General features: G+C 40.3%; 2 protein-coding genes across 5 annotated transcripts; one reads left to right on the top strand and one right to left on the bottom strand.

Moving 5' to 3' along the window:
• Nucleotides 1-105,522: 105,522 nt before the first annotated feature.
• cdc14b (cell division cycle 14B) lies at nucleotides 105,523-198,901 on the top strand. Of its 3 annotated transcripts, none has more exons than XM_060838481.1 (15): nucleotides 105,523-105,896; nucleotides 124,189-124,279; nucleotides 124,708-124,783; nucleotides 137,944-138,036; nucleotides 150,563-150,639; nucleotides 158,920-158,986; nucleotides 159,722-159,784; nucleotides 159,898-159,985; nucleotides 161,648-161,878; nucleotides 162,403-162,541; nucleotides 164,319-164,484; nucleotides 170,338-170,450; nucleotides 183,774-183,821; nucleotides 192,171-192,287; nucleotides 197,374-198,901. In XM_060838481.1, the coding sequence occupies exons 1-15, from the start codon at nucleotides 105,782-105,784 to the stop codon at nucleotides 197,411-197,413; spliced, it is 1,524 nt and encodes a 507-aa protein (XP_060694464.1). In that variant the 5' UTR covers nucleotides 105,523-105,781; the 3' UTR covers nucleotides 197,414-198,901. The 3 variants fall into 3 exon arrangements, with proteins under 3 accessions (XP_060694464.1, XP_060694473.1, XP_060694482.1); XM_060838490.1 differs by lacking the exon at nucleotides 105,523-105,896 and adding an exon at nucleotides 123,551-123,910; XM_060838499.1 differs by lacking the exons at nucleotides 105,523-105,896; nucleotides 183,774-183,821; nucleotides 192,171-192,287; nucleotides 197,374-198,901 and adding an exon at nucleotides 123,551-123,910 and having other exon boundaries at nucleotides 170,338-170,454.
• Nucleotides 198,902-201,125: 2,224 nt separating this feature from the next.
• zgc:103482 (intracellular hyaluronan-binding protein 4) lies at nucleotides 201,126-259,347 on the bottom strand. Of its 2 annotated transcripts, XM_060838511.1 has the most exons (8): nucleotides 258,811-259,347; nucleotides 251,454-251,604; nucleotides 241,547-241,693; nucleotides 233,441-233,512; nucleotides 208,673-208,753; nucleotides 206,542-206,719; nucleotides 205,952-206,140; nucleotides 201,126-201,508 (listed from the first exon to the last, which is right to left on the bottom strand). In XM_060838511.1, the coding sequence occupies exons 1-8, from the start codon at nucleotides 259,202-259,204 to the stop codon at nucleotides 201,452-201,454; spliced, it is 1,269 nt and encodes a 422-aa protein (XP_060694494.1). In that variant the 5' UTR covers nucleotides 259,205-259,347; the 3' UTR covers nucleotides 201,126-201,451. The 2 variants fall into 2 exon arrangements, with proteins under 2 accessions (XP_060694494.1, XP_060694502.1); XM_060838519.1 differs by lacking the exon at nucleotides 233,441-233,512.
• Nucleotides 259,348-270,419: the final 11,072 nt, after the last annotated feature.

Raw genomic sequence — 270,419 nt, 5'->3', positions numbered from 1 at the left:
TTGGAGTGCTGCTCCTGCATCAGATGGTTGTGGAATATAAGATTGTAAGACACAGAATTTATAGCAAAAGTTTACATTGTGATGTAACTGAAATTATACATTGAAAAAGAGCTGGATTGTTTAAGTCTCATCTTTTAGGATGACCATGTTGGTTTCAGTTCTTTCATATGTAAATCCCAGAACTTTTTAAAGTTACATTCTCAAGTGAACTTAAACAATTGGTGTCATGTCGGCCCAGATAATTCATTTAAGGTGTAAAGTGCCCTGTGTGAGGCTGTCTGTGGCCCAATGTACTTAGTTTAAAGCAATCTTGCATCTGTCAATATGTGCAGTTATTACACAAATGTGTAACCAAGAGACATGAATTTCTTGCAAACGTACCAAGTTTCAGAGCCTCTTGTTAAAAACAATAGTTATAAGACAAATGATTTTATTAATTCCACTTAGGTTACTGGAGCTTCTCAAGAAATCAAAAGAGGAATTTTAGGTCTTATTGTTCTATTATTTTGGTTCTTCCTTTGGAAATAAGAATTATATATCAGGTGGACAAATAGTACCACCATTTGGCTCGCATTGGGCCATTCCAATTACCACTCTGTACCTGATTTACTGACACCTGCACCTTGTCATCCTTGGAGAAGTAGATTAGATTAGATTAGACTTACAGTGTGGAAACAGGCCCTTCGGCCCAACAAGTCCACACCGACCCGCCGAAGCGCAACCCACCCATACCCCTACATTTACCCCTTACCTAACACTACGGGCAATTTAGCATGGCCAATTCACCTGACCCGCACATCTTTGGATTGTGGGAGGAAACCGGAGCACCCGGAGGAAACCCACGCAGACACGGGGAGAACGTGCAAACTCCACACAGTCAGTCGCCTGAGTCGGGAATTGAACCCGGGTCTCAGGCGCTGTGAGGCAGCAGTGCTAACCACTGTGCCACCGTGCCGCCCACGAACATAACTTTCAGATTCCAGTTAGGAACATGTTTATTCCCTAGTAGTGGAAGCCTTGATAGAATATCTGCATTGCTATGCATCTCTACCTATTGGTATTTGATCTCGTATGAGTAGGCTGACAGAGCCAGTGTCCATCCTTGCAGTTAGGCTGCCATCATTGATGTTATCCCCCATTTATGGGCCAAAATGGAGGAAATGGGTGAACTTCTTCACACCAAACTTGATCCCAATCCTTTCCTTCCAACCTGACCCTAATTCTCCTCCATATTCATTAGTGACTTTGATGCAAATGTGATGAGCTTTTCCTTTCCATTTGGTAAGATGTTCTAGAACAGAGGCACCTAGAGGTTCAGGTACATAATTCTTTCAAATTTCAGTCATACGTAGACAGGATGGTCAAAAAGGCATTTGGGATGCTTGTCTTCATTGCTCAGTCCTTTGAGTATAGGAACTAGGAAGTCATGTTGAGGTTGTACAGATCGCCTCCTAGCAGAGCACATCAAGGAACATCTCCGGGACACCCGCACCAATCAATCACACCGCCCTGTGGCCCAACATTTCAACTCCCCCTCCCACTCTGCCGAGGACATGGAGGTCCTGGGCCTCCTTCACCGCCGCTCCCTCACCACCAGACGCCTGGAGGAAGAACACCTCATCTTCCGCCTCGGAACACTTCAACCCCAGGGCATCAATGTGGACTGCAACAGTTTCCTCATTTCCCCTTCCCCCACCTCACCCTAGTTCCAAACTTCCAGCTCAGCACTGTCCCCATGACTTGTCTGGACTTGTCCTACCTGCCTATCTCCTTTTCCACCTATCCACTCCACCCTCTCCTCCCTGACCTATCACCTTCATCCCCTCCCCCACTCACCCATTGTACTCTATGATACTTTCTCCCCATCCCCACCATCCTCTAGCTTATCTCTCCACGCTTCAGGCTCACTGCCTTTATTCCTGATGAAGGGCTTTTGCCCGAAACGTTGATTTCACTGCACTTTGGATGCTGCCTGAACTGCTGTACTCTTTCAGCACTACTGATCCAGGACATAGGTTAGGCCTCTTATGGAATGCTGTGTTCAGTTCTGGTTGTAGTTATGGTAAGGATATTATTAAGCTGGAGTGGGTTCAGAAGAGATTTACCAGAATATTGCCAGATATGGAAGGTTTGAATGATAAAGTAAGGCTGGATAAACTGGGACTTCTTTCATTGGAGCATGAGAAGTTGAGAGGCGATTTTACAGAAGTTTATCAAATTTCTGTAGTGTAAGGGTATAGACAGAGTTAATGGTAATTGTCATTTCCCTAGGATGGGGGAGTTCAAGACCAGGGGACACATTTTTAAGGTGAGAGGAGAGAGATTTAGAATAGATATGAGGAGTAAATATTTTACACAGAGGGTGGTTCTTGTGTATCATAGAGTCATAGAGACGTATAACATGGAAACAGACCCTTTGGTCCAACTTGTCCATGCTGGCCAGAATCCTAAACTAACCTCGTCCCATTTGCCAGCACTTGGTCCATATCCCTCTAAACCTTTCCTGTTCATATACCCATCCAGACGACTTTTAATTGTTGTAATTAGGGAATGAACTTCCTGAGGAAGTGGTGGATGCGAGTACAATGACAACGTTTAAGGACTTTTGGATAAGTGTATGAATAAGAAAGGTGTGGAGGCATCTGAATCAGGAGCAGGCAGATGGGACAAGTTTAGTTTACGATTATGGGCGGCATGGACTGGTTGGACTGAGAGATCTGTTTCTGTGCTGTATGATTCAATAATTCTATGTGCGACAGAACTGCAGCAATTCTATTAGGTGAAACATAACACATTAACTGTGGCAACTGTAGGCCAAAATGCATTAACATTTTTGACATTTTTTAAGGCCTCCTCACATTCCTTGGCCCATTTCATGGCTACCCTTTTCCCAGCAACCAATGCAGGGGTCTGAGCACAATTGCCAGATAAGACAGGAACTTGCCATTGTAATTTAATCCCAAGAATGATCTCAGTTGAGACACATTCTCTGGTCTAAGGTGCTTCCTTGATCGCCTCCATCTCCTGGTGACCTGAGTAGTTCCTCACCATCTTCACCATGGCCCAAGCATTCTATGGAGTCTTTAAGAAACTCACATTACCTCTTTTTTTATTTGCAGGCCATGCTCCTGCAATCTTTTTAAAGTTCCTTCAAAGGTTTTCAAATGCTCCTCTTTAGAGGATCCAGTCATCAAAAACATCGTCTAGGTGGCACTGATCCCCTGGCAACCCACTTACTATTTGATGCATGGCCCTCTGGAACAGAGCCAGTGCCAACTTAACATCAAAAGGAAATTGCTTGTAACAGAAAATTCCCCTTTGTGTTACTATTGTCAGCACCATCTGTAAGTAGGCCTGTGACAGACCCATTTTTGAAAATTTATTTTCCCCTTCCAGTCCGCTGAACGAATAAGTCTTCTATGAGTTGAAGTAGATACTGCTCCATATTCAGGGCTGGATGATCTGTGACCTAAATCCTCATCATGCCACCTGTTTTTAAGACCAGAATGATTGGAGTGGCACATTCACTGGGGGTTACTGGTTCCAGTGCTCCCAGGTTCACTACCTTTCCAGTCCCCTCATGACTGCCATTCCCGGCTGATTCCCCAGTGAGTACCTTCTTTCCTGCCATTGACCATGGCTGGAGTTCCTTTGTGACCACGTTTCTTATTTTAGACCATGGTGCTCTGTAATGTTGATTGGATGAATTCAATGCCATACTGACTGAGATAGTTGTTGAGGTCTGCTTCTTCAACTTCCACGATGGATCTCATGGTATTATTGTGCCATGATTGATAATACTTCAACAATGAACTTGCTTCATGATAATACTTTAACAAAATACTTCAATAAAACCTCTAATATTTATATCCCATCTCAAACATGCTCCATAACGTCCAAATAGATGTAGTTCAGGGCTACTAGATGTTAAACTGGGACATCTAGTGGTGCAGTTGGTAGTGTCCCTGACTCTAAGCCAGAAGATTCACTTCAGGACTTGATAGCCAATAAAGGTGCATTCATAACATGAGCAAATTGGCTATCAAACAAGATGCAAACCCTTTCAGTACTGTAGTCATTGTAATGATGTCAGCCAGCTGGACCTCAATGAGTTGAGTTCCCTGGTTGGGACTGTTAATCTTGACCAATCAGAGAGCCCTGGCTGACAAATAAAAATGGTGAGTGGGGATTTGAGGTTTGTCCTCATTTCTCTGAAAACTGGTTGAACGGTAGGGTTTGGGGCCTGGCTTTGCCATTCCTCTCCCTTGTAAAATTGCTATTTCTCTGTATACAGCTGTTAATGTTAATTGTTTTGTAAACTGTGTATTGTTTAATAAAATAAAAATAAGGGTGAGTGTCAGAGATACTGATACCCCAAACCTGCTCTGAATGAGGTGGTAATATCGAGGGAAGCAAAGGAGCTCGGGATGTAGTCATAAGCAGGAAACACGGCACTTACTGGGGAGTGGGTCAGGAGTAACAGTCATGAGGGGACTGGAATGGGTAGTGAATCCAGGAAAGTTAGAACCAGTAACTGCCAATGAATGGGCCACTCCAATCATTCCGATATTAACAGTACGATAGTCAAGGGCTGTTCATGTGTAAATAAAGGGTGACTTGGTGACGGGATACTGGCCTCTGTGGAGTTATTACAAATACATGTCAATGGCAGGTAGTAAGAGCAAGTGATATTTCTGGTCAGCCATCCAATATCATAATTCCAAAGTATAACATGACTGCAGAACTTGGCCTCCCTGACTGATTCATGACACACCACTACCATCGCCAGATACTAAGATAACATTGAAGTAAGATTAAAGGACTTAGAATGAATATTCATTCCAAAACCTTAATGTAATTTGTAATCACCTTTCATTTTCCCTTTGGTGGCATTTACACTCTTGTGAGCCTCTGTGAGTTTCTGTTATTGGTCTAGAGCCAATGGACAGTACAGTGGCACAGTGATTAGCATTAATGCCTCACAGTACCAGGTAGCTGAATTTGATTCCAGCCTCAGGCGACTTGTCTGTGTGAAGTTTCCCTGTGTTTTATGGGTTTCCTCCCACATTCCAAAGATGTGCAGGCTAGGTGGATTGGCTATGTGAAATGCAAGGATAGGGTAGTGGGATGGGTCTTGATGGGATGCTTTTCGGAGGGTCAGTGTGGACTCAATGGGTTGAACAACTATTATTGTTTTATAATAGAACCCTCCACCTGAAGAACTTCAAAGAGTAAGAGAAAAAATATTAGATATTGGAATTCAGAAATCAAACAGAAATTGCTAAAGAGACACAACAGATCTGGCAGCATTTGCTGCGAAAGAAAAAGTTTCAAGTCTAATATGGTTTTTCTTTGAAACTAAAGGGCTTGTAAAATGATGCTTATGATGTTTATGACAATGTGGGTGGAGAAACTAAAGGGCCAGGTAATGAGGGTAGGCAGAATAAAAGGCAAAAAGAGTGCTAATCATAGTAGAGTAAAGATATAGATGCACGGTACACGTTAATTGTAGAGGTGAGTAGTAGAAAGTAGGTTGGTCATGCTCAAGAGCCAATCCATACAAGCAAGCTATTTGGGTAGGGGTAGGGATAGGGATGGTGGTGGGGAGGGATTGTAATTGATTGTGCCCATTGCCTAAAGTTGTGGAACTCAATGTTGCGTCCTGAAGGTTGTAAAGTACCTAGATAGAAAATGAGTTGCTGTTCAACAATAAGTCCAACAACTCAGAGCTGTGCATGCCTGTCTGAAACCTTCCTGTGTTACCCCTCCTTTGGACTCCATTCCCTCTCCTAACCCCACCTCCTATATTGTATTTACAATCCCTCCTGACTTTCCACTATTTAATGCTGAACATTCTGTACTCAGCAGAAGTTTAACTTTTAGCCCTTTGCGGTCTACCTTAATAAAGTTTGGGCACGATATGATGGTGAACTCTTCTACTATTGCCTTCACCTCCATGCCCATTTCTTTGGACAAGGCTCCTCTTCCTATCCCACAGACCGCTTTGCCCACCTCCAACACTCTCCCTCCACCTGGATCCCTCTGACTCTTTATGTGCAGTCACTTAACCTGTTCATTGAGAACTGTCAATGCGATATTGGTTACCTCAATTCCTCTGCCCCCCTCACCCATTCTAATCTATCTCCTCTGAACTGACTATACTCTGGGCTCTCCACTCTAACCCTAACTTTGTAATTTTACCTGCTGACAAGGATGGTGCTGTTGTTGTCTGGCAGAGGCTGAGCACTAGCTCTTAATACTTCCTCCTATCTCCCTCTGGACCATGATCCCACCATGGGAACATCAGGCCATTGTGTTCACAATAGTCACCAATCTTATTTCATTTGGTGAGCTTGTCTCCACTATGTTTAAGCTTATAGTCTCCCAACCTGGCCAAGCCCACTCCTGTCTTCTTCCCAAAACCTACAAACAGGACTGCCTGTCAGATTATTGTTTCTGCCTGCTCCTGCCCCCAAAGAACTTATCTCTTCCTATCTCAACTCAATTTTTTTCTCCCCTTGTCCAGTCCCTTTTCACTTACATCTATGATTCCACTGATGCTTTATGTCAGTTTCAGAATTTCCAGTTTGCAGGTTCCAGCTGCCTGCTTTTCACCATGAACATACAATCCCTTTACATGTCCATCCCCCATTAGGAGGGTCTCAGGGCTCTCCGCTTCTTCCTGGAACCAAAACCTGAACCATCCCAACCACCACTATCCTCCTCTGCCTAGCCGAGCTCATCCTTTTAACTCGTCTCATTTTGTTTAGGTCTAATAGGTGGCAATGTGTACACACGTGAAATGACGTATGTCTGTCTTTTTGAGGGATATGTGGAATCTCCCATGTTCCAGTCCTACTCTGGCCCCCACCCACAACTCTTTCTCCTGTACATTGATGACATCATCGATATTGCTTCCCGCTCTCATCCAGAACTGGGAAAGTTTATCTAGTTCATTTCCAATTTCCATCCTATTCTCACCTTCACTCAGTCCATCCCTGACTCTTCCCTTCCCTTCCTCCACATCTCTGTTTGCATTTCTGAGAATAGGCTGGCCACCAATATCCACTACAAATCCACTGACGCCCACAGTTACCTTGACCATACATCCTCATACCCCGCTTCCATTAAAGACTTTATTCCTTTCTCCCAGTTCCTTTGTCTCCATTGCATCTGTTATGATGATGCCAATTTTAATGAGGGAGCCCCCTTGGTTTTTCCACAACCAAGGATTTGCAATTACTGTGGTTGACAGGGCCCTCAGCTGGGTCCACCCCATCTGCCACACTTTGGCCCTTTCGCAAATCTCTTCCCTCCCAAAACAACGATATGATCCTCCTTGTCCTCACATATCATCCCACCAGCATCCACATCCAGAGGATCATTAGACGCCATTTCCATCAACTCCAGAGGGATATCACCACCAGACACGTTCCGCTTGTCCCCCTTGTAGGCCTTCCACAGTGACTTTTCACTTTGGGACACCCTGGTCAACTCCTTCTCCACTTCCAGAAACCTGCCCTAGCCCCACAGTACCTTCCCCTCCTCGGTATCTCTCAAGAGTAGATTTGGTGACCATTTTGCAGAAAGATCCTGAGCTTCCAATTGACTGCCACTTTAACACACCACCTTGTTCCCTCGCCAAAATTTATGTCTTAGATTTGCTCCAGGTAAACTCTGCGCAAGCTGAAAGAAGTGCACCTCATTTTCTGCTTCAGAACTCTACAACTTTCTGGACTCAGCATCGAATTCAACAATTTTAGGCCTTGAAGTACCTTCTCCCAAGTCCTTACTCCAACCCCTACATACCAGATCTTGTTATCACATGATATGCTCTTACACTCAACCTATTGTTAGCTACTAATAGTCCCCATTTATTCTTCTAGTCTGATCATTACCCACTTCTTTGCCTGTCTAACTGTCCTTCTCACTCTCTGGGCTCTATTTTCAATGATCATTTATTCCTTAATCCCTCCCCAACCTATCTTTTGCATTAAAAAAACTTTTTTCCTGGCTGCCAGCAGTTCTAAAGAAGGGTCACTGGCCCTAAAACATTACTTCGATTTCTCTTCACAGATGCTGCCAGATTTGCTGAGGTCTGTTTTGGTTTGCTATTCCTTCAGCTTGCATTAGTCTGCATTGGAATATTATAAAAACTCAAGACAGAAATGTTATCATGAAAGCAAGGTCATAGATAGAAATGATAAGCAACTGGAAGGTCAAGGTCTTATGGACAGAGTGAAGGTGTTAAAATCATAATTTGTAGGAACAAAGGTAGGCCATTCCACTTCACCATTCAATGATCCACCATAGCCAATCAGATAATTCTCAAATCCACTATCCTACCTTTTCTGCATAACTCTTAATTCAATTACTGATTAAAAATCAGTTCTATCTCAGCCTTGAATATATTTAATGATCCAACCTCAACAGCTCTCTGTGGTAAAGAATTCCACAGATTTACAACTTTCTAAGAGAGGAAATTTCTGAAAAAGCCTATTGAAATTATGCCTTCTGATCACAGATTCTCCGGCATCTATCCTGTCAAGTCCCCTAATAACCTTATATGTTTCAATAAGGTGGCCTTTTATTTTTTAATATTCCAATGAGTGTATGCCCAATTTACTCAAACTCTCCTCATGACAATCCTTCCATACCTGGTATTAACTGAGGGAATCTTCTTTGGATTGCCTCCAGTGCCACAATATCTTTTCTTAGGTAAGTGGCCCCAAATCCTTTCATAGTATTTCAGCTGTGGTCCGACTAATCTTTTGTATAGATTTAGGAAACGCTTCTTATTTTTACATTCTATTTCCTTTGAAATAAAGGCCAACATTCCATTTGCCTCTTATCCACTGAATTTGAATGCAAACTTTGCATGTTTAATGAATAAGGTCTCCAAAGTCCCTTTGCTCTGTAGCTTTCTACAGTCTTTCTCCATTTAAATAATATTCAGCTCTTCTATTCTGTCTGCCAAAGTGCATAAACTCATATTTCCCAAATTATATTCCATCTGCAAAGTTTTTACCCACTTGTTTTATTAGTTTATATCCCTCTGCAAACATTTGCATCATCCGCACCACTTACCTTCCCACTTATTTTTGTGTCATTCGCAAACTTGGTACATTTAATTTCCTCATTCATCCAACCCATTTATACGTGTTATAAATAATTGTGTTCCCAGCATTGATCCTTTTGACAATCATCCAGTTTACATATGGTTTTGCCAATGTAGAGGAGTCTCACAGTATTGTGGTGAGTGATTGCAGTTAACTAGAATGAAAAAGTATAAGTAAATTGTTGCTTCATCTGGAATTGTATTTGTGGCCTTCCCTTCCTTATTGGCACTCCACAAAGACTGTTCCCTCAGTGACATTTTCTCCACTCCTATGCCATTTCCAACACCTCTTCACCCTTCAATGACATTTGCTCAAGCAGTTACTGAAGGTGTAACACTTGGCATTTTTCCTCCCTCCTCCTCACTTTCCAGCACTCCAAACATTCCTCCTAAATTAGATATTAAGTCAGAAGCTGAATAAGTAAATACACTTCTTTGCACACTGAGAGCATAACAAAATATGTTATTGCTTGCCAAGGATAAAATAAGCCACTGAGGGGAATTGGTGGTGTAGTGTAATGTCATTGGGCTAGTAGTGCAGAGATCCAAGGTAATGTTCTGGGGCATGGTTTCAAATTCCATCAAGCAGATGGTGATCTTTGATTTCAATAAAAAAAGAGTCTGGAATAAAAAGCTACAAAAATGGTGATCATATAACCACTATTGACTGCTGTAAAAAAAAATCCATCTGGTTTGGTAATATCCTCCAGGAAAAGAAATCTGCCATCTGACTCCAGACCAACAGCACTGTGGTTGACTCTTAACCACTCTCTGATTAAGGACGTTCAATAAATGCTAGTCAGCAATGCCTGGATCCCATCTCTGATTTTTTAAAAACACAGCTATATTTGAAGAGACACTGAAAACTTTTGACAGTTATTTCAACCTCAGAACTAATAAGATTCTTTAAAGAGCAATATTTAACAGCAGAATACAGTGTTCTAGAGATTCCATGGGCAACTTCTTTAATAATCCCTACAAACTCTTGGGGAAATGCAACTGTAGTGACTTAAGGTCAGAATGCATCAGACATCGAATCATTATTGGCTTTGTTGATGAGTTTTTGTCAGATTTATTAGATCCAAAGAAGACCTTAAAGCTATTTAGATGCTGAGTGAAGCAGAGGTATGGAAGCACAGATCAATCCTAAGGGGACAGCTGGTCACAGGAGATCTTTGGAATCCAGTCAATACTTAAATTATAGGAGCACCAAACAGACCTTATGATAAATCAATCCAGTGAATAGTTCAAATACCAGACACTAAAACGTTGTGGAGCAATAGTCTCACGCAAGGGTGAGCAATGCCTAACTATCAAAATGATATGTTTTTACAGTAAAACAATGATCACTTTCAGAAAATGTGCCAATGCATGATATAGCCACAGAAAACAAAAAAAAAACAAAGGATTATCTACACAGAGAGGTGAATAAGAAAGCAATCTCCAAGAAAAGATAAATATAAACTTTTCCTGGGGAAATTGGTGGCCTAGAACAAAGGTTTTGTCCAGCTAATACATACTTATGGGCATTTCACAAGTTAGTCATGGGAGCAAGTTGAACAATATTATCATATGGTGAGCCTTGGTTGACAAAATACTTAATACAGCTGATTGATGTTCATGTACATCTTGCAGGGGCATCATATCTAATGCTAGAAGTATGGTCCAAGCAACTCTCCAACTTAGGAGTCACAGAATTCCAAGAAAAATGCAAGTTCCTCATAAAACTAGGAATTCTCACTCCTGAGCAGAAAGGCATGAATTGATCTCAATCACATTTAAAAGCAGGATGGGGTTAAACAACAAAAGGTCATAGAAGTCAGCTAAGCACTATTGATCAAGGCACACCAGTAAAATAACAGATCATGGAAGATTTTACAGTGCCCTGTAAGTTCATGGCAGGACCCAAAGGAATGCAGAATTCCTTGAGATTAATTATTTTGGAATGAGAGATTTGCTTCATATTGTAAATGAAATGGAAAGTTGTGACCATGCTGGTTTGACTATTTTGGTGGAAATGTTTTCTACTAGACCTTGGAGTGCTAGTTCATAGTTCCTTGAAACCAGAGTCGCAGGTAGATTGGACAGTAAAGAAGGGTGTTTGGAATGCTTTCTTATTGGTCAGGGCATAGAAGTTGGGAGGTCATGTTGCAGCTGTATGGGACATTGGTTAGGCTACATTTGGAATATTGTGTGCAATTCTGGTGTCCCTCCTACAGAAAGAATGTTGTGAAACTTGAAGAGGTTCAGAAAATATTTACAAGGAGTTTGTTGGGAGGGTTTCAGCGATAGGGAGAGGCTGAATAGGCTGGGGCTGTTTTCCCTGGAACGTTGGAGGCTGAGAGATGACCTATAGAGGTTTATAAAATCATGAGGGTCACGGTTAGGGTAAATAGACAAGATCTTTTCCCTGGTGTTCAGAACTACACAGCATGCATTTAGGGTGATAGAGGAAAGATTTAAAAGAGACCAAAGGGACAGATATTGTGTAAACTCAAAGATTGTCCATCCTGTCCCAAAATGAATACCTAAAATAAAGTACTAACTTTTAAGGTGAATATTTCTGACATCATGAGCCTTCATGACAAAAACTGTACCATGATTCGTGTGAACTCCAGTGGTTAGAACTTCTGCTTGTTGTCCACTAGTACCCATCTGGTTCATTCTGCTGCCAATGGGCAATAGGAAGAATTGGCTTTGTTGTTTAAGTTCATAGCCAACAAATGGCACTGGGTCACAGTACAAATGAGCCAATGGTATCAATGAAACCAACCCCATCATGGATCCCGTGTTTTTTTTGGATTAGATTAGATTACTTACAGTGTGGAAACAGGCCCTTCGGCCCAACAAGTCCACACCAACCCTCCGAAGAGCAACCCACCCAGATCAATTCTCCTACATTTACCCCTGCACCTAACACTACGGGCAATTTAGCATGGCCAATTCACCTAACTTGCTCATCTTTAGACTATGGGAGGAAACCAGAGGAAACCCACACAGACATGGGGAGAATGTGCAAACTCCACACAGGCAGTTGCCCGAGGAGGGATTTGAGCCCGGATCTCTGGTGCTGTGAGGCAGCAGTGCTAACCACTGTGCCACCGTGCCTTTGCAAGTGAAACAAAGGAAAACTACTCAGGCTCAGTAATGTACAGCAAATTGTAGCTGTTTTTTGACAAAACATGAACAAACAATATTTTTTCAGTTATGTATTAGTCAAAAGTTTCATACTTGACCTTGTTTTATGATAGCATTTGGGTAAGCCCAATACTGTTAATAAGAACACCATGAAGTACTGCACGTCCCTTGGATGTGATGCATTTGCTGCAAAATTATTACTGATCATAAAATATCTTGTTGAAATTTTCATGATTTATATTGTCAAATTCAAAACTTGAAAAGATTATTGTTTAAAGCTTTAAAAATTACCCTTCCAAATTCTGCCTTTCATTTTTTTCCCTCACCTAGACCAAAAAATATGTAAAACTGACTATAAGCAAAGACAAGTCAAACTTGGTGATCAAAGTTGTTGGAGAGAAAAGTGTTCACAGAGCACAGCTCAATGTAGTGTTATGCAGATGTTTGGCATTAAAGCGACTCAGATAACGCCAGAGACCAACACCTCTACAACCCAAATAGCATTCTTCAATGATATAAATTAATTATGTCAACAATGAATAACAATATGTCATAGAACAGGACAAATTCCTCTTCAAGACTGTCTTGGATTATTTCAGGGACATGTAGTTGGTCCTGCCTGCCACTTTCCAAAGAAGAAAAAGCGGCTGTGAGAGGCCGCATACTCCAAGTTCAGTGAGTTGATCAAGTTTCTGACAACCCAAGGTCATCAAGCAAAGCTCACTGACTCACAAGGCATGATGCCAGAGTGACATAAGGAGAATTTTTAGAACACCAATTTGTTGGCCAAGAATATTTCTTACTACAGGATAGCAGAGGCCTACTCCTACACCTTAATTGAGGTTAGTGAGTTAGATACCAAGTCTAGAAGATTGGTGAGGGTGTGGCAAGATCATATCGGCCAAGGAGTGTTTTGGGAAATGCCTGAATGAGAAATGAAACCTAGTTAGCCCACTGAAAGGTAAACATGCAGAATTTACATGAAATTTATCTACCTGAAGCAGGTGTTTAACAGGCTCTCAAAGTCTGTTTTTTTACACAATGGCTTGTAAATCAATTATGATATCAATCATCATTAACCAAAGAAGAGACGTCAAAATGGAAAGTGTCTATACTGAGTACAATTTGTTCCATGAGCCTAACTGTTATTTAATACTGTAGTTACATTTACTTAACAACAGTATCTTATTGAATAGCAAAGAGAAATAACAATATAAATCTAATAATCAGAGTCACTTCAATCTAATTGTGAGTCAGAGTAAAATATGAAGTTCCTATATTACAACTTGTATATGAGTCTGGAAAGGTCTGAGAGTTAATTCTTGACTGAGTGTAATAAACACCAGTCACCATGACAATGTCAAAGGAACTTTGGGTAAAGAAGGAGCTTGCAGGAAATAGACCTGGGTCTGTGCACTCATAACAGTCTCTGCACAGTTGTAGATTATACAGCATTCATGTAACTCGTAAAAAGCTGTTGCTGTAAAACAAAACTCTTCATATTGTTTACTTAATAAGAATCCATTAGTTAGACCAGAAAGATAATCTAGTGCAATTTCAGAGGCAAATCGGAAAAGGTTATGAAGTGACATATATTGTAGCTATGGTATATTTATGGTAGAGAGGGTGACCATTTAGCTAAGTTGATAAGGTGAAAAACAACAGAGTTAAAAATCACACAACACCAGGTTATAGTCCAACAGTTTATTTGGAAGCACTAGCTTTTGGAGCGCTGCTCCTTCATCAGGTGGTTGTGGCTTATACTCCACAATCACTTGATGAAGGAGCAGTGATCGGAAAGCTAGTGCTTGCAAATAAACCTGTTGGACTATAACCTGGTGTTGTGTGATTTTTAACTTTATATACTCCAGTCCAACACTGGCACCTCCAAATCATGACTAAACAACAGACTGCTTTTACTTGGTTAATATCAAGCTTCTTGCATATTGCTCTAACTGCAGCCAAATGCTACATGTGACATTCCTGATCCATGGTTGAGATGACCTGTGGAGTCAAGAGATCAACGACCTGTCACAGAACACACAAACTCTGTCCTGTTTGAGTAACCACAATCTTTATAAATTTTCAGTGACTAATGACCAACCATAGGATGTCATTCCAATCAATGTCTTGGAAAGTTAGGTTAAATTTTATTGTAGCTTAATGATGAGTATTCATCATGAATTCATGAAAATTCTAATTGCAAGGAAACACATAGCTAACAGTGATTACAATATGATTGAATTCGATGCTAGGTTTGAAAAGGAATAGGATGAGTCATGAACTAAGGTTTTAATTTTAGTAAGGCTGACTTTGGAGAGATGAAGGAGGAATGATCGAAATTGACTAGAAAGCACTATTAACCATAAAAGGCCAAGAAGGGAAGAGAGAAATAACATAGAGACTAAAGGAAAATTTTGTAAAAAGACAAAGAGCAGTAGAGATCTTGCAAACTAAGGGAAATGTGAAAAAAAGCTAAGGAATACAACAAGTGTTGAGAGTAGCAGAAAAGGGAATACAATAGAAAGCTTGCAAGTGGTACCAAGATCAAAACGAAAGGTTTTTGGAAATTTACAAAGACGAGGGTAGGGAAGAATAAACTTGGTCCTTTAATGAGAGATACCAATAGAGATGTAATTGGAAATCCAGAAAAGACAGATTTAATAAATAATTATTTTGTATCAGAATACACAGCATTTGGACAAATATGAGATGATCACAGTAAGCAACATGAATTTATAAAGGTTAAGTCCTATTTAACAGATGTAGATAAATACTTTGAACAGGTATCAAATGTGGTGGCTAAGGGAGTGTTCTTTTTAACCAGAAGGTAACCAAGATTCCATTCAAGATGCTGTTTATAAAGTGTGAGTGCCTGGAAGAGGGGAATATAGAACTATGGGTCACTGTTTAAAAATAATAGTCTGCCTATTTAAGGCAGAAAAGGGAGAGTTTCTTTCTCATAGAAGATTGTGTGCTTTTGGAAGAGATGCCCAAAAGGTGATGAAAGCAGTCCTTGAATATTTTTAAGGTTGAAATAGATAAATTCTTGATCAGCAAGTCCCTGCAAGGTTATTGAGGGCCGGTAGGAAATGTGCAGTTGAGGTTACAATCAGATCATCCAGGATCTTACTGGACACACAGGCTCAAGGGCCAAGCGGCCTACTCCAGCTTTTAATTTGTATGCTTGTACGTTTGCTCATATGAGAATATACAATCAGGAATTTTGAGGCTGTTGAATAATTGTGTGTGTATTAGCAAAAAATAAGTCTACTTCCATTTTGGTCTGTTATCTTGCAGGTTACTGCAATTCAAATGTATATCCAAATGCTTTCAAATGCAATGCAATGCCCCTCCCACATTTCAGGCAATCGATTCCAGACTTCCACCACCATCCCTCTGGTTGCAAAGTAATTCAATTCCCCTTAATCTTCTAATTACTTTAAAACTACATCCCCTGGTTGTTGATCTCACTGTCAGTAGTAGGGTTAATGGATATATAGAGGTAAAAACAATGACTGCAGATGCTGGAAACCAGATTCTGGATTAGTGGTGCTGGAAGAGCACAGCAGTTCAGGCAGCATCCAAGGAGTAGTAAAATCGACGTTTCGAGCAAAAGCCCTTCATCAGGAATAAAGGCAGAGAGCCTGAAGCGTGGAGAGATAAGCTAGGGGAGGGTGGGGGTGGGGAGAAAGTAGCATAGAGTACAATAGGTAAGTGGTGGAGGGGATGAAGGTGATAGGTCAGGGAGGAGAGGGTGGAGTGGATAGGTGGAAAAGGAGATAGGCAGGTAGGACAAGTCTAGACAAGTCATGGGGACAGTGCTGAGCTGAACTTTGGCAAGTTTGTTTCACGACATGGTTGAAGAGCTTTAGGACAGAGGAAATGACCTGGGAGTTGCAGTGGGAGAAACTGGCAGGGATATAGAGGTATGGAAGTTATGTTACAGCTGCTGGCTTACTGAGCACCGGTCAGACCCTATTTACAGTACTGCACTTAGTTCTGGACACTGCACATCAGAAAGGATAAATTGGACTGAGAGAGGTGCAGTTAGACTGGGGCAATAAGTTATGTTTAGAGATCATATTGCACAAACTAGGCTTATATTCTTTGGATATTAAAATTAAAGAGTGATTTAATTGACATGATTTGGAGATGCCGGTGTTGGATTGGGCTATACAAAGTTAAAAATCACACAACACCAGGTTATTCTCCAAAGGTTTAATTGGAAACACTGGCTTTCGGAGCGGTGCTCCTTAATCAGGTGGTTGTTAATTGAAATTTTGAAGGTGATTCGGAGAAAGTGAAGACTGCAGATGCTGGAGAGTCAAAGTTAAAATGTGTGGCACTAGAAAAAACAAAGGAGGTCAGGGCAGCATCCGAGGAGTAGGAGAGCCGACATTTTGGGAATAAGCCCTTTATCGGGAATAAGACGATAAAGGGTTTATGCCTGAAACATTGACTCTCCTGCTCCTTGGATGCTGCCTGACCTACTGTGCTTTTTCCAGCACCACACTTTATGATACTAAAGGTGATCAAATGAGTTACTAGCATAGATAGTAAAAAAACTTTTATGGAGCAAAATTAAAAGTTTTAAAATTTAAACATTAAAATGTTTAGGCTGTCAGGAGTGATATCAGAAAGCATCATTATGAGGGATACTAGAAATCTGGAACTCTGTCTTAAAATAGCTAACTAGGCAAGGTGAAGTGAAATTTTCAAATCTGGAATCATTAGATTTAGTTCGGCATGGATGTAAGGCTTTACAGGACAATGACAGGTAGGTTGAATTCAGGCCAAAAATCAAACAACACCAAATTATAGTCCAACAGGTTTATTTGAAATTGCCAGTTGAATTAAGGTATAGATTAGCTGTGAACTAGTTGCATAACAAAATGGGCTTAATGGTCTGAATGACCTATTCCTGTTCAGCTTTCCTTATGTTTTATCGGTCAATGCCAGTTGTGTGGAATGCCAGATCTTTGTCAGTTTGTACATGGGTTCACTGCCGGTCTAGTGGACTGTTGTCCACACTCAACACTAATATCAGAGGATCTAAAGCCTAAATTTATCTCACTATTCTGTGAGTTGTTCTAATAAATGATTGCATTATTAATAGCTTGGTCTGATGGGATTTTCTGTGTCATTGATACAGCCTATGCTACACAGCCATCATTTTGTAAACAGGAATAAAGATCAAAGCAGGACTTGGTAAGCCTGGTATTTACACATTTCTGATCCTGGAGTGATAGCACCTCTGGAGAGAGTAGAAATTTATTAGCATCAAAATTCTTTTATTGCAAATCCAAAATCAAATTAGTAAACAGTCTGATATGTTGATATCAATGATATCATATCAGTTTCCACACATCAGACAGGAATAGTTCACCTTCAGAGACTCTATGGGGTTTCTTGCACCTGCTGCAAATCTCCGTGTTAAGTACAGGCTTTGACTTTCTCATTAATTAAAAAAGAGCAGCACTGCACTGTCACTATTGTAATGTCCTACATAAAGTTCATGACTCTTAGCTGAACTCTTAGAAAGATATCCCTTCTTTGAATCTGTGCCTGTAAGTGTACGTTTCTCAGTGCGTTTTCTTTTCAAGTGTTACTCTATTGCAGAAAAGATCAAAATTACTCCTTTATAATTCCCCATTTTTCAACTCTAACAATTGTTTGCAATTTAATTAAACAGAGGTCAGAAAAGTGATCTGATACTTGAAGGCAAAGTAAGTTCTATTATTGAACCAGCAACCAAGATGTTTTGAATTCAGATTCTACCAAAGGAAATTATGAAATCTGTAGGATAGAATCATCAAATTTCTCCAGTGCAGAAAGAGGCCATTTGGTCCATTGAGTCTCCTAGAACACTCCGAAGACCATTCCACCTAGACCCACCTCATTCTTGTGACCCTACATTTACCATGGCTAATCCACTTAGTCTGCATATCTCTGGACATTATGGGCAATTTAGCATGACCAATTCATCTAAGTTGCACATTTTTGAACTGTGACAGGAAACCAAATCACCTGGCAGAAACTCCAGACATGGCATCACTGTGAGATTGTTTTGAAACCTTACTGTATCACTGGCCTGCATGTGACTCCAATCCAAAACTTTGCTGTTGACTTTTAAAAGTTAAATTTAATAAATTTAAATAGAAATTTAAATAGTCAAGGTTACAAGGTTGGAGTTTGGGTTATGTGGATAAACCTGCTATGAATGAAACATGTTTCTGATAAATTACTTCCAGGCTTAACTGAGCTGCCTTTGTTCACCTGTGTATATTTGAATCAGAATTTTGAATGCGATTTTCATTGGCACTTAAGTTTCATTGGACATGTACAGGTTTTTGGGCTTCATTTATTGCAACTGTAGTAGACATGCCAACTTTTAGGGCATTTAAATAGTCATTTGACAAACATGTGAATGAAAATGGAATAGTGTAGGATACATAGGCTTCAGATTGGTTCCACAGGTTGGTGCAACATCAAGGACCGAACGGCCTGTACTGTGTGCAAGAGATCCAATAAAAGGTCAGTACTCACATCTGCTTTTATCCCTCACTAGAAAAGAATATAATGATAGTACTATCTTCAGATTTCAGCAATGGTTCAGGCAGTTACACATTCCCCTCTAGCTGAGGAGGTTTTGGCTTCATGCCTTATAGTACGGAGATGATGATAATGTCTATACTGACACTCCAATCTAGTTATGTGGGAGTACTACAGTTTTGGAAGATCTACCTTTTGGATGAGATGTTGAACATCTGCTTTCTCATGTGGATGAAAAAGATACTATTTTGAAAAGAGCGGGAGCATTCTTCTAGCTAATGTTGATTCTTCAACCAACATCACTGAAACCGATAATCTAGTCAATATCATATTACTGTGAAAATCGGGTGCTGTGTTTAAAACATTGTGATAAGAATGCTCTTCTGAAATATTTTATAGGATGTAAAGGTCCCCAAATTTCTAATAAGTGCTTCTAAAATGGAACACGTCTTCGATCTGAGACAGCAGACATGTTGACATTCAGAGTCTTCATGACCATGTTCAATTGACTCTTGATTACTGAGACTAACGTTGCACAGAGCAGGCAAATTTCTCAATGGAAGAAGGAGAAAGTGAGGTTTGCAGATGCTGGAGATCAGAGCTGAAAATGTGTTGCTGGAAAAGCACAGCAGGTCAGGCAGCATCCAAGGAACAGGAGATTCGACATTTTGGGCATAAGCCCTTCTTTTGAAGAAGTGCTTATGCCAGAAACGTCGAATCTCCTGTTCCTTGGATGCTGCCTGACCTGCTGCGCTTTTCCAGCAACACATTTTCAGCTCTCAATGGAAGAAGACAGGCCTGCAACATCAATTCAGTGAAGCCCTAGCTGGATCCCTCCATTCTCTCAGAAAACATTAATAATACATTTCCTTGGTTTGCTGGTGTCAAAACATTGATAGAACTTTGGGAAAGTATGGCATAGAAGCTGGCCATTTTTATCTAATAAAGACTGTAACAGCCCTATTGTGTTGCAAGTCAATTATTCCATTGCCCTACTTTTTCATAATAATTCAGCATTTCCTGGTACTACAGTGATTTATTAAATCCCTTCTGAATTTCCTTTTCACTTTTGAATCGATACCATCACCCATCAGCAATTCATTACATAAAGATATTTTTTACTTGTGACACCTTTGATTCTTTTGCTTATGACCTTAAATCTGTGCCATCTGTTTCAAACCCTTCATTCAATGGAAATAGCTTTTCTTTATTACCTCACCCATCATATCAAGATTAAAATACCTCTATTCCCTTATTCATATGTTTATCCAGTCTAAAGAGATCAAACCACTTGAATTTCCATGAAATCTCTGAAACCATTCGTATAAATGTTGTCTGTGCTCTACTCTGTCTAGTAGAAAGTTTCTACTATCCCTCAATGATTAATATTTTGATCAAAAACTTTGGGCTACAGCAGAGATGTGGACTGAGTGTGGAGAGCTTACCCTCCTTCATAGATTCTCCCATAATTTTCCTTACCACCTCTGTTTGTGAATTGTAAGTCACCATTTAATTAGCTAACCAGGGTGTGAGAGGACAAAGAGTCCTGTTGGTCCATAATTTGCTTGTGTTCTGGAATGATGCAGCAAGGCAAGATCTGGACAATATCCAGGCTTAGATGGATACATAGCAAGTAACACTCATGTCATCCAAGTATCCCAAGTATTAGGAAAAGACTTTCTTTTGTAATCGATAGTCTAATCATTGCCCACAATGTTCAATGAAATGAGAATTGCTGAATCTCCTCCTATCAACATCCATGGGGTTACTATTGATCAAAAATTGAACTGGACTAGCCATGTAAATTACAAGAACAGGTCAGAGGCTAGAAATTCTGTGCGGAGTAATTCACCTCTATCTCTCAATGTTTACTATTTACTAGGCACAAGTTAGGAGTGTGATAGAACATTCTCCATTTGCCTGAATGATTGCAGCTTCAACACCTCTTGAGAATCTTGACACTATCCAGGACCAAACAGCCGATTTAACTGGTACTAGTCACCTTCAACATTCATTTCCTTCACTATGGACACACAGTGACAGCAGTGCATACCATTTACAACATGCATTACAGTGTCTCACAAAGGATCCTTCGGCAGTACCTTCCAAAACCATGACCTCTCCCACTAAACGGCTAGAGCAGAAAATGCATGGGAACAGTACACCTACATGTTCCCGTTAAGTCACATTCCATACTGTCTTGGAGCCATATTGCAGTTCCTTTACTGTCGCTGGGTCAAAATTCTGCAACTCCCTTTCCTACACCCCAAGGACTTCAAGAGGCTGTTCATCACCACCTTCTTGAGGCCAATTAGAATGGACAATAAATTCTGGTCTAGCCAATGACGTCCAAATTTTATGAATTTTAAAAATACCTTTGGAAGGAATTTAGCTTTGTGGAATCATGGTGTAAGAAGTTCACTGACAACTGTTGAACACAGGAAGGCCTTCATGGACATAAAGGACATGAATTAATTCTAAAGGTGAAGAATCCTACAATGAATAATTTGATGGTCATCATATTTCATTTGCTGCTGTAATTTAGTCATGATGACTGAAAATCATATGAAATGAGAGACACAAAAATTTAGTTCAATCACCCAGATAGCTGGAGATTCTTCATCTCCAATGGTTAGAACAGCCACAATGCAATTGTTATCATTTCCTCCTATGTAGCTTGGAAATCTGTGGAGATCTACCATTGGATTTGTTCCTCTCTCTATTTTTCTATACTGGGCAAGAGACAAGAACTATGGTGAGTCTAACAACTTATGTTCACTTATTTTGGTAATTATCTATAGTCCATAGATAAGTCCCTCCGTTAAATGCAGAATAAGACCATAAGACCATAAGACGCAGGAGCTTGATGAAGGCCATTTATCCTATTGAGTCTGCTCTACCATTCAATGAGGTCATGGCTGGTCTAATCATCCTCAATGTCATATCCTGCCTTTTCCACAAAACCCTTAATTGTCTACCTTAGTCTGGGTATACTCAGTCTGGCCAACCTCGTCAGCCCTCCGCCATAAGAATTCTACAGATTCACCACCCTCTGAGAGAAGCAATTCCTCCTCATCTCCAAGATAAGCCTTCTGGTCCTCGGCTCTCCCACAAGGTGAATCGACCTTTCCACATGTAACCTGTCAAGTTGCCCAAGAGTCTTGTGTGTCTCAATAAGGTTGCTACTTACTCTTCTATATTCCAACAACTACAGGGCCAATTTGCTTAATCTGTCCTCATAAGACCTTCCATAGAATCATTGAATCCCTACAGTGTGGAAACAGGCCCTTTGACCCAACAAATCTACACCAACCCTCCAAAGAGTAACCCACCCAGACCCATTCCCCCACCTTATGTTTACCCCTGACTAATACACCCAACTTACACATCTATGAACACTATGGGCAATTTAGCTTGGCCAATTCACCTAACCTGCACATCTTTTCACTGTGGGAGAGAACTGGAGCACCTGGAGGAAACCAACGCAGACACAAGGAGAATGTGCAAACACCACACAGACAGTCGCCCGAGGCTGGAATCGAACCTGGGTCCCTGGCTGCTGTGAGGCAGCAGTGCTAACCACTGAGCCACTGCGCCACCAGAACTTCTTTAGTCATGGAGTTATAGATTCATATAACACAGAAACAGACCCTTCAGTCCAACTCATCCACACCGACCATACATCCCATTTGGACCTAGGCTCATTTGCCAGTTTTTGCCTTTTAAATGTTATACTTGTACCTGCCTCCACCACTTCTTCTGGCACCTTGTTCCATACACTACATGTAAAAATTACGCCTCAGGTGCTTTGAAAGTCTTTCCCCCTCACCTTAAACATATGTCCTCTACTTCTGGACTGCCCCACTTGAGGAAAAACACTTTGGCTTTTCACCCTATCCATCCCTCTCATGACTTTATAAATCTCTATGAGGTCACCCCTCAACCTCCAACGTTTCTGGACAAAAACTCCAGCCTATTTAGCTCTCCATATTTAACTCAAATCTTTCTATCCTGGCAACACTTTTCTGCATCCTCTCAAGTTGAGCAATATCCTTCCAAGAATTGTATGCAGCATTCTAACAGTGACCTCACCGATGTCCTGTACAGCCACAACATGGCATCCCAAGTCCAATACTCAATATTCTGCCCAATGAAGGCAAGCATCTTTGTCAGCACCCTGTCTATCATTCTGTTTTAAATAAAGGACGGCATCCTATTTGGGTTCTCTATTACCCACTCAACTTGGATGCTAACTTTTTATAATTCAAGATGAAGACTCCCAAATCCTCTATTCTATAATTTTCTGCAGACCAGTTAAATAATATTCAACCCACTATTCTTCCTGCTAAAGTGCATGTCCTCACATTATATTCCTTCTGCCCAGCTTTTGCTCACTTAACCTGCCTATCCTTCAGCAGATTCTTTCTTTCCCTACACTTGTCTTTCCATTTATTTTTGTGTCATTCGCAAACTCGATTTTAGTACATTCACTTTCCTCATCAATATCATGAATAATATTATAAATAATTGTGGACTCAGCACTGATCCTTGTGCTCAAAAGTTGCCAAAGAAATGAGACAGCAAACGTTACCTTACAAAAGGGCACTTTTGAGAAACCAACAAAAATTATATACTTTAAATACTGGATGTTTACTGTATTATCGCCATCTCCACAATATCTGAATAGTCAGTTGAGAGTATGAGTGAGAAAGCGGTAAATTTTATTTAGTGGCACGGTGGTTCAGTGGTTAGGGACCTGGGTTTGATTCTCTTCTTGGGCAACTATCTGTGTGGAGTTTGCACATTCTCCCCACGCTCCCCCCGCCCCCCACCCCCTCCATGAGTGGGTCTTACTGGGTTCTCTCGCACAGTCTAAAGATGTGCAAATTATAGAGCCATAGAGTCATAGAGATGTACGGCATGGAAAAAGACCCTTCGGTCCAACTCATCCATGCTGACCAGATATCCCAATGCAATCTAGTTCCAACTGGGCTGTATCCCTTTAAATCCTTTCTATTCATATGTCCATCCAGATGACTCTTAAATGTTGCAATTGTACTTGCCTCCACCACTTCCTCTGGCAGTTCACTCCATACATGTACCAACCTCTGAGTGAAAACATTGCCCCTTAGGTCTCTTTTGTATCTTTCCCCTCTCACCCTAAACCTATGCTCTCTAGTTCTGGACTCCTCACCCCAGGGAAAAGACTTTATCTATTTATCCTATCCATGCCCCTCATGATTTTTTAAAACTTCTATAAGGTCACCCCTCAGCCGCCAATGCTCCAGGGAAAACAGCCTTAACCTATTCAACCTCTCTGTACAGCTCAAATCCTCTAACCCTGACAACATCTTTGTAAACGTTTTCTGAACACTTTCAAGTTTCACAACAACTTTATGGATTGGTCATGCTAAATTGTCTATAGTATTCAGTAATGTGTAGGTTAGTTGTGTTGGCTGTGGGAAATGTAGGGTTACAGGGATAGGATAGGGGGTTGGGTCTGGGGTGGGATTCTCCTCAGAGGATTGGTGTGGACTCCATGGGCTGCATGGCCTGTGTCCACACTGTATGGATTCTACATCAAAGTTGGATTATTATTTGTGATTTCTGCTGTAAGTAAGGTATAACAGTGATATATACAATGTATGTCCTCTGTATTATGTTTGTATTACTTAGTGTGTGTTTTTACACTGATTCTGTGGACGTCTTGATTAACCCAAATATTTAACCAATTGGCACACTCCTGGTCCCATAGGTGCCAGTTAGCAGAAGGTTTGCTGTAAAAAGGAGCACTTCCAGCTCACAATGAGTGTTGCCATCATCATGAACAAATACCATATTTTTGGCTACAGTAGAAAAATTCAGGCCATTGGAATTAACTTTATCCAAGGTAACATTGATAACAATGCAAAGCCAGAATTAAGGTGACAAAGGGCAATTTAAAAGCCTTAATTGACAGTGTTTAACAGTAAAAGATAATAAGGAGACTTAGGAGACTGGGTTAATTTAAAGTACAGTTCAGGCAGGAAGAATTGATTATAGCTATAGCTATCAAACTTTATATGGTAAATTCATGGAAAATGAGAGGCATTGTTTATTAAGTCATGAAAAGCAGTGAATTATCCACTCTATTTGCGGAAAAGCAGAAAATCTCAAGTTTTGTCTGGAGAATATGACTAACTTTCATTTCAGCTACTTGGAGAGGGCAAAGTCAGGATGTTGTTCTCATCAGGAGTGAGAAGTCAAATGTCAGGCAGCCCACTTGACTCATTTTGTCCTGTTGTGGGCTTATTTTCTCCTGGAATGAGGCAGAAGCAGGTATTAATGAAAGTGGGTCACAGAGCTGTTATTTTTGGTACAGGTGCGGAGATGGCACATGTGAGTAAGTAGGCAGCGCAGAGGATGTGCAGAGTTAGTGGTGTTGGGGGTTGGAGTGGGTGACAGCGAGTGAAGGAAGATGTTATATGCAGTAGTGAGATTGGTAGATCACAACATTTGGTGGAGGTGAGTAGCAGAGATAGAGTGAGTGTGAAGCATCAGAAAAAAGACGGTGGCACTTATGCTGGTGGAGTGGCAAAGATCATTGACCTTCTTCCTACAGGGCCTCAAAGTGTCTGCTCATAAGATGGTGCACTAAATTTCCCTCATCTGCAACATCCAGGACAAATGTCAGAAACCAGGCAGACTAACAGTACTTGTTCAGATGAAGACCAGCCTTTTAAGATGATGTGGTGTAAGGAATTCCGGTCAATTCTAAGATATCCTGGCAGTGCGAATCCTTCCAGGAATTGTGGTGGTAAGATGGGGCTAGAAATACAGCAAGAGTGGCATCATCAAAGCAGTGCTGGTTGTTAATGAGGCAAGTTTGTTAAGTATTGACAAGAAATTTCAATAGACCTTGCGGTGAGAAAAGCTCCAGAAATCTTGATGAAACTGATACTTAGCGAAAACAAAAGTCAGACTCAGTCTAATGATTTTGTCACAATGCATTCTGATTGAAAAGTAAGTGCTTATTTTGTCAAAGTTGGTCGTCAGTTCCTGTTTTTCAATATGATGATAGATAATTTACATATATACTGACTTTAAACTGTTATAGAAATTACTATAAACAAAGTGCTCTGCACCAGAAACTTCATGTGATGGCTGCTTAATGACAGTTCAACAGCTGTGGGTGCATGTTAATGACTATAGTTAGAGCAGTCATTGGTGCCTAATGTGTTTTTAGGCTGTCTGGTTTCTGTTTAATCAAAGTCATAATGGGTGAGAACATCAATCTCATAGCATCACTTCTAACAGTGTCATTCAAATATACTTCCATGATAGTAGCATAGAGACACTGCTGTCTGCTTTTTATATGTGCCCAAAGAGTCTGAAAGGCTACAATTATGATGGCTGATGTAATGCATAAATAATAAAATCTGCAAATGAATTTGCAGGCAAAGTCTTTAATGTTCCCCATTCACCACAACAAGCATTAGTAAGCAAAATGTCTCATGCTCTAAAGCTATTTTTAAACACTCTATGTATTATTAATATTAGAAAGCTGTAACAGAGATACTTTTGGCTGAATTACCATCAGGCAAAGTTGGCCAAAGCATTGTGATGAGTTGTTGGAGGGATAGAAGGTTTCTATTGATCATAGTTTACTGTCCAGAGCAGTATCAGGAAAGTGATGTAGATGCTATCCTAGAGCTCCAGGCCTGAGGGAGAGTGCACACAACATTCAAACCAGCAGGAGCCATTTCTTTGGGTAACCCAGGCCCAATTTTTCCTTTTCTATATAACAAGTCTATGCATCATTAGTTAATTGATTGGCTAATAAATACAAAATTATTTCCTGTCATTTCTTCCTATTTCTTCAGCCCTTGATAGGAGAATGTGAGGAATAGAGCACTGTGCAGAGGGTGGGGAGCTGCACTTGATAAATGCTAGGTTTCAGCTTTTCATTACTTTGAAAGCATTGTCCATCATTCATACAATGTACGTGGGATTGATTGGCATGTTGCAAATATGCAAGAGTTCAATTTAGAAAGAGATCATATTTTATTCATTATGTTCCTATTCAAATTTATCACATATTTAGTGTTACAAAATATAAAGTACTGTTATATTCTTACAAGGCCCAGCATTTTGCAAGTAATTCAGAATTATAGAGTCATGGAGTTGTCCAGCAAATTAACAGACCCTTTGGTCCAACTCGTATGTGCTAAACTCTTCTAATCCATTTGCCAGCATTTGGCCCACATTCCTTTAAACCCTTCCTATTCATGTATCCAACCAGATAAATGTCTTCTAAATGTTGTAATTGTACTCACCTCCACCATCTCCTCTGGTAGTTCATTCCATACATAGAGTGATAGAATCACAGAGCACAGAAACAGATCCTTCATTCCAATCGGTCCATGCCGAACATAATCCCAAACTAAACTAGTCCCACTTGCTTGCTCTTGGCTCATAGCCCTGCAAACTTTTCCTATTCATGTACTTATCTAAATGTCTTTTGAATGTTGTAATTGTATCCACATCCATCACTTTCTCAGGAAGTTCATTCTACACGCAAACCACTCTGTGTAAAACATTTGTCGTTCATGTCTTTTTAAAATCTCTCTCCTTTCCCCATCTTGAAATCCCCATCCGGGGTAAATGACAACTACCAGTAACTCTATCTATACCACTCATTATTTTATAAACTTCTAGCAGGTCGCCTCTCAACCTCCTAGACTTTAGTGAAAAATGTCCCAGTTTATCTACCTTTATTTATAATTCAAACCTTCCAGATCCAGCATGCATCACCCTCTGCATGAAAAGGTTCCACTCTCACCTTAAACCTATGCTCTCTAGTTTTGGCTGCCCACCCTGGGAAAAATAACTTCACCCTATCCATACCCCTCATGATTTTATAAACCTCAATAAGGTCATCCCTCAGCCTCTGACACTTCCAGGAATAAAAGCCCCAGCCTATTCATCCTCTCCCTGTAACTTAAGCCTTCCAATCCTGGCAACATCCTTATAATTTTTTTCTGGATCCTTTCAAGTTTCATGACATCTTTCATATAGCATGGAGAAATATTACCCGACCTTAGACTATTCACTCTTAATGTACTTGTTGAAGATTAAGAACAAGAAATGTAGATATTTTAAAAAAACTTGAGAATACATTCTTGAATAACTTTAACTTCTGTTCCTATGAACACAGATCATGCCCATTTAATTGTTTTCCGATGAAATTACTCACCATAATGCCATTTGGAAACTAACCTCAAATGTTACAAATATGGTTAAACACATTGAGCCAATGCAAAAAGTTATTTTTAACAATATTCAAACTCCCTTCTAGACAAGCATAACACCCCAATTCAGTATCAAAATTCCTATGCAATCTGGGATGAACGATGTAGGATACTACAGAACATTTACCAATCTATTGCATTAATAAGCTTTATTTGCTGCCTTAATTGGACCATTGTGATGCCAACGTGAGGGAGAGGAAGGGACAAAAAGTGCCCCGATCCCACAGGGAAGGCACATGCTTTGGATTCCCCCTTCTCACTCAATTATATTTTGAGGTGATTGTTTTTGTCAAAGAAATATCAGTTGGATACTGTACAATGCATTTTCGGTAATTATAAATGCCCAGTTTTGGAGATAAATGCTGATTGTGATTGGATGCAAAATCTGCAACATTGAAAGCTCTCACAGGACCACTCCCAATTCTAAATAAAACCAGCTATTGTTTTAAAAGGAAGCAAATAAGTGACCTGGTCTATACTTTTATACATATGGAGGGTTAATGTTATGGGAGTGTTTGAGAGAACCCAAGCAGTAGAACGCAAGCCATAGAGGCATTGTTGCCAAGACTGTTACTGACCTCATTACCTCCGAGATTATAGTCTCACAATCCCAGATAACCCACTTCTACCTGCTTCCCCAATAGGCCCATTGTATCATCTTGCTCCTATCCCAGCAAGCTCATCTCCTCCTACCTTGACTCCATCCTCTCATCACTTTTCCAGATCCTGACCACCTACATCTGCAATTCCTCTGATGCCTTCCCCCATATTGACAATTTCCAATTCCCTGGCCATAATTTCTTCTAGTTCATCATGGATGTCCAATACCTTTACCATCACTCCCCAACAGAGTGGTCTGAGAGCTCTTGGCTTCTTCCTTGACCACAGACCTGAACACTCTCCATCCATCACCACGCTCCTCCGCTTGGCTGAACTTGTTCTCCCACCTAACAATTTGTCCTGTAATTGCTTAGTCAAAGGAGTGGCTATGGGCACCTGCATGGGTCCCAGTTATGTGCCTCTTTCTGGATTATGTGGGACAATCTTTGTTCCTGTCCCACACTGGCCCCCCTCACAACTCTTTTTCTTTATACATCAACGACTGTTTCAGTGCCACTTCATGCTCCTGCCAGGACCTTGAAAAATTTATTAATTTTGCCTCCAATTTCTACTCCTCGATAACTTTCAAATCATCCATTTCTAATACTTCCCTTCCTTTCCTGACCTTTCTGTCTTCATTTTGGGGAATAAACTGTCCACTGTCATCCATTAAAGCCACTGACTCCCATAGCTACCTTCAGTACAGCTCGTCACACCCCATATCCTGTAAGGATGCCATTCCATTCTCCCTGTTTGTTCATCAATGTCACACATCTGTTCGGGTAACACCACCTTCCGAAACAATGCAGTTGACATGGCTCACTTCTTCCATAACCGTGGTTTCCTGTTCACTGTGGTTGATAGGGCCCTTGATTACATCCGACCTATTGCCTGTGCTTCCACCCTTGCCCCTTCCCATCACTCACAACAGTGTGATTGGGTGCCCCTTATCCTCACTCTTCATTCCACTAGCCTTTACATTCAAAGGATCATTCTCTGCCATTTGCCATTTCTCAGCAAAATGCCACCACCAAACATATCTTCCCCTCTGCATTTCGTAGGGATCATTCCCTCCGGGACACCCTAGTCCATTCATCAACCACTAACACTACCCACTTCTCACAGCACTTTCCAACGTAACTTCCCTTCATCTCCTCCCTGCTCACTATCCAAGGACCTAAACAGTCTTTCCAGGTGAAGCAGCATTTCACCTGTACCTCCTCCAATCTTGAGTATTGTATTCTTTGCACCCAATGTGGCTCACTCTACATCGGAGAAGCCAAATGCAGACTAGATGACCATTTTGCAGAACACCTCTGAGCTGTGTGTAAGCATGAACTGAACATTTCTGTACCCAGTTATTTTAATGCAGCATCCAGCTCGCATGCCCACTTGTCTATCCTCGGCATGCTGGAGTGCTTCAGTGAATTATAATGCAAATTGGAGGAGCAACGTCTCATCTTCAGACTGGGCACTTTACAACCTTCTGGGCTCAATATTGAGTACAACACCTTCAAATTGTGAACCAATTCCAATTCCTCCCCTTTCAGCTTTATTTGTTCCATTCTCCATCACTGTGTCTCTCTCCCCTCCCCCAACTCTAATGGGACGGTCTGTTCTTTCCAGTTTGGCAGTTAGACCAGGCATTGTTCTGCCATTCTCACATTCTGATCACTATATCTGAATTATCAACATCCTTTCTACCCCAGCGCTCTATACTTTTCCCTGCCCCCAACTACAGTATAAATGCTGCCTCCTCCACCCTTCTCGTCAGCTCTGATGAAGAGTCATCTAGACTCATGTCATCTTGCGCTCTCTCTCCATGGATGCTGCCTGACTACTGTGATCTCCAGCATTTGTTGTTTTAAGTGCACAGCCTTGGTCTGCAAAGTTGTGATACAGTTAGTTAGAGGCCTCATAACTTAACCAATGCAGTACTCTACTTTTTGGATTCCACAGTCTGTAGCTGTCTGTGTGAAAGAATGCTTCTTGATTCCAAATTTCAAATGTTAAATTTTACAAACAACAGATGGACTACCATTCTTGTTCCTCTAATCAGAGAATATGAAATGACCCCTGAGTTCCAAGTGTAACAGTGAGACATTAAGTTCTCTAATGTTGCAGTGGAATATGAGACAATGACTAGCAGATCCTAAATTATGGATCAGTTTGACAGTGCTGTACTGAAGATTTCCATAGCTCTGTGTATGGTGGAGTGGAACTTCTTTGTGCTCCTGCTCAGTGACTTGATACAACTTGGCAGGTCTGTTAATACACCAAGCTTCTCAATAATGCTTGTTCATCAGTATTTTGCTGTAGTCTATCTCAATGAGACTTGCATCTCATTTCTGTGCAACAGAATTAGTATGTGATTTTACCACCCTGGGGAATTCACATATGGGCTGACCTGTCCCTCTGTCCTGGATACAGCCCAGTGAATCAGTGCAGGCCCCAACATTAAATTGCTCTTCAAGATACACAACATGCTGGTATCTGAGCTCTGGCTAAGTGCCAGACCAATGAAGTTGCTTTGTCTTCCAGGCTACCTCCCCCTCTTGCCACTCAGCTTACTTCTGGAGGAACTGAGCGGCTGGTAGTTTTTGGCTATCTGAATACAGAAAAGGATGAAGAGTAAATGGTTGTATCCTGAAATAGGAAGAAGAAAGTGTTGCCAACAAATAGCAGGAGCCTATCTTTTCTCTTGCCAATGTTGGCAAACTTGCTGCACTTCTCCAGTGGCTCCTGTTTTGATTTAAATTTTGCATCCACTATCATGAAAAGCCAGCTATGTATGACATATCCTTGGACAGCAATTCACTGGCAAAATCAGATGTGATTTCAGAAGCCCCACAGCAGACATCATCCTTCCAAACAAGGCATCAACAGAGATGTTTCTGCAGCAGTAAAAGGGTCAATTTCATGTGCATATATTGAAGTCAATAAATATGGTCTTAGTGTGATGTGGCTGCAGGATGAATTGTATTGGAGTCAGTAGTATGTAGAGGTAGAGAGGTAGCACTGTTAATCAAGGAGTGTTTTTGCAGTAGGGAGAGATGACTTTGGTTCAGGAGATCAAGATCTAGGTTGGAAACTAGGTCCACATCCCATTAAAGATGATCTTGAACTTCCATCTAATCACAGAGTCATAGAGTCAATCATCATGGAAACAGACACTTCAATCCAAACGGTCCATGCCAAACATAACCCCAAGCTAAACCAGTCCTGTGTTTGAAAGTGAGGACTGCAGATGCTGAAGATTAGAGTTGAGTGTATGGTGCTGAAATAGCACAGCAGTTCAGGCAGCATCCGAGGAAGAGGAAAATTGACGTTTTGGGCAAAAGCCCTTCATCAGACTAGTCCTGTCGCAGAGGTTGAAGCTTCCAATAGACACACGAAGAATGGAAAAGCTGCAGGAGTTGATGGGAAACAAAAACAGAGGTTGCTGGAAAAGCTCAACTGGCCTGGCAACATCTGTGAAGAGAAATCAGAGTTAATGGTTCAGGTCCGGTGACCCTTCCTCAGAACCCATCTCTAGACGGGAATCCAGTGGAGATTTTAAAACTTGAAGGTGCAGAGCTTTCTTGTCAATATCATCAACTGATCCTGAAAATCTGGGACAAAGAAGAAATCTCTGCCAATCTCATGGATACTGCCATTATCATCCCCTTCAAGAAATGAGACAAAATGGATTGTGGGAACTATCCAGCGATCTCCTTACTTTCCATTATTGGGAAGATCATTGCCTAAACATCACTTGTGATTTACAAAATAAAAACTGAAAGAACTGCAGATGCTGTAAATCAGAAACAAAAACAGAAGTTACTGGAAAAGCTCAACAGGTCTGGTAGCATATGTGAAGAGAAATCAGAATTGACATTTTGGGTCCGGGGACCCTTACTCAGAGAACCCGAAATGTCAACTCTGATTTCTCTGCCCAGGTGCTGCCAGACCTGCTGAGCTTTTTCAGCAACTTCTGTTTTTATCACTAGTGTTTTCACTCAGTGTCAGAGAAAATGCTTCCAGAAAATCAGTGTGTCAGTTGAGAATTGCTATGGAAGACCCTGTCAAAGGCAAGCTGTCTAGTGAAATTCTTTGACCTCCTCCATCTCTTCCACAATAAAATGTCAACCATGGTCCTCACCAAAAGTAATATGGCAGAATCCTTTGAGGTCAAAACATGTCATCGTGTCCCCTCTTTTCCCCATCTTCATCTTCCCATTCTTCATCTTTTCAAGTAGAAGCTTCATAATGATGTGGAAACTGTCTACAGGATGGAAGGAAACCTTTTCAACCTCAATTGGTTGAAATCTAAGAAGTAAACAACACTGACCTCACTTGTGGAACTTCAGTATTTGGATGACAATTCTCCTCACTCAGAAGAAAATCTTCAAGCTTCACTTCATGCTTTTGTGAAATTGGTCTCAGTATCAACCTCAAAAAGATGCCAATCTTTTACCAACACATCCCAGGTCAAGTTTCAGTCCATCTCTCCAGTAGAAAAATCCTCCTAAATGTGGAACACTTCTCCTAAGTAGAGAGCTGCGTCCCATCTAAGGCTGATATTGATGCAGAGATTCAATATCGCATCCAATCTGCAAGCATCATCTTCAGCCACTTAAAGATGAGAATCTTCGACAACTGTGCTCTCCATGCTGATACCAAGATCCTTGTAAGGTAGTCATCCCTGTGATTCTTCTATATGGCTCCAAAACTTGGGTTACATCTAGATACCACCTAAAGACCCTTGAGAAGCACCATCAATGTTGTTTGAGATAGATTCTCTGCATCAACCAAGAAGACAGGTGCACTAACATCAACATTCTTGAAGGAGTTAAAAGCACCAGCATTAACCATGTGATCACTCAAAACCAATTCTGCTGGGCTGGTCTCCTGCTTAAGATGTCTGAGTTCCGACTACCAAAGCAAATCTTCTTTGCCCATCTGAAGGAAGACACTCAAAATAAGAAGAGAACAAAGGAAGTGTTTCAAAGACTCCCTGAAGGCTTCCCTCAAGAAATGCAATATAGATGCCAATGCACAGGAGACCCTTGTTCAGAAGAAACTGACTTAGAGGAAACTGTTGTATGAATGGACAATTCTTCAAGAACACCTATCGGCAAGAGGAAGTATGGAAAAGGAATCAGAGAAAGGAATGCTAGTGATCCTAAGGCCAAGGATCAGTTCCATCTCCTATAGCTGCTTGCTAAATGTGTGGTCAGAGCGGTAAAAGGTGGAAGGGTAGCCTCCAATGGGATTGTACGATAGATGCCCCAACAGCCAGTGGGTGATAGAGGAACAGATATGTGGCCGGATTATGGAAAAAATGTAAATGCAACAGAGTTGTTGTGAGTCGTGATTTTAACTTTCCCTATATTGACTAGAACTTACTCAGTGCCAGGGTCATAGATATGGGAGCAAATTCATTAGATGTGTCCAGGACAATTTTTTGTAACGGCATATAAATAGTCTAACCATGGAAGAGGCTATACTAGAACAGGTATTGGGGAATAAACCTGACCAGGTGATGAAAGTCTTAGTAGGGGAACATTTCAGGAACAGTGACCATAATATTCCAAGTTTTAAGTTACTTATGGATAAGTAATCCTTGGATGAAAGTATTAAGATGGAAGAAGGCTAAGTACCATAATATTTGGCAGGAACTGGGGAACAAAGATTGGGGACGGTTTTTTGAGAGTTAATTTGCATCTGGCATGGGGGAGTTTTTTAAAGGTCAGTTGACTAGAATTCAAGACCAGCATTTTCCTGTGAAAATGAAGGATAAAGATGGTAAGATTCAGTAATCTTGGAAGATAAGAGAAATTGAGAACTCAGTCAAAAAGAAAAAAAGGCATACATAAGGTTTAGGAAACTGAAAATCAACAGACTCCTCAAAGAATACAAAAATAGCAGGCAAGAACTCAAACAAAGAATGAGGTGTGCTAAAGGAGGCCATGGAATATCTTTGACAAACAGGCTTAAGGAAAGTCCCAAGATGTTTTATACATATATAAGGAGGAAGGGGTTAGCTCGGGAAAGGATGGTTTCTTAATAAATACTTTGCATTGGTATTCACAAAAGAGAAGGACATGATGGCTGTTCAGTCTCAGGAGCTGTATGCGCATATTCTAATAAAGCAAATAAAAAAACGAGGAAGTGCCGAGTACTTTGAAAAGCATTAAGGTAGACAAGTCCCCAAAATGCTGAAGGAGGAAGGTGAGGAAATTGCTGAGCCTTGTATGAAATCTTTGCATCCTCTTCAGGCAAAGGAGAGGTTCTAGGGTACTGAAGAATAGCTGACATTATTCCTGAGTTTAAGAAGGGCAACAGAGATAATCCAGGAAATTACATGCTACTTTACATCCATAGTAGGGAAATTATTGGCAAATGGGGTTTAGTTCTTAGGGATAGGGCCTACTCAGATTTGGAAAAATGTGGAATTATTAATGAGGCAGCAAGGCTTTATGCAGGGAAAGTCATGTCTCACAAATTTGATTGAGTTTTTTGAGGGAGTAACGAAGATGATTGATAAAGGTAGGGTTGTAGACATTGTCGAAATAGACTTTAGCAAGGTCTTTGACAAAATCTCTCATGGCAGGCTTCACCTGATGAAGGAGCAGTGTTCTGAAAGCTTGTGATTTCAAATAAACCTTTTGGACTATAACCTGGTTTCATATGATTTCTGACTTAATCTTAAAAGACAGAGTGTAGCAGTGGCAGGGTGTTTTTCTGATTGAAGATCTGTGGCCAGTGTATTCCGCAGGGATCGATGCTGAGACCACTGTTGTGTGTAATATGTAGAAATGATTTAAAGAAGAATATAGGTGGCCTGATTAGTAAGCTTGCTGATGACACAAAGATTGGGGGAGCAATGGATACTGGATTGCCAGAGGATACAAAGGATATAGAAAAGCTGGAGGCTTGGGCAGAGGAGTAGCAAATGGGGTTTAGTCCGGGCAAATGTGAGGTGATGAATTTTGGAAGATGTAATGCAGGAGGGGAGTGTTGAATAAATGGCAAAACCCTTAGTAGCATCAACATTCAAATAGATCAAGGTGTACAGGGTCCACAATTCCCTGAAAGTGGGAGTACAAGTGGATATAGTGATCAAGAAGGCATGTGGCATGCTTGCTTTCATTGGTTGAGGCATAGAATGTAAAAAAAATTGGCAAGTCATGTTTTAGCTACATGGAGCTTTACTATGGCCACATTTGGAATATTGTGTACAGTTCTGGTCTCCACACTACCTGAAAGATGTGGAGGCTTTGAAGAGGGGACTGAAAAGGTTTATCAGGATAGTGCCTGGTTTGGAGGATATTTGTTATAAGGAGAATTTGGACAAGCTTACTTTGTTTCTACTTGAACTTTGAAAGATGAGAGGGTGACCTGATAGAAGATTACAAAATTATGAGAGGCATGGTTTTAATGGATAATGGGAATCTTTTTCCCCTGGGTAGAAAAATCAATTAATAGAGGATATACCTTCAAGCTAAAAGGAGGAAAGTTTAAAGGAGATATTGAAGGCAAGTGTTTTAGGTAGAGGGTAATAATTGCCTGGAATGTACTGTCAGAAGTGGTGGCAGAGTCAGATACAATAGAAACATTTAAGAAATATCTTGACAGGTAGGGAATAGAGGGATAGGGACAGCGTAGAGGCAAAGGCTTATTAGCTTAGAAAGGTATCATGTGTCAGTACGGTCTTGGGGGCGGCAGTGCGAAGGTTCTATTCCTGTACTGTACTGTTTTTTTGATTTTTAGCACGGTTAAGGAAGGATGGAATTTGTTCACTAGTTAGAGAAGACCTTGATTCAGGAGATCAAAATGCTGGTCTGAATCTTTCTATGCCCTGGTCAATGTGGAATGCAATTGAAGATCTAAACCCCTACAAAGAGGTCTCTTCGTTCGAGATCAGTCAAAAGAATCACTAGGAGTACTGTTTGTTTAAAGCAAGGTTACCAGTTTAATAAAATAAGGCAGCCTGGTGCAGATTTGTCCAGCAACACGAAAGTTAAATAAGGTGACATGATTTACAGCAGATTAATCCAATGATATTCCCCGGGAAAGGGTTCTTAATTCACGTAGAGCACCATCCTATGCAAGCAGTTCGAGGTTAGTTCGAATACCAAATCACTGTCTTATGATTCATATTATGAAAAATCCATTGTTCTCTCTTATCTCTAAGTACAACCAACTCAGCAAAACATCTGTTCAAGTTCTCGCAGTCAAATCATTAATTGCAGCCATTTTATTGTGTTAGTTTAAATTGAAAAGTCATTTTGTAGTTAATAAAAATCTACAGATAATTGTTGCTTCTGACAACAGCCTAAATTCAAATTTTAGATCCTCATTCCCCACTTTGGTCATTCTATGACCACATCATAAAGACATGGATCAAATTAATCCAATTCAATGACAGTGAAAGATGCCATACTTCCTCTTCCTCCGAAGGGGAACCAGGGGCAGGCAATGGTTCTTCCTCATCATCATCAAAGTGGAAAAGAAGTATTTTCTGGGTGGAACCAATGTTGTCAATAGAAGTTGATATTTTAGCAATAATACACTTAACAATAGCAATACCAACAAAAGGACCAACTAAAACAATTTCAGCATATATAGCCATATTAATTAGCCAGTTGTACCATGAGCCAAAACCCCAATCTCCCCATCCCACACCTTCGTTCATTTGGCTAACAAAACTTAATCAACAAAATATTATCAATATGTCTAGTAATGTTTTCGATAAGATCAGTGACCCCCATAATGCATTTTTCTTTAACTATAGCACAAACTCTACCTTCCTTTGCAAGTATGTTATCAAGGACGTATTGATTTTGTTGGACATATAGGCACAATTCTGAAAGCATGTCTCTGATTCCTACTAAGGCAGCACTTATCTCATTTCCCAGAATTATGAGTCCGCAAATAAAATAGTTACGACTTTGATGACTAATAATTCCTGAAGACCCTCCTAATGAAAGAACGTTAAGAGCTGCATACGCCAATGAGTGAGTTTTGCTTCTTGATATGGCCTTTGGATTCTTCCATTCTGCACGGAAGTCAGGAGAAACTGAACGTTTAATAGGGGAATTATGATCTTGTTGCCAGGTAATTGGACAGGGGACAGTAGTTGGAAAGAGTGTTCCTACAGCTATGGCACGAAGAGTACTTGCTTAATTTAGGACAAGATAGTTAGATGCTTTATTATAACTGAAAAAAATATATACTGGTTTAGTATAGATAATAGAGGGACCTTCCCAGTCAGAAGCAGGCCTATCTTTGTGACTTCCTGGGTATGTGGATAATCTATGATTACAGAATTTGGGCCTGGGTGCTGACGGTGAAAATCATCTAATCGAATAAAGTGAGTTTCCCGATAAGAAACATGGTCAACATCCCAAAATGGTTCGACCCATCGAATAATTGAGAAAATATTAGTGCCATTAGGGCTATCATAATGAAGGTGGGTGTTGTTACCCTCTCCACTTTGAGTTTGAATTCAAGTGGCAATAGGGATACATTTTTCGTTAAGGCATGAGGTGTGAGGTCCTTCAGAAAAGCAGTGACGACTAATACATTTAATCATAGCACAGGGAATAATTTTTGGCACTCTTACATAAGCGCATCCCCATCCCTGACCATTGTGATAATTTGAATAGGACATTGCGGATTTATTGGAAGAGGTCTATAAACATGCAGCAGGTGTGGATAGGTAATAACTAAAAGAGATATTACGTCCTGTAAATACTTTAGTACTGTTCCATATCCCCATATTAGGATTTGGCAGGATAAAAGGGGTGAAGGAATCTCTCGTTGAAGTAGGAGCATAACAAACTACCTCATCTTCTGCAAATATTTTATTATGGGTTCCTAGAAACAAATTGTTAGTGAAGGATAACATCCCCCCTTTGTCTCTTTTACTATGTGATCTATCTGAAAGGGGACAAGGCTTATTAGGGATATAGAACATAGAACATAGAAGGATACAGCGCAGTACAGGCCCTTCGGCCCTCGATGTTGCGCCGACCGAATCCTACCTAACCTATACTAGCCCAATAACTTCCAAATGCCTATCCAATGCCTGCTTAAATGACCATAAAGAAGGAGAGTTCACCACTGATACAGGCAGGGCATTCCATGAACTCACAACCCGCTGTGTGAAGAATCTACCCCTAACATCTGTCCTATACCTACCACCCCTTAATTTAAAGCTATGTCCCCTAGTAACACCTGACTCCATTAGCGGTAAAAGGTTCTTAGTATCTACCCTATCTAAACCCCTAATCATCTTATACACTTCTATCAGATCTCCCCTAAACCTTCTCTTCTCCAATGAGAACAGCCCCAAGTGCCTCAGCCTTTCCTCATAAGATTTTCCTACCATTCCAGGCAACATCCTGGTAAACCTCCTCTGCACTCGTTCTAAAGCTTCCACATCCTTCCTATAGTATGGCGACCAAAACTGCACACAATACTCCAGATGAGGCCTCACCAGAGTCCTATACAACTGCAACATGACCTCAGGACTCCGGAACTCAATTCCTCTGCCAATAAAGCCCAGTACACCATATGCCTTCCTCACAGCACTATTTACCTGGGTGGCAACTTTCAGAGATCTGTGTACATAGACACCAAGATCCCTCTGCTCATCCACACTACCAAGTAGCCTACCATTAGCCCAGTAATCCATCATCTTGTTATTCCTACCAAAGTGAACGACTTCGCACTTAGCTACATTGAATTCCATTTGCCACATTTCCGCCCAGCTCTGCAACTTATCTATATCCCGCTGTAACCTACCACTTCCTTCCTCACTATCCACAACTCCACTGACTTTTGTGTCATCTGCAAACTTGCTCACCCAGATTTCAAGTCCTTCCTCTAGATCATTTATAAAGATAACAAAAAGCAATGGTCCCAAAACAGATCCTTGTGGTACACCGCTAGTAACTGCGCTCCAAGATGAACATAATCCATCAACTACTACCCTCTGTCTCCTTCCAGCCAGCCAATTCCTAATCCAAACCTCTAATGTATCCTCAATGCCATACCTCCGAAGTTTTAGCATTAGCCTACCATGGGGAACCTTATCGAACGCCTTACTAAAATCCATATACACAACATCTACTGCTTTACCCTCATCCACTTCCTTAGTCACCTTCTCAAAGAACTCAATAAGGTTTGTGAGGCACGACCTGCCCTTCACAAAACCATGCTGGCTATCCCTGATCACGTTGTTCCTACACAGATGTTCATAAATCTTATCCCTTACCATTCTCTCTAAGACTTTGCCCACCACTGAAGTCAGACTTTGATTACATTTGCCCATAGTTCAAATGTAATCAAACTGGCACACAACACCTTTACAGGGTAAAGACCATTTAGACTTGGTCTGGAAATAAACTGTTCAGTCTTTTTGATGCAGTTGACCACTGCAATAGATAATCTTGGCAACATTCAGTCTTTCGGCACACAAGGACATCTTCCTCGTATAGTTGGTACACAAGTCTCTGTTTGCTGAGGATCACACAGGTAAACTGTCCCTTCTTGTGCACCAATGCTGGCAATGGCAAGTCCACACAGCAGGTCAAGTTCGATCGTTATCATCTCCCCTCTTGCAAGGTCGGAGGCTGCGGAATGTCCATTGTAATAAAGTATAAACCATTTCCTCCTTATATATATGTATTTACAATATACACATAATCAATAAAAATAGGCAGCAGCAAAGAAGTAACAAAAACTAATCTAGTAGGGGTCACCCATATTCTGGTTTGACTACACAGGAGTACCCTATTTGGGGCCATAATTTGTGTTTTTCAGCAGGCTAGAAGTCCTAAAGAGCAATTTTGAAATTAATGATTCTCAAATTAATCAAACACCAAATAGCCTACTGGAGTAAATATATTGCCCACACTGCCAAAATGGCTCGTTCATTTTAAACTCTGCACTAGAGATTCCCTTTCTATCATTATTTTATTACTTTGTATGGATGAGCCCATATAAAATTCAAATTTTAGATCCTCACGATTAGTAATTTAAGAAAATTAGACGAGATGTCCAGATAGACGTTTCATTTTCAAGTAGACAAGATTTTTGCTTACCAGCATCAAGAGGCCTATTAATAGGAATTATTGCTCATAATCACCATCATTATTGCTTGATCTCATCAACATTCAGTGTCCCATTCTACAACACCTTTCCCCACTCCCAACAGAAACTGGACATTGAGCATTCCTGACGTGAAAGTTTGGAAGTACCTGGTGAACTGAAACAAACGCAGAAGTTTCTGGAGAAACTCAACAGATCTGGCAATGCTGTGAAGAGAAAACAAAGTTAGTATTTCAGTATTTGGTGCCCCCAGCTCGCACTTAATCCTTTGGAATCTCCATCTTGGACATCTAGCACCAGCATCCCAAGGTACAATTCATGGGTAACAACCATGAATGTTGGCACCTGACATATATCAGCCTCTCTGTATCATCATTGCACATCTCTAATCAACATTTCAATGCTGCACTTTGGAGAACACGGGCATTTTTCATTACAATGCTGCGGCACAAACATTTCCCTCACAGGGCCAGGCTGCACCTCAGGAATACTCACTCGCTCTCTTAGTGCTCACTTACTTTGAGCCTATTTGGATGCACACAGCACCTCTTTGCCTTGCTTTCCTTTGTCTTCTTGCAGTATGTCACCTCAGTCAGGGTTAACAGGCTCACAGTACTTCTGTTTTGCCTTGCCTTTCAATGCAGAGACAAAGCCAACCTCGTCCACATCAAAGACATTGCACGATTCAAAAGCTAAAGGAAATAGTCCTCAGCCAAGTCCGGGGGACCACTTCTGTGTGGAGTTCCCTGCTGAGATTCTCCAGAACTTTCTATTTTTATGCCAATTTCCCCTGATCTGCAATGTCTAGGAATCTGTCATGAACTACGTAGAGCAGCTTTGACGCTAACACTTGATCGGGTGCACAACAGCCTTTTAAAGGGGACACTGGCAGCAAAGTTCCTGAGATATTCCAGCAGTGGGAATGTGAGAATGGGAATAGCATCTGAAGAGTGGTGTACCATCAAGGTGTGGTAGCTAACTGATGATGATTTGGTTGATAGCATAAGAAAGCTTATTTGGCTTTATGAAGAGCTGACCATCCCCTTCCTCTGCTCTGGACCTGATCAGCGATCACCTGTCAAAGCGATGCTGATCAACCTATTCCTATTTTGTTCATTCAGATATCCAGCACTTTATTATTATCCATACACACTTATGAAGGCCTTGAACTGCTAGCTGGGCAGGCTGCGAGCTGCTAGTTGGTCAGGCTGTGCTCCCTGTGCCATGACAGTTTAAATAAATGCACCTTTATTATCCACAGAAGTACGAGACCCTCATGAATTTGTCTTGTTTTACTTTGTTTGCTTGAGTATCCATAATCCATAAGTGCTGCAGACATCATTCCTGACTGCATAATTTGGGAAACTCTTTCTGCACATTATTGTCCGTCCATGACTCTTTAGTGGAGTAACTAAGCTCTGAGTTACTCGTGTCAATTCTTAGGAGAAAGTGAGGACAATGGATGCTGGAGATCAGAGTTGGGAATGTTGTGCTGGAAACGCACAGCAGGTCGGGAAGCATCTAAGGAGTAAGAGAATCAATATTACTTCAGGAATGAAGGGCTTATGCCTGAAACATTGATTCTCCTACTCCTCGGATACTGCCTGACCTGCTGTGCTTTTCCAGCACCACTCTCCCGACTCATATCAAGTCTTAGTCCATACTAATTTGTCTGTTTGGATCATTTGCTCCTTTTCCAGAACTTTCCTAAGTTGAGAACTTGAGTTCCGAATGTTTTGACCCACCATTGCCAAAATCAACCCAAATTACTCTTGATTCTCTATGTTAAATGTTGTGGTGACATCATTGACTGAATTGAATTTCAGTCAACATTGTTCTGAACTTGGAGGTGCTCTCCAACTTGAACCAAGCTATCTGTGTTGTCACTTCTTTTGACTAGAGTTGTATGCAGTGCTCAAGTCTGAACCGAACAACATTCAGGCAACCACTTTTTGGAGATGATTAAAACCATGGAAATCAGTCCATGGTGCACATTATCATGTAAAGGTATATCTTCCCTTACCAAAACTGGTCCATTTTCTAGTTCTGCGTTCAAAGCTTGATGAGTTGTGTCAATTATTTGTGCCTCAATGTCTTTTCCTATCTGGATACTTTTTGAATGGTGGATGGGGTCATAGATTGATGTACTCTCAGCCAAAACTGCCAATGCCTTAGTTCAGGATACTGAGATATGGCCCTAACATGAATCAATGGTTGGAGTGTGAGGCCTTTTTTTTTGTCTGGAAGCTCCTCTTTCTCAATGAAACTAGTTGAATCCCTCACTGCTAGCCACCATTCCCAAGGCCATCAGCATGGTGAAGAATATGCTGCAGGCTGTAAGCAAATGATCACCCAGAAATTACTAGTTGATTTTGATTAATTCTATAAAGCAAATCAGTTGATCACATGTTTCAACTGTGACTAATTCTTTCAATGACATTTTCCTTTTATGTCTACACAGATGCACATACCACTAATTATGATTACTACATAAGATCTTAACCATTTTGGCATGAATCCTAGTATCACCAGCACAATCTTTACCGTGACCTTGTGGTACACTAGCACCTCAGCTTGTTCCATACCTGCCTTTATTTCTGTGTCTTGCGTGCTCTTCTGATCCCTAACATTTTGTCAGTTCATGCCACTGATTGTGCAGTTTTCTTGTAAACCATTTAATTATCTTTCTCAAGGTTCCTATTTCCAGTCACAACAGAAGCCATTCAGAACATTCCCTGGCAATCTCATTGCCCCTCCTGTTATTAAAACATCAAAAGTTAATCCAGTTGATCTACTAGGTATGGCAAGATTCTCTCAATAGACACTCTTTGTTTCTTGTTAAATGGCTTGATAGTAGCTGAACTCACAACAGGTTGCGATCTTACCAAACTGGCCATACAAACTAGCCATCTGGGAAATTCAACTTGGAAACCACAGCAGGTCCTTGGTAGGTTCAACTCACCAGTTGCTCCTAAAGACCACCACGTTGGACACCAGGCAGCAATATCTTGGACATAATCCATTGCCACTGTCACAATCGCTCAATATCCATGTACAGTGGCATCTGACATGTAACGTTACGGTACATCTCTATTCCATTTACAGGACGCTTCTGCTCTTGGATCTGCACCAGAACCTGTCCTTATATTGCTTCAGCAAGGACGCTGTACATTTGGGGAATTGATGGATTGGATCATTCTGCATTTCAGGCTTTTCATTCTTTGTCATAGCGCTTACTCACTCACTTTGAACCTACCTCATATCATCCCTGCCTGCTTTGCCTTGCTCATTTGTAGAATCCACCCCCCCCCCCGCCCAAGCCGGAGATTCCAGGTCCATATCACAATGGCTTTGCTGTGTGATTTAGCTCAGACACAATGCCAGGAAGCTTGCTAGGATCGTCAACAGCCTCAGTCCAGTCAAGGGAGATTGTCTTTGTTCAGCGGATCCCAGCACAGTAAGTCAACAACTGATATTAGTCCAAGCCCTACTCAGGGCAGTCAGAATCAGGAACTTCTGCTGATATGGTTTGAGGAACCAAATAACCGTCATCACACCACATAAACTTTACTTCCTCTGACCTTTTGTGGACTGTTTTATTCCTGGAATGAGAGAGGTTAATGTATTACAAACATAAGGACAGTCAACATGCTGTAAGAAAACAGAGGGTTGTAGTTGATAAAACATGTTCATCTTGGTGTTCAGTTACTAGCGGCGTTCAGCAAGGGTCGGTGTTGGGTCCGTGATGTTCGTCATTTTTATAAATGACCTGGATGAGGGCTTAGAAGGGTGGGTTAGTAAATTTGCAGACGACACTAAGGTCGGTGGAGTTGTGGATAGTGATGAAGGATTTAGTAGGTTGCAGAGAGACATAGATAGGATGCAGAGCTGGGCTGAGAGGTGGCAAATGGAGTTTAATGTGGATAAATGTAAGGCGATACACTTTGGATGGAGTAATTCGGGATGTAAAGTACTGGGCTAATGGTAAGATTCTTGGGAATGCAGATGAGCAAAGAGATCTTGGTGTCAATGAACACAGATCCCTGAAAGTTGCCACCCAGATTGACAGAGTTATTAAGAAGGCATACAGTGTTTTGGCCTTTATTAATAGAGGGACTGAGTTCCAGAACCAGGTGGTTATGCTGCAGCTGTACAAAGCTCTGGTACGGCCAAACTTGGAGTATCGTGTATAGTTCTGGTCACCGTACTATAAGAAGGATGTGGAAGCTTTGGAAAGGGTGCAGAGGACATTTACTAGGATGTTGCCTGGGATGAAAGGAATGTCTTATGAGGAAAGGTTGAGGGCCTTGAGGCTGTTCTCTTTAGAGAGAAGAAGGTTGAGAGGTGACTTAATAGAGACATAAGATAATCAGAGGGTTAGATAGGATGGACAGAAAAAGCCTTTTTCCAAGTATGGGGACGGCAAATACAAGGGAACACAACTTTAAAGTGAGGGGAGATAGTTATAAGACAGATGTCAGAGGTAGTTTCTTTATTCAGAGAGTAGTAAGGGTATGGAATGCAATAGTAGTAGATTCGCCAAGTTGAAGCGCATTTAAGTCGTCATTGGACAGGCATATGGACGTACATGGAATAGTGTAAGTGGGATGGGCTTCAGATTAGTATGAAACGGCAGTGCAACATTGAGGGTTGAAGGGCCTGTATTGCGCTGTAATGTTCTATGTTCTATGTTCTAACATTAACAATTACAAGATCAACCCTGCCAAATTTCACACATCTTCATGTTTTTGTACATGTTAACTGACATATTGAATACCTTATTTAGTCAGTTCACACCATACATTGACTAGGAACCCAGATGTATTAGATACTCTTCCCACTAAATATAGCTGCATTATATTGTACTCAAAAGCTCATTTATCTCTTCTCTTAATTTAACAGTCTCTGCTTTCTGGCCTGCCCATCTGTACATTTTCATCATATATCCTGCCTCTGAACATCTGTAGCTCTTATTTACTTTTACAATTATTGACTAAAGGTTTAACTCTTAAAATCATAGGAGCTATTTGGCCCATTGACCCTGCTCTGCCATTCAGTCATAGCTGGTATGTTTCTCAACCCCATTCTTCTGCCTTCTCCCCATAAACCATGATACCTTTACTAATGCTTTCTTAAATACACTCAATGACTTAGTCTTCACAGCCTTCCGCGGTAATGAGCTCCATAAATAAACCACTTCCTGGCTGAAAAAGTCCTCCTCTTTCCATTCTAAAGGGTCATCCCTTCACTTTGAGACTGTTCCCCTGGGTTAGCATCTAATCTATATATAGAAGCATCGTCTGCACACTCACTTTTTTTCCAGGCCTCTCAGTATTCTGTAAGTTTCAATAAAATCCCTTGTCATCCTTCTAAACTCCATCGAGTCCTTAATCGCTCCTCATATGACAAGCCCTTGAATCATTCTTGTAAATCTCCTCCGGAACTCCTCCAATGCCAGCACATCCTTCCTTCGACACGAAGCCCAGAATTGCTCACAATATTCCAAATGTATTCTGACAGAGCCTTATACACCCTCAGCAGTACATTTCTAGCAGTACATCTTGTATTCTGGCCCTCTTGAAATTCTTAGTAGCATTGCATTTGCCTTCCTAACTGCCAACTGAACCTGCATGTTAACCTTAATAAAGGTCTGAATTAGGACCAAGGTCAAAGGCCTTCTGCAAACCCAAATAGATCATGTCTACTGGCTTTTCTTTGTCCCTTGCTAGTTACCTCCTCAAAGAATTCTCACAGATTTGTCAGGCATGAGCTCCTGTTGACAAAGCTGTGCTGACTCTGCCCTATTTTATCATGTAGATTAGATTAGATTAGATTACTTACAGTGTGGAAACAGGCTCTTCAGCCCAACAAGCCCACACTGACCCGCCGAAGTGCAACCCACCCATATCCCTACATTTACCCCTTGCCCAACACTACGGGCAATTTAGCATGGCCAATTCACCTGACCAGCACATCTTTGGACTTCCAAGTACACTGCAATCTCATCCTTAATAATGGATTCTAAAATCTTACCAACGACCGATGTCAGGCTCACTGGTCTATTGTTTCCTGTCTTCTGCCTTTCTCGCTTCATACACAACTGTGTTACTTTAGCCATTTCCCAGTTGTCTGGGACCCTCCCTGACTCCATTGATTCCTGAAAGATCACCACCAATCTCCTGAGCTATCTCCTTTGGAACTCTCAGGTGTAGTCCGTCTGGTCGAGGTGATTTATCTATTTTCAGACCTTCCAGCTTCCCGAGCACGTTCTCCTTAGTGATGGTCACTACACTCATTGCTGTCTCCTGACTATCTTGAAGTCTTAGTATTCTACTGGTGCCTTCCACTATCTATTCAGTTCCTCTACCATTTCTTTGTTCCCCATTACTACTTCTGCAGCCTCATTTTCCAACAGTCCACTCTTGCCTGTCTCTTACCTTTTATGTATCTTAAAAAAATCTCTTGCAATCTTTACTTACTTACAGTGTGGAATCAGGCCCTTCAGCCCAACAAGTCCACACTGACCCGCCGAAGCACAGCCCACCCAGACCTATTCCCCTACATTTACCCCTTCACCTAACACTGCGGGCAATTTAGCATGGCAAATTCACCTAACCTGTACATTTTTTGGACTGTGGGAGGAAACCGGAGCACCTGGAGGAAACCCACGCAGACACGGGGAGAATGTGCAAACTCCACACAGTCAGTCGCCTGAGGCAGGAATTGAATCTGGGTCTCTGGCGCTGTGAGACAGCAGTGCTAATCACTGTGCCACCGTGCCGAGTAGCTAGCATACTCTCATATTTCATCTTCTCCTACATTATTGCTTATCTGCTGGTTTTCAAAGGCTTCCCAAACCTCTGGCTTCCCACTAATATCCACCATGTTGTCTGCTTTGTCTTTTGCTTCCATGCTGTCCCTGACTTCTCGTCAGTTCTGGTTGCCGTGTCCTCCCCTTTGAATGTTTCTTTTTCTTTAGGATGAATTTCTGCTGTACCTCCCAAATTATCCCCAAAAACACCTGCCATTGCTGCTTCATCGTCTTCCCTGCTAGGCTTCCCATCTAATTAACTCTGGCCAGCTGCTCGCTCATGTTCTTTGTAGCCATCTTTACTCAGTTGTAATACCACATCTGATTTTGGCTTCTCTCACTCAAAATAGACAAGCAGGAGGCTGGAAGAACACAGCAAGACAGGCAGCATCAAGAGGTGAAGTCAATGTTTGGGGTGTAACCCTTCTTCAGGACTGGGGATGGGTGTAAGGGGAGCTGCAGATAAAGGGGGTGGTGGGGGCAGGATGGCGAAGTGGGACAGGAGAAGACAGGCAGAGGGTACGACTTCGTGGGGAGGAATGAATCCGGTAGGTGGCTGGGAGGGGTGGAAGAGAGGGGGAGGGTCTGGGAAGAGAGATTATTTGAAATTGGAAAACTCAATGTTGAATCCTCCGGGCTGTGGGCTGCCCCAATGGAAGATGAGGTGCTGTTCCTCCAACTTATGGTGTGCCTCATTGTGGCAATGGTGGAGGCCGAGGATGGTCGTGTCGGCAAGGGAGTGGTTGGGAGAATTGAAATGGACGGTGGCTGGGAGGTCTGGTCGGCCCCCTGCGGGCCTGGCTGGAAGGCTTGGTGAAGCATTCCCCGATGTAGAGAAAAGCACATAGGGAGCACTTGATGCAGTAAACTAGGTTGAAAGCAAGGCAAGTGAACTTTTGTCTCACCTGGAAAGATTGTTTGGGGCCTTGGATGGAGGTGAGTGGGGTGGTGTACTGGCAGGTTTTGCATCTTTTTCAGTTGCAGGGGAAGGTATCTGGGGTTCGGTGGTGGGCGGGGGGTGGGCGGGGGGTGGGGGGGGTTTGGTGGGGAGAATGGTGCAAACCAAGGACTGTCAAAGGATTGGTCATTGTGGAAGGCAGAGAGGGGTGGGAGGGGAAGATGTTCTTGGTGGTGGGGTCTTGTTGGAGTTGGTGGAAGTGTTTAAGCATGATGCATTGGATGTGGAAACTGGTGGGGTGGTAGGTGAGGACAAGGGGAACTCTGTCTTTATTGCATTTGCGAGCGGAATTTAGAGCAGTTGAACAAGGAATGGAGGTGGTGCGGTGAAGGGCTGTCTAGATGACAGAGGGAGGAAAAGCATGTTGTTCGAAATAGGTGGGCATCTGTGATGCTTGGGAGTGGAATGTCTCCTTGTCCAAGCAAATGCACCTACTCCTACCCAGTATCCTGCAAAAACTCCATTCCGTTCTCCCAATTCCTCCGGCTCTGCTGTATCTGCTTGGATGAGGAGACATTCCCAAGCATCCCCGATACCCACCTATTTCGAACAACTCCCATGTCATTCAGTCTCCCACACAAACTGCAGGGTAAATTTGATCACATTATGGTCAATGCATCCTATGGTTCCTTCACCTTAAGTTCATCGATCAAGTCTACCTTATTACACATCACCAAATCCAGAATTACCTGTTCGCTACTGGGCTCTACCACAAACTTGTCCAAAAAATATTGAGTGGACTTTCCACAAATTCCTTTTCTTGAGATCTGCTACCAACATGATTTGGAGAAAGTGAGGACAGCAGATGCCATAAGGCATCCAACACACCAAGGAAAAATGCCCCAGCCTATTCAGCTTCTCTCTATAGTTCAAACCTTCAATCCTGGCAATCTTTGTAAATTTTTTCTGAATCTTTTCAAGTTTAACAACATCTTTCCTATAGCAGGCAGTCCAGAATTGAACACAGCATTCTAAGAGTGGCCTCGTGTCCTCTACAGTCACAACATGACATCCCAAGTCCCAAACTCAATGCACTGACTAATGAAGCCAATCATGCCATCTGAACAGGTTGATTAAAATTAGCTTTGGCTTAAAAAGGTAATTCAGCAGATTTTAACCTGATGACCTAACAAGATTCACCAGTGTTTTGTATTACATCAGTTCAAGAAGGTGTCATATTACCATCTTCTAAAGGGCAATAAACACTGGTGCAGCCAATGAGACCCGCCTCCCATTAACAAATAAAAATAAGCGCATTTTTTAAAAGATGAAAAGAATCTACTGTCTACACCTTTTAATTCAAAGTTTGTTCATTCAAATTATTAGACAATTCAATTTTTTTTCGAATAAATAACCTGCGATCTCTGGAGAGTGTATTATGCAGGAAGATCTTCCGTGTCATTGCTCACAATAAATCAGATGATTGACAGTTTTCTAAGGACTGGGAGCATGACAGAAGTGTGAATGTTTGCCACGTTAAAACTATAAAGTTTAATTTAGGAACATCTCTGTCACTCTTTTGGCAACTGGCACTAGGGTATAAATAGTTATTTTATTAACTATTAAATAATAATAGTTAAATTCAATCGGTCCCATTTAGAAAGGGGCCAATATTAATTATAGGAGAAAGTAAGGACTGCAGATGCTGCCTGACTGGCTGTGTTTTTTCCAGCATCACACTTTTTGACGATATTAATTATAGTTCTGCAATGTTAGTTGAAGATGTAAACAGGTCAACATCCACAGTTGGAGCAGACGTTTATGATAGGTTCATCCTGGAATATCGATTGCAGTTCTTTGAGGTAAGGATGGCCATGTACTTCTGGAGCTTTTGGGAGGGACCTGGTGAGTATTTAGGTGTTTGCTAAAGTCTGAATGTTCTGCTGCATATAGGACAAGACACCGATACCATTCAGTTTTGGATGAGCTGCTGACTCCAGATTTCTCTTCCCTGTGTTTCCTCTCCCTTTGAGATGTGTTTTGCTTAAAGGAAGTTTCGCCATATTTCCATTTGGTTGCGTCAGATGCATTGATCATGTGTGAGATTCTCTCAGGACTTAAAACCAAAGTTAAAAATTCTCTTTGACGCTTTCAGGATGCCTTTGCAGTGCTTCCTTTGACTGTTATAATAGCATTGGTGTTTGCACAGTAAGCCTAACCTCCACCACTTGACTTCCAATGGAATTACCATCACTGAATTATTCCACTATCAAAATTCTTAAGGTTACCATTGACCAGAACTGAACAGGACAAACCATAAAAAATATAGTGGCTAAAAGAACAAGTGAGAGGCTAGGAATACTGTAGAGAGTAATTGCCAGTGTGATGGAAGGGCTTATGCCTGAAATGTCGACTCTCCTACTCCTTGGATGCTGCCTGACCTGCTGTACACACTTTCCAGCGCCACATTTTTTGACTCTGATCTCCAGCATCTGCCGTCCTCACTTTCTCCAATTCAGGTTGGTAGCAGATCTCAAGAAAAGGAATTTGTGGAAAGTCCACTCAATATTTTTTGGACTAGTTTGTGGTAGAGCCCAGTAGCGAAAAGGTAATTCTGGATTTGGTGATGTGTAATGGGCAGACTTGATCAATGAGCTTAAGGTGAAGGAACCACTAGGGTGCATTGACCATAATGTGATCAAATTTACTCTGCAGTTTGTGTGGGAGACTGAATGACATGGGAGTTATTCGAAATAGGTGGGTATCGGGGATGCTTGGGAATGTCTCCTCATCCAAGCAGATACAGTACAGCCGGAGGAATTGGGAGAACTGGATGGAGTTTTTGCAGGATACTGGGTAGGAGTAGGTGCATTTGCTTGGACAAGGAGACATTTCACTCCCAAGCATCACAGATGCCCATCTATTTCAAACAACGTGCTTTTCCTCCCTCTGTCATCTAGACAGCCCTTCACCGCACCACCTCCATTCCTTGTTCTACTGCTCTAAATTCCCCCAACAAATGCAATAAAGACAGAGTCCCCCTTGTCCTCAACTACCACCCCAACAGTTTCCACATCCAATGCATCATGCTTAAACACTTCCACCAACTTCAACAAGACCCCACCACCATGAACATCTTCCCCTCCCACCCCTCTCTGCCTTCCACAATTTACCACAAGACTCCTACTTTTTGTATTATTTTTATTTGGATTTTTGTAAAATGAATCAAACTTTCAATTTATACAACTTGATTTATAAATGAGTGTATGCCAAATTAAATATTGTGTTATTTTCAAGGGAGTATTGCTGACATTTCAGCATTCAGCAACTGTCTAACTTTTAACTTTTCATTTATTCATTAGTACAGATGCAAATGAGTAAATACTGTCAAATTCCTTGCATGTTACATAGGCATTTCACGCTGAAGAAAAAACGCACTGTTCTTTTGGCATTTTTTCTCTCCCAACCTAGTAGCCCTCTCAGTCCCCAGAAGCTTACCAATCACAGGAATCCTGCTGATTGTGGTTTTATCCGATGACTAACGAAAAACCAGGAAAAGGTCAGGAAAATCTCAAGTTCAAACACTCATGCCGAATTCATTAATTTCATCTGCCATTACATTGAATAACTTCAGCTCGAGTGGGAAAAATCAGTCCATGCTTCTTTGCTTAGCATATTACATGAGAACAGAATTCAGAAAAAAAGGAGTGGTACCCTTTAAATACAATAAAAAGTGGTAGTCAATCAATTTACTTCAAATAGTAAATATTTTTCTTTTTTTAATCTAATATTTATCAAAAAGCAAATTAATAAGACAGAAAATAATATTTGTATTTGAATCTGTACCACCCAATGTCACCCTAGGAAATAGTGTTAGCTTCCAAACTTGCATACCAACACTTAAATCCACAACTGAGTGACAACAATCTCTATTTATGAAATACTATCCATGACTTCTGCCATAGTGTTGATAGATGCTTTAGCTGTCTTGAACTGATGAACTAATCGACATCGTGTATGATCGCTGACACCTGTGAGCACCAATTCTGTCAGCAACTTGACAGACTGCAGCCATAATTGGGAAGTTCCGCTCATTAAATGAAGCTCCATAGACTAGTTGTTTTCACTCTGGGATTCCTACAAAGCTGGGCAGTCATTTTTCCTTCCCTGAGATCTGTGTAATGCAAATGGGAAGTTGCTTTAATGTACAATTTGTCATCATGATGTAAAGAGTCAGGTTGCAAAGTGTGAAGGTCAGAAATAATCTTATCCAGCATTACATCACTGGCTCATCTGGTTAAGACAGTGATAGCTGAGGTGTACAAACTAAGATGGTATCATGTTAAATTGCTACCCCATGCAGTTTTAAAGACATGCTAGATGAGTGGCTGTCTAATAACTCTAGTAGTTCAGGGCATTGATGGTTAATGTTGCTTATGCTTCTTGTTCATCTTCTCCTTCATCCATCTTGAATTCTTGTGACCCAGGTGGTGGGAAGGCCTGGTCTCTTATTATTATAACAGTATGTAGTATGCAAACGCAAATCTAGGGAAATGCGTAGGGCTGCACTGCAAAGCTCCAGCCAGATATCCAGGCAGCGGAAATGTTGCCTAGGCCTGCTGAAAATATGGTTGATTATACTTCTAATGGCTGTTTAGTTCTTGCTATGGACCAGCTCTGAGTCAATACCAAATTCCTGACAGCAATCATGTAGGAATTGAGCCAATAGATAGCCTGTGGCCTGATGATTCATTGGAACTATGGTGAGAGAGAAAACTGGCACAGGAAACAAACACAAACCTTCCAGATCATGGCCACCAGAAATCTACATAGTGTCACAGACTCATGGAGATGTACAGCATAGAAGCAGATCCTTCTGTCCAACTTGCCCATGCCGATCAGTTGTCGTAAATTAATCTAGTCCCATTTGCCAGCACTTGACCCATAAATCTCTAAACTCTTCCTATTCATATACCCATTCAGATACCTTTTAAATACTGTAATGATACCAGCCTCCACCGCTTCTGCAGGCAGCTCATTCCATACACGCACCACCCTTCATGTGAAAAAGTTACCTCTTAGGGTCCCTTTTAAATCTTTCCCCTCTCACTCCAAACCTATGCCCTCTAGTTCTTTTTCATTCCAGTTAAAAGACCTTGTCCATTTACCCATCTATGCCACTCATGATTTTATCAACCTCTACAAGGTCACCCCTCAGCCTCAGACACTCCAGGGAAAACAGCCCCAGGCTATTCAGCCTCTCCCTATAGCTCAAACCCCCCACCTTGGCAACATCCCAGTAAATCTCTTCTGAACTCTTTCAGGTTTCAAAACATCCTTCCTATAGGAGGGAGACCAGAATTGCAGACAATATTCCAAAAGTGGCCTAACCAATATCCTGTACAGCCGCAACATAACCTCCCAACTCCAAGAAAGAGAAGCATACCAAACATCTTCTTCACTATCCTTTCTACCTGTCAAGGAACTATCAACATGCACTCTGAGGTCTCTTTGTTCAGCAACACTTCCCAGGACCTTACCAGTAAGTTTATTGAAGGAGTTGAATTTTTTCCTATTGATAGAAATACTAGGCTGATAAAGGGGATCATGCAATGCAATGTGGGTGCTGTCTACAACCTTCTAGTTGAAAATTCCTAATATACAGGTGAAGTCAGTGCTGTTTCACCCACCTTTGCTCAGCCATTCAGAAAGAAATTCTAACTGTTCCTCATGGTGTACAGAAACTTGACCACCTCCTGAAATATTGAATGGCAAATTCAGAGATGTCACTAAGTTCATTTGCTGTAGACTAGAAAGACATTGTCACAAGAGAAAATGTGGCTTCTTCAATGGTGTTCTGGATATTTGTCAGAAAAATGTAGTGCCATGATAATGCATACGAAAGTATGCAAAAAAATCTTAATTTAAATTTAACTTGTAACTAAATGATTGGGCAGCTATAGGAACATAATATTGGGCTCCAAATTGAAGAATCAGGGCTAGAAGTCTAGTGTCATGTGCTGTACCAACTCAACTTCTCTTGGTGCCTGAACCTTAGTAAGTCTTCGGTTTGGATAACCATCAGATATATTGAGATTTACAGCATCTGTGTTATAGAACCTTTAAATTTGAAACTTAAGCTTAAGTTTCAAAGAGGTTGTTTGTGAACAGGCAATGTGCCAGATGATTGTAAAAAAAAAGCTTTCAGGCTTAGAGATCAGAAATCAAAGACCAGATGTAGTTGGTGCCGTTGCAAGCTTTAGTAAGATTCAGGGTGAATGGTAAAATAGCACAGCACACAGATTTAGCCATGGAGAAGGCTGCTAAAGTTGCTGAAAATTCTTTGGCATCCAGATCCTGGTTCCAAGAGGCTGAATCCTGGGTTTAAATCAAGACCAGATCAACAAAAGTGAAACAATTGTAATCCCTATGAATTTTAATTAGATCTGTTGACCCACTGTGTCATTAACATCTGGGGAGAGTCGCTGAATAATCAGTGGGATCTGTCTTGATCACATTGTTATTTGGTATTCACATTGGAGCGTTCACTCATGCTTATTACTCATGTTTACTACATATTAATTATAAGTGTTAGAAATAGGTTTTATAGATTGCATTATTGTTCTAACTTGTGTAGTAAAGTGTTGCTGTATGTTCAAAACCATGGAATCTGGGGGTTTTGTTCTCTTATTATGTCTCCTGGATGTCAACTTTTGTTGGCTTTAAAAATAAAAGGTTAATAATTGATAACTAGATCATAACATGAAATTGGAAATCTGATCTGAGATCATGACATAAAGTTGATTATCTGGTCTGGGACCATTACATCTCTACCATTAATTGTAAACCATTATCTGATCCCAACATTTCTGACAACCCGTAGCTTACAAACGAACTTCTCAAAATCTGATTAATTTTAGCATTTGCATGATTGGTGGAGATTTAGCATTTATTTACTTTCTATATCTACCAACCAAAATGAAATTCTCTTTCCATTCCACTTCAAAGAAATCAACATGTAGCTGTTGTATTTTCTCATGGTTGACCAGGAAATGAAAGGAACATTAGTTGAAGCAGTTCTGATTCTGAGGCTCACTGCATAACCTTTTGGCATCACCATCTATTTTTGGATACCAGAAATAGATTCTTGCTTTCATTTGGACTATTCCTGAACTCTTGTTGAAGTTCCTCTAGCAACGTTTTAAATTGGGGTAAAACAACAACTTTTAAGGCCAACAGAGACAGTCTTGATATATACTTAATTTATTTCTACACACGAAATATTCTTGTAATTTCTCAGGATCTCACTCTTTTAAGTCAGCCATTCACAGCATAATTAAGATCCACATAGTAGATCTAGATTGGAAGCAGGGACTTTAGCAATGTTGAAGGTTTATCTTGATAGACACATGCATGGGAAGCAATTGGAGGGATAGAAATGGTGCATGGGCAATAAGTAGCAGGTCTTTTAGGACTCTCAAAAGTAGAAAGTCTTCACAAGTTTCTCTGGCAGCACAGACATGTCATTGTTTTTGTAAAGTAATTCACGGATAACCCTAGGGCTAAAATTGAAACAGTCTTCATAGGATATCTCAAAAGAACACTTTCATTTGCATAAGTTTCAGTTTTACAACATTTGCTAATGGTTAATATTATCATTTGGTCCTCCTTGCTCAAAAATCAATATTTTCTTTGTACTTCCTCAATGATAGATGTATTCTTACTAATTCCTACAGTAAACAACTTAGCCAGGTTTCAGTGTATTTTCTAAAGACTTTGCTCTCTCCTATCACTGCCAATGTCAAGCAATAAGATGCATATTGTATTCCATTCTAACGCCAATTTCTTCTAATACCAGTATATTGTTATTGGAATAACTGCTCAATTTCACACCAAGTTTACATTAGGGCATGTAATTTAGGTTTTTTTGTTCTTTATTTCTGGGATGACACACTGCTGCAGTTCTATCAATGATGAAAATTATGAATCTCTGAATTTCATTTCTCTTTTGGACACTGGAATTATATCTTCAGCATTATCCTCCATGTACTGTTTTCTGTCTCTGATTGAGTACAGTTATTTTAATACTTCTGCTTAACTTCAGTTTCCATAACTATCATGCATGCATTCAAGGACTTTCAGACTCCCGAACAGTTTTAAATCTACCCGGACTTCAACCTTGTGTATTACTACAACCTGGACCATTACTGTTTCTTCTACTCTAGCATGCTGTTTGAATATGACAACCTTACCTACAGTCATCATACTTTGATTTCAAATGGGATGCTTATGTGTTAGTGGCTAAGATAGATCTAAATGCTAAATCTAAATTTATGACAATTACTCTGTATAGTTGACTTCTGTGGCTTGAATCTTAGTGAAATCTGGTGGACTATGTGCTGCTAGGCCTGGAAAAGAACTCACTAATAATTTGCAACTAATACAGTATTTTGTTTGGTACAAAGCTGCATAACAAAATATATTGTATTTCCTCCCACCGTTTCCATGACTACAGCCTCATCACAGGCTTCATTCCATTTTGACTTATTAGTTTGCCTTAAAAGCTTGGCATGCATTTTTGTTTTCAGATCTCCTAGAAACATATCTCTAAGGTTCATTCCCAGGTTTCTGCCTTGCCCATACAACAATGCAATACAGCACGGAAACAGGCCCTTCGGCTAACCAAGACTGCACAGATTCCTAATAGACCTGCTACTTATTGCCCATGAACCATTTCTATCCCTCTAGTTGCTTCATGTGCATGTGTCTATCAAGAAAAGCCTTAAACATTGCTAACATCCCTGTTTCCAATACTGCCAATGGCAATGCATTCCTGGCACCCACCACCCTCTATGTGAAAAATTTCCCTGCACTTCTCCCTTAAAATTTCACTCTCTCACCTTGAACTGTGGCCTCTTGTAGTTGATCTTTCCATGCTGGGAAAAAGCCTCTGACTATCAACCCTATCTATGCCTCTCATACTTTTGTAGACCTCTATCAGGTTGCCCTTCAGCCTATGTCTTTCGGTGAAAACAAATCCAAGTTAATCTAAATAAAAACCGAAAGAACTGCAGATGCAGTAAATCAGAAACAGAAACAGAAGTTACTGGAAAAGCTTAGGAGGTCTGGCAGCACCTTTGAAGAGACATCAGTTAACATTTCAGGTCTGGTGACCCTTCCTCAGAGTTCCAGACCTGAAATGTTAACTCTGATTTCTCTCCACATATGCTGCCAGACCTGCTGAGCTTTCCCAGTAACTTCTGTTATTGGTTCCAAGTTTATCTAACTTCTCTTCATAACTAAAACCCTCCAGACCAGGCAACATCTTGGTAAACCTTCTCTGCATCGTCTCCTAAACATCCACATCCTTCTGGGAGTGCGGTGATGAAATGACAAGAGAATTCTTTTTTTCATTTTGAGAATACAATTTACAATAGTCTCAATTAGCAACTATTTACTTTTGTAGAACACAACTGTCACAACTGTAGAATACAATTGTGCCACGAGTCCAGAATCTTATTATTTCTGGTCCGTTGTATTGGAAACTCATAGGCAGAATTAGCTCGGCACTACCTCAGAAGTATTTGTTTCCATCATTATAAGGCAAACAGTTATTTTATACTCATGTTCTATTTATTCACTTTCTGACAAATGTGCAACTTTTATTCATAAGTATGCTTAGTGTTCTTTGTTATCCCCACATATGAATTCAGAGCTATTTCTTTCACTTATATACCATACTGACTCACTGTGTACCTGAAAAGAATGTCTACATGACCTAATCTTGCAAGTTGCTCAGTGCCTACTTTAAGTAAGAAGTTGGAAAGTGCAAATGTACAAGGGGACTTAGATTACCATGTTGATAAATCACTGAAGGCTAATATTCAAGTGCCTCAAGCTATTAGGTTTGGGGAATGAAATGTTTGCCTTTATTGCAAGAGAATTTGGGTGCTTAAGTAATGAAGTATTCCTTCAATTGTGTGGGAGTTTGCTTAGACTGCATCTATGTGCAGTTTTGCTTGCCTTATTTCAGGGAAGATATTATTGCCATAGGAGTGCAATGCATGTTCTCCAAATATATTTCCTAAGTGTGTGACTGTGAACAGAGATTAGGCAATCTATATTTGTATTTTCAAGCTTCAAAGAATGAAATCTCATTGAAACTTACAAAATATTTCACTGTCGGTAAAAAGTGTTTCCCTAGTTGAGGAATTTAGAACCAGAAAACACAATTTGAAAATAAAGGAAATGCCACTTAAGTCAAAGAACAAGATACTTTTTTTTAATTAGAGGGTTGCGAATTTTTGGAATTCTCTCCCACAGGGGCTGTATAAGATTGTGTTTAATATTAAGGTTGACATATTTCTGATTGCCAATCACATGCAGGTTTATGTGGATGGAGTGGGTATTTGGCAATGAAGTATTTGATCACCTGTAATCATATTCACTGGTGTGACAGGCTCAATAAGCTGAATGAAAATGTAGCACCTCACATTTATCTAAATTAAACTCCATCTGCCATTCCTCAGCCCATTGGCCCATCTGATCAAGATCCCATTGTCCTCTGAGGTAACTTTCTTCGCTATCTCCAATTTTGGTGTCATCTGCAAACGTACTAATTATATCTCCTATGTTTACATCCAAATCATTTATGTAAATGATGAAAAGCAGTGGACCCAGCATTGATCCTTGTGGCACACCACTGGTCACAGGCATCCAGTCTGAAAAACAACCCCCGACCACCACCCTTTGTCTTCTACCTTCAAGCATGTTCTGTATGCAAATGAATAGTTCTCCCTGCATTCCATGAGATCTAACCTTGCTTACCAGTCTACCATGAGGAACCTTGTCGAATGTCTTACTGAAGTCAATATAGATCACATCCACTGCTCTGCCCTCATCAATCCACTTTGTTATTTCTTTAAAAAACTCAATCAAGTTCGTGAGACATGATTTCCCGCACACAAAGCCATGTTGACTATCTCTAATCAGTCCTTGCCTTTCCAAATACATGTACATCCTGTCTCTCAGGATTCCCTCCAATAACTTGCCCACCACCAATGACAGGCTCACTGGTCTGTAGTTCCCTGGCTTTGCCTTACCACCTTTCTTAAATAGTGACACCACATTAGTCAACCTCTAGTTTTCGGCATCTGTGACTTGTTGATGGTACAAATATCTCAGCAAGGGGCTCAGCAGTCGCTTCCACGGCTACCCAGAGAGTTCAAGGATACACCTGATGAAGTCCTGGGGGTTTAATCCACTTTTATACATTTTAAGACAATTGTAAGGTTGATAAATGTGAAGTGGTTGTACTTCAGGAGATTACTATAGTCCACTCCTGGTAAATTAAAGGCACTTTAATTCAAATTGATTTTAATAAAATATAACTTTGTTCCAGCTTTAGTGTGAATTACTGTATTTTTAAAGTGGAAATATGATTTTATATTATTAGAAAACAATGCCATTACACTACAATGGCGTATTTTACTGCTAAGTCTTTTATACTGAACAAAGAGACTTAAGAGTGCAGGTTGATAGTTCCTTGAAAGTGGATTCACAGGTAGATAGGGTAGCAAAGAAGGCATTTAGTGTGCTTTCCTTTATTTGACACAGTCTTGAATATAGGAGTTGGGAAGTTATGTTGTGACTGGACATCGGTTAAGCCACTTTGGAATAGTGTGTGCAATTTTGGTCTTCCTCCGATAAGAAGGATGTTGTGAAACTTGAAAGGTCCAGAAAAGATTTACACAGATGTTGCCAGGATTGGAAGGTTTGAGCTATATTGGGAGACTGGATAGGCTGGGGCTATTTTTCCTGGAGTGCTGGAGGCCGAGAGGTAACCTTATTGAGATTGATAAAATCATGAGGGGCATGGAAAGGATAAATAAGCAAGGTCTTTTCCCTGGGGTGGGGAAGTCCAAAACTACAGGGCATAGGTTTAGGGTGAGAAGGGAAAAATTTAAAAGGCATCTAAGGAGCAACATTTTCACACAGAGGGTGGTGCTTGTATAGAATGAGCTGCCTTTGGAAATGGTAGAGGCTGGCACAATTACAGCATTTAAGGGGAATCTGGATGGGTATATGAATAGGAGGGGTTTAGAGTAATATGGGCAAAGTGCTGGCAAATGATTAGATTAGGATATCTGGTCAGCATGGACGAGTTGGACGCAAGGGTCTGTTTTCGTGCTGTACATCTCTATGACCCTATGACTCTATAAATTACTCTGTTCCAACTTTACTCTATGGCTCAGTGCAACACTGAATAATGTATTCACTCACTAAGCTACTGGAGGACCCAAGGTAAAAAGTTAAGTGAAGAAAAGGACTGACTATTTTCATTACTGTAAGCAAAAGAAGTTTCATGAACATCAAACAATATTCTGCCTTCAGTAAGTCTGGGCATCTTGCCACCACAGAAATCATGACAAAAGTATTTTAAAATTTATGGCCTCACAGGGAGCTTGGGTGACCCTTTTACTTGCTCCTAAAGCCACACACTCGCACGGATAGTTTATTTATACTCTTATTGCTCTTAGAGTCGTAAAGCTGGAAACTTAAATGCAACAGGTTGAAAATTAATCTGTCCCTGACAGTAATTTCAAGCTTCAGTCTGTACATAAGAGTTTTCAAGGTAACGGACAAAAACTATGGCAGAAAATGCAGGTTACTTTATTTCCACATGTGGGCAGTGCAATTTTAAAACATAATTTTGTATCAGTTCAGAAATAAAATTGAAGAAGAGTAGTAACTAATGTCAGAATTAACTATCTCCTATTATGGTGGATGATAGATTGACATCACAGATGAAATATAGTGTTCATACCTCTCATGATTTTGAATCAGAAATAACTTGCATATCACATTTCATTTAAACTAATCAGACCGCATTTACAGTCATAGTCATACAGCATGGAAACAGATCCTTCAGTCCACACTCATCATGTTGCCAAACTAAACTAGTCTCATCTACCTGCATTTGGCCCAAATCCCTCCAAATCTTTCCTACTTATGAACTTATCTTTTAAACAGTGTAACTGCATTCATCACTTCCTCTGGCAGTTCACTTCATACACTAACCACTGTGTAAAAGTGATGCCCCTCACGACCTTTGTAAATCTTTCTCCTCTCACCTTGAAAATATGCCTCTTAGTTTTGAAATCCCGCCACCTCAGGGAAAATACCTTTATTGTTAACCTTATCCGTGCCATTCATGATTTTATAAACCTCTGTAAGGTCACTCCTGAACCTCCTACCGTCAGTGAAAAATATCACAGCCTATCCTTTCCAGTCCCAGAAACTTCCTGGTAAATCTTTTCTGAACTCTCTCCAGTTTAATAACATCCTTCCTATAGCAGAGTGACTAGAATTGTACACAGTACTGCAGAAGAGGCCTCACTAACATCCTGTACAACCTCAACATGACATCCTAACTCCTATACTCCAACATGTGAGCAACGAATGCAAACATGCTATATGCCTTCTTAACCACCCTATCTAATTGTGACAAAAATTTCAAAGAATTATGTACTTGAATCCTTAGCTTTCTCTGTTCAATAACGTTAGGTCCCTACAATTAATTGTATAAGAGCTGCCTTTGTTTGGTTTACCAAATTGCAATATTTCACATTTATCCAAATTAAACTCCATCTGCCACTTCTCAGCCCATTGACCCAGTTGATCAAGATCTTTTGGGATCTTAGATAACAGTATCCACTATCCACTACACCACCAATTTTGGTGTCTTTTACAAAATCACTAACCATGCCTCCATTATCCTCATTCAAATCATTGATGTAAATGACAAACAAAAGTGGAACCGATTCCTTTGGAACACTGGTGGCCACAAGCCTCTAGTCTGAAAAACAACCCCCCACCACCACCCTCTGTCTCCTACCATAAACCAATTTTGTATCCAAGTGACAACCTCATCCTGAATCTGTGTGACCTAACTTTGTTAATCAGTCTACCATGTGGAACTTTATCAAAGGCTTTACAAAAATCCACATGAACAACGTCTACTGCTCCACCCTCATCAATCTTTTTAGTTACTTCTTCAATAAAATCAATCAAGTTTGTGAGACATGATTTTCCTTGCACAAAACCATACTGACTATTCCTAATCATTCCCTGCCTCTCCAAATGAATGTAAGTTCTATTTTTCAGAATCACCATCAAAAATCTACCCACCACTTCTCCTTACAGCCTTATTTAAAGAAAGGCACATCAGCCACCCTCTGGAACTTCAACCATGGTTATAGATGATTTAAATATTTCTGTTAGGGGTCCCACAATTTCCTTCTTCCCACAACATCCTGCGGTACACTTGATCAGGTCCTAGAGATTTTTCCACCTTTATATTTTCCAAGGTTCGGCCATGGGGCAGTGGTGTTGGTTGGTGTGGCTCTCCTGGAGATGTCCCCTGAAGCAGTCTGCGAATGGGCATCCTGTCTCCCCAATGTAGAGGAGACCACATCGGGAGCAACGGACACAGTAAATGATGTGTGGAAGTGCAGGTAAAACTCTGATGGATGTGGACTGCTCCTCTGGGGCCTTGGACGGAAGTGATGGGGGAGGTGTGGGTGTAGATTTTGCAATTCCTGTGGTGGCAGGGGAAGGTGCCGGGAAGGAAGGGTGTGTCACTAGGGGTCATAGACCTAACAAGGGAGTCGCGGAGGGAATGGCCTTTATGGAAAGTGGTTAGGGGTGGGGAGGGCAATATATCTCTAGTGGTGGGGTCCATGGACAAGACTTGGTAGCTCAATATTCTGAGTTTTAGATATTACAGGAAAGAAAGGAAAGGAGGCATGGGGTGGTGGGAGCAGGGAGCTGCTGTTGTAACTAGGGAAGATATTTCTGAAAAATCACCTGCTGAATTACAAATAACAAAGGAAAGATCACTTTGATGGGATTATACTAAAAGCCCCCCAATAGTAAGACGGAAATTGAGAAACAAATATGTAGGAAGATCTCAGATATATGTAATCATAATAAGGTTGTAATAATGAGGGATTTCAATTTTCCAAACATTAACAAGTGCAACCATAGTTAAAAATTTGGATGGTGAAGAATTTGTCAAATGTATTCAAGGAAATTTTCTTTATCAATGTGCAGATATGTCCATGAAAGAAGGAGAAATTATCCCTTCATTTGGGCAATAAGGCAGGGTAGGTGACTGAAGTAAACGTGAGGGAAGACTTTAAGTTTTGCAAACATAATTCTATTAGTTTCAAAATGGTTCTGGAAAAGGATAAGCCTTCCATAAAAGTTAACGTTTTTAATGGGAGTAAGACAAATTTCAATAGTATGAGACCAGAACTTTCAAAAGTTTATTGGACAAGACTGTTCACAGGTAAAAGGATGTCTGACAAGTGGAAAGTGTTCAAAAGTGTAATGACGAGAGTTCAGAGGCATTATGTTTCTGTTAGAATGAAGGATACCGCTGGTAAGACTAAAGAACGATGAATCAATAAAGATATTGAGGTTCTAGCCAAGAATAAAATCAAATCTTATTTTAGATGTAGACAACTTGGTTCAATTGAATCTCTTAATCAATATAAAGAATGTAGGGACATTCTTAAAAAAGAAACCAGGAAGGCAAAGGGAATATGAGAAACATTGGCAGATAAGAGATTCTACAAAAACATTAAGAGCAAGAAGGTAACTAGAGAAGATAACTTAAAGATCAAAGAGATCATCCTTGTGTTGAACCCCAGAAGATGGGAGAGATACTAAATGAATATTTCGGGTCAGTTCTTACTGTGGAGAAAGAAATGAAGTCTAGAGAATGCAGAGAAATAAACTTTGATGTTTTAAAAACAGTTCCCATTACAGTCTCTCCCTTAAAGAATATAAAGATGGGTAAATCACCAGGACCTGATCTACTGTATCCCAGAACATTGTGGGAAATAAGAGAGGAAATTGTGAGATCCCTTGCAGAAATATTTGCATCACATATAACTATGGGTGAGATGCCTGATGACTGAGGATAGCTAATGTTTTACCTTTGTTTAAGGAAGGTTGTAAGGAGAAATTGGTGTGAGTCTGACCTTCGCTGTATCTAAGTTGTTGGAGGTGAATATAAAAGATAGGATTTATGGGCATTTAGAAAGGCAAAAATTGATTTGGGATAGTCAGCATGGTTTTGTGCAAAGAAAATCATGTCCCACAATTTTTATTGAGTTTTTTGAAAAAGTTTCCAAAAGGATTGATGATGGCAGAGCAGTAGATGTTATTTACTGAGATTTTAGTAAAGCCTTTGACAAGGTGCTGCCTGGTAGACTAATTAGTAAAGTTAAGCCACATAGCATTCAGGGTGAACTTGCCAACTGGATATATAATTGGCTTAATGGCAGGAGACAAACACTAATAGCTGAGGGTTGCTTTTCAGGCTGGAGGCCTGTCACCAGAGGATCGGTTCTGGGTCCTATTTTGTTTGCCATTGATGTAAACAATTTGGTTGAAAATATAGAGGACATGGTTAGTAAATTTGCAGCCGACTTCAAAATTGGTGGCATAATAGACAGTGAAGAAGGTTTTCAAAAATTACAAATGAATCTTGGTCAAATGGGTCAACAGGCTGAAAAATGGCAAATGGAGTTCAGTTTGGATGAATGCAAGGCATTGCATTTTGGTATAACAAACAGGGATAGGACTTTTACAATTAATGGCAGAGTCCTGGGTGGTGTTGTAAAACAGAGGGATCTCGGAGTGCAGGTACATAATTCTTTGAAGTTTGCATCACATATAGGCAGGGTGGTTAAAAAGGCATTTGGCATGCTTGCCTTCATTATTCAGTCCTTTGAATATAGGAGTTGGGAAGTCATATTGAGGTTGTTCAGGACTGTTCAAGCTGAAGAGGGTTTCAGAAGAGATCTGCCAGGATGTTGCCAGGTACAGAAGGTTTGAGTTATAAAGAAAGGCTGGAGAGGCTAGGACTTCTTTATTGGAGCATAGGAGGAAGAGAGGCGACCTGATAGAAGTTTACAAAATAATGAGAGATATAGATTGAGTTAATGGTAGTTGTCCTTTCCCAAGAATGGGGGATTTCAAAACTAGGGGGCACATTTTTAAGGTGCGAGGATAGAGATTTAAAAAAACATGGGAGGCAAATTTTTTACACAGAGGGTAGTTCGCAAGTGGAATGAACTTCCTGAGTATGTGGCAGATATGGGTACAATTACAACATTTAAGAGATATTGAGATAGATACATGAATAGGAAAGATTTGGAGGGATATGACCAGGAGCAGGCAGGTGGGAATAGATCAGTTTGGGATTATGTTCGGCATGGACCGGTTGGATTGAAGGGTCTGTTTCCATGCTGTATGACTTGGCTTCTCTAATAGGTAAATCCACATATTTGGATTATACATAGACTGGTACTGTCATAGTGTTAAGGCTTTAGATGGAGAGGAATTTGTTAAGTGTGTTCAAGAAAATTTTCTGATTCAGTATGTGGATGTACATACTAGAGAAGGTGCAAAACTTGACCTACTCTTGGGAAATAAGGCAGGGCAGGTGATTGAGGTGTCAGTAGGGGAACACTTTGGGGCCAGCGACCATAATTCTATTAGTTTTAAAATAGTGATGGAAAAGGATGGACTGAATCTAAAAGTTGAGGTTCTAAATTGGAGGAAGGCTAATTTTGAAGGTATTAGGCAAGAACTTTCAAAAGCTGATTGGGGGCAGAGGTTCGGGTAAAGGGACGACTGGAAAATGGGAAGCCTTCAGAAATAAAATAATGTGAGTCCAGAGACAGGATATTTCTCTTAGGGTGAAAATAAAGGCTAGTAGATATAGAGAAGGCTGGATGACTAAAGAAATTGACGGTTTGGTTAAGAAAAACGAGGAAGCATGTGTCAGGATAGATCAAATGAATTCTTAAAAGAGTATAAAGGCAGTAGGAGTATACTTAAGAGGGAAATTAGGAGGGCAAAAAGGGGACATGAGATAGTTTTAGCAAATAGAGTTAAGGAGAATCCAAAGGGTTTTTACAAACACATTAAGGACAAAAGGGTAACTCGGGAGAGAATAGGGCCCCTCAAAGATCAGCAAGGAGGCCTTTGTATGAAACTGCAGGAGATGGAGGAGTTACTAAATGAGTATTTTGCATCAGTGTTTACTGTGGAAAAGGACATGGAAAATATAAAATGTGGAGAAATAGATGATGATATCTTGAAAAATGTCCACATTACAGAGGAGGAAGTGTTGGATGTCTTGAAATGCATTATAGTGGAGAAATCCCCAGGACCTGATCAGGTGTACTGTAGAACTCTGTGGGAATTTAAGGAAGTGATTGCTGCACCTCTTGCAGAGAAATTTATGTCATCGGTAGTCACAGGTGAGATGCCAGAAGACTGGAGGTTGGCTAACGTGGTGCCACTATTTAAGAAAGGTGGTAAGAACAAGCCAGGGAACTATAGACCAGTGAGCCTGACGTTGGTGTTGGACAGGTTGTTGGAGGGAATCCTGAGGGATAGGGTTTACATGTATTTGGAAAGGCAAGGACCGATTAGGGTTAGTCAACATGGCTTTGTGTGTGGGAAATCATGCCTCATGGACTTGATTGAGTTTTTTGAAGAAGTAACAAAGAGGATTGATGAGGGCAAAGTAGTGGATGTGACCTATCTGGACTTCATTAAGGTGTTCAACAAGCTTCCTTGTGGGAGTTTGGTTAGCAAGGTTAGATCTCACGGGATACAGGGAGAACTAGCCATTTCGATACAGAATGGAGGGTTGCTTTTCAGACTGGAGGCCTGTGGCCAGTGGAGTGCCACAAGGGTTGGTGCTGGGTCCACTGCTTTTCATCATTTATATAAATGATTGGATATGAACTTAACAGGTATAGTTAATAAGTTTGCAGATGACACCAAAATTGGAGATATAGTGGACAGTGAAGAAGGTTACCTCAGAATAAAATGGGATCTTGATCAGGTGGGCCAATGGGCTAAGGCATTGCATGGAGTTTAATTTAGGTAAATGCAAGGTGCTGCATTTTGGAAAATCAAATCTTAGCAGGACTTATACACTTAATGGTAAGGTCCTGTTGGAGTGCAGGCTTATAGTCCCTTGAAAGTAGTCACATGTAGATAGGAATATGAAGGAGGCATTTGGTATGCTTTCCTTTATTGGTCAGAGCATTGAGTATAGGGATTGGGAGGTCACATTGTGGCTATACAGGACATTGGTTGGGCAACTTTTGGAATATTGTGTGCAGTTCTGGTCTCTTTCCTATCACAAGTATGTTGTGAAACTTGAAAAGATTCAGAAAAGATTTGCACTGATGTTGCCAGGGTTGGAGGATTTGAGCTATAGGCAGAGGCTGAATAGGCTGGGGCTGTTTTTTCTGCAGCATTGGAGGCTGAGGGGTGACCTTACTGACGTTTACAAAATCATCAAGGGCATGGATAGTATAAATAGACAAGATCTTTTCCCTGGGGTGGGGGAATCCAGAACTAGAGGGCATAGGTTTAGGGTGAGAGCGGCAAGATATAAAAGGGACCTAAGGGGCAAACCTTTCACACAGAGGGTAGTGCGTGGATGGAATAAGCTGCCAGAGGAAGTGGTGGAGGCTGGTATAATTACAGCATTTAAAAGGCATCTGGATGGGTATCTGAATATGTAGAGTTTAGAGAAATAACGATCAAGTGCTGGCAAATGGGACTAGAATAGGTAGGACATCTGGTCGGCATGGACGATTTGGACCAAATGGTCTGTTTTCATGTACATCTCTATGATTGTGACTATGAATGGTGATTTGGTTCCAAATAAGTGTTTAGTTTTTGGTGGAATTTGAAGGTATTAAAGCTCCAGTGTGTCTCCTGCCCTTGTCCTTTTAGGTGGTAGTGGTTGCAGAGTTTGAAGGTGCTGGTATAACAGCATTGATAAGTTACTGCAGTGCATCTTGAAAATGTACAGTGTGACAATTGTGTCAGTGGGGAAGGCAATGAATCCTGAAGGTGCTGAATGGGATGCCAATCAAGCTGGTTTCTTTTTTCTGACAGGTGTCAAGTTTCTTGAGCTTTTAGTGGAGGCAAATGAAGAATGTTCTGTCAACTATTAACTTGCACCTTGTGGTCAGGCATTGGGGAAACAAAAATTGAGTTACTCATTGCAGAATTGTTTGCTTCTAGCCTGCTCTTTTTGCCATAGTATTTGTATGAATAGTCCAATTCAGTTTCTGGTTTATGATAACCTCTTTCCAGCCTCTGAATGTTGATGGTGGGGTTTTCAGTGTGACAATATCATTAAATGGCAAAGGACAATGCTTAGATTCCTTCTTGTTGTATCTGGCCATTTCCTAATATTTGAACATTACTTGCCACTTTTCAGATGAGGTAGTGGACAGGAAGAAGCAGTGGCCTGTGGGAGTTCAAGTAGCATGGGACCAAGATTCTGTGGGACTCTTGTGACAGGAAAGGAACTGGAGTTCAAGGCAGGGAAAGTAAATCTTGAAGACCTTGAATGAGCATTCCTTCTTCTTATGATTCCGTGAAGGATTGTAAAATCTCATTCTCCGTCTGATCATCTTTCAACTAGAGTTGAACTGTCAGTAAAACCACAACAACTTCCCCATTCAGATCTCAGTTAAAAATAATGATCAGAGCCCAAAAGCATTATTGATGCCCAATCTGTATATTCAAAGTATTAATTTCAGACAGGTACCATTGTCACTTGACTGGCAGAGCAGGTTTAAAATAGAAAAATGTGGTCTCTAGGCAAAAGGGTGGTGGGATAATTGTCAAGTTATTTCTAACTGGTCAGCTGTTTGGTCTCCACTAGATGGATGGAATTGAAATTAATCTCCCCCTCCCTCAGTATTTGTTGAATTGACTAATCTGTATTGATATATCAAGAAAGCACAGCATTAAATTTTAATACTGTATAGCACAGAGAGTGGAAAAATGGTGAGAATTCCCACTCCTTGTTGATATCCATTGACCCTGGTGGAAAATGTGCACAGTGAAAACATTTGTCTTGGCTGTGATACCTTTCTAACATTTAAAAAAATATTTATGAGCTATTGACTAGATACATATTTGTAGAATGACTACTTAGATAAGAGCCTTTGGTATCCATAGAGCTACAAGCACAACAAAAGATAGTACCATCATGTGAAGGAGGAGGAAACTAAGACAATATTGTTGGGGCATGAGATAGCAGGATAGAATTTGTGTTTTGATTGAATCCAATAATTAAATTAACTAAATAGAAAAGATCCTGCAACTTTAAAGACTTCTGGTTGTATTTTTATTTATGGATAGAGAAAAACAATAAATATAATGCTTTGATGTGCTAACAAATCAGGAAAAACACTGAACATAATTCTCACTCTAATATGTGGGTTGTGCGACTCAGTTTCCTGAGGTGTTAGCTCCTGTCTGAATTGGAAGGATGGGATTTAAGTGCCTGTTTGGGTATTAAATCAATTCTGGCATCTTAGAGTGGTTCTGGAAGCTGCTTGTTGGAACTGCCATGTTTTGGATTAGATGGTAATCTTAGGTCATGTTTGCCCATTTAGAAGGAATTAAAAGATTCCATGACATTCCTTGAAAACAAGCAGGCAAGTTCTTCTGGAATCTGGCCAAGATTTAGTTCTCAACCAATAAAAACAGATAGATTTATTGCTCACTTCTTTCATCAATGTTGATGAAATGTTCCATCAAACTATGTGCAAAGTGGCTATTTGTGTCCATTTAAAAAAGCAAGTGATTACTCTTCCAAAGCATTTCATTGGCTCTGGAAGACACCGTAAAAGTTAACTGCAAGTTATTTCTTGGTATTAGGTTACTGACTGGCATTGATAGCACAGTGTCAGCCAATGAGTTGACAGGGGTATGGCTTTTACAACAAGGCTCATACCATACAATTGTATTTTACAGCAAATAAGTGGAGAGAAAAGCATAAGAAGTTTATTCAGACAGTTGATTTAGAAAGAGTTTCTGGAACCAGTTCATGATTGAAACTGCAGTAACCCAATAAAAACAAAGAAATTTCTCCAGCAGAATGCAATCAGTGGAAGACAATTATATTTTGTAAATTTAATATTACTCCAGCAAAATGCAGTGAGTTGGGGGTAGTTCCATAATACAGGTCACATGCGTAAAGCTAATCTCATTCCCTTCAGGCATGATGAACAGGAAAATACTTAATCATCTCCATTCTAGTCAGAAGTAGCAATGTTACTATATGCAGCAATCAAGTTTTAAGATAGCACAAGGTCAAACAAAATGAAATATTTTGCACATAGTGAACTGTTATGATAGGATGTTTTACAGTGATTTGTCTGAAATAACTATGAGATGAATGGCCAGTTAATTGATTTCCACGGTAGATATCATGGATGAAATTTCATCAGGAGAGTACCTTGTTTCTTTTTTTTTAAATGGACTCCTTTGAAACCTGATCTGGGTATTGAAAGGTAGGTATCTCAGCCGCCATTGCAACCTGTTTGGAACAGCAGGCTGAAGGTGGTCTCAAGGCTGAAGGTTGTTGGGTAAGTCACCCAGTTGATTCTAACTGCTAATGTGCTTGATTTTTACCAAAGAGACAGTTAAAATTGACTTCATTAAATTTTAATTATCTATAACTACAAAGTGGAAAAGTGTTCTATTCCTCATCAACATCATTTTTCCCTAGTGAATATTACCATGAGCTCATGGAAATGGTAGGCACTTTCATGGTTTAGCGTCCCATCAGACAGATGAGAACTTTGAAAAGGAATACATCCTCAGAACTATACTAAATCCAGGTTATACAATTACTTTTACTGCAGGTACTTTTACCAAAGAAAGATTGAAGCAAGGAAACAGAACATACACCTCCAACGCCCATGACAATGGCTTAAAAGCCCTCCGTTTCTTCCTCTTCCGCCGACCCAACCAGTACCCCTCCACCAACACTCTCGTTTGATTGACGGAACTGATCCTCACCCTCAACAACTTCTCCTTCAAATCCTCCCACTTCCTACAGACAAGAGGGATGACCATGGACACCCGTATAGACACGCCCCAGCTGTGCCTTCCTCCTCGTAGGATACATGGAACAGTCCCTCTGTACCTACATTGGCATCATCCCACACCTTTTCCGCCTCTGCATTGATGATTGTATCAATGCCAACTTGTGCTGCCATGAGGAGGTTGAACATTTCATCAACTTCACTAACATCTTCCATTCTGACCTCAAATTCACATGGACCATATCCAACACCTTTTTCTCCCTCTTGGACCGCTCCATTTCTGACTCTGGTGACCAAATCAACACGACATCCATTTCAAACCCACTAACTCCCATGCCTACCTTTTCTCCACCTTCTCCCAGCTCTCCTCCTGTAAAAATGCAATCCCTTACTCCCAATTCCTCTGCCTGTGCCACATCTGCTCCCAGGAGAACCAATTCCACTTTAGGACATCTCAGATGTCTTCCTATTTTAGATTAGATTAGATTAGATTATTTACAGGTTCTTCGGCCCAACAAGTCCACACCCACCCTCCAAAGAGCAACCTGCCCAGACCCATTTCTCTATGTTTACCCCCTCACTGAATACTACGGGCAATTTAGCATGGCCAATTCACCTAACCTGCATATTTTTGAACTGTGGGAGGAAACTAGAGCACCTGGAGGAAACCCACACAGACACGGGGAGAATGTGCAAACTCGGGTCTCTGGCGCTGTGAGGCAGGAATGCTAACCACTATGCCACCATGCCACCCAGGATTGCAATTTCCCCTCCTACATGATCAACAATGCCCTCCAGCGTAATGCCTCCATCTCCTGCACCTTCACCCTCAGATCCCCCCCTCAACTGCAGCAAGGACAGAACCCCCCTGGTCCTCACATTCCAACTGTGAATCTCCAGGTACAACACATTACCCTTCCCCATTTTCGCCACCTACAATCAGACCCCACCACCAGAAATATATTACTTTCCCCACTCTTATCTACATACCCCAGAGACTATTTCCTCTGTGACTCCCTTGTTAGGTCCACGCACCCCCACCAGCCCACCCTCTACACCAGTCACCTTCCCTTGTGGCCACATGAGGTGCATAACCTGCGCCCACACCTCCCACCTCACCTCCATCCAAGGCCCGAAAGAATCATTTCAAATCCAGCAGAAGTTTTCCTGCAAATCCATCCACCTCTTTTACCGCCTTCGTTGCTCTGGATATGGTCTCCTCTACATTGGGAAGACCAAGCACCAACTCGCAGAACAGTTCAGGGAACACACAGCAAATAACCCCACCGCCCTGTGACCAAGCACTTCAATTCCCCTCACACTCCCCTAAAGACACGCAAATCCTGGCCTTATTCCACTGCCCAATCAAAGCAACCTACCAACTGGAGGAAGAATATCTCATCATCCACCTCAGGTCTCTATAACCACACGGCATGAACATTGACTTCGCCAGTTTCTATCCCTCCAACCCCCACTTCATCCCAGATCCAACCCTTCAACTCAGCACCATTCTCTTCACCTGTCCATCTTCCTTCCCACCTATCTGCTCCACCCTCCCCACTGACCTGCATCCACCGTCACCATTGCAACTACCTTCCCACCAGCCCCACCACAACCCCTATTTATCCCCCAGCCCCCTTCCCCCTCCAATTCCTGATGAAGGGTTATGTCCGAAATGTCAACTCTCCTGCTCCTCAGATGCTGCCTGACTTGCTGTGCTTTTCTAGTTCCACACTTTTTGACCAGAATTCTATGGACGCAAAACTTGATTTTGTGGATGTCTCGGGACCAAAATACCAGCTCAGCCGCACACAAACCATTAGATCAGGCGGAAACTGATTTGTAATACTGATTTGATTCTAGTGGTAATACTTTCTACTTGAGTGAGAGAGCAAGCTCCCTCTCTTAATGTTAAACAGTTAAACATGTATTCAGTTGCAGGGAAGAAGTATTTAAAAATATCATCAACTACATTCAGTTAATGGTTTATTGATTTCTACTATATTTGCTGAGTTTGTAGAAGTGTTTGAAAGTAGGTATTGCTAATTTTATATTGTTGACATCTATAGCATGACACATGCTGAAGGCATTGGTCCTCACTTCAAGTGTTCGGCTCAGGCTACTTGCTGCTCTTAGCCATTGATGCTATACAACAGGGAAACTGAGCAGGGCCAACACAGAGGACAAGGAAGGAGATGGAGGGGCAATAGGCTCTTATATTGATTCAGGATTATTCAGGAACTTCAAAGTGTTATTCTGCTACTTCAGTGGAAACATGGAACAACATACCAGACATTAGTGCTTCACTGAAGAGGTTCTCACTAAACGCTGCCAATCTCTACAAGAAAATTGTAGCCACAGAGCTGGGTGAGGACTGCATTTCCATTAACTGTAGAAATAACCTTAAATTCATTAAGCTCCTTCATTCAGGTCCACTGTTGTAGTCCATTGAGGCTCTATATTCAATGGAAGCTGAATAGGTTGTATTCCCTGTTTTCAGAGAGAAGCAGGTTAAGCAAGGACACAGCTTCACCAGGAGAGCAGATTTCCTCATGGTTGACTGCACAGACATCACTTTATGGGTGCCGTTTTTGAATTCAGAGATCCACCAAAACCACAAAGGCACGTATTTGTTTCTAAGTCAGCATAAAGATTATGCATTAATTGCCACACAGTTTAAGAAAATTCACATATTGAAGCAAACTATTCTCACATAGTGATCGTCAGTCCAACTGCTTGCAGCCACGAGTTGTTGCTTACTGCTGTCCAATTTATAAGGAGAAAGTGAGGACTGCAGATGCTGGAGATCAGAGCTGAAAATGTGCTGCTGGAAAAGCGCAGCAGGTCAGGCAGCATCGAAGGAACAGGAGATTCGACGTTTCAGGCATAAGCCCTTCTTCAGGAAAGAAGAAGGGCTTATGCCCGAAACATCGATTCTCCTGTTCCTTGGATGCTGCCTGACCTGCTGCGCTTTTCCAGCAACACATTTTCAGCTGCTGTCCAATTTATAGTTTGTTATCTAACTTTCTGCCACTTCCAGAATGACCACAACATTCTGGTAAGTCTTTGAAAATGTTTTCTAGAACATTTCAATTGCTGACTTTGATGTTTCTCTTTCTTTTCAGCTCTTCTGTTGTCACTTTCTTCATCATCATGTTTTGCTGTATGATTGGGATCTAGCTCTGTTTAGTCATCCAAAGATAATGCTGCTAGAGTTCATGGAACTTTCTGGTTAAAGTGTCACTTATACAATATTATCTTCACAGATAGTTAGAGCTTCTATTTTCTTCCAACTCACCCTACTTAATCGTGTGACTCTGATATTATCATTATCATATCATCATCATGTAAGCTTCTGATGTTAATTCCATTACTCCACACTAACGAACCTACAATTAGTTGAATAATTAGCCTTGCAATTTTAGGTATCGAAATTTTCATTGGGCAAGTTGCCAAAAGTGCAAACTGATAATGTTGTAACAAAGGAATCTGAGAAATGTGGGCTCAAGTGAAAAGGGCAAGCAACTGTGGAACTCTTTATGCAATAAGAATGAAAGATTTTGAAATTAACAGTACGAGAACTGAGAGGGAGGTGTAAATTAGAATGGGTGAATTTAATGTCACTGTTAAATCAGTCACAGAAAGGTAAATAAGGAGAGAGGAATAAATATGGGATTGAAAGGGGTAAAAGGGACACAATAGAAAAGTTCAAAGGAAGAATTTAAATTTCCAACAGCAATTGAATCTGAAGGAATGAGACTCCAGTCTAATACTAGCTTATTTTTCATGTAAGAGGGCTTGATTATCATTAACACCAAAAAAGCCATGAAAATAAACAAGACATAATGAGTTTAATTTGTATCTATTGCATAAGTACAATAAGCTCATGCTTTTCTATAAATTTCAGTGATGAGATGGACAACAAGATCTAGTTTCTATTAAGGTAATGGTTGAGCAACATAACTTGGAAAGTAATAAATAAGTAATTCGAGGTTATCCAGACACCTTTCTTGCCTAAAGTTGATATGGCATTTGTCTCTAAATAAAATAGGCACCATTGTTCCCAAAGCAAATTGTGGCACAATTTGATTCCAGAATATTCAATCATAACTATCCTTATAATCCTTCATCCTGTTTCTATTATTTGAAATGGGAGAAAGTGAGGACTGCAGATGCTGGAGATCAGAGCTGAAAATGTGTTGCTGGAAAAGTGCAGCAGGTCAGGCAGCATCCAAGGAGCAGGAGAATCGAAGTTTTGGGCATTTGAAATACTTATTTCAAATATTATTTGAAAGGTGATTACCGATATTATAATAATTTAGTATAATTAGAAACAAGCATCTAAAATAGCTATTGGAGTGAATGTGTTCAGTCCATACTTTGTTACTTACTCATCCAGCCTGAATTGAATCTACACATTGTTTTTTTGGACTCAGCTTTGTAAAGCTTTGTTTACAAATTAAGTCTCAAATATTAATTGTGTGGCACATTGAGAGTAGGAGCCAGGTGGAGGTCCAACGTTACTTAGAAAATTGGATGGTAAGTTCAGCTCATCCGTCTGTGGCTTTTTTAACACAGCCATTCTAATTATATTTGCTGGCTTGTTAACACCAGAAGGTACTGTGGATCCCAATGCTGTGACCTTAGCCCCTCGTGGTCAAGATACAAGCTGAAAGAGCTCGGAATTTGGAAGAAGAGAGAAACAGCAGTAACAATGGAGTGCAAACAAAAAAAGTTTATGCCTCACTTCACTGCTAATGTCCTGCTGGAGTCCATGAGAGTAAGACAGCAACACAACTTGGAGAGCAACCCTGCTATTAGCAAAGGATAAAGAAGTGTGGAAAAGAAAGTGTGGCTGGAAATGGCATAGGAAGTTAGCAGCAGGAATATAGTTCCAGGTTTCCAGATTCAATACTGGAAGCAGTTTGAGGACCTAATTGGTCAAGCAATTTACTATGCATACACTCCATACACACTTTACTCTGTACTGCCAAGCCTACTCATTTGTCACATTAAAACATCTTGTGAGAGCGACCTTACTTTTTTGATTCATTTCCTCATGTTTCCATCTCTCTGTCCTCCTCTACCATGTACTTTATGCAATTATGCACTGGCCCTCACACTCATCCTCAGCAAAAATATTCCATCTAGCAGGCGAACACATTATGGGAGAATACAGCAAAGGTCACTTCAGTGAGAGGATGAGAGTGAAGGTGGACCTCCTCAGAAAATACAACTGACAACCACAAGGTCTGGAGATCTGTGGAGTCTTGGCATGCCTAAGCAATGAAGTACCGGAGACTAGGAGCTCTCATTTCCCAGATAACACAGTTAAATATCATCCACATGTCAAATCATATTCAGTTATGTTGACTAGACAATGAAATATGATTTTCCACACAATGATAATTTGCAATAATTTCTAACCTTGTCATGATTAATTCATGTCTTTTTCCTCCTAGCAGCAGCCATTATTAATTGTTGATGAGAAATTCTCTGAGATGCATCATCACAGGACTCGTGTAGACCATGTGCCACAGTGAAACCAATGAGGCAGGTAGTTGGGGTTTTCACATATACATATCACACTTCATCAAGAACAGTTGGTGGTAGGATCAGCTGTGGCAGTTCATACTGGTGAGTGCAGTCCTCTCTGTGCTTTAATGAACAGTTCAAAGACACTGTGTATCATTAGCTGTTGATGAAAAGAAGGATCATAGAGCAGCAGAGAACATGCCTTGGAGTGCCATTCTTCCAAGCACACCGATCATGGTTGCAGAGACAATCAGGTAGTTCACCTCAAGCACGAGAGGGTGGATAATGTGAGTAAATGAGATGTTGTTTACTTCCATGGATGGGGTTGCTAACATTTCTGCCACCTTAATCACATTTATATTAGACTTGGCTTTACAGCAACCCAGTGATGAGCCCTAAAGTATTCTTCATTATTGTGGTAGCAGTAAGGTACAACTGTACATTGAGAAGGATGATGGTGAAAGGGGACATAGAGGTGTTAATTCCTCTCAAAGCACTGTCCTGTTCTCAAAAAGTAGGATAAGTTCAAACTGGCCAATTACTACTCTGTCAATCTCCTCTCCATAATCAGCAAAGTGATGGAAGGTGTCATTAACAATGCCATCAGGCAGCGCTTACTCAACAGTAACCTACTCACTGAGGCTCAATTTGGATCCTGTCAGGGCCAATCAGCTTTTGATTTTATTACAGTCTTGGTTCAAACATGAACAAATGCATTGAGTGCATAAAAAGTTCTGATGACTAGCATTGACATCAAAGCCGCATTCATCTGAGTGTAACATCAAGGAGTCTGAACAAAATTGAAGTCAATAAGATTGGGGAAAGTTCTCTGTTGATTGGAGTCAAAGGTTATGGTTTTGAAGATCAATAATTTTAGCAACAGGACATCATTGCAGGGGTTCCTCATGGTCATGCCCAACACACAACATTTTTCAGCTGCTTCATCAATATCCTCTTTTCTATCATAAGGGCAGAATTGGGGATGTGTGCTGATGATTGCCCAGCACAGTGATGTCCACATTCTGTGCCTGGTTTAAAAAAAGAAGCTTCCAATTCCAAGTGACTACCCCAGACCCCTCTACCAGTCAGTAGCCTGTATTCTGCCTTGTTTCCTGATAGTAGTTTGCCCCTCTGCACACAGGTAGAGTTGCCTTTGGCTGTATCTTAAGAGGTTACAACACCTAAAGGATGCAGGCAAAGAACATCTCAGCAGCTGGCGTGAAGGTCTGAGCAGCCAGCCTCTAGATTTGCTGGTGCCATAGGAGTTCAACTGCAAAGGGATTGGATTAAAATGAAGAGTAATGCTTTTGTAGTTACATAAGGGTGTGCAAATACATAAGTGAGAACATGTGTGAGGACATATTGTGGTTTATTTGAGTCACATGAACATTTACCTCCACTTGTCCTTTTAATATGTTTGATAGTGAAGGGGAAAACATGAATTGATGGGGATCAATGAGGGGATTTAGAGGATATTTGACTGGTTGGAATTCTGCTCTGAATTGGTGGAAAGTGGCTGTTATATTTTCTTGTCACATTGATCCACAATTGAAACGCACCTGAATCTTGCCATAGCAAATTGTGTTTGCATCCCCTGGCATCCTTGTTAGTGATATGAACAGTGGAAGTCAATTCCCTTGGCCACTTTCCTCTGGATCATCTAAGGAGGATCTGAATTTTTTACCTTCTTTCATCTGAGGGTTCAGACCAAACTAAGGATCATGACTATAGTGAAAGATATACTCCATTTGTACATGTCGAGTCTACCATGTGTTGGCTTTCATGCCTCTATAAAGAAAGCAACACTTTTAGACTTCTAATAAGTTTTTTAAAAATTCATTCATGGGATGAGGTTGTCGTTGGCTGGGCCAACATTTATTGCCCATATCTCATTGCCCAGAAGGTAGTTAAGAGTCAACTACATTGCTGTGGGTCTGGAGTCACATGTAAGCCATACCAGATTAGGATGACAGTTTTCCTAAAGGACATTAGTGAACCAGATGGGTTTCTACAACAATAAACAATGGATCCATGGTTATCATTAGAGTTTTAAGTTCAGATTTTTATTCAGTTCAAATTCCCCCATCTGCCGTAGCATGATCCCCAGGACACTACCTGGATCTATGGATCTTACATTCTAGAGATAATACCAGTATGCCATTGCCTCCCTATGTTCCATGTTTTGAGAAAGTGGCCCTTGTCAGACAGTAGTCACCTCTTAAGTTTGCTTCCATGTCTTAATGGATGGACTACTACAGATGAGGGACATCCTCTTTGCAGAGGACCAACAGAGGAGGCTATTCCACCAGATGCTGGCAGGCTGGTTGAGGACAGCACCTACATCAGTTCGGATTCCAAAGTGCCAAGGAATGGCTAACAGTACCATAATGACCATCTTCACTCCAGTAGGATAAGTGCTATGCTCTTCTCTCGGCTTCCACACACTCATTCTCTGTCTGATACTGTATCCACATCCCAACAAGGCTTATACAGTCATAGAGACATACAGCACTGAAACTGACCCTTCAGTCCAGTCTGTCCATGCCGACCAGATATCCCAAAACAATCAGAAAATTTTCTTGTATACATTTAATAAATTCCTCTCTATCTAAACCCTTAACACAATGGCAGTCCCAGTCTATGTTTGGAAAGTTAAAATCCCTGACTATAACCATCCTATTATTCTTACAGATAACTAAAATCTCCTTCCAAATTTGTTTCTCAATTTCCTCTGACTATTAGGGGATCTATAATACAATCCCAATAATGTGATCATCCTTTTCTTATTTCTCAGTTCCATCCAAATAACTTCCCCGGATGTATTTCTGGGAATATCCTCCCTCAGTACAGCTATAATACTATCCCTCATCAAAAATGCCACTCCCCCTTGTCTTTTGCTTCCCCTTCTATCCTTCCTGTAGCATTTGTATTTTGGAAAATTAAGCTGTCAATCCTGCCCATCCCTGAGCCATGTTTCTGTAATTGCTATGATATCCCAATCCCATGTTCCTAACCATGCCCTGAGTTTGTCTGCCTTCCCTGTTGGGCTCCTTGCATTGAAATTAATGCAGTTTAATTTATTCGTCCTACCTTGTTCTCTCCTTTGGCCCTGACTGTTTGACTAGTTTCTGTTCTCAACTGTACCAGTCTCAGATTTATATCTTTCCTCACTATCTCCCTGGGTCGCACCATCCCCTGCCCTGCACCACTCAACCCCCCCATCCCAAAACACCTTAATAGTTTAAATCCTCCCGAGCAGCTCTAGCAAATCTCCCTGCCAGTATATTAGTCCCCTTCCAAGTTAGGTGCAATCCGCCCTTCCTGTACAGGTCACTTCTACACCAAAAGAGATTCCAATGATCCAAAAATGTGAATCCTTCTCCCATTCACCAGCTCCTCAGCCATGCAGTCATCTGCTCTATCCTCCTACTCCTACCCTCACTAGTTCGTAGCACCAGAAGTAATCTAGATATTCCTACTCTCGAGGACCTCCTTTTTAAATTCCTGACTAATTTGCTTCCTTCAAAATCTCAACCTTTTCCCTTCCTTTGTCATTGGTTCCAATGTGGACAATGACCTCTTGCTGGCCCCTCTCCCTCTTGAAAACATTCTGCACCCTCCCTGAGACATCCTTCATCCCGGCACCAGGAAAGCAACACACCATTCTGCTTTTTCACTGCTGGCCACAGAAACATCTGTCTGTACCTTGCACTAGACAGTCCCCTAACACATTTGATCTCTTGGAACCCAACGTACCCCTCATTGCATTAGAGCCAGTCACAATACCATAAACTTGGCTGTTTGTGCTATGTTCCCCTGAGAATCCATCACCACCTACATTTTCCAAAACAGTATACTTGTTTGAAATGGGGATAGCCATAGAAGACTCCTGCACTTACTGCCTATCTCCCTTCCCGTTCCTGGAGTTAACCCATCTATGTGACTGTATCTGTGACTTTTCTCCCTTCCTTTAACTGCCATCCATCACATTTCCTTGCACATGTAAATTCCTCATTGCCTCTAACTGTCTCTCCAATCGATCCATTCGATCTGATAGGATTCACAACCAATGGCATTTATTGCAGATATAATCCTCAGTAACCCATAAACTCTGCCTAAACTCCCATATCTGACAAGAAGAGCAGATCACTCTACTAAAGGCCATTTTTGCTCCTTCACAATCTACAGACGCAGAAAATTGCCCTGTCTTATTCCTCTATAAAACACTGCTCCAGGTTAAATTAATACTTATGGCTTATATTTTAGGTTTAATCAAGAGACATATCTCAATAAAACATATAATCAAGAAAGTACCCATCCTACCCACTACTGCAGACTTACTGTAAGGCCACACTTGAATATTCACTTCTGTTTCTGTGCTGTGACCTCTCCCAAACAGGTTCCTCCAAGATTAGTTGTGAATTTCACCGTTTGTTAATTTTCCCAGACGCACTCTGATGTCCAGCGATACATGAATTCAAACAGTAAAGGTTTACTCTGGCATGCTCACTCTCACTCCTGTCTGCAATGCCTTTCCTCATTCACACTTGTTACCTTCCAACTCCATTGCACTAATGCTACAATGCCCTCTGCCCTGTCAAACCTGATGAAGGGCAAAATGTTGACTCTCCTGCTCCTCGGATGCTGCCTGACCTGCCGTGCTTTTTTCCAGTGCTACACTTTTCACCTCTGCTCTGCCTACTCACTACCTCAGAACATCTTACCACTTTTCCATGAATTGCACCAACACTAACAGACATGTCACCTACTGTCAGTCAACTAAATCCTTCTCTTTCAATTAGTACAGGGAAAAAAAAACAGCCCATAATACTGCATAAAATGCCTGCACAAGTGCAGAACAGTCCAATATTAAACTCTTCACTCACCATGATGACAAAATCCTCACCCTCACGGGAAGACTGGGAATGCTCTTATGGGAATGCAGAGATAGCCATGACGCCTCTACTGAGTAAGTACCACTCTGCATTCCACTGCCAGCTCTCACATTAACACCGTTGTCTGTTTACTCATTTAACACCACTTCTAACCACTGGCTGCAATGTGTTCTCTCTCTTTTGTGTTGCAAAAATCACCACCTCTACAGTGAAATATCCAAAATCCCCTCGAAGCCACCTCCTCAATCTCTGAAGGTGGGAGAACTGAAACCTCAGAGTAGGCAGTGGCAAGGCTGCTTCCTGCACCCACCACCAGCTCAGATGCTGACGCCTCGGTGGGAACATTAGCATTAGAAAGCTTGAGAACACAATCTGATAAACACCTCGCTGCAACAGCTCAACAGCTGGCCAAGGAAACAAAAATACCAGAGCTGGTACATCATGACTACTGGAGACCAGGCAGGAAAGGATCCTGTGGTATCAGCAATGAGGAGTTTCATCCATATGCATAGGGAGGAACAGGACCAACTCAAAGCTATGTGGGACACAATGGCCCACTGTGCGTCCAGACTGCACAGTGCAACTACTGTAAAGGGATGCAGCTGAACAAGTATGCAACTGTCCATCTCCCTTCATGGATAGGTTGCCGGGTGCCATGGAGAGCCATGTCCAGCAAGACCAAGGGCTACTGGAGAGGCATTCACACAGCTACACTCCATTGGCCTAGTCACCAGGGCTACTCAATGTTGAAGGCATGGTAACAGGAGACAGGAAACCTGGTGCATAGTATGAGTGCGTCTTCCTCACAAGTAGGCATCCAGCTCCCTGCCTGCCTTTGACAGTTCAAACTAAGGAAGATCCATTTATGTGTGGGAAGAAGTCCCTCAACATTTCAAGGCTATAAAAACACAAATGAACTTTAGGACCACCTGATCAAACCTCCAAGGCTAATGGGCTCCACTGTCAAGCAGGCTCCCTCCCCCAGCAGTCCATCTTGGGACGACACTAAAGACCAATGGGCTGAGGAGTGGCAGGTAATGTTTAACTTAGATGAATGTGAGGTGATGCATTTTAGAAAGACAAACCAGAGCAGCATTTACACAGATAATGGTAGGGCCCCGGGGCGTGTTGTCAAACAGAGACCCCTAGGGGTGCAGGTACAAAATTCCTTGAACGTGGTAGACAGGGTAGTGAAGATGGTGTTTGGCATGCTTGCCTTCATTGGTCAGTGTACTGAGTACAGGAGTGGGACATCATGTTACAGCTTTACAAGACATTGGTAAGGTCACTTTTAGAATATTGCATAAATTCTGGTCAGCCTGTTATAGGAAGAATGTTGTTAAACTGGAAAGGGTTGGGTTGGCGCAGGCTGGTGATGGAGCATCTCCTCCAAGACTACTTTACAAATATGGTGCAGCATAAAACGGAGCAGTTTAATAAGATGGCAGCTCTTTATAAATTATATAGATGCAGACTTATCGGCAATATTAATCGGGGTCGTGATATAGCCATGGGGGTCAGTCTGGGTGGTCCGTGAGGCCCTAAGTGGGGGAAGCTGGAAAAAAATATGGGTATAATGATTGGTGCTTCCAGGGGTGGAAGTTTCAATGGGGGCGTAGTGAGTGAAATAGAATAAAGTGATGTAATTCAACTTAAGTTAATTTGAATTTAGATTAATTTAATTTTCATTTAATTTGATAATAATTTAGTTTAAGGAGATATGTTTGTTCTGGTAGAATAGTAGATAGTTTACTATTAATAGTATTGTGATATGACACTGTTGTACTATCGCTATCTTTTTGTGTTTTGGTTTTTTAAAAATATATAGTTGCTTTTGTAAAAGAGTGGGAAGAGTTTTAATAAAAATGTTAATAAAAAAGTGGAAAGGGTGCTGAAAAAGCTTACAAGGATGTTACCAAGACTTGAGAGTTTGAGTTATAAGGAGAGGCTGCAATGGCTGGAACTTTTGCCCTGGAGTTTCCGAGGTTGGGGTCGACCTTATAGAGGTTTATGAAATCATGAGAGGCAGAGATATGATGAATAGCTAAAGTCTTTTTCCTAGGTTGAGGGAGCCCAAACCGAGAGGCCAGAGGTTTAAGGTGAGAGGGGAAAGATTTAAAAGGGACCTGAGGGGCAATTCTTTTCAAACAGAAGCTGGTGCATATATGAAATGAGCTGCCAGAGGAAATGGTACGGCAGGTAGAATTGCAACATCTAAAAGACATTAGAACAGATACATGAATAGGAATGTTTAGAGGGATATGGGCCAAAAGCAAGCAAATGGGACTAGATTAGGTTAGGATATCTGGTCAGCATGGGCGAGTTAGACTGAAGGGTCTGTATCCATGTGGTATGACTCTAAATTGAAGACACAGTGGGAGAGAGAAACCAATAAAAAAAATCTGTTGAAGGCATTTTGGTGTCATGGCTGGCATTGCACTGGAAATGACATATTACATTTTAAAAAATTTAATTGTGACATTGAAGTCACCCACCCACGGTACATTCTGCATCTTTTCCACTCTCAGTGCTTTCTGCAAGTGTTTTTCATTAGCTGGGGTTTGGGCAGGGGCGGGGAGTCGGGATTTTACCCCTTTTATAAGATCATGCTAAGTGGTTTTATCTTGCCTATGCCTGACCTGATGCCATGAGATTTCATGTGACAGGAGTCACAAGTCAACTTCCTCACAAGTGTATTTCATTGTATTGTTCCCTCTGCTGGGTTCATCCTTCTGGTGGAACAGCACATATCTCAAGTTATTGATGGTATTGTAGGAGAAAGTGAGGACTGCAGATGCTGGAGATCAGAGCTGAAAATGTGTTGCTGGAGAAGCGCAGCAGGTCAGGCAGCATCCAAAGATCAGGAGAGTCGACGTTTTGGGCATGAGCTCTTCTTCAGGAAGGGCTTCCTGAAGAAGGGCTCATGCCCGAAATGTCGACTCTCCTGCTCCTTGGATGGCTGCCTGACCTGCTGCGCTTTTCCAGCAACACATTTTCAGTTATTGATGGTATTGTCTGGGAAATTATCTGTAAGATATGATTCAATGAGTATGTACTTTGTCAGGTGTCGCTTGACTATTTTGTGAGACAGCTCTCCCGATTTTGGCACAAGTCCAGATGTTGATAAGAAGGAGATAAAGCTGGGTCAACAGGGCTGACTTTGCTATTGTTGTTTCCAGAGCGTGGGTCAATGCCAGGTAATCTGTTCAGTTTCAGTTGATAGAACTAAATGACTTGTTAAGCCATTAGAGGGCAATTAGGAATCAAGCACATTGCTGTAAATCTGGAATCACAGCAGTTTTCCATCCTGAAAGGGCATTGAGTCGGAGTCATAAAGATGTACAGCACAGAAACAAACCCTTTGGTCCAACTTGTCCATGCCATCCAGATATCCTAACCTAATCTAGTCCCATTTGCCAGCACTTGATCCATATCCCTCTAAACCCTTCCTATTCATATACCCATCCAGATGCCTTTTAAATGTTGTAATTGTACCAGCCTCCACCATGGATGGGGGAGTACAGAACTAGCAGGCATTGATTTAGAGTGAGAGGGGAAAGATATAAAAGAGACCTAAGGGGCAACGTTTTTACACAGATGGTGGTGCATGTGTAGAATGGGCTGGCAGCGGTGGAGGCTAGTACAATTGCAACATTTAAAAGTCATCTGGATGGGTAGGTGAGTAGGAAGGGTTTGCAGAGATATGGGCTGGTTGCTGGCATGTGGGACTAGATTAGCTTTGGATATCTGGTTGGCATGGATGAGTTGGACTGAAGATTCTGTTTCCAATGTTGTACATCTCTATGACTCTATGACTTCCTCTGGCAGCTCATTCCATACACGTACCACCCTTTGTGTGAAAAATTTGCCGCTTAGATCGCTTTTGTATCTTTCCCTGCCTCTCTAAATTTATGCCCTCTAGTTCTGGACTCCCCCACCCGAGGAAAGAGACTTTGTCTATTTATCATACCCATGCCTCTCATGATTTTATAAATCTTTATAAGGTCACCCCTCAGCCTCCGAAGCTCCAGAGAATACAACCCTAGCCTATTCAGCTTCTCCCTATTGCTCAAATCCTCCAACCCTGGTAACCTCCTAGCAAATCTTATCTGAACCCTTTCAAGTTTCACAACATCTTTCTAATAGGAAAGAGACTAGAATTGCACAAAATATTCCAAAAGTGGCTGAACCAGTGAGCCAGATGGGTTTTTCTGACAAACAACAATGGTTTCACTATCATTATTCGCTTCTTAATTCCAGATTTTTTTTAATTGAATTCAGATTCCACTGTCTGCCACGGAGTATTGAAACCTGATCCCCAGAACATTACCTGGGTATCTGGATTACCAGCTCAGTGATAATACCAGTAGGCCAATGCCTCTCCTAATTTTCTTTTAGTCAATTTGTTCAGAAACATGATGAGATAACTCTGTGAAGGGTGGGAATTTAACTCAGACCTTCTGGCTCAGAGAGAGGAACATTACCACTGTGTCACAAGACCATGGACTATTTGATTGGTATAGTCCCATTTAGTTATCAATAACAGGGAATATATTTTGACCATTTGCAATTTTGGTAACATCATGCTTGACAAAGTGTACAATTCTGTATTGTATATTACAAATGACAAAGTATCCTTTGAATGCCACCTTGAGGTGGCATAACTAGTAGAAAGAAAGCTGACATCATTTTCAAATGACAGAAGCAGCTGCCTGTCTAAAGATGACACCACATGATGTAAATGAATTACTGAAAATAAAAAATGCTGGAGATCACAGTGGATCAGGCAGAGCGCACCCCCCCCCCCCCACTTCCACCGCTCCCCCCCCCCACCCCCCCCGCCTTGGACAGAGAGCAAGCTAACGTTTTGATTCTACATGACTTTTCATCAAAGCTGACATGAAGTATGGAAGGAACAGCATTTATGCAATACTGTGGGAGGGAGGTGGAGTACTGAAACAGAAAGCATGTTCATGGCGCAATTAGTGATTGGAATGTGAGAATGGCAGAATAATGGCATGTCTAATTGCCAGACACGAGAGAACAGATGGTCCCACTGGAGTGGGGGATGGGGAGAGAGGATATGCTGACAGATAATACAAGCAGTAAAGCAAAACCAAAGGGAAGGAATGGGGATGGGCTCACAATCTGAAGCTGCAGAACTCAGTATTAAGTCCAGAAGGTTGTAAAGTGCATAATCTGAAGATGAGATGTTACTGGAACATTGCAACATGCTGAGGACAGACAAGTGGGCGTGTGAACAGGATGCTGTGGTAAAATGACTAGCTATGAGAAGATCAGGTTCATGCTTATACACATACCAGAGGTGGTCTTGCAAAGCAATTACCCAGTCTGCATTTGCTTTCCCCACATAGAATAGGCCACATTGGGTGCAGTGAATGCAATAGACTAGATTGGAGGAGGTACAGATTAAATGGTGTTTCACCTGGAAAGACTGTTTAGGCCCTTGGATGGTGAGCAGGGAGGTGGTGATGGGGCAAGTGTTGCACCTTCTGCAGTTACATAGGAAGGTGCTGTGGGAAGGAGAGTGGTGTTGGTGACTGAGGAATTAAGAACTCTGTATTACAATAAAGAGATTACTTTGTTTTGATGTTGATGTCTCTTCTTTGCAGCATCCCTCCCTTTCTCCCTTCTACCATCCACTCTCTGTCTCCCACTTCCTCTGCAATCTCTCAGTCTTCTCTGAGTCTTCTTTTCAAACTCACGTAAAATGGAGGATGGCTCCCAAACAAGGCCTGCAAGAATTCCGGTGCAGTGGGAGGAGGAAGTGGAAGATGAAGAGACAGAAAATGGTGAGGGTAATGTACAACCAACAGTTCTTATTATCTTCTAGGGTATCCTGGATTTTCTCATTATTGAAACATTCACTTAGTTTCCAACTATATTATGACCTCATGCAAAGGTCACTTTTGTAACCTCCCAACTTCCAATGCCACCAATTCTACAAACACCAAGGATTCCTTTTCCAAGACATTTATGGTAACTGTGAATTCAGCTCCTCATAGTCACCATAGCACTGAAAAGTCTACTTTCCAATCAACATCAAGAATTGACAAGATAGGAGTGCAGTGCAAAACACTAACAACTATGTACAAACTGATCTTAACACCACAAAATGTTTTGATGCCTGTTCATGTAACCTTATGCAACTACAAATCTCTACTAAAAACCGAAGGAACTGCAGATGCTGGAAATGAGAAACCAAAGCAGAAATTGCTGGAAAATCTCAGCTGGTGTAGCAGCATCAGTTTGAAGGGTCACTGGACCTGAAACGTTAAATCTGCTTTCTTTTTACAGCTGCTGACAGACTTACTAATTTTTTCCAGCAATTTGTTCTTGTTACACATCCTTACTCTTATTTTTTCCTATTGCTTCTCTGCTGTCACATCCTGCTGCAGCTGAGGTACAGGTTGGATACTGTTGGCTATGACAGTTGAATAGCTCTTGGCTAATTACCCCTGGGTTTTTAAACCCATGAGGGCCTTGCTGACAACTATTTCAACCGCATCTAAGCAATGCTACACTCTGTCCTCAGGCAGAACATAATTTTTTGATTATTAATTGAAGGGAAATGCTGGGTGAGAAATAGAAGCCCACTGAGAGAAGCTCTCATTTTCTTGTTCCTCTCGCCATCACTCCTTTTATGTACCAGCCCTACTTCTTAGTGACCACTCTGCTGGAGACTAGTGGGGCTCTGAAAGGCCAAGACTAAGATATCATTCATTCTATTTGAGGTGACATCCAAAAAAAGCAAGCCATTGTTTGAAGTCTAAATCTACTTACTCAGTAGGCATATGTGACAGCTGGCTACTGTTCCCATGGAAGAAAGCAGTATCACAAGGTCTGTAACAGCATGTCAATATTGCTTGAAACAGACCCCCTCCAGTCTCTCAGCAATCATTCATGGCAAGATTAGAAGGTGTGTCAGTATATCACACATTCTTTGTAGCAGCTCAATAAGTAGCCTCTTCACCTAATGCTCACGAGATACACTATCTTCAACCAACTAACAGAGTGTGGAGGGGCTGCGCTCTCCACTACAAACTCACCAATGCTGGCTTTGATTCCAATACCTACTATTGCTCAGTTGCGAAGTCTGAGCCAGCAAGTGAAAACTCAGTTCTTTCTATAACTGGTTCCATTGTATCTGAGTGAATATATAGTCTGTGTCTGTTCTGTGACTTTGCATCCTCAGAGGGATTCAGCTCCACTGAAATATCCTCTTTGGTGGACTCGATCTCAACTACCTCCTGCTGGACGAGTGACTATCCTATGGAAATTGAAGAAATGAATGACAACTGTCAAGATAGGAATGTTTGAAGTTATTATATGCATGATCATATTTCATTCCTGTTGACATAAGTAAAGCATGACTGAATGTTGTCCACTGCATGGCTGTCTGACATTTAACTTTGTAATTACAAAGCTGACAGAGCTCATTTCTCTATCACTGATGGAAAAAATTGGAGATTCTACTCATTTGCAGCATCTCCTCCTCTGTAGTTGTTCAATATGATACCCACAGCCTCTGGTTTCTGTCCTCATTATTCTGCAAGATGGGATAAAATATAAATTAGAGCAAAATTAATTGTACATGCTCTTACTTACCTCAATGAACCAACTACCTTCAACTTTCTGGTGACCTAATTATTGGCCACTCAACTTCCTGCTCTCATGTTAACTAATACTTGCTTACCTCTCTTCACAAACTGTAGTCCCATCCCGATCAGATTTACTGTCACATTCTCTCTTCAAAATACCGACTTTGGACTCCCTTGTTCTTACAAGTTGCCATTCCATCTCCGACCTCAATGTGCTTTTTGAACGCATTGTCAATTTCCAAATCTGTGTCCATCTTTTACACTATTCCATGTTTAAACCTCTCCAATAGGATTCTGACCTCAATAAAATTGAGACAATCCTGGTCAAAGTCAGTTATAATATTATTTCAGACTGTGCCCATAATAAACTTCCCTTCCCCATCCTTGTCAACCTGTCTAGAACCTTCAAAACAGCTGACCACACTATTGTTTTCCAACACCCTCCTCTGTCAACTAGCTGAATGCAACTGGTCTTACTTGTTTCCGTTATTATCTATCAAATCATAGTCAGAAAACAACATGCAATGGCCTCTCTTCCCATTTCAACATCATTAATTTTGAAATACCCCACAGACACATCATCTTGGTTCCCTCCTATTTCTCATCTGGTTACTATTGTTCATTGAAATACATCAGTGTTCACATGTATGCTGGTGGCATTCAGCTTTACCTTCCCTCCATATCTTTGCACCTTTTGCTTGTATACGCTTGAATTTAGAAGGCAGAGAGGGGATTTGATTGAGACGTATAAGATTATTAAAGGATTGGACACTCTGGAGGCAGGAAGCATGTTTTCACTGATGGGTGAGTCCCAAACCAGAGGACACAGTTTAAAAATAAGGGTAGGCCACTTAGAACAGAGTTGAGAAGAAACTTCTTCACCCAGAGAGTGGTGGGTGTATGGAATGCTCTGCCCCAGAAGGCAGTGGAGGCCAAGTCTCTGGATATCTTTCAAGAAAGAGTTGAATAGAGCTTTTAAGGATAATGGAATCAAGGGTTATGGGGATAAGGCAGGAACAGGATATTGATTGAAGATAATCAGGCATGATCATAATGAATGGTGGTGCTGGCTCAAAGGGCAGAAAGGCCTACTCCTGCACCTATTGTCTATTGTCTATTTCCACTGCATCTGATAAGTAGCTCTTTCCTCCAACTAAATATTGGAAAGCCTGAAGACCTAGTTTTTGATTCCTACCACAAACTCTGTTTACTATTTCTATCCTGGAACCTGTTTTAAGCTGAGTTAGGCCATTGGGAGCAGTGGCTGAGTAAAAGCAAACACGATAGACTACAGCTAAGAATGAGTGGGAGCAGCAGGGGAAGTGACGGTGAGCAGAGGGGCAGCCGGGAGGGGCAGCCGGGAAGGAAATCAGTGAGTATAAATACTCACCCTTTTGACACCAACGGTCATTTGAGTGGGAGCAGTGGCTGAGTAAAAGCAAACGCGGGAGACTACAGCTAAGGTAAGACAGTTTGTTTTAAAGTTACTTACCTGTAGCGGGCAGTGGTGTTCTTTTTTCTCTCTCTTCACAGAAAGCGCGGGAACAGCAAGGGAAGTGACGACGATCAGAGGGGCAGCCGGGAAAGAAATCAGTGAGTATATAACTCAGGAAGGCGGCTAACCCCGCAATTCTACACCTGTAGTATCTCCCACCCACCCTCCTCCTCTAACCTTCTTAACTACTCTGGTTTTTTTTAGGTAAGGATTTTCTATTTCTTTACCAGTGACTGGTTAAAAATTTACTTTGTTTTTGTGTGTATATATGTTAATTCCTTTTTTAGGGAAAAACAATAGCAGAGAGGTATCAGAAAGTATTCTACCTCAAACTTGTACAAAGTAACTAAGTAATTAACTAACTAAGCAGAGATGGCTGGGCAGGTGATGTGCTGTAGCTGTATGATGTGGGAGCTGGCTGATCCCATTGGAACGGCAGTGACCACATCTGCAGCAAGTGTTGGTTGCTGGAAGAACTCCGGATCAGAGTTGATGATCTGGAATCTGAGCTTCAAACACTGCGGCACATCCGGGAGGGGGAGAGTTACCTGGACGCTTTGTTTCAGGAGGCAGTCACACCTGGGAGATTAAGTAATTCACATTCAGCTAGTGATCAGGCACATCAGAGTGTGACTGTAAGTGAGGCAGGTAGGGGGAACCCGAGTTCAGGAGTGGAGGAGCCTCAGCCCTTGACCTTATCCAACAGGTACGAGATTCTTGCTCCCTGTTCGGATGAGGAAAAGGGCTCTGGACAGGATGAGCCAACTGACCAAGGCACCATGGTGCAGAAGGCCATTCAAGAGGGGGGAGCAAATAGACAAGTAGTGGTTATAGGGGATTCTATAATTAGGGGGACGGATAGTATCCTTTGCAAGCCGGATCGGGAGTCTCGCATGGTGTGTTGCCTGCCCGGTGCCAGGGTGCGGGACATCTCCGACCGGCTTGAAAGGATATTGGAGCTGGAGGGGGAGGATCCAGTTGTTGTGGTCCATGTTGGTACTAACAACATAGGCAAGACTAGGGTGGAGGACCGGTTTGGGGATTACGAAGCGCTAGGCAGGAAATTGAAGCACAGGTCCTCAAGGGTCATAATCTCCGGATTACTGCCCGAGCCACATGGCAATTGGCATAGGGACAAGAAAATTAGGCAAGTAAACACGTGGCTAAGGGATTGGTGTGGGAAAGAGGGATTCCACTTCATGTGGCATTGGCATCAGTTTTGGAACAGGGGGGATCTGTACCGTTGGGACGGTCACCACCTGAACCGATCAGGTACCAATGTCCTAGCGAAGAGGATAAATAGGGTGGTCAGTAGGACTTTAAACTTCTGAGTTGGGGGGAAGGGAAAGTGAAAGCGACAGGGAGTATGGCGTTAAATGGAAAGATAAGCAGCAGGATAGCATGTGTCCAGGTGGATTTAAAATTGAGGCAGACTGAGAATGCAGAAAAAAGCAAGGATAACTTAGGACATCATATGACTTCCAATATCTCTAATGATAAGAAAGTTAGCATTAGGGCACTTTACCCGAATGCTCGTAGCATTCATAACAAAGCAGATGAACAAATGGCACAGATAATAGTGAATGATTATGATATGGTAGGCATCACAGAGACTTGGTTACAGGGGGCTCAGGACTGGCAGTTAAACCTCCAAGGTTTTTCAACTTATCGAAAAGACAGGGAGGTGGACAGAGGGGGTGGGGTTGCCTTGTTAGTTAAGAACAAAATTAAATCTATGGCATTGAATGACATAGCGTCGGATGATGTGGAGTCTGTGTGGGTGGAATCGAGGAACCACAAAGGCAAAAAAAACATAATTGGAGTTGTGTATAGACCTCCTAACAGTGGTCAGGACCAGGGACGCAACATGTACCGGGAAATAGAGAAGGCATGTCAGAAAGGCAAGGTCACATTGATCATGGGAGACTTCAATATGCAGGTGGACTGGGTAAATAATGTTGCTAGTGGATCCAAAGAAAGGGAATTCATGGAATGCTTACAGGATGGCTTTTTGGAACAGCTTGTCATGGAGCCCACAAGGGAGCAGGCTATTCTGGACCTAGTGCTTTGCAATGAACCAGACTTTATAAAAGATCTTAAAGTAAGGGAACCCTTAGGAAGTAGCGATCATAATATGGTAGAGTTTAGTCTGGAGTTTGAAAGAGAGAAGGCAAAACCGGATGTAATGGTGTTACAATTAAATAAAGGTAATTATGAGGGCATGAGAGAGGAACTGACAAAAATAGACTGGAAGCAGAGGCTAACCGGGAAGACAGTAGAGCAAAAATGGCAGGAGTTTGTGGGTATAATTGAGGACACTATACAGAGGTTCATCCCCAAGAAAAGAAAGATTATCCGGGGAGGGATTAGACAACCATGGCTGACAAAGGAAGTCAGGAAATGTATTAAAGAAAAAGAGAGATCCTATAAAGTGGCCAAGAACAGTGGGAAATCAGAAGATTGGGAAGGCTACAAAAACAAACAGAGGATAACAAAGAGTGTAATAAGAAATGAGAGGATCAAGTATGAAGGTAGGCTAGCCAGTAATATTAGAAATAATAGTAAAAGTTTCTTTCAGTACATAACAAACGACAGGCAAAAGTAGACATTGGGCCACTTCAAACTGATGCTGGAAGCCTAGTGATGGGAGATAAGGAAATAGCAGGAGAACTTAACAAGTACTTTGCATCAGTTTTCACAGTGGAAGACATGAGTAATATCGCAACAATTAAAGGGAGTCAGGGGGCTGAGTTGAGTATGGTTGCCATTACAAAAGAGATAGTGCTAGAGAAGTTAAAAAGTCTTAAAATTGATAAATCTCCTGGCCCTAGATACACCCTAGAGTTCTGAGAGAGGTGGCTGAGGAAATAGCGGAGGCATTGGTTGAGATCTTTCAAGAGTCACTGGAGTCAGGAAAGGTCCCAGATGATTGGAAGATGGCTGTTGTAACCTCCTTGTTCAAGAAAGGGTCAAGACAAAAGATGGAAAATTATAGGCCAATTAGCTTAACGTCGGTTGTTGGTAAAATTCTAGAATCCATCATTAAGGATGAGGTTTCTAAATTCTTAGAAGAGCAGAGTCTGATTAGAACAAGCCAACATGGATTTAGTAAGGGGAGGTCATGTCTGACAAACCTGTTGGAATTCTTTGAAGAGGTGACAAGTAGGTTAGACCAGGGAAACCCAGTGGATGTGGTCTATCTAGACTTCCAAAAGGCCTTTGATAAAGTGCCACACGGGAGGCTGCTGAGCAAGGTGAGGGCCCATGGTGTTCGAGGTGAGCTACTGGGATGGATTGAGGATTGGCTGTCTAACAGAAGGTAGAGAGTTGGGATAAAAGGTTCTTTTTCGGAATGGCAGCCGGTGACGAGCGGTGTCCCGCAGGGTTCAGTGTTGGGGCCACAGCTATTCTCATTATATATTAATGATTTGGATGATTGGGGACTGGGGGCATTCTAGCGAAGTTTGCAGATGATACGAAGTTAGGTGGACAGGCAGGTAGTACTGAGGAAGTGGGGAGGCTACAGAAAGATCTAGACAGTTTGGGAGAGTGGTCCAGGAAATGGCTGATGGAATTCAACGTGAGCAAGTGTGAGGTCTTGCACTTTGGCAAAAAGAATAAAAGCATAGACTACTTTCTAAATGGTGAGAAAATTAGTAAAGCCAAAGTACAAAGGGATCTGGGAGTGCTGGTCGAAGATTCCCTAAAGGTAAACATGCAGGTTGAGTCCGTGATTAAAAAAGCGAATGCAATGTTGTCACTTATCTCAAGAGGGTTGGAATATAAAAGCAGAGATGTGCTACTGAGACTTTATAAAGCTCTGGTTAGGCCCCATTTGGAGTACTGTGTCCAGTTTTGGTCCCCACACCTCAGGAAGGACATACTGGCACTGGAACGTGTCCAGCGGAGATTCACACGGATGATCCCTGGAATGGTAGGTCTAACATATGAGGAACGGCTGAGGATCCTGGGATTGTATTCATTGGAGTTTAGAAGATTAAGGGCAGACTTAATAGAGACGTACAAGATAATACATGGCTTGGAAAGGGTGGACGCTAGGAAATTGCATTAGGCGAGGAGACTAGGACCCGTGGACACAGCCTTAGAATTAGAGAGGGTCAATTCAGAACAGAAATGCGGAGACATTTCTTCAGCCAGAGGGTGGTGGGCCTGTGGAATTCATTGCCACAGAGTGCAGTGGAGGCTGGGATGCTAAATGTCTTCAAGGCAGAGATTGATAGATTCTTGTTGTCTCGAGGAATTAAGGGCTACGGGGAGAACGCTGGTAAGTGGAGTTGAAATGCCCATCAGCCATGATTGAATGGCGGAGTGGACTCGATGGGCCGAATGGCCTTACTTCAACTCCTATGTCTTATGGTCTTATGGTCTTATTTGCGACCTTAGTGCTGTTCTTAGCCTTGTGATGGGTTTCTGACCCATACCCACACTAATATTGCTTGCCTCAATCCTGTCTTGGTACATTTGCTCTGACACTCTTATCCAGGCCATTTTCACTTTGAGATCTCACTATTCTAACATGCTCCTAGTTGGCCTCTGATCATAATCTTGTGTACATCCAAACTTCCACTACACCCTCTTTTCAAATCTTCACCTATTAAGCCTCTGCTTTCTGATCTTCACAGCTGTTGACCCCATGGTGCATCAATTTTAAACTTCTCATCCTTGTTTTCAAATTGCTTCACAGTCCCATCACCCGTTTTCTCTCCTCTGGCTCTACAGACCTTTGTGAACTGTACGCCTTCTGGTTCAAACTTGATGCCCTATTAAATTAAGGACCAGGCCATGCCTATTCAGATCAATCATGAAACCTCTCCATCTCATTGCAATCTTCTAACTCTCCCTGCATTCCATTTTTGATTTTGTTTGGTCTTTTAAAGGCTGGGTTTAGATTATGCAATGCACATTTTCACCTCAGGTGCTGCTGTGCAATCAGCAGCAAACCTGGAAGTAATATGGCCCCAGGGTAGTTGTGTTAAAATACCAGACAAACACACTGCAATTCTTTCTGGATTTTCAGCATGACATTAGTGTCCTTCCATCCTACTTCCAAATCACCACCAAGTTATTATTTGGGTCTCCAATTCCAACTCTTTAAGTAATGTGAAACTTTTCTTTCACCACTGATTTGTTCATTGTGCTCATTCTAGGTTCATGTAAGATATCAAATTTTGGCGTAACTCAGTTGAATTATATATATTCAGTTGGACAGGAGGGTTTTCTAATGGAGAAAGTGAGGACTGCAGAAGCTGGAGATCAGAGTCAAGAGCTTGGTGCTGGAAAAGCACAGCAGGTCAGGCAGCATCTGAGGAGCAGGAGAATTGATGTTTCAGCATAAGCCCTTCAACAGGAATGAGGCTTGTGGGCCAAGGGGGTTGAGAGATAAATGGAAGAGGGAGGGGGAGGGGTGGGGTGGGGCTGAGGGGAAGGTAGCTGACAGTGCGGTAGTTAGATGAAGGTGGGGTTGAAGGTGATAGGTTAGAGAGGAGGTTGAAGCAGGTTGGTGGGAAGGAAGATGGACAGGTAGGACAGTTCAAGAGGACGGTGCCCAGTTGGAAGGTTGGATCTGGGATAAGGTTGGGGAGGAGAAATGAGGAAACTGGTGAAATTCACATTGATCTCATGTGGTTGGACAGTCCCAAAGTGGAAGATGAGGTGGTCCTCCTCCAGGCGGCGAATGGTAAGGTTTTGACAATGGAGGAGGCCCAGGACCTGCATGTCCTTGTGGGAGTGGGAGGTGGAGTTAAAGCGTTCATCCATGGGGCAATGGGGTTGCATCGTGCATGTGTCCTAGATATATTCTTTGAAGCGTTCCACCAAGTCCTGACTCCCCAGTGTAAAGAAGACCGCATTGGGAGTAATGGACGCAGTAAATGAGGTGTATGGAAGTGCAAGTAAATCTCTGACGGATGTTGAAGGTGGAAGGGTTTTCTTATGGACTGTCAAAGGATAGAGCACCATCTAGTGGATATTTATTATATTAATATCTCCTGAACTAAACATGCCTTGCACCCTCAAAGCAAGCAACAATAAAAGCACATCCAGGAAATATTAGAATGAGAGTGTTTTATGAGGGAAGTGAATGTTAAGCCTGAAGCCAGAAATGGGTTTATTTGAAATCACAAGCTTTTGGAATTCTGGTCCTTCACTTGACAAAGGAGCAGTGCTCTGAAAGCTTATGAATTCAAATAAATCTGTTGGACTATAACCAGGTATTGTGTGACTTCTGACTGAAGCCAGAAAGGTTGAGAAAGACTGGTGTGACTGTGATTAAGAAACATTGACAGGGAAGGAGATAGGTAGCAACAGGAAGTGGTCTTGAGTTCTGAAGAGAATGGTGTGTGCGAAAGAAATTGAAATCCTCTCATGAGGGCATTTGTTCCTTTATAGGGCTTCTTGGTGTCCTCAAGTATTGTCTTATCAGTCACCATTAGTCATTATGACGGATGAATTTTGTTAGGTAATTCTTCAGGAAGGTCATCACAGTTAAAGAAAATTTTTGTTACCTGCCATCAACATTTCTAACAAGGAGCCTCTGAATAGTGATCAGAAGAAGGATTCATCTCCAACCCCAAAATTCCATCTCCTTCTCAAAGCCAATATTCTCATTCTGACCCCTCCCATTTGGTTTACCAACTGTAGGTGTATTTTAACGTATCTTACACTTTAAGATAAGAGATGACAAGTTGATTTCATATCTCTTCTTATTTCTACCATTACACAGTCAAAATTATGAGAGTCCAATTCTAAGCAAATGCTCGGCAAACATCATCTCATTCCCATTTTCTGTTCTTAGTGCAATAAGTCAAGGGCAGCCTCCAATATTAATCTTGGGCATGGTTAGGCAGCCATTTGAGGGAGACAGGGTCATAAGTTTCTCCTTTGGGTTGAGGAGCCTAATGTTGGGCACCAGACTATTTGGCTCTTTTGGCCCAGTTATGGACCATTTTCTCCTGGAATGTGTGAACTGGGGGAACTGAGGGAAATGAGACAAGTTTGGGACAATAGCGGAAGAAAACTTGCTAGGCCTCAAAGGGAAAAGCTCTCCATGCAACTTGATAAAATAGGGTAACATTCAGCCTGTAGACTCTGATTCAGACTCATTCCATTGAAGTGTGAAAGAGTCAGGCGAAACTGGATGGCATAGCTGTTAGTGGCAGTGCAGGAGACAGAAAGTAATGAGGTGTCTCAAGTAAGTGAGTGGGCAGCACAGGGGACTAGAGGATGAATGGTAAAGGGGAATTTGGTGGATGTGATGGACAATGTTGCAACGAATTGTCAAAGTGGTAGAGCATCAGCTTTGGTGGGATTTACATGCAGTGGCAGAGATATAGTGAGAGTTAGGATACTGAGCGAAGATGGCAGCATGTTCCCTGGCAGAGTGGAGAAGGTCATTAACCTTCTTCAGATACTACTGGGCATTCCTCCAGTTGACTGAGACTGTATGGCCCAGGTGTCAACTTTGGCATAGTCTGGAGGTGTGGTCTTGTCTGCCAATCCTGGAAAACATGCACACCCCATTTTGCACTATCCCAAAAACTGGGATCCCCAGGTCTCTGTCTGCAAAGCAGGGTGCCAATTTCTCCAAGTCTGGGGCAAATGTCATGAATCATGCAGGGCAGCTCTGGACTGCTGGCTCTTGTTGAGGTATTTGAAAGATGGTGCCAGTGTTAGGGTTGCCAGTGGCAAGTTCTTCCCTCTATGGCAAGTGATAGAATCCAGGTAGTGAACAAAAGCAGCACTATGTGGATATGGTAGGTAGCTAATGAGACAAGTTTGGCACAATAGAGTAAGAAAACTTGCTAGGCCTCAAAGAGAGAAGCTCTCCATGCAACTTGACAAAATGTGGTAACATTCAGCCTGTAGACTCTGATTCAGATTCATTCCATCAAAGTGTGAAAGACTTTGACCTTGTCTATTCCCAGTTACATCATGGCAAAGGAATCTATCTCATAAGAGTGAGCCAATCAAAAGTATCTTTCAAAGGTACAGAAAACAGATTTGGGCATTCTCGATACAAACTAGATAAACAGTCTGTATCAACAGAAGTTGTACATTTTTTAAAATCTTAAATGAAAAGAGCAAAAAACAATGCAAGTTGTGAATAATTAACTGTGGAAAGTGAACTTCAATGAGTTGTAAATTGCTCTTGGGGATTTCTGTATGGAGGCAGAGGAAAACGGAATACTTTTAAAAATATTCTTTCACAGGAAAAGGGTGTCATAGGCTAGATCAGCATTTATTGTCTGTCTATCCCTAATTGCCCAAAGAGCAGTTAAGAGTCAGTCACATTACTATTCTAGATTTTTATTGAATTTAAATTCCACCATCTGCCACCACTAGGCTATAAACTCCTCTAACTTGACAATGTTTTGGGTAGCACAGTGGTTAGCACTGCCGCCTCACAGCACCAGAGACCTGGGTTCAATTCCCACCTCAGGCAACTGCCTGTGTGGAGTTTGCACATTTTCCCCGTGTCTGTGTGGGTTTCCTCCGGGTACACCAGTTTCTTCCCACAGTCCAAAAATGTGCAGGTTAGGTGAATTGGCCATGCTAAATTGCCTGTAGGTGAAGGGGTAAATATAGGGGAATGGGTCTGGATGGGTTGCTCTTTGGAGGGTTGGTGTGGACTTGTTGGGCCGAAGGGCCTGTTTCCACACTAAGTAATCTTAATTTAATCACTCAAAAAAAACTGTTTTTACCGAGGAATAAAATGTTACCAATGTCAATGGTGACGATTCATCAGATGCTAATTCTGACAATTGAAAGATTTAAAATTGATCAAGAGGACACAATGAATAGGATGTCCATACTTAAACAACTGATAAAGCCCTGGACTGGGTAGGATGCAACCAACGTCGCTCAGGAAAGTGAAAATGGAAGTAGCAGAGCACTGGCCATATACAATCTTTCAGTCTTTCTTAGACTCAGGGGCAGTGCCAAAAAATAGAATTGCAGATGTGACATGCTTGTTCAAAGAAACGCTTTAGAGATAGATCCAACAACTACCAGTCAACTGGTTTGACCTTGGTGATGGGGAAACGTAGCAAAAATAAATCAAGTCAAAAGTAGTTTCACTTGATTAAATCTGGGTGATATAAGGCAGCAAGCACAGATGTATTAAGGACAAACCATGCTTAATATAGTTGCTGGAGTTTTTTTTTGTGAGGTAATAGAAAGCTTTTTCATTTTATTCATCCGCAGGATGTGGGCTTCACTAAGACGATGTATCCCCTCATATGTAATTCTAGAACAAGGGTCACCATTTCAAAATGAGACATTTCCCATTTAAGAGGGAGATAAGAAGGAATTTCTTTTCTCAGAGGGCTTAATCTTTGGAATTAACTCCCCCACAGAGCTATGAAGTCTGAACTATTGAATATATTCAGGGCTGACATAGATGGTTTACAAGGGTACCATGGCTATTGGGGGGCAATTGAGAAAATGGAGTGATAGCCACAGTAAAATTCGATTACAGGTTCAAGTGGGCAAATGACACATTCCTGATCCCACCTTTTTGTTTAAAATCATAGAATCCCTACAGTGTGGAAACAGATCATTCAGCCTCAATCCATGCTGCTGCTCCAAAGAGCATCCCACCCAGACCATATCCCTGTAACCCTGCATTTCCCATTGCAAATCCATTTAGCCTGCATATCCCTGGACACTATGGGTAATTTAGCATGATCAATCCAATTAACCTATACATTTGTGAACTGTGGGAGGAACCGGAACATCCAGAGGAAGCCCATGCAGATATGTGGAGAATGTGCAAACTCCACACATACAATTGTCCAAGGCTAGAATCAATCCTGGGTCCCTGGTGCTGTGAAGCAGCAGTGCTAACCACTGAGCTAGGATTATTCATTAATTTACATCTGATGGTAGGAGTACAAAATCTTAATACCGCATTTCCATTTGCCTGATGTTGCAAGACAGGGACAGCAAACCAAACTAAATCAGCCTGACTGGATTTGTAACACAGTGAAATTAAATCATTTGATGATTTTCAAAATTGGCCAATAGTTCCTAACAGAATTTTATGAACATATATGAGACAACAGGTTATAACTTAAACAGAAATTAACAATTATTTATACAGTAACTTTAGCACAGCAAAGCTATACAACAAGGTAATCTAATTAAAGTACATTATTTCAACCTAATCTTCCTGATCAAAAACTGAACTTCCACACATAATCAGACAAACTCAGTTAAGGGATACATTTTTAAAAAAGGGTTGAAATTTGACAGTTCGATAAATGTTTCAATGAAGTATAACAGGTCTTTATGGAATTCTTGAACAACATATTTTTACACGCACATGGGATCGTATCTTGCTTGAATTCTGAAGTCACCAGTGAATGCAAATGGCTTCCTGCACGATCTGAGGAATATTCACGTGTTTCTTGTAAACTGCGATTCCTTTCTCAGAGCATTCAACAATTCTTTAATTGAATATAAAACTAGAGAGAGTAAAATGCAAACACAGCTTCCCAGTCCAGCAGTTTCCGAGAGCCTTCAGTTCAGCAAAACCAGTTCAATCAATGGTTTCTCTTTGCTTTCCAGCATCCTCTGTGGTTGATTGGGCCAGCACTATCCTTCCTTTGAGTGACCAATGCAACAACCAACCAGCTGCCAGTCCTTCAGCCTAACAGATCCAATGTCTGCAATGTTCTTAAAAAAGTAATGAACCTACAATTACCTTTGCAGCCAGTCCCCATATGCAAACATCAATTTGTTTGTACATTTTTTTAAAGACAAGCTGCTGTTCAAAGTTCAATGTTTGATTTGCAATTTCAATTTACGGTTCCAAACCAAAAATGAGAAGAATGAAATAAAATGGTGATGGTCTCAACATACAAAAAAATGTTCAGAGATTAGTAATAAAATTGAGGTAGAATAGTTCACTTATAAACCTTAGGTGGGAAATCACCATAATTGGCTCAGGATGATGTATTATACTTATCTTTTCCATGAGGGAAACTGACTAGAAAGGAATATGTGTGTGCTTGCCAGTGAGTGACAGATTTTCAGGATTAAAATATTTGGATGATGTTTAGTAGAGAAATAAAATGTAAATTTTCATAATTATTGAGCTTTAAATTTTTTTGATTTAGAGGTAAATCACATTAATTAAATCTTGCTTCAATTGGTTTGACTGCACCTGGAGTACTGTATACAGCTTTGGTCTCCTTATCTCAGGAAAGATACTACTGACATAGAGCAAGTGCAATAAAAATCCACCAGACTTATTTCCAGGATGGCAGGACTCCTGAAGAAGGGCTTATACCTAAAACGTCGATTCTCCTGCTCCTCGGATGCTGCCTGGCCTGCTGTGTTTTTCCAGCATCACGCTTTTCAACTCTGGTCTCCAGCATCTGCAGTCCTCACTTTCTCCAGGATGGAAGGACTGTCTTATGAAGATAGATTTGGCTTGTATTCTCTAAAGGTTCAAAGACTGAGAAGTGCTCTCACTGTAATCCACAAAATACTTAAGGGGCAGACAGGTAGATGTAAGTAAGATGTTTTTCCTGTTGGGGCAGTCTAAAATCTGGGGACATTGTTTAAAAATAAGGAGTATGTCACTTAGGTCTGAGATGAAGAGAAATTATTTGGTATGCTTTCTTTTATTGGTCAGGGTATTGAGTACAGGAGTTGGGAGGTCATGTTGCAGCTGTACAAGACATTGGTTAGGCCCCATTGTTGGAACATTGCGTGCAATTCCAGTCTCCTTCCTATTGGAAAGATGTTGTGAAACTTGAAAGGGTTCAGAAAAGATTTACAACCTCATTATTGTTTTCTGCCCCTTGCTGTTTTTAAGCTCCACCCACATAGATTCAGCTTCACCAGAGTTAAACCCTTCCTCACCATTGCAATAATGTCCTATTTAACCTTCTTTTCCTCTTTGTCTCCTCCATTTCAATTCCCAACCCTGGACACCCTCCAGCCACATCTCTGTAATCCCAACTATAACATACCTGCTTATGTCTATTTGTACAATTAATCAATCTACTTTCTTGTGAATGCTCTGCGCATTAGACACAATGCTTCAAGTCTTGCCTTCTTGATATTTTAATCCTGTTACTTTGCACTCTGGTTTGAACTCTCTGTCTATTATCTTTCTTATTTCTGATTCGGTCTTTTGATTTTGCTCTTATTTCACTCTTTAGTTAAAACTCCCCCAAATGTATCAGCAATATTCCCCGAGAACACTGCTCTTGTCCTGCCCAAGTGCAAGCTTACCCTTTATATGGTCAGATCTCCACCAGAACTGGTCTCAATGGCCCAGGAATCTGAAACCCTCTCCTTTGCACCACCTTCTCAGCCGCATATTCATCTGATAGGTCCTGCTATTTCTACTCTAACAAGCACGTGGCACTGGTAGCAATCTGAAATCATCACTTTTGAGGTTCTAATTTTTATCTTAGTTTATAACTCTGTGTATTCTGCTTTTCAAATATCATTTTTTAAAACCAATGTCATTGGTACCGATGTATACCACATCCACTGACTATTCACACTCCCACCCCAAAATTCCACGTAGCCTACTCTTGACCTTGTACTCGGATGGCAACATACCATCCTGGAGTCTTGTCTGCAGTCACAGAAATATCTATCTGTTTCCCTTTCAATTGAGTTCCCTTTTACTGTAGCTTTTTCACACTTATTCCTCCTCTCCAGTGCAACAGAGCTAGTTTTGGTGCAATGAATTTGACTGTTGCCACTTTCCTCTGCAAGGCTATTCCCCTAAGAATATCCAAAGTGAAATATCTGTTTTCAAGCAAATGGCTAAAGGGAACTCTGCCTGCCTAGTCCACGTTCTCTGCCTGATGGTCATCCATTCCTTCCCTACCTGTGGAGTCATGGCCAGCAACATGACCACCTCTATTAATGCAAATTTCCCAAATCACAAAATAGAATCATAGAGATATACAGCACGGAAACAAACCCTTCAGTCCAACTCATTCATGCCGACCGATATCCTAAATTACTCGAGTCCCATTTGCCAGCATTTTGCCCATATCCCTCTAAACCTTTCCTATTCATATACCAATCTAGATGCCTTTTAAATGTTGTAATTATACCAGCCTCCACCACGTCCTCTGGCAGCTCATTCCATACACACACTGCCTTCTGTGTGAAAAAGTTGCCCCTTAGGTCCCTTTTAAATATTACCCCGCTCACCCTAAGTCTATGCTCTCTAGTTTTGGACACCCTCACCACAGGGGAAAGACCTTGTCTATTTACCCTATCTATGTCCCTCATGACTTTATAAACCTCTTTACGATCACCCCACAGCCTCTGACACTCCAGAGAAAATAGATACCCCAGAATATTCAGCCTCTCCCTATAGGTAAAACCTCCAACCCTGGCAACATCCTTACAAACCTTTCTGAACTCTTCCAAAATTTCACAACATCTTTCCTGTAGCAGGGACACCAGAACTGCTTTAGCATTCCAATAGTAGCCTAACTAATGCCCTGTACAGCTGCAACATGACCTCCCAACTCCTATATTTCATGCACTGACAAGCATACCAAATGCGTTCTTCACTATCCTATCTGCCTACAACTCCACTTTCAAGGAACTATGAGCCTGCACTCCAAGGTCTCTTTGTTCAGCAACACTCCCCAAGGACTTACCATTGTGTGTATAAGTCCTGCCCTGGTTTGCTTTTCCAAAATCCAGCACCTCATAATTATCTAAATTAAACTCCATCTGTCAATCCTCAGCCCGTCAGCCCATCTGATCAAGGTCCCATTGTGCTCTGAGGTAACCTTTGTTACATCTGCAATGTTGACATCATCTGCAAACTTACTTACCATACCCTCTATGTTCACATCCAAATCATTTATATAAATGATGAAAAGCAGTGGACCCAGCACCGATCGTTGAGGCACACTGCTGATCACAGGCCTCCAGTCTGAAAAGCAACCCTCCACCACCAACTCTCTTCTACCTTTGAGCGAGTTCTGTATCCATATAGCTAGTTCTCCCTCTACTCTGTGTGGTCTAACCTTGCTAACCAGTCTACCATGTTGAATGTCTTACTGAAGTCCATATAGATCATGTCCACTGCTCTGGCCTCATCAATCATCTTTGTCATTTCTGCAAAAAAACACAAAGTGAAAGAGACACACATTTAGTTCAGTTCACAATCTCTTCATTCACCGAGATTAAATTAACATTAACTTTTGGGAGGAAACTATCTTTTAAATAAAAAGGTTGTCAAGGCTTTAATTTAACAATAATTTTTCAGACTGCCCACATCTTTAATGTAACAAATTACACAACAGAAGTCTTTGGGCATTTACTTTTGTCCAGGTGAGCATTATAATAACTCAACAGAGGGTAGTAACAATCATCTACCAAGGTGTCAGTATATTTGACTTCAAACTTTTTATGTCAGCCAGGGCTCCCTGATTGGACCATACTGACAGCCCCAATCAGGGAACAATCAGCTGGCTGACCTGGTTACAATCACTAAGACACCATATCAAGAAAAAGGAAACAGCTTAACTTGCATCCAGTTTTGCCCTTCCCTCCTGCCGGCCTCCCGCACGGCACGTCATTTAGACAGCGCACCAAGCAAGAGGGGCTGAGTCCGGGGCTTACTGCAGTCAACACGGCGAGGAGGAGGCTCCCTCTCGGGCTGTGGATGGGGATCCGCCATTTACAAAGCTCAGCGTCGTGGCCGTGCCCGAGCTGATGTGAAGCGGCTCGGTGCCGGGCTGTGGCCGTCATGAAGAGGAAGAACGAGAAGCGCAAAGGCTGTGTGTCGAAGCGGCGCTCTATACGGAAGAAGCCGGAGGAGGAGCAGCCGGCAGCTGCTGCCGATGTTTACATCAGGGTACAAGGTGAGAAGAGCAAATATCATGGCACAACGTGAAGCAAATTATTTATTATTATTGATGCGTATCAAATGCTGGACTTGTAAAGCTAGATTGCTGCGGACAAGGTAAAGAAAACAAGGAAAAGGCAAATGCTTTCAACCATTTTTGTTGTTTGTTGCTTGCCCAGTTATTATTTCAGTACTGGGAAACGGTCAGTCATTCTCAGAGTTATTGGCAAATCAGATATCAAATGTATTGTTTTTCTAAAAAAAAACCTTTCTACTGAATTTCACTGGATAATGGTCCACAACTGCCAAACATGGCATTTTACCAGAACCCAGCATGAAACTAGTGAGATAGATTATGAGACAGTTGAAAATTAAGTGTGGGTTAAGTAATAATTTGTTTGATTTACGTTGCTAAGGAAGCGATTATCTTTCTTTTCAAACAGGAATGTAACGAAATGAGCCTAAGCCCTGTAAACGTTTAGCTCAGTAGAATTGAGGCTAAACAGGAATTATGATCAGTTATTTACATTGCTGAGGAGGAAATCTAGGAAGAGCTGTGCATCATTCCGATCAGTTTGCATTTTCAGAACATACTTACATCATGTGTGTTCATATTTTGTGGTGTTACATTGATGCAAACAGTTGCCCCATAGTTTCCTACTCGTATGACCCATGACAGCAATTATTAGAATTTCAAATGTATATGAAGAAAGAATATTTTTAACTTTTGAAAGCAAAAGCTATTTTCAGTGTCTTTGTACATAATCAGACCATTACAATGATGCCTGTTGAGTGAGTGAAGTTTGGGGTCACACCTGTGGGTATTTCACAAACCAGTCACCTTGTATCTGCAGCTCCCTACAAAGTAGACAAGATCACACCGCGAGCAGCCAATTGTGATATATTAATATAATTACCCGTACATGGCTATTTCATCCTGAAACAAGCACATGATAAGGAGTACAAATTAATTATAATCTTGCAGTCACTTCTAAGATAGTAACCCATTCAAATGTTACAAAGTTGAGTGGTGTATTAGTCATCAGAACTCCGAAATCAATAATGTTTTGAAAGCCGATATTAGATTAGATTAGATTACTTTTTTTAGATTAGATTACTTACAGTGTGGAAACAGGCCCTTCGGCCCAACAAGTCCACACCGACCTGCCGAAGCCCAACCCACCCATACCCCTACATTTACTCCTTACCTAACACTACGGGCAATTTAGCATGGCCAATTCACCTGACCCGCACATCTTTGGACTGTGGGAGGAAACCGGAGCACCCGGAGGAAATCCACGCAGACATGGGGAGAATGTGCAAACTCCACACAGTCAGTCGCCTGAGTCGGGAATTGAACCCGGGTCTCAGGCGCTGTGAGGCAGCAGTGCTAACCACTGTGCCACCGTGCTGCCCACTTTACTAAAAACATTATGATTTAATGTTTTTAGTAAAGTGTATTTTTAAAAATAATTAGATTTGGTGTAAGTGATTCACAATAAATTTATTAAATCCTTTTGTTTTGAGTAGTGACTTATGACCAAATTTTTAAGCCATGTTGTCGTCTTTTGCCCTAATGCCTGGTACTCTACTTATAACACTGAAAGTGTGGGAGCAGACCATTCAGCCAGCTGAATCCATACTGACCTCCTGAAGAGCATCCCACCCAGATCCACTCTTTCCCCCCCCAACAATCCATGTAACCCTGCATTTCCCATGGCCAATCCACCTAACCTGCACATGTTTGGACTGTAGGAGGATATCAGAATGCCCAGAGAAAACCCATGCAACCATAGGGAGAATGTGCAAACTCCACATGCCTGAGGTGGAATCGAACCCATGTCTCTGGTGCTGTGAAATGGCAATGCTAACCACTGAGCCACCGTACTGTCCCCTGATTTTGGCACAACATGAAGGAAAGGACTAGCTAGTTGATTATTTTTTTTAAAAAACTTTGATTTCTTGTATCTGTAGTCAGATCATTGGATGTACACTCCTTTTGTTAAGTACCTGTAAAGAATTTAAAAGGAAAATTAAGTTTTGAAAAGCATGTACAGCAAAGGACTATGTACATTTGTTAAATAATTGTACATGCAAACTTCATTCACCAAATATTATTACAGAAAATTCAAACTGCATTTGAACCTCTGAAAAGTGTGGAGAACATGGGTTTTAGAAGGGTCTATTCCTAGAAATAGCACAACTTATAATTGCACTCACTATCTGTAGAACATGTTAATATGGTTCATTTTTGTCACAATAAGTAGGGCATATGAAAGAAATACATGACATCATGTATCATAATTCATTAACATCACATTGTCAATCTGAATGAAATTATTGGTTTATGGGTACTATGCATGTTTATAGAACACATGTTTATACTGTTGTGATTTCTGATTCTGCCACTGTAGATTTATAGCATATCAGAGGAATAAACTGAGTGAGGTGTCCCAGTATTAGAGTATGTTTTTAAATTACCCCAGTAATTTTGCTTTTGAAACTCAAGGCACATTAGCTAAATTTCCATACAACAAACTAGACAGAATATTTTAATATTGAGAGAGTAAGATATGTGAAGGAACAGTTGTATTTCAGTATTGTATGAACATCAAAGACTCTGCACAAATGCAAAAATTGTTGAAAAAAATCTCTTAGCCTTTATCTCAAAGGGATTGGAATATAAACATGAAGTAATGCTTCAATTGTGCAGTCTTTTGTTGAGATCTATTCTTACTCATTCAACAAACCATTCAAATACATTTTGGAGTGTAGACAGCAGACTCATTGGATTTGTTTATAGAACAAAAGCACACAAGACACTAAATGCCACTGCCATTTTCTAACCAACAAAAAATATAATTTGGTAAAACTTGTGACATGCATGTTATCCTTCAACATTGGACTGAAATCTCTAAACTCGAAAGCTGAAAGCACGTCTGTTCCAACTAATTCAGGGGTAGCATATAAAATTTAATGTACATTGAACCATTGCAAATTCTCTGTTTCTTGGGGAAAAAAATGCATGACTGTACTTGAAAATGTGGTGTACTAATTGGGCAGTCTGCCATAAACATGGTTTATTAGGCAGTAGTATTAGGCAGTAGTGATTCCTGTGCTTCTAAATGCTTTGGAGGCTTGGACATCGCTGACACCTTAAAACGCTGGAGCAGTATACCAGCAGTGCCTTTGCATGATCCTCCAAATTCCTCGGCAGAAAAGGCAGGCACATTGTGGTGTCTACTTCCAAACCAGTATCGAGGCACTAATCACTGAAAAATAAACTCGACTGGGTGAGACATTACTTTTGGAGTCTGATGACTGATTTTGAACAATGGAGATATTTCAGGAATGTCCTTAAAGAATCCATGAAGTCAAACACAACCACCAACTCATAGGAAATCCAAACTTGTGACTGGTATTATGTAGTATTTTTAACATAATAAAACATGCTTTGCAAGGGTGTTGACACTGAGCCACATCGCCATCAGAAAGTATTCTTGACTGATGAGGTAAGTTTTTATTTTCTCTAAAACCTACATTTATTAAGTACAGTACAATTAATAACCACCAGATGTTCCAAAGCACTCTACAACAATGCTATACAAAGATTGTAATTTGGAAATTTGGCAGCTAATTTCCATATGGCAAACTGTTATTTGTTCAAGTGGTAATGACCAGATCAAATCTCAAAATGGCATCCCATATGATGAAGCTGTATACTGTACTGAAGTATCAGCCTAGATCATTGTGCTATCCCTGAAGTTGAACATAAATCCTAAACTATCAGAGAGAGACTGGTGGCAACTGAACTACAGGTGATACCCAAAAATACTTTAAGGAGAATCTTAAAGTTAGAGGGAGAGGCACAGAGGTTTAGGGCAGAAAGGTTCGGGACAGAAAATCTTAGAAGAGGCAACTGGAGGTCAAGAAAAAATGAAATTCAGTAATGTGGAAGGGGATTAGAGATCTCAAAGGGTTAGAATGCTGGAGAAAGTTCCAGAGGTAGGGAGGTGAGGAATTTGAAAACATGATGACAATCTTTTTCATATAAATAGTTTTGGATCATATACAGTACTCGATGCAGGGAGCACAATGGTGATGAGTGACTTGAACATTGTGTAATTTAAGAAAATGGCAGCTGAGTTAGGAATGAATCTAAGTCTATAAAGATTGGAAAGTAGAAGGCAGCCAGAAGAATATTTAAATATTTAGAGGTAACAAAACCGAGAGGAGGGTTTCATCAGTAGACCAGTGAAAGGCAAGTGAAGAGGGTGATGGTATGGAGGTGAAACGTTATGGACCGGACATAAAGTCGGAATATAAAGCAGGATACCAATGTTGTGAATTCAGGCTCAATTAACTTTAAAAAAAAATCACCATATGTAATTTGATTAATACTTTATTTCAAATTAGAATTTCTCACAATAATTTAATTATTAGGTGCTTACCCCAATTCCATTCCCAATATATGAAGTGTATCTGGTTAATTTAATTTAAGGAACCTTTTTTTTATCAAACTCCCAGTGCTTATATTTCAGTTCACTCTGACCACAAGAGCTGTATAAATTACAAAGAGGATTTTTTAATCTAGAGACAGGAAATAAAGTATTTTGAAGACTTTTGTTATAAGATGATAATGCTACACCTTTTGCTGCTGGCAAAAGTGAAATGGAAATCTAAGTATTTTCTGAAAGCTATCATTGATTCTTTTCTTAGACCACGAATAGCAATTTCAAACAAGGAATTTTCACTGATATCCTTGTTTCCAACCCCTTATCCCGTTCACATGTGATGTGCTCCTCACCACATGCTACCTTGTACTTCAATTGATTTGCATTACAGAAAGATGTTTAATTGTGCTAGTTGGGATTGTCAGTTGAGCTAGCAGTGTGGACAGATGTGTGTACAGGAAGCTACATATATTAAAAAAAACACAGATCTGTATGTTGCGCACATATGCCCACACTCCACTTCCTTCTACTCAGTAAAATATTTTCTTTGATTCTTTGATTCATTTTATTAGAACAATGTCTTAACCAATCAGACCAAATATGCCTGATTTAAAATTTAAACTTAGCTTTGCAGTTCAGTACTGAACATCATTAATTGGTGCACTCTTTAACCAAATGGTTGTCGTAATCAGAATTCACTTACCAAACAATTAACACTCTTCTCACCCCTTTACTTTGATAATTCCTATATATTGCCCTGATGAGTGCAGGGCAAAAAGCTACAACAAAATGTCTTTTTTTCACCAATTCTTAAATATTACTTGACCCAGTTTCTTTAACTTTGACCCATATTACAAGGCTAGGATTATTTTCATTCCCTTCCATTTTACATGTAACTAGTAGCTTCGACTGGCTAAGGCTTCCATGCAGAATGCCTTATGAGACAATTCACACAGTCAAAGTGCAACAACTATGTCACAATTTAATTTAAAATACGTTGTAGAGGCACCGGTGTTGGACTGCAGTTGACAAAATCAGAAGTCACACAATACCAGGTTATAGCCAACAGGTTTATTTGAAATCACAAGCTTTTGAGCACTACTCCTTCATTGGGTGAAATGTCTGTAGTGTCATGGCAGAAGCTGGGGATTCCTTGTACAATGGATTTCAAGATCCACTCAACATAGTCAGAGAGGTTCTCACACAGGGTCCCCTTGCCTGGTACGATGTCTGGGTGATTGCAACTTGTGTAGCTTCGGAAGGCAGTAGAAGTCTCCTATGCGAGAAGTCCATGAGTTGAGAGTGAATTGGATACTCTGTAGGTCTGGATCAAAGGTCTGGATCGGTCTGTTGAGTTGATGGGAGTGTTCTTTGGTCAGATCGGCAGTTAGTTGGCTGTAGTGTTCCTGAATGTTCAGTTGTCGGCACGTTTGCTTGCAGTAACCCTTTCTATTCTGTATGATGATGGCTCCTCCTTTGTCTTCTGGTTTGATGACTATGTTGTGTTTGGTCTTAAGAGCATGAATGGCGTTGCCTTCTGCTGGGGTGACCTTTTGGGCTTTCAAGCCTAGGACAATGTCCTTCTGGAGGGGTCCAAGTCGACTCTTTCTTCTTTGTTCGCTACACTGCGGATCTCTCTGACGAGTTCATTGGTTGTCTCATTGGACTCACTGCTCATATCTTTGCGTTTGTAGAAGAATTCCCAGAGTCTCATTTGTCTGATAAATTCCTCTATCTACCGTGAGACCATTGGGATCCATTTTTGTAGTGGAGCCAAAATTGAGCCCTTGGCCAAGAACTTCAATTTCGTCAGACAAGTTGTGGTGGTATCAGTTTCAACCATGTACCAGGCGAGGCTTGGTTACTGTTGGAGGTGATGCCGAGTTTCTCAAGTTTCCTGTTCTTGGTGGGCATTTAGGTGGCGTAGTTCTGTTGCCTCATCTGCTTGGCAGTGTCTCATAGCTGATCTGCCGTGTCCTGAACATATGCTGAGAATATGAACTCTGTCTTGATTTCAAGGTTGCAATGTCTGCTGTAGAGCAGATGTATGAGATGTTTGCCATCCCATCTCTCATACTCCTCAGAGTCCCTCAGATTAGTCTGTTGTGGGTTCATGATCTGTAGTCCTTTTGGGATCTTCTCTGCTTTCTTGCATTTCCACAGAAACTTGATGTCTGTGTCGATATGAGTGATCTTCTTGGAGACTCTCTCCACTTTAAGCAGACAGTTTGTGGTGTAAATGGTAGCCATGATGTGGAGGTGCTGGTGTTGGACTGTGGATGGACAAAATCAGAAGTCACGTGACACCAGGTTATAGTTCAATAGGTTTATTTGAAATCACAAGCTTCACCTGATGAAGGAGCAGCACTCTGAAAGTTTGTGATTTCAAATAAATCTGTTGGACCTTAACCTGGTGTCATGTGATTTCTAATTTAAGATAAATATAATTGTTGTAATTTCAGTTTACTTTTCTATTCATGGACAAAATAGATAATGATAATAATTATAATGATACAAACTCCACACTGTGACTTAATTGTCATGCTCAAAAATTTAATGATCCTATAAATTAAAAGGTTGCTTTCCATCATCATAGGATTCAACTTTCTGAGCAAGTACCAATGTAAGTTAATCAAACTTTTGTATTGTCCTTTAGCTTGTGTAAAATATAATTTTTTTTTCTGTATTTGATTTTATTGCTGGGCCATTGTTTTAAATTGAAATCCATTGCGGTTTCTATAGTGCTGAGGTCTTTGTTCCTGGATAACATATTTCTTACTTAAGATGCTTCATCTGCATTATTTTCAAATTGCTAAGCAATCTATCAAAAAAGAAAGAACTTTGGATGCTGTAAATCAGAAACAAAAACAGAAGTTGCTGGAAAACCTCAGCAGATCTGGCAGCATCTGTGAAGAGAAATCAAAGTTAACATTTTCAGATCTCATGAACCTTCCTCAGAACCGTTCTGGGGAAGGATCACTGGACCTGAAATGTTAACTTTGATTTCTCTTCATAGATGCTGCCAGACCTGCTGAACTTTTCAACTAATCATTCATGGAAGTGGGTATTGATGGTTGGGCCAACATTTATTGGCCATACCTTGTTGCCCTTAAAAAGATGGTGATGAATTGCCTTCTTGAACTGCTGTAATTGATTTGGTGTGGGTGGATCTACAATGCCATTAGGGAGGGAGTTCCAGGATTTTGACCCAGTGACACTGAAGATGTCGAGTTATATATATATTTAAGTCAGGCTGGTGAGTTGCTGTGAAGGAACGTGCAAGTGATGGTGTTCCCAAGTATCTGCTGATATAATATTTATTATTGTTCTTTCCAATGTGTTTGATTAAATTGATTTTTTTGTTATCTGTTTCATTTTATGGAGATGTAAAGTTGGTTTGAAATTCCAAGATGTACTAAAAGTATAATGCAGTTATGGAATTGCACTTTGTAAGCACTGAAATGTGTGCTCTGCATTAGGCTGGCTTCAGGACCTTATTTGTAACTCAATTTGAATCATAGATTCATAGATTCCCTAATGTGGGAACAGGCTATTTGGCCCAACAAGTTAACACTGACCCTCCGAAGAGTAACCCACCCAGACCCATTCCCCTACCCTATTACTCAACATTTACCCCAAACTAATGCACCTAATCTACATATCCGTGAACTCAATGGACAACTTTGCATGACCAATCCACCTAAACTGCACATTTCTGGATTGTGGGAGGAAACTGGAGCACCCGAAGGAAACCCACGCAGACACAGGGAGAATGTGCAAACTCCACACAAACAGTCACACAAGGCTGGAAATGAATCCAGATCCTTGGCATTGTGAGGCAGCAGTGCTAATTTAATATTCAGAATAATGACAGTTTTTGGAGGTCCTGCAAAAAAATTGTGAACTTTAATGTAGAACCACACAGAATCCTTCTTTTTAGGGCATCCTAAGGCTGATTTCATTCCACTCCAAGGGCTCTGAGTGCCTAAGTGTTCAGATTTTGAATCCACAAATCCTGCCACAGGTGGGGCAGCTGAAGTTTCGGGTTTTAACATGCTCCTTTCACTATTTGACCTTGACCGCCTGCTGGGCCTGTCAAGACACTCAAAATAACTGGTTCCTTTTTGGATGCTTCTTCAGATTGGACAACCTTGGGGTAGAGATTCCCGTGAGTCAGTGCAGATATTGCATTATTTCACAGAGCATCAGAGGATGTCCTTGAAGTGTTTACTCTGCCCTCCTGGCCACTATCTGCTGTGATGAAGCTAAGAGTAGAGAGCCTAGCTGTGGAAGTCTTGCATCAAGCACACAGATATGTGGCCAGTCCAGTGCAGCTGATCAATGATAACTAGTGCCTTTGTGCTGGAATGTTGGCCTCCGAGATTGGAACACTTATTCCCACCAGTGCAAATATAGGATTTTGCAGAGGAGTACTGAAGGTATCATGCAGAATCACTTTAGAAAAGTCAGGATTGTCCCTGCCAACTACACCAACTCATGATTTTTTGGTGTTCAAAATTAATTTCTTATTTAGGACACTAAACTCTGAATGAGCTCAATAAAGGTTTTTAAATACAAAAATTTGAATTTGGAACTTTTGGGGTGTTCAAAACCAGAATAAATTAATGACGTCCGAGATGATGGTGAGCAACGTATGGGATGAATAAGATACAGGTAGCACAGGGTTCTGTTTGAGCTGAAGTTAGGGAGGATGGTGCTGGCAAGGGCACAATTTAGGATTTCAGTAGCAGATGGGCTGAAGAAGGGTAGAAGTGAATGAATCTAAGGACATCAAAGTACGTAGACTTTGTGATGGAGAGAATTTGAAGGTGAAATCTCATTGCATTGACCCAAGGGTAGTTATTTTTAGTTAGCTGTAATTTGCTATCGAAATAGCAGAGTGCTAATGGTACTTGCCATTATTGATGTGCAAATTCTACAGCAAGGGCAGATGTGCAGTTAAACACAGAAATTCAAATGTTGCTGTTGGGAATTTGGCACCTGGCCAATAGCTTTTGCAAAAAAAGCATCTTGCTTTCTGCCTCACCAACAAATGTGATGCTGTTGCATTTGCATAGCAAAAATGAACTACACTAGCCTCCGATTGCTGCTTCTTATCCACTTCAGTTTAAGCACATTTTTAATGATGCAATAGGTGTTCATTACTGACAAGCAATCTCTCTGGTTTTGAAAATGAACTGTTACAAGCCTCATTTCTTCAGTTTTTAAAGATGTTAACTTGTTAAATTATTCTCCCCTTTTTATCTCACTCTCTAGATTTTCTCTCTGTACTTTTCTTTCTGTATCTGAGTTGACATTGAATTCAGAGTTGAAAAACGTGGTGCTGGAAAAACACAGCAGGCCAGGCAGCATCCGAGGAGCAGGAGAATTGATGTTTCAGGCATAAGCCCTTCTTCAGAAAACTTCGGGCTTATGCCCGAAACGTCAATTCTCCTGCTCCTTGATGCTGCCTGGCCTGCTGTGTTTTTCCAGCACCACATTTTTCAACTCTGGTCTCTAGCATCTGCAGTCCTCACTTTCTCCAAGTTGACATTGAATTCACCCATTCTAGGTATAGATCAGAAAGGGTAGAGAAAGACAATTGGTTAAAAAGTCTCAGGAAGCATCAGTCTCGAGGCATGCAACAGAATGAGGAGGCAGTCCTCCTCGAATTATGACTGCCATCATGAAGATTGAATCCATGCCATCGGCAACATTTTGTCACATTTTAGCCATCTAGCCAATTGAGCTAACTGACCCACGGCCATTCATAGTACTTGTGCTGTTCATTTCACAATTCTTCAATGTGGCTAATGAGATGTACAGTTGCTCTGTTCCCTCAAGTTCCAAATACCTGTTCCCATCCTGTGACGTTATTAGCTCAATTTTCAGCAACTTGCCGTGCGAGAATGTTAAAAATCTAACCTAGTCCTAAATCTGGATTAGTGGTGCTGGAAGAGCACAGCGGTTCAGGCAGCATCTGGTTTACCTGGTCCTAAATCTGTCTAATGCCTTGGACTCTCTCAAACAGTAAATTATGGTCCAATGTGTTATTTTTGATGGGCAAAACATTTTTTGTAAAAAAACTAATAAATAACGTTTCCAGGATCTGAATCGTGAAGGCTCTTTCTCCCTCTGCCTCAAGCCATCACATAAGCATATTATACTTTTGTATTCCACAACAGTTCTAAAATTGCATTAACATTCTTTTATTGCCTCCAATAATATGAAAATATCCAGCTATCATTCTATTTACATCCTTGATCTGAACGGGCAAAAAAGGAGAGGAGATGCAAATAATTTTTACAACTTTAGAATTTAACTTTAGGTAATTGAATTTTGTAAGCTTTGAAATTCATGAAATAACTTGTACTTGAGTATATATTTCATTTTGCATAAACTGATTTTTTGAGAGGTACTTTGATAATATTGCATTCTTATTTTGTTTTTGATTTTAATTCTTTTCTCTCGAAACCCACAATTTGTTATATGGCTATTTAAAAAAAGTCAAAAGTGCAATGCGGTTTTGTAGATGCTTTGATTTATGAACTTTCCTTTTCTGTAGCATATTTAATTATTTCTATCTGATATTGGTCTCATAATTATTTTCTTTTATTTGGCTTTGGAAAGTTATACCTCTGTTCTACTGTTTTTGTTTAAGGCATTCGATGAAGTCCCTCATGGTAGGCTTATTTTGAAAATTAAGATGAATGGGCTTCATGGTGACTTCCTCATGGATTCAGAATTGGCTTGCCCACAGAAAGCAGAGGGAATGGTAGAAGGTTGTTTTTCAAACTGGAGGTCCGTGACTAGTGGTGTTACGCAGGGATCTGTACTGGGACCTCTGTTTGTGATATATATAAATAACTTGGATAAAAATGTAGATGGGTGAGAAATACATTTGTAGACAATACAAAGATTGGTGGAGTTGTGGATGGAGTAGAAGGTTATCAAAGGATATTGCCGAATACAGGTCAGTCGCAGATATGAGCGGAGAAATGGAAGATGAAGTTTAATCCAGGTAAATGTGAGGTGCTGCAGTTTGGGAGATCAAATGTTAAGGAAAAATATACAATTAATGACAGGGTCCTGAACAGCAATGATGTACAGAGGGATCTTGGGGTTCCAGACCACAGCTCCTTGAAAGTGATCATGCAAGTAGATTAGGTGATGAAGAAAGAATATGGCATGCCTGCCTTTATTCATCGGGGAATTGAGTGCAAGAGTCAGGATGTCATGTCGCAGCTTTATAAGATGTTGAGTAGGCCACACTTGGAGAACTCCATTTGATTCTGGTTGCCACATTACAGGAAGGACGTGGAGGCTTTGCAGAGGGTACAGAAGAGGTTTACCAGGATGCTGCTTGGATTAGAGGGTATGAACTATAAAGGGAGGCTAGAAAATCTCGGGTTTTTTTCTCTGGAGCATTGGAGGCTGAGGGGGAAACTTGAAAGTAGTCTATAAAATTGAGATGCATAGATAGGGTTAACTGTCATAATCTTTTTCTCAGAGTTCAAATATCTAAAACTAGGGGGCCTGCATTTAAGGAAAAAGGAAGAAAGTTCAAAGGAAATGTCAGGGGCTAATTTTTATTTACACAGAGAGTGGTTAGAATGTGGAACGTGCTGCCAAGGGTGGTAGTGTAGGCAGATAATGATGGGGCATTTAAGAGACTTTTAGAAAAACACATGAATATGCAAGGATTGGGAGGATATGGACCAAGGGCAGGCAGAAAGGATTTTTATTGTCATGATCATCATAATATCATGGGCCAAAGGGCCAGTTCCTGTGCTGCACAGTCGGTTCTGATATAACACAATAGTTCCGTTCTCATACTATCTCGCATTATAAGAAAATTGCACGATAGCCGTGTCATATAAACTAATAGGGCCAGAATCACATTATAGCCAATATAGGTAAAGAAAGTTTGCATTCTGCAAATAATGGTCTAAATTCTTCAATCGCTTTATAGCCAATTTGCACTTAAGAAATACGCATTATAGCAGAATAGACTGTACATTTCTATTTTCGTATCTAAGTATGAGAAGAATAAATACTTTTTAAGTGGAAGATGGAGTCTGTGCTATGAAAAGAGGGTAGTTTAGGATAGTTTCAGCAATTATTTCAGCTCTGCTGAGTGGAGTTCCTTATCCAAGTTATTATCCACTTTGAAGCATGTTTTTAGATCAGGAGAGGATGGAGCCCGCTCATGTCATCCTCAAGTAATATTTACTATATGGTGAAACACACAAATGGCCAAAAGCTAGTGATTACTTGTGGATAATTATGGCAGTATTATTCAGCATCTTTCGAGTCAACAAAGTAAATGCAACAATTTTTATCACTGGAGACACAATGAGGTAAAGTTCCTGATGTACTGTAGACACCAAATCTCACTAGCAGAGTGCACGAATCAGAAGATTATGCTTCTAACTTTATGTCACTGGTGTTATTGTTTCTAACTTTTTTATTGACTATTTTCTCTGTCAAACAGAAACCATGTAGTAGGTCATGCATTACCCCAGATTTAATGCTTAAGTTATGCAAATAAGATTCCAGGATAATGTTTTCAGTTTTAGCTCTTCCCAAAATGAACTCTCAACCTCTATATATTTGTTTCTGTTTGAAACAGACCACAACTACTTTGGAGCTTAGGAATGTGAAAACACTAACATTTTTCTAATAAAAATGGAACCCACTCAATCTGTTTGAAGCAACTATTGATAACTATGAATCAAAGCTTCTCACCAACTGCTCCCCCATCTCTAACACCATTTCTACCGCGTACTCTGCAGTAGTGAACTATGCTGTAACAGTTTGAGCATGGCTATAGAATGACTGTTGATATTTTGGGGAGCCTAGAGTTACCATTATGACTCATTTTCAGGACTTGACTGAAAAATTGAATACACGGTGGTGATACATTGAGGTCCAATTCATTGCCAGAATTACTATTGCTCTTTCTAAACAATCATTTAGTTAATCAAATCTGGCAGTGACAGACTTTACTAGAGGTTCTCACAATGTGCCATGATGCTATTCTATCGATTCTGCAATTTCTTCTGTTGGTTCATCTTAAGAGATCCACAGAAAAAGAAGAACAGTGACATTTGGATTGCAATCCTGACTGGCTACTCGACTCGCTCTAATCCTCATCTGCTGTCATATTTACTCAGTTGTGGATAATATTAACCTGTGAGCATGGCATATTGAAATGGTTAGGGAAAGAGCCAGTTTCTGTGTCCTCTAATTGTTCCCATTCAATTTCTTTGGTCACTCATTTCCAAGCAGCTTGAATAGTGGTATCATAGAATCCCTAAACTGCAGAAAGATGTCATTCAGCCCATCATGTCTGCACTGACCCTTCAAAGGGCATCCTACCCAAACCCTTACCTTTTTCCCCATTACCCCACATTTCCCATGGGAAATTAATCTAGCTTACAAGTCCCTGGACACTACAGACAATTTAGCATGGTCAATCCACCTAACTTGCACATCTTTTGACTGAGAGTGGAAACCAAAACACCTGGAGGAAATCCATGCAGTCACAGGGAGAATGTCCAAGCTCCATGCAGACAGTTTCCTGAGACTGGAATTGAACTGTGTGGCACTGAGCCACCATGCCTTCCATCTTTGAGACAGGAGGCTGGATTCAAGATCTTCCCTCCCAGAGGTGGGCAACCTCTGAATAGGTTGATTACAAAGTACTGCCAAGCAACTTTTCCTGCTTTCAAAATAAATTACACGATAATGTACCTTTCTGTGAAACCTTTCTGCGTACAAATTTGCTGCTATGTTGATTTAGTTTTCAAATAATCACTGCTGCATTGTTTGAGAATGCTTTGGATTGTCCTGGTGTCAAAGGAATGCAAGTTTCTGTGGTTAATATGTGAAGAGTTCTGTGTGTTAAAGTTATATCCTCCAACATTAATGTACTGTGTCTCTTAAGTTGGGGTAAAACTGTATGGCACAGGAAAAGGGCTTTTTGGTACTGTTGAGTATGACAAATATGAGTCGTGCTAGGTTATGCCTGATGTAGAGTAGGAATATATATGCGCAGAAAATTAGACAGATTTAAGTCTGGTATTGCTAATGCCAGACAACCATTTCCATACTTGAATCTAATAGGTCTAGGTGAAGGTATTTATTTATTAAGTGATATCTTCACTGGATGTTTAAGCCTCTCATTGAAAAGTGAACATTCTCCTGCCCCAAAGAGAGAAATCCTCCAATGGCTGATCTCCCCCTTCAAATCCTCCAGCATAACAGAGATAAATGCAGAAATTTTAATTATTGCCAAAATTTCAGCAAAGGGTAATATTGTGATGAAGAAAAGTTAGTTAATTTATCTACTTATGACGAATTATGGAATTTACTTGTTTTAAAGTGTGTACAAAGTACAACTGGAAATTCTCAGTTCATCTCAGTAAAGCTTCCCAGCAGAAATTGTTGATGTGCTAAATAGTGGTTAGCAGATCTGAATTACATGTTTGGTTGAAATGTTAGTTGCTTCTGCCTCTTGTACTGCCAGCTACTAGCTGGCAGTACAAGATTCAAGTCTTGTACATAGTTTTACATAGTATTTAAAGCATAGATAAACATGCCATTTGGATAATTCTCATGATTCTTGTGAGCTTCTACCCACTATTCATGTAAAACAATTGATATTGCTGGTAGTTAGCTGTAAATCAGCATTCAAGATTGCATTCTCCATGCCAACATCTCTAACAGTCCATATGCCAACTATTCAGCAGTCTCCTCTCTTGCAGTACAAATGTTGGTTTTCCACTTGAATTGGCCTTCTTGCAAATTGCTGTGACGGCTGACACCAAAAATGAGCAGAGTATTGAAGAACATCTATACGCCATAAGTATTGATGTGATTAAGTAAATCTGGCCTTCCATAGACTGGCTTTGTGGTACTTCTTGTACAAGGATCAGAAAGTAGTGACTCATTTATTTTAAAGGCATTTCTATTTCACGTACAATTATCTTTTCTCAACAATTTGGACATTATCTGCATGATAAGTTCCATGCATTTTTCCAGTTGAACATCTTACTAGAATTATGTAGAATCTACAGTGAAACATGCTTTTACTCATCAGATCCCATTTTAGCATTTATGTTCCATATGAATTTAATCTCAATTTTGTATTTTTTTCTTCCCTTGTTAATCAATTTCTCCTTAAATACTATTTGCTTCAATCTGTATTCTCAAATACAATTCTATCAAGTCACCTCTCAGCCTTGTATAGAAGGAAGGGCACCAGTCTGTTCAATCTTTCCAGATTAGTATAACTCTCTGATTTGGTTTTTTCATGGGTTGAGGGCTTCACTGGCTAAGCCAACATTTATTGCCCATCCCTAATTGCTTAGAGGGTATTTAAGAGTCAGCCACATTGCTGTGGGTACAGGATCACATGTGGCCAGACCAGATAAGGATGTCAGTTTTCTTCCCGAAAGGAATTTAGTGAACCAGATCATTGGCAATGGATTCATGGTCATCATCAGACTCTTTTGTGTCAGATTTTTATTGAATTCAAATTCCACCATCTGTTGTGATGGGATTTGAACCTGGTTTCTCAGAATCGTACCTGGATGTCTGAATTACAAGTCTAGCAGCAATGCCTTTAGAACATCACTGCTCCTAAATTAGCCTAATAAGTTGATCCCAGTGTTCCATATCTTTTTTATAGTATGCTAGGTGAAAATGCAGAGTATTGTAAAGCTTGCTTTGTACGTGCAGTTTCTACAATTGATTATTTCATGAATTTTATCTTAAATTTCCTAAACACATTGCTGCTGTTAGTATATACTGTACTATTACAGAAGCGATTTGATTTTCACTAATAGAGTCATAATGTCTGAAAAGACCATCACCTAGCGACTATAATTCCAGTCTCCACCACTTGGCCCATTGCCATGGATCTTATGACATTTCAAGTGCTCATCGCTGCATCATTTAAGGGGTTGTGATGTTTCCTGCCTCTATTGCCCTCCCATGCAGTGCATTCCAGATTTCCAGCACCCACTGGGTAAAACAAACATTTCTCAAAAACACCTTCTAACCCTCCAGACCCTCACCTTAAAAAGATAATGTCTCCTTGCAGAACAGCTGGTTCCTATCCACCTTGTCCTTGCCCCTCAATCTATACACATCAGTAAGGAGGTTCCCCCCTACCTCTTCTGCTGAACAGAAAACAGTCTGAGCCCATGCAGCTATTGGTAGGTTATGTAATTGGGCAAAATTTGGCAAATGGAGTATAATATGGGAAAATGAGAAGTTGTTCGTTTTGGAAGGGAGAGCATAAGAACAGTGTTACTTCAATGGAGAAAGCTCCAACACTCAACACAGCTGGCAACATCAGTGGGAAGAAGGCAGAGTTAATGTCTCAAGACCAGTGACTTTTTAAAATGCAACATCCCAGTGTTTCTTTGTCTTTGAGAAGTAGCATAATGAGCAAAAGCCACATGGGGATAAAAAAAGAAAATGAGATCATAGAAATTATTTTTACAGAAGATCTATTTTATTTGTCTGTTGTAGTACACAGACGATGTTCATGTGTGGAATGAACGTCTTGAGGTGGATGTGGATACAATACATAATGTTTAAAAGACAGTTTGATCGGTACAGTACACGAATAGGACAGATTTGGAGGAATATGGGTCACGGGCAAGTAGATGGGACTAGTTTAGTTTGTGCTTCTTTTCAGCAGGGTCTGGTTGAATCAAAGCGTCTGCTTCCGTGCTATGTGACTCTATGACACCATATGTATTCAAAATCTCTTCTACTTCCTCATTCCCCATGCTCTCTTCTGTGTCCACCTCCAAGGGACCAACTTCTGCGCTGTAACCAGTCTGTTTCTTTTCCTCCAACCACCTTCCCATTAATGCTGACGGGGATTCCACTGCAATTCCAATATTGCGCGTCACAACTTCAGCCTAGTAAATAAAAAGATGCTGCTGCCTGGCCTAATTCTCTGCGCAGAGGACAAGCTCTAGGGGAATGCACTGAGCTGCAATAGCGCCGCTGGCTTCCAATGTGAAGCTCTGAGATCTCAATACTGAGAGGTGAGGCGGGGTTAATGGCTGACGACAAGAGGTTTCCACTGACAACCATCAGGGCCTCATTCCAATAGGCGGATTTGTATTGGGGAAGTGGGCTGGAGCGAGTGTAAATCAGCCGGGGGCTGGCCAATACCTGGGGAATGCGGGTATTCGGCTTTTTGAGTGACAGGCTGCAGGGCAGGAGAGAGCCACTTTAACTTTTGGACCCTCGGTGGCGGTGCGATAGCTGTCCTAACACTGGCACCACTTTTCCGCAATGTTTATGGTCCCGTGAGTGCTGGAGTAGTGTTTGCTGCAAGTGTTTTCTCAGCCGGAGGGAGTTGCACTGAAGGTTGACCTTGGGCGAGCCCCAAATCGGTTATCAACGTTTGTTTTTTTTTCCCCGAGACTGGGCGCAGTGTTTCACTAAAGTGCGTGCTGAAAAGTTTTTACAGCTTTGTTTCGTTTTTGTCTAAGTTGCGGAATGGCGGACGGAGAAGAGCTGCTTAATGCAGCGGAGTTTATAAAAGGTGACGGCTTGTGTAATTGATATTGATTTGCTATAGCTTACATTGAGGAGCAGGTTGTAAAGTCCGTGGTTTTAAGGCATGGCGGTTTTAAATTTTAAATGGTTCCAAGTTGGGCAGCAGCCTATGGCGAAGCGCCTGAACGATGGATGTGGTTGTTTGTGTGGGTGAAGACAGACGCTTTGCTACTTCATGCAGTTTGTAAATGTGCAGCAACGGTATATCCTTAATGGGGCACGGTCAATGCTGTTTATTCTTTTCTGTTGTTACTTGTGTTTCAGATCGGCTGTATTTTGCTATTCTTCGACATAAGCCCAAAAACACAGCGAATACGCACTATTTTAGCATTGATGACGAACTTGTATATGAAAAGTGAGTATATTTTCGAGACTTCCTGATTTTTAAAAAAATGTAAGACATTTTTGAAATGTCACTTTTAAAAACTCAGATGTGCCTCAGTTACTGCGCGGCATCGCCCTAGATTTGCCAGAACAATCCTTTGATTAAAAAGTTGGTTCTAGTCAACTTAGACATACTTTCACTTTAACCAAGTCATTATGTCAAACTTGCTTCTGAACGGAAGGATTAACACAGTCTTTCTCGCTGTGTTTATGTAGTTAAGACCAATCCTTGTTACATTAATTCATCAGTGTGGTAAAAACGCAGTATGATTTTTAAACTAGCGAAACCCCTAAAAAGTATTCTGTCGTGATAGCATTTACAACGGTGTGGGACAGACTTGATGGACCAGCTGGTGTTTATCTTTAATGTAAACTTGCATGTTTCTTTTTATTTTCTAGTTTTTATGCAGACTTCGGTCCTCTGAACATGGCCATGTTATACAGATACTGCTGCAAACTAAACAAAAAAATAAAGGTAAATTGAAATTATTTTTTTAAAGGGGAGTCTAAATGTGCTTTTAAACAAATATCAAGAGCTCCACAGCTAAGATTTCAAGATAGCCACCATAGTAAGTGTGCAAATGAGAAAAGTTACAGAAGATGCCAGGGTTTTCCAGGAGAGATTTTCAAGTTAAATTAGTGTGCATTGGTTGATTGTTCAAAAAATACCTGCAGTCATTCCAGTGTAGGCTAAATTTCTCCTTTTTAACAGTGGCGTACTGAAATGTGAACTTTATCAACCCATTCAAAAATGTTACCTCTCACCTGAGGAGTTGATGAGACTTGAACCTGGTCCTCCTTGCTCACAAGCAGGAGACCATGGGGCTGCTGTTGGGTAGCTTGGCTAAGTGTGCCATAAGTGCAGAACTGGAGAGTTTAATCAATGCAATTGAATAATTGCCTATGCAGTGCACATGTGATTCACTACTTGGTGTTGTCTTCAGATAATCACCTGAGGATTATCAGATTGGGGAAAGGAGATGGTGGAGAGGAAGGTGCATAATTCAGTGTTCTTCTGAAAGTGACTTGTTTCTTTTGTTTCCACTGAATATTAAACTTTTTATAATGGGAACTGTTTACGTTTTTTTTGTCCTGTAATTGTATCTTCCTGCAGAGTTAGCACTGAAATCCATAATTTTGGAGGATGGAGGAGGGTTTAATTATATCCAATAAGTAAATTTTTTAAATGCCAGCATTTCCTGGTTTAAATGTGGGCATAAAAATGTTTGCAATTGCTTAGATCACAAGATGTTTCATACTTGGATTATATAGTCTGTGCATTTATTGTTTTGCAAGGTTCGTTTTATATATTTCATTTTAGGACTCAGATGCTCCATGACCATCCATCAAAACTAGGTGGAGGAAAAAACACCATCAAATTCTACATGTTGGAGAAAAACGTGATCTAATGTAATCTGATTACTTAACCACAGTTAAAATTATGCATTTAAAAACAATAAAAATCTGATTTTAAGTTGGTGAGCTTTAAGAATGTGTTGAATTATCAATTTTTAAAAAACTTTTTTGTGCAATGTTTCCAACTGCAGGGCGGAGGGGGGGATTTCAAGATTCAGATCCAGGTACCTTTTTTTCAAAAAAGGTTTAGGATATCTGCTTCCAACACCAGTTCAAGAAATGAATTCCAGACACCCACCACCCTCTACATTTTTAAACAAAAAAGTCCTCATAGTCCCTCTAATCCTTCTATCACTTAGCTTGTACCTATGACCCTTGGTTCTTGAACTTTCTGCAGAGGGAAACAGGTTTCTCCTGTCTGGCTCCCTCAGCCTTCCCTGTTTTAAAGAAAACAAGCCCTTCAATTTCTCCACTTGGGTCAATTCTCCAGCTCTGGCTACGTTCTCATAAATTGCCTCTGCACTCTCCCCAGAGCAACTATATCCTTCCTGTAATTTGGTGACTGGAACTGCACATACTGTGCCTGTTGTGGCCTCACCGGTGTCATATACAGTTTCATCATTGTAATCTCTACATTTTATGTTCTGCCTCTATGCCAATGAAGGAGAGCATTCCTTTTTGGAACAGCACAGAACAGGTCCTTCAGCCCTCTGTTGTGCTGACGTGTGAACTATTCTCAGTTCATACCCCTATACTATTCCATCATCATCCATGTGCTTATCCAAGGATTGTTTCAACCTCCCTAATGTGGCTGAGTTAACTACATTGGCAGGCAGGGTGTTCCATGCCCTTACCACTCTGAGTAAAGAACCTGCCTCTGACATCTCTTAAATCTATCGCCCCTCAATTTGTAGTTATGCCCCCTTGTACAAGCTGATGTCATCATCCTAGGAAAAAGATTTTCACTGTCTACCCTGTCTAATCCTCTGATCATCTTGTATGTCTCTATCAAATCCCCTCTTAGCCATATTCTTGCCAGTGAGAACAGGTTCAAGTCTCTCAGCTTTTCCTCATAAGACCTTCCCTCCAGACCAGGCTATATACTGGTAAATCTCCTCTGCACCACTTCCAATGCTTCCACATCCTTCCTGAAATATGGCAACCAGAACTGTACACAATATTCCAAGTGTGACCGCACAAGCGTTTTGTATAGTTGCAGCATGGTATTGCGGCTCTGGAATACAATCCCCCTACCAATGAAACCTGACACACCATATGCCTCCTTAATAGCACTGTCGACTTGGGTGGCAACTTTTAGGGATCTATGTACATGGACCCCAAGAGCCCTCTGCATATTCACACTATCAAGAATCTTTCCATTGACCCAGTACTCTGCCTTCCTGTTATTCTTCCCAAAGTGCATCACCTCACATTTAGCTGCATTGAACTCCATTTGCCACCTCTCAGCCCAATTCTGCGGTTTATCCAAGTTCCCCTGCAACCTGTAACATTTTTCCAAACTGTCCACTACTCCACCGACTTTAGTGTAATTTGCAAATTGACGAATCCATCCACGTATGCCTGCGTCGGTAAGTCATTTTATAAAAATGAAAAACACCTATATAATCTTTTAAAACTTATCTGCCTGTATTCTTTTAACTGTTTAGGAAGTCAGTTGAATTCATCGAGTTATATAGTCATAGGGATATACAGCACAGGAACCGACCCTTTGGTCCAACCTATCCACGCCGTCTAAATATCACAACCCAGTCTCGTCCCACCTGTCAGCACCTGGCCCATATCCCTTCAAACCCCTCCTATTCATATATGCATCCAGATGCCTTTTAAATGTTGCAATTGTACCAGCCTCCACTACTTCCTCTGGCAGCTCATTCCATACACTTACCACCCTCTATGTGGAAAAAGTTGCCCCTTGGGTGTCTTTTTATCTTTCCCCTCACCCTAAACCTATGCCCTCTAGTTCTGGATTCCCCCACCCCAGGGAAAAGACTTTGTCTATTTATCTGATCCACAAAATTTTATAAAACCTCTATAAGATCATCCCTCAGCCTCCGCTGCTCCAGGGAAAACAGTCCCAGCTTATTCAGCCTCTTCCTGTAGCTCAAATCCTCCAACCCTGGCAAAATCCTTGTAAATCATTTCTGAACCCTTTCAAGTTTCACAACAGGAGATAGAATTGCACTCAATATTCCAATTGTGGCCTAATTAATGACCTGTACAGCTACACCATGACCTCTCAACTCCTGTACTCAATACTCTGACCAATAAAGGAAAGCATACCAAACATCATCTTCACTATTCTATCTACCTGCAACTCCACTTTCAAGGAGCTATGACCCTGCACTCCAAGGTCTCTTTGTTCAGCAACACTCCCTCGGACCTTACCATTAAGTGTATAAGTCCTGCTAAGATTTGCTTGCTTACAATGCAGCTCCTCTCATTTATCTGAATTGAACTCCATCTGCCACATCTCAGCCCATTGGCTCATCTGATCAAGATCCCGTTTTAATCAGAGGTAACCTCCTTCGTTGTCCACTACACCTCAATGTTGGTGTCATCTGCAAACCTACTAAGTATACCTCTTATGTTCACATCGAAGACATTTAGGTAAATGACAAAAAGTAGTGAACTCAGCACCAATCCTTGTGGCACTCCAGTGGTCACAGGCCTCCACTCTGAAAATGCACCCTCCACCACCACTCTCTGTCTTCTACCTTTGAGCCAGTTCTGTATCCAAATGGCAAGTTCTCCCTGTGTTCCATGAGATCTAACTTTGCTAACCAGTCTCCCGTGGGGGACCTTGTCGTTGTAACCTTGAGTTACTTTGACTCGCATCATCGTAAGGACCACGTTCTCTCGATTAGATGTGAAACTTCAGTTTCAGAACTGTTGCTCCACAATAAATTACCATTCTCTCCACCCGTTCAATTGGTTATTTTACATTTTTGATCAATTAATTTATGTATTATTAGCATCCCAGAATTTGATGACATCGTGTATGGAATGAGCTGCCAGAGGAAGTGGTGGAGGCTGGTACAATCGCAACATTTAAGAGCCTTATGTGAATAGGAAGGGTTTGGAGGGATATATGGGCCGGGTGCTGGCAGGTGGGACTAGATTGGGCTGGGATATCTGGTCGGCATGGACGGGTTGGACTGAAGGGTCTGTTTCCATGCTGTACATCTCTCTGACTTGTACTTGTGTTTTTGCCATTGTCTGTGATGTATCAGTAGAAATTAGTAATTTTTGCTTTGGGATCTTTTGACAGGCTGCGACTGAGTGAACCTAGTTGCTATCTGTAATCCTAGACACTTTTTATCCATGAAGCAGCCACACCATCTCCTGAAATCCCTGCAGGACTTGAATTGAGTTGGCCCACTTAAGTACATGCGTACAATTATTCTTTTGGTAACAATTAAACTATTCATACAATTTTCAAGGACAGATTCTGATATGTTTTTCAAGATCAGAGGGTAGTGATTGATGGGAAATGTTCATCCTGGAGTTCAGTTACTAGTGGTATTAGGTCCACTGCTGTTTGTCATTTTTATTAATGACCTGATGAGGGCCTAGAAAGATGAGTTAGTAATTTGTGGGCGACGCTAAGGTCGGCACAGTTGTGGATAGTGCCGAGGGATGTTGTTCGTTACAGAGGGATATAGATAAGCTGCAGAGCTGGGCTGAGAGATGGCAAATGGAGTTTAATGCAGAAAAGTATGAGGTGATTCACTTTGGAAGATATAACAAGAATACTGGGCAAATGGTAAAATTCTTGGTAGTGTAGATGAGCAGAGTGATCTCAGTGTCCATGTACATAGATCCCTGAAAGTTGCCACCCAAATTGATAGGTGTGTTAAGAAGGCATGCAGTGTGTTAGCTCTTATTAGTAGTGGGATTGGGTCACAGAACCATGAGGTCGTGCTGCAGCTGTACAAAACTCTGGTGCGGCCGCACTTGGAGTATTGCATGCAGTTCTAGTCAATGCATTATAGGAAGGATGTCGAAGCTTTAGAAAGGGTTCAGAGGAGATTTACTAGGATGTTGTTTGGTATGGAGGGAAGGTCTTATGAGGAAAGGTTGAGGGACTTGAGGCTGTTTTCATTAGAGAAGGTTGAGAGGTGACATAGTTGAGACATGTAAGATAATCAGAGGGTTAAATCAGGTGGATAGTGAGTGCCTTTTTCCTAGGATGATGATGGCTCGCATGAAGGGGCATTGCTTCAACTTGAGAGATGATAGATCTAGACAGATGTCAAAAATAGTTTCTTTACTCAGTGTACTAGGGGTGTGAAACGTCTGTAACAATTGTACACTCGCCAACTTTAAGGGAATTTATATGGTCACTGGATAGGCATATGGATGAGAATGGAATAGTGTTGGATAAATATGCTTCAGATTGGTCTCATGGGGTGGTAGAACATCAAGGGCCGAAGAGTCTGTACTGCACTGTAATGTTCTTTCAAGCCAGTAGCTGGTCTCTGTTCTCACACATTTGATCTTTGGTAGATTCATCCTTTCAACAGTTTACACTAACACTGAATTTCCTTGCTAAAGTATAGTTACATGATTTTTAAAAAGAAGTTGCTACTTTTTGCTTGAAATCAACATTAAGTCTTGCAACAGCAAGTATTACAATTTGTTCATGGGTTGCAATATGTATGCTCTGTGACACCATGACTTGAATCTTGCCCTTGCTCCCTCTGCCAAAAAATATGCTAAGGATCTTGAAAATAAACGAAGAATCAGACCAGGATTCCTTTTTATTTTTCTTCTATACTCTGTTGAGACGTGAATGTGGTATCTCAAGTGGACGAAATGCACTCAATAATATCGAAAACACTACATCCCTCACTTTCATTCAGTAAATGAATGAAATAGTGTGTTTCAATGATTAGCTTGCAAGAATGTAAATGAGCTTATGCACAACTGAATGTTCAACTTCACCATAACACTATTACATATTTCACATTTTGTATTGACCTATCCATGTAATCAGACTTATTAAACATGATAACCTTTGTCTTTTAACAGCAGATAATTCATTTTGTAGTTTAGTCACTTCAGAATGGTGGATCTTTTCTCTCTCAGTATTGTAGGGTATTGTCTAACATCGGGTGTGGTCTTAGTTAACTAATGTTCATCTTGATGTTGATGTCAGAATCCAGCTCAATGCTTGTATATGATGTTTTCAGTACATTTTTTTTGAAGTGACATGTTTTGTCTTTGCAAACTGTTCATGGCAGGGATTCTCTTCTGCTGGTCCCAAATGTTTGGATATCATTTTGGGTTGTTTGCTTTCCAGCATTAAATTTCACAAGCACTTTATCTCTTGGCTTTATGGTAACTCTAAATATTTCATTTTGCTCCAATTCACTTTCACTTGATCCTTTCTTTCTATGTTGCCTTTTGTGTGCATGGTGATTACTAACATTTTTTCAGGGTTGCTCATGAAAATGTGTATACAGAGGATGTGTAAACATGATTGTAATTGGAGGTATTCCACTTGTGTGGAGTTGCTGTCTAATTGCCTTTATATCAAGTAGCGTAAATCTCTTTTTTTATTTTGAGAAGCTAAGTAGCTGATGAATATTGAACTCATCACTGAGCATTGACCATTTATGTTTGCTGAGGGACTCCAAACAAGGTGAAGATTGGTCATGTTTTGTTGAGGTTGATATACTTGTTTCCATGACACTGAATCTGCTCTTGTCAGTGACAATAAATAGGTTTTCATCCATATATACCTTGTCTCTGTGGCACTGCTGAATGTTCAAGCATATTAAAAAGGTCATAAAAGTTTGGCATTCAAGTTGTTTCCATGGGTGAACAAATTTTTATGTCCTATCAGACAGTGAATTCCTGGGAACTACTCATTTGTTTTGCATTTTTAAGTTTTTTTTGTTTGGTTTTGACAAGTTGACACCAAAATTGGAGGTGTAGTACACAGTGAAGAAGGTTACTTCCAAGTACAATGGGACCTTGCTGAGATGGGCCAATGGACCAAGGACTGGCAGATCCAGCTTAATGTAGAAAAATGTGAAATACTGCATTTTGATAAGGCAAACCAGGGCAGGATTTGTACAATTAATGGTAGGGTCCTGGGGAATGTTGCTGAAAAACGTGACCTAGGGGTGCAGACGCATAGTTCCTTGAAAGTGAAGTCGCAAGTAGACAGGATGAAGAAAGTGTTTTAGTACGCTTGCCTTCATTGGTCAGTGCATTGAGTATAGGAGTTGGGATGGCAAGTTGCGACAGTACAGGACAGTTTTAAAATGTTCAATTCTGGTCTCCCTGCTGTAAGAAGGATGTTAAGAAGCTTGAAAGGGTTCAGAAAAGATTTACAAGGCCATTGCTGGGGTTGTGAGGTTTGAGCGATAAGAAGCTGCTGAATAGGCTGGGGCTTTCTTCCCTGGAGAATTAGAGTCTGAAGACTTGAGCTTTATAAAATGATGAGGGGCATAGATAAGATGAAGAGCTAAGGTCTCTTCCCCCAGTGTTGAAGAGTTCAAAATTACAGGACATAGGTTTAAGTTGAGTAGGGAAAGAAGCAAAAGGGACCTCAGGGGCACCTGTTTCATGTAGGGAATGTATGGAATGAGCTGTCAAGGAAGTGTGAAGGCTGGTACAATTACAACATTTTAAAAGGCATCTGGATGGGTATATGAATAGGAAGGTTTGGGGGGGATATGGGCCAAGTACTGGCAAATGGGACTAGATTAATTTAGGATATCTGGTCAGCATGGATGAGTTGGGCCGAAGGGTCTGTTTTTGTATTGTATAATTCTATGACTCTGTTTCTAATTCACTGCTAACTTTCATGTGCTGGACATGACAAAATATATTCAGAGTGTGGAGTGGCAACACAATGATGATCTCATTTCAAGCTTAGTGAAGACTTTTTGAATGTTTTTACTTGTAGATTCTCTAAGTTGCCTCTAGTAAGTGCAATAGCCAATTTTCAGTTTTCTGATTTGCTTCTCACTTCTTCATGTATCAGAAGATGGGGCATCCTCAAAAAAAAGGTTTAATTTTTGAGTTGTCGTCATTTTATTAGGGCATAATTGTCTCAAATTTCCAATTCTTCACTCCATCGGCTTTTTCTTATGTGAATGTGTAGGACTGCTATTACATTGTGAAGATACAAATGATAGTTCTGTAGAGATATCAAAAGCATAGGTTATAATCAGCAATGGTAGGAGAGTGTGAGATCAAACATCTGAGATCCCATTGCTGCTAAAATAAAGCTTCTGTGATGATTAGATATTGACCCTGTAAAATTAGTGTATTTTTCTAAATTTCAAACCTAAAATGCAGTATACAGAAAGTAGACAAAGACCTTCCAAAAATGTCATAACTTTCATATTTTCAAAATGTCTTTTGGAAAGTTTATTTTTTCCAGTAAGATACAGTGTGAATGCTTTTTAATCAGAACTTTGCATGCATTTAAAATGTGAGTTCTTTTTATTTTCCTCCTACACTCCTTTGCTGGAGCTTTAAGTGGGCAAATGCACATTGCAGTTTTCAGTACATTATAATTGGTACAATTCTAAACATATTTCTGAGCTGAAAAATTGACCATGACTCCAACTGTGGAGCCCCAAATATGCATTTTCTAGCTTAAAAATGGTGGTCAACTTTTGAGATTAAGCTTAAATATGTTTTGTTGATGGCTGCATTGACTGATGATGCAATCTCCTGTACCTATTACAAAACCATACTGTAACATTCAGCTGAAAATTTAAGGTCTTCTCTTCCTTAATCTTGAGCTATAGATTCAAGTAAGTTTTTAGCCATCAATGTTAACCTAATCTGTTGATACTTGATTTATGGTAACATTACGATACATGATATGGGAGGATGTGCATAATTATTTCTGTTTTCATTCTGGAAATAATTTTTTGGGTAGAGAATTTAAACAAAAATATTGCAAACAATAACATGGTATTTTCCAGAAAGCCTACAGTGGAATTGAATTTGATAGCATGTGAAAACTTAATTCAGTATTACTGAAAGCAGATCTTGAGGTCGAATTGATCTATTTAAATTAATTCTTACTTCTGAGTGTGTTACAATTGTTTTTATGTTCGCACCAGATGCTCACGTAGTTGCAGAATTACTTAATGAGTACAGGATTACTTAATATACTGAGCACAAATGATATTTTCATCGACCCATTTTGCAAAATATCCTGTTGTGGGTAAACCTAGGATGATTGTCAAGTGCCATGCTTATCTTGGGATGACTGTGCAATAAATGAATCGGTCAACATTTACCTTCGATAAGGGTAGGCAGTTTAGAAAGGACCTCTTTTTTTAAAAGGGTGTATTTAAGAACAACAGCAACACTGATAAGTGGAGTGTTGCAGTTTATTAGTACCCATTCAAGTAACATACAGCTTTTGTTGCAAGGTGAGAGCTAACTGGGCATTATCTCAGTGTTAGTACTGAGATGTTGAAAGGCACATTTTGAAATCATAACTTCAAGATCTTTCATCTGAAAGATGATGGTGAACTATTTGCAGTAAGGTGTAAGATATAGCTTGAGGACAAACATGAATCATGTGACATCATGCATCTCTCACTCCTGAAATTTGTTCTTCAATTGAGCATGGATCTGATTTCCTGCTCAGCTGAGCAGGTGCAGATGGATCATGGTGGCCATTTTTGCATTGGGAACACACCCTTTGCAATTAAAATGTGTATTAAGAAATTCATTGAAAGTAGCCATCCACAGGTGTGGTTTGGCTGTGTCTTAAGACCTGGTGAATATTATTAATTTGAAATTATGATGCCTCGTATACATTGATTCCTTATTCTAAAGCTACTTCACATGGCATTACATTAAGCTGCTGTCACAAAAGCTGCTTTTTAAAGATTAGATTACCTACAGTGTGGAAACAGGCCTTTGGCCCAACAAATTCGTACCGACCCTCCAAAGAGTATCCCACCCAGACTTGCTTCCCTGCGTTTACCACTGACTGATGCAGCTAATACTGTGGGCAACTTAGCATGGCCAGTTCACCTAATTTGCACATCTTTGGACTGTGGGAGGAAACCGGAGCCCCCGGAGGAAACCCACGCAGACACTGGGAGAATGTGCAAACTCCACGCAGTTGCCCAAGGCTAGAATTGAACCTGTGTCCTTGACACTGAGGCTGTAATGCTAACCACTGGGCCACCATGCCGCCCCACACTTACCATTTTAACCTCAGTCTTGCCTTTACTTTGATTTCTATGTCATTCCTCCTTGAAGGCATTGAATAATTTCCCAGAGGACAGATTGCATTCTGAACTGAAAAGTGATGATGAGAAGGACACTGGTGCTGCCACAACTGTTTTATTTAAGTGTTTTTTTCCCCTTCTTCCCTCTTCCTCAGCCTCTTCAACTTCTCTTTCTTTACTCTCCTGATAAATGAATTAGGGTACTCCAACCATTGAATGAAAATTGCCTTTGAGGACCTTGTGTAGGAGTATGTATGTGTGCTTTTTCTTTCTCCAAGAGGCTACTTGTTTGGAGTGGTGTAGGAGAGTTGAGTGTGATACAGCAGATATCAAGTCTAAGTTCAATCCTTTACTTTGACTGTATCTTTCCCTGGTTTTATTACGACCATTTGGTTAACTAGATTGTAATCATATACCCTGACCCCACTTCAACCTTTTGCAATGCCTCCAGTGCCATTCTGTTTTTGAAAAGTTGCAATCCTCCGATTAATTAGCTGAGATCCAGAATTGTCATCTTGATGAGCTATCTGAAGTGCACTTTTTTTAATATCAAAGATTGAGTGTGAAATCACTTTTATCTACCCTGACAAGTTAAGCATTATCACTAAGCCATTAGGATGAAATTCACCTGACTTTGATGTCTTATCGTTGCGGCCTATTAGACACTAATAAAATAATCAGACGCTTTCTGAAATCTTGTTTTCAGAGAGCAATAAGGCAACAACTCTGAGTAGGCTGATGTGGTTCCTATTATCAAATAGAGTTACCACACCAAACATTTGTGTACACTGTACAGGAACATGGGTAGAAGCCAACTACCTTTAACATGCAAATTTGGAACATTAACGCATAAAAGTTCCAAGTCCGCAACATGGTGCTTGTTTAGAGTTAGTGGTAAATGTGATAATACTTATAATATGTAGGGTTAGATCAATAGTACATACTGACTTATTTTGGAGCAGAGCATGTTTTTAAATAACAAACGTGCATATAGAGAGGGTCAGATCGCATTTTCAGCTTCAGTTTCCAATTATGGAACATTAATACAGTTCAGTATTGGATAGCATATTAAATAATGTGAAGAATAAACTGCATAGGATTCCTATGGACTTTAATGTCTATTTTTGACTTGTGTACTGGTGCTCAATTTGTAGAATGCTTTCTTGTAAAATGACTATGTTGGAAAGAAGCTTGTTGTTTCCTTAAGAGCTAGAATTAGGCAGATGGTGCTCAATCAAGTGCACTTGCCACTATGTGTAACTGAATAGATATATTTGGATTTGTACTATTGCAATGGTTTTGTAGAACAAGAACTTTAAACCTGATGCTATATATCAGACCGCACATTTAAAAACTCTGAAATATGCTTACACATTTTATGGTGTGAAGCTGAATGATACTGTTGAAACATTGATAAAATATCAACCAAAATCTCCTGATGCAGCCTTTGGTCATTTGAAGCTAAAACTGCTAGATTCTGACATCAAAATTAAAATCAACTCATGGTCTACCATGTGAGCATTTATTCCTACCTTAAAATGTAGGACTCAAATATGGACTCTGTAGGAGTCACCTCAAAACATGGGTCATACTATTGCCTGCCAAAGATCCTATCTGTTAACTGGGAGGACGAGCACAAGTGACTACAGTACAAAATTATGCAAGTTAGGATGAATTGGCATCTTAATTTTGACAAGAGGATGTCTGATGTAAGTATCAATCATCACAAAATAGAATAATTAGATATGGGCTTATTTTGTATTACCAACTGGTGTATCTTGGCTTTTGGATTTTTTTTCTGGGATAAAGTTTTTCTTCTATACCAAATCTGTCCATTCCCAGCACTGATATTCACCTTTTTAGCATGCAGTTCAGCCCAAAACTGATAGACTTAATCTTTTATCAATAACATTTAATGACTTAAAAACAAACATGGCAGTCAGATTGAGTTTATTAACCTGTGTCCAATGATTTCATTGAAATTGTCTGTTGAATTGTTCACAATTTAAAGGGCTTTTGCAAAATTGGAGAGGCTAGCATCACATCACAAAGTCAGACTGTCTCTTCAAGAAGAGAGATACATTGTGGCTGGTTGAGGTAATAGACCTGGTTACACGAGTGTGACCAAGACTTCGTTTGTAGGATGGCTCAGTAGGGCAGAGATGAGCTTCAAGATTTTCCAGAGCTGCACGGAAGGCCTTTTGAAAAGATGGAGAGGTGTCCTCTGTCTACAGGGAGCTATGAAGCCTTTTGTAACAAATGAATGTACACTTCTGTAGCATTCAGTGTTAGGAGCTTATTCCTAAGGACCTGAATAAAATGGCACAAAATAAGTTTAATGACCTTTTGATGTTTTAGTTGTAAGTTCGTGGTCTGCAATGTTAACTGTTTCTCTTTCTGCAGTTGCTGCCTGACCTGTTGAGTATTTGCAGCATTTTCAATTTTTATAAAACTTTTTAATGTGGGAGCCCCATTACGTGGTTTGAAAACAAAGGAAGAGGGCAGACTTAAATTTCTAAAGCATTGTTTCACAACTGCCATGGACCATCGTGAAGCAAATGAATGGCTGATGAAGTATCTTTGAATTGTCATCACTGTTGCATTATAGTGAGCCAAAGAGCATTCATTATAGTGAAATAATGCTTTTTTTCTGGTACTGCCTGAGATATAATGCCAGGAGCTTTTGCATTATTTTGCCACTAGATTTAGAGCAAGCCTCCATTTAACCTCTCATCTGAAAGACTAGCTCTGATCACGAGGTATTGATGGAGCATTGCAACTTGCCAGTTGCATTGGCCACTTTGTCTCTGATCCAATTATCTCCTAATCCCATTTCACTGATAAGCTACTGTGATTTACTTTGCAGAACACCATGAAAAATTGACTAGTTAGACAAAATGGTTTTAAAGCTGACATGCTGTTTCCAGCAAAATTAAAAAGTGCATTGGCAACACTGTCAAATTATAAATAACATTTGTCACTTAGCTTACTACATCCAGCTTTAGTTGCATTGTGATCATGTTTGTTTTTGTTGTAGTCATTTACTATGGGGAGGAAGAAAATAGTTCACTACACAGGCTGTGATCAGAAGAAACAAGCAAATGCAGCAGTCCTAATTGGGTCCTTTTCGGTAAGTGTATTGTGATCCATTTTAAATATGTTGTTATTTCATAGAAGTGCTATGGGATGTTCTTTCATTTGAGCTGAAATGCAAGAGTTACGTCGGTTCAGTTAATAGTGGGGTAAGGTGTGTTTTAAGCAGAGCACATGGGCCATGAGACCACAAGGTTTGGGAGCAGAATTGACTCATTCAGCCCATCAAGTCTGCTTTACCATTTGATCATGGCTAACATTTCTTAACCCCATCCTCCTACTTTCTCCCTATAACCTTTTTTTGATCTGTCTTCTAATTCAGAACCTATCTATCTCTGTCTTAAATGCACTCAATGATGTGGCCTCCGCAATAAGCCTCACAGATTAACCACTTTGTAGCTGAAGGAATTCCTTCTTATCTCTGTTCTAAAGGGTTTTCTCTTCACTCTGAGTCTGAGCCCTTAGGACATAGTGTCTCCTAGTGAAAACATCTTCTCTACATCCACCTTATCCAATCCTCTCTGAAACCAACAGAATACTTTTGGATCTCCCTTCATCCTTCTAAACGCCATTGAGTACAGACCAAGAATACTCATAGGGCAAGTCCTTCGTCCCAGGGATCATTCCTATAAACTTCCTCTGGACCCCCTCTTTTCTTAGATACAGAGCCTAAAATTGCTCAGTGTTCCAATTGAGGTCTATCCCATAGCCTTTGATAGTCTTGATAGTATATTTCTGTTGTTGTATTCTTCCCTGTTGAAATGAATGCTAATGTTGTATTTGCCTTCTTCGCTGCCATATTAACCCAAAGACAATTCTTAAGTAAGACTCCCGAGTAATTTTGTGCTTCAGAATTCCGAAGCCATTTAGCTTATTGATGCCTCTGCTCTCCTGACCAAGTGTATAATCTCTCACTAACCCACATTGCATTTCATTTTCCACTTTGCTCACTCTCCCAGCCTGTCCAAGTCCTTCTGCAACCTTGCTTCTTCAACAACACTTGTCCATCCACCCATCCTTGTCATTTGTAAACTCAGATCCTTCATCCATATCATTAGTGTATAATTTGTAGTCCCAAAATTGACCTGTATGGAACTCCACAGTCATCAGCTATTATCCTGAAAAAGACCTTTTTTAACTCTAGTCTCAGTCTTCTGTCAGTCAGCCAATCTCTATCTATGCCAGTACTTTGTCCCTAACATCATGAGCTCCTATCTTATTTAGCGGCTTCCTGCGTGGACCTTGTCAGATGCCTTCTGGAAATCACGTCCACTGGCTCTCCTTTGTTGAACTTGCTCATTACCACCTCAAAGAATTCTACCTGATTTGACAGGTATGACCTCCCTTTGATGAAGCCATGCTGACTCAGCCCTATTTTACCATACACTTCCAAGTACTCCACAATCTCATCCTTAATAATAACTCTCAAATCTTACCAATGGCCATGGTCAGGCTAACCAGCCTACAATTTCCAGTCTTCTGCCTCCCTTCTTTAAATAGGGGTGCTACATTGGAAAATAATTAATCACCTAGGACCCTCCTGACTCCAGTGACTCCTAAAAGATCACCACCAATGTATGTACAATCTCTCTAGCTATCTCCTTCAGAACTGTGGTATGTAGTCTGTCTGATCTGTTTATCTACCTCCCAGATCTGTCAGATTTCCCAGCACCTTCTTCTTAGTGAAGGCTACTTCGTTCACCTCTGCAATCTCTTCCCCCCCCCCCCCCCCCAAACTTTGGCATACTGCAGGCGTCGACCACTGAAAACGTGCAAAAACTGTATTCCATTCCTCCTTTTTTTTTTCCATTTACTACTACTCCAGTGGTCCAATGTCCACACTTAACCCCCTCTCTTACCTTTTTTACATATGTAAAATAAAAACACCTGAAATTTTCTTTTAATATTACCAGTTAACTTAGTCTCATGTTCATCTTTCTCCCTTATTGCTCTTTTTAAACTTTCTTTTAACTGTCCACCTCCCACCCCTCCTACCCCGTCCTCTGGCTTCCCGCTAATCTTTGTCATATTGTATTTTTTTCTTTTGCTTTCATGCTGTCCCTGAGGTCCCTTGTCAGCAATGGTTCCATCGTCCTCCTTTTGTACGCTTCTGCTTCCTTGTGATGAATTTCTGCTGAGTCTCCCGAATTACCCTCTGAAACGGCTGCAGTTGCTGTTCCACCATCTTCCTGACTAGGTTTCCCTTCCAGTCAACTCTAGCCAGCATCTCCCTCATCTTTACATTTCCTGAGGTAACTGTATCATTTTTTCATATCAGAGTAACTAATTAATGAGGAAGAAAAACTAACGGGGAGATTACATCGCTCCTCTACGAACCTGAAAAGGACTGGATGTTTTTCTGTTTCATTCATAATTTTATGCAATGCTTAAAATAATTCCTGGCATTCAATAAGCACTCAAGCAAGATAATACATTTTATGTACAATTCAAGACCTTAAGATTGCTTTGTTTTAGGATCCTGAGCTAAATTGGTTGTCATGCAGCAGTTTGTACATAGGCTATTTTTTATGAATTTGCTTGTGGTTGCAGGTATTGAAGATGTGGACGGCATGGTGGTACAGTGGTTAGCACTGCTGCCTCACAGCGCCAGAGACCCGGGTTCAATTCCCGCCTCAGGCGACTCTCTGTGTGGAGTTTGCACATTTTCCCCGTGTCTGCGTGGGTTTCCTCCCACAGTCCAAAAAATGTGCAGGTTAGGTGAATTGGCCATGCTAAATTGCCCGTAGTGTTAGGTAAGGGGTAAATGTAGGAGTATGGGTCTGGGGGATATATGCTTCAGCGGGTCGGTGTGGACTTGTTGGACCCAAGGGCCTGTTTCCATACTGTAAGTAACCTAATCTAATCTAATGTTCATTATGGCACTTTTTTTCCCCCCCCCTGTAATATAGAATTGTAACTTTAAGTGACACATGTTTAAGGTCTTTTTACTTGCACGAATAAGGTTAGTAAATGCAGAGACACAAATGTCCAAGCTTGAGATTTTAGCCCTGATTGCTTGCTGAATGTTATAGCTTCCTCAGCTTTACCAAGTGGCAATCTTGGCATTGGCATATGACCTTTACTGAACACTTCATATCTTCCAAGTTAAAAATCAACAAAAGGTTATAGTCCAACAGGTTTATTTGGAAGTACTAGCTTTTGGAGTGCTGCTCCTTCATCAGGTAGCTGTGGAGCAGAATCATTCATTCCTTATTTTGATGATGCTGCTCAAAGGATTTAAATGGTAATCACAGTAATTTTCGAAAATTACTTATTACAAGATTGATATATTATGGTTTCCATTTTTAGATTTCTTTCATTCAAAATGAATAATTGTACAGATCCCATTTGCAGCATCTCTGGAGAGGAAAACAAAATTTAACTTTTCAACTCCAGAATCAGTTCTATTTTTCACTCTTGCTCTCGCTCTTGTGATGCTCATAGGCCTTCTGTGTTTATCCAGCAATAGTGAGAGGGAATTTGTTTAAGGAAACAGACCCTGTTACAAAGGTAAAGAATATTATTTAGTGGGTCCAGACCTCACTGAAGTTAGAGGGAGAATCACCAGTGGTCATGGTCCATGTTGATAGCATAAGCAGTCCTGCAGGCAAACTTTAGGGAATTAGGAAAAAGAGTAGCAAGCTGGACCTCCACAATTGTTAATCTCCCGATTTACTAGGTTATCAAATGCTAGTGAGCATAGACACTGAGAATAGAGCAAATCAATGCTTTGAAGTTGTGAAGCAAAGAGGGTTTTAAATGCTTGGAACATCTGCTTTAGTGCTGACGCCTGAACAGAAACATTAGTTTTTTCTTTCACTTTTTGCTAGTGTTTTGGGGGAGGGATTAAATTCATTTTGCAGGAGTGTTGGAACTAGAAGATAATAGTGGAGGGGAAAGAACCAGTACACACACAGTGCACAGAATTGGGATAGACAGATCTAGAGTAGATAACATCAAGTTATTAGCTCTGACCCAGACCAAGTGGAATCTAAATTAGGTTTACTCTACATGTGTCTGCAAAATAAGATCAGTAAGCTGGTAACCTTCATGTGTAGTAATGGTGACAAAAGAAACTTGGTTTAAAGAAGATCTGGACTGGGTATTATTATCTTTGCTGTACACTTTCTATCTAAGATAAGAAAGAAAGGGGATTTTATAATACTGATTAATGCAAATACAAATTGTTGGAGAGAGGATATCTGAGAGTGGCTAAAGGCACAATTGATTTGGTTAAAGCTCAGAAGCAGTAGCAGTATCATATTTAATGGATGTATTATATACACCAGCACTAGTTGGAAAGATATGAATGAATATATTTGGAGGGAAATTATAAGGAAACTATATAGAGCATTTCTAATGTGGGACTTTTCTAGTGCATCTTTAGAGTATAATTCTGAAATTTATTCTATAAGATGGCATGAAGTTTGTGAATTATGTTCATGAAAGTTTGCTGGATCTGTACATTTCTTGACCTCGTAAGAGACATTTCTGGCACTGGTTCTGGGAAATCAGTTAGGTCAAGTGGATACAGTGTTAGCATGCAATACTCAGGGGACAATGATCATTGTATGAGGAGGTTCATGCTGTGGTAAAAAGTGAGTAAAAATTTTGTAAGGATAACTTCAACGAGGTCTAGCTAGGTACATTGGAATCAAAAATTGACAGGAATAACTGAATAATGGCTCTCTTTTAAGTGGAGATACACTCAATACATTCCTACAAAGAGGAAAGATGGAGCAAACAAACAAGCGCACCTCAATGATACAAAGAGTAACATGAAAGAGAAAAGGAGTGCAGAAAATAGATGTTAAAATTCAAGATGGGGAACCATGCTGAAAATATAGTCCTTTTTAGAGGACAAATGTAAAAATTGAGGCAGAGTATAAGAGATGGTTAGCCAATGTAAGAGGGAAACTGAAAGTCTTCAATAGGTAGATAAATAGTAAGAGGGTGGTAAAAAGGAGGAATGTGTCCCATTGAGGACAAAAAAGAATTTGTGCATAGTTGAGGTATTAAACAATAATTTATATTAATTTTAACTAAGATAGAAATATGCAAATCATAGTGGAAAAAATAGGTAATTGGGAAAAATTTACATGTTGATATGACACAGTCCAAAGATGTGCAGGTGAGGTGAATTGGCTATGCTAAATTGCCCATAGTGTTAGGTAAGGGGTTAATGTAGGGGTATGGGTGGGTTGCGCTTCGGCGGGTCGGTGTGGACTTGTTGGGCCGAAGGGCCTGTTTCCACACTGTAAGTCTAATCTAATCAATGACATCGTCTTTCCATCCTCATACAGTGTAGGACCAGCTGACAATTGAAAATGTTAAGTTTTTTCATAATAAAAAATGGTCTAAGGATAAGGCTGACAGCTACAGATCAGTCAGTTTAACCTCCGCTGGGAACACTTTTAGAAGTGATAATCTGGGACAAAATTAACCAGCATTGATTTGTAAAGGGAAAGTTGTATTTAACAAGATGGAGCTTCTTGATAATTTAACAGAAAATGCTGAAGGTAATGCAGTTGGTGTGGGGTTTTTTAATCACTCATAAGATTTGGGCATCGGTGTTTGGGCAAGCATTTGTAGCTCATCTCGAGTTGCCCTTATAGTGGTGGTAAGCTGTCTTTTTAACTGTTGCCATCCCCTGTGATGTACGTACACCCACAAAATTATTAAAGGAGGAGTTCCAGGATTTTTACCCATTGACACTGAAAGAATGGGGATATATTTTCAAGTCAGGATGGTGTGTGAATTGGAGGCTCACTTGTAGGTGGTTATGTTCTTATCTATCTACTGCCCTTGTCCTTCTAGGTGGCAGTGGTCATGGGTTTGGAAGGTGGTGTCTAAGCAGCCTTGGTGAATTTTTGCAGTGCATCTTGTAGATGGTACATACTAGTGCTACTTCCTGTCATTGTTAGAGTGACTGGCACTGCACCTAAAAACAATCAAGCGGGTTGCTTTGTACTGGATGGTGTCAGACTCCTTCAGTGTTGCTGGAACTACACTCATCCAGGTAAGTGGTGGTATTCCATCACCACCTTCCTGACTTACGCCTTGTAGCTGATAGACTGACTCTGGGGAGTCAGGAGGTGAGTTGCTCACTGCAAGATCCCTAGCCTCTGACCTGCTGTTGTAGCCATTCTACTTAGGATTAGTTCAGTTCAGTTTTGGTCAATGGTAACTCCCAACATGTTAGTGGAATTTTCAGCGGTGATACCATTGAAAGCCAAGGGGAGGTGGTTAGTAGGGTCACCAAATATGAATCAAGGGCAGAATCATATGATTTTTGTATAAATACATTTACTTACCCATGCAGAGATACAGAGGCCTTTTCTGTTTTTCTCCTGCTGTATTCATGTCAGTGTAGTCTAACATGGCATATGCCAGGAAAAGATTTTGGAACACTTCTAGTTTGTGTGGTGTAATACCATCCTATTAACCTGGCATTACATTTTGAATGTTCAAAATATAATTCACACTTGCTGTCACTTGCACACAATTTTTGTAATTTGTTTGGAGTACTGCAGTTGATTATTTACTTTCTATATAATTAACTGAGAGCTCTCATTAGAATTACATAAACATACCTACTTCCACACAATGATGAGGATGAATTTGTAATGTTACTGTGCTGTCTCTATAGAGTTTTATAGTAGAACTTCTCTCAGCACATTAAAACTCTGATTTAAATTTTGCCTTTAAGTGAGATCAGGGAGATCCTAACCAAACCTATTCTCTGCTAAAGAGTAGGTTTTGAAATGAAAGAAAGAAATACAAAATGTAATTTTTTTTGTGAGGAAATTAGGGATGATGGTAAGAATTATCAACCATAGTAATTTTCACTACAGGTTGCACTTATGTAATTTCCATAATAGATTTTGCCCAGGACCAACCAATGACGGGCTTATGCCCGAAACGTCGAATCTCCTGTTCCTTGGATGCTGCCCGACCTGCTGCGCTTTTCCAGCAACACATTTTCAACCAATGCAGAATCTGGATTGCATAATTAACTCCTCTACAGACCAGCAGTATTTTGCCTTTTCTAAATAAAACATTGTGGTTAAAGTTTTCATTGCTGGAATGAGTGAAGAAAATGGTTATCTTGAAAATCTATATGAAAAAGATTTTAAATGAAATAGAATAATAAGCACATTGGATGGGAAGGAGGGTAACTTTGATAATTGTACTAGATGAATGATAACATCTTGAAACTGGAAATAAAATTTGGGTGAAACTGAATATGACAAGAATAAAGTTATTTTTGGTGGGTTACAAGGAAAATTAGGTGGAACAGGTAAGCATAATAGTTTGAGGTGAGCAGTGAAAAAACGGATGGATGATGAAATGGTCAGCAAAGTTGATGCATTTCTCCTGTGTAGAAACCAGAGGGCTGCTTTAATTATCTTTCGGCAGGGTGAGGGCAAGGGTATAGTCTGCTCACTCCTGTCCCTACCACCTCAGCTTAGCAAATCAGCATTGGGCATCTAATATTGACACTGCCACTTTCACTAGTAGAATTTATTATTAGATATAGCTGTGGATTGCAACAGAAGATCTTTTCTTCTCCTCTTGTGCCACCTTGTTATACCTTTTTTTTAAAAAAAAAAGCACTTCTAAACATTTCACTCTACACCAAAAAGGTGCAGAAAATATTGAAAAATTATAGATAATTGACAGTGTTTCAAAATGACTGGCAGGGTTATTTTTGGCATTCACTTGCCTTCTCCAATATCTGCAGCTAATTGATTATTGTATGTGATATTGTGTTGCTGACTGATGTCTCCCAGCGATGTGCTGGTAGGCTAAGGGTGGCCCATCCAATTTGCAGCCATAATATTCGGCTGATGGGGTGCATTAATTGTCAACTTGTAGAGCAGCTAAGATGTAACAAAGGCATCCAAGAATTGTTTCCAGTCATGGAAAAAAGCATGTCAAAAATAGAAGTGGGCTTCTTGTCAATGTGTGTATTTTTGTACTAGCTGGAACCAACAGCACGTGATTTCATTCTGAGTTTTAGGATTGCCATCCTTCGAATAAGGATCAGGAATTTAGGAAAACTTTGTTTAAGGTTTATGAATATTTTCAATTTTGTTGCTGGGAGAGCTGTAGATATTAAGTTATTGAGTTTTCAAAATGAAAGGCTGTCAATATTTAGTGTGTTAGGGCATTAGGGATACAGAGATTGATGTATGTCTAGTTTGGTTATATTAAAGATAACTGAAAATCATACTGATTCCCGATATCTCCTTGATAAAGCTGAGATAAGTGTGGGAAACATTTTCCAATAAAGGAAAAGAGCTTCTACAAATTGGACAACCTTATCTTTTTTTTTTAAACAATGTTGCTGTTAGAAAGCAGAATAAGTTATCGCCCACTTCTACTGTGTGTGAAATTATCTGTTGTATTTGTGCAAATTGAAAAGAGCTCTCAGGGTAACTTTTATTTTCATGCAGAGGGTGATCTGTATATGAAGCTGCCAGAGCAAGTAGTGTGGAGGCAGGTACAATTACAACATTTAAAAGGCATCTAGATAGGCAAATGAATAAGAAGGATTGAGGGAAATGGGCCAAATGCTTGCAAATGTCACAAGGTCAGGTCGGGATATTGGCATAGATGAATTGGACCAAAGGGCATGTTTATGTGCAGTATGACTAAATGACTCTAACTTTTTGTGTAAGCACAAGGTGATTCATGTGAAATGTGCACAAGAGCACGAGGGGATGCAAGGACAGGTACAGCGAATCTCAGTTTGCACTAATACCTAATGCGTCAGGCCTATATGTGCTACAGCATTATTGCACTCTCTGCTTTAACTTTTTACCTTTTTCCTAATGGCTGAAGTTGATGAAATATAATCATTCTATGTGATATCACAGGCACTGCAACTGTGCAAGATCTGCACAGTTTCAGTTATGAGGTGTTGTGCTTCTTGCCCCCAACTTAAAAGGTCAGGATTCAATGGAAGAACAATTGCTATGTATCCATTTAATAGTTATTAAGCATCAATTGGCTGGAGGTATGATTTTTAGCTGCTGAACAACAGGAAGCCCTACAGCTGGTGTTGGCAAATCTTAAGTATTAGCAGCACCACAACCAGTACAGCTTTTTGGCCTTAAAAAGGCATCCAGTTACAGACTGGAACTTGGTAAATATTTGATGATCACTAAGGGCTGACCACAGCAGGGGATGGAGGGCACTCGAGGCTGTAGGGAGAATGTTGCTGTCTGGGAATTGAGGCCTTAACTGGAAATTAATAGCCCAATGCCACCCCAACCACTAGCAAAATTGTTCTTAGGAAGGGTCATTGGACTCAAAACATTAGCTCTGGCCTCTGTCGATCAATGCTGCCAAACCTGCTGAGCTTTTCCAGTAATTTCTGTTCTTGCTGGTAAAATTGTGCTGGAGCATGGTAGGTGGGAAGGTGGCAGGCAGGTATTTAACTTGCTACCCCCACTGCCTTTAAACTTGAGGGCAAGAGAAGCATTAAAAATCCAGACTTTCTTTTATGGGAACTGCATTGTCTATGGTTCTGTGCCATCAACCTCTGACTCGCACTTCATTCCTCAAATCCGTATGGATCTCTTATATTGGATATTTGGTATCACAGCTACATTTGTCGTAGCGTGGTAATACTTAAAACCAAACATAATGGTTAATGGAAGATTCAAGTACAATGAAATTCAGTATTTTAAACGTTCATTATGAACACTTTTTTATAAAACAATGGTAAATGCTCAAGAATCCAGTTCAACTCAACTTTTACTCTTTTTCTTTTCTGGAAATGTTGCCAGATCTGGAGCGTATTTCCAGCACTTCCTGTATTTAGTTCTTGAAACATTTTGTATACTTTTGATGAGTTACATTGTTCTGTCTAAACTAACACTATTTTTTCAAATGTTTATCATGAATGTGAGTTTTGAAGTTGAAAATTAGCAACGATGGTTAGCAACTTTTTTTTTGTCAGGTGTATTCTGTACCAATAATAGTATGCTGTCAAGGCCTGAATATTCTAACACCTGAAAGGCAATCAGATACCCCAAGGAAAAATGAAAATAGTTTAATTAGAATGCAGCAAAATAACATCCAAAAATTTAACAGTACATCAAAACATAAATTCCAGGTAGGGAGTCTAGAGACTTCCAAGCAGTATTTAACTGGGTATACAGTTTTTATTCAACCATGGTCACTCGGAGAAAGTCCTTCTAGTGATTGTCCCTTTTTATCAAACACCACAGATTGTCACAGGTTGGTCTTACTACCACGAAGACTTGATTCGCATGGTTTTAGTGGGTTGTCCGGCAAGTCTGAAATGATTGTGTGAAATTGTGCTTATGGCAACTGTAGAGGTGATTAGAAGCAGAAATTGTTTCTGTTTCTGTTTCTGTTCTGAAGGGTCACTGGATTCAACATTAACTATGCTTTCTGTCTCCAGGTGCTGCTAGACCTGCTAGGTTTCTCCAAACATTTCATTTCTGTTTCAGTTTATCAGCATTTATAGTTCGTTGTTTTACTGTAGAGCTCACCAGTTCTTGTTACAGCATTTGCCAGGCCATTGAAGTTAAAATCTTGATGAATTTGTCATAAAGGAAATATTAGGTTTGGCATTGAACATTTTGAGGCTACTGTCATAACTGATTTTTAAAAACAAAATTGAAACAGTCATTCAAGAAAAAATGGTGAGTTTTTCTGGCATCCTGGCCAACTTGTTTACCTCAATCAGCAAAATAATCCTCAACTCTTCTTTGTTTTAAATTACTTTATTATATGTGGGAACTTGCCATGCATATGTTGAATGCTATGTTTCCTACACAACAGCAGACTACAAAAATTCATTTGCTCTGAAGTGCTTTGAGACATTTCATCATAAAAAGCACTATATAAATGCAAGTTTGTATTTCTTCCCTTGAATTTATAGAATGCAAAATGTTTTGTTATACTTCATTCATAGAGAATTTCTACATTTCACATTGGGCGATTGGAGCCACTTTTGTTTTTAAGAGAATGTAAGCCTTGTGTCAACATTATCCTTATTGTTTTCTGTTCTATTTGGCAGAATTAAGCACTCATTGGGGATAACTGACATTAGAGATAAAGCACTACACCAGGTTGAAACTCCGCCTCTTTCCTGATCAAGAGCTTGTGCTTGTAACATTATTTCTCCTGCTCCTCATGCTGCCTGACCGGCTGTGCTTTTCCAGCACCACACTGTTCGACTCTGATCTACTCCATTTGCAGCCCTCATTCTTTATAGGTTGAAATTGCCTACATATTTCTTTAAAATCACACAAAGATCATTGGATGCTGAGAGGTGACCCTATGGAGGTTTATGAAATCATGGATGGGGTGACTAGCTAAGGTCTTTTCACAGGGGTAGTGAAGTCTAAAACTAAAAGGCATAGGTTAAGGTTCAAGGAGAGAGGGAAAAAAATTTAAAAGGGACCTAAGGGATAACCTTTTCATGCAGAGGATGGTGTGTGTATGGAATGAGCTGCCAGAGGAAGTGGTGACGCTGGTACAATTACAACTTTTAAAAGGCACCTGGATTGTTATATAAATAGGAGGGGTTTAAAAGAATATGGGCCAAGTACTAGCAAATGGGACTAGATTAACTTACCATATCTGGTTGGCACGGTCATGTTGGACCGAAGGGTTTGTTTCCATGCTGTACAGCTCTGACACTATGAAACAAACTAAAATGGGTAGAGAAATTCAGCAGGTCTAGCAGCATTTATGGAGAGATACTGGAGCTGACTCTAGTCCAGTGAACTACCTTCATTGAAGGATTCCATGTCAATTCTGCTGGACCTGCTGAGTGTCTCCAGCAGTTTTTGTTTTTGTTCCATTTTTTCATTTGCATTTCTAGAAGTATTAATTTAACTTTTTTTTTTGTTTAACACTGACTTCATCATCTTTACTTGTAAAGATTTTGGTCTAAAATGTAGTCTGGAGGAAAACTGTACATTATTTGAGCTCTTGTTTTTTATTGCAATTGTTTAAATCTATATTTTGTTAGTGCACTCTCTCAAACCTTTGAGCTCGCTCTCCAGAAACAGTGGAGGGTATGTCTGGTAGAGTAAGCAGCACTGCTTAAAGAAATGGCATCAGACTAAGTATGTATGTCCCAGTATCTAGCTTCTAGAAGGCTTTTTGGCTTTTTTTATATTAACTCGAGAATTAATGGATGGAAAATACCAAATTGACCATGTGTTGTGAGGTAACGCCAATGCTGGTTTGATTCATTGTAATTCTTGTAAACAGCTTTTCCTCTGATCTTCAATAAATTTATTTTTTAATTATTAGGAAAATGTACAAAACTTGGATTGTTTATCATATTATAAAATCTGATACTCATGAGTTATCCCAAAGATTTATTTCACCTGGGAATGTTAAAAGGAGGACTTGTTTTGATCAAAGATCTATTTTGCTTGCTAGGATATTAGTGTTTGGACAGTGTGTGTTCACGCCTTTTATACAGCAGAATATCATCATTAAAACATATCATTAAAGTGCTGCAATAAGATTCCTGAAATCTCATGCTCAACTTTTGTTTCCACCAGGTAATTTACTTAAAAAAATCTCCAGAGGAAACCTACAGACTACTGATAGGGGGGAATAACACATATCAACCTTTTAGGTAACTTTTCTTTTTACAATTTCCCTTTCCTGTCATTGCTATTGAATAAATAGTAGGCTTAATGAGTGGAATCATCCCCTAAAACTGGGATTTGGAGGTATAACAGTATGTAGTGCTAAACCTAAATGTGTTTGTAGTGATGATGACTTTGACACTGTATTTTTACTAATTCCAAGAGAAGAGGGAGATGTACAGCTGGTGCATTTCCTTCAGTTCACTGTGATTTAGATCCATTCATACTCCCTGTTTGTTATTTGGGATTTAAAAGCTGAGGTTGTGTAGAAGCTTGGGTGACACGAAGATGTAGTCGCTAATGAAGAATGAACAAATAACATCCTTTGCAACAAAAGCATCTGTGATAGATCTGTCAATGGACTAACCTAATATGTGCTAATAAGTATTCGACTGAATCCAATAGGCACTTTCATTTCCTGTGTCCTGACCTCATATTTTGAGGTTCAGAGGCTTGGATGGGATTTTGGGTTGAGACTTCAACACCAGGGCTGAAAGGTGTTCCTGACCCTGCACTCTGTGAACCAGTCATCCAGCAGTAATATTCACCAAATTGGAAAGTTTAGGGAATTAGGATAGGCTTGTGCGTCAAACTCCTAAAATCCACTACCACCACCGTCCAGGATGGAAATCAGCATGGTGGTGGTTTGGTGCCTGGCTGCCTCCATACCTTTGTCCAGACCTAGGTGAAATTTTTTTTTTTATTCTCTGACATCTCAGGCTCTAAGTATTTCTTTAACCTTGCACAGTCTCACTATCCATGCAGCATTAAAATTATGGGAGAACAAGCATGATTATAAATCACGTAGGTTTTTTTTAAATTACCGATACTAATTTTACAGAGAAGGAAGAAATTGCAATGAAGCCAAGTGTTGCTGCCTTGGAAGTATTAAAAGCAACTAAAAGCTACTGTCACACATGAGATAAAGTGCTGACAAGTTACTGTGGGATAATCTGTCACAATACTGTTTCAACAGCTTTCTCAGTAGTTCTTAACATTGACCTTACTGTTGGTGAGTGAAAGAATGTCTGCAGAAATCCATGCCCACTGTCTGATTTGTTCTTTGCTGAATTGGTTACTTTCTCAAAATGTAAACCTTCTTTGAATTTATATATGAATTGAGTTGCTGTTACGTACACACGATTTGAGTTACTTAAATGAGGCAGGAGCTAATCATTCTGATTATGTCTTTGCCATTCTTTAGTAGAGCAGTGTTTTTATTTATTCACTGGGTGTGGGCATTGCTAGCAAGAACTGTATTTATTGTCCAAACCTAATTGCCAGAGGATAGTTAAGAGTCAACCACATTGCTGAGAGTTTTGGGGCCACATGTATCGGTGGTGGGTTTCCTTTTGTAAAGGAGATGAATAAACTAGATGGATTTTTTTCCAACAATTGACAGCAGTCATGATTGAACTCTTGATTCCAGATTTTTTTTAAATTGAATTTGAGTTCCACCATTTGCCATGGTGAGAATCAAACCTGGGTCTCTAGAATATTACATGGATCTCTGAATTAATAATTTAATGATAATGGTGCTAGGCCATTGCCTCCACTGAAAGCGTTCTAGTGATAGTGTCTCTACCTCTGGGCTAAGACTCCCTTATTCAAGTCCCATCTGCTCAGAGGTATGTTTTTTAAAAAAATTATCTGACTTGATATGGGAGGAATTTTAAAAATTCACAAAACCAGAGCATTTTCTATTTGAGGACTGGCAAATGGTTTTATTTTTAGAAATTAACAACTTGCATGAATGTTTTGCTTTTAAATTAGTAAAAGATCCGAAGGTTCTTGGTAGGAGCATTAACAAACAAAATTTGGCAGTTAGTCACAAGAGAAAATATTATAGCAGATGACCAAAAGGTTGTTTAAAAACAAAAAAATGGAGAGAGCATTCCAGAACTTACAACTGAGACAACAGTCGAAGACTGGCTCACCAGTATGGAGTGATAAAAATCAGGCATGTACTAGAGGACCAGAATGGGAGAAATAAGGCACCTCAGGGTATTGTTAACTTGGAAGAGGCTCGGTATTGGCTGGACTTTGTTAAATTTATGAATCAGGATGGAATTTAAAATTGAGGCATCACCAAATAGGAAGCAATAGTGAGCATTTGGCAATTAGTAATTGAGCAGGATGTGAGCAGCAAATTTATAGATTTATTCAAGATTATTGATTGTGACAAGTGAGAGGCTCGCCAGGATAGCTTTGAGTTCTGCAAATATAGAGGTAACAAAGGCTCAGTTGAAGTTTTCAACAGTAGTTAGCCTGAAACATGATGGAAATAGGTGGTTGTAAAGGTGTAAGTAGGCAGGTTTAAATATGTACTGGATATAGAATCAGAAGCTTATTTCTGGATCCAAAGGAAATAGATGTTGTGAACAGTCTTGTTCCATCCCAGTCAATAGTCAAGGGAAGTGAAATCATTGGGATCCCAGTATTTCTGCTTATCCAGTTTGGAATTTTGGACCTTGAAGCAGGCAGCGATGGAGTTATCATTAGAGTGCATTTAGAACTTGCTGTTAGTCTGTGATGTGATCTAAAAATCCACCATGAGAATGTGAAATAGGTGCTGTGACCAAGGACAGATCATTGCAGATAGGGAAGCTATACTGGTTGCTTTCTGACTTCGATATGAATGGAACCAGAGAAGGACAGCCCTACCAAAATAGATAATGAAGGAGGAGCATTGGAGTAGAATGCTTTGTAAAAGGATTCGTGAGGATTAAGAAAGGTGCTGAAGATCAGTCAAGTAAGATGTCATTTCTGAAGAAGGGAAGAAGCTTGGACAGTAACTGGAACATCTTTTCAAAGATTGGAAAATAAATTGGATTGTAGCAATCTTCTAAAAAGATTGAGATGGATCAGGAACTACAAAATTTTATTCATTAAATGCTCAAACTTTGAAAGTTTAAACTATTTAAATTCCAGTAATGGAGGCAAGAATTAATTTAGGAAAACAAGTTGGATGTGCTAAATACTTCATTCACATCATTAGCAGGCTTTAAAAATTCTATGTATGTAAATTAATAGTTTCGGTTATGATTTTCCAAAATTCTCTAGATATTGGAGTTGAATTTCAGCAGACAGGAAGTTAGCAAATTTTAAGTGTTACTTTTCAAATAAGGTGCCAGAGCAAAAAGAGGCAATTCTAGACCAAATAGCCTGATATCAGTTGTCAGGAAAATGCAGCAATCTATTAATAAGACAGCATTAACAATGCACTTTTAAAAATCCACAATAAAAACCAACAGTTTTTTTTTGTTTTTAAAGGTTTTTAAGGATGTCTGTAGTCATTGATGAAGGGAAAAAAATAACAGGAGACTTGCTGTACTTGGACATAGTGTTTGTTAGGGTGCCACACAAAAGATTAGTATGCAAAGGCTCTCATTTGTGGCTGACATATTAGACAGGAAGCAGAATTGGGTAAAAAGGGGGTTTGCAAACTTATTTATTCATTTGTGGATGCAGCAGTTACTGTGGGTCATAGTTTATTGCCTATTCAAAGTTACCCTTGAAGGTGGTAGTGAGCAGCTTTATTTGAATCTCTGTAGTCCATTTGTTGATAGACCCACAACGTTGTTAGGGAGAGAGATCCAGAATTTGGACTCGACACTGAAGGAACTGATATGGTTTCAAGTCAGGATGGTGAATGGCATGAAGTAGAACTGGCAGATGATGATGGTATTCCCATGCATCTACTGTACTTGTTCTTGTAAATGGTTGTGGGTTTGGCAGGTGTGGTCTAAAGAGCTATGATGAGTTGTTACAATGCATCTTGTAGGTGATACATACTGCTGCTACTGTACTTTGGAGGAGTGAGTTAAATTTGTGAATGTGGTGCCAATGAAGTGGACTGCTTTGTCCTGGATGGTCTAAGGCTTCCTGAGTGGTGATGGAGCTGCACTCCATTTAGGCCAGTTTGGAGTAATCCGTCACATTTCTGACATGTACCTTTTTTAATGCAAGAGTGAACAGGTATTAGAAAGTCAGGAGCTGGGTTACCTTCTGCAGGATTCCTAGCCTCTGACCAGCTTTTGCAATCGCTACTTGTATGGCTTGCTCAATTTCTATTCACTGTTAAGCCTGGCATGCTGATTTGGGAGATTCAGCAATGGTAATGCCATTAAATGTCGAATGGCAATGGTTTGGTTTTTTTTAGGAAATGGTGATTGCCTGGTTTTTGGGTGGCATGAACAGCACATGCTACTTGTCAGCTAAGCCTGGATGTTGACCATGTTTTACTGTGTTAGAACATGAACTACTTCAGCGTCTGAGGAGTTGAAAACCATTAGATTCCATAGTGCGGAAAGAGGCAATTCAACCCATCCAGTCTGTACCAACACTCCAAACAGCATCTGACTCTGACTCCTACTTTTACCCTCCATAACCCTACCTTTATCATGGCAAATCCACCTAGCCTATATATCCTTGGACATGTTGACAATTTAGTATGGCCCATCCACCTAACCTGCTGGAAGGAATTTGGAGAACACAGCAGAAATCCACACAGTCAGTCACCCAAAGCTGGAATTGAACCTGGGTCCCTGGTGCTGCCCACTGATCCAGCTTTGCACCATCGTGCTGAACAGGGGCAATCATAAGAAAATCTCCAACTTCTGACATGATGAGTCATTTGAAGCAGCTGAAGATGGTTGGGCAAGAATAGTAACCTAAGCCATTGCTGTAGAAATATCTGATCTCCAACAACAACAACAACAACAATTGCCTTCCGATTATTACGCCAGACCTGGCTGTGGCCAGTTGTGGGTTTTTTACCTGATTCCCATTGATTGGTTTTGGATGGGTCCTTTATGTCACAGCCTGTCCAATGTAACCTTAATGCCAATATCAGTTACTCTAACCTTACTTATGGAATCCAGTTCTTTTGCCCATGTTTGCACCAATGTTATAATGAATTTAGGGAGTGCTGTAGTGGGACATCAGTTGTGTGTCAGTAAGCACATTGATGCTGAGCTTGATAGCACGGTTGATGAAGTCTTCGGTACAGTAGATGAATGAGGCATTGAATGGCCTGTTGGATTTGTTCTGCTTTTGGTTTATGGAACATACCTGTGCATTTTACATTGTGGAGTAGATGCCAGTGTTGAAGTTGGGTTGGTACAGTTTGGCTAAGGGCAGGACAAGTTTTGGAGCGTGTGCCTTCAGTGCTATTACCAAAATGTTGTCGGGGCCCCAGGGCCTTTTAAATATACTGTGCCTCCAACCATTTCTTAATGTCGAGTCAAACAGCACAGAAACAGAACCTTTGGTCCAATTGATCCGTGCCAACCAGACATCCCAATCTGACCGAGTCCCATTTGCAAGCATTTGGCTGATATCCCTCTGAAACCCTTCCGATTCTTATACCTATCCAGATGCTTTTTAAATATTGTAATTGTCTCTGCCTCCACCAGTTCCATTAGCAGCTGACTCCATTCCATTCATGCACCACCCTGTGTGTGTGGTTAGGGTGGGGTGGGCATGATGGATAGGGAGAGTAGACAAGCCAGGTTCTTCTTTAAATCTTTTTCCCCCCCTCACGTTAAACCTATGCCTTCTAGTTTTGAACTCGCCACTCTAACAAAAAGACCTTGGCTACTCTTCCTATCCATGCCCCTCATGATTTTATAAACTTCTATGAAGTCACCCCTCAGTCTCCGACTGCTCAGCCTCCCCCTATAGCTCCAACTCTGCTGACCTGGTAATATCCTTGTAAATCTTTTCTGCACCCTCAAGTTTAATAACATCCTATAGAATCACGTGGCATGAATTGAATTGCTAAAGAGTGGCGTCTGATGCTGAGGACCTCCAGGAGGCGGCCGAGATGGGTCATCCACTCAACTATTTTGGCTGAAGATTGTTGCATATGGTTTAGACTAATCTTTTACAGTTCACTGCCAGCGTGAGTTCATTCCATGCCCTTGCCACCCTCAGTCCTTCCTCCATGGAGTACTGAGTCTTTGGCTGACTGGGGTGTGGTAGGTGATTTCAGGAGGGGGTTTCCTTGCCTACATTTTATTTGATACCATGAGACTTCATCAGGTTTAGAGTCAATGTTGAGGATTTACAGGGCAACCACCGTCCTGTACACAACTGTGTTGTCACCTCCTGCTGAGTCTGTCCTGCTAGTTTGAAAGAAGAGTCAGAATGGACTCTAAATGTTAACTTTTTTTTTCTTTCCTTCTCTGCAGGTAATGTTAGATCTGAGTTTCTCCAGCAATTTTTCTATTTTTATTGTGATGGTGGTCATGTCTGGAACATTGTATGCTAGGTATGATACTGCAATAGGATGAGTCAGGCTGTTACTTAGTTCATCTGTGTGACCTACAGATGTCCCAATTTTGGCATTAGTTCTCTGATATTAGGGGAACTTTGCAGGATCACAGGCCTGTGTTTGTCATTGTCATTTCGGGTCCCTCCATCAGTACCAGGTGACCTATCTGGTTTCATCCCCTTTATTTTTTCTTTTTGAAACCTTTGCAACAGTTGATACAACCGTTGACTTTTAACTGCCCTCTCAAAAAGGTCTATCATGTTGGGTCTGGAATTACAAGTAAGCCAGACCAAGTAATGATGGCAGATTTCCTTTCCTAAAGGACATTAATTAACCTGATGGTTTCTATGTCAATAGTTTCATGGTGATTCGACTTTCAACTCAGTGTTTTGTTTTTTTTTCAAAATAATCCACCTTTTTAACCCAGCTTCCTAGACCATTATTTGTCACCCTGCCAGGTGAAGTAACTTGACAAGTGAAGTGCCTACTCAGTCAATAGATGGACACTAATATGAGGAAGTATGATTTCAAAAGGGTCAAAAAAAATATTTTTCAATAGATGTGCAACTTATGAATGTTTAGCGAGACTTTAGTTTTGTAGAATCATACAGTACAGAAGAGGCCCTTTGGCCCATTGATTCTGTTAACTGCCAAAACCATGCTAATCCACATTACTCGGGGACATCAGCACGTGGCCCATAACCTTGAATTTTATGACCTTTCAAGTGTTCATCAAAGTCTGTTTGTTTTTAAAAAGGTTATCGGGTTACTTATCTCTACCACGTCCCAGTCAGTGCATTCTAGACCCACCATCCTCAGCTGGTTATTTTTCCTCAACTCCACTCTAAACCTTCTACTTTTCAGATAATATTTGTATATTGAGTGGCAGTTGGTGTACTCTGACAAGGAGTGCAGAATGTTAGTATGTAGTTATTGCAAGAAGATTGGATTGAGATTTTTGACACATTTATATAGAGCTTTGGTAACACCACACCTGGAATACGGTGTGCAGATTTGTCATTTTAGACCCAGTTAATGTAAAACACAGACCAGGTTTTTGTACTTAACATGAAATACTATTTATTACAAATGGTTACCTATAGTCTATTCAGTATCTAAGTATGAATTGTTGACATAGAATTCTAATGGTTAAAACTATAAACTCAATTATAAAAACTCTCACATGTGATTGCAAGTGTGTGTGCACACTAAGTTGGTGTTATGGGCAGAGAAAATCAGTTGCTGAGATAAATCTTTTGACTTATCAGGACCTGCTGTTCCTTAATCTCCACTCTCCAGGTACTTTCACTTGCAGAGGAGGTTCAATGTGACTGATTCTTAACTTACAATGTCTCTGACTTATTGGTTAAAAGCAACAGTTTACAGCAACTGATCAAGGAAAGTAAAATGGCTTTCTTCAGGTTTTGGGTATTATTTACTGCAGAGACAAGAATACCACCTTCCTTCTGGAGATCAACTTCTGACTATAGCGTTCATACCCATAAGCTGTACAGCTAGCTGGGAGGGAACTATAAAATTGTTGGCAGCCAATGGGTCTTTGTCATCAATGGGTCACCATTCTACAGACCAATTAGCTATTTGTTGCCAGCCAAATCTCCCTACATAAACACCATTGGCTCCAGCTTGTCTACAGTATCCTGTCTTATTGGTTAAACAAGTTTATAGTTTAAACAACACTTACAACAAGGGCTGGTAGCTTGTTTTTAAAAAATTCAGCAATTCCTTTCACAGTTCTTGGATATTTAAGCAGTCATCTATCAAACATTCAGAAAAATAAAAACAGGCCTTTAAAATCTTAAGGCATTTTAGACAGGGATATGAGGAAGGTTGGGAAATTGGCATTGAGGCCAAGAATGAGTCATTATCACGTTGAATGGTAGATAAGGCCCAAGTGCCAATAATCTTACTACTTATGCCTTATGTCCTTGTATTTTTGTGTTTGACAAATATAAAACTTTTCTTATTGCAGGGATGCTTCATTTGGCACGTGTACATATAACCTAACAGTTTTGGACTGTTTACATGCAGTTAGTAAGGTAAGGTGATAAATATAATATCAGTTAATATTTCTTGGTATTATTTTCAGTGATATTCCAAATATGGCTTAATGTTGTTAGAACTGGTTTGTATACTTGTGTAATATCACAAATCTTGCACACGATTCATCCTTGCACACAAACCTGTAACATCATGGGCGGCACGGTGGCACAGTGGTTAGCACTGCTGCCTCACAGCGCCAGCGACCTGGGTTCAATTCCCACCTCAACTGACTGTGTGGAGTTTGCACATTCTCCCTGTGTCTGCATGGGTTTCCTCCGGGGGTGCTCCGGTTTCCTCCCACACTCAAGATGTGCGGGTCAGGTGAACTGGCCATGCTAAATTGTCCGTAGTGTTAAGTAAGGGGTAAATGTAGGGGTGTGGGTGGGTTGCGCTTCGGCGGGCCGGTGTGGACTTGTTGGGCTGAAGGGCCTGTTTCCACACTGTAAGTAATCCTTATCCTTTCCATTTCAGCATTTAAGAGACTTTTGAATAATTCCAAAGATTTGCCTCTACTATTATACCCAGAAGCCTCTTTCCTGTGTTAGCTACTCTCTGCAAAGTAATTTCTGCCATCAGTCCTGAATTTGCATTTTGTCCATTTATGCATGTATCTCTTTAACTTATAGTAATGATTTTACTTGAAGCATGTTTTGGATTAACTATCTCTATTGAATGTTTTCTTTATATTTTTGACAATTGATAAACACGATTCTCAACCCTTTCATTTCCAGGCTCTGCAGTATAACTTCTTCAATTTTAATGCATTTGATGTAGATGAATACGAACATTATGAGGTTAGTGTTTTTGGATTAATTAGAACATGGCATTTTTCAAAACCAATTTTCTGAGCGCATAGAAGACCAAGAGACTCAGAAGAATGAACAATTATATTTATTTTTGTTTGCAGAGGGCAGAGAATGGAGATTTTAATTGGATAATCCCCAGCAAGTTTTTAGCCTTTAGTGGGCCACATCCAAAGAGCAAAATAGAAAATGGTAGGTAGTGAATTGTTAGGCTTATATTCCATTATGTGAATGTGTTTAATGATATACTGTTGAATCTTGGTTTTCTGACACCAATTGAGACTGGAATGCCTGTTTCTTATCCTCCATCCTCGTCCTCCACACCCCCCACAGTCTAATAGGTGATACATGTTGCCATGTTATACCAGTGCCCGTAGTTCTGAACAAACATTCACAAGAACTGCTGATGCCAGAAATCTGAAACACAAACAAATTGGTAGAAATGTTCATCACATCTGGCAGCATCTGTAGAAAAGAACATAAACCGGGGTTCCACTTGGAAAACAAATACATAAAACACATACAAGGAGTGTGTGGAGAGAAATCAGAGTTAACATTTCAGGTCCAGTGACTCTTCTTTAGAATCTTATCATGTGGTATTTCTGAATCATCTATATGACCTGTTCTGGTCAGTTTGCTTACAAGCATGCATCTCAGCTGCTGTGTCCATTGCAATCACCTTGTTGCCCTCCCTTTAATCTTAACTTTTCAGAAGTAAACAGTACCATTTTAACAAATTTGACACCAACTAAACCATGGAGTCAATAACTCAACTAAGTTTTCCCTCTCCTTATCATTATTTCTCTGGGTAACAATGCATAGAGCATTGGCAAAGTAGCAACAAACTAAGTATACACATGGGTCGGTAAGATGTCATAGGAATCAATACTGTAGGCAATTTTAGTCTCTTTTTTTATTAAATGCACAATGTTTAATTTGTGATATGAATAGTTTAGATTATTCAATTCTTTTTGATTTAACAATTGAGCAGAAATTACAATGTCTTTGGCATTGTGCACGTATGTTTCAGTGAGAGATCACCTTTTTCTTTGATAAGATAACCATATGTTTCAAGCCAGTTTCTGTGTGGGATTTGACTTGCTTAATAACATCAGCTGGGATTGTAGTAGTTCACTTTATTTTTCATAACCATTTGTAAAATGCCATGATATATTACATTTATATAGAATCTTTAAAATTTAACAGATTTTGGTTTTTGAATTGCTACATTCATTTTTGATCTTGCCTTGATCTCCCTCTGCCTTGAAAGCTTATTGAAGAGAAGTTGGTGTATCAGCATGCTTCACACTCTTGCGCTCATTCATGGTGTGCTTGATTTGTAAATACGTGATTCTACAAATCTGGCGATGAATACCGATTCATTGGAATGAGAAAGTTCTGAATATTAGCCTTCAACATCCATTAATATCCATTGTGTTTTGTCTAACAAGTTGCATTTCAAACTGTTTTTAAGGATAGTAAACCATTAATGCTAGATATGGTTTTCTGTAGGTGTCAATGTATATTAGTCCTTGTGGTGTCTATATAATATGTTCAGTGCACTTGTTTTTCAAATGGAATCCCATTTTATGTTCTTTTCCACACTTTTGACTCTCTTCAATATGAAATTTCAAATATTACTTCTGTAAATGGAAAGAAACAAATTGCTAATGATAACACGCTTAGTCAGGCATCATGTGGGAAGAGTAACGAGAAGTCGATGTGTCAGGACTTAAACTTGCTGCTTCCAGCAAATTTTTTCGGTTTAACCTTTTATATTGAGTCTAAAACTGCTAAATGTTGGAAATGAATTCAAGGGCATATCTTTGTTTCTCTCTCTATCTGTTGGATTAGGTTATCCTCTGCACGCTCCTGAGGCCTATTTTCAGTACTTCCGGAAGCACAACATTACCACTATTATTCGTTTAAACAAGAAAATGTATGATGCCAAGCGATTTACAGATGCTCGCTTTGAGCATTATGATCTCTTCTTTGTGGATGGAAGTACACCCAGTGATACGATAGTCAAAAAGTTCTTGAATATCTGTGAAAATGCAGAGGGTGTCGTTGCTGTGCACTGTAAAGGTATTTTTTTGCTCATTTACATTTTGTAATAATGATATTAATAACAGTGCACGCATCATCTGAGCAATAAACTAAAAAAAGTGTGAAAATGTTTTTCAAAAAATAAATTGTAAAACACCAAGTTTCAGCATGTCAGCATCTGAAGTGATTGGCCCCACCTAAGCCTGTCTTTGTCTTCTAGAAATTAATGGTGATGAATCATGTTTTCTTTGAGACTTTAGACCATGCAGACATTATAATTCTCTCTTGGAAATTCATTGCCTTTGCAGTTTAAACCAGAAATAAGTAGCGGATTGCCATCTTTAAATTCAATGGTTTAGATTACTACGAGCTTGAGAAGGGGTAGATGGACAAAGGAATAAAATTGATCCTTTTTTTTGTAATGAAATACTTTAATGTTGTTTGAATTATGCATTCTATTTGTTTCCCTATGAATCTCGTTTAACATGCTGCTGATACTTCAATTTAAAACTTTCCAAAATGAGAGAAATGACTCTGTGCTTTTGTTTCCCAAAAACAAATAGCTGGCTTAGGCCGAACTGGTACTCTTATAGCATGTTATATCATGAAACACTACAAACTAACAGCTGCAGAAGCCATTGCCTGGATCAGAATTTGTAGACCAGGATCTGTTATAGGACCTCAACAAAACTTTTTAGAAGAGTGAGTACAATGCTGTTCTTAATTAAAATATTATGAAGGAACATTTAAACAGTTCTAATAAAAGTATTTGCTGATATCTGATATGTGCTAAAACTATATCCTACCTTATGGTAGGAAAAATAAATTGGTGCACAGTTGTCGACAGTTTTTCATGAGTAACATGTTGGGATTCTACGTAAACTTAGTTGAAGCTGGAATATAAAGTACACAAGCCACGTGGTGTTTTTAGGCAAGGTAAGTGCAGCACTGGAGCAAGGAGGGATAAGTTGAAGAGAAGTTCATAAATCACTAATCTGTTCTTAAAAACTGTAAAGATACCTTCTGAAAGTGGCAGAGATTTGAGAATATATCTGACATGGAAGGTCCACAGAATTATGTAGAACATAGTTTTGGATTAAATCGTATAGAGTTTGAAGATTGCTGTTTGGTATATAATCTTCTTGTGCAATGTTAAAATGCTACAATTGAGGTCATTCACTCAAAGAAATACGAGAAAATCAATCACTGATTCTCAGTCATGATGTATGATACCATCCATTGCAGAAAATTCAAATATGAAGATGGCTATGAAACAGGAATGGAATTGACATCATTGCCCCCTTTTGATTCACAGCCTGTTTGCTCACTTTCTAGGTTCACACATTAAAATCTGAGCTTGGGTGAATCACCTGTGGTGCTTTCTCTAATCAAATTTCACTACCTTCAAAAATAAGAAGCGATAACATTGAAAAAGGCAGATGCACAAAAATTTTGGAAACATTTTTTGGGGGTGATTTATTGAGGCACATTAACATAAGAGCATAAACATTTGTAATTTTGAAACTTTTTGTCCTCAGTCTGCTTGATATAGCAGACATTTTTTGACAGATGAGTGAAGAATGGTTGGTTGAAAGGAGTTTTAAGTTGGTAGAATTCTTTTATTCAGTATTTAATTTTTTATAACTTTAATATTTTGTTTGAAGCCCTAAGTAATAACTAAATGTCACAATTTTTCTGGGGATAAAAACAAAGTCATCATAGGCTGCTGTCTTGGAGCAATGATCAGTGTAATCCAAGAGGGCTGAGGTGGAAGTGGTGGGGCTTTTGTGGTACTTTAACCAGTACAGAATTGAATCCACTCCTACTGCCTTGCAAACCAGCTGTAATCAATGGCTTAGTGTTTTGATTAGCTGTAGTAATAAAATAAAATCTATTTAAAATTTATTCCCTACATTTTCCTCCAGCAACTCATCCATTTCAACAAAACAAAAAAAACCTGAAGAAAAGAAAATATGACAAGTGCAGTAAATTTTAGTGTTAGGTAAGAATATGTTGGATCAAATAGAAAATCTAAATAAAAATGCTTGGGAGAAAATGAAGATCAGAGCCAATTGCTTATACAGATGTTAGGTTTTGTAGTTCAGTAAAGAAGTAATGACCTCATAAATGGTTTATTGGTATTTCACAGTTTGCGACTCTGAAAGCTTTCTTTCCCCTAAGTTGGAGGAGCTGGTGTGATCAAGGTGGTCTGATATCTGTTCGGACCTGCAAGCAAGAAGTGATACATTATAAATTGAATAAATTAAGTTGAATTAGTTAATACAGATGAATTCATAGCACTGTAAACAGAGGTGTGGTCAGGTCTGGAGTTGCTGGGCAAAGACATTATAGATTTAACTTTAGGCCAGAGGAGAATGAGAATGTACTGGACAGTTCTGTGTAGAAACAAGGATGAGTGCTTCTCATTCCTACGTACTTTCTATTTTTCTAACCTTTTGGTTTATGCTATGTTTGGTAGGAAACAAGCTAATCTCTGGGCTCAGGGTGACCTTTACCGTGCAAAATTAAAAGATCAGCAAAATGGAAAGGACAAGGCCGGTGTTACCCGTATCCTTTCTGGGGTTGATGATATTTCTATTAATGATAATCAGAACATGACAATTGATGACCAAGAATGTCACATGGTAAGTGAAAGTTTGGTATTTCCTACTGCCATTGTTGGATAACATTAATCAAGTTTTACAGCTTTACTGCATTTCATAGAAATGTTTAAGTGTAATGTTGTACAACAGTTATCCTAAAAAATTGTTTAGGAAAGTAACAGTATTATTTAATGACTTTTCCTAATTATGAAGAACAAGAGAAAGGCAGCCACAACTCTGGCATGGGCAGCACTAGCAACCTTCTCAGCCACATGCTGTCTGACCAGGTGCAGAAATTGGACACCGATCCAAGTTGGAAGGGAGAAAAATCCACATCATGGAATCTATAGCCTGAGGTTTTGATAAATGTGTATGCCAATGCATGATGGAGCTAAGGATTTTACAGTAGCCTGGTATTGGTATCTGCAGTCCCCAGCAGTGACCTCGTCCTTTCCATTGGACACACGATGGCAATAGTCGTTCAGGAAGTTGTTACTTGAAGGCGAGTCTCATAATTCCGCTCAACTGACTTGTTCTGTTCCTCACCCTGGGGTTCTGAGCTTGGTTCTATAGTGATAGGAAACAAGTTATGGGTGAGGGAAATTGATGTGAGGAGAGGAGGAATGGACAACATTAACAGAGAAAGTAAGATGCATAGGGCTCAAATGAAACTGAGTGCCAGTGTTAGAAGTTCAGCTGGATGTAGGAGGCACTTTTTTTCCCTAATTCATAGGATGGGTTTAACTAGCTAGGCCAACATTTGTTACACATATATAATTGTGCTTGAGAAGTTGGTGTAGGTTAACTACTACGTTGAACAACTGTAGACAATTTGGTGTAGCTAGACCTATAATACTGTTAGGGAGAATGTTCCAGGATTTTGACCCTGCATAATTGCAGGAAATGATATTTTCAAGTCTGGTCAGTGAGTGACTTGGATGGCAACTTGCAGGTGATAGTATTCTCATGTATCTGCTGCCCTAGTCCTTCTAGAAAGTAGTAGTCATGGGTTTGGAAAGTGCTGTCTAAGGAGTTTTGGTGAATTTCTGGAGAGTGAAGAATGAGTGAGTGAAGCTTTGCATTGCGCTGATCTGAGTTAATTTGTACAAGAGAATGATGAAAGATCAGAGTGAGGAGATTGGCTTTGACAATTGATATGCCACTCACCTTTTCCACACTCCGGAGGGTTTATGATATTCTTGGGGCTCTATCCAGGTTTGAGGAACCACACTGCTGTTGCTTACTTGATCAATCATTTGCATTCGCATCATCTTGGTTGACAGACTAGTCTCTTCCTCCAACCGTGTCAAATATTGCCTCACTCATCCCATGGATCCTCCAGTAAGGTCTTCAAGGGAAGGTTCTGAGAGAGTTTTCCCCAAGTATTTACTCCATTCCTGTGGTTGCAATTTATGTATGGTTCAGCTATTCTGCTCCTGTTTGAGTTTCTCCTTTGCTGAGTTTTAGGCATCAACTTGCCTAATCTCTGATCAGGAAACACAAATGAGTTGGCAGTGCTGTGACTGAATTCCAGAGTCCCCGTAAACCGTTGTGATGGAACAAATGGGTTTCTGTCCCAATACCAGTTTCTCTATTGTGGATAGGTCTGTGAAGAGTAAAATGTCCCCCATAGGGAATTGCTTGAAACAGAAAAAGCAATGTATCTCCATGAAATACCAGGAAAATGGGAAATCAGTTTTATGGTGCTCTTTGTTGGTCATCCTTTAAATGTCCACTTAGTACTGAAGGGGAATTAGCAAAATCAAATGATTGTGAATATATTTCCAAAACACACGAATAACCTTTTTATATTCTGCACATAATATAGAAACACGTCCCAAGGTGTTTCATGGAGATACAATTACAAAAAGGTGAATGCTGAGCCAAAAGCGATTTATTAGAAAGGGGAAACCAAACATATGATCATAGGTGTATATTTAAAGGAAGGACTTAACGGGACTAGGGATGAGAATTAGAATTAGATTCCCTACAGTATGGGAACAGGCTATTTGGCCCAACAAGTCCACACTGACCCTCCGAAGAGTAATCCACCCAGACCGATTTCCCCTATCCTATATTTACCCCTGACTAATGCACCTAACCCTGAACACTTTGGGCAATTTAGCATGGCCAATTCAACTAACCTGCACATCAAAGAATGAAGAAAATTTACAGCCCAGGAACAGGCCCTTCAGCCCTCCAAGCCTGAGCCGATCCAAAAGTATCTGTATCCCTCTGCTCCCCACCTACTCATGCATTTTTCCAGATGCATCTTAAATGAATCTACTGTGCTTGACTCTACCACCTCTGCTGGCAATGCATTCCAAATGTCTACCACCCTCTGTGTGAAGTACTTACCACGGGCATCCCCCTTAAACCTTTTGCCTCTCACCTTGAAAGCGTAACCTCCCGTTATTGAATCTTTCACCCTGGGGAAAAAGTTTGTTTCTATCCACCCTGTCCATACCCTTCATGATTTTGTAATCCTCAATCAGGTCCTCCCCTTAATTTCCTTTTTTCTAATGAAAATAAACCTAATCTACTCATAGCTTTCTTCATAGCTAGCACCTTCCATACCAGGCAACATCCTCGTAAACCTTCTCTGCACCCTCTCCAAAGCGCCCACATCCTTTGGCAATGTGGCAACCAGAACTGTACACAATATTCTAAATGCGGCCGAACCAACGTCTTATACAATTTTAACATGACTTGCCAGCTCTTGTACTCAATACCCTGTCCAATGAAGGTAAGCATACTATATGCCTTCTATCCACCTGTGCAGCAACCTTCAGGGTACAATGGACCTGCACTCCCAGATCTCTCTGCCCATCAACTTTTCCCAAGGCTCTTCCATTCATTGTATAATACGCTCTAGAATTAGTCTTGCCTAAATGCATCACCTCACCTTTTTCTGGATTGAAAACCATCTGCCACTTTTCTGCCCAGCTCTCCAGTCTATCTATCACCTCCTGTATTCTCTGACAGTCCCTTATGCTTTCTGCTACTCCACCAATCTTGGTGTCATCTGCAAACTTGCTGATCATACCAACAGTGCCCTCTTCCAGATCATTTATGTATATTACAAACAACAGTGGCCCCAACACTGACCCCTGTGGAACAGCACTGGTCACCTTTTCTCCATTTCGAGAAGCTCCCTTCAACTACTCTCTGTCTCCTGTTGCTCAACCAGTTCTTTATCAACCTAGCTAGAACCCCCAGCACACCATGTGACTTCACTTTCTCTATTAGTCTACCATGGGGAACCTTATCAAACGCCTTACTAAAGTTCATGTATGTGACATCAACAGCCCTTCCTTCATCTATCAACTTGGTGACCTTCCTCGAAGAACTCTAAATTGGTAAGACATGATCTCTCCTGCACAAAACCATGTTGCCTAAAAATGATAAGCCCATTATTTTCTAAATATAAATCGATCCTATCTCTCAATACCTTCTCCGGCAACTTTCCCACCACTGCTGTCAGGTTCACTGGTCTGTAGTTACCTGGAATATCCCTACTACCCTTCTTGTAAAGGGGGACAACATGAGCAACCCTCAAGTCCTCCGGCACCTTGCCTGTATTTAAGGATGCCACAAAGATATCTGTCAAGGCCCCAGCTATTTCCTCTCTCGCCTCCCTCAGCAACCTGGGATAGATCCCATCCGGTCCTAGGGATTTGTCCACCGTAATAACCTTTAGCCAACCCAACACATTTTCCCTACTTATGTCGATGTGATCCAGACTGATCAAACTTCTATCTCTAATCTCAACATTCATCATGTTCCTCTCCTCCGTGAACACTGATGCAAAGTAATCATTCAGAATCTCACCCATTCGCTCAAGTTTGACACACAGCCTTCCTTCATTATCCTTATCGTTTAGTGACCAATCCTTTCTCTAGTTACCCAGAATAAAATGCTTTGGGATTCTCCTTAATTCTGCTCACTAAATCTATTTCATGATCCCTTTTAGCCCACTTGATTCCTCGTTTAAGACTTGTCCTCCTCTTCCAATATTCTTCCAGAACCCGTTCTGTTCTTAGCTGCCTAGACCTTGTATATGCTTCCCTTTTCCTCTTGGCTAGTTGTACAATTTCTCCTGCCATCCATGGTTAACGAATCTTGCCCTTCCTATCCTTTGCCTTCAACGGGACATGCCTATCCTGCACTTGCTTTAATCTATCTTTGAAAGCCTCCCACATCTCAAATATGGACTTCCCTTAAAATAGCTGTGTCTAATCCACATTTGAGCTTCTGCCTAATTTTAATATAATTGGCCTTGGCCCAGTTTAGTACTCTTCCCTTAGGACCACCCTCTTCTTTATCTACAAGTATTACATCTTTGGACTGTGGGAAGAAACCAGAGCACCCAGAGGAAACCCACACAGACACCGGGAGAATTTGCAAACTCCACACAGGCAGACTGTCACCAGAGGCTGGAATCGAGCCTGGGTCCCTGGTGCTGTGAGGCAGCAGTGCTAACCCCTGAGCCACCGTGCCGCCCGGTGTTTGATACCAGAGTCTGAAGAACAGGAAATTTTGGGAAGCAAGGATGTAGAGTACAATTGGGGAAGGTTAGATATGGGTAAAACCACTGGTCAAAGTCAAAAGTCACATGACACCAGACTACAGTCCGACAAGTTTGTTTGAAATCACAAGCTTTTGGAGCATTGCTTTTTCACCTGATGATTTCTGGTGATGTTTTTCTATTAAATAATTAAAATATGCCAATTTCTTTTTGGCAAATGTTGACTGTAACTTCGTATAATGAAGCTTACACTGTATGTACTTCAAGATTATTCCAAGCTGAAATTTAATCTTTTCAGTTGAGAATAATGCATTTTGAATCACTTGTTACCTCATTTTTAAGAGCAATGCTGTTACATTTTAATATAGATGTTTAATGCTACAATGCATAATCTTTCAGATACTTTGCTTCATTTCAGCATCATGGGCTAGATTTTACACTTCACTCCACCCCACAACCACCAGCACCATCAGAGGACTGCCTGCATGCCTGTCACCTGCCTGTTCCCTTTGTGGAGTTGTCAGGCAGTCTGTCCACGCTTGGCCTTTTGAGGCCTCTTAATGCCTCCTTTCTAACCTACATTGCTTTTTAATACTACAGGAGAGGGAGGCCCAAGCCATGTGAAGTGGAAAGACTGACAGCCTTAGCCGCACAAGATGGTTGCCTGACAAAGGGAGAGAGAGCATGCCTCATTTTGTGGGTTCCTTGACCCTATCAGTGGCACCTCCTCCATCTCTACACAGGCATAGACTCTTACACACTTATTCTTGTAGCCAGTATTTAATGACTGGTCCAGTTCTATTTCTGGTAAATGGTGCTCCCTAGAATGTTAATCATGAGTTAAAAGCATGCAGCGCTAGAAATGCTGAGTAGGTGTGCAGCATCTGTGGATTGATAAATGCATTTCAAGTTAATTTTGAATTATCTGAAATGTGAATCCTGCTCCCACACTTGATTTCTATCTTCAAGCATTTCCTTTGTTTATCAAAGAATTTCTAGCATCTTGCAGTGTTTTGCCGTTGTGGAGAAATTGAAGACATTTAGTAAGGGAGCTGTAAAGGCGAGCACTTCAGGACATTTTCTGTATCAGAAAATAAAACAATTTTGGTTATAGCTAACTTCTAATATCCCTATTATTTTGGAATCTACTGTATAATTTAAACAATGGATTTGAAGATGGCAAACAATAGCAAGCAATTAGTTTACAGTATTCGTTCACAACATTTAACAGGACAATATATGAAATTTGTTTTTCTTGGTTGCGTTGTGATCTTCAAATCTTTCATACATGTAATTGGTGTGATATTGATTTAGTTTGTTTTGAAAAATGTTAATTAGTCTGATTTTATTTATTATTTTCTCTCCAGTACAACGATAATGATGATCACTGCAATGATAAAAATGAACTGACCCAAGGAGATAAACTTCGGGTATTGAAGAGTAGAAGACCAGCTCGAGCTGTAACCACTGGATCTATAAAGTGAGTATCTAGTGCTATTAAAATTAGGTTCAATAGTATCTGATGCCTGTAGCTAGAATTCCCCTCAAACTTTGAGGTTTTATCTGTGGATGAATATATTTTCTTTTTAATCAGAGAGAAGTAATTGTTCCTGGACAATGAAACGCATTGCTATTTCACATTGTGTCTACATGATTTGGAGATGCTGGTGTTGGACTGGGGTGGACAAAGTTTAAAAATCGCACAACAGCAGGTTATATTCCAACAGGTTTAATTGGAAGCACTAGCTTTTGGAGCGACGCTCCTTCATCTGATGGTTGTCAACCTAATTAAGGTGCGGCGCTCCGAAAGCTAGTTCTTCCAATTAAACCTGTTGGACTATAACCTGCTGTTGTAATTCTTAACTTTGCGTTGACATGATGTGGTCTTAGGTAAATAATAATGCAGTTAGCTGGAGAGCAGGCATTCCTTTGAATCCAGTAATGTGCCTTTAATACTTGTATCAAAAACCTCTCTCTTACACCTATGGATATTTCCATACCTTATACCAATCATCAGTGTAACTTTTCAAATAAGTTGGGTTGGCTAAGCATTTTTAAGGGGGATCCCAAAGATGTTGAGACTTGCTGAAGAGTTGCACTATGCCTAAAATTATTTCATGCGCCCCTTAAGGATGGAAAATTTCTCTTTTGCCTCTTATCAATCTGGGCTGACTGTATCCAGTCAGATAATTGTACTTTATCCACTCTATGGGGCTTGTGATTATTGCCATGAAATCTATTTGAACTTACGGCTGCATCTTCCATGAAGCCATCTGAACTGAATTTTGTGCCTTATTTCAAAGAACAAGCTTACTGTTTTTTGTCCCCTGATTGAATAAAGCTGGTCACACTTTGAAACATAAAACATTTCACATAAACCATATACCTAGAGATCGGGTCCTGCTGTAGGTTACTCCTCAGGGCTGGTGTAAGAATTAACCTAAGTGGATAGGAGATAAGAGACAAGCAGATGTTTATATCCATTATGATATTAAAATGTTGCATGAGACTGATACTTAGCTTGAGACAGTACAATTAATGGTAGCAATGCAAATATTCTTATACGTGGCTTGGTGTCTTGCCATGTAATTGATTTTATTTATTGCACATGCTATTTTCTGTCCGAACTGATGCAGAAGAATCTGGCGTACCTTTTTTTGAATTATGGTAGTGTCTGCTCCTACCCCAAATACTCCTGAAGGGAATAACAACATTCTGGGATGCAAACAGCAGGAATCTGCTGCTCTTTGACATTTGTGTGTTCATGAGTTACATATAAACTGTAAATGTTGACAGATTAATGAATTGCATTTGAACATGATTCTACTTTTGCCTGTAGCCTGCACAAGTGATGCAGCCCAGAATGAGCTGCCAGAGGAAATGGTGGAGGCTGATACAATGTAAAAGGCATCTGGATGGGTATATAAATAAGAAGGATTTAGTGGGATAAAGGCCAAATACTGGCAAATGGGATTAGGTTAATAGGGGTATCTGGTCGGTATGGATGAGTTGGACTGAAGGGTCTGTTTCTGTGCTGAACATTTCTGTGACTCTAAGTTGTATCTCTCTTTCTCTTTCTGCTCTACTCACCTTTCTGCTCACTCACCAGACACAAGTCAAACTTTCTTTTCAAGCATTTATTTTGAAATAATTTTATAAGCTCTGCTTCAGCAATGTTGTTTTTCCCTATTCTAATTGATCTCTGTAGTTCTTTTTTCCCATCTGCATTTTATCTTAAATTTGGTTGTGGTTTTGGTTGTGATGTCAGGAGCTGACATTTTACTCATGGTACTAAGAAAGGTGTTAGCACAAACTTAAAGGCAAACATGTTTGACTAATTTGCTTGAAATTTTGGAATAAGTAACTGAAGTTTGAAGGCAATGAAGTTGATGTGCATGTGGACTTTCAAAGATATGCTGTAAAATACCACATATTGGATTCAATTTTTTAAAAAATTGAAGCGTCTTCAGAAGAGATGGTAGCAGCATGGATTCAAAATTGGAGTAAAGGAGTTGTGGCAAATGGCTGTTATTCAGACTGGTAAAAATTTATGGAGCGGCTTTTCTCAGGGTCCAGTACCTGAACCAATAGTTTTTTTGATATATATTAATGAGATGGACTTGTGTGGGCCATGTACAATTTCTAATTTTGCACAAAAACTTAGAAGCAAAGTAAACGGCAAGCCTTCAAAAAGACATAGACACGCTGGCAGAATAAGTGAACATCCATTGCAGAAAGGTGTGAGTGCATTTTTGTAGAAAGAATGAGGAGAAACAAATTGCACGCTGGGAGGCTATGGCATATAGGTAGTGTCACTAGGCTCCTAATGTTCTGGGGACTCAACATGGCAGGTGGTGAAATTTGAATTCCATTTAAAAACCAGCACTTTCAATAGAACTTGTCTAACAATAATCATTGTTGATTATCATAAATGCCCATCTGGTTCAATAATATCCTGTAGACAAGGAAATCTGATTGTGGTCTACATGTGACACCATGTCCATTGATGTGGTTGACTCTTAACTATCCTGTGACATAGCCTTGCAATCTATGGGCAATTAGAGTTGGACAGTAATGCTGACCAAGCCAGTTACACCCATATCCTATGAACACATTTTTTAAAAAGTTAAATGGTATATTTTTTAAGGGGGTGCAAAAAGAAAACGACATGAGGGTATTTGTGCAGAAAGCTTTGAAGGTGGCAGAGCAGGTTAATGGAACAGATACAATCCCAACTTTCTAACTTTGAGGAACAGAGTTCAAAGAGGCCAGAAAGTTATAGTAAACTTTCAGAAGACACTTATTTAGCTCCAGATGGAAGTTGTGTCCATTTCTGAGCACCATGCTTTATGAAAGATGTGAAGCCTTTGGAGTTGCTGAGGAGCTTTACTGGAATTGCTCCAGGGATGCAGTTCTACAGTTGTGTGGCCGGATTGAAGTAACAATGTGGGTCTCCTTAAAGCAGAAAAGGCTAACGGAGATTTGATAACATTTAAAATTAGAAGGGATTGAGAAGGAGTGGGGCATACTTGGTTGAGCTGGCGCAAACCTGATGTGTTAAATAGCCGCCTCTCCTGTGCTGTACTAATTGTTATAACTCTTTTGTAAGCTTGACTATCTAAGGTGGATTTGAGGATGTACTTGATTTCCTAAGATTCTCTTCATTAGATTTACTAGATTACCCAAAATGAGGTGCATAGTGTAGGATGATGAAAGTCTCAAACGGAATATTGCAAAGATAATCTGTAAGGTTGCTTACACAGCACACCAGTTGACACTCATCATTTCTTCATAATCCTTTCATTATATTTGTCCTCTTAACTGTGTTCTGAAATGACCCAGCAGCTCGAGGGCAATTAGAAATGTCATTTTCTATATCTTTTAAAAAAAAGAGAAATAAAATGCTCTCCAAGTAACATCACCATGAGCCAATCTGTCTAAACTGCGAACATAGTTAAAATGTGACATTCTATTTGGGTTGGGAGTGTAGGTTTTTAGTTGATTTATTGGATGTCTATGGAAATATAACCATAATGACCAATTTTGTCTGTGCTAAGGAACTGAATCACTTTTTTACTATTGGGTCAATCTCATCAATATCGATATTACCGATTTTATGCATCTGTATAATCACTGCATTATTAACAGCAACACCTTTTTTAGGGACTGTTTGAGATTTAATTCAGTGCCAATTAAATTGGAAATATGGACGTTTTTGTGCTGTGGAGACTCTGATCTCACAGGAAGACTGTAAACATCGCCAAATTAATTTAAAATGTAATTCTTCCATATCTATTTGGAAGGGAGCTTTCCATCCCTTTGTGAGTCTTATATTGAATAGTAGTAATATTGGCGATGAAAGGTCAATGTACTTGAATTATTCAATCAACCACCCTGTTCACCTAAAGATAACTTCAGATTCTGGCTTTAAACAACTTTCTTGGTTAGCACAAGAGGAGCCAATCCCTAATGGCAGTTTAAACCATAAGTTTACGAAGTGCATGTATCTCAAGATTATTTTTTACCTAATTAACCAGTTTGTTTCTAGATTGTAGTGCATGCTTTTTGCTGTCTGTACTACATTTGATGTGGAGATGTCAGTATTGGACTAGGGTGGATAAAGTTAGAAGCTTGTAGTTTCAAATAAACCTGCTGGACTACAACCCGGTATGTGTAATGCAGATATGTGTCACAGAACAAATTTTCATACTAGTGTGTTCTGATGATTTATAAAAGCAAGCAGTACCTTACAGCTTCTGTTCCAAAACATCATGATGTTTGGAAGTTTACCTACATCTTGAAGGTAACTTTTGATCAGATCCTGATTTCAGAATTTTTACATGTGAAAGCATCTACATGTCTACTAGATTCAGTGATCTGATAAAACAGAATTTTTTTTCATCCAGCTCTTAAGTGAACTTGTGTTCTATTGCGAAATGGAAACTGGAATATTGCATGCTTGATTGAGAAACTAGACTTTCATAAAAGGATTGTGTAAGTTGTATACACAGGTACAGGAAATGTTGACTTCGCTTGATTAACATGTTATTTTTTGGTGATTATACTGCCTCAGTGCTTACACAAAGTTAAGTAGTAGAAAATATTTAAGTCTTCTGCTTTTGATACTTCAATTGCCTGCTTTATCAATTGATTTAGGAACATTAGTTTTATTTTTCAAAAAATTATGAATGTGTGCTTATAAATAATTTTACAAATAATGTTATTACTAAAAGTATCACTGGTCAGTACATAGTATACCCTGTATGAATGGGCAAGGGAGAACCATGGATTGGAATGGAAGATATGAGAGATTGTGGGATTAGATGGGAGGTCTTTAGTTGGCAAGAGGCATAAAGGTGACATGGAGATTGGGTAGGGGCAGGGTTAATGGCATATGAAGGGTGAGGTCTCAAGGGCATAAAATGTAAGTAAACAATTGGGATGGTGTCCTAGAGAGCAGTAGTTTGTCTATTAATCAGTGTGGCCCACCACTCAGTTGCTCATATGGTTGCCTCCCATCTTGTTCAGGGGCTGGAGAGATCTATTCTATCCTGCTACCTGTCTCACCAGATCAAAAATATCATATAAAGAGGCACAATACCAAGTAGCACCTGCAGAATCAAGAAATTTCACAATTTGAGGTTCTGCCTCTTCAGCAAAGTCCAACTCATTTCTACCAGGTGAATTTTCTCATGTCTGTGTTTACCTATTTTTAGCATAGATTATTCAGAAGAAATGAATAAGTGAAATTTGATTCTTGTGGCCTGTTACTTGACTGTTCAGGGTTTGGACTCCATGCAAAGTATTCATTAGGCTGTCAGTATCCTGAACAGATAAAAGCAGTTTGTTATCTATGTTTCCCGTGACATTTTCCATCTATTCACCAAGTCTTTTAACCTCCAGCCACTGGTTCCAAGTGGAATAAGAATTCCAGATGGAGATAATTTATTTTATAAACATGTTAAACAGGATCTGTGAGGAATATTTGCAAGTAGAAGTGTTAATTCCTGATGGCGCTAATGTCACAGCTTGTGCTATTGTAAAGTGACAGGTACAAATATCAAATATCAGGTCCTCTAAGGTCAACAAGAATCCATATCATTATTGTTGGAGTAAAGTTTAGAAAGCGCTGGATTCCATCTCAACACATGGAAAACATCTGCAAAGTCTGGAGAAGGTGTAAAAGGTATTTACTGGGATGATGCATGACTTGAGGGGTTATAACTGTTGGAAAAGGCTGAACAGGCTGCAAGAGTGAATTTCTGTGGAAAATAGGGTCACTAGTGTAGATGTAGATAAAATAATTCCTACTATGTGGAATCCAAAATAAACGGTTGTTAATACAAGACTGTTACAAGATGGCAGGAGCATCCTCCTTTACTTGAAATGGTTAGGCGCTGGAGTTTTCTGCAAAATGGAGCAGTTCAGCCAAGTGGTATAGTTCCACTAAAGAGAAGGTAGCCAATCTCATGATTGAGATAGAAATAGAAGGATATGCCAATAGGTTTTAGGTTGAGGAAGGTGATAAGAAGCTCATGTGCAGCAAGTAAAACTGGCATAAATCTGGTGGGTCAAAAACAAGTTTCAGGGATATTGATGCTGCTTTTCAGGCTCACTCAAGATTGATTTCCCAGCAGATTGGGAGAACTGCCCATGCTACAAACAGTACATGATTCCTGGGAAATTAAGTTAATGCTGTGAAAAGGCCCTTTTTTTGATTATCATAATTCAATATTTGTTAACCTTCTATATCCAGCCCAGAGTAAAAGTTTCTCATTTGTCCATGCAAGTTGAAGTTCTCAAAGGCTAAATAATGCTTTCTTAATGATCAAATGATCTGTATGCACTCTTATAGAAATGAATAACTGCATTTTGCATGGCGCCTGGCTTTCGCTTTTGTTTCAAAATTGCAGCTTTATTGCAGTTACTTTGCCTATGTCATTTTAGTTGAAGTCTTTCTGCACTCCCATTTGTATTTTTTTGTTCATCTTTCTCCCTTTCTAGATGGCTCCTAGCTATGCTGGTATCTACACTGTGTAGCATTGTCATCTGGTGGATGGTTTGTGCCTACCCTTCTCCCATCCTGCTAATCTGTCTAGATGGGTTAGGAAACTAGTAATCTTCAGGATCCAGGCAGGTAGCACTGTAAGTGTGCCACTTCCATTTCTTTTAAAAGACTAATCAGTGCGCTCGCTGTGTCGCATTTACCAATCTCTTGCATTGCATGCTTAATAACTTTCACTATTCTGTTTCTTGAACTCAGTGGAGATGTATTTTATTTGATTCATTTTGTTTTTAAAGATTAAGTCATTGATACCTTTGGTATTTCTACTACTTCTGGTGCTGGTTTCACAAAACTAAAATTCTTTTGTGGTTTTGTAGATATATGTAAATTTCCCATGTAGTCCACAAATGTTCATTATAATGTTTTAACCTAATTTTGTTTCTTATTGTACATTTATCCATGGCAGTTGTTTATTGTGAATGTAGTCTTTTTTTTCCTAGCATCATAGAATCCCTATAGTGTGGAAGCAGGCCATTTGGCCCATCAAGTCCATTTTCCGAAGAGCATCCCATCTAGACCCATCTCTGTAAACCTGCATTTTCCATGGCTAATCTGTCTAGCCTGCAATCGCTGGGCGCTATAGACAATTTAGCATGGCCAGTCCACCCAACCTACACATCTTTTGGACTGTAAGGGGAAACCACAGCACCTGGAGGAAACCCACGCAGATAGTGGCCCAAAGGTGGAATTAAACCCAAGTCCTTGGCACTGTGAGACTGCAGTGCTAAACACTGAGCCACTGTGCTGCCCTTTAACTTTCTACTTTAGCTATTTCTGTTTGCGTGATTTGAGAAAGAAGCATAGTAATAAAGTTTTGATTGCAACAATTGTTGCAAATTACCTAACTGGCTTATTTAGCTACTGCACAGGATACTTTTATGTACTATATTCAACCTAGCCAGATAATAAAATTAGGGTTGGAAGTTATCTATGGTTCTTTATGGCTAATAATCATAAGATTTGGTTTACAGAGGCTATTTTCTTAGTCTGCTGTGTTACATTCGCTTTAGGGTTTTGTAATTGAAATATAGCACTTTACAAGGCACAGTATATGTATCTCTGTAAAATAAAGGTTGCTCGTACCCATCTTTGTATTGAAGGATTGTTGTTACTGAGGAACGTACAGTCATAACCAGTGCGAAATCAAATTGTCACTATAACCAGAATCTTAATCTATGTCATTTTATTATTGGATGGGTAAAATTGGCTGAAAAGCTTGATTTTGTGCTGCTACTTTCTTGCGTTAATGTCTGAAGGATAACTCCTCCAATCAATATTCAATGACAGAATCTCTTTTTTCTCCTCAGTTATTTTGAGCCTCCTGTTTTCAATTTCCAGCATTATCAATCTCTTTCTCTCTTAGTCTGCACCCCTCTAATTATCCTGCACTCACCTTCTTCACCAAGTTCTCATGCTTTGAAACATAGCTAATCTGTCCTTGTTTCCTTTGAAAATATTTACTTATGATCTTTTCTCCTCTTCCATCATTCTGAGAACTTCATTGCTTTTCCAATACTCAACTACTATGCAGCTCTGTAGAGCATTTAGTTGACTGAAGACAGGATTTGTCTTGGGAGGAAGTTTTGCCCCCAAGAGATGCTGATCAATATGATTGACCAATATCTCTCTAATCCTAATGCATCACCAGAAACACTGCTGGAAATACATCCACTTCCAGCTGGGAACAATCAAAATATCAGGCATCTCTGTAGAGTTGGTAATGGAGGGCAGGATGATGCGCGTAGTGACGCAGATCTCAGTGAGGAGTGGTGGTAATCAGGAAAGGAGCTCCTTGATTGTGGAAGCCCTGAAAATTGCAGCTTGGTAGGATGTAACCATTAATTAACAATTTAAGGACCTAAACTGGGGCAAAATGTCTGGGCAACAGGAAGGATACCTGAAGAATTTTTAGCACCCAGTCTACAAAGCTATTATATGATTTGTCAATGGTGTGTAAAGCACTTTGAAACTTGTATCAGTGCAGGGCTGAATCTTCCAAAATGTAGGAACTACAGACACTCCCAATTCTGCTTTCTTTTTAACTCTGTGCTGTTTCTGTTAGGAAGCATCTGATTGAGGCCTCTTGAAAATCTGAGCGTGGTTGTTCTGGGAGCTTTCCAGCATAGCATGTTTTCAGCACTAGAGTTCAAGCCATACTTTTTTTACAGGTGGGAACTGGGTTCCCGGCCTAAAAATGTAGTGCTTTTCTGATAAGCTGGAAAAAGAAGATGAGTGGTGAAGGATGTGGGTTTGCCGAGTGGAGGAATCGTGCAAGTTAGATTGTGTTTGTTTAGTCGGGTTGGATGGCACATTGAGGGTTGAGCGTTGTCTGAAGAGGATTAGTTTTAGAGTGACCAGTTTTTAAACTCTAATTCTCCTGAGTAACTATGCAGACAAATAAGTCAGAACTCTTCAATTCCAATTCCAGAGTTAGAAGTCTTTTGAGAGAATTCCAGAGACTATGTAATAGCTCATCAGATGTTTGAACTTCTCAGCAATTCCTAGGTTAGAAGGCATTGGGACTTCTGAAGGTCCCGATACTAAAGTATTCATCTGGAGGCCAGCAGAAGTTAGTTAACTAAGGAAGCAAGTTTAACTTTTCTATACCCAAGGTTGACCCAACCCAATACTGTATATGAACAGCCGCATCGCAGTGTGACTTAGCATTGAACGTGACTTTTGGGAGTGGTGAGTAAGGAGAATCTTAGTCTCTTTGCAAATCTTGAACTTAGTTGCATTTCACATTTAACTTTGAACTGAAACTTAATGTTTATATTCTGAATTCAACTTAGTTTAAAGCATGGATATTGAAGCTCGTCACAGTACAGCAGATGAATTTAGTTAATTATGGAACGAGGTGAAACTTTTCTGTATTTGCACTGAGTTAACACTAAGCATCTAAATATAGGCATCTTTGTGTGACTTCAAATGGAGTGCTAAAAGTTCTGTGAATAAAGTTCAGGGAAGGATATACTCCTGTGCTTTTTTGAGCTTCCTTGCCCTGTAGGAATGATTCTTATTACGCAGGAACACTTTGATTGCTTGGTGAGTATCTAGTAAGTGTTTCAGCTCTGTCAAAGTTGCATTATTTTAGTAATAAAATAGTACAGGAAATAGACCCAAGATTAATAGAAGTTTTCTACCTGAATCTGAAACAAAACAGATGAACTGATAGCACAAATAGGGACAAATAAAAATAATCTAGTATCGAGCAGAAATATGACTGCAGGATGACCTGGATATTAAAGGGTACATGATATTTAGGAAGGATTGTTATGTAGGAAAGGATGGAGGACCATCTGTTTGATAATGCTAGTATGAGCACATTAGAGTGGTGACCCAAGTTCAGGAAACAGGGATGTGAAAACAGTTTGTGTAGAAGTGAGAAATGGTGAATGCACAAAGTCACCTGTGGGAGTGGAGTACAGGCCTGCTAACAGTAACTGCATGATTGAATGGAGTATAGAGGAAAAATCATGAGAGCATGGCAAAAGGAACATTGCACGTTTCTGGAATAAATTCTTGAACAGTGTGTTTTGGAGTCCAGTATAGAGCTGGGTGTACTAGACCTGGTGGTATGTAACAAGATAGGATTATTAGCAACCTTTTATAGTGATGACACCCTAGGTAACAGCAATCATTTGTTGAATTTATTTTCAATTTGAGATAGAAAGAAGCTGGTCCAAGACTAGTATTTTAAATGTTAGAGCAAGAGCAATTATGAGCAAATTAAAGCAGCGCTAGCCAAAGTAAACTGTCAGAATTAAGTTTGGAATGGTGAATGGAGACGCAGTGGTGAATATTTTAAGGAGTATTTCAGAAAACAGATTAATACATTCCAATGAGAGAGATTAAATGGACCTGTGGTTAACTAAAAAGGTAAGGTATTATCAAATTTAAAGAGAAATCATGTAATTGTGCAATGGTTGGTGACCGGTCAAGAAGTTTGGACATGACACAATGCAAAGTATGACTGACTAAAAGATTTTAAGGACAGAGAAAGATGGGATACAAGAGAAAGCTAGCCAGGAATACACAAGCAATTTCTATAGATCTCTTTTTAAAGAAATGAATTAGCAAAGTGTATATTGGTCCTGCAGAAAATAAATCTGGGGAATTAGCCTTGGAAATTAGAGATGACAGATGACTTGGTATTTTACATTGGTCTTCACTATAGAAAACATAAAGATCTCCTAGGAGAAGCTTTAAATGAGGAAATGGAGGGAGTGATGATCACCAGAGACGTGGTACTGAGTAAGTTGTTCAAGCTGTAGGCTGTCAAGTCTCTGGGTCTTAATGAACTTCAGCCCAAGGTCTTAAAAAAGGTGGTTCGTAAGATTAAGATTGATGCATTAGTTTCAATTTTGTAAACTTCTCTAGGTTCAGGGAAGGTTACATTGGACTGGACAGAGGGAGACAAAGCAGGAAACCACTGGTTGATTAGCTTAACAAAGGGAATTGGTTAGAAGCTGTTATTAAACATGTCAGAGTACTTTTCCTAATTCACATGAATTTTTCTGAGTCAGAATGGTTTCTTGAAAGGGAAATCATGTTTACATTATCTATGTTCTTTGCAGTAACATGTAATGTCAATTTACTGTACTTTCAGAAGGTATTTGATGTACCACCATGAAAGATTGAGGGGGAAAATAACATTTCGTGGTGTAGGGGGATAAGACGTCGACATGGACAGAAGATTGGTCAACTGACAGGAAATGTCAGGAGTAAATGGGCTTTTTTCTAGTTGACAAGATGCAACACAAATGATTTGTGAGAGATCAGTATTAGTTCAGTTTTTTTTTAACAATACATATATAAATGACTTGGATGAAAGGACAGAAATACAATTGCCAGGTTTGCTGACAATGTAAACTTGCGTAGGAAAGCAAATTGCAAAGAGAATACAAGGAGGCTAGCAAGGGATATGTATAGATTGAATGGGAAAAGATTTGCCACATAAGTATAATGTGGAAAAAATGTGAAATTGTTCATTTTGGCAGAAGAATCTAAATGATGAGTTCTGAAGTACTGAGGGATCTGGGTGTTGGAGTGCATGAATCATAAAAGGTCTGTATGCAGGTACAGCAAGTAATTAGGAAAGCTAATAGAATGTTATTGCTTACTGCTATGGAAATTGATTACACAAGGAGGAAGTGATGTTTCTATTATACAGGGCATTGATGAGACCACATCCAAAGTACTCTGCAGAATCTATCTTCATTTAGAAAGGATGTAAATGCATTGGAAACAGTTCTGAGAAGGTTTCTGTTTTAATCTAACACCTGGAATGAATATATTGTTTTATGAAGAATTGGATAGGCTATGTTTGTAATTGCTGCAGTTTTTAGAGTAAGACTTGACCTTCTTTGAAATCTGTTAAGATCCTGAGGGGTTTTGATGATGAATGTGAGAGAACGTTTTAAGTAGCAAGTGATAATGGTATAGAATTTGCTGCCGACATTGTTGGAAACTGACATGACATTATTTCAAAAGGAAGTTGGATGGACACACACAAAGGAAATAATTCTACACAGCTGTGATTTGAGTGGGAAAATGGGACTAATGGATTGTTTTCTGCAAGGGCTGAAAGGCTTCCTGTGATGTTTATGACTGATCTTGTAGCCCTAAGTGACACTGCCATTCTGAAGCAAAAATTGGGTACAAATTAAACTACAGCTCAGAATATAGTACGAAACTTCTCAAACAAATCTTCAGTCTTGCCCATTGCCTACGGTCTTGCAAATTACTCAGCCTGTTTTTTTTTCCCCTCCACTTGCTACCAAGTTTTCAATCTGTACAGTCCATTGATCATACAGCTCCAATTTTCACTTGAACTGTTATTAACCTTTACAAATTAATAGAATTTATAACTCTTACTGGTGCAAACCTTTTTTTTCTGAAGTTGTGCAACTTTGGTATTCTTTGTCTCAGAAGGCAGGGGAGGGGAGTGGACCAAGTGGGATAATTGAATATTTTTAAATCAGTGGTGGATAGATTCTTGTATGGCAGGGGAATCAAAGGCTATCGGCATTTCATTGGTTTGTGTTTTCAATTCAATTTGTCAATCAGCCATTATTTTATTGAATAGTGAAACAGTTTGAGAGGCCAAATAGTGTCTCTTTGCTGTTTTGCATGTTTATATGATACATTTGTCATATCCTGCAGCTTTTCTACTTTTTGTGCTATGTCTCTTCAAGTAATGTGTTTCACTTGGTCATATTTTCCACAACCTCTACATGCCTTCCAATTCCAGTACCATAATCCTCCATCACAGCTTTTCTCACATGCAGCCCTATAATCTGCAATTTATTGACCTAGTATTCTGTTTTAGTATGAAATCAAAACCTTTCCAGAAAGTTATAGAAAATTGTTTCTCTCAACAGTTCAGAATGCATCAGTGGCTTCTGAAGGGTAGTCATATGGGACTTGAAACATTTAACTGTTCCTTGCTCCACAGCTGCTTTCGACAGACCTGAACTTCTCCATGTTTGTTTCAATGACAAGCTAGTTTCACCATGTATTGGTTCTTAAACAAGAAATTTGATTCCTTTAAATTCCCCACATACATAAGACAATCCTACATTTAAGTGCTTGTCTTATTCTATTTTAAGGCAATATATTCTCTGTTCTGTTTTATAAATTGTATAGATCAGGCATTTCCATTGTGTCAGCAAATTGTGTGTTAGTTGACTTGCCATTTGTTCACCTGTCGAATTGATTTTGCATTACCCATTTCAGATTGGAAGAAAATAAAATGCACACCAGGTCGTCATCGCAGGCATTCAGGTAGGTGTCTGTTTCTTACTATGTTGCAATTGACCACTTCTAAATATGGAGTTTCTTTAGGCTTATCACATTATAATTGCCTTTGTTTAACATGGTCATATTATTTTAATTTGTTATTCTCTGCAATGTAAGAATATACACAGACAAGACAGCAAGTGATAGACAGCTATGCATCCCACAGCTGGTGGATCAGATGAAACGCTGCATTTCTGCTGCACTGTTCGTAAATGGTGTTGACAGTTAAACAACTAATGAGGGAAGAGTGAGTCGATAAATAGCCCATTCCTCAATGATGCACAATACCAGCAGCCAATACACAATAATGGTGGTGGGTGCCATCTATAAGATGCACTGCAGCAACTTGCCAAGCTTCCTTCCAAAGCACCTTCCAAACTTGTGACCTACAACTTTGAAAGACGAGCAATCCGTACGTGAAAACACTACTTGCAAGTTTCTCTGCTATCCACATACCATCCTGACTTGGAACTAACTTACTATTTAGTTTATTATTATTATTAGATTGAAATCTCAACACTTCCTTACAGCATTATGGGTATGCCTACAGCAGATTAACTGCAATATTTAAGAAGGTAGATCACCATCATCTTCCAAAGGGTAATCATTGGTAAAGGTGATTTGACACTTATGCTCTTCATAATTGCCCCAGAAAAGGTGCAAACTTGTGGCGAACCACTCTTTTGAACTATTTACAGTCAATTTGCTGGAGATATGTCCATACTGTAGGTATAAAGGGCATTTCAGAATTTTTTCCATTGACAGTAAAGGAACAGCAATATTGTTCTGCATCAGGGTGATGTTTCATTTGAGATATTCAAGTGAGCATTGGATAATTATTTAGATAAAACTAAAACTAACAGGCAAAGATAAGGAGGTTATCACTACACGATGCTGATTTTTAAAGAGTGAGCGCAGGCACAATGGTCTTAATAGTTGTGGGTGAAAGTTTGCTCGCCGATCTAGAAGGTTCATTTTCAGATGTCTTGTTACCATACTAGGTAACATCATCAGTGAGCCTCCGGTGAAGCACTGGTGTTAGTGACCTACTTTCTATTTGTGTTTAGGTTTCCTTGCATTGGTGATGTCAGTTCCTGTGATGTCATTTCCAGTTCTTAGAGGGTGGTAAATGGGGCCTAAGTCAATATGTTTGTTGATTTAGAGTTCAATTGGAATGCTATTCCTATGGAAATTCTCGTGCATGTCTCTGTTTGGATTGTCCTAGGATGGATGTGTTGTCCCAGTCGAATTGGTGTCGTCCTCCATCTGTATATAAAGATACTAGTGAGAGGCGGTCATGTCTTTTTGTGGCTAATTGATGTTCATGTATCCTGGTGGCTAGTTTTCTGCCTGTTGTCCAATGTACTGTTTATTACAGTTCTTGCAAGGTGTTTTGCTTGTGGTCTGTATGGGGTCTTTCAAGTTCATTAGCTACTGTATTAGTGTGTTGGTGGATTTGTGGGCTACTGTGATGCCAAAAGGTCTGAGCAGTCTGGTAGTCATTTCCGAGCTGCCTTTGTAGGGGAAAGTTGCTCTGGTTTCTGGACGCATTTTGTCTGCTTGTTTGGGTTTGTTGCTGAGAAATTGGCTGACTGCATTCATTGGGTATTCATTCTTTCTGAATATGCCAAATTGGTGATTTTCCCTCTGCTCTGCGTAGTTCCTCTGCGCTGCAGTGTGTGGTGGTTCATTGAAATAATGTTCTAATGCAGCTTCATTTGCGGGTGTTGGGATGATTGCTTCTGTAGTTCAGTATTTAGTCCGTATGCGTTGTTTTCCTGTAGATGCTAGTTTGAAGTTCCCCATTGGCTGTTCGCTCTACTGTGACATCTAGGAATGGCAGTTTGTTGTTTTCCTCCTCCTAATGGTATCATGACGATGTCTGAAAATGAGCCTTCCAGCTCAGCGATCAAACTTACATCTGGAACCTCCAACCTGAGCTACAAATCTTCTTCTCAAAACTGTTAATACTATTAACCTTCTCCATCTAGATCATAGAATTCATTGGTTTGGAATAAGCCATGGGGAATTCCTATATTGTCCATACTTTAAACAGTTCAAGCGGCCACAGTGTGCTTGTGATGGAGAGAATAAGTGATCAAATTGATTGCTGAAGTAGCAATCAAGTGGACTGCTTTGTCCTCGATGTTGTCAATTTTCTTGTTTGAATAACATCCATCCAGACACTGAGATTTGCATCCAGCAACCACAATCATCTTCATTTGTTCTTACTTTGACTGCAGCCAGTAGTGAATTTTTGCCCTGATTCCCATTGAATTCGGTATTACTAGGACTGTTTGGTGCCAAAATTTATTAGATATTGCATTGATGTTGAGTAGACAGGCAGGAGGCTGGAAGAACACAACAAGCTAGGCAGCATCAGGAGGTGGAGAAGTCAATGTTTCAGATGTAACCATTCTTCAGGACTGGTGTATGGGGAGCTGCAGTTAAAGGGGGTGGTGGGGGGCAAGGTGGTGAAGTGGGAATAGGTGAAGACAAGTAGAGGGTATGACCTGGTTGGCTAATGGAAGGAATGAGTCCAGTTGGTAACCGGGAGGGGCTGGAAGGGAGGTTATTTGAAATTGGAAAACTCTTGTGCCCTCCTGGGCTGGAGGCTGCTCAGGTGGAAGATGAGGTGTTGTTTCTCCAATTTGCAATTTGGTTCATTCTGGCAATGGAGGAAGTCCAGGATGGTTATGCTGGAAAGAGAATGGGAAAGGAAATTTAAAATGGGCCGCGACTGGGAGGAGTCCAGTTGGCCCCTGTGGGGCTGGCTGCGATGCACGGCGAACAATTCACGATGTAGGGAAGACTCTCTCTCTCTACCATGCTGAGAGCACCTGATGCAGTAAACTAGGTTGGAGGAGATGCAGGCGAACCTCTGTCTCTCCCGGAAGGACCGCTTAGAGCCCTGGATGTATATGGGGGGTGTGGTGTACTGGCAGGTTTTGCATCTTTTCCAGTTGCAGGGAAAGGTGCCTGGGGGTTCGGGGAAGTCGTTAGGGAGAGTGGTACACACCAAGGACTGTCCATGGGAATGGTCCTTGTGGAAGGCAGAGGCGCAGGGGAAGATGTTCTTGCTGGTGGGGTCTAGTTGCGGTTGGCAGAAGTATTTAAGAATGATGTGTTGGATGCAAAGTCTGCTGGGGTGGTAGGTGAGGACAAGGGGCCTCTGTCTTTTATTGCATTTGGAGAAGTGGGCGGTTTAGAGCAGTGGAATGGGGAATGGAGATGGTGCGGCAGAGGGCTGTCCAGATGACGGAGGGAGGAAAAGCACTTGTTCAAAATAGGTGGACACCTGGGATGTTTAGGAGCAGAATGTCTCTCCCTCTGAGCAGCTGCGCTAGAGGAATTGGGAGAAGGGGATGGAGTTCTTGCAGGATGCTGTTGTTAAGGGCAGTCACTCTAATTTCACCTCTGGAATATAGCTTCTTTTACTCCCGTTTGGGCCACACTTTAATGAAGCCTGGAGCTTTGTGACCCTATGGAATCAAACTCTGCAACAGTCAGCAGGTTATTGCTGAATAAGTGTCACATCTAAACACTCCTTGATGACTCTTTCCATCACTTGGTTGATTATCAAAAATACACTGATCTAACAGTAATTGACCAGCTTGAATTTGTCCTGAGTTGTTTTCTTGTGGAGAGGTCACATCAGGGTGATTTTCCACATTGTCGGGTAGATGCCATTATTGCAGCTGTAGTGGAACAGTTTGATCTGGGATGCAGTTAGTTCATGCACACTAATCTCCAGTACTGCTTCTGGGATATTGTCAGAGCACATGGTCATTGTTGTGTCCAGTCCCTTCAGGTGTTTTTTGTGATATTTTGAGTGTATTAAGTTGTCCAAAAGTTGCCATCTTTGTAACGCTGGAGAATATGGGAATGAATTATCCACTTGACCCTTCTACCTAGGGTTCATTACTGTGTTTCAGCCTTGTCATTGCTCTGATGTGTTGGAATCCTCCAACATTATTATGGGACTATTTGTTTCCTTCAATCATGTGCCATCATCCATAGTTGGATTTGGAAGAACTACAGTTATTGGATAGAAAGTAAATTACAAGGAAGTGTATTGATGCAATGATACGGAGATGTATGTGGTCTTATTATTTATCAACAGTGTACCTGGTAAGTTATGAATATCATTAACAATGATATTTATGGAATAAAATTACCTAGATCACACAATTACACTTTTAACTTAAGGAAAAGGAAAAGAAAAGTCTGCAAAGAAACGTTCTTGGATCGGACGAAGGCAGATTTTATTGAAATAAGGCAGAATCTTGCCAAAGTAGAGCGAGAACAGCTATTTCAGGGTAAATCTACAACAGGACAGTAGGTGGTGGGAAAAACTCTCAAAGAAATTCGAGTACAGGCCCAATAGGTTCCTTTAGAGTGAAAAGTAAGAGAAACAGGCCCAGAGAACTTAGGCTATCTAGGAATATTTGGGACTGGCAAGAAGAAAGTGTCTTTTAACAGGTACAAGGGAGCTAATCAATCAAGAAGGGAATCTTAAAGCAACTGGAGAGCAAATTGAGAGCATGAAAAATATGAAGGGGAAGAGGAGGACCCATAATAGACCAAGGAGGCAATCTGTATAGGGAACAAGAGGAAATTGATAGGGTATTAAAATGAACACTTCACACCTGCCTTTGCTTGGGAGAAGGGAAGATATACATACAGAATTCAGAGAGAGGGACTGAGGTTCTTGAACAGATTGACGTTGACGATGAGGAGGTACTAGAGACTTTGGCAAGCTTAGAGTGCATGACTTGTCACATCTAGATGAATTGTATTCCAGACTTCTGTAGGAGATGAGGGAAGAAGTGGAGATCAACTTTCTCCTTCAGAATTTTCTATAATAGTTTTCCTACCACAGATGCAAGACCCACTGGTCTGTAATTCATCGGTTTATCTCTACCATCATTCCTGAAAAGTGGAATCACATTAGCTGTCCTTGGGTTTTCCGATACCTCCTGTGGCCAGTGAGAAATTAAATGTTTGCATTAGTGCCCCTGATGGGGAATGGAGGTGGTGCGGCAGAGGGCTGTCCAGATGATGGAGGGAGGAAAAGCACTTGTTCAAAATAGGTGGACACCTGGGACACCACCTCCATTCCCCATCAGGAGCACTGATGCAAACATTTAATTTCTCACTGGCCACAGGAGGTATCGGAAAACCCAAGGACAGCTAATGTGATTCCACTTTTCAGGAATGATGGTAGAGATAAACCGATGAATTACAGACCAGTGGGTGTTGCATCTGTGGTAGGAAAACTATTATAGAAAATTCTGAAGGAGAAAGTTGATCTCCACTTAGACTAGGTTTGATCAGAGGTAGCATGGCTTTGTCTGAGGGAGGTTATGCCTGACAAATTTGATTTTTTTTAAAAAAAAGATGGTGACCAGTTGTGTAAATGAGCATAGTGTGGTTGATGTAATTTTATGAATTTCAGCAAAGCCTTTTGACAAGGTCCCACATGGGAGACTGATAAAGAAGATAAAAGCACATGGGATTTAGGGTAATTTGGCAAGTTGTATTCAAAACTGGCTTTGTGAAAGGAAACCAAGTGGTGGTAGAAGGCTGTTTGTGCTGCGTCCCTTGTTCATGATGTTTGTAGATACGAATGTGGGATCGATGGATAAGTGTGTTTGCAGATGACACAACGAATAGCTGGGTGGCTGATAATAAGGAAGATGACTGGGTTACAGGAGAATGTAGGTTGACTGATTGGTCAGATGGGTAGATCAGTGGCTGATGGAATTTAACCCTGAAAAGTGTGACATGATGCATTTTGGAAGAAGTTACAAGATAAGGGAGTATGCCATGAATGAGAGAATAGGAGCAACTTCAGAGGAACAGAAAGATCTTGGGGTGCTTGTCTATAGATCCCTGAAGGTACCAAGACAGATTAATAGGGTAGTTAAGGTATTTGAGACACTTGCCATCATCAGTCATGGCATAGATTATAAGAGCAGGGAGGTTACAGTCGGGAGCTGTACAAAACTTCGGGCCAAAGCTGGAGTACTGTGTGCAGTTCTGGTCATAACACTGTTGGAAAGCTGTAATTCAACTGGAGGGGGTACAAAGGGGAGTCACCAGGATGTTGCCTGGTGAACATTTTATATTTGCACAGATTGGATAAGCATTGGTTGTTTTCCTTGGAGCAGAGATGGGAACTGATTGAGGGGCATTGACAAGATGGATAGAAAGCAGCTATTCAGCTGGGTCAATAAGGGGATATAATTGTAAGCTTAGAAAGACATTCAGAGGCGATTTGAGCAAAACCAACTTGCACACTGAGGGTGTGGGAATCTGGAATGCACTGCCTGGGAGATTAGTAGAGATGGAAAAGCTCACAACCCTGGTTCTATGATTCTAAGTGGAACATAAAGATAATTGATTGAATTTAATTTATGGGAAGTTAACATTGCTGGCTAGGGCAGTATTTATTGCTCACCTCTAACTGCTCTTGTGAACCAATTCTTGAACAACTGCCATCCATGAGGGTGGCTACACAACTGTGGTGTCTGGGAGGAACTTCTAGGACTCTGACCCAGTAACATTGACAAAATAATTAGTATAGTTCCAAGTCAGGACAGTGCATGCCTTGGAGGTAAACATGTAGATGGTGTGTTCTCACCTGAGCCTCCACCCACTAAGATGAGCACCGTATTTAAATTGAAGCATGTTCAGAAATAATTTAGAATTTATTAGCATCTTGTCTTGAAGCTAAATCTCATTAAAGTACTTCTACTTAATTTTGGAGTTTAATAAAAAATCAGTTTTTTAATAAACTTTTTATGGAGATTGTCTATCCTTTAGCTGACATTTGGTTTGGAATTAATTTTACTAAATGTCACACTTCAAAGGATCTGTTTAAAGCAAATCCAAATATAAATAGCATTATAATGTAGTCATCAGTTTGTTTAGGTGTAATAATGAGTTGTTGACAGCCAGTTAAATGTCACATTTTCAAAACATTAGAAAACATAGTAACAGGTTTGTGTTGAAGAGAAGGAAAAAGAAATGGAGGGGGAAATATTGGACACAGTCAACATAAAAGATGTTTTATGTCAGATTTTGCTCTAAAGTAGCAGTCATGCCTCCAAATTAAAAGGACATGGGTTGACAGAACATACGCCTATAATTGTAAATGATCTTTTTCAATGTAGTAATAAAACATAAGTTAGAACCGTACAGGACAGAGTGATATAATGCAATTCAATACAGCCCTTTGACCCACCAAGCCACTGCCAATTCCTACATCTTAGACTCATTACTTATTACTTGTGTGCGATTTCTATCCCACCATTCTCCTCACTTGCACGCGTCTACCAATGTATACCTTAAATGCTGCTAATGTGCCTGCTTCCATCAACTTCACTGGCAGTGTTCCAGGTACCCAATACCCCCTCGGTGAAAAGTTTTCCCCACGTTTCTCTAAACATTCCAAATGCATAATCTGAGGTGCCCTTCACTGAGCTGTTCAGCCAGCATTTTCTAAAAAGATCCCATGGCACTTTTGAATAAAATCATAATTTGCGTTGGAGGGAAGTGGTTTATTTATTTACATTTAATAAATTACAATTTCAATTATTTATTGTTTATCATTCCTGTTGTGGAATGGTATGTGTAAACTGGGTGCTGGATTTTCTACTTTGCTAAAATACTTTCTTGACTGAAGTTCTGTGAAATACAATTGTTATGAAAGTACAACATAATTGCAAGTTTATTGATCCCCTTTTCAAATGTAGATTTTTTTTTCCCAACATGGTCAGTACTATTCATAAAAGGTGTGAGGAGGAAGAGGGGCAAAGCTTCCTGATAAGTCATTTTCATTTTAGTACCAGAAGCATGCAGACTATAAAGAGGAACAGAGGGAAGTGTATGTTCGGTTGCCAATAAATCCTAAAACATATGCAAAATGACAAAATAGTATAGTTCCAAGTCAGGACAGTGCATGCCTTGGAGGTAAACATGTAGATGGTGTGTTCTCACCTGAGTATGTAATTAAGATATCCTTAAAACGTTTTGACACATCTGCACTGGCCTGCTGTTTAATAATCACTTAATTTCACATCAGATTACGTTGTGATTTATAATTGCATTCAATGTGTCCCTATTATTTTTATTAAACTGAGAAATACAAGTTGAATCTTTTTATCAAACCCACAAGTAACAGCAAATTATAAGCAACATAGCTGTTTCACTGTCAGGCATGAACTGTAAAAATGATCAGGTCGGTTTAACTGAAGCAAATTGCTAATTTGGTGGCCTTTTAAAATACTGACTCTATTTCTGTTCTAATGTAACTACATGCAAATATAGGATAATACTGCAGTCTAGCACACAGAGTTGCAAGCCTTCAAATCCACGTGCTGTTCCTGGTATAAGCCCTACGAGCAAACGGACAACCAGATCCATGGCTGCAAACAATAATCTGAGGTAAAGAGAATTTCTGTGGGTATATTTTTTAAAAAAGCATCTTAATATACTTTATATTGTCCAAGGGAATAATAAATTTAGTATAAGTGAAAAATTAATATTAGTTTTAAAACTATTAGCTGACATCATGAAATATGAAATGAATTCTCGATTATCTGCTTATATTGGCAACATAGGAATCTGGATAAAACTAAGCATATTTGTTTTTAAAAATATGACTGTAACAGGTTGGTTTTTTGGTCTATTTTATATCGAAGAGTGAAAGCAATGTTGTCAAGTACCATCACAATGAAATACTTTTTTAATATTGTTGGAAAGAAGGAAATGGATACTGTATACTGTGGCAATTCCTGTATAGAAAAAAGCCAGCAGTATATTATTACTCTTTTTCATTATTGTAAAATATTTGGAGAATACGTTCAAGCTCAAATATATTTTTCTTTGTGGTTTAATTTAAATATATACACTAAGCAGTGAACCTTTCTGCCTTCTGTGTTTATGCTCTCTTCCTGCAGCTGTAGTACACGTGTTGTATTGCAGTTCTCCACCATTCTCCTATTATCTCTCCAGGCTTCTACTTTTGTCCTACTCCCCTAATGCATTTTTATGATCTGCTCTCTCTCTCAGCTACCAAAAAACTGCAGAGAGTAACAGACAAATCACTGATATTCAATGGAATTACTGTCCCTGAATTCCCTACCATCTGGTTCAAAATTAAACTCTTGCCAACAACACTGAGTGTTCCTACGCATCAAGGACTGCAATACAAGATGGCAGTTCAATACCACCTTCTCCAGGCCAATTGGGAATGGTAAAAATTAATGGCCTTGTCAATAACACACACATCCTGTGAACGAACATTAAACAAAAATGTCCCGAGGGCTACCATTGATCAGAAACTGAACTGGATCAACCATGTAAATATTGCAGCTACAAGAGCAGGTCAGTGGCTGGGAATTCTGAAGCAAGTTAACTCATCACCTGACTCCCTAAAGAATAGCATCCCATTCACCCTGTTCAGCACTAACTCCCTTTACCACTGAAACACACTGGCAGCAGTGTGTCCTATGTACAAGTTACACTGAAACAACTCTAAGCTTTTTTGAGACAACTTCCAAAATTCTGACCCCTAACACTTAGGACGGCCAACAGATATATAGGAACAGCACCAACTGCAAGTTGCCCTCCAAGCTGCCCATCATCCCAATTGGAAATATAGCTGCTTTCCTTCATTGTCAGTTCTTGGAACTAACATCAAATCATGAAAGCACTGAAATATTAAGATAGAGGAAAAGGTCTTCAAGGGTTTGGTAGGGATGCAGAACATGAAAATTTACATATTTTGTGAATTGTCGATTAGAATTACTGTGCTCTAGATATAACTGCTCCATAAAGCCAACATTATGGCACAGGCCTCAGTTTTGATAACCAGCTTTTGTCATGCTTTGTCAAATGCTTTCGTACAAAACATTTAGACAACATCCATTAAATTCCCTTCAATATCCTTCTCACTTAGTACTTTGGAAAATTCATTTGGATTACTCAAGCATGATGTGACATTTACAGACACATATTGGCGATTTTTAATTAACTAAAAGCTTTGCATGTGCCTGTTTATTTTTCTAAAATGTTACCAACCACTAATGTTAAAGTGACTGGTCTGTAGTTAGTATGATTATCCTAGCATTCTTTCTTGAATAAGAACAGCATATTGATTCTTTCTAATCCTCTGACAATTCCCTCATATCTTGACAAGATTGGGAGGTTATGGTAGGCCTTCTGCTCATAAAACTACAGCCTGTTTGTGCTGTTGAACACACCAACTGCTATTGTTTTGCTCTCTGCATTTCCTTCTGCTCCAGCCACTTGGACTTGGCAAGTCTTGTTTGTCACAGCTGTCCATGTTGTTAACTCCTATATGTGAAAGCAACTTTGTGAAGCAGCTAGCTCAGCAAAGCTGGTTATAAAGCCAGTTTGGAATAGTCACATGACCCTCTAACTTGTGTTTAATAAGCAATGCAAAACATATCTTACAAGCCTAATCAGTTGTTATAATAGCCAGTTTTTCCAGAATATCTTTCTATCAATTTTCACTTTATTCTTTATCTCTGCTTCAACTGATATTTTGTTAGCACTGATGCAAAGTACTCAAATATTTTAGCGTTGTCCAAAAACCTCCAAGCATCTATCATCCATTTGGTCTCCATTAGGCCCCACTCTACCTTTTACTATCCATTTGATCTTTGTGTTACATGATTTTTATGTTCTCTTTGTTATCTGCCATATTTTTAGACTGACTCTTTACTAGTCGTATTTTCTTATTTACTTCTCTCAATTTATTATTAGCCAGGTTCTCACCTAAAAAAATAACTTGACATGCATCATTAAAGCAAAACAAAAAAAAAGGTTTGTCATGCTCCCTATCCTCTTTCAAGGAGCAGTAGCTTTGGTTCTTTTGTGCTTGATGTATTTCACCTCTACCCAGAACTTCTCTCAAGATCAATTTGTTATGATTTCATCTTCAATTCCATTTTATTGTAGGTAGATTTCAGTGGATTAAGATGAAATTAGTCATCTAGGAAGTTAGCAATGGCAAACTGCAAGAACTTCTAATTTAAAACTTCTGATACAGTAATATTCTTAACCAACTGTTTCCCTAGCCCGTTTGGGCCACCTCATTGGGGCAGCAGGGTGGCTTAGTGGCTAGCACTGCTGTCTGTGTCAGGGACCCGGGTTTGATTCCAGCCTGGGGGAACTATCTGTGGAGTTTGCACGTTCTACCTGTGTACGTGTGGGTTTCCTCCACAGTTCAAAGATGTGCAGGCTCAGTGGATTAGCTATGCTAATTTGCCCATCGTGTTCAGGGAAGTGTAGGTTAGGTGCATTAGTCAGGGGTAAATGTAGAGTAATAGAGTAGGGGTGGGATACTCTTCAGAGGGTCAGTGTGGACTTGTTGGGCCAAATGGCCTGTTTCCACACTGTACGGATTCTACGATTTCTCAATACAACATCCAGAATGCTACGAGCTTAAGACCAAGAATAATCCGCTGAAGGAAATTTTGCAAAATGTTCATTCCTCACATTCGTTTATACATCACCACAAATCAACTAGAATAATATTAGTGTCAATATTTCTACATGAATGTCTGGTTTTCATACTGAAATATTATTAAACTAGTTAACTATATAATTTCCCAGTCCTCGTTTAGATCACCACCCTGATTTTATTTTTAAAACTGAATTCTCAAGAACCCATTATCTATCTCTTGCTCAGTGAGTCCCTGCTTGCTTGTTTAGAGATATTTCAAGCTGTTTCCCCAATCTTTTTCTGTTTTCTGCTATTCCAGCTGAAATCTCCAAGGTCTGCTGTAATCCAGTAAATACTTTGTTTCAAGGAGAAATAAAAACTTGACAAAAAAATTTTTTTAGTTTTTAACAGTTTGAAAAGGTGTCCTGCTTACGTCTGTTTTAAATGATTTGCTACATTCAAAATGATTGTAATGCTAAAATGGCACAGACACTTCGTGCAGCTAGACATCAGTTGGCTGCAGTGGGCTGCACGCAGTGTCTGCTTGCATATATGCTGCTGCCATCACCAGACATGGGGTGAGATGGATGTGGCAGCTGGGACTGACAGAGAATCTTCCTCTCCATATGGTAGGTAGTCACCTCCATCACTCCTCTTTATTCACCCAGGCGCCTCCACTGCCTCAGTAGGGCTCCTCATAGTGCTGCTTCTATTATGTCTGTTCCTTTCCTCCATCAATATTGAAGGAATGATCCACTTCCTTGTCAAAATAACAAAATGGCAGTTATGCAAACAGGGTTGGTAATAGCAGTTGGCTGACATTTTGTTCTTGTGTGTGCATGATCATTGCTTTCATCCAGCAGTAGCTTTCACAATAAACACAGCCTTCCATGTAAAGTGACCACACCCAGGTCTTTACATTTAATGCCCCCACTCTAGTACAAACTTTTCCATAATTTTCAGAAAATGTAAATATTTTAACAACAAATTTATAAAATCATCTAAATATTCTTGTGCATGAAGGTTTTGTTAAGAACATTCATGTTGTCTGCATTTAAGGCAAAATTGTGAAAATCCAACTAGCCTACATATTCAACAAGTATATCTTGTGTAACTTCATAAGAAATGTTTGTACTGGAAAATATTGATTTTTTTTGACCTGTTTCATTAAATTTTAGAGGTGCAAGTACACATTGCCTAGTTTTATCTCTTGTGTCAACTTTTAGAATAATATTGAAAGGCATTACATTTTTAAGCTTTCCTGAAGGATGGAGACAAAGTGGAATCAAATGTTTAAAATATGATACTTTTGCACCACTTTATTTTGTAAATATGAAAATAGATGTAATTCACTTGCTGGTTTAGATCCCAACTTGCTGAAAGTTAATATTTTGAGATTAAGTACTTAAAGGTTTGGAATGCAGAAATTTAAATTTGGTTTGGTTTGTCAAGGTAATGTACCCCTCTCAATTGGCATGGGTAAAACTAAGCAATGAATCCACTTGACTAAAGGATACATCACATTAAACCTTTCATTTCACTTTTTCTATCGTTGGGGTGCAAAGGTTGATGGACCAAAGAGGCAGCTTTGTTATAGGTCTAATGCTATTTTAAAAGGCATTGCAGCTAAATGTAATCCTGTCCTCACCTGGTTTTATTCTCTTCTCTCTCTTTTTCTTCCACCTCTTTTCCCCCCCACCCCCCCTCCTTGCATTCCCTTCTCTCTCTCTTTTTCTTCCACCCCACCCCCCCCCCCTTGCATTCCCTTCATGGGTTGTGACAAATGAACCATAAACTCTTCAAATTCATTCTTGGTTTAATATGACTGTACAGTAGGATTTCATACTTTAATGTAGCAAAGAAATACCATAAGTGTTTTTGATTTGATTTCACCCATATTATTCCTTCCCTTCCCCTCCCCCCCCCCCCCCCCCCCCCCAAATAGTGGTGCCTGGGTTAGTTTCTTGAATGAACAGATTTTGTATATAAGCTTTATAAAATGCACCCTAAATTTTAGTTTTTTTATTATGCACTAATTTATTGTATCTGTTTTTAAAGTCACTCGACTATTAGCACTAAAGTACCATTGCTCCGTTAACATTCACACTTTTGAAGTGATACCTTGAAGATTTGTGGAGGAAGCTGGAGAACGAGATTTTCTCATACTGAACTAGGAATTTATTCCAGAGCAGCACCTTTGCATCACCAGAAGAATTCTGCAAAATGACAGTTCTGACCTTGAACTCCTCTGCCATTCCACCTTGAGAACTTCCTGTCCATAACATAACAAGTAATGGTAATAATGGATCTTTGCATCCTGATGTACTAAAGGAACTGTAAAGAACATTAAGTTTTTAATGCAAGTGTTTACTGTCCTGTTGCACAATGCATTGTACCTAAGCTGTAAAGCAGAAATCAAGCCTTTAAACACCATCTTCTAGCCAAAGTAGAAAGTACAACACAAAATGTGGTGTGAAGTGAAAACTTCATGCCATTTTATTTTCCAGATAATGATCATGAAGGAACTAGATTATTGAAGAAAGTTTTGACATTGAAGTTTATACTGAATCAAACTTTCAACTTTAAAGTTGCAATTTTTATCATTTTTTGTGAATTATGAATGTTTATGTATTCAGATGGTGCCTCCTTCAATTCTAAAGATAGATATCTATGTCTGTCACTGAGATTCTCATTGGTTGAAGTAGTTTGCTATTTCTGTTAAATGCTTTAAAAACAGCCACCATCTATGCATTTGGGAAAAAAAAACTGCAATGTTATCAATGAGAATGCAAAATACCCTAAGCAAAAGTGTTGTCCTACACTAGACACTATCCGTAGCAAACAAGATCCTAAAACTTTAAAGTCACAACTTCTCATTACATATTCTCATTAAATGAAAACTATTACTAAGATTACTTCATGTAAAATAAACGTACTACTAATTCATTTTCTTAAATGAATGGTTATTAATTTTCTTCAAATATTGTTTAAGGAAACTTAAAAGCCAAGTGACCTTGTATTTAGACAAATGTTCTACCTGTTGTGTGGTAGAGTTGATTTGGAACAGTAAGAGTGCTGTTATCTATTGGAAAGATTATAAACATCTGACCCAAATTTGGGCGAAGGGTAATATTTTTATATGCATGAACAAGTTGTATTTTCAGTTTTTGCAGTGAATATCTTTGAGAGTGGATTTTTAGCTACAGTTAGTGCTGTGGATTGGATGTGTGCACTTTGTCTGGAACAGTACTGTAAGAAACTTTTTAACTTGTTACAGAACTTTGTATATTCATGTTAAAGCAATACAGTACTGCACAATGTTAGGAATCAGATTTTTAAAATTCTGGTTGAATTATTTGCATTTGCTTCTGTTAGTCTTGACTGGAATCTGATCCAGTATAACTGGTGTACATTTTTTAATTTAGGTGAAAGGTATTTTTAACTATGGAATTGATCTTTTCTCTGGTTTAATTTGTTAATGTTTAATTAATTGCATTGCAAAGCCAGAGTTGAGCAACTTATTTTGTACAGAAATGTATGCAGTATATAAACCTTTTGACAGGAAATAAACATAGCATTTTATGTATTTGCATTCATTTAAGATGAGAAATTGTGATATCTTTAATGCTACTTTCGAACTGAAAATAGGAGATACACTAACTGGTTCAGTGGAAGCGCCCCATCATTTGTCTCAATAGCCCTTCTTTCTGAAAAACAAAACCTTTTGAAAGTGCCCAATACATCATCACAAACTAAGTGTATTTAAAATTCATTATTTTAAAATGTAACAACTTAGAATCTGTTTACTGCAAATGGAAAGGTTTAATTGGAAGCACTAACTTTCACAGTGCTGCTCCTTCATTGATGGACAACAACCTGCTGAAGGAGCAGCACTCAAAGCTAGTGCTTCCAAAAACCTGTTGGACTATAAACTGGTGTTGTGACTTAATTTTGTATACCCCAATCCAATACCAGCATCTAAATCATAGCAGTACACACATCTCTTTGCACTGTGCCAATGTTAAAAAAAAAAGCCCATCATACTTCATGCATCCCATCTGAAGCAGATTAACAAATTAAGCAACCTGTACAAGCATGTTATGACACACCTTCAAGGGAGGGGTGAGACTTGACCTTGGAACCTCTGGCCCAGAGTTGTGGCCTAAAATATCACCAAGTCACAGAATAATAAGGTGAAGAAAATAGTTGGTCCAAACTTAAATGAGCCTGACTGTCAAGTCAACTATGCTTTATTTACTAGACCTGTCAACATTGACTCTACAATGGGGTGTTCCTAGGGGGAAGGGAGATGTAGAAATTAGATTTCAGATTGGAATCTTTTACTACTGAAGATTCTGTGAAACTTAGATTTTTACTCCAGAAGATAGAGCTCTAAGTGTCACCAACAAGCAACTCCATGGTACTTGAAGTTATTTACAAGATAAGCCTACAGTTTGGTCAATATTTAGTAATGTGTGTATACATCTAGTTTAGGGCCTGTTTTGCATAGCATGGATGCATCATAGCATCCTTACCCTGGGCCAGGAGCCTTTTGGTTCAAGTCTCGCCTACAGCAAGACTGTCTAATATTTCAACAGGTTGAATAGAAAATGTCTAAAAGACTACCAGATCTTAATATTGGATTCTTAAGGAGTTGGAGTTTATGGGAGTCAGGCAGAATATTGAATTAAACCACCATCAGATGAGCATGCTGTACCATTTGACAGACCATTGCTGGAAGATTAAAAATGGTTCCCCTCATTATTTTAGGTTTTTGAGTTTTTGTTAAACAAGTCCACTCACTTAACACCCACCACATTTTCTTCCTGTAGCACTGCCACAAACATGGAAGCTCATCAATAGTTAAAAACAAATGCAATTACCACGGAGACCCTAGCTGATAAATTTAATATTTTCTTGGGGTGGGGGAAGAGAGAGAAGACGGCTTTTTGGAACTGTTACTACCCTATAAAGTCCTCAGCCATTCTAGAAAAGGCAACCAGCATCAGGACCAGAGATTAAAAAGGGGAATATTACCATTTTGTCAGAAGTCACAGCTTCTGACAGACTAATAACAACCTCTGTCAAAGGACAGGTGTATTCATTTAGCCAAATGTGTCATTCTTTGCAATTTAAGTATCAAAGTAACAATTAGCTTTCAGCATTTTGGCAAGACAACTCAAACCAGCAACTAGCAGATGCACCAGTAAATGATTTTACTCAGTCATACAACGGAGTAATCATTTATAAAAACAAACCCCTGAATGTTTTCAGTGTGTGTCTAATACTTGGTAATGCCACTCTGCTGTACTTAAAGTGCTGCCTGACAATCCCTCACTGCTTCCATAATGTAAACATTAATAATATTGAATTCAACTCCATGTATAGCAACATGAAGATAAAAAGAACTAACTTTCAACAAATCTGCATTTATTCTATCAAGTTTTCACAATCATTTACCAAAAAGGCAAATTATGCAGTGTTTCCCCTTTACATAAGTTAGTCCAAACTTCACAAATTTTAACACTTGGCTTCCAAAAACGGACACTAGGGGAAAAGGATTTTTTTTTGAATTTGTGGTCTAATAAGCAACTTTTCAAGTTCAAGGACTTATGCAATGTTTAACATGGCTTCAAAATTGCAATTGCAGCTGCTTCTGCTGAATAGGCACCAAAATACGCCATTTCCATAACATGCCTGCAATACTTCAAAATTTACAGATAACCAAATAAATGAGACCATCTTTGTCAGAATATAGGCTGCATTCTCTTACCCGTGTGCTTTTTCAGGAAACCATTACAAATCAAGCAAACAATTCAATATTTTTAATATATAGCGTTTTTTAAACATCAAATATACCTCTCTTCAGCAGTTTAAGACATTTGCCAATATCACACAAAGTAAGCACAAAGGGAGGTGCTGAAAACTCAGGAGAAATGCCATCTTTCACCCACACGTATTGAGTGAAGTCTATTCACAGTCAGTCGTGAACAGCAAAGTCCAAATTCAGTAGTTGAGAGCCAACTGCCACTCCTTGTAGTCAGTATTGCGCACTGAAGCAAAAAGCCCCTCTTTCTGATGTGCCAAAACTTATTTTCTTCAAGACCGGTGCCAGTTACCAAATTTCAATGTTGTTTCAAGCAAGAGCTGGGAAGTCCTCTGGGTCATCAGGATTGGGAGCACTTACCCGTGTCTAAAGAAAGATAAAATTACCTTTACATTTTGCAAAGGAACAACTGCAACAATTATTTATTTTTGTGCCAGACAGGAATAAACAGGGAAGATAGTTTTGATCTTGTCTAGCAAGTGAAACTAGGGAGTGTTAGATCTAAAGAAAGGACATTTCAATTAGCAGCAGACTGATTCACAGGAATTTAGATTTCAGCAAAGGGAGAACAAAGGGATTGAGAGAGTGGGAGGAAGTAAGGATCGCAGATGCTGGAGCTCAAGAGTCGAGAGTGTGGCGTTGGAAAAGCACAGCAGGTCAGGTAGCATCCAAGGAGCAGGAGAATTGACGATTTGGGCATTCCTGTTGAAGGGCTTATGCCTGAAACATTGATTCTCCTGCTCCTCGGATGCTGCCTGACCTGCTGTGCTTTTCCAGCACCACACTCTCCATTAAGAGTGGAAATGGAATACAAAAATAAGCTTTGAGGAACATACAAACTGGTTGTAAACAAAACTCAAGGTACGTGAAAAAGAAAAGATTGGTTAAGACAAATGTAAGTCCCTTACAGACAGAAACAGGACAAGTTAGAATGGGAAACAAAGATGGCTGACAAAATACCAATTAAATATATTTTTGTTATGTCTTAACAAAAAGTTGGGGAAAGGGTCTAGTGAGAGGGAAGAACAAAGGAAACCAGTAAGAATGATATTGGGGAAACTGATGGGATAAGAGGCCAAAATATTCCCAGGGCCACATGATCTACATCCTACTTTAGTCCAAGTAATAGTGGTCATCTTTCAAGATTCTATAGACTTGAACATTTCCCATGGATTGGAGAGTAGTTAAACATAATACATCTATTTTTTAAAAAAAGATAGACAGAAGGCATAGCAGTGGGCAAAATGCTGAAGTCCATTACAGAAAATTTAACAGCAGAGCACTCAAAACAGATAGGATCAGACACAAGTTAGTGTGGATTTAGGAAAGGGAAATCACAATAAATCTACTGGAATTTGAGGAAATAACAAATTGTATATAAGGGAGAGGCAGTATGTGGTTTACTTAGTCTTTCAGAAGGCATTTGATAAGCTCTCACGTAGAAGATAAGCATGCAAAATTAAATCAGATGAGGGTGATGTACAGTGGGGGTCAGAACTGGTTTGCAGACAGGAAACAGTAGGAATAAACAAATCATTTTCAAGTAGTAAACAGTGATTACTGGGCTACTACAGAAATTCAGTGTTGGACCCCAGCTATTCACAATATATGGTACTAAATCACAGGAGGGAATTAAATATTATATCTCCAAGTTTGCAGATGACACAAAGTTGGTTGAGAAGGTGAGCTCTAAGAAGGATGCAGAATTGCTTGTGTGACTTAGAATGACTCAGCAAATGCATGGCAGAGAAGGTATATGGTTAAATGTGAGGTTATTCACTTTGTATAGCAATAAATTTGGAAAGGGGGTCGTGCAAGGAGACATGAGTATCCTGTACACTAAATAATTGAAAACAAGCATACAAGTGCAGCAGGTGAAAAAGGGCACCAAATGGTTTATTGGTCTTCATAGCATAGAGATTTAAGTACATCAGCTGGGATGTCTTGCTCCAATAGTACAGGTTCTTGGTCAGACCATACCTGAAGTAGTGTGCAAAACAGCTACTCGAGTAGCTAACTCCTGGCCATTGACCAAGAGGGATTAGACAGGTGATTAGCATAGCATTGATGGCTAGTCCCAAAATAAAGATGTATTAACAGTGAGAAGAGGGGAGGAAGTGGCAAGAAGATCCAGAGATAAGCCAACGATCATCTTGGGAGAAGACTGGAAGCTCCCCCTGAGGAATAATGAGACCACCAAGGACTACTATAAGAATACATTGGACCACTGAACTTTGGGAGTGTGCTGCCTCTACTCCTCCATTCCATAGAATGGCTCTGGGATTGGTATAGCATTCTCATCTGTCACAAGTCGGATATTTCTTTTGTTGCATTATAATATCCCATATCTAAACTGTTGCTTCTCAAACTCAAAATTATAATAAATTGTCAACTATCTAAGCTAGGTAACGTGATCATGACTGTCCCCCTCCGCCCACTAAAATCACAAGATAAAGGCTGTTTCTTATGGCAGTGGTATCCCACAAGGTTTGATTCTGAAATCACTTCTGTTCACGATGTACATCAATGGATTGAATATGGATTCCTCTAGCAACTTGGCTTGTTACATCCTCAGAACTCTAGCAAATTTGTCAAATATTACATCCCTTGCACAAAATCATGTTGACAGTGTTTGATTCCATAAAGCTTTTATAAATATCTTTTGTTCTTTCATGAAAATAATTAACTCCTAGCAACTTCCCAAAACAGTGTTCGGCTAACTGGCTTATAGTTTTCTGGATTTTCTCTCCTTCAACAGGGCATCACTTTAGCTGTCTTCCAATCTGCTGGAACCCTCCTGAATTCAAAGAGTTCTGGAATATTATTCTATTATGAATCTATTATTCCTGCTGATGCTTTCTTAAAAACCGCTGGATACAGAACATCATGTCCTGGCAACTTTAGTACCATTACTTTGACAAATGGTTTGTCCTTCCTGATACAGGATTTTTACCTCTGTTGGCACCTTGCTTATTAAACATCCCGTTGTTAATGGATAAGTCATCTATCGTGAAGCCCAATGCAAAAAAGTGGTTTCAATTATGTGCTGTTTCCCTGTTACTTATTCCACAGCTGCATTCTCCAAGGGTTTCACTCATTTTGGCTATTCATGTTGCATTCCCATAGAAAGTTCTTGCTGCAAATTTTGAATATTTCCTTTTTTTATTAGCTCTTTAATCATTCATAGCTAAAAAATTCCCAAACTTCCGGCCTGGCACTAATTTCCATCACTGAGTACCTTAGGTTTTGATTGGATACACTTCTTGGCTATCCTTGTTAATCATAGATTGCTCATGCTTCTCACAGAGTTCCTTCTTTTGAGTGGAAACATTTTTGTTGAGTATTATGAAGTATTTACTTAAGTGCCTATCACTGCTCATTCACCGACTTTTCTCAAACCAACTTTGACAACTCTTCCTTCACACTTATGCAATTGCCCTTCTCGTAGTTCTGGATAATGGTTTCAGATGGGAATTGCTCTCCCTCAAAGGGAATTTAAAATTTGATCTTGTTACTTCCTAGAAGGACCCTTAATTACAAAGGATCATTCATTCTACCACACCGTGCCACATGCACCACAGCATTTCAAGAATGTCACACATCACTTTCACATGGGCAGTGAGATAGGTAATAAATGCCAGCAATGTCCAAATCCAGTAAATTAATTTTTAAAAGTCATGGAACAGTACCATTATTTATTGAAGCAGAGATAGTGTTAACATGCACACATATTTGAATGAGTAGATGAAGGAAAGACATTGGGTAAATGAACTGAGAATCATTGTTCATGTTAATTTCACTTTCCACATGGGCTAGTAGGAACAAATGGCCTGATTCCATTATATAATTTCTTTGTCATTCTGTGCAAGATCTACTTAAGATTTGGATGAATCACAATACATGAACAGAAATCCCAAAGTGAACTTGCATAACCATACCTTTTACAGTCCAAAACCATTAAAATGGAGACAACCTGTCTGCAAAACCTCACCAGGAACAAGTACTCTGGCGAAGTAGGAATGCGGGAGTTTGGGGAGGAGAGGGAGGGAATGTCATTAATCATTTGGACTCTGGTTATGAAAGGAACTTGCAGAGCTGCAATCCACTGATGTAAACCAGGCAACTAGAATCCATTAGCCATGACCATATTTGGGTCACAGAACAGTTGGAGGATCATGTGACAAGTCAGCTACCCTTTGTGTAGGTAAACATCTGCATCAGTAAATAAGGTACAAAAGAACAACTGAGTGTATTCCCTCTTTTGAAATCTGATAAATAGATCGAGTATCCATGTGCTGCAGGCACAGGTGTTTCTCGTGAGTTCAACCTATCAGTTGCTGTAAGTAGAAAAACAGATTATCTAGATCATTAAACTGCCTTGACAGTCAGTCCAGAATGATCACCAAATTCAGCCTAAAGTCATCAAAGTCTCCAACCTTCAAAACTGAATACCTTTTGCCTTTACTGGATATTAAATCAGTTAATCTATCTTCCTACTTTAATCGATTTGTAGGTGTATGAAAGTCAGTGTGTATTTTTTTCTTTTACCAAGCGAAGTACAAAAAAAAGTTGTCATTTCTTATTAGACAGAGAAGGAAAGTTTCAGTTTGTCTCTTTTATAATCACAACATGTAAACTGAATTGACACACATATCCTTTGTTAAGATCAAATGAGTAAGGAAAGAGATGGCTATTCTACTCTCCTTACTTGATCACATCACACTGTCACATGCAAAACCTTTTTTTCCTCCATTCCTCTAATGCACACTCCTGAATGCCCCACTCCAAAAAAGTAAAGACCACCTTTACCATATCCACAGCTGGCACTTCTGGCCTGGTTTCAGCGATTCGCTTGGCTCTTCCACGGCCTCTGGCACCACCACGTCCTCGACCAGGGCGTGTAAGACTACCGAAGTTAATGTCTAATTTGGAAGTGATGTCATTTGCTGATCGTCTAAAGTAATGGTGATCTTCCTCGTCAGATTCTTCTTTCTGTTCCTAATACAGGAGCAACAAAGTTTGCAATCACTGACATGATAGGCATATTGACTAATGGGAGGAGAAAGGGTTATAATTTTAAAAAGAATATAAATTGGTAACTTTCAATTCATCTCCAGGACTCCTTGGTCTGCTGTGAGAATGCAGTGAGCGAAACAATTTGCGGACCAAGCTGAACTAATTACATTGGTTTCTCTTTACCTATTGTAGAGATATTGCAGCCTCCATTCAGCACTCAACAAATTTTAAAAGGAGGTCAAGGTCAAGGATGAGCAGACCAGATAGCCACCTAGCACCACATCACTGACAAAGCTACAATCTAAGCTCAATGCCTTCAAACTTTGCAAGATTTGATAAACATCAACAGCTGTTGATACAGTTTTACAATCCAATTCACTTACATCCCCTTCATATTTAGACTTATGGATCACAACTGCCTTTGACAAAACACTGGAGTCTGGTTTGCGGATGTTGAATTCCTTTTTGGAGCGTGTCTGTTCCTGAAGTGCCTTCCATTCATCCAGAGTCATTTCATGTGGACCATCATCTACCGTTGCTTCATGCTCCCCTTCATTCAATCTACAACATAAAATATAGACAAAGTAATGGTTAACTCCTGAAAAGTATTTTAGAATGTTGTTAGTCAAAAATGATATTGTCTTAGGTTTGATTATTTAATGACTTTTCTACTCTCACAGGTTCTCCCTTCTGTTCTTTTCCCTGGCTCTGAACTTGCCTAAAATGCTGTTCATCCCTTAAACTGTCAGTTCTAATGAAGGATTACTAATCTGAAATGGCAACCTTCTCCACATTGCTGCCTGACCTACGCATTTCCAACATTCGTTTTCTTCAAATTTCCAACACTTCCAGTCCTTTGTTTCTTCCTTCCCTAGGAAGAATGGACTTGTTTTCTGATAAAATTTATTATTCTCCGCACTGAATTAAAGGCTTCTAAATCAGATTGGTTTGAAAGACTGCAATAATCAGAGTGTTACAAGGGGACATAAATTTAAGGTGAAGGGTGGAAGGTATAGGGGAGATGTCAGGGGTGGGTTCTTTACCCAGAGAGTGGTGGGGGCCTGGAATGCGCTGCCCGTGGGAGTGGTAGAGTCAGAATCATTGGCGACCTTTAAGCGGCAATTGGATAGGTACATGGATGGGTGCTTAATCAAGGATAGATGTTCGGCACAACATCGTGGGCCGAAGGGCCTGTTCTATGCTGTATTGTTCTATGTTCTAATCACTTCAAGGCAAACAAAACAGTTAAACAGATGGGCCATTTGGCCTCACCCCCAGTTTCTTTAAATTCTCGTTCATCCATTCCAACCCCCAAGAACAGATGGATGCAAATACAATAACACTATTTTCTGCAAACCTCATATCAAACAAGCAGATACTGGAGGCTAAAGGAAGGAAAATCTACAATAAAGATGTGCAGAAACAACTGCTTGGAAGTATTGAAGAGAAACAAAAACTCCAGAATTGAAGGCTTCTATTGCATCAGGAGACCTTAACATAGTGAGATTATTAAATGATACTTAATCCAGGATATGGTCATGAATACAACGTCCATTAAGTGCCAGAAAAGATGGGGCACAAAAAGAGACAGTGACATAATCCTATATGTTAAGAACATCTGAGAATGAAGAGCTTGATAGTGTGCAAGACAAAAACCTGAACAATCAACTGTTCTTGTCAGACATCTTTTGTGCAGAAGAATATAACTAATACTAAGAATATACTGGTAACACCATGTCAATAAATCAAGGAAGACAGTGTGTTCCACAAGATGAGTATGCAAGGGAGGTGTGCAACTAAAGGATTTTTAAATGGGCAACTTCAAATCAATCAAATATAATCAGCAATAACTAATGGCTTCACAGCTCAAGATCACAAATGTTATCAGCAACTGATTTATGACCCAGTATCAGTGACACATGTACTCCAAAAGGTGTTGAAATAGCCTATGATTAAGTTGAAAAAGACCTACCAGTCTTAGGAGACTTGACACTATGTCCAACCAATGCAGAGCCACAATCAACAAAGTAAATAGAGTGCTGACCTATATAACCAAAATAGCAGAGCACAAGTCAGATGAAGTCATGTGCAAACTGTATAGTGCCAATCAGACCATACTTGAGTACTGTCTCCAGCTCTGGTCCCCAAGACATTCAGGTACTGGAAACAGTATGCAGGAAAACCCCAAAATTGATCCATAGTGTTAAGTCTGAGTCATAAGGAAAGACTGAAGAAAGGCTAAGAAACTTGGGCTTTTCAGCTTTAAAAAGATACATTAAGAAGTGAAGTACTGATCACACAGGTGATCTTTGCATGGAATGGACTTCTGGATGGGGTAGTTAAAAAATACCCGAGCTACTCAAGAAAGAATAAAAAAAACGACTATCTAGATGAATGAATAAAAATGAATCACATTGCTGCTTTCATCCACAAGCATTTTGTATCTGTTCAGAAGATGAGTTAAGTACGAACACTGCATAGCAGTAGAAAGAAACCTAGAAGCAGTGAACTCACTTGTTCTCTGTATCGCCTTCAAGTGCATCTTGGGGTTCTTCCATTTCAGTTGCCTCTTCAGCTGGAGTTGTCTCAGTCTCTCTAAACGTGTGCATGGGGAGCAGGGGGAGAAAAAGGAGAGGAGAGATTATTCATTGTCTGACCCCAGATAATCACGGCCAACATTCCCTTTCAGACTCAATTATAGCTAAAATTTCAGCATACAGTCTCTAAACATTTTCTCTATGGTGCCACATGTGGTATATAATCATACAATCGGGCCTTAATGATAGCTTTCAGGAACATGGGTCATAACTTTTTTCTGTATTTAAAAAAAAGTCACATCTGGAGTTAATTATAGCTTTTAACTCTTGACTTACATCTAAATTAGATCAGGAGTGTTTCCTTGATAACTTCTCTCCACTGAGTTCAAGTTAGTTAATCCCACAAATGCCTTGGATGTATAGTACTTAAAAAAACCATCCCTCAAGGGTTCTGAGGAAGGGTCACTGCACTGGAAACATTAACTCTGATTTCTCATCACAGATGCTACCAGACTGTTGAACTTTTCCAGCAACTTTGGTTTTTGTTCAAGAGAAGTTGCCTGAGAATGTTAGCTTTTCCACAAATAGTGTGCTTAGGTTTAACCAGTTAAGTTTCCCAGATATTTTAAGGATCTAGGAATTCTCTCTCCAGAATATATACTCCCCCATTGAAGGAGTGTACAGAACAGGATCTGTTTCAGTTGTAACAAAAATTTAAATGAGATGATTCACTCAGTTTACAGCTCCATCAACATAAGTTAATAAGCAATACAGTAAATAAAGAAGTATGCTGTTATGCTAAAAACAACTGAAAAATGAAACACCAAGTCTAATAGAAAATAGTTATATGTTATATTTAACTATTCAAGAATATTTAAGAACATCCAGGAATATCCATCAACAGTTGAAATTTTATCTAAAAGGCCCAAGCAAAGATGTGTTTTCCCAGTGGGAGAAAATACCTTTTCAAAAAGTATTACAAGAGTTGGATATTTCTGAATTTTAAATTGCAAAGTTTTTTAAAAATATATTATTCTTCTTTCTCCTGCTTTGCAAATGTGGGTGTTAACTTTCTATACAAGTTCCATGCATTTTCATGTGATTTTGTATCATTTAACACAATTCTAATTAATCAGTGAAGGTTCCTTGAAGTAGTTGTGAGGTTTGAGCTAGCTGATTCATATTTGATGTTTTATACTCTTATGGATAGTCCTTTCATCTCTCCTATACTCAGTCATTCTTAAAAGAATCTTTTATTAAAAGGTTATCAAGAAGCTGGAAGGTTTGCTTTCAGATGTTTCATCACCATACTCCAGTGAGCCTCTGAATGAACCACTGGTGATGTAGCCCATTTTCTATCATTTCCTGTGGTAACATAATTTCCTATGGTGATGTCATTTCCTGTTCTTTTTCTCAGGGGGTGGTAAATGAGATCCAAGTCAATGTGTTTGTTGATAGAGTTCCAGTTGGAATGCCATGCTTCTAGGTATTCCCATGTGTGTCTCTGTTTGGCTTGTCCTAGGATGGATGTGTTGTCCCAGTCGAAGTGGTGTCCTTCCTCATCTGCATGTATGGTGACGGAACGTCCGAAGACAAGCCTTCCAGCTCAGCAAGAAAACCGAAATCCAGAACCTTAGCCTGAGCAACAAATCTTCTCAAAACTCGGTTAAAAATAAAGAGGTTTCATTTCTCCGAGTGCTCTCTTCTTCTGATTTGAATTGATAGTCATGTGATAATGTCCTTTGCCATCCCTTATCAGTTGGATCGTTCCAGTATTCCTGTTATTTTCACACCTGTGTGATGACGACATGTCTCCAACATGTCTTCTTTTTAATTATAAAAATATTGCTTATATCTTTTTGTTATCTATGCTCAATTAATACCATGTTCGTTTCATCATCATGACCTTTTCTAAATACGTTCTCATTTCAAAGTGGATCTTTCTGGGTTTTCCCTCTAGCTGTAATGGTATATTTAATGGTTCGCTCCTACATGAATCGTTACCTTTAAAATAATTTTAATATCCAAGTGTGCTATCCAATTAGCTATGCAAATTTTTGAATTAAACCTATACTAGTAATCAGATAATAAAATAATTTTTTTCTCTAATCCTTCTACTCTTTCCATATTCCCCAAATTCATTTTACTTCCTTTGATAATAACGCAGATTTAATGCATTGAGCAATCAAGAAGGCCTACCTCTCATACAAGGTTAGCTCGATTGAAAAGGAAGTCACAGAATCAAACTCTTCAGCAGAAAGTTTAAAAATCATACAACACCAGGTTATAGTCCAACAGGTTTAGATGGAAGCATAGCTTTTGAGGTGTTGCCTCTTCATCATGTGGTTGTGGAACAGGACAATAGACACAGAATTTATAGCAAAAGGGTTACAGCATCATGAAGCTGTAATGATCAAGTCTTCCATCTTTTAGAATGGGATATGCTAGTTTTGGTATTTAAACACGCAAATCCCAGAAGTTGTTTTAAGTTTAATTCTCAAGATAGCTTCACCTTTTCTAACAGTAGGTGCCATCTGAGCTCAGACAATGCTGTAAAGGTGAGTTTAAAGCCTGTCTGTGTCCCAGTGTTGGAGTCAGACTGGTTCTATTTATAAAGTTGGACTTGGAGAATCTTTATGCAATATTTGAACAAAATAAAATGTAATTCAGCAAGTACAAATTGACCCCATAAACATACATTTATGCCCGTGGGTGAGTGCGCACGTGAAGGAGTGTGTCTATAAATGTGGTAACATGAGCGTGAGAGTGCAAGACAGAGAGAGCACGCGATCATTGTTTGCAGCAAACTGCACAGCCTTCAGGACAACATTGACCACAACACTGGAAAACCCTGTTACGGCAGCTGCTGTAAGACGTCTCAGAGTGCCAACGGATACCACCACTACACGGGGGGGGACAACTCCCTCCCTGTATGTGACAGAGACAACATTGGTCAAGTCAATGAGTACATGTAATACGCTGCAGGCAAGGATGCCCTCAGGCATGGCATAATGGCAAGACCAAGCAGACGCTATGACAACGGATGTATGGACACCCGAGCAACGATCACCACACACTAGTTGGGGAACACTTCAACAGTCCAGGACATTTGGCCTTGGACCTTCGGGTGACCATCCTCCAAGGCAGACTTCGGGACAAGCAACAATGCAAAGTGGCCAAGCAGAGGCTAATAGCCAAGTTCAACCCCACTGCACTGAATACACTCACACAAAACAAGCACATGTGCATGCGCACGCACACACACCCTCTCTCACATCCACACATGCCGACCCTGTGTTCTCACCCATGCACGCACCTTCTCACAGGTTTACACTTTATCACAATTATACACATACTTCATATGCACACATTCACTGTCTCTACTGCATGCACATACATGTAAGCCTATGGGGTGAATTTTTATTTGCAGAATAAAATTTTGAACAAAATTTTTATTTTGTTCAAAAACTGCATAAATCCAAGGAAGATTCTTTAAGTCCCACTTTAGAAATAGAACCAGTCTGACTCAACACTGGGACACAGACAGACTTTAAACTCTCACTTTTACAGCATTGGCTGAGCTCAGATGGCACCTATTGTTAGAAAAGGTGAAGCTATCTTGAGAATTAAACTTAAAACCACTTCTGGGATTTACACATTAAAAAACTGAAACTTACATATCCCATTCTAAAAGTTGAAAGACTTAATCTAAATTTGTTTGGTATATCATTACAGCTCCATGACACTGTAACCCTTTTGTTATAAATTGTCTTATGGCCCTGTTCCACAACCACCTGAAGAGGCAGCGCTTCAAAAGCTACTGCTTCCAAATAAAGCTGTTGGACGATAACCTGGCGTTGTGATTTTTAACTTTGTACACCATGGTCCAACAACAGCACCTCCAAATTAAGCACAGAAAGCAGCTTTCAGTCTGTTTCTTTCCATTTTAAATGACTTTGTCCTTTGCAAATAATTATCAATGTAATGTTTAAAAAGCTTTTCCATAACTATACCAAATTAGAGTGGTATAGACTTTTTTTTAAAAAAAGACTACTTAACTAAAAATAAACAAAGGATAAATGGGTAATTTTCAGGATGGCAAACTGCAGCTGTTTTTGGCGACTTGGATAAAGGACCAACTGTATGGTGGACACATTTGCTAGAATACCAAGATAGTTCAGAAAGCAAATTATGAGCAGTATACAAAGAATCTGAAAGGCGATAAAAAGGTTAAGTGAGTTGACAAAAATGGCAGATGGAATATACTAGGCAAAAATGTCCACCTTTGCACAAAAAACAGAAAAGCAGAATTATATTTAAATTGAACATAGAACATTGAACAATACAGCACAGAACAGGCCCTTCGGTCCACGATGTTGTGCCGAACATTTGTCCTAGCTTAAGCACCCATCCATGTACCTATCCAATTGCCGCTTAAAGGTCACCAATGATTCTGACTCTGCCACTCCCACAGGCAGTGCATTCCATGCCCCCACCACTCTCTGGTAAAGAACCTATCCCTGACATCCCCCCCATACCTTCCACCCTTCACCTTAAATTTATGTCCCCTTGTAACACTCTGTTGTACCCAGGGAAAAAGTCTCAACTGTCTACTCTATCTATTCCCCTGATCATCTTATAAACCTCTATCAAGTCACCCCTCATCCTTCTCTGTTCCAATGAGAAAAGGCCTAGCACTCTCAACCTATCCTCGTACGACCTATTCTCCATTCCAGGCAACATCCTGGTAAATCTCCTCTGCACCCTCTTCAAAGCTTCCACATCTTTCCTAAAGTGAGGCGACCAGAACTGCACACAGTACTCCAAATGTGGCCTTACCAAGGTCCTGTACAGCTGCAACATCACCTCAGGACTCTTGAATTCAATCCCTCTGCTAATGAACGCTAATACACCATAGGCCTTCTTACAAGCTCTATCCACCTGAGTGGCAACTTTCAAAGAGCTACGAACACCTTACTAAGAACCCTACTGTTAACCCTGTATTCCACATTTTTATTTGTCCTTCCAAAATGGACAACCTCACACTTGACAGGGTTGAACTCCATCTGCCACTCCTCAAGCCCAGCTCTGCATCATATCTAAGTCCCTTTGCAGCCGACAACAGCCCTCCTCACTGTCCACAACTCCACCAATCTTCGTATCGTCTGCAAATTTACTGACCCACACTTCGACTCCCTCTTCCAAGTTATTAATAAAAATTACAAACAGCAGAAGCCCCAGAACTGATCCCTGCAGAACTCCACTTGTAATTGGGCTTCAGGCTGAATATTTACCATCTACCACCACTCTCTGACTTCGACCGGTTAGCCAGTTCTCTACCCAACTGGCCAAATTTCCCACTATCTCATGACTCCTGACTTTCCGCATAAGCGTACCACGGGGGACCTTATCAAATGCCTTACTAAAATCCACGTACACTACATCCACCGCTCTACCCTCATCCACATGCTTGGTCACCTCCTCAAAGAATTCAATAAGACTTGTAAGGCAAGACTTACCCCTCACAAATCTGTGCTGGCTGTCCCTAATCAAGTAGTGTCTTTCCAGATAGTCATAAATCCTATCCCTCAGTACCCTTTCCATTACTTTGCCTACCACCAAAGTAAGACTAACTGGTCTGTAATTCCTGGGGTTATCCCTATTCCCTTTTTTGAACAGGGGCACAACATTCGCCACTCTCCAGTCCCCTGGTTCCAAACCCGTTGACAGTGAAGACAAAATGATCATTGCCAACGGCTCTGCAATTTCCTCTCTTGCTTCCCACATAATCCTAGGATATATCCCGTCAGGCCCGGGGGACTTGTCTATCCTCAAGTTTTTCAAAATGCCCAACACATCTTCCTTCCTAACAAGTATCTCCTCTAGTTACCAGTTCGTTTCATACTCTCCTCTTCAACAATACGGTCCCTCTCATTTGTAAGTACTGAAGAAAAGTGCTCTTTCAAGACCTCTCCTATCTCTTCCAACTCAATACACAGTATCCCACTACTGTCCTTGATCGGACCTACTCTCGTTCTCGTCATTCTCATGTTTCTCACATACAGATAAAAGGCCTTGGGGTTACCCTTGATCCTACCCGCCAAAGATTTTTCACGCCCTCTCTTAGCTCTCCTAATCCCTTTCTTCAGCTCCCTCCTGGCTATCCTGTATCCCTCCAACGCTCTGTCTGAACCTTATTTCCTCAACCTTATGTAAGCCTTCTTCCTCTTTACTAGACATTCAACCTCCCTCGTCAACCAAGACTCCCTCACATGACCATCTCTTTCCTGCTGACAGGTACATACATATCAAGGACACATCGTATCTGTTCCTTGAAAAAGGTCCACATTTCAATGACATTCTTCCCTGACAGCCTATGCTCCCAACTTATGCTCCTCAGATCCTGTCTTGCAGCATCGTATTTACCCTTCCCCCCAATTGTAAAACCTACCCTGTTGCACGCATCTATCTCTCTTCATAACCAAGGTGAAAGTCACAGAATTGTGGTCACCATCACCAAAATGCTCAGCCACTATCAAGCCCATCATGTGTCCCGGTTCATTACCGAGTACCAAATCCAACATAGCCTCCCCTCTGGTCGGACAATCTAAATACAGAGTTAGAAAAGCTTCCTGGACACACTGCACAAACACCGCCCCGTCCAATCTACTAGATCTAAAGAGCTTCCAATCAATATTTGGGAAGTTGAAATCGGCCATGACTGCTACCTTTGGCTTCTGCACCTTTCCAAAATCTGTTTCCCAATATGTTTCTCCAATCTCTGCTGCTACTGGGGGGCCTATAGTAAACACCCAATAAGGCAACTGCTCCTTTCCTATTTCAGCCAATACTACCTCCAAAGGCAGGTCCCCCTCGAACTGCCTTTCTGCAGCCGTTATACCATTTCTAATTAGCAACACCACACCACCTCCTTTTTTACCACCCTCCCTAATCTTACTGAAACATCTGTAACCAGGAACCTCCAACAACCATTCCTGTCCCTCTTCTATCCACATTTCTGAGATGGCCACAACATCGGAGTCCCAAGTACCAATCCACGCCTTAAGTTCACCCATCTTATTTCTGATACTCCTTGCGTTGAAGTATACACACTTGAACCCATCTCTGTGTCCGCAAGTATTCCCCGTCAGTGCTACCTTCTCCACAGTCTCCCTACTTTCTTGGACATCCTGAAAAACAGCTAACCTACTTGCTGGACTACAAGTCCGAATCCCATCCCCCTGCCAAATTAGTTTAAACCCCACCCCCCCGCCCCAAAGAGTGCTAGCAAACTTATCTCCCAGGATATTGGTGCCCTTCTGGTTCAGGTGCAACCCGTCCTGCTTGTACAGGTCCCACCTTCCCCAGAATGCAGTCCAATTGTCCAAATACCTGAAGCCCTCCCTCCTACACCATTCTTGCAGCCACGTGTTCAACTGCACTCTCTCCCTATTCCTTGCCTCACTGTCACGTGGCACCGGCAACAACCCAGAGATGACGACTCTGTCCGTCCTAGCTTTTAGCTTCCAGCCTAACTTCCTGAGCTCCTGAATGACCTCCCCACCCCTCTTCCTACCTATGTCGTTGGTACCAATGTGCACCATGATTTCTGGCTGCACACCCTCCCCCTTAAGGATTCTGAAGACACGGTTCGAGACGTCTCGGACCCTGGCACCCGGGAGGCAATAAACCAACCGAGTGTCTCACCCATGTCCACAGAACCACCTGTCTGTCCCTCTAACTACAGCGTCTCCTATAACTAGCGCTCTCCTCCTCTCCCTTCTGAGCCTCAGAGCCGGACCTCGTGCCAGAGACCCGGTCACTGCAGCTTACCCCTGCTAGGCCGCTCCCCCCCCAAAGTATCCAAAGCGGTATATTTATTGTTGAGGGGAATGACCACAGGGGATCCCTGCACTGCCTGCGTCCTCCCCTTCCCACCTCTAACTGTTACCCAGCTACCTCTGTTCTCTGGCATAACTATGTCCCTGTAGCCTCTAACTATCACCCTCTCAAATAATTCTCAGTTCATCCAACACCAGCTCCAGTTCCCTAATGCAGTCTGTAAGGAGCTGGATCTGGCTGCACTTCCTGCAGATGAAGTCGACAGGAGCATCAGTGATCACCCTTACCTCAAACATCCTAAAGGAGGAACATTGAGACTACAGAATTCTGCAATACAAAGGTATATGCTCACAAAAAGTCAGCATCCAGTTACAAAAGTAACAAGGCAAATAAAAACTGGCCTTTATTGCAAAGTGATGGAGTAAAAACAGGGGAAAGTATTGCTAAAATTATTCAGGACTTTGGTAAAATCAAACTGAGTGTACCATGTACAGCTTTAGTTACTTGAGAAGGGACATTATGTCATGGAAGTGGTTCAGAGAAGATTGATAAGACTGGCTCCTGGGATGATGAATTTGTCTGATGGGAAGAAACAGAACTGGTATGGCCTATTCAGATTAAAGTTTAAAAGAAAAAGAGAGCAACCTATTGAATAAGAAAATAAGGGGGCTTGCCAGGGTAAATGCTTATTGTGGTGGAACAGTTTTTTTTAAAAAAAGAAAAGGATTAGTTCCAAATAATGCTAGATGGGACAGCATTCACTGCTCACCACCTTGAGATAGTAGTGGTGAACTACCTTCTTGAACGACTGCAGTCTTGAGAGATAATTACATTCACAGTGCTGTTAAGGAGTCCCAAGATTTTGATACAGCATCAGGCTTTAAAAAAGGGCAATACAGTTCCAAGTCAAGATGTTGTGCATCATTAAAGGGAACCTGCAGGTGGTGATATTTCCTTCCATCTGCTACCCTTGTCCTTCTAGGTGCCAGAGGCATTGGGTTTGGAAGGTGGTGCAAAAGAGGAGACTTAGTGACAAACAAAAACAGAAAATGCTGGAAAATTTCAGCAGGTCTGACAGCATCTGTGGAGAGAAATCAGAGTTAATGTTTCGGGTCCAGTGACCCTTCCACAGAACTGAACCCCATTCTGAATAGGGGTCACTGGACCTGAAATGTTAACTGATTTCTCTCCACAGATACTGCTAGACCTGCTGAGATTTTCCAGCAATTTCTGTTTTTGTTTCAGATTTCCAGTATTGTTCAGTTTTTAGAGACAGTGTATTAGTGGAATGTATCTTGTCAAAGGTACACGTTGTTACCACAGTAGGTAAGTGATGAATGAAATTATTTTAGTTTTCAAAATTATGTTAAATCAAGCAGGCTGATATGTTGAGCTTAAGATTTGGTGCTGCACCGAGCAGGTCACATTAAAAACAGACGTGAGTGGAGTTACTTGCCACAGTCCAGCTCTTGTAGCCACAGTCTTCATGTGGCTGGTCTAGTTCATGGTCTGGTCAATGGTAACCCCTAAGATATGGAAAGTGATACCTTCAGTGATAGAATACCATTACATGTCAAGGGAATAGGATTAGATTCTCTCATGGAGATAGCAATTGCTTGGCAATTTTGTCCACAAATGTTACTTACTTACAACTTGCCACCCCAAACCTGACATTGTCCAAGTTTTGCTGCATAAAGCCATGAAAGCTAAATAGCAGCTGTAGACCTAATCTTTCCCTGCCATTCAACAAGATTATGGTTGATCCACTTCAGGCTTTAACTCCTCTTTGTTCCAGTTCAACATAGCTATCAATTCACTGATATTTCAAAAATTGATCTACCTCCTCTTTAAATACTTTCAGTGTTCTAGCCTTCACTATCTCTGGGTTAGAGAATTCTAGACATGCACTAACCTCTGAAAGAAATTTCTTTTCTTCTTAATTTTAAAATGTTTCTTCTGACCATATCTCCAAATCAAAAATTCTACCACTTGGGAAAAGATCTTAACATTTACTCCGTCAGGCATCTTCAGAGTCTTGTACGTTTCAATAAGATCACTGCTTATTCTTCTAAACTTTATTGAATAAAAGCCTAACCTATTTAGCTCACCCATTCAACCTATATTGCTTTGCAGATTTTACGTCCTCATCGCAACATGTTCCCCCCCACCTACACTTGTACCACTAGCAAATTTGGACGTTACATTGCCTCTTCCCCCTCAAGTCATTACTATAAGTTAGTAAATAAGTTCTAGAATAGACCCTTGTGGGTTACTACCAGTTAAGTCTCCCTAGCTAAAAAAAAATCTATAATCCCAATTCTCTGCTTTCTGTATGTTAACCAAAACCTAATCCATGTTAATACATTAACCCAATACTGTGAGCTCCTATCCTGCACAATAACCTTTTATTAGGCACCTTATTGACTGCCTTCTGAAAATCCAAATGCACATCTACTAGTTCCCCTTTATCAACTCTGACTGTTTCATTCTTCAAGAAATTTGTCAAATGTGACACCTCTTGCACAAAGCCACTTTGACTGTTTGGTTGCGTTAAGCATTTCAAAATGTCTTGCTAGATCTTCTTTAATAATGGACTGTATCATTTGCTCAACAACAGATGTTAGTCTAACTGGACCATAGTCTGCTGTTGCTGAATTCCTGTTGGACACTCTTCTTGACCATGTTTGTGAATCAAAGGTGGTTCTACCTTCTCAGAATCTTCCTTTTTGCCCTCCTGATTTCCCTCTTAATTATACTCCTGCTGCCTTTATACTCTAAGGGTTCATTCGATCTATCCTGTCTATTCCTGACATATGCTTCCTCTTTTTTCTGAACCAAACCCTCAATTTCTTTAGTCATCCAGCATTCCCTATACCTACCAGCCTTTCCTTTCACCCTATTAGGAATATATTTTCTCTGGATTCTTGTTATCTCATTTCTGAAGGCTTCCCATTTTCCAGCCGTCCCTTTAGCTGCAAACATGCCACCAGTCAGCTTTTGAAACTTCTTGCCTAATACTGTCAAAATTGGTCTTTCTCCAATTGAGAACTTTAACTTTTAGATCTGGTCTATCCTTTTCCATCAAGATTTTAAAACTAATAGAATTCTGGTCGCTGGCCCCAAAGTGCTCCCCAATGATACCTCAGTAGCCTGCCCTGCTTTATTTCCCAAGAGTAGGTAAAGTTTTATACCTTCTCTAGTAGGTACATCCACATACTGAATCAGAAAATTTTCTTGTTCACACAAATTCCTCTCCATCTAAACCATTAACACTATGGCAATCCCAGTCAATGTTTGAAAAGTTAAAATCCCCTACCATAAACACGCTATTACTCTTTCAGATAACAGAGATCTCCTTACAAATTTGTTTCTCAATTTCCCTCTGACTATTAGGGAGTCTTTAATACAATCCCAGTAAGGTGATCATCCCTTTCTCATTTCCCAGTTCCGACTTTCACGCATGACCTCTTTCTTTTATTATTCGTTATTTCCACACAAACGTATTGTACACCACAATTTGCATCAGTACCCACCAGTGTGCTAATACACTCCTTTATTAACAATGCTAAATCACGTTAGAAAAGACAGACAAGAGTCAGAATATGTAGTAATTCTGAAGAACTAAACTGCCTTTATTTCAATGCTAAGGTCTTAAAGACAAGGCTGATGAACTCAGGGCATGTTTAAGAATATGGGATTAGGAAATCATAGCTATTACAGAAACGTTGCTCAGAGATGACAGGACGGGCAGCTCAATATTCCAGGTCTTAGATGTGAAAGCAAGATAAAAAAGGAGTGTCAATTTTGATTAAAGAATACGTTACTGCTGTAACTGGGAGACAAACTTTCTGAAAAATCGTCCAGTGAAAATAAATGGGTAGAAATTAGAAATAAGAAAAGAAAGATCATCTTGATGGATAGTACTACAAGCTCCCTAGTAATCAGAGGAGATTAAGAAACAACTGTGTAGTAAAATCGCAGATATATGCAAGCATAAGTTTACAATAACAGGGTATTTTAATAGTGACTGGGGCTACCATAGTGTTAAAAGTTTGAATGGTGAAGAATTTGTCAAATGTGTTCACATTTTTATCAATGTGGTTGCTCCTAAGAGAGAAGGAGCTAAACTAGACTTTTGTTTGGGCAATAGGGCAGGTGACTGAAGTAAAGGGAACACTTTGGGTCTAGCCATCATAATTCTCTCAGTTTCAAAATGTTTTTGGAAAAAGACAAGCCTTCTATAAAAGTTGAAGTTTTTAACTAAGTAAAATAAATTTTAATGATATGAGACTAGAAGTTTCAAAAGTTGATTGGAGTAGACTATTTTCAGGTAAAAGAACATCTGATAAGTGGGAGGCTTTCCTGATGTGTGACGGTAAAGAGTTCAGAGACATTATTTTCCTGTTAGAGTTAAGAGTAAAGCTGGCAAGATTAAGAAACAATAGATGAATAAAGATATGGAGGCTGTAGTCAAAATAAAAACAAATCTTATTTTAAGATATAGGCAACTTGGTTCAATTAAATCTCAATCAATATTAAGAGTATAGGGGCATGCATAAGAAAGAAATCAGGTAAGCAAAAAGAGAGGATATCAGGTAAGCAAAAAGAGACAGCATAGGCAGATAAGGTTAACGATAATACAAAGAGATTCTACAAACACATTAACAGTAAAAGGGTAACTAGAGAAGGAGGGTTAGGCTCCTTAAAGATCAAGATCATCGGTGTTTGAACTTCAGGGAGATGGCAGAGATACTAAATGAATATTTTGCATCAGTTTTTACTGTGGAAAAAAAATGGAGACTAGAGAGTGCAGAAAAATAAATAATGATGTTTTAAAAACAGTTCACATTATAGAGGTGGTGGTTCTGGAGGTCTTTGAGAATATGAAGGTCTTCGAGAATACTTAGAATGGCGTGGGAAGCAATGCAGAAAATTGAGAGCCTCCTTGCTGAAATATTTCCATTATCTATAAATACAGGTGAGGTGGTTGATGTTATACCTTTGTTTAAGAGAGGTTGTAAAGACTAACCAGGGAACACTAGACCTATGAATTTGGCTTCTGTTGTGGGTAAATTGTTGGGAGATGATTTTAAAAGATTAATGAACATTGAGAGGCAAAAATAGATCAGCGATAGTCAGCATGGTTTTTGTTCACACAACTTGATTGCACTTTGAAGATGTTACCAAAAAGATTTGGATAGATACATGAATAAGAAAGGTTCAGAGGGATATAGGTCAGGAGCTAACAAATGGAACTAGTTAAATTTGGGATTTTGTTCAGCAAGGACTGATTGGATTGAACGGTCTGTTTCTGTGCTGTATTATTCTATTACAGAGCAGTAAACTTTGTTCACATGGATTTCAGTAAAGCCGTCAACAAAGGTCCACATGGTGAACTAAACAGTCAAGTCAGGTCACATGGAGTTCAGGGTGAGACTGCCGTAACTGGCTTAATGACAAGAGACAGAGTGGTGGAGAGTTGCTTTTTTGGGCTGGAGACCTGTCAGCAGTGGTGTTCCACAGGGATCAGTTCTGGGTCTTCTTTTGTTTGACATTTATGTAAATGATTTGTATGGGAATACAGAGGGCATGATTAGTAAGTTTGTGGATGACATCAAAATTGGTAGAATAGTAGACGCTGAAGGAGGTTTTCTAAGATTACAAAGGGATCTTGATCAAACGGATCAATGGCAGATGGAATTCAATCTGGATTATTGTGATCACTTGCATTTTGGTACAACAAGGGGAGGGCTTATGTAATTAATGGCAGGACCTCAGGCCGTGTTGCAGAAGAGAGGGACCTAGAGGTGCAGATACATAATTCTTTAAAGTTTGCTTCTCACGCAGACAGGGTGATTGAAAATGCATTTAGCACGCTTGCGGTTATTGCTCAGTTCCGAGTATAGGAGTTGGAAAGCCATGATGTGGTCGAACGGGACAATGGCGAGGCTTCTTCTGAAATAGTGTCCAGTTCAGGTCACCCAGTTATGGGATGAACATTAAGCTGGAGAAGGTTCAGAAAAGATTTACCATGATGTTGCCAGTTATAGAGGGTTCGATTTAAGAAAAGGAAGGATAGGCTGGAACCTTTTTCACTGGAGCATAGGAGGTTGAGGTGTGGCGTTATACAAGTTTATAAAATGAGGAGAATGGGCAGAGTTATTGGTAGTTGTCTTTTCCCTAGGATGGGGAAATTTCAACACGAGGGGGCACATTTTTAGGATGAGAGGAAAAAGATTTATAAAGACATGAGGGGCAATTTTATTTTTCAAAGCAGAGCGTGGCTCAAGGCCAGAGTGTGAAATGAAGTGGTGGATGAGATATACAACATTTAAAAGACATTTGGATAAGTGCATGAATAGCAAAAGTTTAGAGGTATATGGACCAGGAGCAGGAGGGTGGGACTAATTCAGTTTGGGATTATGCTCGGCATGGACTGGTTGGACCGAAGGGTCTGTTTCAGTGCTGTGTGACTCTACCCCACCTCTACTCTTCGAATACTCTTCTGAGACATCGAATATCTTTGAATAGCAAGTTTAGTCTTGTTCAACCTGTAACTGATATCAAGCCATACTCATTTGTTTCTATTTGTGCTATAAACACATCTATCTTATCACAAATGCTACAAGCATCCTGATAAAGAACCACAAGAACCTTTTTATTTAACCATTATTTATTATGATTCGAATTTTGCTAGACCCTTCTGCACGTCTTTTTACTATTTGTTTATTATTTGTTCTTTACGACCCTCCACTGCCACTCCATTTTGTGATTTTAAACTTCCTTTCAATTGAAGAATTCCTCAACTAATTAGTTTAAAGCCTAATCTAGAACCTTAGCTGTGACACCAGTCTCAGTACGGTTTAAACAAAGCCCATCCCAAACAGACAGCTCCTCCTTTCCCCAGTACTGGTACCAATGCACCATGAATCAGAACTAATTTCTCACATAACTATCTTTGAGGCCACATAGTTAACTCTTTAATCTCATTTACCTTCAACCAACTTGCATGTAGATCACATAATTATCCAAGATTATTACCGACTCCTTGTTATGAGATTATGTTCCCTAGTTCTAGGTTTATCGGTTATGAAAAGCATCTTATTTACATCCAATCTTTGGGATTATACTCATTGGCATGTTGTGTAAGAATTCTGTAAGTTTTGAAGAAGCCATCACTCTTCTTTGAGACTCTAAAAATACAGGCCCAGGTTCCTTAATCTTTCTTCATTCGATTTGATCCTGAAGTAACTCCTCAGACCTTCTCCAAATCTTTTTCTATTCTGTAATGCCTTCCAAATTGTTTGCTGCATCAACATGCTAGCCTTTTTGTGAACAAGGATCCCTTTGGACACCAGGGTTTTGCCAAATTCTGAATACAAGAAACATGATTTTTTCCGTGTTTTACAAGGTGAATAATTACACACGTAGGTGTACAAAGTTAAAAATCACAACACCAGGTTATAGTCCAACAGGTTTAATTGGAAGCACACTAGCTTTCGGAGCATCACTCCTTCATCAGGTGGTAGTGAGGGCTCAATCCTAACAGAATTTATAGCAAAAATTTACAGTGTGATGTAACTGAAATTATGCATTGAAAGATTGATTGTCTGTTAAGTCTTTCATCTGTTGGAATACCATGATAGTTTCACTTCTTTCATGTGTAAATCACAAAACCTTTTTTTTATTGCATTCTCATGTTAGCTGTTAACCATGGTGATAGCTAGACAATATGTTGAAGGTGTTAGCCCCCTGTGTTCACGTTCTATGCCATGATGTTTAGATTGATTCTAATCTAAAAGGTGAGATAACAGAGTTTTACATGAATGCATGCAGTTTTTGAGCAAAGTACAATGTAACCCTGCAAGTACAAATTCACCCCACAAGATGTGTGCGCGCATGTGGGTCTTTGTCTGTGTGTGTCTGTCTGGGTTCAGGGTTGTGAGTGTGAGAATGTGTGTGTGTGTGTGTGTGTGGTGTCTTAAGTCTGTGAGGGGGTGCATGTAGGAGTGTGTGTGTGTGGGTGTCTGTGTGCATAGGAGTGCCTGTGTGAGCGCGAGAGAGAGCGCGCGAGACAGTGGTCATCTGTAATGTGACATGAACCCAAGGTCCCGATTGAGGCCCTCCTATGGATACCGAACTTAGCTATCCGCCTCTGCTCGGCCACTTTTCTCTGCTGTTTGTCCCAAAGTCCGTTTTGGAGGATGGTCACCCAAAGGTTCGAGGTCGAATGTCCTGGACCACTGAAGTGATCCCCAACAGGGAGGGAACACTCCTGTCTGTTGATTATTGTGCAGTGCCCATTCATCCTTTGCTCGGTTTCCCCAATGTACCATGCCTCAGGGCATCCTTGCCTGCAACGTATAAGATAGACAACGTTGGCTGAGTCACATGAGTACCTGCCATGTACAAGGTGGGAGACATCCAAACGCATAATAGTGGTATCTATGTCCACACTCCAACACATCTTGCAGCGCCTACCGTGACAGGGTTGTATGGAGTTGTCCTGCTATGAACACTGATCTATTTGAAGTTTGGTGGTTGTTTAAAGGCAAGTAGTGAAGGTGTGGGGAAGATTTTGGTGAGGTGCTCATCCTCATTGATAATGTGTTGCAGGTCACGAAAAACATGGCATAGTTGTTCAGCTCCTGGGAAATACTGAACAATGAAGGGTACCCTGTCGGTTGCAGCACATGTCGGTCTCCTGAGGAGGTCATTACAGTTCCTTGCTGTGGCACATCGGAGCTGGTGGTCGATGAGTTGGGCATCGTAACCCAGTCGTGAGGGCATCCCTGAGGACTTCTAGGTTCCGTCACATTCCCCCTCATCTGAGCAGATCCGGTGTACGCGCAAGGCTTGTCCATAGGGGACGGCAGTTTTAATATGTTTTGGGTGGAAGCTGGAGAGTGTAGCATTGTGAGGTTGTCTGTGGGTTTGCTGTTGAGTGTGATGCTGAAGTGTCCATCCAAGAATGAGACAGATAGTCGAGAGTAGTCCATGGTGAGTTTGATGGTGGAATGAAACTTGTTGATGTCACTGTGTAGTTTTATCAGTGACTCCTCGCCATGGTCCCAGAGGAAGAAAATGTCATCAATGTGCCTGGTGTATAATGTTGGTTGGAGATCCTGCATAGAGACGAAGTCTTGTTCGAACCTGTGCATAAAAATGTTGGCATATTGGGGTGCAACCTTGGTCCCCATGGTTGTTCCATGTGTCTGGATGAAGAACTGGTTGTCAAAGGTGAAGACATTGTGATCCAGAATAAAGCAGATGAGTTGTAGGATGGTGTTTGGAGATTGGCAGTTGCTGGTGTTGAGTACTGAGACGCACACACAGACACCCATACACACCCTTACAGACACACACATGCATCCCCTCACAGACTTAAGACACTCTGCACTCGCTACACACACCCCAACCCAGACAGACAAAGACCCACATGCACACATATTCTGTGGGGCAAATCTTGTACTTTGCTCAAAAACTGCCTGCATTCATGTAAAACTCTGTTGTCTCACTTTTGAGATTAGAATCAATCTAAACATCATGGCATAGACAGAGAACACAAGAAGCTAACACCTTCAACACAATGGTGATAGCTAGACAATATGAACAGCTAACCTGAGAATGCAACATTTAAAAAAAAGGTTTTGTGATTTACACATGAAAGAAGTGAAACTATCATGGTATTCAAACACATGAAAAACTTAACAGACAAGCAATTTTTCAATGCACAATTTCAGTTACATTATACTGTAAATATTTGCAATAAATTCTGTGTGTTAGGATCGAGTCCTCCACTATCACCTGGTGAAGGAGCGGCGCTCCGAAAGCTATGTGCATCCAATTAAACCTGCTGGACTATAACCTGACGTTGTGCGATTTTTAATTTTGTAGACTTATTCCCATTATACACTATTGGCTACATTCTAGTCCATTCACTTAGTGCACTTGAAGGTCGCTAGCATCCTCCCCAACCTGCATTCTTATCGAATGTCATCAGCAAACTGGCCCCCACATTCAAATCATTTTACAAAAGTAATGAACCCTATGCTGATCCTTGCAGTATTCCACTAGCAACAGCTTGTCAACCTGAGCACGATCTGTTTATCCCTACTTTGTTTTCTGTTAACCAATTTGGACTCTAGACTGATATATTATTCCCAATAAGTCCTAACGAAGGATCCTGACCAAAACGTTGATTCTCTTGTTCTTCTTATGCTGCTTGACGTGCAATGCTTTTTCCAGCTTTTTAATTGTCTGCCATATTACTCCCAATCCCACGAGCTCCAATTTGTTTACTAACCTCGTTTGTGGCAAGTTTTCAAGAATTTTCCAAAAATTAAAATGGACCATATCCACTGGTTCTCTGGTCGATGCTACATATAGCACACTAAAAAAATTGCACAAGTTTATCAAATATAAACCCCTTTCATAAATCCATGCTGATTTTGCTAAACATTTCCCATACTTTTAAAATCAAACTAATATGCCTTTAAGTCCTCCATTCTCATTATTCCCACTATTTTTTAAGATAATAGAGAGTCATAGAGATTTACAGCATGGAAACAGACCCTTCGGTCCAACCCTGTCCATGCTGACCAGACATCCCAACCCAATCTAGTCCCACCAGCCAGTACCCAGCCCATATCCCTCCAAACCCTTCCTATTCATATACCCATCCAGATGCCTTTTAAATGTTGCAATTGTAACAGCCTCCACCACTTCCTCTGGCAGCTCATTCCATACAGGTACCACCCTCTGTGTGAAAACATTGCCCCTTAGGTCCCTTTTCTACCTTTCCCCTCTCACCCTAAACCTATGCCCACTAGTTCTGGACTCCCTGACCCTAGGGAAAGGACTTTGTCTATTTATCCTATCCATGCCCCTCAATTTTGTAAACCTCTATGAGGTCACCCCTCAGCCTCCGACGCTCAAGGAAAAACAGCCCTAGTCTGTTCAGCCACTCCCCATAGCTCAAATTTTCCAATCCTGGCAACATCCTTGCAAATCTTTTCTGAACCTTTTCACGTTTCACAACATCTTTCTGATAGGAAGGAGACCAGAATTGTATGCAATATTCCAGCAGTGGCCTAACCAATGTACAGCCGCAACCTGACCTCCCAGCTCCTGTACTCAATACTCTGACCAATAAAGGAAAGCATACCAAATGCCTTCTTCACTATCCTATCTACCTGCGACTCCACTTTCAAGGAGCTATGAACCTGCACTCCAAGGTCTTTGTTCAGCAACACTCCCTAGGACCTTACCATTAAGTGTATAAGTACTGCTAAGATTTGCTTTCCCAAAATGCAGCACCTCGCATTTATCGGAATTAAACTCCATCTGCCACTTCTCAGCTCATTGGCCCATCTGGTCAAGATCCTGTTGTAATTGGAGGTAGCCTTCTTTGCTATCAACTACACTTCCAATTTTGGTGACATTTGCAAACTTACTAACTGTACCTCTTATGCTCGCATCCAAATCATTTATGCAAATGACTAAGAGTAGGAGGACCCAGCACCGATCCTTGTGGCACTCCACTGGTCACAGGTCTCCAGTCTGAAAAACAACCCTCCGCCACCATCCTCTGTCTTCTACCTTTGAGCCAGTTCTGTATCCAAATGGCTAGTTCTCCCTGTATTCCATGAGATCTAACCTTGCTAATCAGTCTCCCATGGGGAACCTTATCGAACAACTTACTGAAGTCCATATAGATCACATCTATCGCTCTGCCCTCAATCTTCTTTGTTACGTCTTCAAAAAAACTCAAGTTTGAGACACGATTTCCCACGCACAAAGCCGTGTTGACTATCCCTAATCAGTCCTTGCCTTTCCAAATACATGTACATCCTGTCCCTCAGGATTCCCTCCAACAACTTGCCCACCACCGACGTCAGGCTCACTGGTATATAGTTCCCTGTCTTGTCCTTACCACCCTTCTTAAAACAGTGGCACCATGTTAGCCAACCTCCAGTCTTTCAGAACCTCACCTGTGACAATCGATGATACAAATATCTTAGCAAGAGACCCAGCAATCACTCCTCTATCTTCCCACATTTGCTACCTCCCGGTCTCCAGGAATCTATAGATTTTGAAAGATATGCACCAATGCAGCCATTATATCTACAGTCATTTTCTTTAACACACTGGAATGTAAGCTCATCCAATCCAATGGATTTATTGACTTCCAATCCAGTTAACCTTTCAAATAGTAATTTTTCTTTTACTAATGCTAATTCCTTTCAGTTCCTCAATTTCACAAGTCATTCGACTGCATAGTATTGCTGGAATATCCTGCATCATTTTCCACAGATGCAAGATAAACAGTCACTTTGTCTAAGTTCTCTACTATAAATGCTCCTGCCTTTGCTGTAGTGCATTTATCCAATCCAGTGCTTTGCTTTTACATCCCCATGATACTTTTTATAGATGTCTCTACATTTCTTGGTAGCTTAGCATTCGTTTTCCCTCTTCTCTATCTTTGTTTTGGTTATTTTTGCTCCAATCACCAGGCTTATCACTTTCTGCCATCCTTACAATCCACTTCCTTTCTTAATGCAACCTTAGCTAATTTTATTAGCCATAGTTGAATCACCTTGTCCTTTGACGTGGATAAACACATGTTATAAACCATGTACCATTTCCTTAAATACTAGCCAATGCCTGTCTATTATTATTTTTTTCCATTCCACAGCCAACATAATCCTCATACCTTCAGTTTCCCTTGTTCAGATGTAAGGCCCTAGTTTCAGAATGAACTAGATTATATTCAATTTTCATGTGAAGTACTGTCATATTATGGTTACACTTTCCCAAAGGCTCCTTTCTAGCAATACTATTAATTAGTCCTTCTACTATGTAAAGATCCAAAATAGATTGGTTGCTGGGTGATTCTTCAGCGTACTACTCCAGGAACACATTTTACGTTCAATCCAGATATTTAACCTCCACAGCATATGTGCTGATTAGGTTTACCCAGTGTTTACATAAATTGAAGTCACCATTATTACTGCATCACACATTAAAGCATCTCTAAGTTTCTGATTAATACCATTTCCAACATGCAGTTTGCTGCTCTATAATCAGCTCCCAGTGTTTGCTGCATCTTGCTGTTTCTCAGCTTCAACATTGCTTCTACATGTTGATCCTTTGATCCAAGATTCTCTCAATTATGTATGATCTCATCCCTTAAAGGTGCTAGCCTATCATTCCTCCTTGAACATTCAATTCCCAACATTGTCACCCTGTTGTCATGTATCTGAATCAGTAATTAAATCATGTTCACTTATCTCAATTTGAGCCTTCAAATCAACTTTTTTGTAAGTGTTGTGTGCATTCAAACAGAATGCTTTTAATTCCGTCTTTTTAACTTTATTCTCCATCTGATCCTATTCGATGCCGGTCTTTGCTTCAGCTTCTATAAATTTTTGTCACTACTTTGCGAGGGGGACATACAGTCTATTCCTGCTCTTTTTGCTTACATTCTTACAGGAGGTGGATCATCAGAATACCAACTACAGAAGCAACAATGGTAGGCTGAAGATTAAAACAATATATGAGTGAGGCATTAATAGTGCGAGGTTACTGTATAAATCATTAATGCAGAAAGTTGTGTTATAGGTATATAAAAGGGAGGTAAGTAAGGATTTGAGAAAACTGTTGTAGATTTGATTATAACCATTTGTTTACAAGGATGAAAGGGACTGGGTGGTTAATAGTACCACGCACTGAATGATCAGATGGAGAGCTTCTATAAATGCTACCCTATCCCTGCAGAGTTATGTATAGTTAGCCATTCCATCTTGCTCCTTTACGAATATTTTAACATTAGATTAAGAACTTGCAGTAGGCAGTTAATATTGTTCTTCACACAAAAATTGTTGCTCACCACAATTTTTGCAGTCTGCAATAGTATCAAAAAATGTTAAAAATTGTACCACAAGGACAAATAAATACAACATAAGTTTTCCTCTATAAATAAAAAACAACTTATGGCACTCTGGGTAGCACCCCTGCCACTGAGCAGAAGTTTACATCCCACTTCAGAACCTGAAGGTCCAAGGAAGGTGCATTCATAATGCAAACAGGTTGATTATTAACATACAAATCCTTCCAAAACATGTCAATGGCAAGCAATAAAGGGAGGAAAGACTTCAATTATGTGATGGAACAAAATCAGAACCTTTATCCATGTCTCCACACTACAACATACATGTAAAAGTGCACATTGTCACGGTGACTTGGGTCTTCTGGAGTGGGCTGGAAGGGTGGGCAGCCCACGTGGAACAGATTTGCACCAGCAGTACAAGGCTTGATCCACATTCTGGCAGGGACAGGTTTAGGACTCCTTGCTCTGCCAGTTATAGAAGCTGTGACACTCTGGGTCAAGATCTTCTTTTGGCCAGAGAATTAAGAAACAAATTTTTTGAAAATCCAAGCAACATTTGCCACTGAAAGGTGACAGGGTCAAATTTGTATAATCCAGGGTAAGGAGGAAAACCACAATGCAAAGTCAGCAAGGAGGTGCTGCAAATTGTTCCCAGTTCAAACAAAAACTTAATTGTGCTAAGTGGATGAAAACACTAATGGCAAACAGCAAATTTGGATTCTGCCTGACTTAGTCAGGATATGCCCAATGCAACAAGTGCCTGCTGAAAGCAGGGAATAAGTTCTGTGGGCTTACTAAAGCTGAAGTCAAAAAGGTAACTTGGCCCAGAAACAATATTGTAAAACTGGCCCTCTGTTCAGGAAGAAAACTTCTTTTTGGTAACGTCTTTCAGTTTGTTTCAGGATGAGACAGTTTTCTCTGAGTGCAGTGTCATTCTTAGTTAATTCCTCAGCAGGATGGACACCTGTGCGGAGCTACCACAGGTAAAAATGTCTGCCTCTAATATTCAGCCAATCCAGTCACCAGAATATGGGGCAGGATTACAAAAGTTACAGTACTCCAAAGCTTGGGGGGAGGGGGTGGGCGTGAACATTCTGTCTGTAAACTGGTATGATTTCTACCCTTAATATTTCATTAGTCTTCAGTGACTGTGATCTATGGTAGGTGTACTCACATCATCAACCAGGATCTAATGCATCAAAATTACACAAGATAACAGCAGCCCTTCAAATGTATTGTTCCAGAATCATCATAATGGTCACTAAAATTACTTCTGGAAATTTAACTTCGGAATATGAAGGATGATTTCATATTTACTATCTTTATTTATAAAACAGAAGGAGTTGGGAATATTTTGCTTCTCTAAATTTGTATTGCCCCTTTATCTAATATCAATCAGAAGCAGAGGGGAAAAAAAAAGTTTGTCCGTAAAAAAGCAAAGGATGAGAAGGTGCAATTCTGAAAAGTGTAAAAATAGGTAAGTCCCCTGAGTTGGATGGGATTAATCCTAGGTTTCTCTGGGAAGCCTGGGAGGAAATTGCTGAACCTTTGGCTTGGATCTTTATGTCGTCAAAGATTATAAGAGATAGGATTTATAATCATCTAGAGAGGAATAAGTTGATTAGGGATAGACAACATTATTTTGTGAAGGGTAGGTGGTACTCACAAACCTCATTGAGTTCTTTGAGAAAGGTGACCAAACAGGTGGATGAGGGTAAAGCAGTTGATGTGGTGTATATGGATTTCAGTAAGGCATTTGAAAAAAGTTCCCCATGGTAGGCTATTGCACAAAATACAGTGGCATGGGATGGAGGATGATTTAACGGTTTGGATCAGAAATTGGCTAGCTGAAAGAAAACAGAGGTTGGTGGCTGATGGGAAATATTCATCCTGGAGTTCAGTTATTAGTGGGAGTACCACAAGGATCTATTTTGAGTCCACTATTGTTTATCATTTGTATAAATGACCTGGATGAGGGATGGGCACGTAAATTTGCAGATGACACTAAGGACAGTACAGTTGTGGACAGTGACAAAGAATGCTGTAGGTTACAGAATGACAGATAAGCTGCAGAGCTGGGCTGAGAGGTGGCAAATGGAGTTTAATGTGGAAAAGTGAGAGGTGATTCACTTTGGAAGGAGTAATAGGAATGCAAAGTACTGGCTAATGCTAAAATTCTTGGTAGTGTAGATGAGCAGAGAGATCTGGGTGTAGAGGAACATAGATCCTTGAAAGTTGCCACCCATGTTGATAGGTTGCTAAGGCGACATACGGTGTGTTCGTTTTTATTGGTAGAGGGATCGAGTTTTAGGCCTACGAGATGATGCTGCAGCTGTGCAAAACTCTGGTACGGCTGCACTTGGAACATTACGTGCAATTCAGGTCACTGCATTATTGAAAAGATATGGAAGCTTTGGAAAGGGTTCAGAGGAGATTTACTGGATGTTGCCTGGTATGGAGGGAAAGTCTTATGAGGAAAGGCAGATGGACTTGTGGCTGTTTTCGTTTGAGGGAAGGTTGAGAGGAGACTTAATTGAGATACACAATACCTTGGACAGTGACAGCCTTTTTCCACAGATGGCAATGGCTAGCACGAGTGGAGACAGCTTTAAATTGAGAGGTGATAGAGAGAGGACAGATGTCAGAGGTAGTTTCTTTACTCAGAAGTTGGGGCGTGGAAAACACAGCCCGCAACAATAGTACACTCGCCAACTTTAAGGGCATTTAAATGGTCATCAGATAGGCACATAGACGAGAATAGAATAGTGTAGGCTAGATGAGCTTCAGATTGCACTGACCTGTGGAACCAAAAAGAGGGCCGAATGGCCTGTACTGCACTGTAATGGTCTATGTTCAAAGCACATTATTCACCCCTAATGCCAGATGGATTTTAGGAATGATGTAGGTAAGACACTTCTCTCCAAATAGGGGATCTTCTCTAATTTATTGAAAATGGAGATAAACAATGTATTTCCACTCTGGTCTCCTGAACATTATTGTACAAGTTCATACCTCAGATCATCTCTGACTGCTCCCCAGTTTCGAGATCCACTTCCACCCCTTTTGTCCTCTGGTTTCAATCCCCTAAAAGAAAAAGTTTCTCAGTATAACCTAGTCATTCAATCGCTTCGAAGAATAGGTTTAAGTAAGCCATTTTCCAAGTTAAATTTGGCCCAATAATGTCCTCTGAAAAGACAACAACAGGAAATTTAGCTAATGGATGTCTTGTTTTAAAAAACATGATTTTTTTTTACCCCAAACCCAAAATGTTATCCAATAACATCTCTTCAGGCAAGGCTAACATGTCAAAGATCTGCCTCCAAACCACCTGAAACTTGGCTTTTCACAATTTCTATCCATACCAGAGATCCCAAATTTCAGTCAACATGACTAAAAACAGTCCTCTGTTTTCGTGCTATAGGAGAACATGAGGCCCAATGCTTAGAATACATCTTTGCCATACTTCACAGGAAAGTACCAGAGTGTTCAAAGATTATGCTAAGATATGCTAGTTCAGTTAAAAGGCTAAATCGATCTGAAACATTGTCAGTTTGTCGTCTGAAGATGTTGCCTGACCTGAATATTGTTGCCATTGTTCTGTTTTCATCTCAGATAAAGTCGTCCATGCCGACTAGATGTCCCAACCCAATCTAGTCCCATCTGCCAGCACCCGGTCCATATCCCTCCAAACCCTTTCTATTCATATACCCATCCAGGTGCCTTTTAAATGTTGCAATTGTACAGTCCTCCACCACTTCCTCTGGCAGCATGGTTCCACAAACGTACCACCCTCTGCATGAAAAAGATGCCCCTCAGGTCCCTTTTATGTCTTTCCCCTCTAACCCAAAACCTATGCCCTACCCCAGGGAAAAGACTTTGTCCACTTATTCTACCTATGCCCCTCACGATTTTATCAACCTCAATAAGGTTACCGCGCAGCTTCCGATGCTCCAGGGAAAATAGCCCTAGCCTATTCAAACTCTCTCTATAGCTCAAATCCTCCAATCCTGGCAACATCCTTGTAAATTGTTTCTGAACCCTTTTAAGTTTCACAACATCTTTCCAATAGGAAGGAGACCAGAATTGTATGCAATATTCCAACAGCGGCCTAACCAAATGTACAGCCGCAACATGACCTCCCAACTCCTGTACTCAATACTCTGACCAATAAAGGAAAGCATACCAAACACCTTCTTCACAATCCTATCTACCTGCGACCCCACTTTCAAGGAGCTATGAGCCTGCACTCCCAAGGTCTTTTTGTTCAGCAACACTCCCTAGGACCTTACCAATAAGTGTATAAGTCCTGCTAAGATTTGCTTTCCCAAAATGCAGCACCTCGCATTTATCTAAATTAATCTCCATCTGCCACTTCTCAGACCATCTGATCAAGATCACGTAGTAATCTGAGGTAGCCAAACTTACTGACTACACTTTTTAAGTTCAAATTCAAATCATTTAAATAAATGAAGAAAAGTAATGGACCCAGCACCGATCCTTGTGGCACTCTACTGGTCACAGGCCTCCACTCCAAAAAACAACCCTCCACCACCAACCTCTGTCTTCTTTGAGCCAGTTCTGTATCCATATGTCTAGTTCTCCATTTATTCCGTGAGATCTAACCTTGCTAACCAGTCTCCCATGGGGAACCTTGTCAAATGCCTTACTGAAGTCCATATAGATCATGTCTATTGCTCTGCCCTCAATCCTCTTTGTTACTTCTTCAAAAAACCCAATTTCCCACATTCAAAGCCATGTTGACTATCCCTAACCAGTCCTTTCCAAATACATATACATCCTGTCCCTCAGGATTCCCTCCAACAACGTGCCCACCACCAAGGTCAGGCTCACTGGTCTATAGTTTCCTGGCTTGTCCTTACCACCTTTCTTAAATAGTGGCATTACGTTAGCTAACCACCAGTCTTCCAGCACCTCACCTGTGACTATCGATGATACAAATATCTCAGCAAGAGGCCCAGCAATCACTTCCCTAGCTTCCCACACAGTTTGAGGGTACATCTGATCAGGTCCTGAATATTTAACAACTTATGCGTTTCAAGATGTCCAGCAATTCCTCCTTTGTAATATGGACATTTTTCAAGGTGTCACCAACTATTTCCCTACATTGTACGTCCTCTATCTTTCATGTCCTTTTCCACAGTAAATACTGATGAAAAATACTCATTTAGTATCTCCCCCATTTTCTGCGGCTCCACACAAAGGCCACCTTGCTGATCTTTGAGGGGCCCTAGTTTCTCCCTAGTTACCCCTTTGTCCTGAAATGTATTTGTAAAAACCCTTTGGATACTCCTTAACCCTATTTGCCAAAGCTATCTCATGTCCCTTTTTTGCCCTCCGAATTATATTCTTACTGCCTTTATACTCTAAGGATTCACTTGATCTATTCCTGACATATGCTTCCTTCTGTTTCTTAACCAAACCCTCAATTTCTTAGTCATCCAGCATTCCCTATACCTACCAGCCTTTCCTTTCTTCCCAACAAGAATATTTTCTCTCTGGACTCTTGTTATCTCATTTTTGAAGGCTTCCCATTTTCCAGCCAGCCCTATACCTGCAAACATCTGCCCCCAATCAGCTTTTGAAAGTTCATGCCTAACACTGACAAAATTAGCCTTTCTCCAATTAAGAATTTCAACTTTTTGATCTGGTCTATCCTTTTCAATCACTATTTTAAAACTAACAGAATTATAGTCGCTGGTCCCAAAGTGCTCCCTCACTGACATCTCAGTCACCTGCCCTGCCTTATTTCCCAAGAGTAGATGAAGTTGCACCTTCCCTAGTAGGTATATCCAAATACTGAAATCAGAAAAGTTTCTTGTACACACAAATACCTCTCCATCTAAACCCTTAACACTATAGCAGTCCCAGTCTATGTTCAGAAAGTTAAAATCCCCTACCATAGCCACCTTATTATTCTTACAGATAACAGATCTTCTTACAAATTTGTTTCTCAATTTCCCTCTGACTATTAGGGGGTCTTTAATACAACCCCAATAAGGTGACCATCCCTTTCTTATTTCTCAGTTCCATCCAAATAACTTCCCTGGATGTATTTCCAGGAACATCCTTCCTCAGTACAGCTGTAATGCCACTTCCCCTGCTCTCTTGCCTCCCTTTCTATCCTTCCTGTAGCATATATATCCTGGAACATTAAGCTGCCAGTCCTGCCCATCTGCCAGCCATGCTTCTGCAATTATGACGACGAAATCCCAGTCCCATGCTCCTAACAATGCCCTGAGTTCATCTGCCTTCCTTATTAGGCCCTTTGCATTCAAATAAATGCAGTTCAATTTCAGGCCCACCTTGTTCTCGGTTTCGTTCCTGCGTGCCCTGACTGTTTGACTTGCTTCTTTTCTCAATAGTACCAGTCTCAGATTGATCTTTTTCCTCACTATGTTCTTGGGTACCACCACCCTCCCACCAACCTTACTAGTTTAAATCATCCCAACCAGCTGTAGCAAATCTCCTTGCCAGTATATTTGTCCCCTTCCAATTTAGGTGCAATCCATCCTTCTTGCACCCCAAAAGAGCTTCCAATGATCCACAAAAATGCGAATCCTTCTCCCATACACCAGCTCCTCAGCCACGCATTCATCTGTTCTATCCTCCTAGCTCCTGCCTTCCCTAGCTCGTTGCACTGGGAATAAGCCAGATATTACTACTCGAGGACCTCCTTTTAAAATTTCTGCCTAACTCGCTAAACTCCCTTCAGAATCTCAACCTTTTCCATTCCTAAATCGTTGGTTCTGAATGTGTACCATGACCTCCAGCTGGCCCCTCTCCTCCTTGAAAACATTCTGCATCCTCTTAGATATCCTTGATCCTGGCACCAAAGAAGCAACACACCATTCTGATTTTTTGCAGCTGGCCACAGAAGTGTCTGTCTGTACCTCGGACTAGAGTGTCCCCAACACAGTTTATCTCTTGGAACCCGACATACCCCTCATTGCATTAGAGCCAGTCTCAATACTAGAAACTTGACTGTTCATGCTCTGTTCCCCTGAGAATCCATCACCCCCTATATTTTCCAAAAGGGCACACTTGCTTGAAATGGGGATAGCCACAGAAGACTCCTGCACTACCTGCCTACCACCCTTATTTTTCCTGGAGTTAACCCATCTATGTGACTGTATCTGCAACTTTTCTCCCTTCCTATAACTGCCATCCATGATACCCACTTGCTCTTGTAAATTTCTCATTGTGTGACAGTTCGAGGCAACCATTCCATTCAATCTGATAGGATTCGTAACCAACGGCATTTATTGAAGATATAATCCTCAGTAACCCGTAAACTCTCCCTAAACTTCCACATCCGACAAATGCATATCACTCTACTAAGGGCCATTTTTGCTTCTTCCAATCTGCAGACCAGAAAATAGCATTGTCCTTTTCCTCTGCAAAACAGTGAAAATGGATCTTCCCAATTCCAAGTTTTTCCTACATGGCACCCCTGCATTTGGGTAGCAAAAACACCTGTGAGAAAGGAATGTGGAGAGAGAATCAGGGAGATGCTTCTACCCCAATCACAGGTTGTATGTAACTCACCATTTGCTGCATATATGCTCACTAATGATTGCAGCAATGAGCAGTCAAGAAAATAATTGGCGATAGTGAATGAGTTCGAGACCTTAGATGTGCCCTTTTTTTTTAAGATTAGATTTACAGTGTGGAAACAGGCCCTTCGGCCCAACAAGTCCACACCGACCCGCCGAAGCGCAACCCACCCATACCCCTACCCCTAACCTAACACTACGGGCAATTTAGCTTGGCCAATTCACCTGACCCGCACATCTTTGTGACTGTGGGAGGAAACCGGAGCACCCGGAGGAAACCCACGCAGACACGGGGAGAACGTGCAAACTCCACACAGTCAGTCGCCTGAGTCGGGAATTGAACCCGGGTCTACAGGCGCTGTGAGGCAGCAGTGCTAAATACTGAGGTCTGTGCAAGCTAAGGTGGTGTGTAGAAGGAGGAATTCTTGGGATGTTGGTGTCATAGGCTATTTATTGCCCAGTGGAAGATGGTGGAGAACCATCTTCTTGAACCACAGCATACTTTGGGTTACAGAAAGACAGATTAATCCAGTTGGGGGTGAAACAACAACAATAGAGTTCAAAGTTGGGATGGTGTGCAGTTTAGAGGATACTCGCAGACGTGTTATTCTCTTCTAGTTGGTAAACGTTACACGTTTGGAAGATGCTGTCAAAGGAGCTTGGCACATTCCTGCAGTGGATTATATACATGCTACATAATGCTGTGGTTATGAAATGGTGTTAAGGGAATGAATGCTGAAGGTAGTGGATCAAGTACCAAGCAAATGAGCTGCTTTGTCCTGGATGGTATTGAGCTGAAGGGTTGCGGGAGTTGTACATATCCAGGCAAACGGAAAATATTTCACCATTCTCCTGACTTGTTCCTGGTGAATGGTCAAACACTGGGGAGATAGGAAGAAAGATACTGTGACCTGCTTTTGTAACCACAGTATTTATTTGGCTGGCCCAGTTCAGTTTTTGGTAAATAGCAATGTTGAGAATGCTGATGGTGGTGGTTTCAGCAAGGCAATTTCCAGATTTTATCTTGTTGGAGATTATCGTTCACACTACGTAACTGCCAGGGAATGTTACCCGTCACCTGACAGCCCAAGTCTGAAAATTGTTTAGGTTTTCCCGCATATAGACATTACTGCTTCAGTATCTCAGGACTTGCAATTGTTACTGAATATCGCCTCTTCTGACATCACGATGGAGGCAAGATCATTGATGAACCAACTGGAGGTTGGATCTAGGACAACCGAAAAACTGATAGAGAGAGATCTTGCAGCTGAGATAAATGACCTCCAACGTTTTGCAATAAACTAATCTGTCCTTAATTAAGGCTAAGCCTTGCAGTGGTTCTTTTTAAAATTGAAACAAAACAAGGGCTATGTATAAGCAAAAATGGATATTCGGAGAGAAACTTCTTTATCCAGAGAAAGGCTGAATTTGAAACTCAGTATAGTAATGGTTGAGACAAACAATATCAAAATTTAAGGGACAACTAGATAGACATATGGGGAAGCAAGGAAAAGAAGACAATGTTTATAAGAGTTAGATGGAAAGGGGCAAAGTATGCACAGGAGTTCTGGTGTGCAGCTTGTACATAATCTTCTGACTTACAGGTGCATATATGAAATCGATGGAACTACCTCCTGTTATCAAAGTGAGGGAGTTGGGGGGGAAATAAACTAAAACGTGAAAAGGAATGATGATCATATACTTTCCCCAAGAGCAAAAGGTAAACAAGTTCCAAACTTCGCACATCCCTCACATCCTACCTGAAATAAAATTACAATTTCAATCTACATATAGCTTGAACCTTTCAAAATACATAGAAAAGTAATTGTAGTCAGTAATCAAACATTAACAAACTCATTCTAAACTGTTAGAAAAACACACTTCATGGCCAGAAATGCAAGATCAGATACCATGTAAGTTTGAACAAAGATCAAAAAAAAAATTCCCTTTACTGTGCCCCTTGAATAGACTGCATGAAGTCTCTTTCACAATTTTAGGTCAAATGAATCGTTTAGCTATTAAAAGTCTATTGAACTACAGCAGGAGGAACCTGCCACCCAACCCACATCCAATGAAGCACTATGAAAAATAATTAAGCCTGAGAAAAATCATACACTCTCCAAGAGCAAAAGAAGGGACTTTTGTTTTTAAAACCTGATCTCCATTCTAGCCAACTGCTAGCAAGTGAACGAGACATCAACACAGACACTAAGCACATAGTACATTTCACGCAGCTCTGGCAACTTAAAAGCCATGGCACTGCACTAAACCCAAAAAACAAAAGCACGGCAGTTTAAAATTCCATTTCCCAGAACTACTCTACAGGAACATTCACCTGGCACACAAGTAACTATCCACACTACTATACGTCTTATGAATACAGACCCAAATCTTGTGGTACCAATAGCAGGAAGCACTAGAAAGTGCCAGGGAATACATTTATGCCTGCAGTGGGCCTGCAGTGGGCCCAAGTTGACAGTGTCACCAGGACCAGTTATTCAGGAACTTGCCTGATTGCCAAGCAGTTGTAGAAATTTTACTTGAGATGCTCTTACCAGTTGCAAAGCCTGTTCTGGAGCACCTCTCAATGAACCATCAAAACAAAAATATTAAAAATAACTTGCAACCCCACTTCACCTAAGTATAGCTTCTGATATTAATAGGATATTCAAAGATGCACCAGAGGAGCTTTAATGCAACGTATATGCAACTACGTTGGATTTTCTTATTAACAGTGGCCAGTAGTTAGCCATTTCTTATCTCTGGGCAAAAGTTAGGATTGCAGATGATGGAGATTATAGAGTTGAGTGTGCGGTGCTGGAAAAGCACAGCTGGTCAGGCAGCATCCGAGCAGCAGGAGAGTCGACATTTTGGGCAAAAACCTTCCATCTTATCGCTGCTTGAGTTGAATACAGATCTCAAGGGGCAGAACTTCAGATGCTGACATCAGAGGATGGTGTGGTTTCACCAGAAACGTGCCATGTCCCAAGACCTTTGCATTGACTTTACTGTTGAAGCAACAATTTAGCCTGAAGAACAAGCTCCCACTGCATCCTACGCTCAACGTCTTCCCATGGTCAGCAGTAAACACCTCCACCTTTCTATTGATCACAAGTAGAAGACATAACAGATGATAACAGAATTCTTAAAAAATACTAGTTCAAAAAAAAGCTCAAATCAATGATCAGCAAACACCCAGCAATAATGTGGTTACCAGCTAATATATGTGTTCTTCGTTTCACCCACAGCTAACTTAGTTATTTGTAAATAAATGTCCTGAAATTTATCCAATGTTTATCAAAACAGCAGGCTACCAATGTAGAGGATTATATTTGGAAATAACACAACATTAAATCCCAGTCTTTGTTAAATTAAGCATGCTTTCAAAATGACCACTACATTGAGGGAGATTTTCCACTCAACAGCTTGATCATGACTCAGTCACGTCATGTGCTGGCAAAATATATCCCTTATGTTCAATACATTGCGATTTCTGCAGCATTCCTACCTTAAATTTACTTATTGCACTGTTCAAGAAACTCACACTTTGTCGTTTCCGCTGTGCCTTTCAAACTCTCGTTTTCCTCTTGGATCAAATCCATCAACACTCCTGGGAAATCCACCTCGTCCTCTTCCACGCCCTCTGCCACCTCCACGTCCTTTCATTGGCCTGTCTACCCTGTCAATTGGTCTACACACCAAAAGAAAGTTAATTGCAATGAATATAGGTAATATTGTTTCTAAAAAGATTACTTTAAAAATGCAAGTCTAACTTTATAAAAATGCAAATCATAGTAAAAACCTTATGGGCAGAGGGGGTTTGGGAGGTAAGCTCTTCTTACAAACATGTGAGATTCATGAAATAAATTGCATAAACCAATAAGAGAAATTGGCACTTCTCTTATGGAGCTGCTCAAAGTGAATCAACGAGTTATATGTCTCCACTAATGGAATGTGTGAAGAAAAGAGATGCTCCAAAAGATTGCTGAGATCTTTGGTTCCAAACAGCAGTGAAAGCAAGAGGTTTGCTGTTATTGCTCTTTGGAGGATCAATACGGACTTCATGGGCCTCTTACTGCAATATAGGAATTCTATGATTCTATTAATGGTTCTGCAGAGGCCCATACTCCATCTTGTTCAGACTTGTTTGCCAAATACTTAGATTTTATAACTAGATTTGTTTAGGACAGGTGTAAAGCACTTTTAGTTCTGCTCACCTGCATCCCTCTGGTGACGCTTGCTCCACCCTGACATTGATTTGATTAAAAAAAACCCAAAGGTGGGCTGGTGAGCTGAAGATACAGATGTTTGTGCAATATTAACAAAATTGGCTGAATGACCCCAAACATGAAAATGACCAAGGTTTCACCTTTTGTAGATTCTACATGAATACAAACCAAAATCAATGTAAATTACATGTGTTAACAGGGAAACACAAATAAAAACAAATCATTAACTAATCTACAGATTAAATGCAAGCATAAGTACCACAAACCAAACAAATGCTGCAATTTGTTGGTATAAATTTCTATAAAATGTTGCTCTTCATTTGGTCGGGAATCCTCTATGACAACAGCTTTCACCTCCAAGTTTTCCAAAGTGATGGCCATTAATGAGAAATATCACTATCATTCCTCTCTCCACTTTTCACAACCAGGCCAGTGCTGTAGCTTTCCAGAGTTTTTTTCGCAACTGATTAACCAATATCATCCAGATTCATGATTGACTGCTTCTAGAAAAACATCCAGCTCTTTAACACTGCTGAGCTATTTACACAACTTACCAAGTTTTAGGCCTTTTTGGCCAGTTAACATGCCTTGTAGCACAGTGGTAGCATCTGAGTCATAAGTATTAGGTTCAAGTCCAATGCTAGGATTTGTTGAAGATGGAAGGTGTAATCAGAATATGACTAAAATTTGGATCTCAACCTGAAAATTCTTTCAGCATTGATGACAGGCAATTAAAAATAGGAAAAGTCTCTTGGTTAGCTATTCTGCAGAAGGCACCTGCAAAATTTCTGCAGTACTTTGTCCATAACCATGGACCAATTCAATAATTGTCCATGGTCCAACCCTCAGAAACAAAACATAAGTGAAGAAACAGCCAGTTCTGCTGCCAGTTCACAGTACTTCAAAGGAGTGCCCGTCTCCCTTTAACTCATATTTGCTTCCTGATGTAACTGACAAAACAGCAAGAGCAATAATACCTAATTTTAATCATATTTGACTTATGATGCACATACTAAAATACATTTTAAAAAGTAAACTCCAATTCAGAATGGCTTAATATACTGAAGCTTACCTACCCTTGATACATATAGATTAGATTAGATTCCCTACAGTGTGGAAACAGGCCCTTCCGCCCAACCAGTCCACACCAACCCACTGATGAGTAACCTACTCAGACCCATTTCCTTCCGACTGATACACCTAACATTATGGGCAATTTAGCATGGCCACTTCACCTGAGCTGCACATCTTTGGACTGTGGGAGGAAACCCATGCAGACATGGGGAGAATGTCTGTGTGGAGTTTGCACAGTCGCCGGAGGCTGGAATCGAACTGGGGACACTGGCACTGTGAGGCAGCAGTGTTAACCACTGAACCACTGTGCTGCCCCTAAACCACATCTAAGTTAAAGGTTTTTCCTATTTCATTCAAAAATGATTAATAACACCAAAAGGACACTGCGCTGCTTTCAACTTTGAAAAAGTTAGCTTCAATGAGGAATTAATTCTTAAATGGGGACATAGGAGATAAAACATTTTCCTCAGATATCAAATAGATAGTTTCAGCAAAGATGGCTGGATAATGAACAGCTATTTCCTATGACATGTAAAAGTACACATCATAATGTAGTTACTTCAATCTAAGTCAAGGATCAAACAAGGACATTCTGTTCTACATGACCCAACTACAGAATGTTGGTTGGAGCAGTCATGGAAGATGATTGAGCAATAAGATTTGACATTTACCTTTTAAATATATTATTTCAGAAGCATAAATATTATACAAAATAGTGCAGTGGTATTGCCACCAGACTCATCACCCAGAGTCCCAACTAATGCACTGGGGATATAAGCTTGAGTCCCATGATAGCAAATGGGGAAATGTGAACTATAAACAAAAAAACCTATAAGTAAAGAGCTAGACTGAGCACAGCTCAGTTAACCATTGCCAATAATCAAGACCCATCTGCTTCACTGATGTCCTTTTGAGAAGGAAGTCTACTATACTTCCTTACCCTGGCCTACATATGACTGCAGACCCAAAGTGATGTGATTGGCTTCAAATATCCTCCAAAATGGGATGGAAAGCCAGTCAGTTGAATCAAAACAGCTAAAAAGTGGAAAGCAAAGAAGAAAACCAGACAGTTAACCTACAATCAATCTTGGTAGCAGAAACAAACAATGATAATAGGTCTAACCATCACCCCAGCAAATTCCTCTTTACCCACATCTGGGGCTTGTGCCACAGTTAGGCGAGTCAAGCAACAACCTGATATTGTCAGATTCACAAAATCATACCTTAATGACCTGCCAGTAACAACCTCAACCATATGGACAGAAGTCTTGTACTACCAGCAGCCAATGCTGACAGCGCAGCAATTACAGTCAGGCAGCAGTCACCTTGGTAGACCTCAACATTGATGCCAAATCTCATGGAGGAGAAAGTGAGGACTGCAGATGCTGGAGATCAGAGCTGAAAATGTGTTGCTGGAAAAGCGCTGCAGGTCAGGTAGCATCCAAGGAACAGGAGAATCGACGTTTCTGGCATGAGCCCTTCTTCAGGAATGAGGAAAGTGTGTCCTCATGGACACACTTTCCTCATTCCTGAAGAAGGGCTCACGCCCGAAACGTCGATTCTCCTGTTCCTTGGATGCTGCCTGCCAAATCCCATGGCATTAGGTCAAGTATGGACAACAAATCATTCACATTCCGACCCATAACACCCACCTTAGCTTATGAATGACTACTTCACCACGTTGAACTCCATTTGGAAGAAAGAAAGAAAGGTGGCAAGGATAAAGAACAAACGTCTGGTGGTAGTGGTGGTGGTGGTGGTGGTGGTGGTGGTGGGGTGGGGGGGGGGGGGGGTCAATCCATCACCAGTGTGGCACAATGACACCATTACTGAATAAGTTGATCAAGTCCAGAACAGTACAGCTACTAGAGCGAATCTGCCCGAGGGGTTCAGAGAAAAACCTGTTCCAATTTGCCCTCAACCTGTCAGAGACGCACAGCCACTGTAATACAGGTAGGAGTGGCCACCGCACTCTTGTGGAGGAAAAGTCTTGTCATCAAACATGAAGGAGATCTTCTGTAATGTTACATGGCATTGCCACCATGTTAAATGGGACAGTCTTCAAACAGATCCAGCAACTTAAAGTTGGGCAAACAAAAGGCACAGTGGGAGACCAGAATTGTTTTCAACCACAATCTGTAACGTCATGGTCCAGCAACCCGCAGTTCTACTATGCCATCAAGCCATGGAATCAACTTTGGGTCAATTAAGAGTGCAGGAAAGCATGCCAAGAGCAGCACTAGGGACATTTAAAAGAAAATGAGGCATTACCTTGGGGGTTACAATACAAGGCAAGCTGCTTGCCAAATAGCAGAAGCAACACATGGTCGTCAGAGATAAGTGGTCCAAAGGATTCGATCAAAGCTCTGCAGTCCTGACATTCAGTCATGAATGGTGGCCCAAATTTAAAACAACCAACAAAAAGAGGACGCTCCATAAAATGTATTCATCCTCAATGATGGAGTCATTAAACACATCGGTATAAAAGACAAGACTGAGGCATTTATGTCCATCTTCAATCAAAAGGTGCCATAAGGATGTCTGATGTGTCCAGCATAGATTCCAGTCTTCAACCATTTCAATTCACTTTAAGGGATAAGACCATTAGACACAGGAACAGAGTAGTTTGTTCAATTAAAGACAAGGAAGTCTACGCAATTAAATCGCAGCTGTCAAATCAATGCTAAACTCCACTTCTTGTTGTTGTCATAACTCTAGGATCTCTCTCACTGGTTAGAAATCCTCTGTCTCAGCCTTAAAAATATGTAACTTACCCAGCCTTGATACCTTTCTGTAGTAAAGAATTTCACAGATCTATTACCCTCAGATGAGATTCATCCTCATCTCTGTCTTAATCTCAGAAATAAGGGTCACGTGTTTATGTCCTCTGATCCTAGACTCTTCCGCAATGGGAAACAATTTGTCACATTTGCTTGGTCAAGTCTCCTAAAAACCTTGATAACTTCAATAAGGTCTCCTCTAATTCTAAATCCCAATCAGTACAATTCTCTTTCATAAGACCATCTCTGCATACTTGATATCAAACCTCCTCTCCAATGCCAGTTATGTTTTTCCTTGAAAAAGGAACCCAAAACTGTTCTCCATATCTCTGGATCTGGTATTGTGTAATGAACCAGAATTGGTCAGAGACCTCGAAGTGAAAGAGCCATTGGGAAGTAGTGACCATAATACATTAAGCTTCAATCTGCAATTTGAGAGGGAGAGGGTACAATCGGAAGTGACAGTACTTCTGTTGAATAAAGGGAACTATGGAGCTATGAGGGAGGAGCTGGCCAAAGTTCAATGGTGCAATATCTTAGTAGGGATGACCGTGGAGGAACAATGGAGGATATTTCTGTGTATAATGCAGAAGTTGCAGGATCAGTTCATTCCTAAATGGAAGAAAGATCCCAGGAGGAGGCATGGGCGGCCGTGGCTGACGAGGGAAGTTAAGAAACATATTAAGTTAAAAGAGAAAAAGTATAACATAGCAAAGATAAAGTGGGAAAACTGAGGACTGGGAAGCTTTTAAAGAACAACAGAGGATTACTGAGAAGGAAATACGCAGAGGAAAAATGAGGTACGAAGGTAAACTGGCCAATAATATAAAGGAGGATAGTAAAAGCTTTTTTAAGAATGTGCAAGGCAAAAAAAATGGTTAGAACTAAAATTGGGCTCTGGAAGACAGAAACAGGGGAATATGTTACAGGGAACAAAGAAATGGCAGAAGAATTAAATGGGTACTTCAGATTTGTGTTCAATGGGGAAGACACAAGCAATCTCCCTGAGGTAACAGTGGCTGAAGGACCTGAAACTTAAGGGAATCTATATTTGCCAAGATTTGGTGTTGGAGAGACTGTTAGGTCTGAAGGTTGATAAGTCTCCGGGGCCTGATGGTCTACATCCCAGGGTACTGAAGGAGGTGGCTCGGGAAATCGTGGATGCGTTGGTGATTTTTTTCCAGAGTTCGATACATTTGGTGTCGGTTCCTGAGGATTGGAGGGCGGCTAATGTTATACCACTTTTTAAGGAAGGTGGGAGAGAGAAAGCAGAAAATTATAGACCAGTTAGTCTGACCTCAGTGGTGGGAAAGATGCTGGAGTCTATTATAAAGGATGAAATTACGGCACATCTGGATAGTAGTAACAGGATAGGACAGAGTCAGCATGGATTTATGAAGGGGAAATCATGCTTGACTAATCTTCTGGAATTTTTTGAGGATGTAACTCTGAAGATGGACGAGGGAGATCCAGTAGATGTAGTGTACCTGGACTTTCAGAAAGCTTTTGATAAAGTCCCACACAGGAGGTTAGTGAGTAAAATTAGGGTGCATGGTATTGGGGGCAAAGTACTAGATTGGATTGAAAATTGGTTGGCTGATAGGAAACAAAGGGTAGTGATAAACGGCTCCATTTCGGAATGGCAGGAAGTGACCAGTGGGGTACCGCAGGGATCCGTGCTGGGACCACAGCTTTTTACAATATATGTTAATGATATAGAAGATGGTATCAGCAATAACATTAGCAAATTTGCTGATGATACAAAGCTGGGTGGTAGGGTGAAATGTGATGAGGATGTTAGGAGATTACAGGGTGACCTGGACAAGTTAGGTGAGTGGGCAGATGCATGGCAGATGCGGTTTAATGTGGATAAATGTATGGTTATCCACTTTGGTGGCAAGAACAGGAAGGCAGATTACTACCTCAATGGAATCAATTTAGGTAAAGGGGCAGTACAGAGAGATCTGGGTGTTCTTGTATACCAGTCAATGAAGGCAAGCATGCAGGTACAGCAGGTAGTGAAGGCGGCTAATAGCATGCTGGCCTGCATAACAAGAGGAATTGAATATAGGAGCAAAGAGGTGCTTCTGCAGCTATACAGGGCCCTGGTGAGACCACACCTGGAGTACTGTATGTAGTTCGGGTCTCCAAATTTGAGGAAAGACATTCTGGGTATTGAGGGAGTGCAGCGTAGGTTCACAATGGCCGGATTACCTTACATTGAAAGACTGAAGCGACTGGGCTTGTATACCCTTGAGTTTAGAAGACTGAGAGGGGATCTGATTGAGACATAAGATTATGAAAGGATTGGACACTCTGGAGGCAGGAAACATGTTTCCGCTGATGGGTGAGTGCCGAACCAGAGGACACAGCTTAAAAATACGGGGTAGACCATTTAGAACAGAGATGAGGAGAAACTTCTTCACCCAGAGAGTGGTGGCTGTGTGGAATGCTCTGCCCCAGAGGGCAGTGGAGGCCCAGTCTCTGGATTCATTTAAGAAAGAGTTGGATAGAGCTTTCAAAGATAGTGGAATCAAGGGTTATGGAGATAAGGCAGGAAGAGGATACTAATTAGGAATGATCAGCCATGATCACATTGAATGGTGGTGCAGGCTCGAAGGGCTGAATGGCCTACTCCTGCACCTGTTGTCTATCGCCTATATTCTAAAGCCCAGTATAATTTTAGCAAAACCTCTGTCCTTTTACTCAATTCAATTTGCCTTCTCAATTACCCGCCACCACTTCCCTCTGCACCACTGGTTTCTTAAGTGTTTCCATTTAAATAACATTCAGAATCTCTACTCAGCTTGCCAAAGTACATAACCTCTCATGTTCCCACATTAGATTGCATTTGTCAAGTTTTTGCCCATTCACATAACCCTGTTTATATTCCTCTGCACTATGTCATTCTCATTACTTGCCTTTCCACCTATTTTTGTGTCATTTGCAAACTTGGCTAAAATTCATTTTCTTCATCTAAGTCCAATAATATACAATGTAAATAATTGTGGTCCTGCACTGATTCCTATGACACAAGTTATAGGTTGGCATCCTGAAAATTCCCTCTTATCTCAACTCTGTCTTCCGAGTTAGGATATTTTCTAACCATGTCAACATCATGGGCTCCTGTCTTATTAAGTAGCCTAATATATGGTATCTTATCAACCACCTTCTGAAAAGTCCACACATCACAACCAACATCTTTACACACCCTGCTTCTATTAAATTTGTCAGGCATAATTTCCCTTTCATGAAGCCATGCTGACACTGCTTGATGATATTACACATTTCTAAATGCTCTATTACATTTTATATAATGAACTCTAACATTTCCCCAACAACAGACATTAGGCTAACTGGCCTATAGTAATCTGTTTTTTTGTCTCCTTCCCTTTTCAAATAAAAGGTGTGCAATTGAAAATGCTAGACACCACAATGTCTATGGGCCCTGACAACATTCCAGGATTGGTACTGAAGACTGGTGCTCCAGAACTAGCTGCAATCCTAACTAAGCTGTTCCAATACATTACACCGACAATTACTCAGCAACAATGAAAATTGCCCAGATGCATCCTACGTATAAAAAGCAATGCAAATCCTATTTAGCCAGATCAAAGTGATGGTATGAATTAGTAAGTATTATCATCAAGTAGCATTTGTTTAATAATAACCTGCTTATGGATGCTCAGCTTGGGTTTTGCCAAGGCCACTCAGCTGCTGACCCAATTATGGCCTTGGTCCAAACATGGACAAAAAGAGATGAAATCCAGGTGGTGAGACAAAAGTGGCTATCCTTGATATCTGAGCAGAACGTGACCAGGTATTGGACCAAACAGCTATTAAAATTGCAGTCAATTACTTTGTAGTAACCGGAGCTCAACCACCTCTGTCTTGGGTCATCACTGTGGAAATACTTCAGGGTAGTGCCTTAGGCCCAACCTTCTTCAATAGCTTCACCATGAATTTCTCTCTATAAAGGTCACAAGGGGGATTACTTGCTGAAGACTGCACAATGTTCAGCACGATTTGCAAATCCTCAGATAATGAAGCAATGTTCATATTCAGCAAAACGTAGACAATGTCAAAGCTTAGTTTGCTGAGTGGCAAGTAATTTTTGTGCAACAAAACAGAATCTAACCATCACACCTCGACATTCAATTGCATTACCATCACTGAATCCCCTACTATCCATATCCTGAACAATACTACAGCGACAAGAGCAGATCAAAAGGCTGGGCCCCTTTTACCATTCAGAGCATGCAAGAGTTTTATGGAATACTGGAATAATAATTTCCTGGATGACTGTAGCTCTAACAACCCTCCAGAAGTTCAATATCAACCAGAGTAAAAGGTGCCAGCTTGACTGACACCCCATCCACCACTTTCAACATCACTACTTTCATCACCAAGACAGAGTGACAGATGTCTATACCATCTACAAAATACATTGCAAATAACTTATGAAGGCTCATGACAGCACACTCCAAACTACAATCTCTACCACCTGGAAGGTCAAGGGAAGCAGATCCACAAGATCACCACTTGCGAATTTCTCCCCGTTCCTGACTTTGAACTATAAATCAGCATTCCTTTATTTCCCGAGTCAAAACCTTGGAGCTCCCTTCCTAGCAGTTTTGCAGGTGTATCTACACCCTAGGAACTGCAGCAGGTTAAAACAGGTCACCACCACTTTCTCTAGGGCAATTAGTGATGAACAACAAATGCTGGAATGGTGAGGAATGCTGACGTCCCAAGGGGAAAAAAAAGAAAACCATTTATATTCAATAAGCTTGTTTTCACACAAACAAGAAATTGAAACTGAAGCCCAAATACCAGTAATACAGAGTCATCTAGCATGGAAACAGACCCTTTGGTCCAACCAGTCCATGCTACTCAAGCCTGTCAACATCCTGGTAAATATTTTGAACAATGTTTTTTTAAAAAATTGCAAGCATCCTTCCCAAAAAAAAGGCCACTATTGTCAACAGAAATTTCATAATCCACAAAATATAAACAAATATCCTGCCAAATCTGATCACATTACTCCATTGAGGGGAAAGGAGGACATATGCCAACCACGGTTGACAAGACAATGTTGACAACCCATTATTGGTTACAAAGTGGTGAATTGAGGAATGGTCACATGGGGGCCAGAATGAGAAAATTAAATACTACAGAAACTGTTACAAATGCAAAGGGAAAATGAAACTGCTTTACAGTACATTAAGTTACAGCAAAACCTGAGAATTCTCCCAAATTTCCCTCACCTGTAGCCCACCTGCGTCAAGGTTAAAACCAAATTTGTTGAAAACAATATTGCAAAAAATTACCTAGAGTAAAACATATTCCACAGAGACTTAAATCTTACGCTTCTAATGAAAATTCAGTAGCTCCTTCAGTTTCATTTGGGCGCCGTTCTCGGAATACAACTCTACGTTCTGGTCTTTCCGTTTTTCTTTCAATATCTTGGTTCTCATTCTGTCCTCGCATTTCTGCCCTTTTTGGGCCCCTCTTTGGGCCTAAATGAAATATAAGTTAAACATATGCAAAACATTAAAGAAAGTATAAGCAGGTTCAAATATAAGGTCCAAGAAAAAAAGTGAAAAGCAAGGCTTGCATTTACAGTGCCTTTCATTGCTGCAGGATGTTCCCAAACAGATACTTTGAAGTGTAGTCACTTAATTTTAGATGTAGCCAGATGATTCTAAAAGTAAAATATGTTTAGAATCACTGATTCCCCACAATGTGGAAGTAAGCCATTTGGCCTATCAAATATGCCAACCCTCCAAAGACCATCCCATCCAGATCCACACCCCTACCCTATCCCAAATCCTGACATTTCCTATTACTAATCCACCTAAACTGCACATCTTTTGTCTCAAAAGGAACTGCAGCATCAGAGAAGACATACACCAAGACAAGAAGAATGTGCAAACCCCACAGTCGCCAGAGGGTGGAATCAAACCTGGGTTCCTGGTGCTGTGAGGGAGTAGTGCTAACCACAGAGCCACCGTGTCACCTTAGGTTTTGATTATGTATCTTTCTTTTTAAAAAAAATCCAGAAGTGTGGTGAGAGTTACTGGCCTTGATATCAAAGGGCCCTAGCAAAACTGGAGTCAATAAGAATCAAATTGGGGTGGGGTGGGTGGGGGAAAAAAAAAAGGTGGGAAGAGATCTTCCTCACTCTTTGGAGACATAACTAGCTTGAGGAGATGGTTGTGGTCACTGGAGGTCAGTAATTCCAGTTTCAGGACATCTTTGCAGCTTGGTGTTCCAAGTCCAATCATCTTTAGCCCCTTCATCACTGACCTTACCTCTGTCACAAGGTCAGAAGAAGGGATATAGGGATATCAACACTATTTGCAACTCCTCAGATTCTTGAGCAGCCTACATCCACCAAATAGAGCAGTAAGACTTAGGCAGTATCAAAGTTTGGGCTGAAAAGTGATAAGTAACACTCACGCCACAGAAGTGACAAGCAATGCCCATCTCCAATGAGAGAATATTGCCATCATATTTGACATTCCATGCAATTGTAAGAAAAGGAGTAGGACATTCGGCCCCTCAAACCTGTTTTGCCCTTCAATAAGTTCATAGCTAATCCAACATGCCTCACATCCACTTGCCTGCATTTTCCCCATCACCCTCAATTCCCCTACTGACCAAAGATCTATTCAGCATTATACACAAACAGGTAGTCTGCCCCATAAAGAGCTCCAAGGATTCTCCAACCTCAGAAGAAATTCCTCATTCCAATCTTAAATTAGTGTCCCTTTATTCCAAAACTATGCTCTCCAGTGCTAGACTCTCCCACAATGGGAAACATCCTCTCAGCATGGACCCTATTTGAATCAAAGTGATCACCTCTTGTTCTTCAAAACCCCAGTGAGTAGAGTCCCTGTTTATTTAGCCTTTGTTTACAAGACAATCTTACAGTACTTCAGATGTGGTCTCATCAGCACCTTGTACAGTTGCTGCAAGACTTCACTACTCATACTCAAAATATGGCACTGAAAAAGCACAGTAGGTTAGGCAGCTTTTCGAGCATAAGCCCTTCTTCTGGAATGGAGGTGGAGGTGGGGGTGTTGAGAGATAAGCCCATCAGGACCCAGGTACTGGTTAGCATCCAGCTCCAAAACTTTACTCAGCACCACTTTGCTCGTGAAAGTAATTTTCCCGAGGTTCTCCCTCCCTTCTGTTGCCGATTTATAGCTGCATCTGGGATATTACTTGTATCGCTTGTAATGAAGGTTGACACAAAATATCTATTCGATTCATCTGCACTCACTTTCTCTGGTAACTCATCTTTTTTAAATCTTCATTTTTATATTCTTTAAATCTTTTATTAAAAGAAAGCAAATATTCTGTCCAATTTTCTGAGCTGCCAAATGTCTTTGCATATGCTCACATTGTACTCTGTAAACAGCATCATTTACTCAATAAAATTGAACATTAATAAGTACTGAGTCCCAAGGCTAACTATCTTCAAAAACGATTCTTACATTACATAATTGTTTTGGAGCAGAGGGGCCGTTTGGTCCACTGTCTCTGCACTTGTTCTATTATCCAGTGCCAATACCCTACCTTTTCCCATGTCTGTGAACACCATTTCTATTCAAATATACATTCAATATTTTCTTGAATGTCTCACTTGAACCTGCCACCACATTTCCTAGTACTGCATTCCATACCTATTCCAAGTTCAAAACGCATTGTAATTATTTTATTCATTTTTTTTCCCCTAGAATGTCCAGTTGGATTAAAATAAAACAAGGAAAATAGTTAACTTGTAGGAAAAATTCAACAATGTATCAAACACCACAATCTTTTATATTGACCATTTAGGACACAAAGTTAAATCTACCAGAAAACAATCCCAGTAAGTTCACTCATCTTAAAATGTTAATTTTACTCTGCATTAAACTAATTAATAAATGAATCAATATTCTGAGTAATGTCACAGACAATTACGGTTTTGCAGAACCCCCAAACTTAGAGACAGTGCTGTGAGGAGTTATTATTCAAACTGTTATCATGGATCACAGAGGGGTGGGTTTAAAGCAGCAATACATTGATGGAACAGAAACAGAAAAGGCTGGGAATACTCAGCTGGTCAAGCAGCATCTTAGGAAGGAAAAACAAAATTAATACTTCAGATCAATTACCCCTTTATCAAAACTGTAAAGGGTATTGATGTAACAGTTTTCAAGCTAATAGAGGCTGAGGGAAGAAAGTTCAAGAAGTGGCTAGCAGAAAAAATTAAATGATAAAAGGAATTATAGTGCAAGGCAACAAGATATGGCAATGGAAGAAGAAATCAAACAGAACAAAACATGGAATCCATAAAAAGATGAGACACTATTCCTCAAACATCAATTAGGCATAGGCGAACAACACAGGATGCAGAGGACTGAAAGGACAGTGAGATTTGGACCAGGCATCTTTTGGATGAGACTTTAAACCAAGGTCCCATCTACCGGCTCTGGTTGGCAGAAAGATCCAAGAAACTATTTTAAAAAGCAGAGAAATTGCTGCTGGTCTTCACCAATATCTAACCCTCAAATCAACATCAGAAAACACAAAGGAAACTCTCAAATCAGCAATGTGATGACGTGTGCACATTGTTGTAGGAAATATCACAATTCAAAAAAGTATTTAATTGCTTTGAGATACTTTGATCAAGAAAAGCAACATAAAAACAAACACTACAGATAGTGGAAATTTGAAACAAAAACAGAAATTGCTGGAGAAACTCAGTAGGTCTGGCAGTATCTGTGGAGAGAAAATAGAATTAACTTTCAAATCCAGTGACCCTTCTTCAGAATCTCTCTTTCAAAGTCTTATGTTATCCCCTCCTAACGCTGTGCTTGCTTTAAGCATGTTATATCTTCAACTTCTTCCATGTTGTTAGAAGGCTAATGACCTAAAGCATTTACTTCTCTGTGGATGTCACATGTTAATAATATTATCCACCTCCAGTACTGGTGGTTTTTATTTTGATGAAACACTGATGAAACCTTGGAAGAGGTCATTCAAGGGAGTCTGTTTCAAGTAATAGGTTAAAGTGTTCTGTCATGTGTTTCTAGCACCTCAGAGGTTAGCAAATGAACAAGAATCAAAAATCTTTGAAAAACTGGAAATCATTTAGAAATCAATTACTGCTTTCATTAGATGTTTGAATGTACAGTGGGGGAAGAGGAGAAGTAGATTTTTAATCAGCCTCTCAACAATCTAGTGTGATACAATAGATCTAAAACTCTGCAGAACAATCAGCATCCCTAAACTCTGCATAGAGTTTTACAGGAGGTCGTAGACGAAGAACGTTTACTCTCACTTAACGAGTGTACTTTAAAAAACACCAATTTTGTAGCCATTTCCACACCCCTCTAGACACCCTAGTTTTCATAAAAAGGGATCTACTTTAAATGTTCCCTTTTGCCAAAACATTTCTTCCAAAAAAAAGGGGCCCAATCCTCTGCAGATGGCTCTGAATGATCTGAATTACCACATCACAAACAATCCTACCCAATAGGTCTACAGTAAGCAATTTAACTTTTTTCCTGGTACAGAAATAATTGTTCAATTTGATTCAGTTTTTTTTTAAAAAGAAAGAATGATTTATAATTTTGAAAGGCATTTCTGGTTAATTCTATCAAAATGATGCAAAAAAAATACAGTAAAACTGAACAGGACAGCAATTGTATACTAATTAAAAAAAAGAGAGAAAACAACAACTGGACAGACAAACAAATGGATAATGGTGAGCCTGGGAGAAAGAGAAGCTTTCAACTAAGACCAACCAGTGGCTGAAAATGGATCGACTGTGATAGAAGCCCATGTGAGGACAAGTAGGGATGGGGATGGATGTGGAAGGTGCTCAGGTCCCAAAATTATTGAACTCAATATTCTGAGTCCTCTTCTGTATGTCATTTACAAATATCTGGATGAGAATATGGAAAGCACTCTTAGCAAGTTTGCAGACAACACCAAAATTAGTGGCATAGAAAACCTTCTTCACTGTCTACTAAGATTACAAAAGGATCTTGATCAAATGGGTCAATGGGCTGAAAAACAGCAGATGTAGTTCAATCTGGATAAATGCGACAACAAACAAGGATAGGGTTTATATAAATAATGGCAGGGCCTTTGGGTAGCATTGTGGAACACAGGAACGTAAGGTTGGAGGCACATAATTCTTTGAAGTGTGCCTCACATGCAGACAGAGTGCTTAAAAGGGTGCTTGGCAGGCTTGCCTTCATTGCTCAGTCCTTTGAGTATAGGAGTGGGAAGTCATGTTGAGGTTGTACAGAACTTTGAGGTCTCTTCTGGAATACAATGTCTAGTTCTCATCGCCCAGTTATAGGAAGGATATTATTAATCTGGGGCAACACAGTGACTCAGTGGTTAACAGTGCTGCCTCGCAGCACCAGGGACTCTGGTCCGATTGCAGCCTTGGGCGACTGTCTGTGGGGAGTTTGCACATTCTCCCAGTGTCTGCATCAGTTTCCTCCGGGTGCACTAGTTTCCTCCCACAGTCCTAGGATGTGCAGATTAGGTGGATTGGACATGCAATGTTGCCCTTAGTGTCAAGTAATTAGGTGGATTAGCCATAGGAAATGCAGGGTTACAGGGACAGGGTAAGGGATGGGTCTGGATGGATGCTCTGAGGGTTGATGTGAACTCGAGGAGCTAAATGGCTTGCTTCTACACTGTAGGGATTTATGAACTATCTATGAAGCTGGAGAGGGTGCAGAAGAGATTTACCAGGTACAGAAAGTTTGAGTTATAAAGAAAGGCTGGCATGTTTTTTACCGATGCATAGGAGTTTAAGAGGTAACTGTATAGAAGTTTATAAAATAAACAGGGGTATAGATAGAGTAAATGGTAGTTGTCTTTTCCCTAGGATAGGGGATTTCAAGACTAGGAGGCAAACTTTTAAGGTGATGAGACAGATTTAGAAAAGACATGAGGACCAAATATTTTTCCACAGAGGGTGGTTAGTGTGTAAATGAACTTCCTGAAGCGATGGATGCTGGTACAATTACAACATTTAAGAGACATCTGGATAAGTGCATGAATAGGAAAGGTGGAAAGGTTTGGGCCGGGAGCACGCAAGTGGGACTGGTTTAGTTTGGGATGATGGTTGGCATCGAATAGTTGGACCAAAGGATCTGTTTCAGTGCTGTATGATTCTATGATTAGTCCTGAAGGCTGCAGCATTCTCAAGTCAAAATTGAGGTCCTTGGGCAAGCAATGAGGTCAAGAAGAAACTTGACTGCAAAGTCCATATCCGATGAGTGAAGAAAACCTCTTCCCATTTTGTCACTGCCTCTTCAACCACTACAGGGTTACTTACTTAAATATAGCAGATATGCACCCTAAAGGCTTAGCAACCTACCTGGACATTTCAACTTAGGAGGTTCCCTGATTCAATTACTTGTCTCTGCTGAATGACTGATTCAATGAAACTAAGCTGCAGCCAACAACCATAACATTCAAGAGGGGAACAGAAGATGGTTTAGAAAAAAAACAAATGTCCACCCATATAAAATTAAGTTGTACCTCACCTAATGTTTGAAAAAATAAAAAAAGTAACCTCAAATAGGATCATACAGTACCAATTTAAAGGCAAGTAAACATCTCAACATTAAATTCAAAACTAAAACAGAAACTGGAAGACATTTGGATAGGTTCATGAATAGCAAAGGTTTGGAGGAATATGGTCCAGGAACAGGTAGGTGAGAGTAGTTTCATTTGAGATTGTGTTTGGCATGGACTGGTTGGATGGAAGCATCTGTTAGCGTGCTGTAGGACTCCTTTATTCTCTCCACAATATATACCACTCACTGCAGTAACAGGACTACCTGACGAATTTTCCTTCCCTTACGTTTCATAAAAAAGCTACACCTCTCAGTGTTCAAAGTAAACTGGTGGATTTAACAAAACAGCAACTTGAAGTTAGAGAGTCTTGCAATCCCAAACGTCCAGTTCCCCAAATGTATGGTCATGGAGACAATATGCTCACGTTTTACATGCATCAAGGATCTTCAGCAGGGGTTGAAAAATCTACACTTGTGAATATCGCTTTTAAAATACTTGCAAAAATGGCAACTCAACAAAATGATATAAGGCAGATTAACAGTCTCCCAAATAAAAACTACGTGATAACTCACCTACAATTTATAGGCCAAACTAGCCCAACTGATGTCCCTTGAAAAGACAGTCCCAAGAAAATGTATGCCACTTCCAGGTTTGGAGTACAAAGCGGCAGTTGCACCTGCATTAACCTCCATCCTCTCTGGCCAGGTTCTCATCCATCCCTTCCCCCCCGGGTACGGACTGACCTGCAGCCCAGAGCCTCCTTCCCCCCCCCCCCCCCCCCGGTCACAGTATGCACCCTGTCCCGGGTGGATACCCGTCTCTTACCTCCATTGGTTCACACTCCGAGGTTTATTAATAAATTCTCACTTTGCGGGACACCACTGATCGCTGCATTTGACACATACCACGTGTGTATTGTTGTTGTAGTCCGTTAGAAATTAAACCCGGGGCTACATCATTGATCCTACACGTTTGAAATCAGAATAAACTTAATCCCAGAATTTACAGATTGAAGCCCCCCACCCGCCCCCGGGTATTTTAAACATTTCGAAATGAAATGATGATGGAGGAGGTGGTGGTGTCCCTCCACGCCCGGGTGCTGCAGAGCTATGTTAGGTACCGACCTTCTCTCCGCTGTCCTCCTCCACCTCCTCCTCCTCCTCCTCCTCCGAGGAAAACATTTTCGGTGCCAGATGCTCCCCCGGGCCTGGTGCCGGCCTCGACGCCCGCCGGGATTTTCCGAGCTTTCTGAGACTCTCTCCTGCCGGCTTTGGCCGAGCTCGATGCCGAGGCGTAGGCGGCGCCGGCGGTCGCTGCTGCCGAGCTTCCCGAGGGCCCACTCCCGGCTCTGCTCTTGCGGCCTCCTTCCTCTTTCTTCTTTTTCTGCTTCTTCTCCTCCGCCTCCCGCAGGATGTCGAACGGGTCGGACTCGTCATCCAGCAGCTGGTCGAAGCGATTAGTGACGGCGCAACCAAAAGTCTCCTGCATGGCGGCAGCGGCCAAAAGAACTCCTTTCATAGCCCAGTTTCTGCTCCCGCCGCCTCCACAACCTTACACGGGTTTATACTTGTATCGTAGTCCGGTAGATCCAGCCTCACCACAGCAGCAGCTCCTCCTTCCTTCTCGCTCTTCCCACTCCCGGCCCACACTCGCCAATATGGCGACTCTCTATTTACCTCTTTCCCTCCCCCCTTTGTGCAACAAAATGTTCTGATTGACCCTCCGCAACATCGACTGGTACTTGTTGCATCTCAAAATAACAAACCGTCTCTCTACCAGCAACAATTCTATTAATTCCTCTTATTTGTTTTTCTAATTCTCCGAAGTTTTTTTTTAAAAATCGGCGCGTCAATCCGCCTAAATTGATAATTCGCAAGTATTATTTTTCGTGATCGTTTTATTGCCAGATATTTCAAGGTGTTTATTTGCCATCCCACTTTCCCGATCAAAGCTAAACGCTGAATTTAGTTTTGTTTCCTATTTAGTTTCCTTGCTGCCCGCAGATTATCATACAGGCTACCTCTTGTGCTCAGAATTGTTGAATCTAGAAATGGTATGATATGCAAACCAGGTTCCAGGTTTTAAAAAAGTGTATTTTAGAAAGTACAGGAAATATGTCAACAGGTGCAATGATTTATAAAACCTTTAAGTAGAAAATTCCACCTTGCACTATGAAACATTCTTCCCAAACAAATCCCAAAATACTGCATACACTGTGAATTGTTTTGAACTGGAGTAAGATTTTTAGGTAAGAGTCAACTTGTACAAAGCAGATTATTGAATAACCAGATCATTTGTTTCTATTCTGAGCAATAGTGTTTTATTGTTCTTTGTTCTTCATTATTGATCAAGTAAGGCAAGCATTCCTAAAAAAAACTGCACGGCAAATTCATTCTAGCAGTTATCACCAGGATTTGGCCATTCACTACTATATTCCCATTTATTGTTGTAAAGACTAATGAGCTCCTGGATGAGAAGACAGTAATATGAATGGATTCAAATTATATCTTAAACCTTATGAGGAATGCTGCAGTGATGCACAATACCTTTGAATGTAAACTTATGAAAAGAATATTACTAGCAAATCATCATATTTATAAGTATATATAATAACCAATATTCTGTGTTATTACATGTGGGTATTTAGGCCTAAGTACAGTGAAATGGATTTGGAAGATAGATAATAAGCTCAGGAAATATAGTCGTAATCCAAAGGGAACAGTAACATTGCGGTGATTTGTTGCTGGACCAGTAATTCAGAAGAGCATACAAATGCTTTGGGGACATTCATTCAAATCCTACCACAGCAGATGGGAGAATTAAAATTCAACTTATTAATAAGTCTGGAATTAAAAATTGACTAAAGTGAGGTGCAGAAGGATAAAACTAAATTTTTTGCTGAGTATAGAGCATTCAGCGTCAGAGAGTGGAAGGTCAGATGAGATAGTAAATATTCGATAAAATGTAGGCTTCGAAGAAAGAATTGAGTCAGAGGGAAGGGAGGATCCAGAGGGTTATGGGTATCTTTGAGTTGTGCAGCTTATATTCCTTCATTCTTGAAAGGAAAAGAAAAATTTCTTGTTAGAACGTCAAACAAGCAGGAGAATGAAGTGGAACTGGATTGGGTGGAGGAATCAGACAGCATGAGGCTGTGCTGATGGAGAGAGGTCATGAATGTGCAAATGGCGGTACAGAACAATGAGTAGAACACTCTAACTTTACAGCCTGATTTCATTCTTCCATTACTTTTACCACTCTCACACCCAGTTCTGTCATTGATATAGATTGCTTTCAGCACAGCCTACCCACATTCTCTCCTCCTTTCAGTTTTCATTATCACTTATTCAGCTTCTCTTCTACTTTGGCCCACGATCAGTAATTCCCACATCACCTACCCTTTTCATATCTCTCTGGGCTCCGTCTCCACCTATCCCCTCAGCTGTCCACAACCTGAAGAAACTAAACATTGATGAGCAATAGGGAGAGAAAAACAGAAAACAAAACACTCAAAACAGCCTACTCAGTTTCTCCAATTTCCCCTTGTGTATTAGTATGAGAGAGACATGAGCAAGAATTTCCAAGGTTTTCTTCTCCATGTAAGTCAGCCTATGAATGGAATCTGGCCTTCCTCCATTACTTATTTATTTATGGTTATAGTGCGTCAACTAGTCCTGCAGAAAGGAGGAGAGCTTATGAAGAGTAATTTGACAGCCTGAATGGATTTGTGAGAGACATGATGAGATATGTGTGATTAGTGTGACATGCAAGAAACAACATGAAGGAAGTATGCCAAACATTTAAAACAAAATTCATAATATATAACAAATATTGCATAGGATATATGGCATAGAAACAGATCATTCAGTCCCTGCCAGTGCATATGCTAAGCTTTCATTCTCATGGCAACCTCAGCTAAGTCTAACTTCTCAGAAATTATATAATGACCTAGAAATCCAATTACGTTACTCTTTCCAGATCTCCCTGTTGCTTAAATTAAAAAAAAACTGTGCATGTTGAAATCAGAAACAAAAACAAAAATCACTAGGAAAACTCAATAGGTCTGGCAGCAACTATGAAGAGAAAGCGGAGTTAATGTTTCGGGTAGCAAATGTAGCAATCACTATTCAAGGAAGGAAGGAAAGAGAAAACAAGAAATTATGGGATAGTTAGCCTGCCATGAGTACTAGAAAATCTATGGGATAACATGAGCACAGAGCTTAACCTTCAGCTAAATAAATGAATGGAATATTTCCAGCCTCAAACACCAAGGAAAGGAAATGGCCTCATGGTATTGTTACTGAACTAATAACCTAGACACCTAGGAAATGTTCTCAGACTAGAGTTCGAATTCCATCATGTCAGATGGTAGAATTTGAATTCAATAACAATCTAGAATTAAAACGGAAATGACCAAAAACATGGACAAAAGAGCTGAATTCCAGAGGTGAGATGAGAATAACATCAATGCTACATTTAAACGTGTGGCATAAAGGAGCTCAAGTAGAACTTAAGTCAACCAGTGATTGTACTCTCTGCAGCTTTGAGTCATACCTAGCACCAAGGAAGATAGTTGTGCAGTCATCTCAGCTCTTGGACATCTTTACAGGAGTTCCTCAGGGTAGTATCCTAGACCCAACAATCATCAGCTACTTCATGAATGACTGTCCTGGCATCATATGGTAAGAAGTGGGGATGTGTGCTGATGGCTGCACAATGTTCAGCACCAATCATGACTCAGATACTGAAATAACTGATAAATAGTAAGTAACATTTATGTCACATCAATGCCAGGCCATCTGCAACAAGAGAAATTACTTACTCCTATCTCATTGTATGTTCTCTTCCATCTCTAACAGTGACATCAGTGCAAATGGGCAACTCCAAAGTATAAAATGAATGCTTCTTACAGCCTCACACTGAGTGTCTGAATGCAAATTTCTGAACTGAATTAAGTCAAACTTTCCCTCACTCGTGAGAAATCAGGGCTATGAACTATATACTGTGATTAGCAACAAGTTCAAAATGGTTGTCAAGCGACTGCAAATTGATCATTGGAGGAAATTGAAATTCATTTTGACTTGATGTGAGACGAGCAAAGTCATAACACAGATGCATAAGAAAGGTTAGGTGTTATCAGAGAGATCTAGACAATGTCTTCAGCTAGGTATATGTAAGATGTTGTTATCTAGGCATGTAGGAAGGGAAGAAAAAGCAAGACCCAATGATATATCCTTAGTAATCCAGAGGTAATTTTGTGTATGGGAGGAGAAGCCATCGCTAAAAATGATCTTAGATTAGATTCCATACAGTATGGAAATAAGCCCTTCGGCCCAACAAGTCCACACCGACCCTCCGAAAAGTAACCCACCCAGACCCATTCCCCACATTTACCCCTGACTAATGAACCTAATACTATGAGCAATTTAGTATGGCCAATTCACCTGACCTGCACATCATTGGGAGGAAACCGGAGCACCCGGAGGGAACCCACACAGACACGGGGAGAATGTGCAAACTCCACACAGTCACCTGAGGCTGGGATCAAACACGGATCCCTGGCGCTGTGAGGCAGCAGTGATAACCACTGTGCCACCCCTATGATCTAACTATGAATATGTAAGAGTCAAGACTACCAAACAATGGCAGTCCCACTCAGCTGCACAAGAGACACAAGGCATCAGAGGACAATTGTATCATTTAACTTGTCAGAGACTACTGAAAGAATTAGGATAGTTCACTAATCCCAGATACAATTTGTGACAGGTTAGGACTGTTTCAATGCTGTTACAGGAACAGATTCAAGTATGATGTTGCAGGAAAAATTACCATGGATTGTTGAGGCAACAATGCACTTAGAGAAAAAAAGCAGATTGTAAGAGGATTAAAGTTTATGAGGGTAGAAGGACCAAGGTTGAGGCTTTTTTTTTAATTGTCTTGATTTTCTCCTTACGTTCTTCCATGTCATCAATCAAACTATCCCTGAGGTCTCTTCATACCCTGCATCCACTTATCGCAGTGCAAATACTCAGTAGAACAGTGCCTTGGTAAATTGAGGCTTGCAGCAAAAATGGTATTTTAGCCTCGCATCATTGCAATGTGCAAAAACAATTGCCACATGTAATCATGTCTCGCGAAGTAGATTGAATTTTTTGAAGAAGGAACAAAAAAGATTGATCAGAGCAGAGTGATGATCATGATCCCTATGGACTTCAGAAAGGCATTTGACCACATTACGCATGGTGGACTGGTTAGCAAGGTCATATGGAATAGAAGGAGAAGATACAGATTCTGGATACAGAACTGGCTCGAAGGCAGAAGACGGAAGGTGGTGGTAGAGGGTTGCTTTTCAAATTGGAAGCCTATGACCAGCGGTGTGCCACAAGGATCATTTATATAAATGATTTGGATATGAACACCCATAGGAGGTATGGTCAGTAAATTTGCAGATGACACCAAAATTGTAGGTGTAGTGGGCAGTGAAGAAGGTTACCTCTGTACAACAGGTTTTTGATCAGATGGGCCAAGGAGTGGCAGATGGAACTTTATTTTGGTAAATGTGAAGTGCTGCAGTTTAGAAAGATCAATCAGGGCAGAACTTATACAGTTAATGATAAGAGTATTGGGAGTTTTGCTGAACAAAGAGACCTTGGAGTATAGATTCATAGTTCCTTGAAAGTGGAGCCATAGGTACATAGGATAATGAAGAAAGCATTTGGTATGCTTTCCTTTGTTGATCAGTGCATTGAGTATAGGAATTGGGAGGATATGTTGTGGCTGTACAGGATATTGGTTAGGCCACTAATGGAGTACTATGTGCAATTCCGGTCTCCTTGCTATTGGAAGGATGTTGTGAAACTTGAAAGGGTTCAGAAAAGATTTACAAGGACGTTGCCAGGGTTGAACTATAGGGAGAGGCTGAATAGACTGAGGCTATTTTTCCTGAGTATCAGAGGCTGAGGGGTGACCTTATAAAAGTTTATAAAATCATGAAGGACATGGGTAGGTTAAATAGACAAGGTCTTTTCCCCTGGGTGGGGGAGTCCAAAACTAGATGGCATATGTTTAAGGTGAGAGCTGAAAGATTTAAAAGGTACCTAAGGGGCACCATTTTCAGCCAGAGGGTGGTGTATGTACGGAATGAGCTCCCAGAGGAAGTTGGAGCCTGGTACCATTACAACATTTAAAAGGGTATATGAATAGGAAGGGTTCAGAGGGATATGGACAAAATGCTTGCAAATGGGACTAGATTAATTTAGGATATCCAGTTGGCATGGACGAGTTGGACCAGAGGGTCTGTTTCTGTGTTGTACATCTCTATGATCCTACAAAAGAGAATCTTATCATCTCCTGTTCACATCAATAGTCATCACTGAATCCCCCATGATCAACATCCTGGGGGTTTACCATTGACCAGATGTTGAACTGGACCAGCTGGGCAACTCAGTGGCCAGTACTGCTGCCCCAATAGTGCTAGGGACTCAGGTTCAATTCCACCTTTGTGTAACTGTCTCCATGTCTTCATGGGTTTCCTCTGGGTGCTCCCATATCTTCCCATAGTCCAAAGATGTGCAGGTTAGGTGGATTGGCCATGTAAAATTTCCCATAGTGTGCAGGCTGGGTGGATTAGTGAGGAGAACAGGGTTGGGGGTGTGGGACTGGGAGGGATGCTTTTCAGAGGATCGGTATGGATTTGATGTGTTGAATGGCCTATTTCCATGCTCTTGTGATTCTGTGTCAAAAAGAGTAAGTCGAAGGCTAGATATCTTGCTGTGAGTGACTCGCTAAAGTCTGTTCATTATCTACAAAGCACAAATCAGGAATGTGATGGAATACTCTCTACTTGCCTGGATGAGTGCTTCCAGCCAAGCATTGCCCTTCACCATGCAAGTGGTGAGAGGTTACTAAAGGAAATGCTTCACAGGGTACATAGATGACACTGCTGGCACTTCGCCACAAATATAAGTGCAAATTCCTTAACTGTATTCCTTTTTAGAGATGAACCTTAGCATTGTGTCATGTTAGTAGACTGTCCCAACGCCCAATGTAGCGTAACTTCTTCTCATTGTTTAATATGGGACCATCGTTTCCTGGAAAGCATTTGAGCAGTGAAAGCTTTGATTTATGTTAAAATAAAAGTAACATAGCATAGCAAAAGTAAAGAAACAAAAGCATAATTTGCTTCTGGGTACAGAAAGTGATCGCATGCTTTTTCAGCAGCAAAAATTTACAGTCAATGAGTGATCACTGCAGCCAATTCACATGCATTGGAACTGAAGGTCAATTAAGTTCTGCCTGCTTACTAAGTGCTTGATGCTGCATGCAGAATCATGTTGAAGGAGTTGATACTCCTGCTCAGTGCCTTCAGATGGCTGCCACACACCCTTCAGAGTCCATCAGAACCACTTCTTTCCTGCTCCAACATAAATTTTCCTGTGGACCACAACTTGTTCGGAGTATGTGGCACACTCTGTCCAGACCAAAAGGCCCATCTTTGGATTTTCATCTCACAGCCTATTATCTGTTTTACAAGGACCCAAGCAAAAGAATGGCTATGTTTGGTTTCAGTTAGGAGATTGTGTAATGCAGTCTGCCATGGTTGCAGAGGGTAATTCTTGTTCCCTGGTAACCGTCCTTGAAAGGCATCCATCCGTTGAAATCAATTAGGAACATAGAGTCCTCAACAATGTTAGTACCATGGCAGCTTCCAGGATACATGATGCAGACTTCTAAGATACTTTTCATAGAATCCCTACAGTGTGGAAACAGGCATTTGGCCCAACAAGTCCACACTGACTCTCCGAAGAGTATCCAGCCAGACCCATTCCCCTACCATATTACTTTACATTTCCCCTGACTAATGCACCTCACCTATACATTCCTAAACACTAATGGCAATTTAGCATGGTCAATTCACCTAACCTGCACATCTTTGGATTGTGGGAGGAAACCAGAGCACCCAGAGGAAACCCACGCAGACATGGGGAGAATGGGCAAACACCACACAGTTAGTCATCTGAGTCTGGAATCGAATCCGGGTCCCTGGCACTGTGAGGCAGCAGTGCTAACCACTGAGTCACCGTGCCACCCAAAAAGACGTAGTGTTAATGATCAGAGATGATTTGTAAATTGGTGAAATGGAACTCTTTTCTGTTGACAGCATCAGCCACATCATAATATGTTGCTCTCAACATGATGTGTGTACAATCTGTAATGCCCAGCACCTGCAGGAAGCCAATGATGTTGGCTAAACCTACTGACTGGGCTGCAGCTCTGATTTCGTCACAGAGAAACAGAGGATGGTGTGTGTGTATGGAATGAACTGCGAGAGGAAGTGGTGAAGATGGTACATTTAAAAGGCATCTCAAAAGATATATGAATAGGGAGGGTTTAGAGGCTTATGGGCCAAGTGTTGGCAAATGGGACTGAATAAGGTTAGGATATCTGATCAGCATGGACAAGTTGGACCGAAAGATCTGATTCCGCGCTGTACATCTCCATGACTCTATGAAGTGATGTGATTGCACAAATTGCATCCATCGAAGCCTCGTGAGTTCTTACACAAATCCTTGGAAACCTGCTACTCAATTCAATAGAACATGGTTGATCTGATTATAACTTCAAATCCATGTTCCCACATATGTCTGACAACCTTTGAATCCCTTGATTAACAACGATCTATCAGCCTTTTCCTTAAAAATATTCAAGAACTCTGCTTCCATCAACTTTTCAGGATGCGAGTCAAAGACACATCACCTTCCATGAGAACAAAATTTGCCTGATCTTTGTTTTAAATGGATGACCATTGATTTTTAAGTAGTGAACTCTAGTTCTAGATTCTCCTATAAGAGAATCTTTATTCACATCTTTTCCACATCTAAACTATCAAGACCCCTCAGGATTTTATGTTTTCAGCCAAGTCACTTTTTACTCTTTTAAACTTGAGGGGATACATGCCTGATCTGTCCAACTTTTCCTCATAACACAACCCACCCATTCCAGTTATGAGCCTAGTAAAGCTTCTCTAACTGCCTCCAATACATTTACATCTTTAAGTAAGACATCCCTGCTTTGCTTTTTCACTCCTCAAAAACAATCAAATTTTTGAAAATAATCAAACAAATGATTTTATTTCATTTAGTTCATTTCATATAGTTACTGAAGATTCCAAACTTCAGCTGTTTAAGTAAAAGGTTTTCATATCTTAAACAGTTTGAATTGATTTGCCATTATTTATATTTGAATAGAAATTTTAATAGAACTTTAGAGATTACTGCAAATGTATTTGTCTAGCATCAGAAACAGTGACATAGGTCATTTCTCCTATAACACGCATTTTCTCAACACAATTTAGCTGTAAAGCAATTGGTGAATTGGGGAACAGTTTTTTAAAAACACAAAATCCTGTTGGGTGACCTTATAGAGGTTTATAAAATCATGAGGGGCGTTTATAGGGTGGTAGATAAGGTCTTTTCCCTGGGATGGGGGAGTCCAGAACTAGAGAGCATAGGTTTAGGGTGAGAACGGAAAGATATAAAAGGGGCCTAAGGGGCAACTTTTTCACACAGAGGGTGGTGTGTGTATGGAATGGGCTGCCAGGGGAAGTGGTGGAGGCTGGTACAATTGTAACATTTATAAAGCATCTGGATGGGTAAACGACTAGGAAGGGTGTGGAGAGATATGGGTCGGGTGCTGGCAGGTGGGACTAGATTGAGTTGGGCTATCTGGTTGGCATGGACGAGATGGACCGAAGGGTCTGTTTCCGTGCTGTACATCTCTCTGACTCTATGACTCTATTATGTAATTCCATCCCTGGTTACCTTTAGTCTGCTCTAGGTATTTACTTCAGGTCAAGCAAAAGAGGTTGGATGACAGGCAAAGATGTGCAGGTTGGTGAATTGGCCATACTAAATTGCCCATAAGGGATGTGTAGGGTAGGTGCATTAGTCAGGGGTAAATCTAAAGCAATAGGGTAGGGCAATGGTTATGGTGGGTTACTCTTCGGAGGGTCAGTGTGCACTTGTTCGACCAATGGCCTGTTTGCACACTGTAGGGATTCTGTGATTATTGTTGATGTTTTTGAGGATGTTTTTAAAAATTATTGCAGAAGCAAAGATTTGGATTTCAAGATTCTCCTCATTCTAGACAATGCACCAAGCCATCCTCCCACCATTGATGAGCTTTCTGAAAACAGCAAAGTGCTATTTCTACCTCTGAACACAACCTCTCTCATTCAACCTATGGGCTAGACTGGCATAACAGCGTTTAAAGCTTATTATTCAAGGCACACAATCAGGAAGCTGATTGCAGCTACTGAGGAGGATAATCAGGACAGTTTTCTTCAATTTGGAAGAGCTTTAACATTAAGAATGCTACTGACATCATTGTGGAGGCGTGGAGTGATGTCAGTAAGGACTGCTTGCATGCAGTTTGGTGGAAACGTCTCCCAGATTTTCTTCATGATTTTAAAGGCATTGAACATCAGAAGAGCTTCCAGCAATCAAAGAACATGGTGTCGCTCTTGCAAAGCAAGTTGGATTTGAAGAAGTGGAGACTGATCTATATCAACTTGTCGCTGCGGGGGAAATTGAAGTTCAAGATGAAATGATGAAATCCACAATGCAGTACCACGAGAACTTTCCACTTCTCTTATGTCTTATATCCTGAAGGAAGTTTAGAAGCATTTGCAGCTCTTCGAAGACGATGACTACACTGCAGAATGCAGTAGGATCACAGCTTGTGGCATAAAGTCTTATCTGGCATCCAATCTGGCATAAAGAACAGCTTCTTTGTGAAAGAAGAAAAATGGCAAAGCAACAAACACTAGTTGCATTTTTAAGCCAAACCCCAAGAAACAGTCTGAGGACAATGAATCACAGCCATCTACTTCTGAACTAAATGTTTACTTTCATTGTAACCCTGCACCCAGAACTGTACCTTAAAGTAAAATGATGCTGATGATGACCTTCAGTCCCTGTCGTAATACAATATTGTAACTCAGCAGACTCAGAAACCCCTTAAAGTGTTAAATTTATTGTATTATTTCATTAAAATATATAATTTTAACATTTAATTACCGTGCTATTATTTATGTTAGGTTAACTATTATTTTTGGTGATTCGTCCCTAACGCTGTTGCTCCCTTTGGCCCCATTATTTATATTGCGAGATTTTCTATCACACAAGGTCGCATGAGAATGCAATCACCGTGTTATAGCAAAAGAGACTGTACTTAAATAAAATAATTTAAGCAAACGTTGAATGAACATGAAGTGCAACAGTGCAAATAAAGGCATAAAAATATCAGTAAATAAATAACATAATTGAAAAAATGAATTACAAGGTCAAAAGTAAAAGAACACATTGTGCGGTCAAATTAGAAGGAACAAAATGAAAATATGTTAAGAGACAGAAAATATCACTTTTGATCAAAAGGCAATGGGGGAGGTTGTTATGAGGTAGAGACGCCAGTGTTAGAGGAAGGGATGGGGACCCTGATTCCTTCTATGTTTCCCTTTTCCCTGTGATGTGACATTTTATGTGTCAGATGTATGTTCAGCAGCAGATGATACTGCACTGGGCTGCTAGGGGTCAGAAGGTGTATGTACTACAGTGCTTACCAGGTTTTGACATTCAAACTCAGATACTAGCTCAGAAACTTTTTTTTTAATATGCTCAGTAACATCCATTCAAAAATCAATTATAGTTTGTTGAAGCAAGATGGAATTAATGTGTAA

Source organism: Hemiscyllium ocellatum, chromosome 2, assembly GCF_020745735.1.
Source record: "Hemiscyllium ocellatum isolate sHemOce1 chromosome 2, sHemOce1.pat.X.cur, whole genome shotgun sequence".
Classification (NCBI taxonomy): Eukaryota; Metazoa; Chordata; class Chondrichthyes; order Orectolobiformes; family Hemiscylliidae; genus Hemiscyllium; species Hemiscyllium ocellatum.
Note: the sequence above shows the minus strand (reverse complement) of the source record. Positions and strands in the feature narration are given on the sequence as shown.

Excerpts from the sequence above, each read along its gene's own strand:
- zgc:103482 (XM_060838511.1), bottom strand. The coding sequence starts at position 259,204 with ATGAAAGGAGTTCTTTTGGCCGCTGCCGCCATGCAGGAGACTTTTGGT. Across the intron at positions 241,694-251,453 it reads ACTGAATTTTCATTAGAAGC|ACCAATTGACAGGGTAGACA; the intron begins GTAAGATTTAAG and ends TTTGGTGTGTAG. Across the intron at positions 233,513-241,546 it reads CACAGCGGAAACGACAAAGT|GGGATTGAAACCAGAGGACA; the intron begins GTGAGTTTCTTG and ends TTTTTCTTTTAG.
- cdc14b (XM_060838481.1), top strand. The coding sequence starts at position 105,782 with ATGAAGAGGAAGAACGAGAAGCGCAAAGGCTGTGTGTCGAAGCGGCGC. Across the intron at positions 158,987-159,721 it reads GTTTACATGCAGTTAGTAAG|GCTCTGCAGTATAACTTCTT; the intron begins GTAAGGTGATAA and ends TTTCATTTCCAG. Across the intron at positions 162,542-164,318 it reads CAACAAAACTTTTTAGAAGA|GAAACAAGCTAATCTCTGGG; the intron begins GTGAGTACAATG and ends TATGTTTGGTAG.